The following is a 288,358-nucleotide window of genomic DNA, read 5'->3' on the forward strand; positions in this document are numbered from 1 at the left end:
AGCATTCTAAGTTAGACTTTTCTTATATTCTATTTAAGTAGAATGTTAATTTCTGGAATATAAATAGATTTATTATAATTAGCAAAATAAAATTTTTTGAGTTCTCATTACTAAGTTAGATATTTATCTTTTTTTAGTACTTTTTGGGAAATGTTTTTATTTCCAGTATTAAATAAATGCCAGCCATAATAAAAATAGAAAAAATACCTGTTTTATATTAATTCAATTAAATATGGATATTTTTACACTAATTAAAAAAATTCTTTTATTTTAATGTTAAAATATTTTTGGTTAAACTATCTTATAAATTTTTGTTAGGGCTAAAGGAAGAGGGCTAAAAAGAGGTTATTACCTTTATCTAAGGTAATAGCCTCTTTTAATTTAAATAATTTTGCCAGTTGCAATATTAGTCAGAACAATAATGCTTTTTGTACTCCAGTGTTTTATATAATTATCACAAAATTGTATTTTTAACTGAATTTGGTCTAAACTTATATATTTTAAAACTCTTTGCTCATTAATTTTTATGTATGAATTTAATTTTTAAACTCAAATGTGTGATTCTCTGAATCAACAGCAATTTTTCAAGTAAATGTTTGTAAGTGTCTACTACTTTCATAACATTACTCATCGCAATTCCTAGTCAAACTGACTAGTGGTGCATTTATGACTTTTTTGCGATAGGATTTATTGAAGAGTCATACTTTTGAGCATTTATTGTGAAATGTGTGAAGATGGTTTGGTACCAATCAAGTTTTCACTCTATACAAAAACTTGGATTAAAAACAATTAAGAGTTTTGTTGAATTTATTGGAGTTTAAAGTGATGAGTAACATTTAGTCAGATTTGAGTATTATTATTCTATTGTATAGCGTCTTTAACAGTATTGTTTGAAAAACGAAACTTTGTTGTTTTATATTGTATGTGATATGCTTTAATAAGAAATAATATTCTTTTGTTGTTGTTTTAAATATTTGTGCAAATTTTATTTTTAATTTTGTTTTGGATAATTTAATAAATGTTTATATAGATTTATTATTTAATCTATTAACTGAATAATTTAAAAAAAATCAAATACTCTGAAGTTTTGAATTGTTCTTAATTTAGTAACTTAATGCTTAAATACTCATTGTTTGAAAGCTCGAAATGTTTCACTGTTACTTGCACTTTATTATAAATGTTCTGCAATAAAATGACAGTTGACTTATATAGTAATGATACCAGACTAGAACATCTAAATAGAACTATGAAATAACTCTCTTAATCTATAGAAAATGAATAATTTTTTAATTATTTTGTTTTGCAGAAGATATTTATAAAGGATTAGTAAGAAAGATTTTATAAAATTAATTTGGAAATTTTAAAAAAAAACAACCCATTTTCAGTAATACTTTAATATTTTTATCATGCTTATTTTATCAGACATTGAATTTCAAAAATATTTGAACATACTATTTTTAAGTATGTTTTTAGGAAATTAATTACCAAATTAAATTTTGATGAAATGAATAATTGCATTCGTTTGTGTTTGGAAAATATCTTTACTATGTGATTCTACTGCAGTTTTATTTGCCTAAAGATATTTCTAAGACAGAGTGGTATTTATATGCATTCTGTATTTCGACATGAAATGATACTACACTTTTTCAGAAAGCAAGAGCATCCCTTGCCAACCATAGATTTTGCGGTCTCATTTTTCATTAAAATATTCGGATAAATTTTACTTTTAATGACTTTTCTAGTCTATTATTCGGATTATGAAATTTCTCATTCCTTGTTTCTGTTTTGTCTGGTTGAAGAATTTATTTAAAAAAAAATTAATAAATGAAAGAAAGAAAAAACTTTGTCCTAGACTTTGATAGCAAAATTTACAGTAGATACTGTTAAAACTATAAAAATGAAGGATCTTAAAGGAACTTTCAAAGTCTAAGGACAATGAAATACTGATTATGAAGTGTTGATGGTTAATAAAGTAAATTATTGATTTTGAGCTTAAAGGACATTTATTTACTTTTATATTTTAATTTAATCTGTCTGTCAGATTTTATGTGGGGTATCAAAAATCCTAGGTTGGTTTAATTCTTTGTCTTGTTATGAAGCTGATCTTCTTGGGATGAAACTCGTAATTTTATACTATTATCAGATCATGAGGCTAATCTCCAAGGCAGCTTCCTCTCTTGAAGACTTCTGTATTACACAGATACATTTGACCACCCTGTAGGATTTATATGCACTGGAAACTTCAGTAAAATTAATGTTTTGAGAATCCACTCTTGAAGCCAAAACCTTAGCATTGTTCTCCCCACAAAAATTTTGGCAGACTTTTCTTATTTCAATTTCTTTAACATTTATATGAAAAACAAATGAATCAAAGCATATTTTGTTAAAACGTGTGTCGAATAGGTTATTAAATGTTTTTTTTTTTTTTTTTTTTGCATTACATTTTTTTTAACTTCATATTTTTAAATTATTTTCTTAACTTAAGAATACAAAAGAATTTTTTTCATTTATGAATGATGTATTAAAATTTTTTTCATCTTAAAAAAAGAGTTTAAAATAGAAAAATTACTGAGAAACCCATGCTAAGTCACATTTAACTTGAGTTAAGCATTATTTACTTCATATTTATTGGAATAGGTCTTATAATGAGATTTCAAACTGACTTTTCATGTGTTAAGGCAGCTAAAAAAAATCATTTCTACAGGTTGTAAAAATTGGATCTGTTTCTGGAAGTCTTTCCAAAACTGTTTGCAATATTCTCAGGGATCAGTTATTTTTGGTTGGCAGGGGATAGATGTATTATTTCTTCTAATCTGGGATTAAGAAGAAATCTAGATCATTCTTGCTGAATTTCGCAAATGTGAGTCATCTTGCATTCTATATGACTGGTGATGTATTAATACCTCTATCATTATATTCCCTTGTTCAGTTTTAGATGTTGTAATGTATCAGTACAAGTTAATTCATTTATAATCATCATGAATTGTTAACAAGAATGTTGCAGCTATCAATGTCTTTTAATGTAAATAGTTTTCCCCCTTCTTTTTTTTTTTTGTTACGCTATATTTATTTTAGGAACAAATAGAAGCTTGCATTCTGTGTTATGTGTCTTTTGTGAAGTTATGTAACTTCTGTGTTACCCAGTGTGTTCAGTACTACGTGATAATTATGTGTTCATGCATAGAAATGTGTAGAAAGAGAAGGAAAATGAATACCACTTGTCACATAATTGTTTAAATGTACTGCTGTTTCTCCTTTGAAAGTTTAAGACTTGTACTGTTGTGCATGATCTGTGCTCTATTCTGAACAAAGAATTGAATTTGAACTTTTAAAGAATGTTCAGATATATTTATTCTTGGAAATGTTTTTCGTCTCGGATGTCATTGGAGATTGGAATAGATTTATGAGAATTTACAGGTGGGTCTTTCTAAAATTCTGTGGTGCTCTATTAAATACAGTTTGTGTTATTTTGATCTTTAAGATTTGCTAACTTTTTTATCTATAAAATTTTCTTTTCATTAAATAGTGCATTAATTATTGATAGATGTTATGGGTAATCTTTGAAGCTCATATAATATATGCATACTATAACTGGACCAAATATTCTGTAATATAACTACAGGAAATTGGATATACATACAGTTTTATTAAAAAATTTTAAAAATCGAATGCTAAGAATGATTTTTCAAAGATTCAATTCTGATTAATTTTTTTGTAAATCTTAAGCAAAATTAATGCATATATCTGTCTACCAATTTGCATTTATAAATATTTTATATAGATCAAAATATAATTCATAGTTTGAAATCCAGAACTGAATATGCTCATATTTGGAAAACAAAAAAACTAGAGTTTTGATTCAAATGCAACAAAATTCAAATCAAATATTTAAGAAGTGCTGTGATGAATCTTTGAAAAGAGACATATTTCAAATTCAAAAAGAAAGCAAAGGTATAATTTCTCCCTTCTTAGCACTAATTTTTTTTTATCAAGTTATTGTTAATAAACCTAAATCTGCTATACTATTGATTATTGTTAAATAACCAAATAAAATTGTTAGATTAATTTTATCGTCATTTATGTGAGGCATAATAATAAAAATTCCATCTTCTAACGAAATGCATTCAAATTAATTAAAATACTAATTGTATCTTAATTATAATTCTTCTTTGTGATCTTTTAATTAACAAATGCCAAGTCATTTGAGAAATGCTTTAAAATATTTTCCCCCTCATTTTGCATTATTAGCAAAATGTAATGTTAATTAGTTCATGTATCAAAGAGTGTTTTCATGAATTCTATAAACAGCTTTGTAATTTGAAGCAGTCATTCAAAGTTCTGGTTTTCTAGTTATGGCAGTTATTATTTTAATTCCAATTCATTTGAATCAATATGAAAATATTCATATATATACAGCAAAATACTGTTTATGTGTCTTTCAGGCGATAGATTTAGAACAGTATAATGAAATGACAATCAAAACTTTAATAAGCAATTAGAAATTCTATGTTCCTAAGATAAATGCACTTGAAAAAAATAGCTTAATTTTTTTTTTGTAGTAGTTTATTTTATCCGATTAACGTTGAAAACAATTATTTATTTTTAAAATTAAATATTTATCATGAAGTGAGAAAAAAATCACACCATTATTTTGTATCTTGAATGCTAATTATATAATCTTACCAGAAGATGTATCTGTCAAATGAGCTGTTATCCTATCAGGTAACAATCTGACAGATGCATATATTTAATAATAATATTTCGGATTTCATTGTCCAGATTGACTAATGACAGTTATTATAGAAAATTTCATGTAAACTGGTAGAAGAAATTAAAATATATGTAATATAATTCATAGTGCACTTTATAGTTTATTTTTAATATTAATATTACTATATATTTACATCTAAAAACCTGGAATTCTATAAATGCATGAACACTCAGATCTCTAACAAAAAAAATTTATTTTCTACTTGCTGGAAAAAAAAATGCATTACCAAATATAAAATTTAAAAAAATGCTGAAGAAAATATTAGCAATAATTTAACTGATCCTTGAGAGGAGAATATATAATGAGTCAAAATAATTATAAAATAATAAAAAATTACAAATGATTGACTTATGTTACATGCCAGTATAAAATAATATAAATGAAACATAATGTTTATGATCTCGTAACTAATTTTTATTCATGCTTAGTTTTATTCACCTACTAATGAATTGCATTAGTAGGTGAATCTCTGCATTGCTTGATGCCATAACAGAAATTGGGATTTGTGCATTTGATAATGAGGCAGATTAAAAGGAGTGCTATATTTTCAAAATACTTAAAATTAAAGACAACACTGGCTTGTTCTATTATTGATATGATTTATGTATATGCAGGTAGACAGTTAATGAAAATAAATCTTTATTTATCATTTGCATGGCAATTGCATTGTATTTTTTAGGATTATTTTTTTGATCATTTACATTGTAGTTTTAAAGTTGCTACAAATATTTTACTTCATTAACCGAGGCATATTTGATTATAATTAATAAAATATGGGCTAAATTACACTATATTTAATTAATGATTAATACATTTCACTATTTATTGTATTAATATTTTATTTATTTGCTCTTAAGTATTAAGGTTTACTTAATATTTTATTCACATGTCAGATGGAAAGCTAACAATTCATTATTAAAAAGTAATAATGAATAGTTTTCTTCCAAAGAGGTTGAGGAAAAGCATATATATATTATAAAGCTGTTGTATAAAAATTATGGCTTCTTAGAGCATCACATAATTTTAAATTGATTCTTATTATTCTCAATAATTACTACTGTATATTCTCATGAATTACTGCTATATATGTGTAGTCTAATGTAAGCTATATCTTAATTTATTTTAGTATTTATAGCACATAATATCTATAAACAAACCCTAATAGACTTAATCAGATTGTAGAGTAGTGCATGGCATATTGCAGTTTACCCAGCTGTAAAATTAAATTAGTATTTTATTCATTTCAGCAGTTTGATTTCAAGTACTTAGAATTGGATTGTTGCTTAACAAATGGTTATATAGAATTTATTGCTTATATTGAATTTATTTAGATAATAATTAAAATGTGAATGTTTGGTTTTATCTGTAACTTTATCAGCATTCTATCAAAGCATTTGATGCATGCATTAAGATTTGTAAATAATACTAAATGTTTAGAAAATGAATCTCGTATTTAAATATCGAAATGTTTATTCACATTGTTGAGCTATATTTATTTTTATCTATGTCAGCTAAAATTTCAGCACAGCTTTAATGCAGCATTTTAAAATTTTGGAATGCAGGAAGGTATCGAGAGTTTTGAGTGTTGTGTAAAAGAAGAGCTTATGATAAATTTATCCTAGTTTTAAAAGTTTTAAGATTCGTCAAACACAGAACAATTTTTTTTTTGCCATTTTTTTTGTTGAAATGTTGGAGTTTTATTATTTTTTTTTTTAGTCAAAATACTCCAAAAAGTATTCTGTACAAATTATTTGTAAATATGCATTTCATTTTAATGATTTATATTTGTGTTCTCATGTTTCATGTATTAAAAGTATTAGCAATCAAAAGATATCTCATTAACATATTTTTATAGAGATATTTAACTGAATATATCATAAATTATTCAATGTTATATCACTCATTTGTAATTGCATTTTATATTAAGAATTTTATTTTTGAATAGAAAACTTTAGAATTCTGTTGATTCCATATTGAATTCATCATATAATTTAGTATTTCGACATATCTTTTTATCTTTAGAGTGCTGTATTCAAAGAAACATACTTTAATATTGTCTTCTCATAGAAGGAAGGGCTGAATTTATTCATTTAGTGCTAAGTATTTTTAAAAATTCAAAAACCCTTTCCATACTATGTAAAACATTTTCTGTATTTGTAGTGCTTAGTGATTTAATGCAGTTATTTATCAAGTATTTTATGTTCAGATTATTACAATGTTATTCTTTTAAAGTCTTTTAGTCTATATAAGTTAGCATTTATTTTGAAAGTATTTTTTATTAATATATATAATATTTTATTTGGTAACAAAAGCATTTATTTATCAGTTAATATAATATATTTTGGGATCTAAAAATAAACATTAATTTTTGCACAACTTCTTTTCTAACAGTATTAAAACATGTTCTGAAATCAGTCTATAACATGTTTCGGAAGAAATTATTTTTCATAATTTTAAATATTACATTTAATCAGCTTTATTTTTAGAATATTCATTAATAGAAATAAAAGATCTGCTCAGAATGATAATAATTGAAGGAACTAATCATATGGATTTAAGGTATGTTTCATCCAAATTTGAGTTTAAAAAAATTTAGAACTAAAAAATTGTTGACAAATTTAAAAAAATTGTTTTTGCATTCTATTTTTCAAGATAAAAGAAAAAGGCATTGGCAGTTTTTTTTTTTCACTGAAAAGTGAGTAAAAGAATGATAAATTATATAATTAAATCCTTTGTAACTTTAAATTATTTAATTTCTTCAAAAATCGAAATTAAATATACTCAAATTTGGAAATTGTAAATTGTTATTTTACATGAATAAATGAAACTATTAATGACCCAAGTTAAATTTCAACTATATTCTTTTAAATAATTTAATTCAATATATTAGAAAAATGAAATAAAAATATTTTATAATCTTATATTTTATGCCTTTTAACAGTTTGAAATTTTTTTATAGGTATTAAATTAATTTCACTAAAAGAGAAGAATGATTATCTTTTCAATTATAATATTAAAAGTTTATATTGGGATATGTGTTATTATTAATTGGATAGTCCAGGTATGTTTGAATCTTTGTAGTTGCAGAGTATCTTCAAACTGTTTGGTAGCATTTATATTATGGCCAATGGTAATGTATATTTTTTGATATATAATAAAATAATTAATACTATTTTTATCATCATAATTGATTTTTAAATTTAAAATCAAGATTTAAAGATAATTTTTTGTTATGTATGGCATATCTATGGCTGTATTTTTTTTCAGATTGATATTGCATTCTGTTCATAAATTTTCTTAATGGAAAAACCTTTCTTTATATTCTTGTTTTCTAAAGAAGAAAATTCTTCATACCCTATTGATAGGGATTGTTTAAAAACGTTTCTCTGTTTATATGACATAAAAAATTTGAAGTGCTTGATGTTTATCTAAAAAAAATTTTCATTTACAGAATTATTTTATTATATTTTCCTATAGAGTTTTAAGTCAAGCAGTATGAAGAAACTTTATATTTTTTGATTTCATTTTATTGTAAAAAACAAGTTAAAATGATATTGAAAAGAAAATTGGCCATTAACTTCTCATGAAATTGCTCCTAGTATAATCCTATTATATTAAAAAGCAATTTACTATATTTCATTGCAACTTTATTTGATTTTAAATGTAAAGTTAATTTCAAACTATTAAAAATTATTCCTTAGGGAAAATGCTGTTTATATATATGCATCGTTTTAAATTAGTCCATTTGTTAAAAGTTGATTTTTTTTTCAAGTAATTATTGCTACAGTTTATTTATTATCATAGAAGAATATTTTTATTATTTTATGCAAATGTAATGTTCCAGTGAAAAACTTTTACTCTTTGGGATAAGAAATCACATTTCAAAAAAATTGTTAGTGAAATAAAAAGCAAATACCAAGAATCATTTCTTAATACTTTTTCTCATTTATATTTTCTGAATAGTTTCATTTTTACTTGTTTTAGAGCATATTATTATTTTTTTAGCATGATGTTTAAAATACAAATATTTAAAAAATTTGTGCTTTCACAAAAGCATTCTTTTGCACAGTGTGTGTATGTTTTAAAGGGATAACACTGATTTGAAATGCTTGTATTCAGCTGCAATATGCATTGTCTGACAGTTGTACTGTGATTTCATTGATATAATGTATGGCACAGTTTTGAAATACTATGTATTGATATTGAACAGAGTATTTAAAAAGAGAAAGAGTGAGAAAGAGAAATATATATAATATATATATATATATATATATTGATATCTGTAAATTATCTGATGTATTTTCTTGCAATTGCTGAAAGTTTGAAATGATAGTCTAGATTTCGTTTTTGGAGATTTTACCAACATTATAACCTGCTGTGGTGAGGTTCCATGTTGCAGAGTTTTCAAATTTTATTGTCTTTAATGTCAGAGGAAGTGGGTTATGCCCATTGGTGGAGACTGTTGGTTTGGTAGGACCAATAGGATAGGTCTCATTTTTTTGGTAATTGTAGTTAGCTAGTCCCTTACACTGCCACATTTCAATGTTTTGTATCCTAGTCTATTTGGAACAGGTGTAAATGTGATATTTCAGAATTATTTAAACTGGTATAAATATATGTTTACTATAAAGCTCAGATGCTGGTTTGGGTACATCTATTTGTGATGTAGATAGTTATTAAGAAATGTGAAATGTTAGATAATGTATTGGAACTATGGAATTGTCTTAAATTCTTATAATGATATATTATGTGTATATTGGCATAATTAAAAGTTCTTTAAAAATTGAATGATGAACAACTAGTTATCGACTTGTATGATGTTCAACAAAATGTTATTCTAAAATGTTAGTAAAAATGTTTTGCTATTAAGAGTGTCTTAGTAACAAAATGTTATTAAAAGTAACACTTTTATTGGGTTTCTTCCAAGAGTACTTGGAACTCAGAAATATATAGCAGAAAATATAAAATTATATTTTAATTTATGTACAAGCTTGAATGATATGTAATTTAAAAAAATGCATTATAGTATGCATTAGTAGGACTAATTTTTTAGTAATATATTTTAGGACACTTTTAAAAATGTTTTATTAGTGTCCTAAAATGCAATTTGAAGTATTTTTCTTCCTACTTTGTATCGATAATTTACGATTCATTACTAAGAAATCTTAAACTAATTTTTCTTAAATTTATTAGCAAATATCATCTCATGTATGGAATCTAAATTAAGTGAATTATCAATAATCAATTTCTAAAAATATTAAAATAGTGTATTGTTATCAAAGATATACATGGATACAAAATTTTAAAATTAGCCTATTGGTAAGTGAAGGAAAAGGGGATTACAAAATTTTATCTTATGTTGCAAATATGAAGCAAGTCAACTTAGTAAAAATGTGTAAATATGAAAACTATCTGGTAAATTTTTCTGGCAATTAAACTTAAAATTAATTTAAATTTTTACCTGTCTTATCTTTCTCTCTTCTTTTATATTTTGCTGTTAATTTATTGAGATTGCATATACTTTGATTGTGCCATAATACCCAAATTATATCGTCTTCAAATGAATTTTTCTTTTTGCTTTTATATTATTTAATCTGGATGTCTAATTAAAACATTTATGTTGAATTAAAAAAAAGTGACAAGAAATGCTATTCTTTTTATTTCATAATTATTAAATTTTTGTAGAATTTTCAAATAAATTTTTACCCCTGGTCTTACATTTATTAAATATAATTGCTAATGTTTTAGTTTTATTACTTAAGCCGCCCTTCTTTTCTACTTGTGGTGGTAAAATACACCCAATCATTTAGAGAAATTATAAATTTTTCAACATAAGAACTTAGTGGCAGCACTTTTTACCATTTTACAATGGAAACTTGTGTTACCCTTGCTGGACAGTTCTTATACCAGTTAGAAAAAATATTTTATTTTATAATTTTTTCAAAGGGAGCAAACAACAACAACAAAAATCCAGAGCTTAAAGGGTGCCACAAAAGAAATAATTGTTGCCACTAGTTTTCAATATTCAACAAATTCTGTTGATTTTTTTAATTGCAAAATTAGCAAAAATTCCCATCCCCTTCTTTTAAGGAGGGTTGCAAAAGCTTGATTGCAATAATGGTGTGATCATAGTTCCAATGCTGAACAAAGGGTGCCTTCAGGCTTTAAAATTCACTTAGCCAAGAGGTACATTGAGCTTAGGGAAAGCAGCAAAGCTTCTTTTCCCTTATTTATTTGTTTAGTTATTTTGTTTAAAATATATTTATAGAACTCTCACATTAGATTATTTTATTCATATTCATAATTATGTTTAATCTCACGAGTTGATCATTTCATAAATCACTGTTTACACTTTTCCATGATCAATGTGTGTTAGAATTTAGATATAATAGATAAAAATGGAATGTATACTATAGTAATTTATAAATGTATACTATTTAAACATTGTATTTTGATGATTGTATGAAATGTTTTAACCAATTAAAGGGACTAATAAAAATAAGTAGTAAAAATAAGCAGTCAAGTTCAAAAATTGATATTTAAAAGTTCCACTGTACGTTAAGACGAAAAGCAATATTAACTATATATTGTTCGTGGATGGCTTCTAGATTAATACTTTTGCTCTTTTATGCTGAATTTTACTTATGTATAAATATTATTTGTAGAATATTAGAAAACCTTTTACTCCAAAATTTTTTAATCCCTGCCGATAAATTAGAATTTTATTTTTAATATTAATTGATTTCTTTTTGTAAATTCATCATCAATTTTTTCAATATTTCTGATATTTAAATTTTATTAGAAATTTTTTGTCTTTTTATTTGAATATAAGGCACTTGTAGTTGACTTATAATGACGATAATTTTATTTCAAAGTATTTTTAATAATTATTTGATTACTTCCTCCCCCCCCTCCCGATTTCTGCTTGTCCAGCTATCCTTTAAAAAATTATCACCAGGTGCACATTTTATTCTCAACACCAAGGATTATTTAAATATTTTTAGTGTGCCTTGTATTTGCAATCCTGTGTCTTTTTCATTTCTTTTTTTTTTCTCAAATTTTTCATTCTTTATTTTTTTTTATTTCTTAGTTATTGAAAATAAGCAAGTTTGTTTTGATTGAATTTCCTTTTCTTTATTCTTATTTTATTCTTGGTTTTTATAGATATTGCAAATTTTTATTTCATGTTTAGGAATGTATTTTACCCAGTAATCAGCTCTATGAATGGTTAGAATTTAGTATGATAATTGTACATGATCACTTTGTGTACTCATCTATAGTAACTTTTCTGTGTTACTAATTTCCCTAATCCAAATATGTATGTATATATTGCATAATATGATCTTTGAAGGCATTATTATTACCAAGTTAAACTTTAAGATTATTTTTGAATTCAAAGAAGAATAATACTCTATAATATACCATAAATCAGCTTGCCAAATTTCAGGAATTTATTACCTTTGAGTATTAAGATAAAGTTTGCAAGGTGATGGGCAAGTTATCAGGAAATTTGAATTATTTGATGTTTCTTCTAAGTTATACATACCTCATAAATTAATAATGGATTATGTTAAATTTGTATAATGATAGCATTGAAATTCATCTTTACTGAAATACTAGAAGTTAGAATTAAATTTTTCTGATTTAATTCGTTATAGAGGAAAGACCAATGGTCAGATCTCGGTGGTATGCAGAATATGAAAAAATAAATACTGGTAAAAAAAAATTAGTAAAAGATCGAAATTTATTTTAATGTACTCTTTTGTACCATCAAGGATGCCAAATTGACAAAATAATAGATGCATAACTTACTAAGGCAAAACATTAGTTATCAAATCCTTGCCTTTAAATTACCAAATTAACAACAAACTCAAGGGGCACATTAAAGTAGATATCAACCAAAAAAAGAAATGAGATTATGAACAGGAAAGGAGATAATGAATAGGCTGTAAGATAAATGTAATTTAATGGCTGTCACTTAATAATTCCATCAGTCTTGATCGTTACTAATTACAAATTATAATAGTTTGAAAGTGGCATTATATATTTATAATATTTAAACACCCTAAAGTAAATATAATTGCACTGTTAAAAAATAATCATTGTTATTGTGTAATGTTTTTACCTGGCTTATTTGTTTTCACAGATTCTGAGAGACGAACATTATACTCTTCTGTCGCTTAATTTGCTACACTTTTGCCAACTTTCAATCTGTTAACTGGTTAGGATGAGATATTCCAATGTGAAGCTGAATATATATAAGTTAAATTGAATATAAGTTAATACTCAGTTGAATAGTTAAGATGAATACTAATTATTAGGTCTTAATCATTTGAAATCTAATAAAGAAATTCGAAGCTTTATTTGCTTGAAAAAAAGAAGTTTGATGACTGGATTTGATCTCAAAGGGCATACAATTTGGAGGTTATCAGACTTATGGCCATTGGTTTTTGCTACACAATTCTGAACAGGGATCCTTTCATTTTTATAATTTTATAATATCAGTAGAAATGCTGATATGAAATGATAATACATATGTGCTAATCAAGTCATTTATTTTTACTGAATCAGTTCAAGGTACATATCCATTTTTTAGAATGTTGAATATTTGTGAATTAGATTTATCATTTTTAAAAATTTGTTTTGAACATAATATTTAATAAATGCAATGCCACTGCTAATGCATTGAGAAAGAATACAGTAAATAATTTGGTGATAATTGTGCTTAAGAGATATGATAAATTTTATTTCAAAAATAACATAAAAGGCTTGGAAAATGGGAAAAAAAATTCTAAGAATTAAGTAATTTAATTGATAGATAATATTGTAGGGGTTTGCAAATTTTTTGATTTGTAGCAAAGAATACCTTTGAATTGTTATCATTATTATTTAAATTTGTAGTCTGTTTGAAAGTCTTCTTTTTACTATGTAGATGGGGAAATTGATGATGTAATCAATCTTTTTATTGCACATTTTGATATCATGATGCCATTTTTTAGCTACATAATGTTTCATAATCCTTTTACTAAAGATTCTTTTTAGAAATTAAAATAGTGGGAGGGATACTTCCAAATTTCTTTTTTACATTTATAAGAAATGAGTAAGTAAGCAGTTTTTGAAAAACCTATATTGGGCATTTCATAGTTTTGTAAATTGCTGTTCATTTCATTGTGTAACGTGCTTTAATGACAATGATCATCCTGTTTACGAATGTCACTCAATTTTATAAACTGTTTATTCATCTCTTTCATATTACGTAATGTATTGTATGTTTTTTGGTGTGTTTGTAATCATTGCCTGCTCCATGTAGTTTTGTATAGCACATTAAAATAAAATTTAAACATACAGTGTAATTTTTTGTGTTGATTCTTTAGGGAAAAGGGTTCATTTAGTTGTAATACACACAATAGCCTTTCTCTATTCCTACTATTAATAAAGATGAATGTGTGTGTGTGTGTTTGGTGCTATACAGGCCAAACCGTTTGGTACAAGCTATCAAATTTGACAGATATATACTTTGAAGGGAAGAAATGTGCTCAGCGGAGTGATTTTTTAAAAAAAATTGTGCTTATAATTTCAATTAAAAATTAAACAAAGTTTTGGACTTTTTTTGCTATAACTTCTGCAAATATTACAGTAGAAAAATAGTTTTTACAGCATCTAAAAATAAATAGAAATTATCTCGTCTATGATATCGTATCATTAGCCATATAGTTTTTTTCTTTCAAATTTTCATTCAATTTTTTGAATATTTTAAGCTTATTTTATGGCAATATATATTTCATTGTTGAAGTGAAACTCAAATTGTTCGCATTTTGCTACTAAAATTTCATCTTGGCTTTTCCCCCATTATTTTGATCAAGAAATGAAAATTCGATTTATTTTTCCATATTGAGCAAGTTTTGGTATATTGCATGTTTTTAATACATTTTTTTAATATTTAGTTTTACTTAAAATTAAGTTTTTCTGTTGAGAATTAAGCAATGGTGGAAAATTTTTGGAAGTGATTCCATTTTAAAATACTGCTGCTTTTATCTGTAAGTTAATTAAGACGTATGAAGAAGTAGACAAAAAAGTGTAGGAAATGCAAAACACTATATTTTCTGTGTGTCGGTGCTCTATAGAATAGATTGTTTAATCTAGAACTATCGAACTTGAAGAATATATATTTTGAAAGATAAAAACGTTTACATAGGAACAGTTTTTTTTAAATTTTTAATTAATTAAAAATTAGTGAAATCTTGTTTTTCTACAAACTTCTCAAAAATATGACTAAATGATTTTTATATCTTCAGAGTCAAAAAGTTATCTCTGATGCAATAATATTTTTTTGCTATATAATTTTTTAAAAATATTTTAAGCATATTTTTTATAAAAATATATTTTGTTGTTGAAGTAAAACAAATCCTAATGTTGCGACTAATATTTTATCTTGGTTTTAGTTTTCATTGTTGATGATGAAGATATAAGGATTCTTTTAATAAAATTATGCTTTTAATAAAAATTTTGAAATTTTGTTGTACTTATAGTTAAGCTTTCCCTTGAGAACCAAGCGATGTGAATTGTTTTGGCAATGCTTTCATTTTAAAAATTTTCTCTAATTTTCTGTTTACATTTGGATACATAAAAATAAAGCAAATTTAGAGAAGTATATTGCAATAAAAATTTTCTAAAATAGTATGACTTAAAAATCTATCAAAACATGAAGTTTAAAAAATTTTTTTAGGAAACCAATAAATTTATATTAAAAAAATATTTTATTGAAATTTTTAACAACTATTAATTCTGACGAACTAATGCTTAATATAATTGTGATTGTTGCAAACATTACCCCCCCTCCCCCTCCTTACACAAGAAACATAACTAATTCCATTAATAAATTGATGCTGTGAACTTAACATTTGTTACTTGAAAAGATTTGATAGCATTGATGGAAATACGGAATCTCAAAATTAAACCCTTTCCCAATTTTATCAAATTAACCTCACTAAAAAATTGTTCGAAAAAAAATTCGCTGAAAACTAATGGAACGATTATATAATGGTCTATTAAGGCTTATGGTGATAATGGATCCAGTCAGAGCACTTGCTTGTTTGTTGGACGATGAACGATCAACTCAATTGAAGCAAATTTAATTACTTTAACATAATGATTGTTTAGACCTGAATAACTCAAGATGAATTTAACACATATTTTATCCAAAAGTTCTTATTTAACAAAGCACTTCAATATCGAATTGGCCTAATTACAAGGATCTAGCAACAACAAATTAAATTCTTAAATAATTTAAGCAGAGTGTTTTCAAGATCCAATAACTCTAATTTTCAAACTAGCTCTCAAATTTTCATATTTCATGCTTTTAATTATTCAAGATGAATAAGTAAATAGCTCATATTTGAAAAAAAGAAAAGAAAAAAAAAAGCTTTTATGCATTGCATTTCGGTTTTTGTATTATAATAAAAAAAGGCTGATTCGTTTTTTTGTTTTTGTTTTTTTACCTGCTCACAATAATTTCGCAAAAAAATAAATAATTATGAATAATAAAAATAAATAAATAAAATAAAATAATAGAATAAGCTATTGTAGACGTGTGCCTATTGTGTCACATAGTACAATATTTAATTATATCTTTGAAGGACATGTATTATTATATTTATTATGTAATTGTTATATTCCTAAGTTGGCTCTATTTTATCAAAAACATTATAATTTTAAAAAAAATTTAAAAACATAATTTGAACGAGGCGCTTTTACAAAAATCTTCTCATTACATTTAAGTCGCGTAATTTTAATCATCTAAATTGCAAAACTTTTTTTTTTTCCGAATTTGATTGCCGAAACAGATATAACAACGAAACAAATATTTACTGGTCTGCTCTTAAAATTTCTCTTCCACACAATTCACTCACAAAAAAAAAAAAAAAAAAAAAAAAAAAAAAAAAAAAATGTTGAAAAGACTGCAGGTTTGAACCCTAAAAGTACTGTCTTATTATTATTTTTACATTGAGTTGCTTGAAATTTCGATTGGTCTCTGGTTCGGTGGTGGTTATTGCTGTAGAAGGCGTATATATAGGATCAATGGTCTCTACTGATGTTTAGAAATCCGTGAAAAAAAAAAAAAAACTATCCTCGAATTTGCAAACATTTCTAAAGTTAGATTGTTTGAGAAAATGGTTCACAGTTTAAATGGATACAAACAAGAAAAGGTAAGTTGCTGTTATTCTATTTAATTGCTCTTATTCTATTTAATTCTATGATATAGACGTAGTTTACTATTTTAGAATATATTTTTATTTTGGAAATATAAAAGTCCCAGATTTTTTATCCTAAAATTTGATTTTGATATCATTTTGGTTCATTTTTTGACTTCATTTCTACCCATTACTTTTAGAACTTTTAATTAATAAAATGAATCTGCTGATTTTTTATAATACCAAATTCTACTATGTCACTAACTTTCCCAATACTTTGTATTCAGCCACTTTCAAAATAATATAAATTCTCTATTAAAACAATGTATTTGACATTTTTTTAAAATATCTTTTTTAACAATTATGATCTGACTTTTAATTAACACATTTCCATCATATATGTATATCTGTTGTGTTTTCTCTATACTATGTAATCGAAAAAGTAAAAATCTTGATTTTAAACTGAATGATGGATTGCGAGATCCAAGTCCTACAAATAATGTAATGAACATTCATTTTATGAACATAAATTCTATATGGAACCAATTCATGATTCTGAGAATTATTCAATTTTGTCCCGTAGATGCAAAATCACTCACTTCCCACAGTAACTTTATAGCCGCGTTTTTCACTGTCTCCTAACTTATCAGATTTTAATTTGAATAAAATTCTCAAATATTGGTTGATTTTGCGTCTGCTTTTTAAAAAAATTGCCTTTTTTTTTTTTTTTTTTTTCTAAATAAGGTTGCGGTTGTAGATAATAAAGATAGATAAGGCTGGAACGTTATTTACGTTTTTCGATACAACTTATTTCGATTAGCAATGCAGAATAAAAATTTACTTGCAATTTTGCTGCTGTCTGCTTTGTCAGTGGTGTATGTTGTAGAAAGTTTGTGTCCGGATTTGGAGGACACTGCACCTTGTAAGTGCAAAAGAATTCATGGTAAAACAACTCTCACGTGTAAAAATGTTACAAATGTTAGAGTGCTCGAGAAGGTGGCTAAGAATTCAGATGGATATAGATATGACGAGGTAAGTTGTTTTGAAGGCCTCTTCCTTACGAGAAATATTGGTGTTCTTTCTTTAACTCACTCAAAAGAGCTCAGTTAGAAACTACCAGCCAAAAATTAAAGTGAATATTTATAAAACTAATTTTAAAGTAAATATTTACCAAGTCAAAACTATTAAAGGGAAAATGCATTGTTTTTTTTGTTTAGAGAGCACGCTAATACTGCTAGATCTAAAAAACAAATGAACTGAACCAATTTAGAATTAAATATTAATTTCAAAATATTAAATGGAATAAAAAGGACATTTTTTCTGTGAGGGGTCTGACTTCCGTCCAAGTACTGACCCCTCGTGACCCGAAAATCCCAAGAAATTAAGGGGTGTTTTTTTGGAGATAAGAATTAATATCAATAAAGCAATGGCATTGAAATTAGACAATAATAAGCAAAATATTACTTAGAAATTCAACTCTAAGCAAAATCACAGCAAAAATGAATCAAACCAAAATGAGATCAAAATTGATTCATTTATTGAATTATTATTGATTGAAATGAAGAGTGCAATGAGGAACCATTGGTGTATGCTTTTATTTATTTATTTTTTATTTTTGATAATGCCTTACTAATGGATGACGATATTCACTCTCTTCCTGTGCTGCTTGTCAACGAATATCTAAAGCAGCACGAATTAAAAAGAATGAACTGACCTGTAACATCGCCAGATCTTAACCCTATCCAATATTTTTAGAGTATTTAACTGAGAATAGGCAGCACAAAGTTCTCATCCTGGAGATAGAATTTGTCGGTATATTTTTAATATGGCTTTCTTTTCTAATTTAAGATACAAATAGCTTAAACCTGAATTTGGAAACTGCATTTCACTTCAAACAGTACGTATTGTTGTGATTTGTAATATTGTTTTCCTGAGCAATTAATCGCATAATAAGGAAGGGAGTTTTACAGGCAGTTCTAAAGAATCCTGAATGGATGCCGGGTCAATGATTCCTGACCTTGGCAATCATTTGGCTACTTTGACAAAAAAAAAAAAAAAGTTTTTTGAATATGCGGAAAATTTTGAGACATTTCCTTTAGGATTCGAGATATGCATTTTCTTCAAAATCATTAGATTTTCTATATTGGAAATTACAGAAATGTAGGCACACATATGAAAGGGAGTTAACCGAATTCTCTCTTTACAATGATGATTGCGAAGCGAGTTTTCTGAGTACTATTATTGTTTGCAATTGTTGTTTTTCTTCCAGTTTGTGTTTTTGATTTCTACAAGTGATATTTTTGTGTGCGTTAGAAATTAAGTTTTGTTGCCTATGTTTTATGTTTCCAATGTTATAAAACGTCGTTATCCGTCGTTGATCTTATTGGCTTTCTCAAGGAACACTCAACGGATAAACTTTCTGTAAAAGAGAGCATATAGAATATCATTTATTGAGTCAAGGGCCGCTGTGGTCTAGTACTAAGGCCTCGGCCTCGGGATCTGAGGGTTCCAGCTTCGAAACTTCATTAAACTAAAAATTCGTTTTGTATACATGCTTAATCTGATGTCATTAGCCAGACGTACATTGCGGAAGTTTGGAGAGGGATTATCAGCTCATATGACAACCTCGTCATCTTACCAAGGTTAAAAATGACGAGGTCCTTCTCAAAATAACTCCAGTATTGCTTTTAAACGGGAATGTTCATACACTTAAACTGAACAAAGCATTTATGAAGTCTGTTGTTAAATATCGTTTTCGTTTCATCACTTTTTCTATTAATGGATTTTTGTGTAAAATTTTCACTGTAAAATTTCTTATCCATGCGTACGTTAAAATCGTAAATTTTGCTTGTAAACTGGTAATAATTGATTTATTCTAGTTTCATTTATTTCCAAAATGGGACCTTTTTGTAAAGCAAATTATTTAATTTTAAGAGAAGAGAGAATATTGTAGGACTCTCGAGTAATAGATTTCGCGGTCGTTTAGTTGGCACGAGGAAATAAAATACAAGAATGGGTTTATAAATCAATGACGAAAGTCTAATGAATAGAAATGAAATCCCAACAAAACATTATTTTTTATTCTAATATAAATATCTTTTATAGGTGTATATAGTAGAATCAAAACTTCCTCACTTACCCTGGATCGTATTGGAGGAAATACGAATGACAAGTTTGATTTTAAAAGATTTGGCTCTAACCCAGTTTTATGATGATGTTCCTTACACTCCCGACGAACTGAAGAATATATACTTGCAAAATATTAGGTTGAAAAAGTAAGTCATGCACATTCATCCTTTGAAGATAATACTCTAGAATATTAATTGTGAAATAGTGATACAATTTTTCACCAAAACTGAATTATTGACATTACTTTTTATTAATAAGTAGATATAATATTGGTGATAAAAATTATATTCAAAAGCTATGTATATGATCATGAAAAACATTTCACAATCTGAAAAAACATAGGTACAATTTGGTTTTAACGACGACCAAAAAGCGCCAAGAAAAAATTTCGCCAAATTATAAAAATATACTCAAGTACCAAACTATCAAATTTACTCATATTTATTATTAATATTTAAATTTTGAACGTGCGAATCACATGCTATATACAAAAAAACACCTTATATGTTTAAAATAAATAATGTTAATTTTTTATATATTTATTTTAAATATATAGATTTTATTTATTATTTTAAATATATAAATTTTATAAATAAATAAAAAAAATTTCAAGGATAAAACCAACGAACTAGTCACCCAGGGCCAAAAAGGGGTACTATTATGAAATTTTTTTATTCATATGAAATCTTATGATCTCTAGATATGTCATCAAAATTCGCCTTCCTTCCTCCGGCCTTTATTTTCGCAAGAATTTGAAGAAACAAAAATAAAACTTCACTGCACATTCTTTCTGAGGAAATACCGCGACGGAAATCTCCAGCTTCAACCACTGTATTGATCTTAGAACGTTTTTATTTCATGTAAAAGTTCACAATTCTTAAATATGTCATTATAGATCGCCTGCTTTACACTATACTGCATTTTCGAGAGAAATAATAATAATAAAAATTCTACTGTACATTCTTTATGGAGAAAAAAAAAATCACAGATTGCTCAATCACAACCATTGCATATATTTCGAAACGCCCCCCCCCCTCCCACTTTTTTTTTTTTCCATATGAATGTTCGTGATGCCTGATACATCACCACTGATTATCTAATCCTTCCTTTCTATTTCGAGAGATATTCAATCATAGCCCTCAACTTCAACACCTGGAATGATTTCGCCAATTTCCGTCGCCAACTTGGTAATATCGTCCCTTCTAACCCGTTAGAATGCTCTATCATTATCATGCAATTTTTAATTGTATTATTTTAATTTTGATTTTATTGTACTTTCGTTGCGATAGGATGTACTTAACAGAAATTGACAGACATTAATAATTTAATCTTATTAATACTAGCAACCATAATAATGGCATTAATATAATCATGTTATTCAATTTTGATGAAATACTTATCAAAACAAAAGAAAGAGCTGTTTTAAATTATGGCCGCATAATAATGATAGACCATTTTGAGTAGTTAATTATGTTAGCAAAGTGGAAAAATTAGCTGGAACGAAAACTGGCAAAGTAAGTCCAGTTATTGAGACAGGAGGTGCTGCTTAAATTTTATTTTGCAAAAGCTCTGGAAAATGAAGGTGGAGCGGTAGAAGATTTTTGATTACATATCAAAGGATCATGAAATAAAAATTGATAAAATCGGTACATTGAATATTTAATTTAGAGGCTGTTACTGGTGAAAGCTTTAACGGTTTTATACATAAAATGTACTGTGAAATAATGTTTTTGAAATATCTTTGGGAAATGGTTTGTGTTTGAGAGAAAGGTAGCAATGATTTGAACTATGAAATCCATATGACCCTTGTATAACCAAAGGAAAGATTAATTTCATACGACATATATATATATATATATAAAATAACGAAATTGGTACAGTTTTTGCGACTTGGAGAATGACTCTTTGGTTATGACTATTATATTAAACATATAAATGTTGGGAGAATAGTCGGTCGCTAAAAGAGTTTAGTTAATATAAAAGAATACAGAGATAAAAAACAGCACACGGAAATGAAGAATTTATAGTCCAATGCTTAGAGACAAGAGAATGAGAAGTCGAAAACGAAATAACATAATAGATTTTATTTCTTAGGTCTTCATTATTTATAATAGGTTTATGATTTGAAAATATTTTTACTAATTCTAACTTTTTCGTATATATAGTATAAAGGAAGAATAGTAATCGTCAAAAATTCGAACTCGAGATTTTGACGATTTTCCACGTTTTAAACCTCCCTGAATTCGAAAAACACATTTTTGGGAAATGTCCGTCTGTCTGTGACGAAGATAACCCAAAAACGTTTTGAGCAAGACGGATGAAATTTGGTATACAGTCTACTCCGCTCAGATGAAGTCTGTCGTCCTGTTGTTCGAAAATAAAGTTATCATAATAGCTACAAAACGAAGAAAGCTAGATGGATAAGATTGAGTACGCAGATTTAGTATCTACAATATATAATTTGCTAAAGGTTGAGCCAAATCTAATAATGAGCTGACTGTCTGTCCATCTGTACTTTCAGAAACATATTAACGCAATAATTTAAGCACGCAGTGACTTAGATATACCAAATTAGGTATGCGATTTTGTGATTACAAGTGCAGTTTTGTGTCAAATCTTTGTTTCAATTGGTTGAGAAAAAAGTGTCTAAAGCGCAAGTTCGATTTTTGGATATTATTTACCGTATACCATGGATTAATAGCTAAAATCTTCGCCAAGGCTGACACGATAAATTCAGTAAAAATGCTAAATTCACACCAAAAGTTAATATTACTATTGTACGCCAATATCATGCAACGCGTTTTCTGGCATGACAAGTTAATTAAAGAGTATAGACTACTCGTGCTGGTTTCGTTACTTACGAGTTATTCAAAGTTTACTTGAATTTGAACGACAGTTAAAGAAAAAGTGATTTTACTTGCATCTACTACAAATAATTAAATGATTTTGCATCTTTTCTAATTAATGTATTCAATCTACAAATTCGTTATCGGAATTCGGGATTATATGTTGTTATATTTTCTTTTCACAGGGACTTCTCGTGGAAGTTTCTCAAATACACAAAGAGCCTTGAATTTCTCTATGTCGAGCATGTGCACATACCAGTTATCACCACAGAATTTAATGAATTCGTTTCTCCTGAACTGAAAGAAGTGTTCTTTCTCTACACTGATACTAAAGAAATCCAGATTGGTAAATAATTTTATTTATTCTAAATGCATAACCAATTACTTAAACTGAATTTTTAGGTAATCATTAAAAGGGTTAGTCTATCATTTTTTACAAAGTAGTTCTTTATACCTTTCTTGAATGTCCTCATATAAATATATAATTTATAATTTGTAAAAAATCATTATTCTTATGAATTATGCAACTAAATACCAATAAGCATCAATGGCCCTTTGGCTATTTTCCGTAATGCTTTGTCTTTTTTTTTTTTTTTTTAACCATTTGAGAACATGATATTGTTTTGGTTTGAGGTTTTTGATGTTTCAAAATGCTTGGGTCATAAGAAATTATCGCCCAAAGAAGCACAAAGAAGAAAATGGCAATCAATGCGAAACAAACAGGGGTGGTATCGAAAATTATATATATAATGATATTTTAACTCTAATTTCAATTTAATTAATTTTTATAGTAACTTCATCTTAATTTAGCCCATAGTAACTTCATTCTAAAATATTCTCTTATTTCGTGATCCAATTCCACTGTCTCTACTTAATTAATTCAAGAGAAGCTTTGTTAAATTGTTGAATCAGCTAAAATCTAACTTTCCCACACTACGCGTGAAGAGATAACATACCGCTGATCAAGCAAATTCTTTTTTAAAATCTCCCTGTGTTTCCCCTACCTTGTCCACCCGTATAACGAAAATCCTTATCGAAATCTCATAATACATTAGCACTGTAAAGAAGTATTTTCCCTATCAAAATCATAGGTTATATAAGACCAGGGATAAAATGTCCAAGAGCTCTTCCCACATTCTTTTCTGTGTGCTCGTCGCTTGTACATATGCTTGCTTCTTCAAAATGAAATAAAACGACGTCACAAAATTAAAAGTATCTTCATTGTCTTCAAACTGCATCATGCTTCACAACAAATAATATTGCATATATATATATATATATATATATATATATATATATACATATATACACTATAACATGGTTTTTGAAAATTTTTCAGTTTTTTTTTTAACTAACAAAAAAAGTTTTTGAGTTCGAACGATTTTGAGATGGGAGAAAAAATCCTCGCTTTTCTAAAAGTTGACGATTGCTTAATATAATAATCACGTGATCATTCCAAACAAGTTTAAATCAGATTATCGAAAGAAAAAAAAATCTGGTCTTGAGAAAAATTTCGGATATCGTACGATTTTGAGATGCGTTCAAAGACGAACTGTTGGGAATCAGCATTCCAAAAGATTACAACTTCTCAAACTCAAAAAGATTCTCAATTACAACTTCTCGTATACATGTCTGCGATTATATAACTTCCATCACATGAATATAGAAGCGATACAATTCGGTTTTAACAGAGACCGAAAAGCGCCACAAAAAATTTCGCCAAATTATAAAAATATATTTAAGTGGATTGTAATGCCGGGTTTACACTCAGCCAGTTATAAGACGGCTAGTAGGCAGTGCATGCATGCGTAGGTACTGATTTATGTTCACCACGATTTCATAAAATAGATTCAAGCATTCCATGTTTGGTTATAAATTGCCATTTTAGTGTCTGATTACACAAAGAAACATGGTAAAATAAATAAAAAGGTCAACATACCTACATTTGGAAAAATATATAAAAAAAAAATGGCAAATAAAATGAAAAAAAAAAATAAATAAAAAAGACACACAACCTCGCATCAAAGAGAACAAAGATCCAAAAATATCAGAATTAATCTATGATGTGTGATCAATTTTTTCATGCCAAAAAAACCCTCCAAATTCTTTAAACACAAGCGCAATAAGAAAAAAAAAAAAAAAAATGCAATACAGCGGCATGTTGTCCCATCGGGACAAATACTTGCAGTCAACCGAACAGCATTTTTCTGCCTATCTACGCATGCGCTGCTTACTGGCTGTCTTGTAACTGGCTGAGTGTAAACCCGGTATTATTTATTATGAAAAATTTTGAACCTGCGAATTGCTATATAGTTTGACGATTAAAATCGAGAAATCGGCGAAATTTTTTGGCGAACTGTATTTTGGCTTTTAACACAGATATAATCAAAATTGGAATATTTTCCGTTTTTGCTGCCAGGTCGCCAAATGGTTGCCAAGTTTGTCTCTACAGTCGGTTCAGCTACTAAAAACTCTCTTTCTTATTATGAGACTGACAGTGCAGAAAAGAAATATTACAGATTACAACACTAGTGTCTTTACACTGGCTTATTATCTGTACATTGCATAATGGCAACACCGTTCAAAGCACTCAACAGAGCAAATGTTAGACCTGTCTAATTGAGATAACATAATTAACATATAATTTTCAAGTGTTACATAACATAATTTTACATAACAAAATGTTTCAAGTGCTACATAACATAACATTTTTTTTTTTTTTTTTTTTAATTTTCATGTGTTACTAACCAAGTACTTTTCAATTCACCGATTTTTCGATGTTCTTCCTCAATAATTTTGGAGTATATTATTGTTTATAGGCCTTTTTATAACAATTTAAAATTTAAAAAGTTAGCACACCAACACACACCATACAAGCTTAAAAACACATAATGAAATTTTTAATTGATATGTCGCCGACACTCATTATAAAGGGTGTCCCAAAAACGATTTATTCTTATTTATTTATTTATTATCCAATGGAGATAAGTGGACAATGTAAATTGCAAAATTGTTCAGAATAAGGTACAGAATAAGACCATATTAAAAACAATTCTTTTCCGTTAATTTTTAAAAATTTTCTCTTTTTAAATTTTTATGTGACCCCTTTAGAGAAATTCGGTCAATGAGAAAATTTTTCTTTTCCATCCAACAAGATCATTTGTAAAAACCATACGACTGTATCTTTAAAACAAATGAATTATGATACAGAGAAAAAAAAATGGCTTCTGCCATTTCCCGGATCATTTAAAATGCTGTTTCTTCTGTGAAAATAAGGGCCATATGCAAATTGATAATAGATAAAAAAATGTGGTTGCAAATGTCAAAAAAAAACAAAAAAAAACAGAAGTTCTGAAACAAAGTTTTAACTTACTTTATTTCACTTACTTTTCGAATGTTAATCCGGGGATGGCAGAAAAATATGCTTGAGCATTAGTTTCTTCATCTTCAGTGTATAATCGATTTTACCAGGGCTAGGTCTCAGATGAAATGCACCAGTAGTTCTTAATTATCTAATCATCCTATAAACAAATATGCTTGAAATTTCAAACAAATTCGGATATTACCATCCAAATTCATTAGACGTTTTTGCAATATTTTTATTACACATAGAATAAATCCCTGCTAATTCAAACAGATTGTCATTTGTTAAAAAAAATCATAATGCACAACCAATTTTGCTCTGTTTTTAATTCGACAATATGAAACTATACAATACTGAATGATTTCCTATCGTTATTTTGATATGTATAAGAAAAGTTTGCTTGAGTTGTATTGAAAAGAGCTAATTCTGAGAATAAATAAGTAAATTGAAAAAAATAATCGCTTGCATTTATTACGCAGTTAAAAAAAATATTTTAATATAAATATTTGAAACGGTTAAATTACATTTAAATGAAAGAAAATAAATCGTCTGTGAGTTAATTTGTTAGAATGTCGGTTTGAAAAATTATAAATTGGCAATGCCTGTAATTTACTTGTATTTTGTATTTTAATTTTCACAAGTAAAAATAGTAATCTGAATATAAAACTTGTGGGAGTGGTCTCTTCAAAACTTTCTCGCATATTCTCTAATAAAAGCGTTATTTCATAGAATCCTTGCCGTACAATGACTACGAAATATTAATCTTTGACATGAATTTAGCATTTTTACTGAACCTATCGAATCATCCTTAGCGATTAATTTCTAGCAAACGGTTAATAGTCAAATTTGGGTTTTATATGAGTTTTTCTCCCAACCGACTGAAATAAAAATTTGACACAATGTAACACTTGTAGTCACAAAATCACATGTCAAATTTGATATGTTTAAGTTTTTGAAACCTTGAGTTATGTTTCCTGGTTTCTGAAAATACAGACTGAACATACGGTCTATCCTTTTTTGTATTTGGCTCAAAATTCGATTAGTGTCTAAACTATAGATGTTAATTATGCGTATTGAATTTTATCTATTTAGTTCTCTTCGTGTTAAATTATATTCGAACAGCCAGACATACAGGCTTCCTTAAAGCGGAGTTTGTACAAAATCTGATGAAAATGTACATATTTGGCAAAAAGACCGTATACCAAATTTCAACAGTCTAGATCAAAATGTTTTTGAGTTATCTTTGACACAGACTGACAGACATACAGGTTTACATTTCCTAAAAAATGTGTTTTTCGAACTCGGAAAGATCTAAAACATGGAGATTCATCAAAATCTTGAATTCGAATTTTTTGACGATTATGTACTGTATTTTCTTTATACAACGTACATGTGAAAGTAAAAAAAAAAAAAAAAATGAAAAGAAAATGTCTTTAAAATAATGCATATTCGGCCATCTTCACTTGGACTACGAAGCCCAAATCATTTATGCGTAGAAATTCTGAAAATTCAGAACTGAGTATTTATAGCATTCCTGACAATGCGCGAAATCCAAAATATTTTTGTGAGGAAATTACACTTTTATTAAGAACTATGTGAAAAAGCTTTTGAGAGACCTCCCCCCAATTTTTTTTTGGGGGGGGAGGACACCATTAAGTTTTAGAAAACGTATTATTTATTTTTTTGAATAATCCTAATTAACTCTTTTAGATGCTTTCAGAGATTTCAGATATCTTGACAGTGTAGCTGTAATTAATAACAGATTGCGGAAACTTCAGCGGAGTTCATTTCCTAAACTTTTCAACGGAACAAAGCTCAACTTCCAGTAAGTTATTTTCTAAATATTCAATACAACAATTCTTACTCAGTTCTTCAATTCAATTTCAATTCTTATTTCTTATTTCAATTTCAATTCTTATTTCTTATTTCAATTTCTATTCTTATTTCTTATTTCAATTTCAATTCTTATTTCTTATTTCAATCTCAATTCTTATTTCTTATTTCAATTTCAATTCTTATTTCTTATTTCAATTTCAATTCTTATTTCTTATTTCAATTTCAATTCTTATTTCTTATTTCAATTTCAATTCACTTTCTCAATTCTTACTTTTAATTCAGCTTCCAGTAAGTTATTTTCTGAATATTCAATACAACAATTTTACTCAATTCTTCAATTCAATTTCAATTCTTATTTCTTATTTCAATTTCAATTCAACTTCCAGTAAGTTATTTCTGAATATTCAATACAACGATTCTTACTCTTTAAAAGAAAGAAAGAAAGAAAAAGAAAAAAAAAAAAATGGGTAGCGCGTCTTCCCCGTGATCTGGACGCCAAGGTTTGAGTCCTGGTTCGGGCATGGTTGTTCTCTACTCTGTGTTCTATCTCTGAGTTCTGTGACAGAGCCCCGACTGTAACAAGGGCTTGGGCAAGTGAATGTGAGTGCCATCTTTATATGAGCTAGAAGTCAGACTTCTGCCCTCGGGTGCTCAGGGGCCTTGGCCCTCAGAAGCTATTGCACACTTGGCTTAAATCGCTGACGAATTGTCAGCGGGTTTGTAAAGTGCCATAAGTAACAACAATAACAACAAGAAAAAAAAAGCTACAATTGTATGAAAATCACTATGTATATTTTTTACTTTTTCGAATAAGAAGACAATCTTCATATTTCTCGTTTAAAAGAGATTTACTGAGACAATTTTGTAACCACCAAAAAAAAAAAAAAAAGAGTTCAGCCACTAAATTTTGATGAACAAACTACGATATTATAATGGATGTTACTGCTCATATTTCATAAAAATAGATCTATAATTACAAATAAATTTAATGTAGGTCCCTCAATAAGCGAGCGTTGTAAATCGGCAATGGGAATTTTTCATTTTTTGCGAATATTTCGAAAACTATTTGGAAAATAAGCACAATTTTTTGGATTCCGACATTTTAACATGCCAACTTTGCTCCCATTTAAAAATTTTACAATATTACAATTCATTTTTCCCCCATATTCATCTTTAAAAATTGATAAAAAAAACATTAAATTTATATTATTTATGCATTTATTTCATGATTATATAAAAAGTGACAATCTTCTTGAGGCAATTAAATTTTTTCAATGAAATATATTATAGTTTCTGAGATATCGCGCCTAAGAGTCATAAGATTCATTTAACATTGGAAGCATTTTTTCAGAACCCTATAACTCTCGAAATTATCATCAGAATTCCATAAAATTTTATTGAGATGTTATTTTTTTTTTATTACAAATCGATTCACTAACAAAAATAATAGCCATAAGGGGAAAATTTCGAGATTGTAGTTAATTAATTATGCTCATACCCTCAGCTAATCAGTTTGTCTATCTCAACAAACCTGTCCCTTTAAAGTATCCGAACACGTTCGAAGCACTTTTTTAGAAAAACGTGGTGTAGACATACTTTAACCATATTTCTGGGTTTAAGACTATTAAAAATTAGCAATAGAATGCCAATATTTGAAATAAATATTAATAATTTTTGAAAATTAGTATTTAATAGCATAAATTTAACCAAATTCTTAAAAAACTTCAAATTGGCAACACCAAAAACTATTACTCTCATCCGAACAAAACTTATATCGAAATAAACTACATAGTTTTCTCTAGGGAATGAACAACAAGCGTATGGTTATAATAATAAAAATTTTAGAACCAGTCGAAGATTTATCATGAAATTTTTAGTAAATTTATGACATTATTGTTCAAACAATAGGCTGTAAATTAAAAAAAATATTAACTCAATCTAAATTCTTTTCAGTCATTGCCTAGAAAATAGTATAAAGACAACATCCACCAAATTTCATAGTAATATGATAATTATATATTGATTATTTGATTTGAAGTCAGCAAAAAATAATCAAAAACCTATTTTGAGAAAAACGCATTCAAAGTATACAATAACATGTTTTAATAATAAATTATTTGAGTACATATTTAAAATTCACCACATTTATAGGCCACTTGCAGTACCTGCACAGCGTTGCCCGTGACATAACATCCAAGAGGAAAAATTAGCTTTGAACTTATGTCTAGCCTCCTTCCGATATAACATGGGCATGTCACGCAACATCAAACAAACATAAAAATATATTTAGAAATCCTCAAATTAACTACAAAACAATTTTTTATTCCACACATTCAGAAATATTTAGACTGGTAAAAAAGTAAAAATATGATATATTCATAGAAAAAAAAAACAATTCACTAAAAATATACAATAGAAAAGCTGTTCTTAAAATTCTAAATATTAAAATTTAAAAATATACAAGTAAGTCATTGTATCCACTGTTCCACACTTGTTTATCAACTCTGTATAATCTGATATGAAAATTAAATTCAGCTTGCTTCATATTATTTCTTTGTAAACTATACTGGCTGTTTTTCCTCCTGGTGCCAAGACAAATAGATTTTGTTCACTTCTTCTCCTCTGTCTCAAATTTAAATGTCTTTCTCTATCAGCAGACAGACGATCACTTCGCTCAGCATGAGATTTATTCTGTCTCTGTTGTTCAATTGCAGTGCGATTTAAAGTGAGACGACACACCTTCCTTGAGAGTGGACATTCTTTCTCTAATATTCACTAACCGAACATTTCTTTCCTGTGCATTTTCATTATCGCGCAGCAAACGAAGCATTTTGGTATTTAATGTGCTCCGGTCAATGTTGGATTTCCTAAGTAATAAGCACATTGATTACATCGTCTCAAAAGCAAGAAAACGATTAAACATCCTTAAATATATTGCAGGTAGAGACTGGGGAGCTGACGCGATTACCCTTAGAACTACTTATCTAGCTATCATCAGACCTTTACTTGAATATGGATTCCCAATTTATTGCTGTGCCTCCGTTTCCAACTTGAAGAAACTTGAACAGGTTCAGCTGAGTGCAGCTCGTATAATAACTGGTCTGAAACGAAGTTGCCCCTCAGATACTGTTCTTTATGAAGCCGACCTTAAACCTCTCCATGTTAGAAGGCATGCTAACCTTATCAAATAATACAACAAATTTTCCAGTTATGGCATTCAAAACAACACCTCAAAATACCTAAGAAATTGGACTAACCTCCAGAGACTCAAGAAAAATAGTCCCTTTAGTCAAGTCTTGTCTCAAAATATAATTCCTAAAAAAGTAGAGCCACATTCTCTTCACTCCTGTATGAATCCTACTGAAGAACTTACCAGGGTTCACTTTCATTTCAACCTTCCTGTTCCCATTAATAAAAAGGAAAATGCGTCAGAATACCTTAGACAATTGGCTTGGAAGTCATTAATAAAATCCCTAAATGTGACATTAAATTGTATACTGATGGCAGCAAAATCGACAATTCTGCAGGTAGTGGCATTTATATTGTAACTCCTCAGTCTAGTTTTTCTCTATGTCAGCGAAATCCAGACTTCTTGCTCCGTTTTTAGAAGCGAACTTCTAGCAATCGATGAGGGACTTAAGAAAATTTTACACGAAAATAATTATAAGAACCTTTGGATTCTTACTGATAGCCGCAACTCAATGGAACACCTTAACAATTGGACCTATGTTGGAGATAAAGCAAGTTTGTCTATTCTTCAGAAGTTGAAGCTGATTTCACTTCAACATGATATTCATTTCCAGTGGATCCCATCTCATGTGGATCTACTTGGTAACGAAATAGCAGACAGGCTTGCAAAGAAAGGAAGCAGCCTAGCGACTTCATCTTCTGCTGAGCTCACACACTTAGAACTGTTCTCTCATGCGAAATTCCCAAATAAGAAGAATTGGATGGTTCCCCCTACTCATGATTGGTATAGAGCCAATAAGCCGGGCCAGTCCTTAATTCTTCCTTGTGATAGAAAAACCAACACTTGCCTGTTGCGCCTTGCCAGTGGCCACCTTAAATGTCTTTTCTTTTCTGAAGGTGAAAAATTTTACCCTCTTTGCCCGAAATGCTGCCAGCATCAGGCCTCTGCTGAACATATTCTGGACTGTTTAGGATTTCATTGGGGAGAAATTTATTCTTCTCCCTTCCTCGTTTTTGACTTTCTTCTTGTCAACGGATTTTTGGATTTGGTCTGACTAAGTCAGGCCATGGAGATTAGCAACAACAACAACAACCTTTTTTTTAAGGGGGTGGGTTTAAGACAAAGCATAGGTATGTGGTAACTAAAAAGAAATAAAAGATAGAAAAAAAACAAGTAAAAAATATGGAATTGGAACAATTTGGGTTTTAATTATACTTTTAGCGTATTTTCGTTAATATTCGAGAATTTTGTTTTCTTTTAACTGTGGTTTAATTTTTTTCGTAGAATTATTTTAAAGTATAATGCTTTTATAATTTTATTTTTATATCTATATTTTTAGGCAAAGTTTTTATACTTTATAGTGTACTGCAAAATATATATGTTTTTAAAAAACTTTTTTTGTATTTATTGTTTTTTTAATACATTCCATCATTTATGGAAATAAATATTATAGTCTTCCTCGTATTTTTTTCTCAAATTTATAACATAGCCCTTTTTTATATAGAATGGAAATTTAATTAAAATCATGGAATTCGGAATGGACAATTTTCTGTAATTACCAAAATATTATGCAGCCCTCTAAAATACGCAACTGCACAAAATTTCTGAAATTTATTACATAACAAAAACCTGTGAAAAATCGAATGTCAGATCTTTACTCACATTTCATGTGTGATCAATATTTTGTGTTCGATCTTTACGCTCATGAAATAAGTTAAATAAAAGCGTATGAATAAAATTATCTTGAATTCAAAGATTTCTTTTCAAAATTATCGTTATTTTATTGTTTTTATGCACTATGTGTCTTGTTATTATGCATTACGTATGTGTTGTTAATATGTATTATGTGTTATTAAACATTATGTATGTATTGTTATTATGTATTATCGTTATATTCAAAATTATTATTATGTTAAGAATTTTCAATTCTTAAATGCTCAAAACGCATCTGAAACTGATTATCTGTATGATAATTATTGCATAAAATTCTCAACAGACGACTCTTTTTTCTTTTTTTTTTAGGAGCAACTACTTGACAGAAATAAAAGAATCCTTTTTCACTGGGATGCCGAATTTGAAGGCTGTATATTTTAATGGAAATCAGATTTCTCGCATTTATGAACCTAATGATCTTGCGAAATTATCTCACATAGAGATAATTGATTTCACAGGTAAAAAATTTGCTACAATTTTATTTTAATATCACTGAAAACACATAATACTAATACAGTGGTCTCAAAATTATTGGAAAAAATACTTTTTTTTAAATTTTTTTTTTTTTTTTACTTGCACACGATTTTAGAGAAAGCATCGTAATCGTCAAAAGATTCGAACTCTAGATCTTGACGGATCTCTACGTTTTAGATCTCCCTGAGTTTGAAAAATATATCTTTAGAAAAATGTCAGTCTGTCTACTTATCTGTCTGTCTGTGATAAAGATAATTCAAAGAGGCTTTGAGCTAGACAGTTGAAATTTAGTATAGGGTCTTTACTACAAATTTTCAGATTTTTATGAAATGTTGAGCAAAATGTGTTTAAAGAAAATATGTTTTTTCGGCTGTTGGAATAAAAGCTTCAACGATAACTATAAGATGAAGAGAGCTATATGGATAAAATTCGGCGCACAATTTAACCTTTATAATTTAGACACCTATCGAATTTTCAACCAAATCTAACGAGGAGTTGACAGTCTGTCGGTTTGTCCTTTCAGAAACATATAAATGCATTAACTCAAAAACGCAATGACTTTAGTATGTGATTTTGGAACTACAAGTTTAGTTTTGAGTTACATTTTTATTTCAAACGGTTGAGGAAAAACGCATCTAAAATACAAATTCGATTTTCGAATATTATTAATCGCATTATAAGGATTAATCGCCAAAAACACTTGAGGAAGATTACACGATAGATTCAGTAAAAATACTAAATTCTCGCCAAAGTTTGTTTCGTAACTATTATATACCTGTGCAATGCAAGGCTTATCTAGGAAACGCTTTTATTAGTGAGTATTCGAGAAAGTTTTGGAGAGACCACAAAAACTGGTTTGAAATAACAATTAAAAAAATGTCGCAATAGTCTCAAAAAATTGATTAGCATACGGAATCAAGAAATATATATATATTGTTACGGATTTCCCTCTATCACTATCAATCCGTCGGGTTCGTTTACTTGTGTGTATTTAGTGGTTGTGTATGGTATGAAGATAACACAACACAATGATCAGTCCTTTCAGTAGACGAACACACAACACGTTTATTGACACTACGACACACAGGACAGCACAAAGACGACAACTATTACAGCATAGAGAAGACAATTATCTTCAGCCGAGACGTGCGCACAGCAGCACACAACAAGACTACTGCAGACCGTAGCGCACAGCTTAGTTCAGCACTCCGTTGACTCCGTCGCTGCTCTGCTAATCTCTGGAAGACCCGTTGTTTACCGTCGATTCCGACTACTACCCCGGCAGCTGCAGACTGCCTCCTTTTATAGGTCTCAGGAGGCGGGGTAGAAGCCTCTCAACCAATCAGGAATTTTCGAGGCGTATCTCGGTTCCTAATGGACGGATCGGGAAAATTCTCGATGTTTCGGGTATAATCTATTTTGGCGCTAAAGTCGCCAAATTCGTTGCCAAGTCGCCAAATGGTCGCCAATCTCTGGGACATCCGACGCGACACCCGGATTCCGTTCCATACAGATGACTGTAAAACAGTCTTTCTGATGATGGAACCAACTTTGCTGGGAAGCAGCATCACAGATTCGTAACAATATATATAGTGTAAGTTGTACAAAATTTTTGTTAAAAAATTGGAAAACTAAATACTCTGTTCCAGAAATATATGGACTTTTCGAGCATTTGTTATTGAAATTCAAATTCGGAATCCATTCTTTTAAATTATTTTGAAAATTCTATTGTATTCAGGCAAAAAGCAGGCACTATACGAACTAGTGTTTGGAGATTGCATGGTTGTGATGAGAACCAACTTTCCTTTACTTGTTTCTTCAATTCCTGAATTATCGAAAACAGACGCCCATGAGCAAGAATTGTTTGACAAGCCTATGTCAAGCATTTTTTTTACAAGAAAGTTGTGTGCCGTTGTTATTTACCTCCAACTCCATAATCTTAGCCAGAGACACAATCTCTTTGATTAAAGATCTTCAGGCGTTTAGCTCGAAACTTTTAGAGTCATGTTCGACAGCGCTATCCGGTTAGAAATTCTTTCTAATATATATATATATATATATATATATAGGTATATTTTTCTTCCTCAACATTATAATTCCTCATGCCTCATGAAGCTTATGGAATTGGATTCTAAGTATCAGTAAAAAGCCGCGACGGATATTTAAACAAAAGAGGAAGGAATGATTGACGTAATAGCAACAACCTTCCAGTGAAATAAGGTTGGAAATGCCGAAATCATGGAAAATTATTGCATTGTACGTTGAGAAGCATCACCCTGATAAGGCAATATATATACGTGCTACAAATTAATTTAACGATAATGCTAAATTTTATTTTCGCGAAATTTTAAAGCTTAAAGTTTTACAATTTTCTTATAAAAAGTATGCATTATATAATAAATTATAATATTTATAAATAATAAATTATAATATAAAGCTGTTCTAAAGCTGTATATTATTAAAGTTGTTTGAGCATTTGTTTTCGAAATAGAACGCATTACCCTATTTTACATGGATTCTTATGAGAAAAATTATGAGAATTCCGTAAAGAAACGGCAAACTTTTCTTCTAATATTGAAGTTGTTCATGAAGAATTAATTATCAAAGAAATTGTTAGTTCAGGAAAAGAATTTCAAAAAGTGCAAAGAATTCCGTTATAGAATTACCAGATTAGAAGATTAGAATTACCAGATTAGAAGAAGACTTTTTTATTAATAATGTAAACGATTTCAAAATGCTCATTCTGACGTTTTTAGTTAAAATAAAATAATAGTCATTTATTAAGAATTGTCAAATAAGACTATTTGGATCCCTTGAAGAATATCATTAAAATGTTTTTTTTTCTAAATTAATTTTAATTATTTATAATTAGATACAGATTTTAATTAAATTCTTTGGATCAATAATTAAATAATATTTTTCACTTTAAATTCTGATAAAATTCCTAAAAAGAGGTTTTCAATTAAAATAAATTTACACAGTAAGAATTTCAAAATAATAAATGTTATCTGTTTCGTATTCATATTAAAAATAACATTATAATGTTTTATGAGCAATAAAAATCTTTTAATTTTGATGCACAACAAAGTTAAATTCTTTAATCGATATTTATTTGTGGATTATTTTTAATTGAACCTTTCTCATAACGTCACTGTAGTTCATCGCTGTAATAGTAATTTAACATTTCTCATAAAGTCACTGTAGTTCATGTACAACACAACAAGCGAAAAAAATTGTCGAAAAAGAATCTGCATTAGGGCTGCTAAAAGATTGCTTGTTTGGGTTACCATACTGGCGACAAACTCGATGACACAGTAAATTAGGATTCAACCCTCTAATAAGCAGATCGAAAAACAGAAGCAATGTACCTTTGGTTGGTCATTTGAGTAGAAAAAGGATTGCTATATACGGTTAAATCCATTTAGTAGTAGAGTAAGGAAAAGAATATTTTTCGTTGAAGTAGACATACTTAATTTGTTTCTTGATTGTGGGATTTCCATGAGTTTTGAGTTGATTAAAAAATTTTCTTTAAAGTTCTTTAGTGAAATCATTGAGCTTTTGAGTTTTAAGATCTCTGTATAAAATATAATTCCGGATAAACCAGGGAGAATTGGTAATGATACGAAGTATTTTATTTTGTAAAACTTGAATTTTGTTTCAGTTGGTTTTAGCAGCGAGTCTCCAAATTTGAACAGCATAAGTGATGATAGAATTTAAAACTTATTTGTATAATAACATTTTATGCTTTAGTTAAGGGGGAGGGGGCGTTTGGCAATGAGTGGAATAATGAGGTGATTTTAAGATAGAAATTAAAATCTTCTTTTTACTGTTTTTGATATGGCTTTTAAAAGTGAGTTTCTTGTCTAAGATCAGTCCAAGGTATTTCGTTTCTTTTTCCCAAGACAGATTATATTCAAAGAATGTGAGAGTAGGTAGTGGTTTTTTTAATTGTCCTTTCTCTAACATGACAGCATGGGTCTTTTCTGAATTGATGGAAATTTGTCATTTAGTACATCAGATTTCAATGTTCAGGAGACCTTTTTGAAGTGTTTTTGTGACAAAATTTGTGGTAAAAAGTTAAGCTCTTATTACAATTGATATTATATGACAACACGAATAAATAAAAAATAGAGATGAAAAAAAAAGATATAATTGCCTTTGAAATGAGTGATAGAAATGTTATTTATTAAAAATATTAGTAGAAATGTTGTAGAAACACACATTTTTAAGTTGTAAAGAAAACTGTAAATAAAAAAATTATAATTATTTGTTTCTATGTTGCAGGCAATCCGATAAAGTGTGACTGTTACTTGGAATGGGTCACCAATTGGAAGCCAAAGAGCCTCAGAGGGACTTGTGCATCTCCAAAGCAATTGAGAAAAAAACGTTTGCAAAATCTCACAGAAGAGGATTTTGATTGTTAATTTTAGATTGCTTGGAAAATAATTTTTATTCTCTATTAGATATTTATATTTTTGCATAAATTTGACCTGATTAATATCCGTACGGAATGTATTTATTATTTACTCTGTTTATTTAATTAAAATAAAGTATTTGGCATTATGGATGAACTTTTTATTAATAACTTCATTTTAGCACTACTCAAAAAAGATGGCGAAAACGAAACATTTTTTTTAGGAGCAAATAGAAAGGTTTCATAAATTTATTATTTAGAATTTCAAATTTTTACCGAAAATGGGATAGTAAATCTAAAAATTCACGGGATTGCGGGAAACTCACGGTGTGAATTGCAGGAAAAACGAGAATTAAACAATTAGGGCAGAGAAGCGACAGAAAAAAAAATCGCTTTATTATTGTTTCGAAAAAATGTATGTGCGAAGTGTCATAATTTATAAATATTGGCACATAAAAACACACTTCAGCGTAAAGACATGTTTTTTGTGCAGTATTATATTTAATAAATAAATAAATAATATAACTTATTATTTGAAAATGACTGAATCGCACGTGAACTAAAATTTAACAGTTTGAAGAGCAATAATTCAAATTTAAAAAAATGACAGATAAGTAAATTTTATTGGCAACATTGATGTTTCCCCCTTTTTTTAAGGAGAGTTAAAATTGCGTTATAACGATTTTCTAAAGCTGCAAGATGCAATAAATTAAGTTCATTAAATACTTTTTTAAGTTGTTTTAGCAAGTGCTCAACATTCATGTAGCCGTTTTGAGATGCAAGATGAAGTGGAATCTCGCCATTGATATCTTAATATATACTACAATTTCTTCTTTTAAAATATACTCTATTGTAGTTAATTTCCCGTTGGCTGCAACAATATGTTATTATTTGTATTGATATTATTGATATCTGAGAAAACTTTGGAAGAAATACTATTGCTGAAAAATGCGGAACGATAAAAATAGTTTTTGTAAAATTAAAATAAAAAAATACTATGAAAAATTGCTATTTAAAGAGAGATGAGATTTTAAACATAGGCTGCAGATTTACATCAGGCCGCGATGGCCTGGTAGTAAGGTTTCGGCTTCGGAACCGGAGGGTTTCAGGTTCGTGTCCCGATTCAACCGAAGAACTGTCGTGTAAGGGGGTCTGTTGCACGTTAAATTCGTCATGACCAAACGTCCTCCCGCTGGTGTGAAGAGGTGGGTGCCAGCTCAGGTGTCGTCCTCGTCATCTGACCGAGGTTCAAAATTACGAGGTCCGTCCCAAAATAGCCCTAGAGTTGCTTTAAACAGGACATTAATATAACTAAACTTAAACCAGCAGATCTACATCGTTTAAGGGTTAAATTCGGTGTACACATAAAACTTTTCAGAATTACATGATGAAATCGATACAAAATAGTAATGGTTATTCATTACTTAATCCAAAAAAATCTTTGGTTAACCCGGGTTAAATTGTATTTTACTCGTGCATTATTTTGTTATGCCATCCTATATCTGATTGCTTAGTTATTAAAGAGAAAAAATAAGAATTAAAGAAATACGCATCTTATCATTTAACGATTTGAAAAAGGGCACTTTCTTGCTTCTACATAAAAAAGCTGGAATGATCTCCCACAACGCGCATACTCTCTAATAAACTTATCATGCCAGAAAACGCCTTGCATGCCATTGGTGAGCAATAGTTTCGAAATATTAACTTTTGGTGTGAATTTTGTATTTTTACTGAATCTATCGTGTCATTCTTGGCGAGTTTGTTGGCGATTATTTTCTGGCATGAAATTAATAGTAACCGAAAATCGAATTTATGTTTTAGGCATATACTTCTCACCCAATTAAAACAAAAATTTGATACTAAGCTGCACTTGGAGTCACAAATTCCCATTTCAAATTTAATATATTTAAGGCATTATGTTTTGGAATTACTGCATTTACTTATTTCTGAAAGTACGGACCGACAGACAGTCAACTCGTAATTGGATTTAGCTGAAAATTTGACAGGCGTCTGTCTACACTATAGATGTTAAATCTGTGCACTGAATTTTATCTTCTTTTGTAGTTATTGCGTTAACGTATATTCGAACAGCCGGACAGACGAACTTCCTCTGAACAGATTTTACAGAAAATTTGATAGAAATCTGCAAATTTGGTGTAAATACCGAATACCAAATTTTAACTAAATAGCTGAAATCGTTTTTAAGTTATCTTTGTCACAGACAGACAAATGGATACTTTCCAAAAATGTGTTTTTCGAACTCTGGGTTGTCTAAAACATGGAGATTCGTCAAAATCTCGAGTTCGAATTTTTTGACGATTATTATATTATTTCTGTACTACGCATACTTGAAAGTAAAAATTCAGTTTTAAGATGCTGTACGGTGATATTGTTCAACCGTAAAAATCTAAAAGTTATCAAATAAAACATTTACAGCAATGTATAACTATTTATTCTCTTCTCAGAAATATGAAATATGACACTTAATTCCACACGCCACACAGTTGAAATTTCACAGGTACAGATTAAAACAGTAATAGATAGAAAAAAATGACGAATACAGTATAAAAATACTTCTAAAAAACGAATCTGATAAATGCTAGTTCAGACAGAAAGTGTCGGCAGCATTCGTCAGCTATTGCAGGTGGGGGGATTAAAGTCGCCAAACACGTTGCTCTCGTACATCGAAGCTATCACCAGAAAGGCAACGTACAGCGTAAAAGCGGCGATGCCGTATCGCCAATTTAACTTCCACTTGCAAGCGATCAGGATCATGTAGAAAATGACGACTACACAGAGGAGGATGAGAGTGGTGTAAGTCAAGGCTGAACTGTTGATAACCAAAGAGCGGGTGCCTGTGTTCATGAGGGTCTTTGCCAGCCACGGGACACCCAGGCAGAATAGAATATCGAAGATGTTACTTCCCAGCAAATTGCACATGGCCATGTTGCCCAATCCTAGAAGAAAATGAATGAGATTTTTATATTATAACATTTTTTGAAATGTTGCTCTCTAAAACAAGTTTTTTATTTTTACTTTCTTGTATGTGAAAAAAAAAAAAATAATAATAAACCTTTCTATTTTATGAACCTCTGCTTTTTATACACGTATGTCTACATATTGTTACAAATCTGTAATTTTGCTACCCGGCACGAATAGTGTCATCGTGAGAAAGACCGTTGTTAGATCTGTGCTGAGCGGCTGCCGTGTCAATGACCTGAGAGCTTGGCGACGAATTTGGCGAGTTTGGCGACTAAATGGATCATAACGGAAAGTTCGAGAAGTTTTACGATCCATCCAGCAGGAACCAAGATACACCCAGAGACGTCCTGATTGGTCTGGAAGATTCTAGCTTCGCCTCCCGGAGCTATAAAAGACAGGCACTCTGAAGCTGAAGTTGAAGTGGTGTGTATCGTCAGAAGTGGTGTGTGAGAGGAGTCGGAGTCACCAACAAGTAAAGAAACTGGAGGATTAGACAGCAAGTAAGCTGCTGAACTTTAGAGATTAAATGCGCTTCGTTATTATGATTGATCGATGGTATTTTGTTGTAGAAAATTTTTTGTAACAATATTGTCTATATATCCACAAGCGGGATGGACTCCTCGAAACTTTCTCGTATATTCTCTAATTAAGATCTTATTCCTTTTGTCTGCATAAAATTATGTCCTCGAATACTTGACACGGTATTGCCGAACAATGATTATGAAATATTGATCTTTGGCGTGAATCTAGCATTTTTTACTGAATTTGTGGTGCAAATATTATTTTAGACACTTTTTTAGTTGCCAAGTGAAAGTAAAATGTCATATGGAACTATAACTGTAGTCGCAGAATTACATACCAAATTTCATTGATTTAGTTTATTGCATTTACATCATGTGGAAGTACTGACAGGCTGATCTTTGTGAGATTTGACTCAAAATTTAATAAAAATCTATACCTTTGATGCTAAATTTGTGTACTAAATTTTATTTATTTTACTCTTTTGTACTTATTGAGTTCACTTGCCCTAAAGCTCTCTGATATCCTCTGAATGGATTTCTTCTAAAATTTGAAAAACATTTATAAATTTGTGTAAAGAGCACGCAGTAAATTTCATTCATCTTGCTTAAAGCAGTTTTGAAGTAATGTGTTCAAAGACGGACAGACATAATTCCACAAGATATATTTTTCTGTCTCGGAGAAATCTGAAAGCTGGAGATTTTTTCAAAATCTCAAATCTGAATTTTTTAAAAAGCTTATTATATTTTCTCTTTGGATACTTAGTAGACAAAAAATTGTTAAAACAGGAAAAGGGGATTAAATAGGCGAATTGTATATAATTTGATTACTAGAATTGTCAATATGAATAGATTTTGAATTAAATTTATCTACGAGTTGAGTACATATTGGTATGTCCATTCTTATATATTTTAACGATATAACTTAAAACCGCAATTTGATGGATGGTTGCGATTATATAATTTAATATTATGTTTTAACGCTAAAATTGTGCTTTGTGTCTAACTATATACTAAATTCGTCAAGTGGTAGACTATATATTTGCTTATTTGCTCGTGTGTATATGAAGACAATAACTCAAAATCATAAAAAGCTAGATCAATGAATTTTTGTATTGGCCACGACACCAAAAAGATCTCCATCGAATTTTGGGCTCCGTCAATCAATAGGGAAAAGCTTAAATTCTTCTTTATACCATAAAACCAAACGCACTGTATTACTCAAGTATACGAAAAAGAAATGAGAGAAATATGTATCTGCTATTTATATATATATGATACTATGATACAATTATTCAGTAATAGATATAATTTTCAAAATTGTATGTACAGTAAAATTCTATATAAATAATTAAAATATATGTCTCTATGCCTGTGCTATTGTAATCTTCTTAATTCATATCTCAAAGCAGAGAAAATCCCTTATTGGCGATTTTCCAATAGTTCTTTCTGTTTTCCATCGGATTTACTTTTTTCAATCATATCACCTCAAATTTGAGTGAAAAAATTATTACCCTTTTTTCCATATTATTTCTTTTCGAATCAGTTATTCAAATAAATCATTTTAATAATGGAAAATGAACATATCTTGAAGATAAATTTTGTATCAATGTTCCAGCTATAATTACGAGAAACAAAGCAGGTATCAAATTGATACCTGCTTCGCTTCCTGTGATAGCTTAATCTGTTTTTCAGTTATTGAATTCTGTGACATATATAATTATTTTTTAAGAGAGTTTGAAACATGTATATCAATAGGAAAAAGCTTAAGCCTCAAAGCTTTCAAGCTTTGCGAGCATCAAAGCCTCAAAGTTGATTTTTTTTCTTGAATGATATAACAGTTTTTCTTTGTTATCTCATATAATTGAAATCAAAAATTAAAAAGATCGTAGAATTTTACAATGACATTTAATTCTGAAGAGTATTAGATGATCAACATAGCATTTTGAATACTCATATTTTGAAAAAAAAAATTATTAAATAATAAATTATTCTCGAAAAAGTGAACAAGGCTAAAAACGGCTAAAATTTGTGGGGAAAACAAAACAAAACAAAACAAAAACACACACAAAAAAAACAGAAAATAAAATGTTTTGTGACTACTCACCACTTCTCACGACAATGACACTCGAAACCAATTCTGGAATACTTGTTCCTGCGGCCAAAATTGTCAGGCCGGATACTGTATCTGGGATACCCAGTGTGTATCCTGTAAAAGAAATGCATTTGTGGATTAAAAATAATATTCGTGTATTCACACTTTTAACGTGGAAGAGAAATCATTATTTCTTAGAAAAGAAGTCGTTTTATTGTTCTTAAGTTCTACGTGAATGGTTTAGCAAAACAAATCTAGAAAACAGATTCATGGTTTGGTTTATTCGCGCAAGAACCGATGACTTAACTATGCAACTCTGAACCATATGCCATTTTTCAATTAAAACTAAAATAATTAAGGTAGCATGTTCAAAAAATGTTGAAGGCTTATTTTAGTATGAAAAATATTAACTCAACAAGCATGATTAAAATAGAAAAAACTGATTTAAATGAATGTTACAATCCAATAAATTTAAGAAAAAGAAAAATCAAACGCGCGCCGTATTACCATTCAGTAAACAAAATATGTCTAAATTTGTTTGAAAGAAATGAAAGCATTGTAAATTCAACAATGGGCATTCTATTTGAATATGTAAACAAAAGCATCACAATCACAGTATAGACATATAGATGTTATACCAGTAACAAATACCAATGTATAAGTCGCGAATGACCAATCCACAGTCCTTTTAGAATATTATAGGAAGTTTCCTGTAAATAAAAGAAGCTCAATCTTGCACAGCAGATCCAACTACAGTAGACTCCCGGGTATCCGTGAGTATCCGGTTTCAGTACTATCCGGTCTAGTTTTCTTTTATCGTAATTAAATAAGGAAGGCAGTGCATTGAATTGGCAACAATACCAATGCATTGGAAGCGACGATCCTCTTATGTCGTGTGCAAAATATAAATTGTGACAGGAAAAGAGCAGCGTTCTGCGCGTTGTTCATTGTTTCGTCAGTGTGTAATAGACCTGAATTGCTGCCTCTGCTTCTGATTATAATTGCACAGTACGTACAGTATTCGTAAATTGTTCTTGGGGTATGCTTAATGTTTTTTTAAGTGCACCACAGTGAAGATATTAAAATGGTGGTAACCGAAAAGTAGTTGTAGTGACTATGGAGGCGAAATTACGAGCTATACAGCGACTAGACTCTGGTGTAACAACAAAAACCAGCTACTACTTCTATGATTTGACGGGACGCGTTTACATTCTACTTAGCTTGAAATAAATGGTATGTTCAGTACTCAATACGAAGTGAGAAAATATATATTGTGTAGTGATTGGATTTTGAAGCGTTAGGAAATAAACGTTCATAGATGGCGCTAGACCACTAGCGCGAGTGTAATTAAAAGAGTGATGTCATTCGAGTGTTGGCTCTTGGAGGAGAAGGAGTTACTGAGCAGAGTAACTCGAACGAATCTGAAATAAATCTGTTAAGTTTTCTATTTGCCTATTTATTGAAAGCACTCACGAACCAGCCATGACATATTGTAACAGTGAGTTCTATAAAACCTTTGTCTTCTGGAACTGGTGGGCAAAGAAATGAGTTCATAGAACTCCGGCCTATCCGGCTTTTTTGTTATCCAGCCTACCTCTCAACCACATTAAGCCGGATACTCGAAAGTGTACTGTATCTCAATTTTAAAATATGCCTCAAGATTTAATCGTGCCTGGTAGCTCGAAAAAAATATTTTCTGTATATTTTTAAGATCGCATGTAAGTACTGTGCTAAAAAGATTGGACACTGGACTAACAGTGTTATTAGGTTGTACACTTCATTTATGTAGAAATATATGTGATGGACTACAGCAAAATATAATTGTAAAACCACGGGCATTAATTATATCATAGGTATCTAAAATTATATAATTAGGTAGATCACCTTGAGAATACACTGATTTCAATGATAATATATTCTTGGATTTGATTGGATATACTGAACGAGTAACTTTTTATCAGATAAATTTCATTTTTCTATTGATTTCAACTCAATTTTCAAATAACAGCAATAAACAGGAACAAAGGAATATCTCTTACCGATGACTGCTGCCATCCAAAAGCACATGTAGGAGAGGACTCCAAGCCAGACAATACTGGTGAAGAAAGTGAGTGGAAACCATTTGGTTTTACCGGGTCCGTTGCATTTTGGGATGGTCATGGCAAACAAGAGGCTGGGTGGCCATGTCAGAAAGTAGAAGATCTTATGCCAATGGCTCTCTGGCACCTTCCATAGGTTTACCTCGAGGGATGATTCTAAATCTTCAGTGACTATAAAGAAAGAAGTAAAATTCTATTAGAAAAAAAATGAGATTTAATATGAGCTTAGATTTATGAATAAAGCATCTATGCAAATCAGCACATCTAATCTATTATGTATGAAACTTAGAAGTATTAAAGTATCCGTGCAAATCAACACATCTCATCTATTATGTATGAAACTTAGAAGTATTAAAGTATCCGTGCAAATCAATACATCTCATCTATTATGTATGAAACTTAGAAGTATTAAAGTATCCGTGCAAATCAATACATCTCATCTATTATGTATGAAACTTAGAAGTATTAAAGTATCCGTGCAAATCAATACATCTCATTTATTATGTATGAAACTTAGAAGTATTCAGTGATACTTATCTATTGCGATATGTTATTTAGAAACATGAATGAGTCATCTTAATAGATGATTCCCTTCTAGGCCAAATAAGGCTTAGCTTAATTCTTTTGTACTCACATATTACGAGTGCAGAAGAGACTTAAAAGTATGAAAGAGAGAATCATTTATGGAAATGAAAAAAGATGAATTGAAAGAACTTGAATGAGCAGAAAAATTATTCTTAAGGTCCAACTTTGGAACTGAAGTTTTCAAGCCACTATTTGAATATATATTATTAGCCACTATTTGGTTCTAAATTAAAAGTCAAAATGGACAAAACTATCATAGTTTCATTTACAAAATTTCAAAAGAAAAATCTCACGTGCTAGAAATAGTTTCTGTTTAATCGTTTTATTTGTTATCTCAAAATGAAAGATCAAGTCAGATTTACATTCTCTGTATAATCTTATGAACAGTCGTTTTCTAACATGAAATCCATTGAATGTAATTTAGGAGCCAAGATTTTTTAATGCCAGTTGGTAATTTTGCTGTAAAATGAAAATCTGTATACTTAAAATAATTGACAAAACCACAAATATCAGTTCCACTGTCTAAATTTTGCTCCGATTTTGCCAACTTTTATTTTACATGAAAGTTTATGATCTCTAATATGCCATTAACACTCGTCAACTTAGAAACACTCCCTTTATATAATGAAATCTCAAAATAGCTGCTTCACTATACATTCTCTGTGAAAGAAATTCTCAACAGAATTTCCCCAATTTCCATTACTGAACCGATTTCACAAATTTTCATTTCATTGGGAAGCTCATGATTTCTAGATAAGGCAACAATTGTCACCTTTTATCCTTAGTTTCCGTTTTGAGAAATATTGAAAATTAAAAATTTGGCAAGCACCTCAACTTCAATAACTCGACCATTTTTGCATATTAACTTAGCTTTACAGCCGGAATACTCCACATATCTTGCGCAAGCAATAATTAAAAATAAAACTTCTAATAATATATAATAAGATATAATTCAAAGTTGGTACATGATAAAATTAAAGTTGCTAATGTAACGGGCGTACAGCTAGTCACCGGAGGCAGCTAATCTTGTACAATAAGCTTAGAAAATTCTGATTGATTAGCTGTATTTGCAAGGTTGGTAAGTAAAACAGGAGAAATAGAACTAATTGCCGAGAATGCCAAAATTTAAGAGAAAGTTTTTGAGATATCTCTTAAATTGCGAAATTGTTAGAAACAAGCTACCATAAGTGATGCATCTAGTCATCATGAGCTTACAAATGGATATCAGTTGACGAAATCGATACAATGATTTGAAATATGGAGGGAAATACCGACAGATAGCTACTTATGAAACATTCAGAGATAATGACCTTTTATATGAAACAAAAAATACCGAAAATGGAGCAGTGCCTTAGCCAGGGGATTAGTTCTTTGATTTTTTTCTAATTATTTTAAATTTTAGACGAATTTGGCTCTTTTGCATTGTATAGAAAAAAATCTATGCATTTATGTAATGATATTCTTTCTGTGAAAATTTAATCCAGAAGATGCTGAGATTCGAAGAATTAAAAATAATTAACTTCACAAATATAAAATAGTTACTAAATTTAAGATGAATTTTTACTATTTGTAAAATATAAGATAGCCTTATTCAACTAACAGAAAAACGCATGATAATATTTCATTTTGCTTTCTTCGCGAATTTAAAATAAGTTACTCTTTTTTACCGTTCTAGATCTTCTCTTCCCTATTTTATACTAATCATCTGAATCTTTTTTGAAAGTCTATATCCGCCCTCTCTGCCTTTCCTCCAGTAATTAGCATCCCAATTATACATCCGACATTTGTTACATTTTCATCACCTCTGATTGAAACTCAAACGAAATTGGACATTTTAGTCATAAGCTATCTTCTAAAATACTCACAGAATAAATTACTGATGCACCAAATAAAACGTAAACGCATACAAAACGTTCGAAACCTTTCTCAATGTACCTTTCTGCAATGTGTCTGTATCATCATCCAAATCTTTGACCAATATGTACTTCTGAGTTATCAGTTCTGGTACAAGAATAGGGACTTTATAATGCCCGCTCTCTTTGGCCAATGTGTCGCTTTCGCCACTAGTGGTCATCTCGTCGGAAGCCATTAATGAAGAGGTCATCGACGGACAGGCCGAGTCCTCATTGCTGTGATAGCGATTGGCCAGTCTGTTGGCCACCAGTAAAGCCGATGATTCATCAACGTAGGTTCGGGGTAGTAAATCCATGGATTCTCCCTTTTTGTTCTGCCACCAAATGGTAAAATGTCTAGCCTGTAAAGCATAGAAGACATTAGTAAATAATCTTATTGTTCCAAATAAGAAAAATAAATAGCATTTAAGACAGCTTTTACGCACTTACAACATTGGGGATATAAATTCCCCGGTCGCAGAGTGGACCTATGGAAATAAAATTTTAAAACGCATATGTGGCTTTTAAAACCAAATATAATAAGCGGATTTAAATCCTCAAGCCATGTGAAATGTTAACATTTGTTAGTCAATGAAGTCAAATGAAAACGAAGCAAAGTATACCGTAGCGTATCTCACATTTGTTACCTTAATAATTTGCTGCTAAATTTTCTATATCAATTCTGTTCTACATTGTAATGATTTTTAGTTCCCCACCTCATATACAATACATGATAGAATTTAAAAAAAATCCAAATATTATTGCGTGTTATTTATATTTAGTAAATGAGATAATAATAAAGACTGTAACTTGCTATATGTGTTGCAATTTAAATAGCTGTTCTGAATTTTACAATGAGAAAATAGTATTATTTTGCGATAATAGAAATAAAAATTCACTTCAGATAATATAATGAATCTATATTTCGTCAAAAATTATTAAAAACGCCAGATTTTTAGAGAATAATCTGAAATATAAAACTTAAATCTTTGTGTTTTGATTAGGAATAAGGTACTTTTCGGTTAGCCGGGCGCCAGATCTGCGCCCCCCTCCTGAAAAAAGCTTTGGCCTTAGGTTGTAGGCAAGTTGGCGCAGGTCTTGACGATGTTTTTTGGCACAGGTTTTGAATTATTTGGCGACTTTTCGCTTACATCCTGCTAACCGAAATATACCAAGAATAATTTATTATATGCACTTTTCTACTTTAAAAACTCCTTTTACTTTGTTCTTATTTAGGTTTCAATGGCTACTTTGTCCTTTTTTTCCTTACGTATTCGAGTTCCCTTTATGAGTCAGCTTCTATATCATCACAGTCTCCTAATTTATAGATGTTTTATTAACGTGTTGATAATTTGCTTCGAAGTATATTATTTAAATTTCTACACATTTTGATTAATTAGAAAAAATGCTATTTATGATTCAGAACATGGTTTCTTAAACAATAAATGCATAAGAAATTTTAAAGTTGTCTAAAATTTAAAACTTAATTACTTAGTATACCACATACTGGTAATTTTTCAAAACAGTATATTAATTAAGTTTTCAACTGTAGTTAGCAAAAAAGGAAAATTTCTTGCCTATTTAGAGATATTCTATAAACTATCATTTATAACTTCTTCGGAATACATAGACACAAAAATAACCAATACAATATTTAAGCATTTATAAAATACAAACATTTAATACGAAAAAATCTGAATTCATGCAACAACAACAACAAATTAATTAATTAATCGACGTTTCTTACTGTTCTGGTTGTAACTTCTTGTACGTGACAGTTGAAATAAAGAACGACTAAATACCCAACGAACATAAGAATCAACACTATAGATTCTATCCTGAAAAATAACAAATGGAAATTTTTAAGTACAAACAGTTATCAAAATACCTCATTAAAATGCAAAACAATGAATTAAGGAAAAATTGAAATTGTGCTTACCAGGTTACAATATTATCGTGGATTATAACAACTAAAGTACTAATTGTTATAATGTACATTACACAATCTCTGGTGATTGGATACCAATCCAGCTGAACTGCCTGTTGAAGAAGAAAAACCAAAATAAGTCTTACTTAAAATATCTGGAAGACCAAGCTTCGTTCGATAGCTTTTTTTAATATAAAATCTCGTTTTTTCGGTGAAATTATTTAGATACGAATCGCATACTGATTACGTATAAATATAATTCAATCTTACCTACATATAAACTGGTCATTTAAATAAAAAAAAATCCCAAATGCACTTAGTTTAACATGTTATGAGAAACAATCTGCTATATGACAGTATTCATTTTACAGTGCATCTATCATTACTTATATTTTTGAACTTGCATTCAGTTTTACCATGGTGAAATCGGGTCCCAGATGGCGCTATATGACATTGTCAGCATGACAGAAGATAGAAAAAGGCTCTAATAGTTATAAAAAAGTCGGATCGAGTACAACGATACACGCGTTCTGACCACTGTACTGCACTGCCCACACTTCGAAGCGAAAATTGAATATACTTATTCTAACAGCTCGATATAAAAAAATGTGTATGCGTAAAATCACGTTTTTTTCAGGAAATACACTTATATCGATAAAACTAAAAAGCAAAACCTTATCTAAATATAAAACTTGATGCAGATCGTTAGAATCGTTTCCGAAATACACGAAATAAATTTATATATAGAGAAGAATTGCTCGTTTAAAGTTATAAGATTAAACGAGCAGTATATTCATTTGCTTTCTAGAATAAACATAATTCTTCTGTAGTTGCTCAATAAGTCTTTAGTCATTTAGGTCAAAAGTCATCATGAGCAAAATCCGTTTTTATGTCTGTCTATGGAGAAATGCGTTGGTCTCTTATAGGAAAAAAAATCTCTTTTCGAAAATATTTTGTTTAGAATAAGTTCTCACTTTTTAGCCGGAATTAGAGAGCTCCGATATCCAATTCTGGCTTTTACTGTCTTATTATTTTGTAGTTTCTTTGTACCTTTTATATGAATCTAAGCTTCCTTATTCTCGGCTTCTCCTGGTTTATTAGTGGATTTTATAATATCTTAGTATCTGATGGAATGTTTTTATCATGTTATTCAATTTACTAGGATGGTTTTAATTGACGACATATGATAAAAGAACAGTGCCCAGTCCAGAGCAAAGCAAATAAAGTAAATATCTATAGATTTTATATTAAAGAGGATAAAATGTCCCTTCCCTTTTAGAGAGGCAAAATTGAAATTGGTGCAAGAAGAGGAATCATGATTTCATGTTTCTATTGCTGAGTTAATCACTAATGCACATTTAATACATGCAGAGCACACATAAAAGGTACTAGCTGAAAAAATTCTTGCTCTGACTATTATGGCAGGTCGATGACGAAAGATGAAAAATAATTAAGTACTTCATTAATCCAGGTAGTACGATTTATTACCACTAAATTATATTTCGAATTCAACAGTTATGTAATTAAATATCCTATGTCTTTTATACATTTTCTATGAAGTTACTACGTGTAGTTTTCAAATCTCTCTGTCTGTTACGGTTCGGATGAGTTCATAGATTGAACGAACTATAAATGAGATAGAACAAACAGAAATTTATTTAGAGGACATAAAAGCAAAAACAATTCAGTTTTCAATACATTGGTATAGTTCAAACTAACTATTCTTACAGCTAGTTTGAACTAGGAAAATTAAAAACGTTACGCCGCGAATCAGTTCAGGTTCTTGGCCAGGTCTTTCCACATATCACTGATCGCGTATCATACTTATTCAATGAAAGCATAGAAACAACTGACTGATCGGTGATTGCAGCAAGGATTTTACATGCTCGAGGGAGATTCCTAAATTTTTTGAAAAACAATAGAAATTTCTTGATGCCAAGCAACCAAAAACCTCGCCAAGAAGCCAAAATACATTGAATTTACAGAATTTTTATCTGGAAAAAATAATAATCAAAGAATTATATGCATGTCGTCTTACCGCCGATCCTACAGCAAAGCCCGCTGCTCCGGTTACTGCTAAAATGTTGAATACTGCAGAACCGACGACAGTGCCGACACCAATGTCACCTTCTGTCACAAAGGCTCCTGAAAACGGAAACAAAATATGTCACTTTAGTCTGAATACAAACGTGTAAAAATTTTAGAATTATTTAATTTTTTTTTATCTATCTATCTATCAAGAAAAATTGAATAATATTCATGATATTATTCAATTGAAATAATTTTTTTCTGTTTGAAGCAATATAGTGTCCATAAAATTCTCGTATGTGGATATGATTTTTCATCTCGGTATGTAATATATGGATGATTTAATTTTAAATTTAGCCTAAAAAGATTATCTGAAATATTTGACAATAGTAACTTATATTTCATTATGTCATTCTCAAAGTTAGGGATTTTTTTTATTTTTTATTTCTTAGACGAATCCCAAATCTTGAGAGTGAAAATTTCTACTCCTTAACTAGCAACAATTTAAATTCTGATGATACATCTTCTTAATGAATAATATAGATGAATATTTGAGTATGTGTGCGTATTGGTGTTCTATAGTCCAGATCGTTTGATTTACAGCTAAAACATTTGGCGTATATCCATATTTTGGAAAGTGGGATTGTGCACGTTGGAACAATTTTTTGAAGTATTAATTAGAATTTTAATTAAAAATTGGTATTTTGTGAGATGGCGCTATATGACATTATTCGAAAACGTATACGTTTGCTCACATCCAATAGTAACAATGCAATTATTGTGTTAACCAATCACATGTTAAACTAAATGCATTCATGATTTTTTTTTTATTTAATTGACCAGCTCATATGTAGGTAAAATTGAAAAACGTTCATAAGTAATCAGTATGTGATTCGTATCTAAATATTTCCTCTAAAAACACACATACAATTAAAAAAACAAAACAACAACACTTTGAAATTAAATAAAACCAATGTTTTCGGCGAAACAGCTGGTCTCCAAATGCAACTAGCAACGCAATATAGCAACAGCTCATTCTAACAAAATATTCATAAACAGAAGCTTACAGCTTTTTTTTATCCAAAACAAAAGTAGATTTAATGATTTTCAGAATCAACATCGTTTGCAAAACATTGAAATCTTGCATTATCATAATAAAATGAGTTTCATTCATAAAAAGAAACATCATTTTTTATTTACAAAGTAATAAAGATAGCTATTATTATCGTTTGATGTTTACAGTAAGATATAACTGGAGAATCTGGTTAAACGAGACACATCCTGTTGATAAATGATATAAAACAAAAGGCAATATTTATCTAATCGATTTCCCGCGAACTAGCCAAGATAAAATCAAAACAGATAAAGGCATTGTTTCTGAGATATTAACCTGTTTTAACATCGATAAAAAACTGCAATTATTCATCACTGTAATAGAAAAGATAAAAGAAAAGTAATTTGCTGACACTTCGATGAATTTTGTTTCATAACTGAGGACGATTATGTAAATGAGATACAGTTGTTGATGTCACCTTTTTTTTTGCAAAATAATACTTTTAGACTAGCTTTTACATAATGTTAAATTCACATTATGTAAATTACATAATGTGAATTTAACATTCCTTTGAATTTAGAACTACCAAATCTGATTTATTGTTATTTCTTAGCTAATAAGAGTTCACTAAAAAAGCCTTAATTAAAAATTAATGTTTTTACCAATAACTTTGGAGAATATAATTTTATACAAATAATTGTTACACCAATTTCAATATAAAAAAATTTTTCATTGAACCAATCTTATTTAAGTTCAACTCTTTTTTTTTATTTTAATACCTTTTTTAAAATCAATTTAAGCAGAATGTGTAACAACTCCTTTCTCTGTTATAATGAATTATAACAGAGAAAGTTTATGATCTCCTCAAATTTTCTATTCGCAGGCTTTTGCCAATGTTAATGCTTGATAAAAAATGCTTTCTTTGGACATTATTCCTAATTCAGAAATTTCACTTCTATACAAAAAAAGTCTAAAACGTTATCATGATACATGATGTGTTTTCTGATTATATTTTTGGTAACGTAAGGAGAATTTTATTATTTTTGTTCACTTACCTATGACGGATGAGAACAGTTCCGGTGAAGAAGCTCCGACGGCCATGAATGTGGCACCGGCGATGTCCGTCGGAACTTTGAAATCTGAAGGGAAAAAAAAATTATAAACGATTTAAGTATAAAATAATTGTAAATAAACTAAATATTTTTTATTGCCTTTACGATGTAAATAGTAAATGCAAAACAACTGGCTTATTTATTATGTTTTACTCTGTAATAAAATACTTACATGTATAATATTTTTAATGTAAAAAAATACTTTTGTATAAAATATTTAAATATATAAAATCCTTTAATTGTCTGGAATATCTTAATCAAAGCGAGAAAATCAAATGTACCAAATGATTTTTTTAAAAATCGCTCTTAATTGATTATCATCATAAGTTCATTATATTTTATTATAGTTACAAATTATAGTTTTTTTTATAAAATTTATTAAAGAAGTATTTGAAATTTTAATCATAAATAATGAAGTATAAGGGTTTTAATAAATGTTTCCAGATAATTAATTAAATAACTCTTGCTTCATTAAGAAAAAAATATGAAAATATGCCAAATTAATTATTTCTGCTATAAATTGTTTGTCGTCTGCTCTTAATTTTTTCTTTTAATGTTCTTCTAGAATTCTGGTAATATCTCCTGGAAACAGTTCTTATGTATTCTTGTTTTTCAAAAATAAAAATAATAATTTTACATGTAAAAAATTAAATTTGAAAAATTCATTAAAACTATAGAAAAGATTTGTACGGAAATAAAACTTAGATAACTGAAAAGCTAACTTTTCTTTGTTATAAACAAACGCACACATGTATTTTCTACTTTACACAATTGATTTATTTGATTCTTTAAATAGAATGAAACTATTATATGATTTTGATTCACAAATCTTTATAAATAAGGGATAAATTTGTAATTTAGTTACTAAATTATTTATTAAACTGGAACGTTGAATAATTGCATCGTTTTACGCGGTAAAATGTTAAATCAAGAAAAATATTTAATAAATTAGATATTAAAAGATAATATTTGGCAACATGTTTAAAATGAACTTTTATAGCAACTTTTTTTTCTCAAATTGAGGAATTATGAAGACATTAAGAATATTAAATAAAAAAATTTTCATCATTTCGGGAAAAAACGACTTTTTAACGTAGTCACCTAATCTTTTATTCATCGAATTAAACAAATACAGGTGCTTATTTTATTGCTTCGAGAAGTAAAAAAATAAAAGTTGGTACTTTTTTAACGTGATGTCAAAAAATAGATATAGTATATATATTGTATTTGCAAGAATATGAGATGCAAGAATATCTTTTATCTTTGATTGCAAGAATATCTTTTACACGAAAATTAAGTCTTTTATCGACAATCGCTTTACATTCAAAATTTTATTGGTGAAATATTTAAATTTTCTATCAGCTGTTTAAATGTGAAGGTAAGTTCTTTTTTTTCAATAAAAGGGGAAAAAATGTGACTTTTTTTTACTTAAAGAAAATTTTTAATTTTACATGCACACTTTAACGCGGTTTAAATAGAAAGAGAATAAAGGTGTTATAAGAAGAAGGGGCAATATAAATCAAATGTTATGATAGTAAACTGACTTCTAAAATCAAGCGTAGTCACTTCTAAAGCATAACGAAAACGGGATGGATTCGGTTACTCACATGAAGACATAACTTTGAGGCATGGTACGAAATATTTGTCGCAGACGATTGCTAACATCAAACATATGTAGGCGATTATTAGAGCGTGGACGATGAGGCCTCCCCTCACTCGTTGCTCCTGGGTGAAGAAATCGTCAGGGAATTCATCCAGGGAAGGAGGAATGCAACTCGGAACAACCCCCACGTCATCAGGTGACGACGTGGAGTTGTCAATGCTCAGAATTTTACGACCTATGAAGAAAAAAAAATTAATTATTTATGTGCTAAATAGGCTGAAATCTGTTATCATGTTTCATGTATTTGTAGCCAATATTGTACTCTTAAAAGTACCCCAGAATAGTTAAGGCCAATTGCTGTTGTTGCTGAATTGCATAGTTAAGTGCTGAAGTTGATGTTAATGATTACGTTGAAGATTCCAGAAAAAAATTTTTTTGACAACAATTTCTAAGAATTATTTTTAATCGTTTTTTATTTTAATCAGAACTAGTCATCTTCGATGACCAACTATTCACCCATAACATCAATATATCAAATCAATATTCAATAATATCAAATCAATTCTGATGAACTACATCTTATCGCGCATGAAGTGAAAATACTATTTTAAATCATACTTTCATGGCATTCGGATTGTTTAAATAAACACATAAGGTGGCCAAATTAATTGAGGAATAAAATTAGCGAAAGTGGTCCAGTTGTTGAGGTCAGGGAGCAGTGCAAAAGTTACATCCTGCGATATTTCTACCAGATGGAAAGGGAGTGGGGGGAAATGACTATTGATGACATATCTAAACTTTAAAAAATTTCAAACGAAATAAAAATTGTCGAAATCAGTGAAGTGGTTAGAGCTTTGGGACTCTTTCGGGATTTCCCCACCAAGAGATTGTACAGGGAAGCTGACTTTTGAGTTTTTTTTCTCAAAAATCGAGTGGCTGGGTCGACCATTGAAGTCTTATAATAGGAAACAGGAGCTTTCATATGAAATAAAAACTGACGAAATCGGGCCAGTGATTGATGTTGGAGAACAAATTTTTTGATTTCATTTTAAATGTATAATTTTACAAGGATTGCTCATAATCGCTTGATTTCAATAAATGTTTCAGCAGCAAATATTATTCTTTTAGCATTCTAGAATTATTTTTTAAAATAAGATACTAATTAATAAATTTTATATCCAACATAATTTGTCATGTCCATGATTGAAAAAATAAACTGAAGTGATTTTATTTGTTCATTTTATATAGGTAAATTAAATAGCTAATAATGTTAATCGTATACTAGATTTGAAAAGCTTATATACTTAGGAATAAGAGAAGGAAATGTGGCTTAAATAATGACATCTATGAAAATATATGAGTTGCCTTTTACGAAAACAAATTCTGCCAATTATATACAACATAATAAAAAAAGGTTGAATAATAAAAAAAAATTAAAAATATATGAGTAAAGCAAAAACATGTTGTTTCTTCATAAATGTTCCAATAAAAAATATTAATAGTATATGAAATTATAAATTATAAATGTTCCAAATCATCAAAGATAATATCACTATAATTCTTCCTCAAGCATTGTTATTTCTAAAAACTCGCTATAAATAGAACAGAGGCTCTCTGCCAATCGTCTTGTTTCCTAAATTTTATTCGTCCATTTTAAATCAGTTTTGAGGTATTATGATTCATCAAATCACTTTTATTTATTTTACAAAGAAAATCGCTACATTTATTCAAAATTTTTAATACGAAACACACAAAACCTGCATAGTTTTGGATAGTCACTATGAATTATCTTTCAAAGATTTTGTTACATAATAAAGTAATCATTATAAAGCTCAGACACCGATAACCAGTTGAAAAAAAATAATGTAAGTTTCAACAGATAAAGGCAGTTTTGATATGTCAGCAAAAGCGGAAGGATTTTTAAAATACTTAACTAAGCCTTATGTGGCCTCAACTCACGTGCGATAAAAAGATAACTTTGATATCTTTCAACAAACCTTACAAATTCCTTAACCGGATTTCCACCATTTTGTGCAGTTCACGTGCTTTTGTCACTGATATTAGCGTAAAAAAAAGAATCCTTTGTTGGTAAAAGTCTCGTATTTTTTCAATCATAATCTTTGTAATTATCTGATTTAATTATCTTATTTATTCAATTATCTTACAATTTTTTAATTATCTTATTTATATTTATTATCTTGCTTTTATGATTACCTCATATTTCACCAGTGCATTCAAACTTAATTATCAGTATCCAGCAATGATCAAGGCTGGAATTCAACAAGATAACTGATATAAATGATTGCCTTAAAGCTATTATATTGACGCGCAATTTAAGATACCTTTCTCATCCAATTTCTTTTTTTTTTTATTCGAAAAATAATTTTAGGATAATAATTTTTTAATATATTTTTTTCTTAGCGGAATTACAAATACTGAGTGTGCATATCTTTATTTATATTTCGTTTGATTTTGTCATTTGCAATTTCTTTTTAAAAAATTAAGTGGGCTTTTAATATTTTAATATTGGTTTTTTAATATGTGAGCTTTTAATGTTTGAAAAATTATCTTCCGAAGATCCGTTAAAAAATAAAATAAATATAAAACTCAGACATATATAACCAATTCATAAAAATAATAGTATAATTTTTAATAGATAAAAGCATATTATTTTGGTTATTTAATTTTCCGAAAATTTTCACATAATTTTAGACGGTTGATACAAGGGAGATTTAAAGTGCCCCCCTCTAATCGCCTTTATATGACAGTTCTATGGTGGATTCGGACTCGAATCTATGATCTTTTGATATCTCTTTCATCAAGATCTTCAATTGTAAAATACCTTCTTAGTTCTGAAATAATATTGCTCTGAAATATCATTATAATGGGATTTTTCTATAGTAAAGAATACAGACCACATTCGTGTTTTGTCTGGAGAAGAGCATCGAACAGCCAGAAATTTAATTGTTAAAGAGCACATTGGTCTGCCAATTTTTAAATAACGCTGGTTGTGATTATAATTAAAAGACATAATTTTCTATAATTTTCTTTCTCTAATTTTTTGTTCCTGAACCTTGCTATACCTACACCTCCCTTTATTAAGTGGGTTTTTATATTTTAATTATATATAATAAATTTTGATACAGATTGTCAAGTTTCCATGGTTTACACTAAGTTGCTAGCCCACATATATCTGAAAATGGAGTCACACAATATAAATTATTAATTTATTAATGGTAACCAATGCAATATATTACAGATTACTAATAATTTAAATTAGACAACTTCGGTAAGTAGCAATTTAATCACCATATTAATAGTATTAATTTAACCAAGTCAGCCACTTTTGACGTATTATCTAATCAAAGAAAGTTTAAATTATAGTTGTGCAGCAAATATTGAATATTATGATTTGCAAAATGGCGAAATAAATTGGCAAAATCTCTTTAGTTGTTGAGACTGGATGTTTCGCAAAATTTCACTTTGAAATATTTCTGCAAAGTAAAACGAGCATTTATGATATATCTAATTTATAATAATTATTAATGAAACCGGTCCAATGGTTCAGCTTACAGGACTGGTTCTTGTATTTTCCTAGCTAATTTTTAAAATGCTAGCCGCCTTTGGTGACCAGCTTGTTCACATAAATTAAGGATTCTTTTAGGCAATCACATAGAATGCATATATATATATATATATATATATATATATATATATATATATATATATATATATATATATATATATATATATATATATATATATATATATATATATATATGATGCAACTGAAAAACATGAAATCATTGAATAAGTTTACTGCAAATTAAAAATGTATACACTTCGAAATATAAGCGGAAATGAAAATCCTATTAAAATCCTAATTAATTAATAATTGGCAAAAGAATGCAATCGAACGCTTTGACAGGTAATTTTTAACGCCATCATAACATTTAAAGACAATGTACCAAATCAGTTGTGTATCAAGTTGCATTCAAAATTATTATTAAAATTAAGGAGAAAATCATACAAAAATGAAATTGATATCAAAAAGAAAATAAAATTTAATATAATACTAAGACAATTTTGCAAGATAATTATTTAGCAAGAAGAGCAATTTAAAATTATTATCAAGATAATTATTTAGCAAGAATATATTAGCATCTATTTCTACAGGCAAGCTATAGATATAAATTATCTGGTGTTGGCTAAGCCTATTTTTCACTCGATCAAACTTTCTGATTGAAGCTTGTTTCTTTTATATCTTCTTTCCTCTGATTAAATGGACTTTTTGATGACACGGCGAACACTTTCCAGAACATTTCTAATAATCTTTTACACCTCCATTTAAGCGAAGCGTTGCTGTTATAAAAAAAGGTTCAATGAAGTATCTGAATTAGTAAGCTGATTTGTTCATATTTGGCTGTTGCCATTCGACAATAAGTAATAAAGTGATTTTTGTGACATGTACGTTAAGGGTACATATATATAAATATTAAGATGTTTATTTGAAACATTTCATTAAAAGTTTGTTCAGTATTTAAAAACATGTTGATAAATTAAAATATTGATAGATCTGCATTTACCTATCTATTTAACCAATCAAGATAATAAACCCTCATTCCCATAAGTCATTATCGGTAATTTCTTTAGACGCATAAATCCAATATTTACGAAATAAGAAACAGGAAACGAACTTGCTATACACGCTCTAATAAAATCTTTACCAGGCATAATGAAATGTGTTACCTACGCGAAAATTCTCGAATACCTAGAGACATTAGTCATAACCTCGTGCATGGTTACACAAGGCAATCTTACTATTTAACATTCAATATACAAAACTAAATGGCGCAAGTACTGATTATGATGCAAGAAAAGGTTCAACAGGTTTTACAGAAGATTGGGAAAATATTTGAAAATATCACGCTCGCACGATCATTTAACTAACGTGCTTTGATGATAAAATTTATTGATAATCTCTATTATTTGATTTCTTTTCGAAAATACTCCATATAAGAAATGTTTTCTATTTATACATTTAAAATAATAAGGAAAAATCAATGAACCAGTCACCCATCCCTAACCATTGATCTGATTTTGAAGTTTTTACTGTTTTATATGACATTTCATGACCTCTAGATATGTCCTCAGAGAACCTCTAGGTATGTTTTCACTGTTCTTAGTTTCTGAGAAGCAGTGAAGTTAGCAGTCAGTAATTAAGTATTGAAAGCAATATTAAAATATTTAGTTAGCAGTTGATAATGAAGTACTGAAAGCAGTACTGAAGATCTTAGTTAGCAGTAAAGTAATGAAAAGACAATACTTCACTGTACATTCTCCAGAGAGGAAAAACCTGGGTAGGGTTTTCAGCCGATTTTGAAATGTTTTTGTTCCATTTGAATGCTTATGATCCTTCGATAGGTTATCAGTAGTCATTTACCAATGTTCCTCTGCCTTTTGAGGGATATTGCAAAATAAAATTTTCACACAGCCCTCAGCTTCAATATCCGGAAGGATTTCGCCAATTTTCGTCGCCAGCTTGGCGATATCGTCCCTTTTAAGAAGTCATTACTTTGAAGTATAGCTAACCATTCAGAATGCCCTATCACTATTGTGCAACTTATCTTATTGCAATTATATTTTTATTACATTTTTGCTGCGTTAACGTGTATTTCATAATAGTTGATTGGCATGAATGGATTAATATGATTAATACTAGCCATTTTCGACGACTAAATTAATGATATTGATGTAATTATGAATCTTGATGTATTATATCTTATCAAATCAAGAGAATATTATTTCAAATGATGATTGCAAAATAATAATAATAAAAAAACATTTTAATTGACTGGTTATGTTTACAAGGCGAAATTACACCCCGGGGGGCACCTCGAAATGAGGATGAGATGCTTCCGGCATGGTGGTTGGATCTCGCCACCCCGGAGGGTACACTTATAGGTGGGGGATCTGACTCCTCCCATCGATGACGGGACGTACTTCCTTCGGGGAGGGTTGTACCGTGACCGGTGACGGCGCTTAGGACTCAATCACAGTTCCCGCCAATGTTGCTGTTCCGGCGGTCCGGTCATTCAGTTTTTATGGTTTAAATCCGTGTGCCTTCGTGGAGGGTCGGAGAGTTAGATGGCTGACTTACAAGGCGAAATTAAAGGGAACAAAAATTGGCAAACGAAACCAAGTTGTTGACGTTGGGTACTCTATTTAGATTTAAATCTCTTGAAATTGGAGGTGGAAGTGTAGACGACCCATGATGATATATCTAGAGACAGTGACATTTTATACAAAATAAAAAGTAAAAATCGCGTAATTTTAAATATTTTATGTAAGTATTGCGATTGGCAAATTTTATCAAAAATTTTCTCCTCATAGAATGAGCAGTGAAATTATGTTTTTGAAATATCTCCAGAAACGGACTGTGGTTGAAAGTAGGGCGTAATTGTTTTGAAATCTCATTCTTAAGATCATTGGCGATATTAAATTTATATGAAATAAGAATCAGCAAAATCGTTTCAGTCTTTGTGGGAAGACCCCCATCTTCTAAGTAATGACATTGAATAAAATAAAATGATTTCAAGGTGATATATAAAATAAGTTCTTATGGTGTCTTAATTATGAAACCGTTTAAAATTTCAAACTCGTCGCGCATTATGCAATAGACAAGAGTTGATCCTTATCAAAACTGGTTGTTAAATTGCTGATTGCATAGACAAAAGAAGATATGCAATGGGTAACTATAATTAAAATGCGCATTCAAGGATATATCTAATTTTCTTTAATATTACAAAAAATGCGATATTTTTCAAAATTTTTTGTTGATTTTTAAGTAGTTTGCCTTATATAACACACTGCAGTTGGTAAAATTTTGAGCAGTAATTTACATGCACTTAATAATATTTTTTTAATTATAAATAGGATAATATCCTTATAATAACAAATATCCCCATATTTGCCTTAAAAATTTTTTTTGAAATATTTTTAGCCTAAGTTCTTGAAAAATATAATTTCGAAATGAAATTTAGATTCGGTAAGTCATTGCCAATTAATCTATTATAATTAGAAAATCATACAAAAATTTTTAGGGAAAAGTGAATTTTATTTAAAAATATGAAATGATCGATATTAGATTGAAAAATTTTAGAGTTTTTCAATAATTAGAAATGCAGCATTAATGAATTCTTTCAGGTTTTTAGTTACTGGTTGTTCATAATGAGTAGCTTTAAACTATTCTTTCAGTGTTTAACTGTACGGATTCCAAAGAAATACCATCGGAACTCAAACTACATATTTACTTAAAACATGTATTAATCGATTACTAAATAATAATCATTATTTCTAAAAAATACATGTATTATTTGATTATTAAAAGGAACCCTACTGTCTTCTTGGCAAAATTTTATCTTGGCGTTTTTTAGTCGCCGTTACAACCGACCAGTACTAAAAATCAACTTAAATTGTTGGAAACCATAAGATCTTGCTTAAAAAAATATAAGTCCTTAGCTAAATCGTTCTTAAAAAATAAAATTCACATCCTTACTAACAGGGGTTAATGATGCATTAATTTTTTTACGTTGATAATTTTGTGAAAGTATAAGGTTCTATTTATCAAATATATATCATGGAAAAAATGAATAAAGTAACAAAATTTTAATAAAATTAGCCATTACTTATTTTAAAATAAAAATAATTAATACTAGTATAACAGATTTTAGAGAAATAATCAATTTCAAACAAACATGGCATTGAAAATAACTATTTCTTACAAGTCCTGCCAAAAGGAGAACATCACACGAGCAATTATATGAATAATTAATATTCAAGTCTAAATAGGTAATTAATTAGACTTAATAATAATTTAATTGTTCTTCAATAAGTAACAATTAAATTATATAAATATGTAATTTAATTAATAACGTTTTAATAATTCGACGTAAATACACATTTCGGACCTAAAATTTAATAATTCATAGATTTTTTTACATTAAAATTTTTTTTTTACTTGACTACTAAATTAATAACAGTTTTTTAACCATAACATTTTTTGATCAGCCTGTGGTCTCCCTTAAGCCAGAGATTCTAACTGCCAAGTCAGAAATCCGCAGTTGTAGGCTAGATATATGTAAGAAGCTCATTGCAGTTTGAATTGCTATTAGAAGATAAAGATGGCTTCTGAATTTTCTCACTTTTTCCGTATTTCTCGATGTCAGGATTACTGACCTCTATCTAATATATTTAATTTTTATAGCGGACATAAACCGCGAATTTTTTCCCGATTCAGATCTCGAACCTAAAATATCCGACTTTAAAGTCCAGGTTCAATAACTGAACCACTTCGGTTCAAGACGAAATCATGGTGCTTGCTAATATCCTTGAACATTATTGAGCAATGAGCTTCCTTATCACCCTCTCCAGAATTAAAGTATATAACTCTTTCGCAACTACTATATAACTTGCAATATGTAATTGTTGCAAACATTGCAACATTCTGTACTGATAATCGGTAATACTGAATATGTCCGTCACCAAAACTGAGTATGAAATCAATTTTGAGGATGAGGAATTAGTTTTTTTTCAGATATTTTCACAAGAAATATTACAAAACTTATGAAATCAAAATATTCTAAAAATCTTGATTCCCAAAAGTACCAATATTCTTTAATAAAAGGTAATAAATACCATTGCCTTTAAAGACACTGCTTAATAAAAGGACATATTCAGTATTCGATATTTTTTGATTAAATCCGTGTCTTGAAAAGTCAAACATATAAAAAAGGGATTATTATTTTAGAACTTAAATCATTGTGGGGATTTATTTGTTTAAAACGACTTATTCAAAAATATGGCCAATTATTTGAAAATTATTCTTTACTAATCAGTTATAGCAATGAATGAAAAGGCATCGATTCCTTTTTTAAAAAATCGAGTGAAATCATAGCGCACTATATGCTTTTGTTCTTGAACAAATATTTTAAAATACATTTCTTAGATAAACTAACGCGTTGCCATTATCATGAAGAAATTTTTTCTTGATGTAAACTGAAGAATTATATTACGTTTTATGGAAAATTAATCTTTTTATTTTTTTATAATCTTTTAATTTTCTTAATTCTTAATTTTTCAGAATGAAAAAAATTACGAATAATTCTTTTGTTTTTCAGATCAGCTTACAGCTGCTTTTGGATGGGCTAAGTTTGCACAGTTCATTTTCTTTTCTTTAAAATAGAAATTTGAACTCAATTAAAAATAATAATTCATAATTAAGTCCCAAAAGTTTAACAAATTATTTTAATACTTTTGGGACTTAGTTATCAATTATTATTTTAATTACAATAGTAATGTATAAGGAACTTAGCTGTTCAAAGATTCAGAACTCTAGTACATCAGTAACAAAAGTAGAAAATCGTGCGCAAAATTCAATTTTTTAAAGCATCCATTTTTAGAAGAGTGTTAAATAAAAGGTTATAAAAACGAAAGCTTTCATTTAATTAACTGCTTCAAAATATACAACATTATAAAAAGACTTTGTTCTTAAAAATTGAATTTCACAGTGTTTGTTTGTCGAATAGGAATATTTCTATTCAGAAAGAACAAATATGTAGTGAGCTATTTGAACAATTATTCTTTTCTTTATATAGCAGACGATTTTTTAAATTCTAGTATAATTCGTATTCGTTCAACGTTTTCTTTTTTTTTATTCTTTTAATTGTTTTTCCAATATACTGACATAAAAATGTTCCACAGAATTAGAAATTCTAAAATAATTCGTATTTTCAACGTCTCTTTCTTTTTTTCTGGTAATTATTTTTTAAATGCTGAGATAAAAATGTTCCACATAATTATAAATTCTAATTTATTTTTTAAAATTCTAACATAATTCGTATTTGTTCAACGCTTTTTTCGTTTAATTATTTTTCAAATGCTAATATAAAAAAAGAATTATAAATTCTCTTTCATAACACCTCAGAATCAGTCTAGAGTTTACTTAAAATTCACTAGTGAATGCGCAGTGAATCCTTTATTAAAAATAGTTGGAAAAATTATGTTTTCAAATATGGTTTCAACTGTCAATTGGTATTTCTTCTTACTTGAAACAAGTATTACTTTTTACCTTAAATCCTTGAAAATCCTCTCAAAACACGTCAGATTGTGGTGGTGAATTGCATACATTTTAAAGCACGCAAATCAAAAATTTCCGTTTATTTTATCCTAAATTCATTGAAAGATTTTCCTCAAAAATAACTTAACTGTTGAAATAAAAAAATCTTTTGAAAAATTGCTTCTGAAATTTAATCGTGACAAAAATAAAGTCAACTTAATAGAAAAAAGTACATTTTATAAAAATTTTACATACCATGGGGTGAGATTTGTTGCAAAGTGTCAGAGCCCTCTCCTCTAAAGCTACCATAGAATTTGGAGAAGAACCTGTACACTATAAGAAGCCACAGGTGGCGACGCTGGTAGAGTTTCCACATACGTGTGAAGACGCGATGAAGAGCAGTGAAGTTGGAACAACCGGGGAGGCCGTTCGAATTGAAAAGGAAGGATCGAAATCCTGCGTAAACTCTTGTACTGCGCACTTCACCTTTATAAAGGGTTCCGCCACTTGTCTTATCTTCGAGTGCCAATCGACGCAACCGATAGCGAAACTCTTATTCGCCACAGGTGTAAACAGCAAGGGAGGTGGATTTTTTTGGACCTCCAAAACACACCCTCTAGGGTACAAAAGTCCCCCCCCCCCACCGGTGCACATCAACTAACTAGTTGTGATATAAGTAGAAATTGTCAGTTCTTTGTTCTAATTATATAAACAAAGAACCACGTAATCAGTGAATGGAGTGAATTGTGGGGGTTTAAGGAATGTGTAGTTATCGTTTTCGTAAAACGATACCCTTTGTTTTGTCTTACCGAACTAGAAGGCGACGGAAAGCGCAGGGCATGACTGGTTTTATCTGGTATACCTGAGAAAGTCTAATAAATTTTTCTATCAATATGTACATACATAGTACGGATGAATCTATATGCTACATCAACAAAAGATATGCTCTATTTTTGTCACTTGCGGTACAAAGGCATATAGAGAAAGTATTAAAGGTTAGGTCATTTAAGACGTTCTTTGCTATCATTTTACAAGTTTAGTCTGTTTTAATTAGATAATTACATAAAAAATCTTGTTGGAATCGATGTTTTTTTCTGAGCTTCAAATATGTTTAGGATAATTTCACTTTCTTTTATAACTCATAATCAAAAACCTCAATATAAAAACAAAATTGAAAGTGGAGTTCCTAAAATTTGTAAGAAGTATTGAAAAGTAGTTATAAATACATATAAACATTTAAAAGTCACGTGACTTTTGGAAAAAAATTTTTACTTTACATGTAATCCCACTTCTAAACAATGGAAATACAACTGCAATCTCTTTTTCAAAATTTTTCTGTGATAAAATAATATTGTTTTATTTAAAATTCTTAACAACATGAATACAATATTATTAAATAATTCGCATATTTATTCCCCTTTTTATGCACGAACATTTAATTAAGATGTTTACTTAAATTACGCATTGCTGAAAATTTACATAAGGCTCTATAATAACTTGAGCAAAGCTTGTGAATTACAAGATTTGCAATTCTTTAAACTACAACGAAGATTCTATACTTATTAATTAATGGTGGAGGATTGGCGATTCGTTGGCGAAATACGATTTTCTTCCTGTAAACTTTGCATAAGCAACATAAATAGATGCTTGTTTTGCTCTCGTAAGAAACACGCTCATAAGTTGTTCCCGTTTTGGTGTTATATTTGGCGAGTTTTGGCTCTTTCACCGTTAATTAATAAGTACCGAAGATTTTGAAGGATTTTACTTTTTATTCCAATTTTTATTTATTTATTTGAAGTTTGGATGGAGAGGGGGGGCGTTACAGAATAAGTGGAAGTGGCAAAAATTATATATTTTCACTCCTTACTTCCAGAAAGGGCGCCAATTTATAAAATTCTTTTATTGAAAACATTTTTAAAAACTGTAAAGATTTTGTTTTATATATCAGCCATATCTCTTTTAGCGATAATCACAGATTTAAATCGAGAAGATTTTGAAAGTAAGAACGAAACACTTTTGAATTAAAATATCTTTAGAATTTTAAATATTTTTATTATTTTTGTTTAATATTGTGAAGATCAGCTTATAAAAACATTTTTCATATGAAATAATTATAAGATATTTTTTAAATACCCATCGGGAGGAGACTTCCTAAAACTTTCTCATAAATTCTCTAGTAAACTAATCATGTCAAAGGACATCTCACATAGCAATGCCGTACAATAGTTTGAAATATTAATTTTTGGCATTAATTCAGCATTTTTTACAGAATCTAACGTGTCATTCTTGGCGATTAATCCCTGACATGCGCCAATAGTATCCAAAAAATGGAATTTATGCTTTATATGCATTTTTCGTAACTGACTGAAGCAAAAATTTCACACAAAATTGCTTTTGGGTACTTTTTCGTTAGTCGGGCGCAAATGTCGCTAATTGTGAACCAAACACAAATTTGGCGTAAGAAATTTGGCGGAATTCTACATTATTTGGCGATTTTTCGCTCTCGCCCGGCTAACGGAAAAGTACCTACATTTGTAGTCCCAAAATCCCATATCTAATTTGATATATTTAAGTCATTGCTTTTTTGAATTATCATGTTTACATGTTTCTGAAAATACAAACCAACAGACAGTCAACACGCTGCTGGATTTGGTTCAAAATTTGACAGGTGTCTACGCTATAGATGTTAAATCTGTATACCAAATCTTATCTATGTAGCTCTCTTCGTTTTGTCATCATCGTGTTAACTTTATTCCTACTGGCCGGACAGAAAGGCTTCTCGGAACAGATTTCTCTCAAAATTTGATAAAATCCTAAAATTTGGAGTAAGGAACGTACACCAAATTTCATCAGTCTATCTCAAAATGTTTTTGATGAAGACAGACAGACGGACGGACATTTTCAAAAGATGCATTTTTCGAACTCAAGGAGGTCTAAAAAGTAAAGATTCGTCAAAATCTTGAGTTTGAATTTTTTTGACGATTGCTTTACTTCGTATACTAAAAAGTAAACACTTATCTAAAAGAGTAAAAACTGTTTCTAATCAATACATATTATCAAATATAAAGATGAACTCAAATTGCATCAGGTATTTTTTAGTGTTGATTTAGAGACATTAAGTGATGAAATTATTGCCCTTCACAACAACATTTTATATAATGGCACAGTTAATTTTTTATATCATTTTTATTATGTTTATCTTTGTCAAAACTTGAACAATAAGAGATAACAGCAACGGATCTAGAGATTATGGAATCACATTTGATTCTTAGCTTCGCTGCCCTTGTTCAACATAATTAATTTTAGTTACAGTTTTTGTTTTTCCTAGAATGAAAAAATGCTTATATCCTTGCGACCATTGTGGAACAGTGGATACAATGAGTTATTTCTATATTTTTAAATTTCAAAATCGCTTTTCTATTGTATATTTTTAGTGTATTGTTTTGTCTATGGACATATCATATTTTTACCTTTTTAACAACCTAATATTTCTGAACAGCTTTGATATGCAGTCATTTTCGCAAAATAAATAAATGAATAATTTATCGCCAAATTTTAGCAAAATGGCAGAATGTAACGTGAATGGCAGCAATAGCATTATGGTAGCAAAAACGCCACCGAAAAATTGCCAACCTCGCAAGGCGCCAAATGACTGTATATCAAAGCTTAACCAATATTTCTGAATGTGTGCAATAAAAAAATGGTTTTGTAGTTATTTTTGATTATTTCTAAATATGTTTTTATGTTTGTTTGATGTTGCTTGACATGCCCATGTCATATCGGGAGGAGGCAGATTTATATATATATAAATATATAATATTTATTTTGATTTTTCAATTTAATGTCGACTCTTTCCAATAAATGTTGGAATTATGAAAATGACTAATATGAAGTGCTTTTTGGGGCATTTTTCTGCACTCGTTTGTTTTTATGGTTGATTCTTTTTAACAGGTTATATTTATTGAAATTGTTTCTCTTCTAATTGTGTGTATACTTTCACTATTGTTCGCCTTGAACAAAGATCATGTTGGGAAGCAATATTTTAATCATTATTTATGATTTTCAATATCTATTTAATTATTTAACCAATATAAAATGCTCATTCTTGTTATAATATTAAAAGTCATTAAACCAACAATAGTGGCCTCCGGAAACTTTCATTCATAATCTCTATCTAATAAAGGTAACAAACATAAATCACACACAAAATTATAGAAACTCCACAAGGATAAAAACTGTGGAATTTGAGTAAGATTCTGATACCGCCACGAGTGCCCCGATTTTTACTTTCACAGCCCTGCATATGAAGCCTTTTGTGCTTTGGAGAATACAGAGGAAATTCTATGCATTTTTCTCGACCGATTACATTGATTTAAGATTTTAGCGCTAAGATGATATGCCAATTACGCTTTTGAGTTTTCGCGTTTGCATGCATGCGGACCGGCATACGGTCAACCCTTTGAATTGACTTAAAACTGTGTACAGATTTGCGCTTTAAATTCTTTTTAGTTCTTTTCTAGTTCTTTCTAATTTGTAATAATAGTGTTCACTTGCATTTGAACAGACAACGAATGTTTTGTGAATTGTACAAATTTGGTGATAAAAATACATATTAAATTTCATGAATTTAGCTTAAAGCATTTTTGAATTATCGGGATTATAGAGAAATATAATTTCAAAAATATTTTTTACGAAGTCAAGGAGATCGGAAATTCAGAGATTCATCAAATTCCTGTGGTCGACTTTTTTTGACAATTACTATACTTTCCGTTTATTTGCTTCATATACGAGAAAATAATAAAATATTATTGCATAGAACAGTTTCTATGCAATAATAAAGAATGTTCAAAAAATTTATTTTAATTTATTACGTATAATATGATATATCAGACATTGCTCGATAATTTTAAATATATGTACGCATTGTTTTTAATGTGAAAAATATTTTTATAAAATAATTATAACGTATATATAAAATCCTATTATCGTCTGCAGCTTTATTTTTTAATTAAAATCAAAATAATGATTGCAGCAAGCGATTTTTTCATTTTGTAGCTTCTTGAAAAATTATACAAGAACTAAGCGATTTTTAAAAACTACCGAAAGCTAATATTTTTTGTAATTAATTTATTAAATATTTTTGAACGTGGTACAAATTTAAGTATTGAAAGTGGCAACTAGGAAATAAATAAATAAAATAATTTAAAATAACTGATTTTTTTTCATTGAAAATGAATGTGAATAAGGATAAAATGATCTGTCTTATACTTGAAATTAAAGCAAGTTAATAAAAATTACTTGTTTAATTTAATGTTATGAAGCCTTCACTGAAACATTCCTATGGATAGAATTTGTGAGTAAAATTTGAAAAGGATCCATTCAGTAATTTTTGTTTCTATGATATTCGCTTTAATTGTTTAATCAGCATTTAATATCATGAAATATTATAAATAAAATTTCTCTAATTACCAAAATGCTGGAACACCAGATTTTTTTAATCCGTACGATTGAAATGGAACCAGGCAAATTTGCTTGTGTGACAAAATAAAGCTCACAGTCGTAAGAAAATTTTTTTAATTATAAATTAATATATACAAAAAAAAAGAAAAAAGGAGTTTTGAAAGAATTTTTTTAAATTATCGTGTTTGCATTTTTACAAAAAATTGTTAAGTTGAGATGTTTAAATTAGCGACATTAATTAATGGATTTTCACTTTAATATTTAGAGATTAAAACATTATAATTTCAATCGAAATTCCTAAACATCGAAGCGGATTGCTGTAGACACTATAGAATTGCATTAAAAGATAAAATCAATAAAAAAACTGCTTATTTTGAATTGGAATGTTATATTTGCGACAATAACTAATTTAATTACATCACTATATCACTATCAATAACTGTTGCAATTGTCAGTCACAAGAGATGAAGGAATGTAAATTCATGCTTGTCATGATACCTATTGTTCTTCAATTTCCATTGTCATTCACGTTAAGATAAAGCAATCGGTTATTTCTTCAAAGAGTTAGATTTAACCAGTTATATAAGATTCTTATATCACACGCTTTTTAACATTTTAGTGTGTAAGCATTTAATAGAAATTTAGGTACTTGTCCAAAAGGCGCCAAGAAAAAATTTCGCCAATTTGGCGATTTCAATTGGCAGCATGTGATTCGCATGTTATTTTATTTTATATATATATATATATATATATATATATATATATATATATATATATATATATATATATATATATATATATATATATATATATATATATATATATATATATATATATATATATATATATAATTTTTGAAGCAGAGTAGTGGCCGAGACAGAAAGGATACTTTAAATTCGTTTATTTCCATCCCGGATTAATTAATTCGAAATAATCATCCCATAATCATTGATTAGTTCGAAATACTTTTAAATCTATCTCCTATCTGTGCAATAACAGCATCAATAAAAGTATTAAAAAATAACGTATAAATTCCTGCTATTTTGGAATATAATCTTTGTCTTTATCGAATTCGTTTTTAGGAAAATGTTCTGAAATATTCAAATTACATTCTATCACTTTTGCTTCGTCTAAATATGTGTTAAATTTTTTTCTGATGTTAATTTTGGACAATACTGCAAACCCTAAATATAAAATAAACGACATTTCTTGTATTGAATCCGATACATTATATAGATAATTCATACTATAAAATATTTAATATTGTTAAATTTAATCACGTCTATCCTACGTGTGCGAAAAAGTAAAGAAGTGTAATTTAAAAAAAACATTGACATGTTAAAAATGCATTGAAATGTGAAATTAAACTGCCCAATTAATTAAAAGAGAGACATCATAATGTGCATTGCCTAGGACGCAAAATATCTAAATCCGCTACTAAATAAATCAAAGGATATATTTCAAAATTAAATCAAATTCGTTACCCAAAAATGAGAGTTATGTATCATCCATTGAATCAATTTTCAGACTTTCACCTTGACGAATTAGATTTAATTTCTCACTACTTGATATCTTCGTTGTAATAGATAGGAAAGAAACCTCTATATTTCTATTTAAGCAATAGCGTCGTCGTGACGTACGCGCCATTCAACAAAATCAAAACCTCAAATAACTTGACCCGCAATTTACGTGATCAGAATTCATAACGGTATCCATTGCAAACGACTGTTATCTTCGAATTACCTTTGAATTCCTTTATTGCGAAAGAATAAAGAAAAATATCATCTGAATACATTTTAATAACTGCGAAATGATTACGTTATCTTGGCTTTGAAATAGCCTCTTTTTCTCGCCAAGATATAACTCCTTCAGCCTTATCTCGTTTTAAGTATTGAGAAATGAATCATGGTTTCAAAGAAATTATAAGCTTTGATTTTGTTTATCTGAGTAAAAAAAGAAAATATATTTAATCGTTTGGCAAATATCTTAGTTTAAACTTTATCGTATTCTTCTACATTATGAGTTTGCTAAGTTCAGCTTCATCGTACAGTAATGAAGTATGAATTTTGGAACTATGCATTATTCTTTTTATAGTTTGTTCTGAAATAAAATCTACATTTCCGGTGTGAAGCCTAAATGTGGAATTTCGCTTTCCATTTATGGATTATCTTGTTCATATACAAGACACATTGTTCTCAAACAATAGTTTTCCGATTCAGAGATTTCATTCGAAATTTAATATGGAATTACAATTTTGCTTAAAGATCACATATCAAGTTTCATTCAGTTAGCAGACTACAAGTTTTTACTTCTTTGTTTAACTTCGTAAAAAAAAAAAAAAAAGATAATTAATCGTTTGGTAAATATCTTAGTGTAGACTTTATCGTATTCTCCTACAATATGAATTTGTTGAGTTCAGCTTCATCGAATAGTAAACGCAACGAAGTATTCGTATTCGTATTCATGGACAAATTGATACAATATATAATTCCAAAAATGAATGTTTCGAAATAAAAGAAATTTAAATTCATTAAAAGATTGATGTAATATTTTTAAATTTTTTAAAGATTATTATTTCCGCGAATATTTTCATTTTATTCGGGATCAAAAAACATTCTCAAGATAATTAACTATATTTGTTACTTGAACAGGATTTTTTTTTGTTATCTAATTTAAAAGAGGAAGTGTGGTTGAACATACATCTTTTCAATCAACTACACAATCTTTAAAGATCTGAACATTTTCGACGAAAAACCGCTCCTAACTACATAACTGGTTTGTTTTCTCAACTATCTAATTAGTTGGTACCTCCTATTTTGGAAATGTTTTGTTATTCTCATTCAAATAAAATGCTTGAGAAATTTATGTATTTCAGGAGACTTTTATATTGAATTTAATATTTATGAAGAATCTAATACTTAAAAAGAATAGAAATGTGATAAATGGATTCTTGAACGATGTGTAGGCAAATCAATTATTAATCACTTGAAGTTTGACTATTTTAAGTTTTATTGCTGTTTCTGAAGCAATTGCATAAAAAAATTGTGTCGTTTAAAGTTTCTAATTTTGGTAAACATATCTACTAAGTTGTTAACTTGCTTAAATTATTTTACGATAAATCAGAAAAGTATTTCCACTAAATTATAAAATAATAAAAAAATTCTTTTATTTGAATATAAGCAATTTTAGTCAATACAACGTATCTTGAAAAAAATTAATGATGAATTACCACAAAAGTCCATAAGAATACCATATTCTGCCAAAAAATAACTACAAACATCTTCTATTGAATATTTTAGATAAATTAATATAGCATAAATTCAACAATTATTAATTATTTCGAATAGTAATGCAAAATAATATGTATACCCTAGGTATAGCACAACACTATATGAGCTTCAATTTTCAATTAGAACATTGCTAGGATGTAATTTACTAGTATACAGGTAGAATGTAACATATACTGCAAATGCACCAAATGCTTTGAAAGCGATACAAGATTTATCCTAGTGGATTTGTCCGTCTAAAGTTACCATTAATAAATATGAGCAAGACTCGAACCAAGAACAGGATGTAACACCACTTTGAATTGGAATTTCAAATAACGAAGAAATGCATACCTTTTTTTAAACACGAACATGTATTTTTTACTTAGAATTAACTGTATATTGTAATAAAGAAGTTTAAAAGATATTATATCATTTTTAGGCATGATTAAAATATATCAAATGAACATTCATAAATTTAGAAAGAAATTCCAAAATAAAATGCTAAATAAGGTTATTGTTCAGCTTCAATGAAAGCAGTTCTTTATTTATTCGTTATTAATACTGTTCATCGATTTTTGAAAAAAAAAATATAAATCTGGTTTTAATTTTTTTATATACTATCTACTCCAAAAGAAATGTCTGTATTTATCAAAAGTTTGATCTTGATATTTTAATAAAACAGGTATTGATCACTTAATACTTTGTTAAATTCTGTAACAAAATTTGATCAACATTTGATCAAAAATTTGATTTTGATATTTTGATAAGTTTCCACACTTCAATTCATCATAGAATCGCAAAAAAAATTCCTATATATTTTTGGAACTATGTTTATGTGTATATTCATATAAGTGAAAACACAATAATTTTTTAAAAAATTGAACAATTAAAATGATGAAATATGATATGTAATCTTTATGCTAAAATTTGATACAGTCAAATTTTGGATAAATTTTCAACAAGACACTTATTTGTCTACTTGTCCATAAACACATTAATCCAAAATCGAAATAAGGTAGTTCTAAAAAATTTCACAAAGTATTTGCCTTAAAATTATAGATTATTAAGAATTTTGGACCTAATCTGTCAATGGAAAGTCCGTCTGTTAGAGTTTATGCGAATCTGATGACGGAAAGAAGCCACATGCAAAAGCTAAATATATAAAAATTGGCCGAATGATTTTATCAATCATATTGCTCATCTGTTCCAACTTTTGAATCATAACACTCTAAGAATAATTGTTTTTTAAATCCCCTTAATTTTTAAAGAGATGAAAGCCTTATCTTATAACTTTAAATAAACAATTCTTGTATATGTATATATAAATTTATTTATTTCGTCGATCTCGAAAAAGGCTCCAAAGATTTAGATAAATTTTATATTTAGATAAGGTTTTGCTTTTTACGTTTATCTATATAGGTGTCTTTCCTGAAAAAAAAAAAAACGCGATTTTACACAAGATTTTTTTTATATATAATTGAGTATTAGAATAAGTATATTCAACTTCAGCTTTAAAATGGGCAATGCAGTATAGTGGTCAGAACAAAATGAATGAACTCGTGTGTTGTGGGTCCTCGATTCGAGTAGTACTTTTTTTTTTTTAGTGGGGAAGCTGTGATCTCCATTTTAAGCAAAAATCTTTGATTTCTCAAACTTTTTTTTTTACTTATATATTTATATTTAATAGTTTTAAGTTTATCCACATGTCTTTTCTTAAAAAATGCAATTTTACCACAAATTTTTCTTTTATAACTAACTATTAGATTCTTTTTCTATCTGCTTTCATGCTGATATTACCATATAGCGTTATCTCAGTTCCGATTTCACCATGATAAAACTGAGTGTAAGTTTTAAAAAGAATATAAGATAAACTGTAAAATGAATACTGTAATATAGTAGATTGTTTCGAATAACAAGTTAAACTAAGTACATTCATGATTTTTTTTTATTTAAAGGACCAGTTCATATGTGGATTAGATTGAAAAATATTCGTATGTAATCAATACGTAATTTATATCTAAATATTTTCTCAAAAACAAACAAAAAAATCTTGAGCGAAGCTTGATCTTCCAGATATTTACTTAATTCAAAGACAAAAGCGCTTTTAGTTTAATTAAATGTATTTTGAAAATTTCACACTTTCAGAATCCCAAAAAGCTGACGAAAAATCTAGGGGTTATCGCGTTTCAAAAACATATACCTGTGATAGCCTTAAAATTTTTCAAATATTTTACTTTTATATATGAAACACAGCACTGAGAATTTTTATAAATATAGTTCTGGCTCTTATTCATTTTAAATATTCTCTTAAATTCGATTTCTGTAATGTCAAAAATTAGGTAAAACGTTAATTGGATTTAAAAACTTGAACTTTTTAAAAAGAGTTCTATACCTCCAACCCACTTCTATACTTTACATATGCACGTAAGTTAACAGAAAAGCTGTGAGTTCTGCTATGCCTTGTATAGGGATATTTTAGGCCTAGCTATCCTGTTTACCATGTGCGATTTATCAAACGTTCGTTGACTCATGTTTTCCTTGACAGCGGATTGTGCGTCCATAACATAAATTCAACAAATTCTATATTCTGCAAATTTACAGTTTCCAAATACAAACAACCCTTGTATAATAAAATCTCGGGAGCCCGCTTCTCGCGAGTCTAGAAAATGTACTTTTCAAAACATAACCTCGCATTAAATATAGACCTTTCAGAACGAAAACGTGCTTCAAAACGTGTTTTTCTCACACGAGCAAATGGAAAAAAAGAAAACAATAAACCTAAATCAAAATAAAATCGAACTACTACAACAGCTCAGCGGCTCACCCAGTGTTAGGCCGCGAAAAAGATAAGAAGTATTATCAACAAGTGCTGATCGCTTTGTCGAACAAGTCGGGAAGCTGTGATCCCCACTTTACGCAAGAAACTTTGCTTTCTCAACAGGTTTTCCCCCCACCCTCTTGGATTTTATCGAAACTCTTTAGGATAAGTCTCGATATCAGGAAACACTTATTGATTCGGGGGGTGCCTCAAAATCTAAACAAATAATTTCTGCTATTATCAGATATGGAAGATTTTTCTGGTAAAGCCGCCCTCTCAACTTGTTTTGAAGTAAGGTGGGGGTTAGAGGAATGTTTAATTTGGCGAAAATACTGGAATGTACTAGTATGTGAAAAATCTTTTGTCTTTAAGTTGAGTATTCTTAAAAAATTTTTACAAAAATAATTTTATTCCTTATTTTTACAAAATTCTAGGCATAAAATTTTAAAAAATCGTTTGAAATGTCGTATTAACTCATGTAACATTAATATGAGAATAAATCGTTTGCAATATCATAATCAGCTTGTATATTATGAATGAAAAAAACTTCCGTAATACATAATTTATATTTAAATATATTTTTTAAAGCTACCTTAAAAATAATTTGAACTCGAACGTCGAATAATTCTGCAGAATAAAAAAAAGAAAAAATTATAATGATACCGTCCATATTCTTACGGAATTCTGCGCTTAAATTTAAAAAAAAATCTTTTGCAATGTCGTATTAACTCATATAACATAAATATAGGAATAAATCGTTTGCAATATAATCATCTTGTATTATGAATAAAAAAACTTTCGTAATGTACGATTTATATTAAATATATTTCTTAAGGCTAACTTGAAAATTGTGCAAACTCGAACGTCGAATTTTATTTTTTCGCGAATAATTCTCCGGAATAACAAAATTTACTATAATACTGTCCACATTCATACAGAATTCTAGGAATAATATAAAAAAAATCGTTTGCAATGTCGTATTAACTCATCTAACTTAGATATAGGAATAAATCATTTGCAATATCATAATCAGCTCGTATATTATGAATAAAATACATTCATTATATACAATTTATAATTAAATATATTTCTTAAGGTTACCTTGAAAATAGTGCAAATTCGAACGTTTATTTTTTATTTTTTTTTTTCCAAATAATTCTCCAGAATTAAAAAACTTATAATGATACCGTCCGTATTATTACAAAATTCTAGGAATAAAAATTTTTAAAATCGTTTGAGATGACGTATTAACTCATATAATATAAATATAGGAAAAAGTTTACAGTATCATAATCAGCTTATAAATGAAAAAACATTCATAATTTACAATTTATATTTAAATATATTTCATAAGGCTACCTTGAAAATAGTCGAACTCGTGCGTCGTTTTTTTTTTTTCAGGATAATTTACCAGAATAAAAAAACAACAACAACAACAACAAAAAAACCTTTTAATGATACCGTCCATATTCTTATAAAATTTTGGGAATAAAAAAAATGGTTTGCAATGTGGTATTAACTCATTTAACCTAAATATAAGAATAAATCGTTTGCAATATCATAATCGACTTGCATATTATGAATGAAAAAAAACAACAATGAAATGTTTCACAGTGTTATCATCTAATCTTTAGAATAAAATTAAAAAAAAAAGAGATTTTTGTCTTAATTTGTTACACGATAGTCATCAATAGATTCTTGTACATAATATTAAATTTAGTATTGTGAAGTGAGTTTTAACGGTGCTATGCAAACGGTGTGCGAATAATGTTAAAATGACCAGAATTATTGATAAGCATACGCTTCTTGTAAAGCCTAGCGATAAAAATTGTTACTTTCAAACTGATAAAATGCATTAAAAGATCACCATTGGCAGTGCTATCTATGTTAGATACTGGTACTCAATATAGCCGTTTTGTATTAAGATTTATAGTAAAGTGAAGATTAATCGAGTACCTATTTTGTTTTTGTTTTTTTCTTCTGATCAATTGGGTTCAAAATTGGGCGCATATCTACAATTTTAGTTTCAAGACACATACCTAATTTCATTTTGAGTCCTCGTTTAAAAAATAAAACGGACAAAAAAAAACCCGAATCGACGGACTGAAAGACTTTCAACACTTTGTAAGATTTCATGAAAACTTTGACACAATTCAAATGCCAATTAAACCTCATCACTTTTTGTATTTGCTGCTTATAGTATTACTTCACAGTACAATATCTACTAATAATAAAAATGTTTATGTGTGCATTGGCGTTCAACTGGACAGATCATTAAAACTAGAGCTACTAAATTTGACTTAGATATGCATTGGGAAATGCGAGCATGTTTTTTGAAAATTTGAAAAAAATTCGTAATTAAAATAATTATAAAAATATCTGAAAACATTGTAATGTACAAATAAAATCAAAATGGATATATCATAATATTTAAAGTAAATAATAAACTGATTTAAAAATGAAATAAATTTATGTATTTATATAGAAAAAATAGTAGTACCGATTAACATTTCTACCTTTTAAAATTTTCGGAATGTTTATGAAAATTTAATAAGTATAATCTACAACTATAGAATATTACTAAGTTCTAAACATTGTTATAAGAAATATAGTAGTTATTTTTTCAGTCATTTTTATGATAATTATGCATATTATTAAAAAACATGGAATTACAATTAATAATTTTTTTTAAAAAATGTGAGACAACAAACAAAATATAGTTGCAATTTTATAATTGCTCTGAATTTATTTCTTGAAAACATTTAACATCTATCTTATTAAAAAATGTTAGTGTTTCTTAATTGAAGTGATGCTTTAAATTATTACTGATATTTAAAAGTATTATTACCAATATTTAAAAAAATTAAACAATGTCATATAGATTTTATTTAAACCTTTACTGCGAAACATCATAGCACGATAAATGTTTTGTTTAATTAATTAAGTTATATTTACATTATTTTTAAAATTTTGTTCTTAACTTTGACAACGATAATTTGTGCACAAAAAATATCAATTTAACAAGATGGCAACGCGCACATGAATGAACGCAGTAACAAAAACAATGGAAGTACATTTATTCAATTTGCTTAAAAAATATTTTATTAAATGTATTAGAGAATTTTTTGTGAAAATAAAACTGATATTAATGAAATGCTAATGTTTTAAAATTTTAAAGTGGTATAAAAATAGTTTTGTGCAATAATATTGTCTGGAATCATTTAAAAAACATTAATATTTTAATTAATCTCTTATTAAAATTACTAATAAAATTCTTATTAAAATTTTGAAAAAAAAAAAAACTCTCCGAGTGAGAATATACTACCCAAGAAACCGAACAACTATAAATTCAACTCTCTGTCTCGTGTAGTGTTTTGAACAATTTTTATATCGTTTGCCAACTTATAAATTTTATCACGTTAGAACTACAAAATAAATATGTTATCATCGAAAATAAGAGGCGAAAACTCTTCTTCATTTCAATGTCACCTAAAGAAAGATAAATAATAAATTTTCCAAATAAGTACAACATATTTAATCACGTGATGAATTTTTCTCTCACTGTGACCGAATCTAAATAAAAAGAGTTCACAAATTATGGATGATGTTAGATTACGATAGATTGCGATAACAATGACAATATCTAAAATCGATTAATACCACCAGGAGTGGTCTTTCCAAAATTTTCCCGCATACTCTCTAAGAAAAATGTTATACCTCTCCCATCGGCAAAAAATTGTGGATTTTTTTTGTAAGATGGCGAATGTTTCATATGACTTGGCGAAAAATACTTAAAAAAATATTGATCTTTGGCGCGGAATTTGGCATTTTTACTGAATTTATCGTGACATTTTTGGCGACTCATTTGGCATGCAAACTTTAAAACGAAATTTGTGTTTCAGACACGTTTTTTCTAATTGATTGAAATCGAAATTTGATATGACGTTACAATTGTAGTCACAAAATTACATATAAAATTTCATATATTTAAGACACTTTGTTTTTGAGTTACAGCGCTTGCATGCTTGTGAAAGTACATACCAATAGAGAGTCTATTTCTAAATGTCTCCAAACCTGTTAGGTATCTACATTTCTGAGTTAAATCTGTGTACCAAATTTTATCCATCGATATTTTTTTACTTTGTTGTTTTTGTGTTACCGGATAGACAAACTTCCACCAAATGGAGTTCGCATAAAATTTGGCAGAAATCTAAAACATTGAAGGCCATATCATGAAATTGCATCCATCTATCTCAACACGTTTTTGAGTTATATTTGTCACAAAGGTATAAAACCAAAATTCTATTTTCCGAACTCAAAGAGTTCTAAAATGTGAGAATTCGTCAAAACCTAGAGTTCAAAATTTTTTGACAATTACGATACTTTCTCAATATTTCGTTGACAAGAAAGCCAGAAATATTTCATCACAATGAAATATCACAGCAAGTTTAAAAAACAGTTGTAAATAGTTATTTCTCGTAAAGAAAATTCGCATACCGGACATTTTGACTATCATGAATGCAATATTCTTATAAAAATCATTTTCCGTGAAATCACGATTTGTATCCAAATATATAATTTCTATTTAGAGTTAAAAGGCTATGTAATCATAAAAATTAATGATTACTACTACTAATAATAATAATAATTATAATAATAAAATAACTGATAAAATGAAAAGAGGAGATTCTAAAGATAAAGCTGCATTGAAATTCCCGATAAATATTCCTAATGGAAGACATGTGTTACCTACTCCTAGACAATGCTGAAGAAAGAGTAACTAATTAATATTAAGTGAATGAACTTTCCAATTAACCTCTAGCCTTGATTAGAAGTTGCGAATTGAAAAGAATATCTGGAATTTTCCATATTTCTTAGTAAAGTGTCCTGGATTGTCGAATATTTTTCCTTTAAGTTAAAAGTTGTTGAAATTAAATTTAAAAAAATATTAGCGACTTCACACTTCCAATTTTTTTGTTACATATTTTGAAAAAGTTGATTTTTAAAATTTTCTTTTCGGTCATTGCTTATGTTTCGAATTTTTTTGCAGCGAAAATACATTATTTTGATATTTTTATAAAGCAATGAACAATCAGTCGATTCATTTAATTTAATTTTGATTCGTGTAGCGGCAACTGGTTACGAATTTGAAGAAAAAAATTGATTTCACGCTTCCATAAGATTTATGATGATGAATTATAGTACAGAGATCTATAGTAAATAAAAATAGTCGAATAGAAAATTTCTTTTAAGCAATAAAGATGTTATTCCAGAGAACGGCTTGCATATCATTGGCAAACAACAGATTAACAAACAACAGATTTTTCCAACAGATTAAAACAACCATTTGAACATAACATAACAAACTTGATATATTTGTCATTGCGTCTTTTAGTTAATTCTTTTACATTTTTCTAAAAGGACAGATCGACAGATGTTCAATCCCTTGTCGTATTGACTCAAAATTTGATAGGTGTCTAGACTGTAGATGTAGATCCTCTGTATAAAATTTTATATATCGATCTCTCTTCGTTTTGTAGTTACCGTGCTAAATTATGTTCGAACAACCGGGCAGACAAACTTCCTTTTGCTCAAAACTTAATTAAAATCTATACATTTTGTACAAATACCATATACTGAATTTTATCCGTATAGATCCGTATAAGTCTAAAATGTGAAAATTAGTAAAATCTAGAGTTCGAATTTTTTAACGATTACTACGCTTTCTCTATACTACGTATACAAAAAAAGTAAAAAATAAATAAATAAAAAAAAAATCTACATTTTAAGAACGGAAGCACTTTGTATTTTATATCCATCAAAGAGTTAAAATAAAAGTAGTTATTTAATATTATTATTAAAAGTATTTAGTGAAAAAAAACGTGTTCTTTTGAAAGTAGTGCAAAACTATTATAATCAAACCAGAAGAAAAAAATCAACTATGAATATAGCGTTTAAAATTAATTTTAATTTTTCTTCGGTATCTCGTCTCCGAACCACTTTAAGTTGCTTAAAAAATACTGCTATTATGCACTTTCAATTTATTGAGACATTAGTATTCATCTATTGAAGGACATGGCTATACAACAAAGTAAACATTTCACCTTACATTATTATTATAAAGAAAAACAACACAAAGGATCACTACTGGTGCTAAACCTGTTATTGAATAATTTTAAATCCTATTAGTCTGTGAGAGATGAAATTTCCATTGCTCAAGATTTTGGCTCAAAGGTTTTTGAATGACGTCATCGTCTATGTTCTACATTCAAACGTCCTTATGACATCAGAGTTGTCCTTGATGCATAAAAACATGAGACACGAAAATACATTTCGAGATCTGGCGGACGGAGTCCATCTCTGATAAAAGCGTTTCTATGAAACAGATATTCTGTTTGAAAAAGAAACAAATAAATATAAAATGTTGCAGTGATCAACAAAAAATCATTGTTGCTAAGGGACATCTTATGCGAAATATAAAAAAGGAAAAGGAAAAATGAAATGTACGGTAAGATAAAGTTATTTCTTTGCATGCAGTGTATTTATTTAAAAAACGGGAAGTCTTTCCCCATGCGCAACCCTTGCGCTAAAGCCGAAGGCTTTCGGCTGGAAACCGTGGAACCTCTTCACCATACTGTTAACGTAATTTTTTAAGTGTGTCTGTAGTAATAAGTGTTTGTGAATTTTATAGTGTAACTGTGTTTGTGAAGATTAAAAATAGTGTATTTAAAACCGGGTAGCTCCTTAGAAAACCACAACACACCACTGTATTAGTTATTTTAATTTAAAATGTAATATAAATTTGCAAATTAGGTTACAAAGCCAAATACCAAATTTCATACATTTAACTTTTTTTTCTTTTATATATTCATACGCACACGGACTTCAAATCAGGAAATTTTCCTTGCATGGATTTCTTCGAAAATATGTCAACAATTACAATTTTTGATAGTAAGACCACGTACCAAATTTGATCCATCTAAATATTTGAGATTTTGAGTTATCAACTTCCAAGAAAACAGACATTACTCCAAAAACCTTTTCATTCAGACTCAAGGATATCTACAACATGTTGATTCATCAACCACCAACTTTTTACTTTCTGGTACACGTAGTATATAGAAAGTATAGTAATCGCCAAAAACTTCGAACATGAGATTTTGGCGAATCTCCGCATTTTAGACCTCCCCACAGCTCGAAAAATACATTTTTGGACAATGTCCGTTTGTCTGCCTGTGAGAAAAATAACATGTTGAGCTAGAAGGATGAAATTTGGTATACCTTTACACCAAATTTGCAGATTTCTGTCTAATATTGAGTAGTATCTGTTCATGGGAAGTCCATCTGTTCGAATGTAAGTAACATGATAAATATAAAATGAAGAAAGTTAAATAGATAAAATTCGTGACACAGATAGATTAAAATGTATATTTTAAACAACTGTCGAATTTTGAACAAAATCCAACTACGGGTTCACTGTCCATCGGGCTGCTGTAATTTCAGAAAAAAGTCAATGCAATGATTCAAAAACACGATGGCATAAATATATCAAATTTGGTATGAGATTTTATGACTACAAGTGCAGTTTTGCATCAATTTTTTTGTTCCAATGTCTTGAGAAATACGTGTCTGAAACACTAATTCGATTTTTGGATAATATCGAAGCATGTCAGGGATTAATCGCCAAATAACTTGCCATGGATGACTCAATATATTCAGCAAAAAGTCAAATTCACGCCAAAAGTTAATATTTCGTAACTATCTTACACCAATGCTATGTAAAGAGTTTTCTAGCATGTCAAGTTTATTAGTGAATAAACCAGAAAGTTTTGTGGAGACCACTTCCTCTGGTTGATGATTACAATAATTTCTCTTTGAATTATCGCATAAAAGAAAGTAAAAATACAAGAAGGTCAAATAATAAAATTTAACCATTTAGAAAATGGAAGAGTTTTTAACCTCTTGTTCTGGAAAAACGCGCCACGCGTATCGAAATGCTTTTGTCACAAATTCGCCGATTCTACACATCGGTAGACAATTACCACAGAAATAAAAAGATGCAACCCTGTCGACTGTTTGCTGAAGCACAGTTTACAGTCTAAAGTCAAAAATTAATTCATTTAGAAGATATAAATCCTGCCGGCGTCCTGGCATAGGGATAGTGCATCTTCCCCGTGATCTGGGCGGGTTCGAGTCCCGGTATGGGCATGGTTGTTCTTCCTGTTCTATCTGTGAGTTGTGTGAATGTGCCCTCCTGTAAAAAGGGGTTGTGCGAGCCAATGAGTGATGCGTGAGTAGTCAAGTCGTGCTCTTGGCCCAAGTTGGCTCTACGATAAAAATAAGAGGCGCAGAGGCGATTCCCCTTAGGCTTAAATCAGCTGTCTTTGAACAGCGGGCTGGTCCGTGGCAAGTGCCGTAAGAAACAACAACAGATATAAATCCTTTTTTGAAGTATCGGATACTTTGTACGGCCTCATTGCGGGTCACAGTGGTTACAGTTTGGTACGCCCATCTGTGATTCTTTTGCCATCTCATCCACATAAAAAAAGAGGCAGTGGTCTATCCAAAACTTTCTCACGTACTCTCTAATAAATCTGTCATGCCAGAGAACGCCTTATATGGCATTGGCGTACAAAAGCTACAAAACATTAACTTTTGGCATGAATTCAGTATTTTTACTGAATATATGGTGTCATCCTTGGCGAGTTATTTGGCGATAAATCCCTGTATGAACTTAATAATATCCAAAAATCGAATTTGTGTTTCAGTAACGTTTTTCTCAACCTATTGAAACAAAAATTTGACACAAATCTATTCTTGTAGTGACAAAATTACCTGCCAAATTTTCATATATTTTAATGATTAGGATTATGAATAATAGAGTTTATATATTTCTGAAAGTACAGACCGACAGACGGTCAACCCCTGGTTGGATTTGGCTCAAAATTTGACAGATGTCTACATTAAAGGTGCTAAATCTTATCTATCCAGCTCTTTTCGTTTTGTAGTTATCGTTTTAATTTATATTCGAACAGCTAGACAAACGGACTTCCTCCGAATAGATTTGACTCAAAATTTGACAGAAATCTGCAAAGTTGATGTAAATACCGAATTCCAACCGTCTTTCAACTTCTGAAAGTACAGATAGAAGACGTTTAATTCCTTGTTGGATTTAACTCAAAATTAGATAGGTGTCTACAGTATAGAGTTTAAATATGTGCCGGAATTTCATCCATCTAGCTCTTTTTTGTCTTGTAGTTATCGTATTAACTTTTATTCGATATCAAAAAAAAAAAAAATCATTCTTTCTCTAAACACATTTTGCTCAAAATTTGATAAAAATTGATGATTCTATCTCAAAGCGTTTGTTTTCATTATCTTTGTCACAGGCAGGGAGAGAGATGGACGTTTTCCAAAAATGCGTCTTTCGAACTAATGGAGTTTTAAAACGTGGAGATTCGTCAAAATCTCGAGTTCGAATTTTTGATGATTAGTATACTTCCTCTATACTGTATATACAAGAAAGTTAAAAATAGTAAAAATATTTACTATACTTTTCTTATATTTCATGTGCTATTTTAATCAATATCAAGAAAAACAAATGACAATGATTGTACCTTTGTTTTTCTTTACCTAATATGCTAAATTTTCCACCTTGATTTGTCGATTTGAGAGTCCGATGATCAACGAAAAATTGAAGAAAATAAAAATAAAAACGTGAATGGAAACAAAATAGAGGGTGGGATGAAAAATCTCCGGCCTAACAAGGAAAATAAATAAATTCTATTTAATGATTGCTTTATTTTTCAACGTTGTCTTCTTCCAAAGACATAAACTTGTTCCAGCGGTGCAGCAATGCTTGTATCCCTTCTCTGTAAGAGCTTTCTTCTAAGGCCTCAAAGTAGGGATTCGTTGCGGAGATAACTTCGATATGAGAACATAATTTCCTTCCAACCAGAAATTTTTTCATGCTGGGGAAGAGATTGTACACCTAGGGGGGCATATCAGAAGAATAGGGTGCATGAGGAAGAATTTCAAATTTCAGTTCTTGAAGTTTTGCCATCACAATGACAGCCTTGTGGACGGGAGCATTGTCCTGGTAAAAAAGGACTTTCTTCTTGGCCAAGCCTAGTCTTTTTCTTTGATTTTGGAATGTAATTTACCCAAAAGATTAGCATAATATTCAGCATTGATATTCCTGCCCTTTTCTAGATAATCCAATCATAAAATTCCCTTAACGTTCCAAAAAACTGTTGCTATAACCTTTCAAGCAGATGGCGCACTTTTTGATGCTTTTGGTGCCGATTCGTCTTTCGTTGCCACTTTTTTTATTGCTGTTTGGTCTCTGTATTATAGTAAAGGATCCATGTCTCATCCACAGGAAGGAAACGCTGCAAAAAATCGATTGGGTTTGAATTGTACAGCTCCAATATCGTCATACGCTGCACTTTTTGATCCAAGGTCAGCAAACGCCGCACTCATCTTTCTGACAACTTTCTCGTACCCAAAATATCGATTAAAATATGAAATATTCACTTTTTAGATACACCAACACACTCAGCAATTTCTGTCAATTCCAATCGGCGATCATCCATATTATTTTTGTGAACTTTTCTTACGCTTTCATCTGCAGTGGCTGATTTTGGTCTTCCAGAACGCTCCGCCTGCAAAGTGTTTATACGACCACGTTTAAAGTCTGTAACCCATGTTTTAATAATTATAATGAAGGAGCAAGTTCACCCAGTTAATATCTCGCTAAGTTTTAATATTCGTGGAAAATAAGCCCTTTATAAAAAAATATTTTATCACAGCTCGTACTTCAGTTTTCTCAATACTCGGCTAAAAACAAAAGAAGGGAAATTTTAAAACAACACAGTATAAAAACAACCAATCACAAATCTTTTAAAATATGCAAGAAGTATTAAACAAAGATGGCATTTCGAAGTACTTTGGTTAAAGTTATTCTGGGAGCGCCACTTCTAAGTCAGGCCGGAAACTTTTCACCCCACCCTCGTAAATCAACAAGTTAAAAAAGTGCTGATTGGAGCCAGTTGTCTGGCAATACATGAAAGCCAACTGCGCAGTCGATTAACTTATTTAAAGATAAAAACCAACTTTCCTTTCCTTCGAATTTAGAAACATCAGAGCTACAATTCCCCAAGATCCATCTTTCAGAACATACAATCGATCTTTTTTTCTTTTATTATTTTTTTTCACACCTATACAACGACTTCATTAAATCAGTGTTATCTTTTTTTTCTTTCTTTTTTCTGTTTTCTCTCACTGGCTAATTATGTATTTCGGTCTCGCCCTCTTACTGTCTCGACAGAAAATATATTTGATTCATGAAATATTCATTTTCTTTTGTGTTGTTCTTCAAAAATGAGATGCAAAGATGATTCTTCAAAAAAAAAAAAATTTTTTTTCAGATGAAGTTTTTTAAAGAGAGATTAATTGTTATTAGATATTTCATGTGAAAAGTAATAAACTGTCCAGATTTTCAAAAAATTGCCTTTTTGAAATCTTTACTGAAGAATATTAACAAATACAAATCTCACAATACCGCATTTGAACTGAGTTCAAAAATTTCCAAGCAGAAAAATCGAGTAACAGTGAATATTTCACAGTCAAATTTACTCTCAGCATTATTGGTAATATGCATGTAATCAATGAAAAAAAACGTGTCATTTTGTTTCTTATGTCTACTTTTTGGTGGAGTTAATTTATGAACTGTTGATGGTGTGTTGATGACGTTATTTTCCGGAAACCAGAAAGAGTTATCTTCTTAAAACTTTCTACCATACTTTCTAATAAATCTGCCATGCCGGAAAACGCCTTTCATGATACTGGCGCACAATAGTTGCGAAATATTAATTTTTGGCGTGAGTTTAGCATTATTACCGAATCTATCGTGTCATCCCTAGCGAGTTATTTGGCGATTAATTCCTGACGTGCAGTTAATAGCATTCGAAAATCGAATTTGGGTTTTGAAGCTTTTTACACAACCAATTGAAACAAACATTCGACAAAAAAACTGCACTTGTAGTCACAAAATCCCATATTAAATTTAATATATTTAAGTCATTGAGTCTTTGAGTTGTTGGCAAGGCAGATTTTGTGGAATTTGGCTCAAAATTTGACTGGCGTCTATACTATAGGTGTTAAAACTGTGTACTGAATCTTATGTATCTAGTTCTCTTTGTTTTGTAGTTATCGTGTTAACTTATATTCGAACAGCCGGACAGACGGACTTCCTCTGACCAGATTTTACACAAAACTTGACAGAAATATGCAAATTTGTTGTAAAGACCGTATACCAAATTTCAGTAATCTGATTCATAGCGTTTTTGTGTTATCTTTGTCACAGACAGACAGACAGACAAACAGATGGACTTTTTCCAAAAATGTGTTTTTTGACAGAGGGGAGGTCTAAAACGTGGAGATACGTAAAAATCTCGTATTTAAATTTTTTGTACTTCTCTGTTTTATACGAAAAAATAAAAATTAAAAAGGTACGAAAATTCTTAAAAACATTTAAGGAATGTAATGAGTATAGCGAAGTTTGGTAAAAACAAACTTCATATCTGGTTTTGAAATTCAAAAATCTAGGCTACTTAAAGTTAAGTAACATTTTTTTAAATGCAGTTTTCTTGATAAATATTTTGTCAGCAGTGCTTCTTGTTTTACAAGATTTCTGTTTTACAAAATCTCATAAAATAATTCTCGACAATTATAAACAGTGTTCCAATGATGCCATTCACAGATTATAAACTTAAAAAAATGAATAAATTTCAAAATTTTTTTACTTTACTGGTATCAAGTAAAAAAGATTTAAAATCGTTTTCAACAACCTTGTTCATGTAGTTATTTATAGAAATGTAATGATCTATAATGATTCAAGTCAGTAATGAAATTGTGAACACTATTTGCATTATATAAAACGACGAACAACGGATACAAATATTGCCCAGATTCTTTCGATTTCTAGAATATTATACTGTTTTATAGCAAAATTCAGACATGAACTTCTACTTAAAGTTTACAAATATCTGGCCTATTAAGATTATACATTTTAGACATAAAAAAGATTATTTAAGTTCCTCATACATTTGTTCTTAGAATCTTAGCGATAAGCTGGAAATGTTTGGAAAATTAGTTCCAGCTTATTTTCGTCTCTCTTTATGCCAGAATGAATTTGAGGATGTAGTTTAAGTTGGAGTTTAACAGGGGAGTTGCTAGTTATGAGTTTTCGAAAATGATCGTCGTGTATGACATACAAATATAAGACAGAGGAAATGAATTAATGGTTTTAGACTTTAGAGGAATTGTTTAGAAAAATATCAAGGAACTGTAGAATGAGGTGAAATTTTATATGGAAATTTAGCCAAAACAATCATCAAATTGTTCAAAATTGGTTATTAATTATAAGTCATTTCAACCTTAAGTCCAACATTTGATGAAATATTTATGATAATCATTAAAGTTAGTTCTGAAACATTTGTAGTTTTGATAATTCCACCATTCCATTTGGTATCCATATGGGCGTTCATAAAATGTTAGATAGGAAACAATAAAATGTTGGTTAAAGGAATTCGTAATTACCTGGTGGGGGATGAAAATTCGCCAAAATCATCACTTCAGAAACATTGGAGAACAGAAATTTGAAGCTGCAAATACCAAATCCAAAATGCCCATATAACGGATATTTCGTAGTTTTGTAATTCCTTCGAATCCGTAGCTGTTAAATGAACAGGAAATAATGCATGTTTTGAAAGAATTTCTAAACATCCATCTCACAGATTTCTGTTTACAATCAAAAACCTGTTCCAGCAGGTTCAATCATTCTTCAAGGCTATATACAGATAGATTGAGGGCATTGGCAAAGTGAAAAAAATAATAATAAGTAAATAAAATAAAATAAAAACAAAATAAAGTAAAACAGTAAAAAAACTATTTTGTTACTACTTTGAAATATTGTAAGTAATTTCAAATTGTGAAAATAAAATTAGGAACTAAAAATATATATCAAAAAACAAGGAAAAAAACTTCATTTATCAACAATCAGTTTTTTTTTTTTTTTACCATCTCGTATGAATAGTATACAGAAAGTATAGTAATTGTCAAAAAATTCTAACTCGGGATTTTGACGAATCTACACTTTTTAGACCTCCTTGTGTTCGAAAAAAATATTTTTGGGAAAATATCCATCCATCTGTAACAAAAATAACAAAAAAATAAAAAACTTTGCACTAGACAGGTGAAATTTGGTATACGCTCTTTACACCAAATTTACACACTTCTGTCAAATTTTGAATAAAATCTGTCCAAAAGAAGTCCATCTCTCCGCTAATTATAAAACAAAGAGAGCTAGATAGATAAAATTCGGTGCACAGATTTAGCATCTTTAATGTAAACATTTGACAAATATTGAGCCAAATCCAACAACAGATTGTCTGTTTGATGAGCTGTACATTCAGAAACAATTAAACGAGATAACTCGAAACCGCAATGACTTTAATGTAAGAAATTTGGTATGAAATTTTGTGACTACATGGGCAGCTTTGTGTCAAATTTTTGTTTCAATCGACGGAGAAGAACATAACTACAGCACAAATTTGATTTTTGGATATTATTAACGCATTTCAGGGATTAATCGCCAAATAAGATGCCAAGGGTCACCGATGAATTCAGTAAAAGTTCTAAATTCACACCAAAAGTTAATATTACGTAAATCTTGTAAATCAATACCATGACAGATATTCTCTTGTATGACAAGTATATCAGAAAATATGCTGGAAAGTTTTTGTTAGGCAACTCTCGCTGATTTTCTACTGCCATCTCTATCGAAATATTTATCCTGTTGCATTTTAGGTTTTTTAACGACTTCACAAAAGATTAAGATCAGAAATTAGCATTTAAAAATTTTAATCTAATCAAGTTTTATTATCTTCATAATTATTTGTGATTTTATGGAAAACTAACCTTGAAATGTTAGAAAAATCAATGAACTGATCGACAGTTGAACTCGACTTCATTCTTAAGGAGTATTGTCCAATTTATCATAATTTTTCAAAACGATATTTTAACAAATTAATTCACAGACGATTTATTTTCTTTCATTTAACTGTAATTTAGCCGTTTCAAATATTTATGTTAATTTTTTTTTAACTGCATAGAGAAACGCAGACGATTTTTTTTTTATCACAAGATACTAATACATTTCTAATACAATACTAAATAATAATCTATACTTATAATAAAGCTCAATGTGTGTGTGTGTGTGTTGGCGCTCTACAGGCCAGACCGTTTGACCTACAGCTACCAAATTTGGTACATGTATACCTTGGAGGTTGGGAATGTGCACCTGTGGTTCCTTTTTTCGAATTTTTAATTAGAATTTTAATTATTAATTAAAAACTAACTTTCCCGCCAAAAAAATCTTCCATTTTCCCCACCGCCAACTTTTCCGCCAAAAAAATCTTCCATTTTCCCCACCGCCAAATGAGAAAGGCTTCAGCTTTTTTTTCTCGCAACAGTAATGAGGCTAGGGTTAAAATTTTTCGGCGGATTATTTCAATCAATTCTGTTTATTTTCTTAATGTTTGATGCATTTAAAATTAAACATTGTTAATGAATCGATCTTTCAGATTCATTCTGAAGTACTTTTGAATTAAAATAACACAGAATAAAGGAAATTAAAAATTTCTGATCTAAAAATTCCTACTATCAATTTGCATATCATTCTTACTTTCACCGAAGAAATAGCATCTTACGTGTTGTGAAAAATGTCAATTTTTTTTCTTTATCATAATTCATTTGATTTTAAAGATACAATTATGTGTTTTTTTTTCTAATGGTCTTATTGGATGGAAAAGAAAAACTTTTTAATTGACCAAATTTGTTCTTGAGGGGGCGCATAAAAATTTAAAAGTGTAATTTTTTGAAAATTAATGGTAAATGTTTTTATTATTGTAGTTCTATTCTGTACCGTATTTTGAACTATTTTACAATTTACATCGTAATCTCTAATGGATAAAGAATTAAACCACGTTTCAGTTTTTTTTTTTTTTTTGGATATCCTGTTAAGTGTCACAAATATAGCAGAAACAGCATTGCTAGCGCTAAGGAAATTTTAATTTTCTTTAAAAATTCATTATTTTTTTAAAGTTGAATACTTCAGGTTTAATAATGCAAGATCACCTGAATTAATAAGTATAACAGCGGAATATTTTTTCTGAATCAGTTTCTGTAATTATTAAAAAGAAAGTATTGCAATCGTTACGAAATTCGAACTCGAGATTTTGACGAATCACACGTTTTAGACTTCGAGACCCAAACTCACATTTTTAGAAAATGTCCATCGTTCTGTCTTTGACAAAGATAAATCAAAAATGCTTTGAGTTAGACATTTGAAATTGGGTATAAGGTGTTTACAACATATTTGCAGATTTATTTACCTATTTATTTATTTGTAGATTTCAAGATTTGTAACGCATTTTGAGGAATATCTGTTCAGAGGAAGTCTGTACGTTCGACAGTTCGATTGTAATCTAACACGATAATTTCAAAATTTAATTAGAGCTAGATAATAAAATTCGCTAGAAAATATTCATGTAGTAAATAACAGCATACGAATTCAAATTGAAAAACGATGTTATGTCATTTTCGGGCAGTCAATGGATTTTACTGAAGATTAAAAATAATTAAGCGCCTTTGGCCTCATATTGTCAAAATCTGTCACTGTTTCAATTCCTTGTTTGTTTTGTGGCTTTTTTATGTTTTTACTGATTTGCTTGTACAACGTACTGGCTACTTGATTTCTCTGCTGGTTTCAGTATGTCTTTCTATTTTTTAAACTTTTAATATCAAACTAGTTGTATAGATGGCGGTAGTTGTCGATTGAAATTAGCAAAATCCGTGTTGTTCTATTTTGTTTGATTCAAAAGCGTGGCTTTTTTCACTATTTACATTCTTCAACAAATTTATTTATTTTTATTGTTCAATGTTTAGATTTTTTTTTTGTGTATGTATTGGATAATTCAAAAGTCCGTTAACATTTGAAAATTCAATAAGTTACGGAGTAATATAAGTAAAGAGATAAAAATTGACATACATTCTTGAAATGTCATGGAGTTTTATTGAAACACCCCAGTGTAAAAAAATGGCCCATAGATTGCATTTTATATGATAACAAAAACAAGTATGATCTTTATGACAAATGCTCAACATTTGCCGTCGACCATCATTTGCCAACAATACCTGCAGACGAGGAACAATGTTAGGAACAACATTGTACAGAAAATCTGTAATTGGAAGAAATTTTCGCCGGCTGTTGTCTTTTAGTATCTCTAATGAGGTTGGGCGATCGCTTTAGACTTGCGACTTCAGGTAACCTCCCAAATAACGTGGTGAAATGGTCTTTTCTAGACAGTTCTAGGATTTTCGGTAGTCCAAATTCTGCAGTTGTGGGAGTTGACAGACCCTCGGAATGTCAAATGGGCTTCGTCGGTTCACAATACATTAGACAAATAATTGTTATTTTCCCACATTTTTTGCTATTTTTTCAATAAAAAACCCATGTCATTTCAAGCATGTGTGTCAATTTTTACCTCTCTATTTGCAATATTTCATGAATTATTGAATTTTTAAATGTTAACGGACTTTTGAATCACCCGCTATTTTAAGGGACTGGTTGATATTAATTATTTTATGAATAAGTAGTTCTTTTCAGTTATTAAGTTCTTATTTAGTTATTTTTATAAAAAAGATTTGTAAATATAATTGCAGTAATTTTAAATTAAATTAATTTTTTGATTTGCAAATTGTAAATATAACTTCAGTTTAGGAGCTCAAATAAGAAGAAAAGACTCAAATAAGGGGAAAAGCATTTTTAATTTATATGTAGCATAAAAAAGTATTTTAAATTATTATAATTATTAGAAAGATTAGTCATTCGTCATTACAAATTTTGTAATGGACAAAAATAGACACAAAGAAAATCCGCAATAAAAAAATGGTTAGTAAATTGTACCCAGCCGGGAAAATGACTAGCCTAATTTAGAATCTTCTTGTTTTACAGCCGAGTTTTCTAATTTGTTCACAAATAAATTTATAGCTGAGTTCTCTCCAATTTTAACACCTACTACTTATCGAAATAATAACCAAATAGAATTTGCATTCGTCAGATCTATTAGGTTACTATTACGCTCAAAAACTATTATAAATTAATTTCAAATTAGTTCTATCCCTTGAGAATAAGGTAAAAGAGATCAAATTAATTTTTTCCTTTTTATTACGAATTAGTTCATATACCCGGTATTGCTCATAATTAAAATCTTTACATTTTTAATAAACTACTTTTGTCTAAAATGTTACAATATATAAAATTCTTTTATCATCAGAAAAACCTTTTCATGAAAATTAGAATATTAATTGAACAAAACTGCCGATAGCTAATTTTCTCCTTATTAAAAAAACAGTTACATTAGAACTAAAAATAAAAAATTCGCAAATGAGGCACTATAAAAAATGCTTTTCTTTAAAAAAAATATTACCATAAAGAAAAGTTAAAAAGGAACACTTTGAGACAAATATGTGAAGAACTGCATAAATTTTCCCTAATTCTTATCATGAGAACTATTGCAATAGGTAGTCTTTTATAGGAATTTATTTAAAATTTTACAGACTGGATTGACAACTGGTCTCCTTAACAACTAGCTTGATTGATTTTCGCCAATCTAGCACATATTGCAAACCGATCAATGTTCTATATTTATTCTTTTTTTTATTTTAAATACTGCCTTCTTTTTGTTATATTAAGAGGTAGTTCAAAAAAAATCATTACCATTAAAAAGTTAATAATATTAATATGTTCAACGAACATATTAGTAGTATTATTATTTTTTGGACAGTGTCATTTATTATAAAATTCAATAAGATGTAAAAAAATACAGTATTTAGAAATTTCATGTTACTATCGAGATGTATAAAGCAATGAATACATATCTATATGTCCCTAATAACATGATTCAAGCTGGTAGATATTACTTATATATCCTACAATTTTTATAAGAATACTATTATTTTAAAATCTCTATTATCCTATTACAACGAAACAAAAGAGACATTTCTGATCCTTAGGGAAATATTATTTTCAATCGATACCTTTCGGGAATCTATTGTTCAGATGATATTTTCAATGTATAAAAATATATTTTTGCCAAACCTTTCATCTTTTCGTCTGCCTGAAAAGAAACGTACTGAAAAATTTCAATTCTAGATTTCGACTAATCTCCTTATTTCAGACATTCCAGGGTCCGAAATGCACATTTTTGAAATTAATTCTTTTTGTCGTTCTGAGAAAACGATAATTCAAAAACTCTTTCAGGTAAATGGATAAGATTCGATATGTGTTTCTAGACCCGATTTGTAGATTTCTAATCAATTTGGAATAAAATCCATTCACATGAAGTTTGTCTATCTGAATATAAAAACACAAGATAACTACAAACTACTAAAGGCCACACGTGGATAAAATTTGGCTCTCAGATTTAGCATCTAAAGAATAGATTCATATCAAATTTGTCATCCCTGATAGTTCTTTTGCTACTTTAACTAACCATATAAGCAATCAATGTCCAATTTTGAGTTAAAATAAAACAGTATGGTCAGAAACGACAAGGACAATCACATACACATAGAAAAAAATTGAAAGAAAAAGTAACTAATGGGGCGTAAATCAAATCAAAGAATGACGAATTCTGGAAATGGCTCATCCATCCGAGTCCCATCTCTTGGCGAAATAGAATTGTCCGAAAGTGATTGCCTGCACATACCGAAACGAACAGTACTAACATTTAATCAAAAATATTCCTTGTTTCTGTAATCATTATTTAAGTGTTCATTAATTTAGATCATTTTCCATCATTTCAATTGCCTCTTCGGCAATGATCCACCAATCAACGGGCACTGCTTACTCAAGGTCGAAACTCATTGGCCTAAAATTATAAAACTCTGAGCTACATAACTCGGTCAGTTTTGCATTGCGGAAGGGGTTGGGTATTTAAATGGTAGTGTGATAATGTTTTTTACTAATTTTGACTAATAATAGTATGGGATAGTATAAGATTTTGAAATTCGTACATTTTTAGCAGCACAGTTACTAATTCAAGCAACACAAACAGTAATTTTTTCATTTAAAGCGTTTGCCCTTTTCGTTGAAATTAGAAATTTCCTATGAGTCACTATTAGAGTGGTGTATTTTCAGAACTTCATGTCTCAATTATATGAAATTAATGGAAACGCAAAAGAGCTTAAAATAAATTCGTATAAAGTAATGCATGTTAATGTAGTCCATTAAGAATTTTAAAATATAATGTATGCACTGAAAATTCATAGATGTTTGGAATCTACTTTAATGTGCCTTTTCATAATCTATAAAGACGCCAAAAATGCCAAGTTTCCAAACTCAAAAAATAAGATAGCCAACAGGATAAGCAGTACTGTGGGCATAGGTTGCCAGAACTACTCCACTTACATGTATAAGGACTAGATTGGTGAGATACTCAAGAAAATATCAAAGCAGATTTTAACCCAAAACTGCAACTAGTGATGTATATATTTTTTCGAAATTTTAACTGTTTTATTGTTGCTATCCATTTTCAACAGGTAAAAATGTTTTAACTGTCTATAAAGGCTAAAGAATATGGTGATTAGTATATACTGTAATTTTAAATAAGAATGCTGCTATTTTAAAATCTTTATGATATTATAATAAAATAATAACTCTCATCATGACAATTATAATATTAATTATGATAAGCCAGGATATGTACGGTCCCTGGTTATGTACCACAGACCATAGTAACTCGTCATTGCTCTAATAAGTTTAACACATTTACAATTTATAAATAATAACACAAAGAGAAATTATGTTGAAAACTTTTGAAATTTATAAGCTTATAGTTCATAATTCGTGAGATTTTCTCCAAAAAAATTCGATTTAAATTGTAGTCCATAATTCTATTAGAATATTCTCAGTAAATGATTAAAATCGAGCAAAACTTTAAAAGAAAATGAAAAAGTGTATTTTTAAGGCCATAATTGTTAAATAACATCATTATTGTGATTTAACAAAAAATCTGAATATATTTCGGAATATTTTTGATTTTGTATAGATTTTTAAATTAAAAGTACCTTGTGAAACAATTTCTCACTGTACAGGAATTAAATTTCTTTAAAAATTTCAAATACTATAACAATCTGTTAGAACATTTTTAACAGATTGGTTCTATTCATTGATATCAATATTTAATTTTAAATCCAAAATTAAATAAATCTAATATTTGATTAAATAATAATTATTAATAAATTTAATAATTATAATTAAATAAATGTAATAATAATAGTAATTAAATAAATTTAATATGTGATTGAAATATGATAATATGAATTCATTTTATGTAATTCTTTTTTTGAGATTTATGATTCTTTGAATGATTAATTGCGCAGAAAACAACAGTCATTTAATAACAATTTCCAAAATAATCCTGCTGAAAAAAAAGTAATTGCATTTTTTTTTATCTAACGAAACCATATATTCTTCTGGTAATATTTATGCAAAGAAATTTATGCATGAGATATTCTAATATAAATATAAAATATATGAAATCTAAGTCTCATACTTTCCAACAGAGAGTAATTAAATCAGCTATAAAAGTTAAATAATGCAGCAATTATAAAAAGCATCATTGTTAAAATTACCATTGTTATTTAATAACAATTTCCCAAATAATTCTGCTGGGAATAAAAAGTCATAACATTTTTTTTTTATCTCACGCACCCTTATATTCTTCTGGTAATATTTATACAAAAATTTGTATAAGAGATTTTCAAACCTAAATTTTAAAAAATATGATTTCAAAGCATCGCAATTTCTAGTAGAGAATAATTAAATCAACAACAAAAAATAAATAATACAGCAATTGTAAAACGCATCATTCTTAATATTATCATTGTTATTCAATAACAATTTCCAAAATAATTTTGTGAAAAAAATACATGTTATTACATTAAAAAAATGTATATAATTGCATTTTTTTATCTAACGAAACTTTATATTTTTCTGGTAATATTTATACAAAAATTTATATATATATATATACGAGATTTTCAAACATAAATTTAAAACATTTGAAATCAAAGCATCATAATTTCCAACACAGAATAATTAAATCGACTATGAAAATTTAAATAATATAGCAATTATAAAAAGCATCATTGTTGTTTAATAACAATTCCCAAAATAATTTTACTCAAAAATTATGTAATTACATTTAATCAATCAACGAAACCATATATTTTTTCACCACTATTTATGCAAAAATTTATATACGAGATTTTCAAATATAAATTTAAAATATTTAATTCAAAATTCTTAATTTCCAACAGAAATTGTTAAATCAGTTATAAAATTTAAATAATACAGCGATTATAATATGCGTCATTATATGGTTACACTAATAGTAAGGAATTTTCGTGTCAGTAATCCCTCCAAAAATCAATTTCTGAGTACAAAAAAAAATAATAAAAATCATGTAAGAATAACTTTAATAAAAAAAAATATATATTAATGCCTACATTAATGTAGTTTTAAATCAAACTCGGAGTCATTTTATTTGTTTGGAAATTTTCTATATTACTTGCACTAAATATTTCAAATTCTTGCATTGAATATTTCTCCTTTGATTGATAAAATTTCTTTGTAATGTTTTTTATGGAAAACAACAAGTATCAAAAACGTTTAATGATATTTTTATCTTAATGACATCTTCATCCTATGGGAAACTGGTGACGTTGATGCTTTTTAAAACGTGGCTGACTATATACTATTTATAAATAATTTAATCACAATCATCTACTAATTATATTAACAGTTGCAATGATTTTAATTTCAATAATTTATTTTGAATTTTTAATCGAACATTTACTGTTACATATCTAGATTCATAGAAATATGTTAAATATCAAAACAATGTGTAAAAGAAAATTAAATAAATCATTATATTCAGATTTTAAATGCAAATTCTCAGTCAGAACAAGAAAAATTTATTCTAAAACAATATAATCTTCTTTCTCTTTACTGAAAGCAAAGTAAAAAATCATAGAAAAAGGAATAAGAATGAATATGCCAAAATTTCAATTCTATCAAAAATTAATTTGCACAATACAAGCAAATAACTAAAAATAATCCAATTATATTTGAAAAATATTGCTCTAAGAATCAAAGAAATATATTAATAAAAATATCACAATGCAATCAATATATCTGAAAATTATACTTAAAAAAATAAAGAATATCTAAAAATAAAGACAGTATACAAACAACAATAAGAAGATAAAAGCATTTCATGTTGTTCTAATAATTTATTACATTCTTATAAAACACATAATATGAAAGATTCCAATAAAATGTTTATTTGCTAAAAGTTTAAAAAGGAACTGTTTTTATACATTTATTAAAGAATTTTTACGTTATTTGTTGTTTTATTTGCTGAAAGTTTAAAAAAAAAGGATGTTTCCCATATATTTATATAGTACAAACTCGTATAATATTTAATGAAATTTTTTTATTAATCCCATCAAAATTTATAAGTAAAAATTTAAATTAAATTACTTTAAATTATCGAAAAATTGTCAGCATAAATATATATTCTTTCGACTCATATTGTTTAATTTTAGATTTAAAAAAAATGTTTAACGAATTAACTTGGGAGTAAACAATAAAAAAAAAGAAAAAAACATCATACCACAATTATGTCCCGTAAGAAATTAAGTTACATTTTCAAGGACATCAGAAACAATTTCCCAATTACTCTTTAAAACATTTTTATGGCATGAAATGCACGCTTTTAGTATGTTGAAATAGTAATTCAAATAAAAGCTCACTCGCTTACAGTTCGGCTTCAGAATCAAAACACAAATGATGAAATCGTACAATGACATATTTCCATATAATCTGAAACAATCCAGCCTCTAATTATATTTTTTCAGACTGACCTGTCTATACCTAAAAAGTTCTAAAACGATTTTTTAACAAGGCATGGAGACAACCTACTGAAATCGAAGAAACCGGTTCAAGCTCACGTGCTTTTGTAAAAGCAGCTTCCCCAACCTTTTTTTCTTATTCTGCTTGCATTTCAGTGTGTTTAAACCTTATGAATATACAAGTGAAACGGAAGCAGTCTTTTTTTTTATTATTATTATTTATCTTAGAAAATAACCTTGATAAAAGTATTCTTTTTTCAAGGTTTAGAAATCAGATAGACTCGAGGGAAAAAATCGCAAAACGTTTTGAATGCTTAGCTGTTAGAACATTGTTATGTCTACTAACAATAAAAGTGTAAAGAAAATGTGTATGTGTTAATGCTCTGCAAGCTAAATTATTTTATCTAAAGCTACGAATTTTTTCCATGCATTATTAAATTTTCTTCCAATGCGTATCTCTGGGGTTTCTTTTTAAATTTTTAGTTGATTAAAAATTAAGTGAAATTTAGGCGTTTATTGCAATAACTTCCGAAAATACTGCTGTATAAAAATAATTTTTTGAATTATAAGATGATGTAAAAGTCGTTTGCCAATTATGCCAATTTTTCGTAGTATAATTTTTTTCTGTTTCTAATTAAATTTTAAAAATAGTTTTAGCATATTTCAAACAATATACTTCATCACTACAAATCTTATTCATTTTTACAACTAATAGTTCATTTCGGGTTTTTTTTTTCATTTGTAGAATATTAAGTTGAGAATATTCGGTCTAATTTTTCCATATTGAATAGATTTTAATATTAGGCTTGATTTTTATGAAGAATTTGTAAATAAAGTTTAACTTCAAAACCAAGCAAGTGTGATAATATTTTTTTAAATCTTGCCATTTTTTAAAACGTTGCTGTTTTTTCATATTATACAATTGTATGTATGAAGATATCGACAGAAAGTAGGGAAGTGCTTAACATAACAAACAGAACTACTTAAAGATTCTGAAATAGTATGAATTCCATGTCGATCAAAAGTTAAAGCTCTAAAATATTTTGCTGAGTGGCCTTTATTACAATTTTATGAAGCTAAACGGGATCTCAAGAAATTGCCATACAATCAAGACGCGACATACCTTCAGTAAAACAGACGGAATAAATTACTTTGCCGCTGTTATATTCCATTCCATATATATGTTACCGTTAAAGTATATAATGCAGTTATTTCATAGAATACCTAGTTATTCCATGAAATAACTGATCGTGTCTGTTAAAGTGTGTAATATGTTATTCATTTGACACTTTAACTAGTTATTCTATGAAATAACTAGGTATTCTATAAATTAACTAATGAGAGACAGTTAAAGTGTATAATAAACAATTTATCTAAAATGAAATTAAACTAATGATAGACAATTAAAATGAAAAAGAAGCAATTTATCTCATTTATGCAGCGTATAAATGGTATTTATGGAAACGTACCATAAAATCATTTGTTACAACAAGGATTACTAAAATGACACTTGGAATTACAAAGAACATTATTTCTAAAACAAAAACATTTTTTATTTCTAAAACAAACAAACAAAAACATAAATGCAGTAGGGGTGGAAGGTAAATGTCGTGCGAGATATATGATATAGATTATTTTACACTTTAACGGGCTGCAGATCGTTATTCTATGAAATAACTAGTTAAACCATGAAATACAAGAGACTTTTACACTTTAACGGACACAATCAGTTATTTCATTGAATAAATAGGTATTCTATAAAATAATGGATTTCATACTTTAACGGTAACATATACATTAGAATATTTTGTTTAAAAATTGGGTTTAATGTCAGTTCTGAAATACTGTACAAAGAAGAGTCTGTAATAATTAAAAATTAACTTCGAAACACTAATAACATTTATTGAATTAACAGCGGCGTTTTCACCAATAATGTTTCATTAACCTTTTTTATATTATTATTTATACAATTCGAATAAAATACATTGAAACGACGCTTATTTTACAGAATCAATGGACTAGTTCAATGATTTCATATGTACAGATGAAGACATCCAGAATATGATGGACATTCAAAAATAAATAACACATACATTCAAGTCAATACACACAATGTGGTAGTTTAGATGAATTTGCATAGTCAGTAATAAATAAAAAAAATCAAAATGAAACTGATTTTAGTATTTATGCAGTTTTAGTGCAATAGCTTCTTCAACTGATAGTCTGGATTGGTTTCTGAAATTCTGTATAACTTCAGCAGCTTTCCGAAATCTTTTTTCAGAAATTCCGAAACACGTCCATACTGAGATGCCAAGCCAACAGCCAATCAACCCTCCAACGTAACTAAAGACTTCCCAAGCCTGAAAAAAATGAAGAAAATTTTTATTACGGCATATAAAGAATATCCCAAAAGTATCGCAATATTTGAATTTATGCGGTAAAGTGTTGTCAACCCTATTAAAAAAAAACCGTTTGAAAGCTGATAGTTTAGAGATAATAAAAATGGAGCGTTTGAGCAGTTCGAAAATTTGAGAATTGGCCCCCAAGATCTAGTGATTTAACACCATTGATTCCTTTTTATGGGATTATGTGAAGTCTAAGCTCTATGTCAACAAGCCGCATACACGCGTGCATCGAAGAAGGAAATTCAAGACTTCATCAACGAAATTCGGCCACATTTGTACAAAATGGTCATGGAAATTTTTGACTAAAGAGTGCGTATGTGTCAGCAAAGCCTGGTGGTCATTTGCCGTATATGTAATTCATACATAACTCTATCTTGCGTATTTTACAATTCAATAGGAATATAAAAATGTAAAGAAAAAACTGTGTTTTTTATTTAATTTTGCGTCAACACGTTGTTCTATCGTGTTACGCTTCATTCTTACTAACTCTAAACTATCAGCTGTCAAATGGTTTTTTTAATAGGGTTGCCAACACTTTACTGCACAAATACAAATCTTGCGTTAATTTGGGACACATGGAGAAAACGATTTTATCACAGCAAATATTTTTTAATGTAAAATAAATCTTTCAGCGAAGAAAATATTTTAATTATAGAAATTTTACAGCATTCTAATTATGCATATCTAAAATATAAGATATAAATAATACTACATTTATATTATTTAAAGTTATAAGGTGAAACAAAGATTGAATGTAAAATTCCCTTTCGGTTTTGCTGTTATCAGATATCATTTTCATTATTATATTGTAACGAAAAGCTCCGTTAAAAAAAGTTCCGTTAAAATCGACAGGCTGTCTTGTAGTATATGCATGATGTAACACAATCAACAGGCCTCATTAACAAATAACCATGTTTATTAACACGAAAACACAGACGATAAAACACACCCTAGACGTACGCAAGCAATATACAGCAACTCACTTAGAACAAACAGCAGCCCATAAATAGTAATCGGTAGTAAACAACAACAGCAGTGCACAAAGCGGCCCGATAGAACTCAGCAGGAGGAGGGAATCTAAGGAATTATTCACTAAGGTCTCTCAAACCTCTCTGTTTTCTACTATCACTACGCTTTAGCTATACTCAACGGCAGACTCACTATAATTGATAAACTTCAGACTCACTACTATAAGACTGGCTACTTCAGTACTTGTCTCCAAAACTAGAAGCACGATATCAATTATCGTTTCTCGAATTACTTGAGATCCACTCAATGCTTTGCTTCGCTGGATTGGTCCAACTAATTCCTCGTTGACTCACTATAGGACACTGTACGACTGCCTTAGGCTTGAACTATCGGCCTTTTATGGTTTCCGGAGCAGAGCAGAGAAGGTTCTCGAACAATCAAACGTTACTCGTCTCCTCTTGGTCCTATCGCCAAAATTCTAGAAGATTCTAGTATCATCCTCTTTGTCGCCAAAGTCGTCAAATGTTCGCCAATCCCAGGGATCATTGATCCGGCATCCGATCAGCATCCAATAGAGCTGACTGTAAAACTATCTTTCCCTGAGATGGCAATAACTGTGCTGGGAAGCAACATTCCAGATTCGTAACAAATGTTAACTATTGCGTATACGTCATTAATATTTATAAAATGTTAAATTACTTTTGGTACAAACCTTTGTGAAACAAACAGTAGATTCAGTAAAAAAAAAAAAGTAATATCTTTGCAAAATGTTTCTGTTCCATTCTAACCTTCTTTAGAATTTTAATAGTAAATAGCGACTGTCCAAAAAATTCATTTGAAACGTTACATTTAATTAGGAAGTTCTACCTTCCTGTCAATATCTAGAATAAAACAATTCATAATTATTAGATTTTATGTTAGGTGCAGTCGTTATAATTTTACGAAAATTGTTCAAGAGTTTACTTACTCCATACAAAGGATTGTGCTTCAAAACGGTGACATCTGTATCTCTAACAAAAACACCGACTGTGATATAATTTCTGTAAAGAGAAAACATAAGAAAAATTTCATTTTAAATATTAAAATTTTATTATTGATTTTTTTTTGGAATACAGCCCGTTTTCAAAAAATATTTTGATAGAGGCATTCAACATGCATATTTTGATTATTAACCGCAGTAACTCGGAATATATATATATATATATGTATGTATGTAATGAAATTTTATACTCTTAATTTAATCTAAATTAATTTCCAAAGCTTTATCTTAATTTAGCTCATAGTAATTTCATTCTCTTATTTCATGATCCAATTCCACTTTCTCTACTTAATTAACTCAACAGAAGCTTTGTAAAATTGCTGAATCGGCTAAACGCCGACGCTTTCACACGCTCTGCGTGAAGGAATAAAATACCGCTGATTTTACAAATTTTTCTAAAAGATACCTGTGTTTCCCTTGCTTTTTGATTGACATGCCATGGAAATCCCTATTAAAACATCGCAGTATATAAGACAGGGATCATTTGTTTCTCACTCTTTTTACGCCTGTCTCGCGGGAGAGAAAATAAAGTGAACTTTAAAACTTCAATGAGTCTTTCTGTCTTCGAAACTGCATTCTGCTTCAAAAAAAAATAATAATGCTTACTTGTGTGTGTGTGTGTGTGTGTGTGTGTGTGTGTGTGTGTGTGTGTGTGTGTGTGTGTGTGTGTGTGTGTGTGTGTGTGTGTGTGTGTGTGTGTTACATTGAAAACCCGAAATCAGTCAAAACGCGAATTAAATAGGGAAAACGCGTTTTAACTTACAGCGCTAGGGAGAATCCGTTTTCTCTAGATATTTCAGGTATTGTCCAGTTAAAATCATATGGATCTAGATTTCTTGCTTGTGAAATTTTCAAAGCAAGTGCAGTCGTCTAGCTATATTCATGCTGGAACGTGTTTGTGCTATTGATTTATTTACGATGAAAGAAGAAAATGGTAATGCTTTTTGCGCTAAAAATGGGTAAAAATAAATTTCTTGGACAATTACGGTATTTTTACATAAAAAATAGAATAGCTTTAAAGCTATTATACATGATGAATACAACACTTTCTTATCTGAGGTTGAAGAAGTAAAATCTGCCGTTAGCAAGACTTCAATTCAATACCGCAGCTTAAAAAGGTTTGACATTCTTGAAATCAGTGGAGTAAAAAAGTTGGTTTCTTCAAATTAGCTCATAGAATATTATTTATCAGATGAAGAAATTTTTGAAGCTATCGAATTTGCACATGTGGTCATAGGACATAGGCACAGAGACAGACTTAAAATTGAAAATTCAAGAAAATATGCTAACATAATTGTTGAGATGATACAATTTTTTTTATCGATGTTATGAAATATGTTAACAGAAAAAATATTTAAAAAATTAAAAAAAAGGAAAGGTTTGGTTTCTAAACCTTTCCTTACTTCACTTAGAAGTGAATAGATGCTAAAAAGTGGATTTTATTGACATGCAATCTCAGGCAGATAATGAATTTAGGTTTATTATGGTTTACCAAAAACCTTTAACAAAGTCTGTGTTATTACGACCACTTCAAAGCAAAAAAAACGGAAGAAGTTGCTTTGCAAGTACTTGATATCTTTTTGATATTAGTGGCTTCTTGCATACTGTAATCTGATAATGGAAGAGAGTTTGTAAATTCCATTATAGAGCAGTTATGTACGTATTTGCGAGAATTGAAGATTCTTCATGGGAAACCTCGGCCAGCCAGTAACAAGGTTCAGTTGAGAGGGCCAACCAAGACGTAGAAAATATGTTGGCTTCATGGATGAAGGATAATCAAACTACAAAATGGTCTAATGGTCTTCGTTTTGTCCAATTCCTGAAAACAGAGCTCTGCATTCAAGAGTAAAACAATATCACCATAGAAATATATGTTTGGAATTGAACCAAGAGTTGAAATGAAAACCACAATCTTGCCATCAGTTATTAAAAAAATATCGAAGACGAGGATGTTCAGAAAATTTTCGAGAACATGAATACAGAAGAGCAAGAAACTAAATTAGCACAATCAGGAGAGCATATGCTTGCTAGGAAGTCAACCAATATGTTTCTAGTTAGAGAGGAAGCCAAAGAAACTTTAATAAAGCAAGCCAAACGTATAAAAAAGATCAAGGCAGCACATTCCGAGTTTGATATTGGAGATAATGTCGTTATTCCCATTCCAGATATTGATAGAGTAAAAGATGATTTGCAAAATTTCATCGGTGCAGTGCTTGAAAAGAATAGAGATGGCATGAAAGATAAGAGTTCTGAACAAATTGTTTTCGAAGTAAGAAATGATATTTCAACTTAATTAGTTCAGTATTTATTGAATAAATATATGGTTATTACTTATATTAACTTCATAACTAAATTGAAGGTCAGCTATCTTTTTCTGAGGATCCCACGAATTCTTTCGTGGCAAGTGTAAAAAGTATCTCTGAACAGCATCTTATTGTAGTCAATTTCCCAAATATCTTATACAAAAAAAGAAGAATTACAGTAGTCTTTTTCTATCCATAAAAATTATTTTATTTAATTATCTTTACAATTAAAACTACTTATATATCTTCAAATTAATTTTTATAATTAGAAGTGATTGTTTCTACACTTTATTGTGCAAAACCTTGAGATTTCGTAGCTTTCACATAAAACCGTACAACACTTCAATCCTTTTTTTAAACTAAAAAGTAAATAGAAGATTGTGAATGTACAAAAATAATTTAAATTTTTACAGAAGATTTTGATAAAATGGAATTACATACCTCTTAGCAAACTGAAAGAGAAAAGAAAATAATTTAAATAAATAAATGCAAATTTATGTATTAAAATATAACAAAAACAAAAATAAATACATAAAAATAAAAATAAAACATAAAAGTAACTGAAATGTGTCAGTAAATACAGCAAATTTTAATGATCGATTTACATAAATTTGCATGTATGTTCTTTATAGACTAATACTATTAGACCTATTTTTTTTCTTTGCAAATTTATCTATATTGTCCTGAAGTTTAAAGTTTCTGAAATGCTCCAGTTAGAATGTAATATATCAATAGTCATAGTATTGTTATTGATATGTAGATGGCGCCAACAGACAATATTTCTCAATCCGGAATTCAAGAAGTAAGAAATACTTTTATGCACGTATATATAGAGAGGAAGGAAAGTTTAGTGCATTTACATCATTAGCTTTGTCAAAAGAAGGTTAAGGTTTTTAAAGTTTAGTAGCGTTTAAAGTTTCTAATGTTTAATATTAATTTCGATGATTTCCAATTCCATTTAAACTGACTTTTGCAATAAAGTTGATAATGATCACGATGCCAAGGAAAATTAGTGGATTGAATGTGAAGAATCCATGATCTCAGGAACAATTGTATGTTTTAATGCACTTGTGTGGGAAAACCAACGGATTTGTTTAAATATATTTCAAACAGATTCACCAAAAACATTGTGTATTAAAAGCATTGTATTGAACTTCAATATAATAATGATTACAATTTATGTAATCCAAAATACAAAAATAATTGTATATATTTAAATTCTATATTTTACTAGGTACAATAATTTGTATCAAATTTTCATTCGTGTTCATTTAATATATAAATATATGCAAATCCCTCAGCGATGTTATGTATCGTGCTGGCTTCTTCATTTCTCTTCTTGTCGTAAAAATTAACGCACAATTATACATTTTATAGCTTGATAGTTTATCCTAACAACATTTTTGGCCAATTAGCATTTTTGTGATAGAGCTACCGGAATTTATCTTTGAAAGGAGGGATGTAGTACTCTAATAGTCTTTTTATCTAATTAGCTTGTTCTTTTTTTTTCTATTCCTCTTGCTATGGTAGTCGTATGATGGTCTTTACAAATTACTCCATTTTCATTGGTATTTATTTTTTAATCGAATCATCTGATTGGCTTAAAATCTTTTCATGCATAACCAAATGGCTGTTCCCTACTCAAGCAAAGCAGAACTAATCAATGCAAAAGAGTTTAAAATTCATAATTGAATATAAAATTAAAAATTTGATTTTTTTAAAATTACAATGATCTATTAAAGATTGCTTTTCTAATGAAAAAATATTTTTTTTCATCGTTTTTTTCATAATTAGGAAGAGTAAATTATCAAAATCATTTGTATTAAAGATTTTGTTTGTCTATTTTAGATAGGAGTCCTGTTTTTAAAATGTTTTACTTATGACTTAAAAACTTACTTCGATAAATTTTCAAAAATAAATGTTAGGAAACTTGCTTATTGATTTCGAGTGCAATTTATTAATTTCCACTTACCAGATTAATTCCGTTTTTGAAGTTTCAATATTGTTATAGGGAGAGGGACTTCTTAATACACTCATAAAGTAAGGATAATGCAAGTTCAGGAAAAGAAAGAGTCAGAAGCAAAACAAATGTGACTTATTTGTAAAGCCTATTTATTAAACAAAAGGTAAAGAGCAAAAAAAGTGCTATATGTTTGATATCATTAATAAAAATTGCAATTTTTTGCACCCTAGAGCAACTTACAAAAAAAAAAAAAACCACCTATTTACAAAAACCAATATTACATAGTTTGTATGATGGTTAATACATAGTACATCTAACAGACGGTGCAATACAGTCCGTACAACGCCTAGGTATGTACTGTGGTGAATAGCATATAAGCCAGTTAACAACTCTTCTACCCCAACGATCGTTTTGGTATAATGGTTTAATTACTGGACTGCGAACCACAAGGTCCCTCCCAGGCTCTATCCTAGTGCATCTCATATGGCTTCAAGCGCTTGCGAACTATTTTACTTCTTTGCCTGTATTCTTTAGACATCCCTCTCTTACACTCTCGTCATTGTGACGTACTATCGGTGTCATCTGGTGGCTTCCTGCAATTTGCATTTGATTTTTGAAAATGTGTGTAGTCATTTTACGGGTGATATATGTATTTTAGAGTTCGATTTCCGAGTGACTAAATTATCTTTAATTTATGGACATGAGTGTATAAGAGATTACAGATAAAAAACGATTATTTAAGACAATATCCATTCTTCCAAATTTCGACCATGAGAATGCTTGCCATGACACGAAAGTGCTTATCAAATTCCTAAGCAAGACATCTTCGACGGAATTTAAATTCACAAAAATAAGACTTTTTACAACAGTCCATCACTGACCCACCGATGATTTTAGGAAAAAATTCGCTTTGTTTCGAATTTATAAAGAAAGGCAAAGTTATAAAACTTGTGTAAGGTCGTTTACAACACTTCCCCTACAAGAATTTATTATCTGAAAATTCAAATTAATAAGATTATTCTCCAAGTGAATTTAAAGTTGTTTTAAAACGCCACATTTAGTATTATTAAAAAAAAATTAAAGTGACGTATAAGCCATTTATATCAAAGAATGTTAATAGGGTCTTTATTTTTTTGCGTGCCAGAGAAATTAGCAGTTGCATGCACAACATATATTTGGCATTAAAAAAAAATGATAAACAACGCGAAACTTACTCGTTTTTCGCTGGTTTCTATCTTCTTTACTGAGTAATGGTATTTCAATTTTCTAAAATGATCAAAGAGAGAAAACTGCTTAGTTCACATTTTAAAAAATATTGTTTTCTATATACTAAATTACAGTTCTGCAAATCTATTATGTTTAACTAATTCTTTTCAGCAAGAATTATCCAAAATATTCCTAAAAATATAATAAAATATAGATTTAAACAAATCTTTTAATGACAAGTGGTAGAAGATTTTGATCCGCTCTTCACATCCAAGTTATCTATTTCAGTATGCAAAGCATTTTGGCCAAATTTTAAAATTTCATATATCTATTGTAACATTTCTTCCCAGTTACTTAGAGTATTGGAAAAAGAATGCTAAGGCGTTGGAGGCGTCTAATGTTGTTACATCTATGTTATATTTCATTTTAAGAGCTTGAGCTTTAATTAATACAAAGTTTTCTCTTGTTTGAATCATTTAATGCCGGATTGTTAATATTACCGCCTGAAATTTTAAATGATAAAAAAACAAGGATATGATTTTCGAGCTTAATTTTTAATAAAAATAAATCTTACTGCTTTCGTGAATTGGTATTTTATGAACTATTTTTTGGAAGGTAATAAAGCAGTAATTAAATAATTTACCAACTTACACACAACTTGGTTTGCATCTTCTTTTACAAGGTTCAACCTCAGCATAAAATTTATACGGACAACCAGTCGTATCTAAAACAAAGGAAAAGAGCACATTTGCAATTTCAGATATAACAATAACCGCAATAAATTACCGCAAATAGTTGAAAATACATTAGAGGTCAGTTTCTGAGAACAGCAACTTTATTACCTCTCCATGATATTGGGTTTATTGCTGTATGATGAATTGTCAATATTAACATTTAGTATTTTCAGTGTATAAAAACAAACTTTACACATTTTTTTTAATAAAAGTTATTTCTATTAATCTTATTTCAAATGTTTTCAAATATTTTATAATAAAATGCCTTGTTACCCCTGTACCCGCTTATCAATTCTTTCTCGTTTTTTCTTCTTACTTTTTAAAAAAAAACTTATTGTCTCTGCCATCAGTATCATTTTTCTTGCAGGATTGTGATGATAATTAATTATTGCTGCGCCCTCTATAAAAGCTTCAATAAATTAAGTGCACAACGCTGCTCTTTTTGCGCCACTAAACTCCACTAAATCAAATCAAATAAATTTTGATAAAGTTTCTCATCATCACTTGAAGATAATAAATTATATTTTGAAAATTGTAATACGAAGAAATGTACGATCTCTATTTTGCTCAGGAATGAAAATTAAAGAATGAATTTTTTGATACAAGTGCTATTATCCTTATTTCAAATGTTTCCAAAGCTTTTATGATATAATGCGTTACCACCCATCCACCCGTTATTATTTATTCTTTTTTGTTTTAAAAAAAGTTTTTGTCCATACCATGAGTACTATTTTTGTTGTAGGAATGTTATGATAAGTAACTATCGCTGCGCCCTCTATAAACACTTCAACAAAGTGTGCTACGTTGCACTTCAATTTCCATAAAAATTCTTATATCGCTTGATAATACGGGTTTTGAAAGACATGTAACATGAAGAAACGTTTGATCTCTATTTCACTCGAAAATTAAAGAAAAATTAAGATTAAAAAATAAGCCCTCAATGGTAGTTTTGTGAAGATTGAGTTCTTTTGTTAAATATAGAAGCAAATTTTTCAAATGCAAATTCAAATTTCTCTAATAATGTCTAACTTCCTTCATTAATAAATTTTTTTGAAAGGCGTTTGATTAAATACGGACAAATATGAAAAAGTTAAGAAAAGCAAGGGGAATCTTGGGGGAGGGAGAAGTAAGGGATTTTTCTAAAGGTTTTCATTTCTATCTGCATTTCATTTAGTGTTCTTTTCTTCGGCGAAGCTACTCTTTCTATTCGCAATGTTTGTTCATTTGTGACATTCTGATCGTATCATAATAATAATAATAATAATTAACGAGAAAATGTGAGTTGTGTTATTTCATTTTGGATAAAACTCTTTCCAGTCCATTAATCTTTCCAATCCAATTTCTGCTTAAAATCTCTTTCCGCTATGCAGTCAATACCTGATCAAATGATTAGCGCATATAAATAAATAAAAAAAACATGTATTAATTTTTAAATTGGTAGTAATCTTGTAGGAAGTAGCAGTACAAAATAAGACGACTTGGAATTGAATATTAGATGGCATGCCCATTTACATCTGTATTTGATTGCGAGTGATTTGATTTGATTGAGTAATGAGTTGATTTCACATAAAACGAGATATCATTAAAGGGTGCTCCAAAATTAAAGCAAGATTTTAAGTTACCACCATTCGTGTAGTAAAGTGTTGGCAAGCCTATTTAAAAATCTATTTGAAAGCTGATATTTTAGGGTTAGCAAAAATGAAGCGTTACATGATAGAACAACATATTAACACAAGATTTGAATTAAATAAAATAAAAAAAACACGGGGTATTTTTTCTTTAAAATGTTAGATTTTTATTGAATCGTGAAGTACACAAGATAGGGTTATGTATGGAATAACGCATAGAGCAAAAGATCTCCACGGATATGCTGGCGCATAGCACTCTTTTGTCAAAATTTCCATTGCCATTTTGCATAAATGTGGCCGCCTTTCGTTGATGCAGCATTGAATCTTCTCCTTCAATGTACGCGTGTTTGTGGGCTTGTTGACATAGGAGTTTTACTTCAAATAACCCCATGAAAAAAAAATCGGATGGTATTAAATCACACGATCTAGGGCCAATTCTCAAATTTTCGAAATGTGGCAGCCAGACTTTCATTATTTTTGAAATTGTTCCACAACAAAAACACGTTTTTCTGTCATGTAACGTTCCATTTTTACTAGCCGTAAACTATCAGTTGTCAAATGGTTCTTTTTAATAAGATTGAAAGAATGGTGCATGAATGGTGGCAAGATTATATATATATATATATATATATGACGTAATAGTTTTAAATTTCGCAATTATTAAATCCAAAATTACTCACTTAAACGCTCTGGACAGAGATTCTCAGGGTCATAGAGAATTAATTTGGCTTTTTCACATCCGAAGCACTTTCTTGTGTATGATAGATAGCAAATCGTTTTGCACATCTAAAAAGTATGAAAAAAGAAAATATTTGATGGGTATAGAAAATTTATATCTATAGAAGATATTACAGAATTTTTTTCATTGAATAAGGCATACTTCTTGAGATCTAGCGCCTGTTCTGTTATTTCTGTTCCACAGATCTATGTAATCCGTGCAATTAGTGGTATAAGGTGGGGGTCGAAGATGCTCTTCCTCCTGAAAGAAGTTAAGCTCAGTTTAATGAAATTATCATTGGAACCACAGTTGCAGATTTATTGATACAGACGTGAGTGGAAAGTTACAAGGCACGACTTAATAACTTGCAAAATAATCATTCCAATCAATTAAATGTTTATGCATTTAAAATCTTTTTATTTATGTAGAAAGTAATATTAAGAACTATAAACTTGTTTCAAGAATATTTAATTAAACTATTAAGTAAATTTCGAGATGGCGACACCAATTATGTCAAATCGGATCTAACTGAATTTTAACATCCAATGAGAGAATTTAGCGCGCGTATGACATCAGGGCGTCTAAAAGCTTCTAAAAGAAAAACACTCGACTTTGTCTTCGGTATTGGAGGTGTGAGGTCTGACGCTGTTTATGTGTCCCGTTTTAAAGGGAAAACAGAAACAATGTCTCTTTAGGTTTTGACCATGTTTGGCATTACCATCTCAAAGGTGAACCATGCTCTTTATTTAAAATTTCTTATTCCCCTTCTATAAATAGTCTAATATTGTAAACACTAAATGTTTAATTCTATTTAATATTGATAAACTAATTGTTTGTTTAATTCGATTATTATTATTCCTTTTTCAAAGTAATTACCCCTTTACCACTTTACCCCTAGACACCGTCCTACACATATGAAGAGGTAACAATAAGTAACATGCATAGTTTTGAACAAGTAATAAAGGTTGCAGAGATGATAATATGAAAGGAAAGCATTACCAATTCATTACTTTTCAACATAAGTGCTATTCGCATCGAGGCATTTGCCTAGAACTAAATCAATTGAAGATCCAGGTCTCATAGAATGCCGTCGCTGAGAGTAGAGCCATTCTAACACGGCCTGTCACTCATCGTTTTCAAAGCCAGTCTATTGACAGCCAAGAAACTCCTTTATTAATTCAAAAAAGATTAAAATCTGAGGGTTCGATGTTCTGCTTGCTTTTTGGCAAGCTCAATGATCGGTCCCTCCTCCTTCGTGAAAAACTGCGAAGATTCGGTTGTGAAGTTTCGGGGCACTTACCATACAACCCGAGCATGAAAGTCTAATCTGTTTGGACTAGGGATGACGAATATTTTAAGAGCGGTTATTACGTAACCAATATCAAAAAGTCACAAATACAAGTGATCAATACTTTTCAAAGAAGGGTGTGATTCAAATCCTTGATACGGTCTTACTGATGATATTTCGATTACAGGTTTTGGATCACAATAGAGAGTAACAATCGATGTGATATCACTGAAATTTGCCGGAGCGGTGACTTCACTGGAAAGTAACAATCGATACGATCTGTCCAATGGAAGCTCTCGAAAGAAATCTGTGATTGGATTGAAAAGTGAACAGACCGGTTATTGGAATTATCGTATCGTATCATTGAATTGCATATCACTGAAATTTATCGGAGCGGTGATTTCACCGGAAAATGGGAGGCTTCACTGGAAAGTGCGAAGTCACCGCTCCACTTTACGGGAGTGACCGATATTCGTATTTGATGATGCACTATTCCATACAGATCATTTTTAATTGCTCGTGACATGATTGACTTTGATTACATGTATTCTGTTTACTGTTGGCGCCATCTATTAGTAGAATATAGGACTAAAGTAAACATTTTAAAGAAATGACATATATTTTTAACTCACCTTTTCCAGAAAATGGTCCACTCTAATAAATAAATTAAATAAATAGTTTTGAGAAAAAAAAAATTTAAGAAGTAAGCTGAAACAGATAAATTAATTCAATCACACGTTACTTCAATTAGTAAATTAAGTATTAATTACAATTAATAAATTTTATATTTAATATTAAGTAATAATTTTTAATTAATAATATGATTGAAATAACAGATATTTGGAACGCATATTTAAAAATAACAATAGCAATATTATTTGTTATTCAAAAAATCGTGGATTATGCATCTCTAGTTTGGACCCTTGAAGAGGTTCCTCGGCGATCAGAAGTTTGACTCTCTGTGTCCTCAAACGGGCAGTTCCACAGAGGCTTTACTCGCAGCCGACGGCATTTGTTGAGACCTAGATTTTCAAATCGATCCAGCGCTGGGACAAATGCTTCAATATGAATAACATGAATGATAGTATTTTTAAAAAAGTCGTAAGTTGGCAATATTTTCATTTCCGTTTGATACTATCATTCATTGCCTATTTTAATTAATGTGTTCAAAATTATGCGCATTTCTTATTAATACCCCTTGATAAGAGAAAAGAATTACGTTTTGAAGCTTATTAATTGAAAAATAATAATCATAAATAATGCTATTTTAGTTTAAAGGTATTGCACTTTTGGTTAAATGATGATATAAATCTCAAGGTTTATCATTAAAATGGGGATGATAGTAGATAATAAGATTATATATATATATATATATATATATATATATATATATATATATATATATATATATATATCACGATAATATCGAAATGAGTCTAATAATTAAAGCTTTGAGGTCACCAAGCAAAATGCTGTTTCAATACAATATGGCTTTTCTTTAAGTCTTAACAGTTGTATTCTAAACCGTTACACTCTCACAAAAAATGTGACTTATCTTCAAACTACGTACTTATCATATGAATTAAAAAAATTTGTGCTTGCTTTTTATAGAGCTTTTCATGGTTTAAGTATAGATCATGAACTAATCTGTTGAGATTGCTGCTTATATTTCTGATAGATTATAATTATTATCAGGTCGCATGCAAAAATAAGTTTTTGGGTTTACTTATTAAGTAATATCGTCCCATGCTGGTCCATTAAGGAAATTTGCAAATACTTATGTTTTTGGATTCATTTGAGATTTAGAAACAATTGTTTATTATAAATAAATTGACGATCGTTAAAAGTAATTTCTGATTGTCACCTACCAACCGTATATACACATTGTACTTAAATCCTGGTTCCAAACTATCTCCTTCTGTAAGGGGATTCACAGGAACAAAAGGAGAATGGACCGAGAAGAAGACCTGGTCCTGTGACCATGCAAAGAAAACGTCTTTCAACTGTGAGTAAATTAAAAAATCGACAATTTTCAGATTTCCCTCTTCGTTGGTTTCTGTAAAAAGAGCATATTTGATAAATACTCAAAATATTACACTGCACGTGAGAAAGAAAATAAGCAAATTATTCATACGATAACTCAAAATCTTAATTGTGCTACACGCAATGAATACGGTATCTAATCTTAACATCAAACTTGTAAATCCGAATAAGATTTTTGACCAAATCCTCCTCTGTCTGTCATTTACGTCCAAGGGCATATGTCGATGATAATTAGGCTTAGTGCTAGCTAAATGAATTAAATATGGAATATTGTCGCTCAGGATTGTGGGATTATTCTGAGCTAAATTTGACAATATCTGTCTGACTTGTTGGTCAATAGAATAGTGAAAGCTATAATTCAGAAACATAAAGTCTAGATGAACGTCCGGGTCACCCCTTTATTGGCGTATGACTCTGCGTTTTAAAGTGCAGATTGTAAACGCTCGATATATAAAATAAACATTTCTTATTTTAGGATATTACGACCAACGACTGAAAGTGTTTTAGAGAAATTAAAATCAAACACAGACTACGTCAATTCCAAGTAACAGCGAGCATTTCACTCGTTCTATTTATTTTTACAACATAATCCTCGTTGCCAGATGCAACAGCAGAAAAACAATTTCCTTTAACACAAAATAATAAATAAAATATTTTTGCAGCAATTACTTCAAAAACAAACACGAACAATTATAATAATTAAACAAATACAGAACATTTAACAATTATTTATAATATTTAGTTACGTGTGAACCACAATGACTTGCGATGATGAGTTGCGTTACTCACAATCTGTTCCTACAAACGAATGTAAAATCTTAACAATTCAATTCTGAACAACTGTCTACCTTAGACTGAGCGAGAACTCGAAAATGAAATAACCTTATCAAATGAATTTAGTATGTAGGTTTTTCTTCTACATTTTTAATCTGTATGAAATTTTGAGAGCAATTGGTGAGGAGAGAAGAGGTTATAAATAACTTTGTTATGAAGTTTTATTTAAAATGCGCTGGTATTAACTTAATGTGCCTTCTATCGCTTTAGTTAGTCAATTATGTCAGTTATCGGCCCCAGAAAAGTAACATTTAAATAAGGAAATATCTCTTCAGCACGGTTTTTGTAACATGAATATCAGAGGACTTGGCCTATAGCATGCCACGTGAAAAATAGGCATTTTTTTCTGCTATTTTTAAAACATTTTATCACTTCGCTAGCGTTGAAAGCCAGAGCCTAGCAGCCACGCTAACACAATGAGAGTAAAAAATTTGGTTTATTTTTCAGTAACTCAAATGAAGTAAGCAAACCGTGCTTGCTGTACTTCGGCGACATCTGGTGAATATCTAACTAACTAAAATGGTAGATTGTATATTATATGAATATTAAAACTTTACTAACACATTCATGAAAAAAAATCAAAAGATTGATAGATTGGTTGTTTAGAAATTCAGCACAAAAAGAAAGTAACAGCGAGCGGGAAATGCTCATTTTTGTCTTATTCACTCATGCTTGGGCTCATGCTTTTTTGGGGGAAATGTGACTTTTTCTTCCGTAATAATTAAATTTCCTTTAAGTTCTATATAATATTCTCAGTTGGACTTACAATTAATTGTTTATTCATAATATTCAACTTAATGAATTATTAACTGATCATAGAAATCGATAACTATTAATCATAAAAGTACTGATTCTTTACTTATCATTAAATTATTCTTAAATTTCAATCCATTTTGTGCTCGTATTGAGTTTTGACTTCAGAGGAAGCGAGAAATTTCCAAAAATATGTAAATGATGAAAAATATGTAAATCCTAGCCTGGAGTACCGTTTCGATACGAAATCTTAATGTAACTTGATTCATCAGAATACTTTCTCTTATCTTACTATATAATGATTAAAAAATTGCATTCAATTTAGCCATAATAATAATATAGAATAATAAGTATCATATTAAACAATGATTGTAGTTATGATAGAGTACTATGACGGTTAGCTATATTAGCATAATAGTGAAATTAATTAATACGTAAACTGATGAAATTGATGCACTTGTTAAGGATGGAGATTATGTCTAAATTTTATTTTGGCATATCTTTCGTAAATGGAGGTGAAGGGGTCAGATAACTCTTGATGACCTATCTAGGGTGTCGTAAGATATCATATGAAATAGAATTTTGTAAAATCAGTGCATTAGATATTGTTACAAAATTTCCGGGGTTCGTTTGGATAGTGGAAGTTATATGGTGTGAAGAACGCTCAATCACCAGGCGGCAGTAAAAAATAAACAGCGACGTTTATTTGCACGAAGACACACAGGACAGCAAAAAGACGACAACTACATACAGCACAGAAGACGATTATCTTCAGTCGAGACATGCAGAAACAACAGTATACACAGCATCATATAACAAGACTCTACTGCAGACAGTAGCTCACAGCTTAGTTCATCACTAGCTTCACTCCGTCGCTGCTCCGCTTATTTCTGGAAGGCCAGTGCTTTACCGTCGATTCCGACTACTCTCTTCTCTCTCGCTTCCGACTATTCTCGCACTCCATTGATTCACGACTGCCCGGCAGCTGCGGCTGCTTCCTTTTATAGGTCTCAGGAGGCGGGGCTAGAAGCATTTCAACCAATCAGGAACATTCGAGGATTAACTCGGTTCCTACTGGACGGTTTGGGAAAATTCTCGATGTTTTGGTTATAATCTATTTTGGCACCAAAGTCGCCAAATTCATCACCAATTCGCCAAATGGTCGCCAAGATCTGGGACCTCCTATGGAACCAACTATGCTGGGAAGCAGCATCACAGGTTCGTAACAATATTATATTTAATGTTACGATGTGGGAACTTTGTTAAAGTGAAATATTACTGCAGTAGAACATACGATTAAACAATGCTTTTCAAATTTTTCTCAGAAATGGTCATTGGTTGAAAGACACGGATGATTGATTTAATATAAAATTTATATAACTTTCATATGGCCATTTGTGACATTAATTTCATACAAAATAAAAATTGATGAAATCGGTAAAGTGTTTGTGATAAGGGGAATGGTCCTTTGATTTTGCCACCTATTTTAAATATTAGATGGTTGGCGTACATTTGGTCGCCGAAAAGGGCAAGTTAACATTTAAATCGCGCTGAGATTATAATCGGTTACATATCGATTAATATATTAATCTGCAAGATAGCTAATGTTTATTAAAATAAAGTAAACGAACACATATAATATCCTATATTTATTGAAAAATTTATCCTACAGAAAATATATGACCTAATAAGTTGGGCAATACCATAATACAAGTTCAAACTGTACAAAATACAAATAATTGTATATTATGGACATGAAAAACGAAATTTTGTAAAGTAATTACAATGATTAGTTTCTTACTTTCTCGTATACGTAATTTAGAGAAAGCATATAATTGTCCAAAAATTCAAACTCGAGATTTCCACGAATCTCCACGTTTTAGATCTTTCTGAGTTCGAAAAAACACATTTTCGGAAAAAGTCTGTCTGTGGCAAAGATAACTCAAAAACGATTTGAGACGGTCGAAATTTGATATAAGCTCTTTATACCAAATTTGCAGATTTCTATCAAATTTTGAGCAAAATCTGTTCTGAGGAAGTCTGACTGGCGTTCGAATACAAGTTAGCACATCTTTACAAAACAAAGATTGGTAGATAGATAAGAATGGGCACATATATCTAACATGTATTGTGTAGACACTTGTCAAATTTGAGCCAAATTCAACAATGGGTTTGTAGCGGTACTACAAAGTGAAACTAAAACTGACATTTGCCACAAGGTTCAAATCAAATTGACAGTGCCGCTTTGTGGTTATTTTTGATCTCGGCAAGTATGCAAATCAACGACTCCTTCAGTCTATTTTTAAACCAGCGAAGCAAGAATATAAAACAAACACTGCCGCGACCGGAAAGATTCTGACAATCTTTAAGCGTGTTTCACTAATCTTGCAATTGTACACAGTCTTGTAAATATGTTGTAATTAAATTTTCTTTAACTTAAACCTTGTTTTCTTAGCTCTAGCATATTTTAAATTAGGCAGGCAAATTTGTAGGTTAGGTAATTGAAACCAGCACTAACCCACAGGTTGATTGTCTGTCGGTCTATACTTTCACAATGCGATGAATTGAAAACGGAATGATTTAAATATATAAAAATCAGTGAGTGACACTACACTAACTCTTTGCTAAATTTTGGTTTCGATAGGTTGGAAAAAACGCGTCTAAAGCATATATTTGGTTTTCAGATACAATTAACCTCTTTATCTGGGATTAATCGCCAAAAAAATCTCGCCAAGGTTCACACAATGGATTCAGTAAAAATGTTAAATTAACCTCTTATCTGGGATTAATCGCCAAAAAAACACGCCAAGATTCACACAACGGATTCAGTAAAAATTCTAAAATAACCTCTTATCTGGGATTAATCGCCAAAAAAACTCGCCAAGGTTCAAACGATGGATTCAATAAAAATGCTAAATTAACCTCTTATCTGGGATTAATCGCCAAAAAAATTCGCCAAGGTTCACACAACGGATTCAGTAAAAATTCTAAAATAATCTCTTATCTGGGATTAATCTCCAAAAAAATTCACCAAGGTTCAAACGATGGATTCAGTAAAAATGCTAAATTAACCTCTTATCTGGGATTAATCGCCAAAAAAATCTCGCCAAGGTTCACACGATGGATTCTGTAAAATGCTAAATGCACGCCAATCCCATTCAAGGCGTTCTCTGGCATAACAAGTTTCTTAGTGAGTGTGCGAGAAAGTTCTGGGGAGACCATTCCCACTGGTTTTATCAGGATCAGTCATGCAGAATCATTTAACCTTGACTAATTGCACTGCTCATCCCTGATATAAAGTCATGCTTTTGACTTTTGATACTTGAGAGCTAAATACACACGTTGCTTGCACGCACTTGTGTAGGTTTTCGTTCTGAAAAGCAGAAGCATGATGAAGTATGTTTAATGTTCTTAATCATTTTATCACTAGCTTACCATTTTCTACAACTTCTGGCTCGGTATTACTCATAAGGTGAAGATTATACGAAAAACACCTCATGAATTTGCCTTGTCTCAATTCGTGCTCGAATGGGTTTTCCACAACTGTGTATTTCGCATTCTTCCTGGAAGTATATGCATAATATGAAAGGGAATCTATTATTAATTTTTTTAAAAACTTTGGATGGCTCTTGGATAATTATTAACCATTGATCCTTAAGTATTTAAAAATTAGATACTGTAAAACATTAAAATGCATGTAAATTAATTATTTTTAAGAAATTAGATTATTGATACTAAAAAATTAGAACAAAATTGTTTAAAATATAAAAGTTAAAGAAATATTTACTTACAGAACACTATATTAGTGTTTTAATCATATCTATGAAATCGAATACATTAAATAAACTGGTATTCAAAAGATGTTCCAGTAAATTAAAAATAATGGATTTGGTAATTTAATTTAACGGGTTATTTTCTCTTATTGTTAGAGATCATTAATGGATTCATATGTTTCATTTTTTTAAATTCAGTTTTGATATTAATTGCTTTTGTTTTAATTTTTTATAAATTTTTATCACTAAGATTAAAATGTAATGTAGTTTTAAAGTTGATAAAAATATATTAAAATTATAATAAATAAAAGTATTTCGTTTTTGAAGCTAATAAGAGGCAGCGAGAGTCAAATTTTGAATTAATTTACAGTTCCCTGCTTTTGTTACTGAATTTTTGTTCAGTTTTGCGTCCCGTCCGATAAATTTTGAAATCTAATTCTTTCTACTCAAACTGTCTTTGGTTTGTTTTGTTTATAGACAAACACAAGATTAAACCGTGAAAAAAAAACTTTTATATTTTTCAACCAAAAATTTAAATCAATTCTCTTCGTTAAAGAGTTAGAAGTGGACAATTATTTTAATTTTTTCCAATAATTTCATGGAAAAATCACCATTTCCTTTCAGCCGATGATGATTCATTTACTACAAATACAGCTAGATTTTAATCGGAAGTGTTACATGACGCAAAAATAAAATAAGTTACCAGCAACTTTTTTTTCTTTATGAAAATATTTACAGTCAGAAGACTTAGTTTTTCCGGAAGTATGTTACTGACGCAATGCAGAAAATGTATCTTTTCTTGCGTCAAAGTTGATAGACATAATATTTTTTTCAGGAAGTATGTTACGTGATACAGGGGGGGGGATATTAATGTAACCTTCTTTTTTACGTCAAAGTTAATCATCAGAATGTCATATTATGTGGTTTCGTTTTCCTCTTGCTCTAAATATGGATTGACAGTTATGCTCTCTTAATTTTAAATATTCGTAACACTTTCTGTCTCACAAAGTGGGTGCGTAATAACAGAAAAAATGCGAAGATATTCATAATTGAATATTTCTGTATACTTCAAATCATAAGATGCAGGCATCGTATAAACTTCCTAGATCGTTTCAGGGGGAAATATTGAATGACTAACACGTGACGCATTTTGTAGGCATTCTATTCAGCGTCAAAACACAAACCAATAGAGAATAAAATATTCTTGCTCTTATTAATGGTACTCGAAACTTTGATATTAAAGTGAACAGATGAAGTATTAATTAAGCACGAATACACACGATATTCCTCAAGCTTAATTATTATGTCAAATATTGAATTTCATTTGAAACAAAGCAATAATATCAATTACTATATATCAATATCGAACAAATATATTAGCGCACTTGTTTAGCTAGTAAAACGCTAAATTTTATTTTTATTGTAGTTATGACTATTGAGAAATAACACTCCAACTGAAACTAAGCTTTGAAGGAAAAAAAGTGTGTGTAAAATTGTTTCTGGAGCTAGAAAATACAATGAAAGTGAAAATATGATACCATAGAAAATATTATACAAGGTGCATCAAAAAGACTGAAACGCGGTTTAATTTTTTACCCATTTGAGGTAAGTGGAAAATGCAAATTTTAAAATAGCTCAAAATAGGATATAAAATAAAAATATATTAATAAAAAAATTTTGCCGTTATTTTTCAGTAAGTTAGATTTTTTAATTTTTATACGGTCCCTCTGGACAAATTTGATTATTAGAAAGTTCTTCATCCAACAAAATCTTTCGACCCCCCCCCGCATAACTGCATCTTTAAAATTAAATGAATTATGATACAGGGAAAAAAAATTGACTTATGCCATTTTCCGTATCAGTTAAAACGCTGTTTCATCGGTAAAAATAGGGGCCATATACAAATTGATGGTAGATATTTTTAGATCAAAAATGCAATAGTGTGTGTCAAAAAAATTCCAACTCCCCTCGAAAAAAGCTTTAATAGACAGTGATAAACAGTGGTCTGCCGAATGCGAGCAGCGGGACGCAAGCAGCCCTCAATTTCATTTTATGTGGCCTCGCAGTTGGCGCACACGATAAGAAAAATTGTGCATACAAACAGCTAGACATTTTATAAAATATATTTTAGAAAGATCTTCTGATTGCTTTTAATTTCTGGTACAATAAAAATGTAAACGAACAACAATACAGAATATATATTTAGAACTTAGAATATTTGTAAAATTCATTCAAAACATTAGTAAAATTAAGTTAATAAATTGGAAAAAAAATCGTCTGCATTTCACTATGCAGTTTTAAAAAAATATTTTAACGTAAATATTTGGAACGGCTAAATTACAGTTAAATGAAAAATAAATAAATCGTCTGTGAGTTAATTTTTTAGAATGCCGTTTCGAAAAAAAAATATTTTAACATAAATATTTGGAATAGCTAAATTACAGTTAAATGAAAGAAAATAGACTGTCTGTGTTTGTTAGAATATCGTTTTGAATTATTATGATAATGAACCACGTTATGAAAAATTATGGTAAATTTGTGAATAAATTATTCGAATGCATTTATTTCGTATTTCAATTTTTACAAATAAAAATGACAATCTGAATTTAAAAATCCTTAAGAATACATGATGATGCCTCGAATATGCCTTAAACAGTCAAAATGGGACTTTAATGTAAAAATTATCATACGTTTTATCTTTATAATATAAAACAAATTTTAATTCTATTTCGGTATATGGTCTCTTTGCAGCACGTTCAGTTTTTCAATTAAGTATAACACACTCAATTTTAAAGGCACGAGTGTGCGGGTTTTTTGTAAGGATGCTATTATATAAAAAATTAAAGCTTTTTAATTGACTAAATTTCTCTAGAGAAGTCGCATAAAAATTTAAAAAATGTAATTTTTGGAAAATTAACGTGAAAGTCTGTTAATAGCATGATCTTATTTCATACATTATTTTGAACTACTTTACAATTTACTTTGTCCACTTATCTCTAATATGTAAAGAATTAAATTGCGTTTCAACCTTTTTTTTTTTTTTTTGAATACCCTGTACGAATCCACTTAGTAGACTTACCATACCATGATGTGTGAATGTTGGAAGCAAATGGAACGGTTTAGAATGCTCATTTAGTAAGAATTTCGAAGGATTTCGTCTTTTGTATTTTTTGGTACTAGAAAGTGAAGTGAAGTACTAGTGAAGAAATATGATAGATACATTAGTGCCCTCTATTTTTTTTTTTCCAGATGAACCAGATAGAATTTAATTTTGCGAATGGTATCTGAAAAAATTTGAAAGAGGCCAAGAAGTTGAAAGGTGATTTATTTGAAGTGATGATATTTATAAGAGCCATCAAACGGGAATTTCCTGAAATTCCAAATGAAACGTTTTCAAAAGTGTACGATTCAATAATTTCACAATGACAGTGCTGTATAGATAAAAATGTTCATCAATTTCAAGATTTGGAACATTTTTAAATATAAATATATAAAACGATTATGTTCTTTATGATAAATATCAAGATAAATTGAGCATTATTTATTAATTATTTTATAATCAATAACCTTTAAAATCAATACCCTATATAAAAATACCCTATATTTAATTTGGCATATTTGGCAACATATAACATAAAACTTTGGCACTTACCGCACTTTAGGAGTCATTATTACAGGAGAATCGCCACCAGTTATGTTATAGTATCGAAAAGAATGAAAAAGAAATTTTTCAAGTTCCGGATCTCCGGTAGGATTTGTCGTGAAATGTCCTGTTTTCGGAATCTAAAAGAAAAAGCATGAATTATTACAATTAATATGCAGACAAATTCTGTTTATTAAAATCCTGATCCGCCAAAATAGCGTAATTCAAAGTTTCAGTAATATTAAAAGTATATTTAAGAAACACATATAAACTTCTGTTAATATATCGGTACATTTAAATTTATAATCCAAGATTATGTGGAATGCCTCGAATAAAATTTATATTTTCCGCACTCATAAAATTTTTTATGCTGTTTTCAGGCTTCTATTATGTTATGCATCATAAGTTTTGCTTGTGTCTGGAATTGTATACATCTGCACCAAGATAAGCCGCATGATTTTTCACCATATCCTGCTTTTTCTGAAAATTACCAATATATTTGTAGATAAATTGGTAATTCAAAACAAAAAGTCTTTAAAAAAAAGTTACTTATTATATAAAAATACTCACCGTTAATTTTGATGGATCACCTTTGCAATAATGCTTATACAAATCACAAAATGCAGCCACATCGATTGGTCTTTCACAAAGAGTTGGGTGCTTTTTACAAAAATCTCTTAGTTTAAATCTGAAAATGCAAATGTTTAATTTTACTACCAATAAAATAATCAAAATTTTTACAAAATGACAATAAGATGCAAATTATATAATTTTTGTTTCAAGGTATAATTTATTTCAAACTAGCAGATCGGAGCAAAATTTTAGAAATCAGGAAGAATGTTAGAATTTATTTTTATGGGTGATTGTGTAAGTCATGTTCATTGTTAATTTCAACGTACTAATTAATCACTTGCAAATATTTAATGCAGTTTCTAATAAATTGAGACCAATTTTTATTTGCAAATGTCTAAAACATTGTGAAAATTGACGATACACAAAGTTTTTTTTGACTGCGTGCATTCTAAGCAATTTAATAATAATAATAACCCCAGGTTTTTTTTTCGGGAAAGTTTTGGGGATTTTTTATTTTCAATCTGGAGTTCGAAATTTTTGACGTCTACTATAAATATATTTTTTTAACTTTTCGACGTCTACTATTTTTTTTCGGGAAAATTCTGGGGATTTTTTATCTTCAATCTGGAGTTCGAAATTTTTGACGTCTACTATATATATATATTTTTACCTTTTTGACGTCTACTATTTTTTTCTTCGGGAAAATTCTGGGGATTTTTTATCTTCAATCTGGAGTTCGAAATTTTTGACGTCTACTATATATATATATATATTTACCTTTTTGACGTCTACTATTTTTTTTTCGGGAAAATTCTGGGGATTTTTTATCTTCAATCTGGAGTTCGAAATTTTTGTAGTCTACTATATATATATATATTTTTTTTTAACTTTTTGACGTCTACTATTTTTTTCGGGAAAATTCTGGAGATTTTTTTATCTTTAATCTGGAGTTCAAACTTTTTGACGTCTACTATATTTTTAATTTTTTTTTTTTTTTTTTTTTTTTTTTTTTTTTTTTACTTTTTGACGTCCACTATTTTTTTTGGGAAAGTTTTTGTTAGCAAAAATAGGATGCTCGTTTCATATTGGGTTTTTCTTTCCATCCGAATGCATGTACACAAACTGTTGATGATTCGATGTGAGTAATTGGATTGCGAACACTGTGAGTTGAATTACCCCGTTCGCAACGATTTATCACGTGAAATAAAATGATGCTCCCAATTATTTATGCAAGATGTTATTTGACGGTTTTATGCAAATGTTATGCAAGTGTTTTTTCACTCTATATAAGAGCGGGAGCACTCGTGCGCGCATGCTTAGACGTAGATTCAGATTCTTTTTTTTTTCACTTGTTTTCGTAGTCTGTGTCGGTGTAATATGTGATATTTTTATAATGTATTAAATGTTTGTTTGTCGCAAGAAATAAAAATATGTGTTTTTAAGAAGTCTTCTCGACTTGCAACATTTTATAAGCACCAGTCACATGCATTTTTCACTGCTATTATTTGAACATTTTACTCTGCAGGCCTTACAGACGATTGATCTTGACAATTACAGGGTTTGAACCCAAATATCGTCTGACAGTTTTGGAGATTTTTTATCTTTAATCTCGAGTTCGAACTTTTTGACGTCTACTATACTTTCTCTATACTGCGTGAAGAAAGTTCAAATTTTGAATAAGATTTGTTCATACTTAATGGAAAGTCCCTGCTTCTTTTTACCCATTCTAAACTTTTAACAGAAAAAAACATTAATGCATTTTGTTTTACATAAAAAAAAATATTAAAAAAAAACTTTTTTTTTTTTTCAAATAACTTTTTTCAAATATTTCAAAATGTTCTCTTTCTGCCTTAGAAATGTTCTGCACATTTTTTTTGTACCTTTTTAAGAGCTTATAAAGATTTTTATTGCAGTATTTATTGTACTTACGGACTTCTGACGCAAAAGGTAATTGCTGGAATTTTATAATTCTTGGGATTTATAACAATGATTCCCGTTGTCAAGGGATAAGTGTAGTAATGTTTGTAGAAGTGCACTGATTGGTAAAAACAGATGGTCAGGCAGACGAGGAATACGGCACTCTTGAAGACTAACCACGCCGAGTAGCCCTTTGAGATGTATTTACCTTTCGATGCTCTTGCATGTGGATTCTCGATGACAAGTGAGAAATCGCGTTGAGGTGAATGAAGGTATTTCTCACAGGGTATGCTTCCCACACTTCCAATACTTGATTTATAACTCTGAAACAAAAGTATTATATAAATAGCGTATAACTTTTATTGTTCTAACCTTTTATTACTTTTGTAAAAATAAATGTCATTATATGATAAGCTATTTATTAATGATTGTGATAAGTAATTTTGTAAAATATATCCTCAGTATCATCCTTTATTATTTTAAACTACTTTGTATTAAAAATTCAAATCTTTTTGAAATACAACGTTTTTGTGTAATTTAAAATAAAAATCAACTTTTAGTATGGATTTTATTGCTGCGACAAAAATGCACAAAAGCTTTTTTTGCTTTTTCTATTTTTATGGAATTATGGTAATTTCTAACATAAATGTAAGGCCATTAATATTAGAAGGCAAGATTTTACTCCAATATATTTAAACATAAACTGATTATTTATATTCATAGAACAAATGAGTGTTGAAAATAAAGGAAAGACGAGGTATTTGTCAAATGATCATTAAGATCAAGTCTATACTTTCTATTTAAATGTTTGAAAATAGACAAACATATAAAAATATTTTTGCTTCATTTTGATGTCTTATTTAGAGTAATAAATGCTTTATAATTTCTTAACTATTGTGGTGATTAAGAAATTTAAAGTGATTTCTGTTATTCATAGAAAAATCGCTTTTAGCCTTACCAGAACTATAGACAAAATACCGGGTGTTTCAAAAGTGACCGGTATATTTCAAAAATCAATTAAAACTAAACAGGCAGCGATAGAAATATGCTTGGGACAACAGTAAATTTTCAGGCAGACAAACTTGCAAAATTAGTTACAATTTACAACAACAGATGGCGCTGCAGGCGATTCGAAAAATATAGAAGAAAATGCAGTCTGAGTTCGCCATTCTGTAAGTCGTCTTTCTGCTTTAAGCGTGTGCTGTTCACAGATTGCAAGTTTCTTGTGAAAAATGGTTTATTCCTTAGAACAAAGGATTTTTCTGGTGTTGGAATTCCACCGCGTAGAACACAGTGTTGTTGCAACAAGACGAAGTTTTCAACGAAAGTTTAATGTAACCGAAGAGTCGAAAAGCGATACAATTAAGGATCTGTTTGAAAAATTTTGAAATAGCTAGACATGAACCCCTGCGACTTCTTTCTGTGCGGACACTTGAAAGATCAGGTGAACCACCACAGAAACAATTGAACAACTGAAGAAATACGTCTGTTCTGCATGTGAAGCTATCCAGCCTGAGACGTTTACACGGGTCTCTGCTCATTTCATTCTGAGACTACGCCATGTTATTGCTGTGCATGGTAGATATTTGGAAAATATCGTAGTTTAGATTTTTTCCAGGCTGCAGCGCCATCTGTTGTTGAAAATTGTAACTAATTTCGCAAGTTTGTCTGCCTGAAAATTTGCTGTTCTCCCAAGCATATTGCAACAAGCGGTGTATTTTTATCACTGCCCATTTAGTTTTTATTGATTTTTGAAATATACCGGTCATTTTTGAAACACCCGGTATAAGCCAGCACATTACTCACAATTTTAACATCACATCAATTGATGCAGCATTCAAAGATTCTACATTTTATGTGGATGTGTGGTGGAAAAGAATCTTTCATTAATGTAGAATCCTCTAATTTTAAAACTTTCTTTCTATACAAAGAAAATGCTGGATCGTAGTCACTTTATCTGGTACTGATAATAAAGGCGAATATGTTTGTGAGGTTTTTATTTGATTTATTTGAATTAGAATACTGACTACAGTTGTCTCACATACATTTTGGAGGGCAGAAATATATTTTATGTAGCAATGCGTTCAACAACAGCAAAAAAAAAAAAAAAAAAAATCTTCTTCCAAGATACAAAAAATAAAAATAACTGAAAGATTATACGTTATGGAATTAATTTTTCTGCAGTTTTTCAACTTTTACTCTAAATATTCCTGTTTGGTCTTTCTTCAATATGTTATAACAAATCTACTGAAAAAGATTTCACATAATTTTCCTGAAATAACATATTAATTTTTCAAAACATGGGAAATACATAAATTTTCATATCTTAAAACATTATGTATTGACAAATATTAAATATTATATAATGGAAGATTTCCCATATTCACAAATCCTTGCAGAAGCTTAAATTAATAATAGTTTAAATTTCAAAGAGTGAGGTGCTGTGATCGTTTATAAAACTAAAAACTAAAGACTGTTTTTTTTTTTTTTTTTTTTTTTTTTTTTTTTTTTTTTTTTTTTCATATCTGGAGTTCATATTTCTGATTCTCCAGGCTTCCAGTTTTATTCCAAAAAGGAAAATCGAGAACCACATAATTTCGTTTCCCTGTTAAAATTATATAAATTAAAATTAAGTTACTATTGAAGTTTACTTTTAGAAGTTATGTGTTCGCTTCGACCATTTGTTGTTAAAACCAATTATTTTTGAGCACCAATTTCTAATGTGGTCTAATCAATATGGAATTACCTGTTTCTGTAATATATAAATTGGAATATGGAGTACAGAATCAACTCTAAAGTAGACATCAGGAGATATAGCTATAATTACTAAACATTGCACATAAACTCTAGTGATAATTTTACAAATAATTAATTACGGTATTTTAAGTACGGTATAATAATTAATTACGGTATTAACCAATAAATTGCTTTTTTTGTGTGTATGTGTGTGCCAATAACTACATATAGTTAGGCCCTTTTATCATGCTTGAATAAGATACATTTTTGTATACAACTTCTAGATGCCATTTTTTAAAAATTAACTTGAGAGAAATTATTATTACAAATTAACTTGATTAATTATTATTACAAATTATTATTACAAATTACCATTACAAATTAACTTGAGAGAATTAATTAAAAGCACAGAGAAGTCTCTAGAAAAGAAAGACGGGGGGAAAAGGAGAGTAGTAACGTATTTTCAATCATTGACGATTCATTTAAATTTAAATAGATTATTCACTGATAATGTTCTTATTTTGTCTAAGAACAAGAATAAAAAAGTAGATAAAAGTAATAAAAAAAAAGGCTAAAACTGAAAAAAAATTCAAAATTAATAAAGTTTTTGAAGAAATTCTATTTAAAGTCTGAGGGATAGTAAGTAATACTACATCTTCTTACTTCGTTGGACAAAACGTCTGGAATTATTGAAACATTATCTATGGAACAAGAATCATCTAAATATAGGAAATTTCTGAAGCTAATGACTGATAAGGTAAGCCTTTTCAAACATTTAAGGGTAATTTTTCATTCTCTTTAAGCAAAACTATTAAAATTAAGCTGTCTACTTCCCTTTTTAAAAAAAAAATTAATGTACTTTTCACTTATTATTGATCTGAAAATTTTCCTTCTTGTTAAATATAGGTTTTGAAATATATGGAATTAAGATTGAATGACAAAAAATTTAACTGAAAAAATAATTTTTGTAACAATTTTGTATTTTGTAATAATAATTTTTTGAAAAATAAAAATTCGAGAATAATAATTAAAAATTAAACATAACACGCAAAGAAATAAAAAAAAAGTGAAAAAAAGAATTAAGTGTTGAATTACAAGTTTTCTATGAGGAAAAGATGCTAAAAAAATATTATTACTTAAAAAAACAGCGTTTTACAAGACAATATAAAATTTGCAAAGAGTTAAAAAGGCATATGACACCCTACAGAGAAATATAAACCTTAATAGCAATATTTTTCTTTAAAAAAATAATGCAGAATATAAGTACAGAAGAAATATTCGTGTAGAATATCATTATAATGCATATTGTTGATCAGAATTTTGGAACCATATTTTGTTTCGAACAAGGAGATTAAGATCGAAATGGAAGGCTTTTATTCTTTTGAACACCGAGAAAAATCTGTCGATTTTGTTATGTAGCAAAATATACCATTTTTTAAAGCAACACTGAAAAAAAACACACGTCCCTAACTAAACAATTCAAGATTCATGCTTTTAAAAATTGTGGATTGAGTTCATGTGATATAGAAGAAAGATTAAATAAATCTTCATTTGTCGTTAATTATATCTTCAAAAACTGCAACATGTTTACAGTAGTGAAGCAGGGGGAGTCCATTTCCTTTTATGCTTACCGGAAGAAGTTAGTAATGTGTCATTCTATCAACAAAAATTCAGTTCTGGACAAATTGCAACTTCCTTATGCAACTCGAACTGCCCGTCATGTGTTACCACGAAGGTAGAATTTAAAATTCTCAAAATAAAAATGCAAACGTGATTTACTGAACGGAGAAAAAAACAATGATTAGAATTCATTCGCAAACGATTTTAAAAATATAAGATAAATAATTTTTGAAGACAAATGAATGCTGTTATTGTTAGACTTTTCTAACAGCTAGTAATTTGTCACATATTAATCTGACGGGTTTCAATCCACTAGCACTATATTTAAAGAGCGAAAATGATTTGTAAATAAGCAATTTATTGTGAAAATGATGGTTTAGAGAACGTTCCTACCCAAGGGATTGTTCCAGTTGTTTTATTAAATACTAATGCAATTTGAAGTGCATCAAAGTGTCATCTGTATTTGAATGTCGGTTTTTCAAGCAATGGAAAGTTATTACGCACTCTTTAGATTCAACGGGAACATGATTTTAAGTAAAAAAGACACTAGAATTATGCCGCGCTCATAGCCTCATTCCTGAGCTGTTAATTGTGTACACGAACGTTCTAAATGGAATCAATTCTCATGACATCATGTCTTGGGGAAAAAATTAGATTTTTTTTTGTTATTATATGCAATTTCTTTTTTCTTATTTTCCACAAAAACTGCACTGATCTTTCTACTTTAATTTTCAACTAAGAAAGTGAAAACAAGTGTTGAAATACTTGGTGAAACAATGAAAACTGTTGTTGAAATTTTTTTCAAATTATTACGGAAATTAAATAAATAAATTAATTAACACTCCTTAAACTCGTCCAGAATTCCACATTCTCATTTCCCACAGTATGTGTGTACCTTTTTACAACTGACAGATCAAATTGTCCGGCCTGCAAAGCGCCAACACACCCACATATCCATCCACCTCTCAGCACATATTGGGTATTTTATACGGTAAGTTTTATTTAATTTGAGAGGCTTCATAAGAATATACCCCAGAAATGTTTACATTTTAATATATTTCTACAATATCGTTTCGAAAGTTCTTAGTAATAAAATTCTATTTAACTACTTTAAAAAAAGTTCTAATGATTTATTTAGAAAGATTCACTTAAAAAAAATCTTGAAAGAGAATTTGAGTAGTCATTTCCTTGACATTTTTATACTTTTCAAGTATGTACAAAGTAAGTATTCCATTGAACTCATTCTTTAAAAAAATTTTAAATAATCACATATTTTATTTGAAAATCCTAAAATAAAAATAATAATGAATTTTTTTTGTATATCATTTTTTTATCTATTAGAAACTAATACAGTGTTCATTTTGAATGGTCTACTTTACTACAAACCAGTAGATGTATTTCTTTCTCGTGTTTTATTTTACATTTTTCGAATAAGAAAAGTATTTTCTTTATTTATTACAAATTTCTGAAAAAGCAGATACCGTATAAGTATAAATGATGAAGCTATAACAATTTATTAACCTGAGTTAATTGATGCGTTGCCTTTCCATCTCTAAAAGCGTGTGAGTATGGTCAAATATATTTTGTCCCCTACTGGGACACAAATATTTGAAAAGGACCTCAACGATCATTCCTTTTCATAATTAGGTCTTGGTCATCAGACTTTTGTAAAATGAAACTACCTGCAATTTGTTTTGAGAAATCTAAAATGGATTGATCCACAGTTGTAACCAGCGGGATTGTCCCTCCCCCCCCCCTGAATCTTTCACATCCTCTCGAATAAGGCTTACCCACCCAATGTCAACAAATTGTGGACTTGGGTAAGACCACGAATACCTTGCATGGTATTAGTGAATAATAGTTACTAAATATAAATCTTCGGCATGAAGTGCTGATAGATGATTTACTGAACCTATCGTCCGAATGCATATTACGAACATCTTTTTCCCGAACAATTGAAAACAAAATTCGACATGGAAGTACGGTTGTAGTTACAAGATCATATACGGAATTTCCTTAACTGAAGCCGTTTCGTTTATGAATTATTGTGGTTATATGCATACAAAAGTACAAAATGACAGCCTGGCAACCTTTTGATAGATTTAATCGAAATATGATAAGAATCTACATTTTTAGATGCTAAACCTGCCTTCCAAATTTTAAGCTTTGAGGTAAAAAAGCTCACTTATACTTGAACATCCGGACAGACAGATTTCTTCTGATTGGAATTCACTTAAAATTTACTAAAAATCTACAAATTTGGTCAAAATTTCATATAACAAATTTCATTTGTTTAGCTGACAGCATTTTTGAGTTCTCATGTTCACAATCAGACAGATAAAATTACAAAAATGTGATTTTCGAACTCAGAGAGATCTGAAACGCAAAAATTCGTCAAAAACTCGAGTTTATTTTATTTTATTTATTTATTTTTTATTAAATACAATTCTTTTTTTATATTTCAAGTGCACGAATATAAAAAAGGGAGCTTTTACATATTCTGTCATATTTGATTGAAATCATTTTAATCATCAAAGATCTGGAGAGTAAGAATTTTAAATAGGAGTGCTATTATTTTAAATGCATCTTATTCCTCAGTTTGTGATAATTTTTGCTCCTTCTTTGATATCTTCTTACTAGTTTTATATATTAGATATTTAAAATTATAAATATGAAAATTAATTAGCACTAAAATATCAATAAAAAATCGGTGCCAAGTGCAATTATAAAACAAGCTCGTGACAAAAAAATCATTTAAATGCTTAATTATCCTTATTTTGAAACATTTATCTTTCATTCCACAAATTTTTTTAAAAAAATTAATGAAAAAAATTAATATTGAACAAAGATTTCCAAATTATTTAGTATGTTAAGTTAATAATTATAATTAATCTTAACATACCAAATTATCTGGTATGTTAAGGAGACAACTTTTTATTAAACTGATAAAATTGATGAGTGAAATCAAAATTAACACATAAATTAAAATATGAAAAAATGTAACATAAAAAACACATAAATTTAATGCAAAAATAAAAACAAGGTGAAGAATTAGAGAAAGACAATAAATTCTTTTAGATGCATCTCCTGATTAAATATCTAAATTCCTTTCAAAAATTAAAAAAAGAAAAAGAAAAAAAAAGACGATGATATTGAAACCAAAATAAATCATGTATGGTTAAAATACAAAAATGAAATGTCTTCTTAAAATAATCGAAAATACATTAAACGTTCTTCTATTATATTTATTTAAAATTTTTATAAAGTAGGAAATAAAATAGAATTAGATGAACGTTGATAATTGAAACCAAAATAAATCATATATTATTAAAATAAAATAATAAAATGTCATCTTACAATAATCGCAAATACTTAAAATATTCTTTTATTATATTTAAAATTAAAAAAAAATAGTAGGAAATAAAATACGAAAGTTCATAGTTGAAACCAAAATTATTCATATATTGTTAAAATAAAAATAATAAAATGTCTTCCTAAAATAAACGCAAATACATAAAATTTCTTCGATTAAATTAATTTAAAATTTTAAAAAATAGGAAATGAAATACAATAGATGAAAGTTGGTAATTGAAACCAAAATAAATCATACGTTGCTAAAATACAAAAATAAAATGTCATCCTACAATAATAGCAATTACATAAAATGTTCTTTGATTATATTTATTTTAAAAAATTTCAAAAATTAAACAAAACAAATAAAATGCAGGAGGGCAAAAGTTGATCATTGAAACTAAAATCGGATTCATTCTTTTTAAATACGAACATAAAATGTCTGTCTACCAAAGATAGCAAAATATGCCTGAAAAGCATTTTGAATATTATTTATTTAAATTCAAAAAATTATTTAAAGAGATTTTAAAGAAATTTATTGTTCAAGAAAAGTCTTTGGAACAAAATGTGATTAAAATTTGAATTAAAATTAATTTTTTTGTATTCAATTCTAGAAAAGTAACTGACGTCGAGGGTTAAATGTGAAATGTCCAACTTACATGATCTGGAGATTTTAGTTCATTAATTTTAGTCTGTGTGCTTCCTTTCATTTTTTGTTAAGTGTTCAAATTCATGGAAACCTGTGAACGATCAGATCAAATGTAAAACAAAACTTAACCTACTAACGGTAGAATACTTTTTTTATAAACAGCGGATACATCCGGGAAGTATGTTCATGAAAAATTTATCCTTGACCCAAAAATAAATTAACGGAAAAAAAAAGCATCCGATTGATGTTAATCACGAAGAGCATCCGACTAATAATTTCCTAAGTAAATTTGCCACCATTTCTCTTTTGTTAAAATATACCGTTAACATTTATCGTCTGCGTTGCGTGCGATTCCGATTAAGATTAATCTTGGTGAAAATTTCTTCAGCATCAATGGACAGTGATAAATTAATATGACGGCTTTTTTTAATGTTGATGAGTGCATATTTTAGTTCTCATTAAAGCTGCTATATATAGCATGGGGCATTCGATGCCATATTTTTGGGTTGACTCCACCCAAAACTCCTAAGTTATAAAGGTTTGAATGAATGTTATATCTTTCCTTTGGGAATTTGCCTTAATTTGCAAACGGTTTGCTAGCCACATGCAACATTTTGGACTTATTTGGGGCTCCGAATTAAATTAAAAAATAATGTAGCTTCAGGTACTATAAATGTTTTTTCAATATATTACGTTATAGTCGCCACAGGCGACCACCTGATTCGTAAGGAATATTGGTAATATGTATTTTCAAATAAAACGCTTAGACCACAAATTCTAAATTCCGCCAAATTGTTTGATATTAAATCCGTGTTATTTTAATTGTCTTGCCTTAGTTCTATTTACCGTATACATGAACCTTTCTATTAAGGACAATCCTATAACGACATATTACTGTTAAAAACGTAAATATCTGGTTGAGCTTTTCTCTAAATTTCGCGATATTGTTACCTCATTTTTCTTATCTGCAGTAAACTACACAGACACAGATGTCAAACAGAATACTTCTTTCGTAGCTTTCAACAATAGAAGAAAATCACATGATTAAATATTTGATGAAACAGTGGAAATGGTTTGAATTTCAGGACAATATAATTTATTGTGGAAATCAAGCAAAATATATATATATATATATATATATATATATATATATATATATATATATATATATATATATATATATATATATATATATATATATATATATATATATATTTGAAAAATTGGCAAAATCAGCAAAAGTTTACGCGATTATGAAATTGGTATCATAAAAAAGACTTTTTTTTTTTTTTTTTTTTTTGCCTTTTGAAAAATTCATTTTTGTGCAGTAATATTTTTGGAAGTTATCCGGAAAAATGCTTACATTCAATTACATTCATCACTTGCATCTTTTACATCAAAATAGTGAGAAATATTCATTACCTTAACAATCTGAAAAAAAAAAAATAATAATAATGGTAAAAATAATCAAATAATGAAAGTTTTTTGCTGTTAAACATAAGAACAAAACAACTGCATCATGAGAGTAAATAGTTTATCTGCATTAAATAAATTAATAGCAAAAAGTATGCAGTATAAAAAATAAAATATAAATACTTAGTAGCATTTTGATTCTCTATGATATAAGAAGACTAGCTCTACAAATTTTCACTTCACTTTGAAGATAAATATGAGATTTGATAAATTTTCAAATATACAATAGTTAGCGTTTTTTTTTTGTTGTTGTTGTTTTGTTTTGTTTAGGTGCTTTTTTTAGTCATCGATATAAGCATGTTAGAAAATTAAAAACAGGTGTATCAGATGTCTCCTAAAATAATCCCCTCAACACATATAAAAAAATATTAATTTCGAATTTCCACATAGAGGCGCTGCACCTCAAAAAACATTATGTATTCCGCTTTTTATTTGTAAGTTTTCAGGGATTTTTAGATATGCAAATTATGTATGAAATTTAGCCTTTTCCACAATCATTGCTAGTAGACGCATGAATTGACGTAGAATAAAGCTTGAAAGTGACATTTTTTTCCTCATTAAAGCGGAGAAGTAGATGTTCCAAAGTAAATGCGACAAATTTAATCAATTAACGAGTAATTTACGATTTATTGGAGCACCCGCCTGGATCGCGAGGCTATCTCCTTCCTGGTTCAGTGGTGGCCTGGCAGATAATGTGCCCTGAACTGTAGCAATGTTGGAAATAAGCATATATTCCATCTGGACTCGTGTCAACAAAATCACTTATATTTCTTGTTCAGATTTTATACTAGTTTAAAATACAGCGCCATCTATGAAGGAATTCGAGACTAATTTTTTTTGTCTCTGCTACAGAAAGATTTTTCATGGGAGGAATTTTAGAATAAACTGCGATTTTATTCGTTAAAAAATTTATTTTATATTGAATTTTAGAGAGAGTGACAGTTAACAATTTACTAGCATAAATCTTTGTTACTTCGTTAATCAGTTACGATTCTTGATTTTTTAAACGTTTTGATAAACAGATCACTATTTAATTACATATTTTATAACTGTTTACATTGTGAAAGGTTAATTCATGTATAACAGTTTTTTATAAAATTGGCTCAGCTGTTTTTCCTATTATTTTTGTTTAGAACACCACTTAGTTTATTATAATTTTGCCTGAAAATATAAATTGAACAAAACACCTTATAATTATAAATATTTATTTTAATTCTTATAAAAAGATTTATTTTTCATAAAGATAAGAATTAAAATAAACATTCGTAAAGATTAAAGTAAGACAATTCATTCTTATCAATATGTATTCTCAATCTATTATTTTATATTTATGAAAGAATTGTCAATAATGTAGACTTTACTTTAAAATTTTAATGAATTATCAAACTATCAAAAATAGTTGGTAAATTCGCATTCAATAATGTCTTGAAAACATTGATCTCTCGCATCGTATTACAAAAACACAAATAAAATACTTACAGTTGTTTGAAAAACGATTTATTTCATTTTTTTTTGATGTACTGATTATTTTTATAAAACTTTTTTAACTTTATTTTTTTAAACTTTCTTCTCTATGATAGGATATTATCGTTTGTTTTTCATTTACGAATTTTAAGTTGGCAACAGCTTTGTGTCAGCTGTCAGAATTATATCGATTTTTAATTCGAGTTAGAATTGATATAGAATTCTTTTTTTGTAAATATCATACTGCATTTTTAAAACTTAATTGTGTATTCTTTCTCTGAATTTTAATATAATACGGTATAATTATTGTTGAAAAAAGGAATATCTAGAAACTGCTCAATTAAATAAATACAGGAATAATTTAACATATTCGAAACTTAAAACGTAAAATTGAATTTAAATTCGTTGTTTATATCGAATTTGCTCTATTATTAGGAATTACAGAGAAAAAAATAAAGAAAATGAACTAATGAATATCTGAAATTAATAATAAGACAAAATAAATATGAAAAATAAATCTTAAAAAATTCCTCCCAATAATTTTGAAATATCATTTCCGCAATAACGCTCTTGTACTTAAAAAATTCGCTCACATTGCTTGATTTTTTCCACAAAAAAATTGGATGCTTTTTACAAAAATCTCTGAATTTAAAACTGAACCAATGGAAGAGGTGTCTCTCCACAACTTTCTGGCACACACTCTAGTAAATTTGTCATGCCAGAGAAAGGTTTTGCATGGCATTGGCGTACACTAGTTACGCAATATTAATTTTTGGAGTAAATTTAGAATTTTTACTGAATCTATCGTGCCATCCTTGGCAAGTTAACTCGTGGTATACCCTTAATAGTATAAGAAAATCGAATTCGTATTTTAAACACGTTTTACACACCGATTAAAACAAACAGTTGACACAAAACTGCACTCTCACTCCCATACCAAATTTAATATATTTAAGTCACTGCATTTTTGAGTTATAGCGTGCACATGTTTCTGAAAGTACAGACCCATAGACAACCAAAACCAACTACCACTCGTAGTGGGCGTCATGTCCATTTTCCAACGAGATTAATTACTGAGATATAAATTGTCGTGTGTGTATATATGTTACGGCCAAAGCCCGAAATACGGCCAGTTCGCGAATTGGCCGAGCCAATTGGCTCGGCCAATTCGCGAACTGGTCAAGAGGTTTGGCCAAAGTCCGAAATACTTGCAATTAATGTTGTATTTTCTACTTTGGCTGGCCATTTCGCGAAGTGGCCGGGAATCCTTGGCCAAAGCCCGATGTGGTAATCTATACTTATAAATAAAGCTCAATGTATGTTTGTGCTCGCGCGCGTGTGTGTGTGTGTGTGTTGGCGCTCTACAGTCCAAACCGTTTGACAAACAGTTATCGAATTTGGCATATATATACCTTGGAAGTCGGAAATGTGCACCGTGGAGCGATTTTTTAAAATTTTTAATTAGAATTTTAATTAAAAATTAAGCGTAATTTCGGCGTTTTGTCGCTAAAACCAGAAAATATTACAGCACAAAATCGATTTTTGCATCAAATTAAAACTTTTTTTAAATTAAAGCTTAAAATTTAATTTATAAATTATGCTTAGATTAAATTATGCTAAAATTTAATCTGCACGAGCAAGTCAAATTTTAAAAAAATAGCTTTTATCAACGTATTGCCATCACATTGATAGAAGTTTAAATTAAAAAATAAATCAACTATTATTGCAAATTTAATAAACAAAATTGTAATTTTCTGCAGGTGTCTGTATAAAATAAAAAAAAAATGAAATAAGATATTTTCTGAAAAGTAAAAGGAGGAAAAGTTTACTATGAGCTTTGACAATACCTATATTATTAATTCTATAAAACAATTTAATTTAAGGCAAACATAGTTTAATATACTTAGGATAATCATTCTAATCAGCTACCATCAGCTAATTTGGGGCATACATTTGCTAACAAAATGGTCTAAATTAACTAAATAATTATATTTAATATAACTTTAGTCAATAAATGCTCCGATGAATCAGGAATTTTAAATTTTTACATAGGTCCTCTACCCTTTGAATCATATTTAACAAAATATTCTTGAGACACCAATATTTTTAATAAAAATTGTTGAACTCCAAACCAACTAAATCAATCACTAAAACTGACTGATTTATGAAATTTCAATATCACTCTTCTATAAAAACTAGCGATTTTAGACCATTTCACCGACTGTCTCAATGAAGATACGCTAATCCTCTCCAGGGTTTCTAGACAGTGATTGGCCTGTGAGTATAAAAATGTTGATAGTTCTAAAACTGATGCATAAAAACTTCATAAATGGGTCAGATTTCACTGCTGAACGACTCTGATTTCAATTTCCATATTTAAAAAAAAAGACATGGTTAGCTTTAATATAAAAAGCTTTTATATTGATTGCAGTTTAACATTTCCACTTTAGTTTAAAGTAGAAATTTTATGGACACTGACAGAACATTAGGGAAAGTAGTACAATGAAACAGAACTGTTTAAGGCCTACATAAAAGTACGACTGAATCATATAACTACCAAAATATGAATCTCAAAAATATTTTGCAGAAAAAGCTACTAAGAGAGCAATTTACATTAATTGAAAATTTTAGCGATCATTAATACTGGTTAACCGGCTGGTCGCCAAAGACGACTAGTGGTAAATAAATATAATGACATTCATGTATAAAATATAAATAAGGACATGTTGTAGGTGAAATTCGACAGATGGCGCCAACAAAGAAATGTCTTTAAATCATATTAATAACAGAACTATTTGTCCTACATATTTGTTTTAATTAGCCCTTATTTTTGTTATTTGCCTTTGCAAAAAATTTCATATTTTTTGAAGCGACATTTCGGGAGACAATGTGATCTGGGATCTTTAACATTAGGTGCATGGAGCAGAATAAGACTAAGAATCACCCTTAAAGGTAATTGAAAACTGAATACTCAATTTGTCTTTGTATTCATACACGATACGCAAGGCCTTTGCTCAAGATATAATTCTTCTATTTTGAAGGGCACAAATATAATCTTCACGCTATCACGTTATTAAAGTATATACGTTCACTGAATAATTTATATTATGGCTTTAATATGATAACAGAATAACACGAGATCATATTTTTATATATTACAAGCTTATTTTTAACTCAGAGGTGTCACTTATATTTGAACTCGTTTCTGAAACAATTGTACTTTAAAAAAAACAGTACACAGAATTACTCATTTTTAAATACTTCATTTTTAACAGGGTGTAAAACAATGTACTCTTGATTCCTTTCTTTCTACTTTGGCCGATCGTCCCCAGCCATTTCGCGAATTGGCCGGCCAAAGCCCGAAATCAAGAAAAGATCGGACATTGGCCGGTAAGTTTACAGCAACGTTGGCCAGGTCGCGAATTGGCCGGCCAATTCGCGATCTGGCCGGGCTTTGGCCGTAACATATATATATATATATATATATATATATATATATATATATATATATATATATATATATATATATATATATATATATATATATATATATATATATATATATATATATATATATATATATATATATTGTAACTGTAATTTTATATATTTCATATATTATTGCATCTATTTACATCAATTTCTATTTACCATTTGAAATCATTATCCTACATTATGCTTATTGTATTATGTGATGTTTTATTTTTATGCGCGTATCTTGTATTATCACATTTGTCGTTCTCCTTGTTCACTAGAGGGATACTCATGTAGTGATCGTAGCGCCATCTTTTATTCATGTCATTCTAAAGCGCCACCTAATCTACTTTCCCTAAAACAATCTATGTTAATACTTCGCCCGTTCTATGTATACGTGCGCTAAGCAGTGATGTTCCCATAGTTGTTAGTGAAATAAAGAGTTTATTTTTCTAACACTCTACATGTTTTCACACTACAACATCACCACAAACCCTTTGTTGGATTTGTCTCAAAATTTGACAGATGTCTACACCTTAGGTATTAAATCTGTGTATCGAATTTTATCTATTATATAAATATCGTGATTAAATTGATAGTTATTGTGTTAACTTATATTCGAACAGTTGGACAGATGAACTTCCTCTGAAGAGATTTTACTCAAAATTTGATAGAAATATAAAAATTTCATGTAGAGACTGCTAAATTTCCACCGTCTTGTTCTAAACGTTTTTAAATGATCTTTGTCACAGACAGATGAACATTTTCCAAAAATATATTTTTCGAATTCAGAAATGTCTGAAATTTCAAGATCGTTAAAATTTCGAGTTCGAATTTTTTTGACGATTATTATATTTTTTCTATGTCACGTATACTAGAAAGTAAAAAGAGCTCAAGATAAGCGCTGAACTGATATGTCATTTTAAATGCGATTTGTTCATACTTAATGGGAAGTCTCCGCTCTTTTTTATCCATTCTAAATTTTAAACAAAAAAATATTAATAAATTTTCTTTTACACATTTTTTTTTTTTTTTTTTCTAAAACGTGGAGATTTGTTAAAATCTCAACTTCGAATATTTTGACGATTATTATACTTTCTTATTACTACATACACGAGAAATACAAAGTTTAACCTTACTTAGATTACATTATATCAAAAACCTGCATCCCCATTTTTAGACTCACAATGTGGATAGGTGAATTTTTTTTTTTTTTTTTTTTGAAGGGATTGATCGAGGTGAATTTTTTTTTCTTAAATGAAAATACAAATAACAAATAAAAAATTACAAAATGAAAAATGCACATAACACTTAAAAAATAATAAATGATAAGACAATAATAAAAAACAGTAAAGAAGTACAAATGTATTATAAATAAGAAATGATAAGGAAAACATGGAAGAATTTTCGGTTACTGATTGTGAAAGTCAGTTAAAGAGGAATCAGATGAATATCATTAAAAATTAAAGCCTGTTTCTTGATAATTTATTACTGATAATGTTCCGATGCCATTGTAGTTTATTTTTTGATGTAATAAAAGGAAAAGGCCATCCCAAACATTTATTTTTTAAAAAGCACCTTTGCTAATAATCCTCTAGTAGGAAGAATAGATTTTTAAAATCGCAAAAATTGCCGTTTTATCAATTGTTTCTGTCTCAATTTATCAAAATTACTTTTCTCTGGAAAAAACGGTTTGATTCTTCATGAATTAGGATTCGATTGCTAACTATTGCAGATTTACCAACGATTTTTCCGTTAAAAATTTCAGAACTCATAAAATAATTCTAAACTTCCAAATTTTACTACATAATAAGTATAATTTTAATTTAAAATGAGCATCATTTTAAATTATATCAATTTATATTCCTATAAACTTTAAATTATATCAATTTATATTCCTATAAACTTTAAATTATATCAATTTAAATTCCTTATATAATTTATATTCCTATGACGTCGTATAATAATAGTAATCACGGTTTGATTGTAGCTGTCCATTAGGGTGGAACGAAAAAATCATAATTTTTTTTTTTTTTCGATTTTAGTTTGGTGATAGTGCGGAAAACTTGCTTTTAGGTTCAAAAAAAATATTAAAAAATTTAATTGCAATATTACATTATCTTGAGATGCCGCAAAAAGTTTGAAATTTGTAAAAAATAATTGAAAAAAAAATGGAAATTTTTAGAAAGGGCCTTTAAAATTTTTTCTTATTTTTTTTTAGTTTGGCAATAGGGGTGAAAAATTAGCATTGAGGTTCAAAAAGAATTTAAAAAAATTCTGGTTGCAATACAACAATATTTCTAGATGCCGAAAAGAACTTAAAATTTGTAAAAAAATTGAAAAGACTTTGATAAAATATTTTTATTAATTTTTCATTCATATAATGTTACAAAACTTGATTTTAAATACATATATAAGCATTACAACAGGAAAAAAATTATTAATTACAAAGTATAATATTAAAAAATATACTTTTTATGTCCAATTTTACGTTTCTTACTTCTGTATTCTTAATGATTATAAATGTTACAACTATAAAATGTTTGTTCCACATTAAACAGTTTTTTTTTATTTAAATTTTGGCATATTCATACGTGAATCAATTTTTGCTCTTATGTATCCTTCTCTTGCGATTGAACCACAAACATTTTGAGCCAAGTTCCGCCACTGGTCTCACAGCTCTTTCCATTGCTTGCGTGTGATAAGTAAGCCAGGGAAAATCGATAACCCAGCCCCCTATACTATTTGGTTCAGCTTCAGATGCCTTCTGTATAAAATTTAAAATCAATTAAAGTTAAAGTTAGTTTTAAGTGAATTAAAGTTTCTGTATACAGGCACTTGGTAGTTTTATCGCTTCTTGTCTATTTCACGAATCTGGTTGGCTTGCCTCTTTTTGTAAAGAACACTATTGTTCTTCAACGTTGTCATTGGTGCCAGTAATCGTTCCTAAAGCAGCAGTATTTTTTTGCCCGTTCTTGATTAAACTGAACTATTCTATGTAATTATTTACTCTTTCTTCCTCAAAGTGCTTGTGGTAGCAATATCAATATTACTATAACCCTTTTCCTGTTAGAGCATTGATAGTTTAGAACCTTTTATTCCAAAACTGGCCCCGTTTTTTTATTCAAGTCAGCAATATCAAATAAATGCCTAGCTTCTTCTCTAAATTCTGTGAGGATGAAATTAAACTTATCCGAACATTTCCGGCTTTTAGACTTTAATAAATTCCTGTATTTAGCATGATAAACTTTTATCATTTGTGAAATTCTTTTGCAAGAAGCAACAGGAATAGAACTTCTTGACCATATTTGTTGTTTTATGTGAACTAAACAGTTACATATTTTGCTTACAGAAGGATCTTTCTCTGAAGCAATTTCGAGGTTATGTCTAATATAACAGCAGCACTAGATTCGTCAATAGTGTGTTCAACTTCAAGCAAATCACTAAATTTCTCAAAAATAGAACACTTTGATATTTGTCTTGACTTTATTTATTTAAACTGAGCCATTTTTATTCACAGCAAAGCACACAAGCACAAACTAACAAATCAGTTACGTTAATCAGTTAAACAACATACGGAGGGGAGACGCCAACTCAACTGAATACGGCAAAGCTACTGATTTGAAACCAGCTCTGTCCTTGTCACCGGACGCAGTGAAATCTCCACCTCACCTCAATAACAACCGCTCTGGCGACAACTCCGTGCCATGCCAGTGCGATAGTAAAACTGTTTTTATACTTTTATTCATATGAAAATGAATAATGAAAGCTTTTTATTTCACAATCAAGGCACGCAAAAATCCTTAAAATGTTACAAAAAGTGTGTTTTTCTGAAACTTTAACGACCTTGCGGCCCTTCAGAAGTACTCTAATATTTTTTATAATTTTTATTTTCTTATCTATACTTTCTTATCTATTTTCGCGCTATTACAAATTAAAAATCAAAACTTGATTATTTCGTAAAAAAAAATTTCAGTTTTATGAAACTTTAACGTCCTTGCGGCACCTCAAGACCTACTTCAGTATTTTATTTTAACAACTACTCCAATTTTTATTTCAACAAAGGAAAAAAAATTGATTTTTTTCGTTCCACCTTACTGTCATTCGAGTTTATAGATACTATATGGATGTCGGTTATTGCTTAAAAATTAGAGGTCTCACATTTTTAAACACTAAGACTCACTTTTTCGAAACTGAACCTATAACGACCCACTTCATCCTCTGCACAAAAAAATGACTTTTTTAGAAGAAAAAAATTTTTTTTTTCGAAAGATATTGCCACGTAGATACTTTAGTATAGAACTCAATGATACACACACGAAGTAGAGCTAAATCAATTTATTAACTGAACACAGAACTGAGAATACAGTGAATGATAGATCCTCTTCTTTTATATTAGAAGGGAAAGTTCCAGAATACTTTTCTGGAGACAGTAAGAAAAGTCCAGAACACTTGTCTGGTAAACTAAAGAAATGTCCAGAATCTTCTGGAACATGAAATAAGGAAAACATAAAATCAAGTAATGAAATATTTACACAGAATGTGAATGACATTATTTCCAGCGAGATTCGAACTCATAATCTCTTGATTATGAGGTCAGTGCTATGACCATTCGGCCATGGAAAGTCGACCGGTTATTTTCAATGCGGCATTATTTTATAATTCAAAAATGAACATTTGTTATTAAACATCGTAATAAATGTTTGAACAAATGATAATGAGGGACCTCTTTGAGTTCGAAAAACACATTTTTGAAAAATATCTGTTTGGCTATCCGACTATGACAGAGATAACTCAAAAACGCTTTGAGTTAGAGAGATGAAATTTGGTATATGGTTCTTTATAACAATTTTGTAGACTTCTATCATATCTTGCGCAAACTCCGTTTAGGGGAAGTCTGTTTGTCCGGCTGTTCGACTGTAAGTTAACACATTAACTACAAAACGAAGAGGGCCCGATAGATAGAATCCGGCACACACATTTAACATCTATAATGCAGACACTTATATCATCATATTAGCCAAATCTAGCTACGGATTGACCGTCTGTCGGTCTATACTTTCAGAAATATGTAAGCGCGATCACTCAAAATCTCAATGACTTAAAAATTTCAAATTTGGTATGAAATTTTTAAAGTTAAAAGTGAAGTTTTGTATCAAACTTTTGTTTCAATCTGTTGCGAAAAATTACTATAACTTTGATTTCCTATGAAGCGCATTCCAGTTCTCGATCTCAGCAATTCTACAGAGCATCTGTTGCATTAATTAAATAAAAAGGTGGAATTGGATCAGGAAATAAGAGAACATTTTAGAATGAAGTTAGTATGGGTTAAATTAAGATAAAAAATAAGAAATTAATTTGGATTTAATTTAGATTTTAAAATATCATCACACACACACACACACACACACACACACATATTTATATATATATATATATGTGTGTGTGTGTGTGTGTGTGTGTGTACAGAGATTTTTTTAAGTTAATACCTCAATGAATATTCCCGTGCATCTAAAACTGAAATTTTGTTCATGAATATTTTTTATGTAATAAGACAATTAATTAAAGTAAAGAACCATTAATTATAATTGAACTGCTATTTTTCTAGTCTTTTAGAGCTAGCAATATTTTAAGAGGAAAATATATTTATAAAAAGGATTTTTTTTCCGTTGATTTTTCTTCCGCCGATTTCTTCAGTTCGCATGATTTCTGTTGATATTATTCAGCTTATAAGTATCCAGAGAGTAACAAACTGAATACCGAAGACTTACTTTAAAAGTTGTTAGACTTTACAAGGAAATTCAACAATTATAATCAGATATAGTTGAGGAAAAATAAACGAGGAATATAAGACCGCCAATTTATCTTTCGAAAACGCAGCTATTTTATGGAATGTAAGATGGAATGCATCATTAACTTCTAATAATTACATTAAAACAAACGTTACTTTGAGAATACTTTGCTAAAATGTTTGATTGAAAATGTAAAATTATTTTTAAATAATGTTATCCTTATTTATTTATAATAAGGCTCAAGCACGACCTTCGTAATACAAGGCCTCACAACTCCCAACGCGTTCAGCCCGTGACGTCACGAGTTAGGATGAATTCTCAGGAAAATTCTAAAGGCAGCTGGTGTAAAAGAGTGCGGTTAGTCACGGTAGATGTTGGCGTAGCGAAGTTGGCGTAGCGAAAACTAACAATACCTCAATGTATATATCTCATAAATTCACATCTTCGAAAGTTTGAATGTTATTAAATGGTCAATACGCTATAGAGGACATTTAAGATTTTCTATCATGCCGTTTCTTTTATTCACACGGGAAAAATAAATCTTGTATTTTATGCAAGATTCATGTCTTAATATTAGGAATAGTAAGTTATTTTTAAGTGAATTTAAAATATACCTACACATCAAGGAAGAAAGCAGGATTCTGCTCACGGCAGGCAATCATCCTTATTGTGTGACGTCACAAACTAGTTGTGAGGCCTTGTATTACGGAGGTCGTGGCTCAAGGCCATTATTCATTCGTATTTAAGAGATGGCGAATAAGAAGAAAATTATTTCTGTATCGAGTTTGAACCGACATGATTCAAATGTACGTAATTTTTGGGCTGTTTTTATTAGCGCTCATCGTTTTCCTAAGATATTCGTTTTGGAGATTAAAATATTCCCGTTTAATACCTGGAAAGAAACCGTGGTTCTTAGACATTTTCGGAGATCTAACAGAAATTTGGGCAGCCAAAGATGTACCTCTTGGTAAGAGTTTTATTTTTCAGAACATTGCCTGAATTATTGAAAAGTTTATTTGATATCAAATGTTTAATTTCGATAGTCAATTAACTATACACTGCAATAATTAATCAAAAATATTTTTACAATTTTGATTATTTAGCGACTAATTAATTACAGCATTTAAATAATTCCAAAGGCGTTCTTCTATATTAGGTATTTAATTATAATTTCAACAACTAATTCAAAATAATTACTTTTGGTGTTAAATAATCCGTTTAGTAGTTTCGAATTTGAATATAATTTTCAGTCATTAATTAGTAAATAACTATTTTAAAATGCTAAAAATTTGTCTAGCGATCTTTTGAACTTGGTAAATAGCAATAATAAGCCAATTTTAAATAAATCACACGGTAATTTAAATAGAATTGTGAATATGCATTTTTTAACTTTAAGGTAACCTTTATCAAAGTCTGTAATGAGTATTCTTCTAATAATAAAAAAGGTAACAAATATAAAATGAAAGTAATTTGAAGGAGTCATTTCTACAGCAACTATTTCCTTTGATGTTTTATCAACACTAAAACTACCAAGACCACCATTTTGACTTTTTCAAATTTCATACTTAAAAAAATACAATATAATATAAAAACAATTACCTATTCAATTTCCACTCAGCCATTTTGACTTCCATAATCAGTATGGCCTGTACCTATTTCTACCAAGAACCGTCAAAATGACGGCTTTAGCAACTTCAAAGTTCATAATATTTTATGGATCATCATTGCAATGATGGACAATTAGTAGTTATTTACATTCATTTATACATCACTTTCAGAAATTATTTTTGGAAAAATTTGTATTATATTTTTTATGTGAAATTATATTGATTGGTCCAAAATGTTTGGCAGCCGTTATAATGGAATCGATTTTCTTTCGGTTATGGTTCAGTTTAGAACTAAAAGCTCTAACTGGATAGCCTATAAATACAAACTGTTTATCTTGCTTTTTTTATCAATAATTAATAATTTTTTATATTAAATGTTGTTTTTGCTAAATTATATTCCTTTATTTGCATAAACTAAGCCAAGAGTTGCGATAAAAGCCATGATAATGAAAACCTCGTCAATTTGACGGCTGTAGTAAAACAAGGTTTATATTTAACATTGGTAGTTCTAGTGTTAAATATCCTTACATACTTTTAATTTTATATGATATAAATACAACGTACGAAATTTTCGAAATCATTGTAAATTATTTTTCTCAGGTGAAATTCTGGATAAAAATCTAACTTATTAAACATTTTAAATTTCTCAAAAAGCTCGATTTTTTTTACTCCAATTTATTGCAATTTTAAAATTTTTATTTCAAAACGTTGATTGAAACGTTCAAACTATAAAATAAGATATAACTATGATAACTGATGATAGTTACCTAGAATGCATTTCCACTCCGCCAAAGCATCCGAAGTAATCTGAATGAGATTCGTCACGATGTTAATACGCAACTCTGAAGTCCTATATTTTGATGAAATAATCTTTGTTATTCCGGAGTTTTTGGTAATTTGATGGTCCTTTGGTTTAATGTCTTCTGCATTACTGAGAGTTACTCAATCTTTAAAAAAAATATATATTGTAAAAATAAAAGACAATCTTTGGGGCCATAACACAAATATAGGTACTTTTAACCGATTAATAGTTATTAATCGGGAAAAAAGACCTACAAAAATATCATGTTAAACTTTCGGCTATGTTTGCCAATGACATGAGGTTAAGCTTAAAGTTTTCCGATAATAAATCCAGTAGTGCCAAAGAATATTTTTAAAAAACTGATGATAAATTTTCTCTAATTTCAATTAATGGTTATAATTGAAATAATTAAATATGTAGCGATAAGATGTTAATTGCTTTATTTATTAAGAAAATCAGACGATTTTTTTCCTCCAATATAAACAAAAAATCAAACGATAAATTCGTACTTTTCAATATAAAAATTGCAATGAATTGAAAGAGCAAATTTTGCAATACATTATATATCTTCAAATATATTTAAAATATAGAGATAAACTTTCAGTTCCTGTCAACTAAATTTTGGCACTTGCTAAAACTTTAAAGCTTTATACTACTTTTATACTATTTATTTTTCAAAAAATGTAAATTATTCGATAGTAGTATAAAAATTGCCTTTGGTTGCGACAATATGTAATATTTCTTTTTTTCTTCCTTGTAAATGAAGTATAGAGAAGGTATTGTAAACGTAAAAAAATAAAGTCGTCTTTGCCATTATATCTCAAAGATCACTTCTATAAAATAGAAATATTATTTAAATTATTAAAATTAAAGTTATCAGAGAGCCTGTCCAGTACTGCGCAAACCGACGTTAAGAAAGCAAATTGCTTGGCGGAAAGCCTTGAGACAAAATTTAATTTAAAAAAATTTAATGAAAAAAATTTAATTCACAAAGAAACTACATTCAAAGTCGAGTCGAAATATATATCACTTTCCGACACGTTGAAATACAACAACGATGACCCGATTTTTAAATCAGAAAAGAACCCCACAAATACTTCTAGCTACAAGCGATTTTCATCACTTAGCAAGATTGACGAAAGTGTCATACTAAAACGATTAAACTCTCAATTAATAGATAACACTTTTTGATTGCAGTAATTTGGGTTTTGACTAAAGCTCTCAATGACACATCAGATAGTGAGAATAGTGGTACTAGTATCTCTACGACATATCAGCTAGCCAGAGCAGTAGAACTAGTATTTCTATGACACATCAGCTAGGGAGAGTTGTGGTACTAGTATTGCTACGACGCATCAACTAGTCAGAGCAGTAGTACTAGTATCTCTACGACACATCAGTTAGTGAGATACCAGTATCTCTACAACACATCAGCTAGTCAGAGCAGTAGAACTAGTATCTCTATGACACATCGGCTAGTAAGAGTAGTGGTACTAGTATCGTTACGACACATCAACTAGTCAGAGCAGTAACACTAGTATCTCTACGACACATCAGCTAGTCAGAGCAGTGGTACTAGCACTCTACTATACATAGCTAGTCAGAGTAATAGTACTAGTATCTCTACGACACATAAGCCAGTCAGAGTAGTGGTACTAGTGTCGCTACGACACATCAGCTAGTCAAAGCAGTAGTACTAGTATCTCTACGACACATCAACTAGTCAGAGCAGTAGTACTAGTACTCTACTACACATAGCTAGTCAGAGTAGTAGCACTAGTGTCTCTAATACACATTAACTAGTCAGGTAGAAGTACTAGTATCTCTAAGACACATCAAGTAGTCAAAGTAGAAGTACTAGTATCTCTACGACACATAAACTAATCAGTACCCTTCGGTGAGAGAATACATAACTGAAAGATTTCTTAACAAACAAACAACAGTACAGGAGCTGTCTTCCTTGACATACAAAAAGTATTCAGTAGGGTGATAATAAATGGCCTCATTTATAAGTATCAGATTCCGTTTCTTATCCATAACAGTATCAGATTCCAAGCTATCTTATCAATATCATCGAGTCCTACATTACTAATCGCTCCTTTAGTCAGATTACAACACAAGTTCTTAGACATTAAAAATATTAAAGTAGAAGTGGTACAAGGATCTATGTTATGATCAGTACTATTCTCACTATATATAAACGACATGCTTAAGCAATTTAACGCTATGTTATACTTATTCGCAGATGACACAGCAGTACTGGTTAGATTCAAAATGAATCCTGAACTATACTGGGTTTCTAAATACTTTCTTGAATATAGGTAATTAAGAAAGTAAATCATTAGTTAAAATACATTTTTTTACTAATAAACAGAAATCGCCAATTGGAAAATAATTTGGCGACATTATCTTTTTTTTTTTTAGTTCAGAAGTTCAAAACTATCGTGACAATTCCTGGCAAGTTTCTTTTACTTTCGGAATGTTAAAAAGAAGTTGCGAATAAGTTGCTTTTATATCCACTAAGTACCCACCCATATTCTTGAATATATTCCAAAATATGTGAATATATTAAAGACATGTGAACATATCGAAGACGAATATGCGAAAGTTTCTATCTGAATCAGCTGATTTTGTCTTTCAAAGCCAGGAGAATATCCTATTTTTTAAAAAGTAGTTCTGAATTTTTTTATTCATTGCATATTTTTATCAATGAAATTTGTCTTTGTAAATCAATTAAAGAGAATTTTTCAGGCAGATATTCTTGATTTAGTTACTCCATATGAATTTTTAAATTTTATGTGAGAAACGTCTGATAAATTTATGCGAAGAACGACATTCTTGTAAAAATTATTGAAAAATTCAGACTTTTAGAATTCATTCAGAACAATATCCTTGATTTAATTATTCTAGATGAATTTTCAGACTTTATGTGAGAAACGTCTGAGAAATTTATGTGAAGAACGATATTCTTGAAAGAATTCTTGAATTCATTCAGAAAAATACTCTTGATTTAGTTACTCTAGATGAATTTTCAGACTTTATGTGAGGAACGTCTGAGAAATTTATGTGAAGAACGACATTCTTGAAAAAATTATTGAAAAATTCAGACTTTTTGTATTCAGAACAATGTTCTTGATTTAATTATTCTAGATGAATTTTCAGACTTTATGAGAAACGTCTAAGAAATTTATGTGAAGAATGACATTCTTGAAAAAATTATTGAAAAATTCAGACTTTTAGAATTCATTCAGAACAATATCCTTGATTTAATTATTCTAGATGAATTTTCAGACTTTATGTGAGAAACGTCTGAGAAATTTATGTGAAGAACGATATTCTTGAAAGAATTCTTGAATTCATTCAGAAAAATACTCTTGATTTAGTTACTCTAGATGAATTTTCAGACTTTATGTGAGAAACGCCTGAGAAATTTATGTGAAGAACGATATTCTTGAAAGAATTCTTGAAAAATTCAGACTTTTTGTATTCAGAACAATATTCTTGATTTAATTATTCTAGATGAATTTTCAGACTTTATGAGAAACGTCTAAGAAATTTATGTGAAGAATGACATTCTTGAAAAAATTATTGAAAAATTCAGACTTTTAGAATTCATTCAGAACAATATTCTTGATTTAATTGTTCTAGATGAATTTTCAGACTTTATGTGAGAAACGTCTAAGAAATTTATGTGAAGAACGATATGCTTGAAAGAATTCTTGAATTCATTCAGAAAAATATTCTTGATTTAGTTACTTTAGATGAATTTTCATTTATGTGAAGGAAAACTATTTTAATTCCAAAAGTATCCTACGGAATGCTCTATTCATAAACTATTCTTTGCCTTAATAAAATTAAGAAAATTACTTACATAATCATTAATTTTTTAGGCATCATGGAGCTTCTTTGTAAACGAGCCGAATTATTTCAAAAAGAGAAATTATTTTGCGTATGGGCAGCATATATACCATTTGTATTTTTTGTGCGAGCAGATGCTGTTAAGGTTTGTATTCTATATTTTTAACCCTGTTTTTGTAGAAAATTAAAATTTTATTAAACACACGCAGAAAGAGAAAATATTTAAATGTTGATAATTTTTTGACAAATTGAAAAATTAATTAAAATTTTATTAAAATGAACGAAACATACTTAAATTAAACTTTGTTAAATTTTAGAAGAATTCTTAACATTGATTTATATATAAGTGTTTAAATGTGAAACTTAGCCAAAAGATGAAAGTCACAGTTTTATTATAGAAGCTTTCATTATCATATGCACTAATAAATTCTTAGTATTTTTTCCATTATTCTATTTTTAAATAAAGCTGTCTTTTCAGAAAAAGTATTTCGCTTATTCTCCGCGCAGATGAAATAATAATTCTTGAACATTTAATTTAATACAATGATTATTTCTGCAAAAAGCTTCAAAATTTCGAATACATATTTTGGATATGTACGGTAAGTGAATGAAAGTTACACTAATTTTCCAACTGAACTATATTTTTAAGTTTATGAATGAAATTTTAGATATTTTTCTTTTAGAAATCTGAATTACACTACAGTATATTTGGGCAAAGTGGAAGGAAAAAAAATTAAAAAAAAAAAAAAACCCCGTTTCAAAAATAAATTATCGTGTTTTTGAGTCTTATTTTACCACTAAACAGCAGCAAAAAAAATATTTAGTACTCAAGTTTTTATGAAACGCATTATAGGCAAAACACTCTCTATAAAACTAGTCGGAAAATATTCTGTAATTATATTCTCGTATACGTGGTATAGAGAAAATATGATAATCGTCAAAAAAATTCGAATTCGAGATTTTGATGAATTTTCACGTTCTCCCCGAGTTCGTAAAACACATTTTTGGAAAATCTTCGTCCGCCTGTCTGTGACAAAAATAACTCAAAAACGATTTGAGCTAGACAGTTAAAATTTGGTGTAGGATCTTTGCACCAAATTTTCATATTTCTGTCAAATTTTGAGTGAAATCCTCTGAGGAAGTCCGTCAGCCCGGATGTTCGAATAAACGTTAACACGATAATTACAAAACGAATTGAGATAGGTGGATTAAATTTGGTACACAAATTTAACATCTATGGGGTAGACACATAACAAGTTTTGAGCCAGATCCAACAAAGGGTCAACCGTCTGTCGGTCTGTATTTTCAGAAACATGTAAACTCGATAACTCAAAAACGCAATGAGTTAAATATATCAAATTTGGTATTTGATTTTTGGGACTACAAGTGTAGTTATGTGTCTATTTTTGTTTCAATCGGTTGAGAAGAACACGCTTAAAGAACAAATTCGATTTTTAGATGCTTTTAACCGCGTACCTGGGAATAATTCACCGAAAAACTCGGCAAGGATAATACGATAGATTCAATAAAAATATTCAACTAACGCCAAAAGTTAACATTTCACAACTATTGTACACCAGTGCCATGTAAAGCGCCCTGGCATCACAAGTTTATTAGAGAATATGTAAGAAGGTTTTGGAGAGACCACTTCCGCTGATTTTTTTATGTTTCCACAGACAGGGAGTTCTTATCTTGCATAGTGCAAATCACGGCTTATGTGGCTTTGTTAATGGTTATTTATAGTTTGGATTACTTCATGTACAAAACATATTTAAGTAGTTTGTTGCATGTATACAAATACCGGGTGTTTCAGAAATGGCCGGTATATTTCAAAAATCAATAAAAACTAAACGGGCAGCGATAGAAATATACCATTTGTTGCAATATGCTTGGAACAAGAGTAAATTTTCAGGCAGACAAACTTTCGAAACTAGTTACAATTTACAACAGATGGCGCTGCAGGCGATTTGAAAAATATAGAAGAAAATGCAGTCTGAGTTCGCCATTCTGTAAGTCGTCTTTCTGCTTTAAGCGTGTGCTGTTCACAGATTGCAAGTTTGTTGTGAAAAATGGTTTATTCCTTAGAACAAAGGATTTTTCTGGTGTTGGAATTCCACCGCGTAGCACACAGTGTTGTTGCAACAAGACGAAGTTTTCAACGAAAGTTTAATGTAACCAAAGAGCCGGAAAGCGATACAATAAAGGATCTGTTTGAAAAATTTTGAAATAGCTAGACATGAACCCTTGCGACTTCTTTCTGTGGGGACACTTGAAAGATCAAGTGAACCGCCAAAATCCAGAAACAATTGAACAACTGAAGCAATACGTCTGTTCTGCATGTGAAGCCATCCCGCCTGAGACGCTTACACGGGTCTCTACTCATTTCATTCTGAGAGTACGCCATGTTATTGCTGCGCATGGTGGATATTTGGATAATATCGTAGTTTGGATTTTTTCCAGACTGCACCGCCATCTGTTGTTCAAAATTGTAACTAATTTCGCAAATTTATATGCCTGAATATTTACTGTTTTCCCAAGCATATTGCAACAAACGGTGTATTTTTATCGCTGCCCGTTTAGTTTTTATTGATTTTTGAAATATACCGGTCATTTTTTAAACACCCGGTATGACATTTCGAAGAAAAGTATTGTTATGTTATGCGTAACAGATTTAAATATACAAATGAGGAATGCACCATCGATAAGACGATACAGGTTTTTTTTTCATATTTTGATAGTATCTTTGCAATTAAAAGACTTGAATTTTCACCTGACTCATTTCATAAAAATATGACATGAAGTGTCTCTTCGACTTAGGAATTGCTGAAAAACAACAAATTGAACGATAAGAGCTGGGTGTATGAATGGATACAGCCCTTAGTGGGCAAAGGACTTATTACGAGGTACTTTTGAGTTACAAATATTGTTATTAATTTTTTTTTCTTTCCTAAAATTACCTGCTTTTTTTGTTAAACTGAAAACCAAAATTTTATGATTTAAAACTGAAATTTTGTGATTTCATCAAAAATCCTGAAGATTATTCTTTTAAATTAGTTGCAAGCTGTAGTCTATTTTTTTACATGTATCAAATGATAGCATGTTTACGCTGCAGCATTTTGATAATAATAAACGAAATATTGAAGTCATCACAAAATATCAAGATAAATTGAGATTTTGGCTTACCCGCAATATTTATATTGAATGATTTTTTTCCTTTTTCCACTATTTAATTTGCAAAGTTGCTTTGCCTTTATTAGATTCTTTTTCTTTTCTTTTCTTTTTTTTTTGCCTTGAAATGTTTCTGTTTTGTTTTTCTAAAGTTTTATAATACCTCATATGTATTAATTTTTTATAATGTAACCTCTTTAGATTAGAGCACTTAAGAAATCTCCATAAAAGTTTGAAGAACATCCGTTAATAAATCCATTTTCCGTAGCTCCGTTTCCATGTGACAACAGTTATTTGTGCCGCTTCTCAAAAATTAGAAAACTTTGGGCTTTAAAGCAGAAATGATCTAGAACGAATTCCGAAATTCTAGACGTCTGGCTGTACTTTTTGTTCGCTTTTTAGTTCTTTTTTTTTTTTTTTTTTAGGAAAATTTCAATTGTATTTTGGCACATTCTAAACATGCAGTGGAAATGTGTATTTTGGAATTAAGATATTGAAATAAATCAACCATTCGCTTTTCACATAATAGAACATTGTTTTTCAAACAATCTGGTTTTAAGCAAAATGCAGCTTTTAAAACAGTAAAATTTTTGGACATGCATTCAAATATTAATTTTTTGTAGCATTCTTGACAAATATAAAACATACTAATAAAAAGTGCCTTTTTTTTTCAGTTTCATGCAGCTGTTGTTACTATTCCAATATTGGTATTTTTTTTCCAATCTCAAAAATTGGACTGATCTAAGTATAAGAAAAGGGGAGTGAATAAAAAAGGGATGAGTTTAAGCGATTTAACATCCGCGAATGATGTTAAGTGTTTACAGCTACAGCAAGGGAATTTTTTTTTAAATTCTTTCACTGTTTAAGGAGACCGGCATTTTTTTAGATGAGAAAATTTGGAAAATTTAAAATTCCCTGTATTGTTCCAGTTCTTGAAAAAAATTTGTAAATTCCCTGCATTCATCCCATTTTATAAATGATTTTTAATTTCCCTGTGTTTTCGCGATTATCCTAAGCCCATGTGAGCCCTGTTTGGCAATTCTTATGTGCTATAAGCGAGGAATTTAGTTGTGCAGAGTTTGGCGGTCTTATTACTCTTACTTTCTTTAATATGTTATTGCCATTGTGATAAATGATTTAATTAAAAAACTTAACTTTTTCTTTTACAGTGGATATGACTTATCGAAATCCCGGCGGAAAGCTCTAGCGCCTTGCTTTTACACTGATGTTTTGAGAAGCTTCCTGCCAGTTTTTAGTGATGAAGCTCAAAAATTGGTGAAATTCTTGCAAAAAGAGACCAAGAATGAATTCACTTACATAGCTGAGCCAATTTCTCTTTGCGCCTCAGATATAACCTGTGGTAATTAAACAACAGAAGTTTTATTTGTTGAATGCTTAAAACGGGGTGGTTATAATTAAACTTCCTCTATAAACAGCATCATACAACGCAAATGGGTGAACGGATTGCAACGAAATTTGTTGTATAGACTATACACGAGAAGCGCTGAAGGAATAACTTAACTTTTAAAAAATTTAGTTCCAAAATGCCCACAAGAGGGCGCTTTTCCGGAAAACATCAGTTTTAACGCGATAAACGACCAAAACGGAATACAGAAACAATATTAACAATCCAGAACAAGAATTATGAATAATAAAATGTAAAACCGGAAAAAGCTGTCAGTTCAAGGAAAAAATATCAAGATTCGCTTAAATTTGTTAAGAAGAGGAAGCTTTATGAAAACAGGTTAGGGTAAGAAACGTTTGCAGTCGTTGTCATGTTTAATGTCTATATTTCCAGCTGTAATGATGATGGTACATTGTTGCGACGTTGAATGGCTTAAAGAATTCCATAACACTTCATGTACGAAGCATCACAATTGATCAGTTACGATTTGCCGTTGAACACACTGTCCATCGATTTGAAATTTTGCAGGTGAATGAGGGTGGTCACACTGGGCATCTTTCCCTACATCATCTAGGACGCGATTAACAACTGCTCCTCTTGTGCAATTTCGTCCTAATGTGTTCTTATTTCTGCAAATGTAACCCCCCCCCCTCAAACAGAGTACTGTTATTTTCCCCTTACCTTTACTTAACATGGTTCGATGACAAGGTGATCAGAAATTAGTCAATAAATGTTAATATTGCTTCTGTATTCCGTTTTGGTCGTTTATTGTGTTAAAATTAATGTTTTTTTTTTGAAAAACCGCCCTCTGGTGGACATTTTGGAGCTAAAATTTTTTTTCGAAATTCCGTGAGCGCATTGAGTGTATAGTCTATATGCCAACTTTCGTTGCAATCCGTTCACCCGTTTGCGTTGTATGATGGTGTTTATAGGGGAAGTTTGATTATAACCCCCTGTACTTTTGGACGATTTTCCGAGTGATTAAAATAGTTTATATAGTAATACAAAATACCTAAATCATGTATCGTTTTTATATATTTATTATTTTTCGTTCGCATTTTTTGTGCAATATTCATTACTTACTAATGATACTAACAAATAAATTATAAATTATAAATAATTATATTTACCCACAGAGCTTAGATTTTTTCTTCTTTGAGAATGTAAGCACTTGCATACACACTCAAAGGAAGCTTTTTTGTAGTGATTTTTGTGTTAGAATGTTTTTCAATGTTTCTTAGCTTTTCTGTTTTTTTTTTTTTTTTTCTCTAGAATATTTTAGTTTGTTTGAAATAATGTGTAATAGTTGACTTTTGTTATTCGTGATATAATTCACACTAGTTCCGTATATCTACATCATTAAAGAAATACAATTAAAATTATATATTTGATTTTTTTCAAAATTCTTTTATTTTTTCAGAGACCATCTTTGGAATTACCATAAATGCTTTGGAAAATGAGAATTTGGAAACTTCCACGTCATTTTCAAGGTAAAATGCATTTTTTATGGATTAATGATTGCATATTCTATCAGAGTCAGTTCGAAATTAAGAAAATTATAAATTTTGTAATTTTACAGCATATTAAATAAGAGGAATACATATTTCCTCTTTACTTATGTGTGGGGATTACCAGATTTATATATGTCGAAATTCTACAAGATACAAGACTAAGTTTAATAACAGAATTAGAATTAAAAAATTAAATTTTCTAACATTTGTTTTGTAATTATAATCCCATCCTTCTTTTTAAAAAAGTCGGGTTTTTTTTATAAAATTAAAAATTGATTTACTCAAAATATTACTTCTCAAAAATTACAACGTTTCCCGTATTTTGGGCAATAAAAGAATTTTGCAGAAAAATTCAATGATTAAGATAATTTTTAATATCTGCATGAGAAATTAATCTTTTTACAGAAAGGACACTCTGCATGGAGTGAAATATGCAGTAGTTTAAAGAAAGCTAATCTGGTGATTATGGCAGGTGGGGGCAACACACCCGTGCGTAGAGATTCTAAAGTTTCTTTCACTGATGTGACAAAATCTGAATGAGCATTGTCGTATTGGAAAACAACTTTGTCAAGTCTTTTGTCAAATACTGGAAATTTCTCCTCCAATGTTTGGTACAAACTGATCAACTGTTGCTTGCTGTTTGTTTGATTGGCTTTCAAAAATACAACACTTTTACTTTTTGTAATCTGCAATTAAATCAACAGTTTTAAATTGCCGAAACGACTCATGGAAAGTTGCATGTAAATCATAAATGTGCGGAAATGACCAATGACCGCTGCAACTTTCTTTGCAATAAGATAACAATTCCTACAATAAGGTAACAATAAATTCCTGCAAATGTAATTTGTTTGGCCTAAAATTCAGCATACTTTTAAGCTAAAAAAATGTATTCTTTAAGTATCAAACAAAGTCCACGTAGATATTTTCAAATATCTTGTGGACTTTGAGCTTTCTCTTAGAGAATTTGGCTGCATCACGGAATAAAATGCAGAAAATAATTTTACTCCCGATCTTGTTTTCATATAACAAAGATTTCAAGAAAGTGTTCCACTGAATGCATAAGAAAGTTACTTTCGTATTTTATGATGTAATGTCTTGATCTAGACTGATCAAATAACGAAACAGAATTTCCAGACAATTCTTCATTTTACAGCCCTATATATACAAAAGAACAACTTTTTCTAATCTTGGTTAAATAAATAGTTATTTACACCTGTAGTAGGAGACACAACAGTCGAAGTCGAAGGGTTATCTTGAAACTCAATTCTCCATCAATACGGAGAAGAAATGCCACACGGAACTAACCAGGTGTTAGTCAACACGACCACTCCAGGGGCAGTTCTTGCACTCCGTCCAACAGTCTGGCTGTTTTCGTGCCAACAGTCGTTTCTTCTCTTTTCCTTAAAGAAAAAAATCTCCGCACTTTATTTCGGCGACAATCTCCGCCTCTTAATTTACATTGGTCATTTGAGCTGTCTTTCGGCCAATCGGGGTTCAGCAATATGCTCTCTCAGCGGTGCCAGTCGGTCGTGGGAAAGTCCTTTGTGGGATGCACCTTTCATAACTGACTATTCTGGAACACGGAGTTATCACAGTCCTTTCACAATGAGAAACATTTAGCTTCCAGATGTTTGGACACCCCTTTCTCTTTGAAGGTACTCTCAATATCTCTTGGACGAGGAATTCCCACATGTGGTCTTTCACTGTAGTCGCTAATGAACAGATGCGAGACCACCCAGGTGAAAAGATCCACCATCTGGCTATCTCGAGGAGTTTAGTAAGTAACAGCGACGACACAGCTGGCTGTAAATGTCTTATCAGTACTGGGAAACGGGGAATGTTGCAATGAATGTATTTTGATAGTATCAGAAAATTCACTCTCATATTTTGTAAAGACTTAAATATAGTACAAAACCAGTAAATAGTTTCTTATCCTTTTTTTATAGGGCATCAAGTATTTTTATGTCAAAAGTCATTTCGCCATGGCAGTGGATAGACATCATATTTCGAAACACAAAAATGGGCAAAGAATTCCATTATCATTGCAATGTTCTGCAAGAAGTTGCCAGAAAAGTAAGATTATCTTTTATATTTACTATCTAAAAAAAACTTAAACAATTAACATTTTTTACCAATAAATTAAAATAATTTATCAGATGTGATGAATATACCTTTCATCGAAGAGAACATTCGTATGTATTTTTAACATCCTATTTTTACTTCATTTTTTATAAATGCGTTGGAATGAAGATCATTATAACCCATGCAGTGGAAGCAAGAGGATCCATGTTTTTGGGAACATTTCTTTAATGATCACCTTTCACACAAAACAAACACAAACACGAAAGACAAGACATTCACACTCGCACCTCAACAGAACAGCATCACATCTCGTTTTAATTAGAATATTAATAATCGCAGTGCACCATGGGATGCGTAACCTAATCAGTCATCACTATCTATTATCCAAAAGAGAAGATAGAGTAATGCAAGTGTCCATTTGAATTTAAATTTTAATTAGGTTATTTCTGTCACTTTATGCTTTGTAGTTCTGCTTTTCAGTAAAGCATTTTAAAAACGCAGCGACATAATATAATAAAACAGATGATTCCGCAATTTTCCATTATATTAGATCTGCACATCAGGTATTTTCTTTGGAATGAATAAAATAATAGTATTTTTTATAAGCATGAAATTTTAGGACAGTATCTAAATCTGATTATCGATTTCAAGTAGTTTCAATTATATTTAAAATTCCATTTTGAAGTAATTAAGTGCTAGTTGAGATGGATTTCATATTTTTGTTTTGTGATCAAATGTAAAAGACGACACTTGAGAGAGCATTCCATCTTCAAACTTTCATACCATACCAACAGGATTGATATTAGGTAGCCGATCACTATGACTAATCTTTTAGATTTCTAAATTCAAACCTTTTAGTTGCAAAGTTGAGTCCGTATTATTGCACCAAAGCTGCAAATCAATATTAAATGGGAACGAAGAATCATAATGAAACCTTTTATAATGTTCATTTTATATTGTTTCCAATTAATTAAAATATGGCTCTCTTTTTATTCTATTTTTCAATAATTAATTGACGTTTCACTATAAATTTAAAACTTTTTAAAGCAAAAGTACATTTTAAAAACAAATGCATATTTATTAGATATCTGCATATTGGAACAAAAACTATGGCATAAATGCATACTTATAGATATCCACTGAATCAGATGAAATAACTAATGCCATTACTAATGTCAGCGGTGAATGCCATAAGGAAGTGCTAAAGTTCCTCATTTCGCAAAAAGGTGGAAAGAGCATTCTTTGTTGACAAAATTGCAAGATGTATGTACAATGAAAAGCAGTTTAAACTTTTCTCGTTTAAAAGTCATTCCATCATAGTCCCGGTTCATTCGTAATCGTTGTAATGACTCAGTACTTCGTTATACGTCAGCTCCTCCTTTCTAATATTAGCAAATGTTATAATTACTAATTTACTAACTTAACTAATGATTTTAGTACTAATTTAAAGGATGATTTCATTTTTCTTAAGACGCAGTGGACTGCATTGAAAACTTTCATTTCGTTCATCGAAGCATTTGGAAAAATTATTCAACTTACTTATTTAAATTCATAATATTTTATTTAATACTGTTATGGGAAAAAATCCATCCATGAATTGTACATGATTCCAACAGACTTAATAACCAGTTAAGATGCTTTATTCTACACGATAGCGCGAATTCATAGAAGAAAAACATAGATGAAGTATTTACAAAACAGAATCTGCAGAAAATAACAGCACAGAAGCAGCAAAAAGGTAATAAGCAACCGTAACAATACAAAGCGCTAAAAGCGAAGTTGCAAGAGCTCAACACCCAAAAGAGATATTTCGCTCAGGTGATTATAATTTAACTGAATTACTGACTACCAGTCTATCACAATTTTGTATTTCGACTTTTTACAGATTTTGTGGCAGAAGCTTCTAGAAAGATATCGTACCTTCGCTTCTAATCAAGATATCAAAGAAATTTGAGTAGTTTCTGGAAGCATCGAAATTTGAGTAGCATCCGTTAGAGTTAGTTATCTGTAAAACTCTTTTTCTTATTAGGGGATTAATTGAGTGGGAGAACTATAATATAAAGTCATAACATAAATTACATACTTGAGCATAAATTGTACAAAACAAAAAACTCAGAATTAGCATTCTAAATATGGAATAAAAGTATTGTTTTTTCTCCACTTTCATCTTAAAAATTTAATTTTAAAACGTTATTAGTGTTTTTAGTGCAGCATCTAATATGCTAATAATATAAATTTTCAATTAGTGCTTTTAAATGAATTTAAATAATAACATTAAATTACACTCATATCCATAAATTAAGGATAATTCAGAGTCATGCGGAAATCCAACTCTAAAATACATATATCATTCGTAAAATGACTACACACATCTTCAAAAATCATATGCAAATTGCAGGAAGCCACCAGATGATACCGATAGTACGTCACAATGACGAGAGAGTGATGTCTAAGGAATACAGACAAAGAAGTAAAATTGTTCGCAAGCGCTTTATAAGCCTTTCAGAGCAATAACCGCTTAGTTATAAAACAAAGAATGCATTTGCATGATTTTTAACGTGATAGAATTATCGGCTGTCTGGAATGTGGGCGTACTCAGCTTGAAGTATCCGAGAAACTTGGAATCGCCCAGAGTGTCATCTCCAGGCTTTGGCAATGATTCCAAGATGATGGTACTATGAGTAAACGTTACAGCACAGGTCGCCCGCGAGTTACAACGCCGAATGTGGACCGGTACTTGGCAGTTACTGCCAAAAGAAACAGACGGATCACACCATCAGACCTGCCTAGGCAGCTCTCTTCAGCCACTAATACGACAGTTTCAAAGCAGACCGCGTACAGACGCTTACTATATGCTTGTAGGCATGTCAGATGTGTTCCACTTACTGCAACTCACAGTTGCCTGCGGTTAGCCTGGAGTAGAGAGCATGCATTGTGGACACTACAACAGTGGGCTTGTGTGATGTCTTCCGACGAGTCCAGGTTTAGTTTGCAGTCTGATTCTCGCCGAACTTTCGCATGTAGAACGCCAGGTACCCGTTACCAGGACGAGAACATCATTGAACGACACCGTTACAATGGTGCAGGATTACTCGTTTGGGGAGGAATTATTCTGGGTTACAGAACTCACCTGCATGTTCAAATTGGAACCATGACAGGCCAAATCCATTGGGACGTCATTCTGGAACAACATGTACGTTTGTTTCGCGGCGCCATGGGCGCAGAATTCGTGTTTATGGATGACAAGATCCGTCCTCACCGTGCAAACATCGTAAACGAATGCCTTTGATAGGAGAATATGACCAGCATTTGAATCCAGCACAGCATGTGTGGGACGTGCTTGGCCCACGAGTTGCAGCCTATCAACCACCTCCTACATGTCTACCGGAACTTCGGAGAGCATTGTTTGATGAGCGGTGTAATATTCCCCAAGATCAGATCGATAATTTGATACTCAGCATGCCTAGGTGTTGTACGGACTGTATTGCATCGTCTGGGAGACATACTATGTATTAGGGATACGAATATTTTACGAGCAGTTATTACGTAACCAATATCATAAAGTCACAAATACCAGTGATCAATACTTTTCCAATAGGGGTGTGATTTTAATCCTTGATACGACCTTACTGGTGATATTCCGATTACAGGTCGTGGATCTCGATAGAAAGTAACAATCGATACGATCTGCCCAATGGATGTTCTCGAACTAGAGTTCAGTCATGAATAGAGAAAGTTACTTCCTTACCCAGTGAAGTGAACGGACCAGTTATTCTTAGAATTATCGTATCATTGAATTGTATATCACTGAAATTTATAGGAGCGATGACTTCACTGGAAAGTGCGAAGTCACCGCTCCACTTCATGGTAGTGACCTTGACTTTCCGATATTCGCATTTGACGATGCATTATTCCATAAAGATCATTTTTAATTGCTTGTGACATGACTGATTGCATATATTCTGCTTACTGCTGGCGCCATCTATTGGTAAAATAGAGAACTAAAGTAAACATTTTAAAGAAATGACATGTATTTAATTCAAATTTTTCAGAAAAAAGTTTACTCCAATAAAAAATTAAATAAATAGTTTTAAAAAAATCAAATTTAAGAAGTAAGCTGAAATAGATAAATTAATTCAATCATACGTTACTTAAATTAGTAAATTAAGTATTAATTACAATTAATAAATTTTATTTTTAATACTAATTAATAATTTTTCATTAATAATATGATTGAAATAACAGATATGTGAAACAAATATTTAAAAATAATAATAGCAATATTATTTGTTAATCAAAAAATCGTGAATTATGCATCTCTATTAAGTATTAACCATCATACCAATCATGTCATATTAATTTTTGTAAATAGTTTTTTTTCTGTTATTTGCTTCCTATCGCACTTTTTATTAATGATATCAAACATATAGTATAGTGACCGCCACATATGTCTCTTAATTACCATTTGTATCCTGTGTCTATTTTTAATAAATCATTTTTCCTTTGCCTTGTAAACTTTTTTTGATCACCCCTCGTATAAAACTCTGTGTAATTTTGAAAATAAAAGTCTTTTTGTACACCCTCAGATTACAGAAGAAAAGAAGATGCTGTATCGGAGAGGAGAGGAGAAAAAACACACAAGAAAACACAAAGCGCTCATGGAACTTTTATTAGATAACAAAGAACTCACTGAGCAAGAAATCGATGAAGAGATGTATACCTTTGCTCTAGCGGTATGTCTTGAATTTCTATAAATTCTATAGCATAGTTTTTGTTATTATTTTTTATAAATACTGCTTTCAATTCGCTACTGATAAAGAGAATTAGTGTTTCCGATTAGCAATCCAAAATAATTATAATTTTTATTCTTCGTATGTAACAATTCAGTGTTTTACCATACTGCACTCGGAAGATATTATCAATATACAGTACACTTCGTTTCCTGCCTAATGTGGCGAAAGGGCAAACCGAATAACGAAAAAAAAAGGGGGGGAGGTAGACGGGAATTTTCAAACTGATTTCTTTGCCCACCAATACCAGAAGACAAAATTTATATGTCAAGATTTACGTTATAATAGGTATTTTTTTCACTTATTGACACAAAGAACAAGGAATACCATTTGCTCCCCAGCACCCCAAAGCGACGCCATGCGCAATCGACTAAAACTTGGGGAGCAGATCGAAATGGTCCACACATGAGTGAGGCAAGTCTGGAAATGAAGATAGGGACCGATTTAGAAATTTGAAAATCACTCACCTCGAGGCTATTCACCTCGAGCTCGAGGCTATCTCCTTCATGACTAAATGAGGCCTGACTTTTGATTCCTTCTTATTGAGTACTATACCCTCCATTTATCTCAAGTAGTGAAAAAGGCCGCTGCCCGTTGAATCATTGAAGCAGTGCAGGTAACGTTTCGAGTTAAAATATAAGGCTATGTACTGGTAATTTATATATGTTTATGCACTGCATTGTACGCTTCAAAAATTTATTATAAAAAAGGTAAGTAAAAGGATATAAACTGTTCACATTTTAACATAAATTCTGTAATCTTCGTTGCTGTGCACTTAAAAATAATTAAGCATACCCCAAGTACAATTTACGAATCCTGTACGTACTGTGCTGTTATAATCAGGAACAGTGGCAACAATTGAGGTCCGTTAAACACTGACGAAACAATGAACAACGAGCAAAACGCTGCTCTTTTCCTGCCACAACTTGTATTTTGCACACGACACGCAGGAGGATCGTAGCAAAAGCCCTCTTCCAAAGCCTTGGCAGTGATGCCAATGCAGCACCTTGCCTTCCTTATGTAATTAAGATAAAAGAAAACTAGGCCGGATAGTCGCGAACCAGATACTCGGGAGTGTACTGTATTTAAAATAAAAAGGGATAGCCCAAACCATTAATCCAGCTACGCTAATTTATATTTCATATGAAAGTTCATAGCGTACAGATATCTCATCAGTGAGCGACTGCCCCGGCAGCTACCGTTTCCTTGACAGTTAGGGGAAAAAATCATTATTTCTCTGAATATTTTGTATGATAAAAGACCACACCTGAACTCCCCATCCTCAGTCTCTATAATGATTTCGCCAATTTTAGATGAAAGCTCATGATTCCTAAATGCGTTTGTATTGATGGTTTTCCTCCATCTTCCTCTCTTTTCGAAAACAAAATAAAATTTTGGCACAGCCTCTAGAGTCAACAGTTGGGCGCATTTCGCCAATTTCATTCTCCAATATATTTAAAGTAATAATGAGGACCACAGAACTAATCTTTTCAATAGTCCCAAAGTTGATCTTATTTCCTAAAATTTTATTTCGTATGTAGGCAAGTATTTCATCAATAATTACCTTTACCAAGACAACTCTCCAATTTTCAGAAAATTTTCAAAAGCACTATTTCTCTACATATTCTAACTATGTAAAAACACTCAGACGCAAGGTCTTAACCGTTGCAAGGAAGGAGATAGCTTTGCTTCGCGAGGCGGGTGCTCCATAATCGCCAAATGTGGCAATTGTACGTATTTTGCCAATTTCATTTCATTTTCAGTATGTCAACTTGTATTTCATCAATAATCACTTGCTTCAAGGCAACCTTCCAATTTTCAGGAAAAAAAAATCGAAATTACAATTGTTTACACGTTCTCTATGGAAAAAACACGGTTCCAATTTTGATACACAAACTTTTATTTCACGTGAAATCTTGTGACCCTTACTTTCGTCAGCATTGGTCACCTACCACCTTTTCCATTGCCTTTTCCTTTCGTAAAACAAAATTTTGATAAAGTATCAGTAAGTAAAGTATTAACAACTGGACCGATTTCGTTGATAAATGTCACCTTAGTATGAGCAGAATGTCCACCAATTATTCATAGAGAGGTAAGATTTTATCAGCACTGATGGGCCTAGAGAGCGACACCACAGTTTTTGTAACCCGGCATTTGAGAACCCTTCAACATAGCAGAAACTTTCCATCCTTATATCTGAGGTGTCCCTCAGTGGAATATGAAGTTTAGATGCGTCATCAACAGTCACCTGATCTCAGCGCCATCTTTTTTAATTTCATTTTCTAATTTATTTCGGCACTTTGCATGTACAGCTAAAAAAAAATAAAATGGCCCTTGTTCCTTGTGCAAATATAGTTTAAAAGAATATTTTGTAAAAATCGCTTGATATTACTAAATTAATTTAATTAATATAGCAGGTGGGCACCTGGTCGCCGAAAGGTGGCTATTTATTATAAATACTGATGATGGTTGTAATCCCATTTGCTCCAGCATAGGTTCATGAGGCAAAAACTCATAATAAAACAGAAATGTGACATAATCTGTTTATTAAGATGACACTTGTGTTCCTGCATAGAAGCCTGTCTCAACTTTATCTACCTCGAGATCTTTCAAGGGAAACTGACTCACGTTTGTGTTTCGCTTAAAGAAAAACTAGAAAAACCCTAGAATGGACTGAAATCTCCGAGAGCAATTTTTTCTAATTACACTTTGGTTTAAAAGTTTTTCAATAATTATTATTAAAAATGCAAGCCGAGAATGGAACCCATAACCATCTTCCTCTTATTCAAGGGTTTTAACCATTTCATACTTTAAGACATCAGTAGGATTATTATTGATTTTAACCTTTGTGAAAATGAAAAAAAAAATGTGTTTTATTAGAAATGAATATTTTGCAAAATAATTATTGTTAAAAATGAAGTAGGGAAATTGAAATTCAGTTTCAGATAAAGAATCGAAAGGAATTTTTCAATGAATATTAACATTAATCAACTGTGAAAGAGAAAAAAATTGTAAGATTAAAATTTTGTAATCAAAAGATTTAAGAACTGTACATTCTTTTCTTGTTCTTAAAATTAATTAATCATCGATTTCAAATTTGCTTCTCTTTATCACATTAAATAGTAATAAATAAAATTCCAAGTAAAATTTGGATACGTCAAAATAATTTTAATAATTTTGAATCGATAACATACAATTGAAGGATAATTAGAAAGAAAGAGAAAAAAATGAAGCGGAAATAACATACCGCTAATAGGTTTTCAGTCATCAAAATCTGCCTCCAATTGTGACCTTTTTTCAGGTGATAAACGATTTGATTATATAAAAGTAGAATGAAAAGAGAAAATTTGATAATATTTAATGTTAAATAGAAACAAAATTTATATGAAATAATTGTTCAGCTAGTTTTAATAAATTGTTTGCTGCCTTGGTCCGATTAAAAAATAACGGATAATTTTCAAGATTGAGTTTTTTTCATAGTTCTAGCCAAATGTGGTAATCCCGACATAATAAAAAATAAAAAAGTTTTGACTTTTTTTTTTTTTTTTTTGTTCATTGGCATGATTTTGGTGTGGTTGGGGAGAAAACACTCTCTGTTCTTAAATTTTGTTCTTTTTATATGTTTCAGATTAATCCAGCAACAAAGTTTTAATTTTTTTATACCATTATATAAATTCAATTGCAGAATAACCACAGATAGGAGTAAAAATACTTTTTGATTAATTAAATTAATTTAAATAATAATTGAAAGGTTTAAATTTTTGCTTTAAAATGTCTCTCCACCTTTCTGTTAAAACTACTTCCATTGTATTACCAGGATTACCTTTGAGTAACAAAAGTTATTTTTTATAAAGATAAAATCCTGCTTAATTCTGCTCTACCAAAGGGATATGAGGGGTTTAAGCAGAGTGATTTTTAAACTATATCTTATTCCAAATATTAAAAGATTTGGAACCAAAATATGTTGCAAATATTTTTTCAGTTGGGTCTCAATCCAAAATTTAGTAAAAGCTGCTTTTGTTAAATTTATACGCATTTCCTTCTTAAAACTCAAGGTTAACTAGTTCTATCTTAAATAAATAAAAAAAATCGTCCATGCTATTAGCGTCTATATGAAACCATGTCTATACGTTACCATGTAAAAATTATCAATTACTTTCACAATTATGTAATGCAAACATATAAAATTTTCTTTGAGAATGTAAGCTATTCAAATAATACTTAAAAAAATATTGAAAACATTTTTTTTTGTTTGTTTATTTGTTTACCACCTATTATTAAAATACAAAGAAAATTATCAACTTTCTTTGAAAAATTTCTAGTGGATAATTATGCAAATCTGCATAATTCAAAGATGCAAAAACGAATTAATAATTAGAAAACTCTAAAATAATTTATGAAATTATATCAGAATTATACCAAGATGGCATTATTTGAAAAATTATTTAATATTTATGTTGTCTGTAAAATTCAAATTTTTATTATTCAGTTTCAGTTATTATTTCGTTTTTTTAATAAGCAAAAAACTGAAATACGATTGCAAAAAACTAAATAATTTTGATTACATTGAGAAATAATTAGATTTTTGAAAAATCTAATATAATATAATATACTAATAACTAATATAATATAATCTATTAATGTAATCAAGCTCATATAATATAACTAATCTAATCTACTAACAAATAATGTAATGCTATCTATTAAGAGTCAATATTTATTTTTTTGCATTTACATAATAGCTAGCCGAAATAAATTGATTAATTAAAAAGATAAATATGAAATCGTTCAGAGCTTTTTCATTTTTTAATGAAATAAAAATAAGAAAGATGTAATAAGATTGAAAATATTTTTCATTGAATACATAATTGACAAATTAAAAATGATTTTAACTTTTATAATAACTAATCTAATTACTAATATTTATAATAACTAAAATAACAAAATAGCTAATATAATTTAATCTATTAAGAATCAATAAAAAAATCTTTTGCATTTGCATAATAGCTAGCCGAAATAAATTGATTAATTAAAAAGATAAATAAAGAATCTTTCAAAGCTTTTTCGTCCTTTCGTGAATTAAAAAAAAAAAAAAAAAAGAATAATGTGGTAATCTTGTGAAATATTTTTCATTAACTGCATAATTACAAAATTGGGAATAATTTTAATTTTTAAAAAGCATCTAAATAACATCTTAAATAACATGCAGTCTTTACAGGTATAGCTTTCCAAAGTTCATTTCTTTGCTAGGTTTTAAGCATTTTGTTTTCTGTTTCTTCAGATCATTACTCCTAATATTAAATAAGTCCGCTAAAGTGTTCATTTTTTCAGAAAAAAACGAATTACATATTAACCTACTGAAGGTTTTTAAAATGACATTCATATTTAATTCTATTCTTAATCCTTATTTTTAAATTAAAATTCGTAGTTTTAAAAAAGTTCTTAAAACTTTTAAAAGGCCAATTGATTTAATAAATAATTTTTCCTTAGTTTATATAATTTTTTATTCATTATATTTTTCATCACATCATTCCACGTATAAATAGGGCCACATTAATACCACAGCTACTGTCAGGTGGACTCTATATCTCATAGGACTCTACCCAGACGTACAAGCTAAACTTCACGAAGAGATAGATCTAATATTTGGGAATGATTTGGAAAAACCTGTAACAGAGGACGATCTTAGACAGCTCCAATATCTCGATTGCGTTTTAAAAGTAAGTGTCCGTTATGAAGTGTAAATTTAAACTTATAAAAAAATTGTTTCAAGATTTTTAAATTATAATAACATCTATATAAATATAAATGAATGCATACTTGTATATTCTTTTATACAAATCTATAGTTTTTGACTGATTTTGATGAAATTGTACATTGTTATTGAAGGCAAAAGAGGGGAGAGGGCATTATTAACTTTTTAAAAAAAGTTAATTTAAATATGTGAATTAAACATTAAGCAAATGTTTAGTGCTATATCTTCTGTTCGGTTATATCTTCCCAAAATATATCATAAAAACCTTTTTTATACTTATTTTGAAACTAGAAAATTTTTCTTTTTACTAATATAGATTTCACTCACATTTTTTCTCTAATTATCTAAAATTTTATTTGATGCACAATTTTTAATCTTATTTGGCTGTATTTCTATTTTTTTTTAAAGTGTCTAACCTGGCCTTTCATTCATGTAACCGCAATAAAATTTCGATTATTCCAGTATTCGAATTTGAAATAATAAAATTCAAATAGACACACTTCAAGTAAAAACAGCCATTTAATAGAATTTACCAACCACTTTGGTGCAGTTTGCAACTATAAATAAAAAGTAATTATATTTGTAAAGTGGTATTTATTAGTTAAAAGTTGTTGTTTTTTTTATAATTTTATGTGCTGCAGCTTTAGTTGCTTGTTTCTTTCATTTGTTTATAATAAAAAGCAAAAAAAAAAAAAAAAAAAAAAAAACTTATTCTTTAATGTCGAACAATTTTCGAATTCTTTTAATTCAATCGCTTAAGATTTTTTAAAATTACTAGCATTAATTAATTATTATAAGCCTTCGGAATAAAAGACAATTTTAGTTTCACCATTTTGCACTGAGATAATAGAATGAAAGCCAACAAGTTATGAAGTAAAATAAAATTTCATTCAGTGAACTCGGTTTTTAAAAAAAAAACAGTAAAAAAATTAGGCACATGATTAGGAAAACTGAAGCATTGAAAAAAAATTAAGTTCTAAAATAAAAGACAAAATTAGATCAAATGATTAAAACAATTGCAATATTTTATGTTAAATCACAAGTGTTTACTTTTACTCTGCATTAAAATTAAAGTCTGCAGAAAGCAACTTAACATTCAATTTGACAAAAAGGTGCGCGAATAATATATATAGTTAAACTGTAAAGTAGGGTTAATATTCAGTTAAGAAAATTGAACTAAGAAATAATAATTAAATTAACTTCGAAAAAATGCTTAACGGTCAGTAAAAAAGTACGACAATGGCAATAATACAGCTAATTTTTCATATTTTAAGACCATGGAAGAATTTTTTTGTGCTGTAATTTCTTCTGAAGTTATGGATAAAAATGTATATAAGTGTGTGTGTGTGTGTGTGTGTGGGTTTAAATGCCAAGCATTGTATAAAACAGAATTAAAAATAAATAATAAATATTTATAAAATAGAATTAGTGTAAAACCATTTGAATTGTATAGCTTTGAATTAAGCCAAAAGGAATTTTTAGACAACATTTTAACAGGCATACAGTAAATTAGAAATGGCGGAGAAAATACTTCCAACTAAAAATATGCTTTGAGAAAACTGTTATTTCTCGTTCTTTATATCTGCTCAAAAAAAATTCTTTATCTCTAAAGAAAAAATATATATACGCTTACTTATAATAAAAATAGAGCATCAATTTTTGAATAAAAAATTGTCTTCAAAAGGAGAAGCAATTTTTGTTTATAAAGGAAAAAATGAAATTTTACGGATTCCCCCCCCCCATCTAATTTACGTTATTTCCTTTGCATTTCCTTATAGATGGAACCTTCATTAAAAAAAATATCATACATACCATTTTTCGCTTATATTTAAAGAAAATTACTTACATTATCCTTATATTTCCGCATTTAGGCTTTTAAAATTAACGAAAGTTATTGCTACATGTAAGGATTATATTCCGAGATAGATTATTATTACAAAACAGAATCTTGAAAGCGTTTGTAAATACCAGTTTTTAATTTAGTAGCATGATAATATAGCACAACATGAAATAAAACCCTGAAATTTTTAGCAAAACCCTCTTCGACATATTCAACTTCTCTGACCAGTTGATGAGTCGTCCTCCAAATTGTCCTAAACCCAAATTGTTCCGGACAAAGGATGTTGTTGTCTTTTAGATATTTGTTAAGCCTGTTTAAAATGATGTGCTCAGCAATTTTTCTAATGGAGGGAAGTCGCGAAATGGATGCAACAACAGCTGTTTTCCATTTTGTAGGAAAGTGACAATTGGCTTTTTTTTAAAAATGATAAGCTGAAGCATAGAAATTAAATTTGGGGGAGATAACGAATAACCTTGTTATTAATACCATCTAAGCCAGTGGCTTTGTTGATTTTAAGATTCTTAATGCAGTCAGAAATTTCAGTGATAGATGGTGGAATCACATCATGAAAGTAATTAGGAAGAGTATTCTGAAAGTCTTTGACTGTGTCATTTACAAGCGTCTCTGTATTATCCTGCTTAAGATTATTTAATTGAAACTGGGTCTCAAGGCTGTTAGCCAAGCAGTTTGCTTTATCAATGCAAGTATTAACAATACTAGCCGGGCCTTTGAGGGCGGCAATTTTTTGCGTTTTCTTTTTAAAGGATGAGACAAAATTCCAGAAGGTGCCATCATATCGCACACCTAGATCTAAAGGGAGCTAACTCAAAAATCTTAATTTTTGAGTTATGCACACCATCAAATTTCTTATTTCAATACCTACCGACTAATAAAATATATTTAAAAATGATCTTCACTATTCGACGCTAGATAGCGACAAATGCCCCTTTTGTTGAACTAGCCAGCCTCGCTCTCTCTCCACCGCAACAGGACATCTCTAGTTGCAATCAGTATTACAAGCAGAGCGCACTTTCCTGTCGTAAACAAATTGTAGTTATTTTGAGTTGTACCCGTGTTGTCGAAATTTGAAGCAGTATTTTTTGAGTTCTCGCCATTTTGATGGTTTGTGCTGAGTAAATTAATGCAACATTCTGAGTTGAACCAGTATTGCTGGCAGGGTGAGTAAAGTTTTTATTTTTATTTAGAATTCTTGCCGTATTGTTGAAATATTTTTGAATTTATAGTTGAGTCTGTTTTGTTGAGTCATTTTTAAAACTCTTATATTTCTTTAAAAAACAAGTTAAATTTACCTTTTTGGCTATTGGCGATTGGAGTCTTTTCATCTGAATATAATTTTATTTTCATTCTAGCAATTACATAGTTTGTTCCTTTTTTACTGATTAATTTTTGAGTTAGATCTCTTTAGATGAGCTCCACCAAGTCTAATTTTACAACATCGCTAATGAGATCGAAAACGTTATATTGATGGCTTTTTAAATTTATTTGACACACAGGATCCTACAATTTAGTGAAATAAACATTTTCTATTTCAGACAAACACTGAAGCGTGTATGGTTTTTAATAAATATAGTATTAGAAAGGGAAAAAAGGCAATATCACTCCTATCATATTTACTCAACATGCAACTCTGGAAGATGACTTGAAGATGTCATCAAGTAGTGATGAAGTCTCCTCTACAGAAACTCATGCCGCTTTATCCATGGTTGATAACTCTATTCCGAGCACGTTTAAACAACAAAAGACTGGTGAATCAAACTACTTTATTTCACCAATCCGAAGCGATGAAAGTGATATTGAAGACTTCGATGAAGATCCTAATTTCCGATTGGTTCACAAAAGTAAGACCCCATCCAATCTCGTACCTTCTATTGCATCGTTGACGTCATCCAGCACTAGCAGTAGCAGCTTGAATTCATCGAAATCTAATAGTTCGTTGGACACTGAAGATGATAGTGAGCAAGTAGACCCTCAAAATGTTACGGTTGCTGGAACTAATTCCCAAAAGCCCGAGGAGAGAGAAGAAAGGAGTAGAAAGAGAATACGTAAACCAGCGAAGTAGAAATCGAAAGTTGAAAAAGTGCTAAGAGATTCTCGCAAAGCCTACCAGTCTTTCTCGAAATCGAAGAAACAAGTGCCACAGAGAAAAGTTGGACCGCCCTGTGGAGAAAAATGTCGGCTAAAATGCAAAGATAAGATCGATGAAATGGGACAACAGCTATTTGATGCATTTTGGGGACTCGACAATCTTGAAAGACAGAGATAATTTGTAGTACGAGACTAGCAACAAATAAAACTTAAATATCGATACTCAAGCACACAAGATTTTAGAGCACTTAACACCGCCTTTTATTTTGAAGTTAATGGATCCAAAATTAGAGTATGCAAGCCCTTTTTCAAATCCACTCTTGACTTGAGCTATAAAGCGATAAAAACAGCACTTTCCAAGAAAACGGAATCAGGAGTTATTCAAGCCGATTTGAGAGGCAAACACGTCCAATTATTGACTCACAAATTAAACAGAGCGTTATAGATTTTATAAATTCTATTCCAAGGATTGAATCTCACTACTTGAGAGCTCAAACAACAAGAGAATTTATTTCAAGTGACAAATAATTGGCCGATATCTGCAGAGATTATAAAAAAATATCTACTTAAAGTTAAAAATCAAGATTATCTTAATAGATTATTGTCATGCCCATAGTACACAACGATACTCAAAACTTTATTCAAATAAGTACAAAAACAGTTTTATAGCTATGGTTGGTTGACCTCAGAATTCTGAGTGTTTTTGAGTTTTAACAGAGTCCTGAGTATCGTTCTGTAATAATGACATTATTAAAATATAATACTAAGAATTAACAGAGAAAGATCATACTTAAATATAAATCAAATGTGATTTTTTATGTGCATTTAAAATTGTTTTTTATAGAACGTCAGGTTCCTATATTTTTTATGTTGCGTTAAAATTTATAAGAAACTTTTATTTCTTAGTATTATTTTTATAATTAAATGGGACATAAGAGACTATCATTAATTAATTTTTATAGTATTATTAATAACAAATATTGATTGATTTCAGTATTTCTAGTGTTTTCTTGCTAATTTATCTTCCAATATACCCCTACTGCTGGTCCACAGACCGTTCTATGAATTTTACTAATTATAAATAATACAAAATGCTATTACATTTTAAATTTATGTTGCCTTTTCAAAAGAAAGCCAACTATAAACTAAATTCACCAACAAGGGCTCAACTAAAAATAATGAAACAACTATACATACATTATAAAGCAATAGGGAAATAACTATAAAAATCTAATTTTCAGCCCCAAAACATGATTAAAACACAAGATTCCTACAATATCTTTCTTCTAGCTGCATATATAATGCATAAATCAATAAAGAAAACTCATGCAGTGCACAGGGACACAGTAATCAGTTTTTCGTCTTTTCTGAAAAAAGTACTTTTTTGAGTTAATACCTGTTTAGATCTAGGTGTGCGATATGTGTTAGCATTAACAAGTTTATTAATAATTCATTTTGCTCAGTTTTTTCGTTAAGTATTTGGATAGTTTTATTGAGTTTATTCATAATTCTCTTGAAGACTGGGTTTCTAGTGTTTTGAAAGACCTTTCTGGCATAATTTCTTTCTTTTCGGAGATAACGAATTTTTGGGTCTATATAAGTTTGATTAAATTTCAGTGGTTTCGGTGCAGCAACTTTGGCATCAATAATTATTTTTTTCAAAATAGTCAACAATTTCGTCAAGTTGCTCAGGAGTTTGTTTGTGGATCCAAATTTTGATAGAAGCTAGCAGTAGACAGTATTTGTTTGAAATTGGTCCAATTAGTGGCAACTTTTCTATTGCTGTCTGGCAGTGAGTATTTAAGAAAAAAGCTAAGAAAAACTGGATTATGATCTGAGCTGAGTTCAGGGTTAGGAACTATTTCATATGGGAAAAGAAAGTCTTTAACTATTGCAAGATCTATTATACTGGCAGAATAAACACCATATCTAGTGGGGGAGCAAGAAGCTAAAATTTCTAAACCTGCATGCAGTGCAAAAGAATATAATGAGTTACCACGCGCATTATTATTTTGACAACCCTAACTAATATGATGGGCGTTAAAATTTCCACAAATAACTTGATTCGAACTGATTTGTAGCAAGTTTTCGATGTCAAAAGAAAAGAGATCATTGTCAGAACTAGGAGGGATGTAAATAGAAGTAAGAGTAATTGGATCATTTTTAATGTCCAGAGCAACCACGTGGCTTCAACATAGTACAGCGTAGGAGGAGTGATCTCATGATGGGGTGTACCATTTTTAATAAGAATTGTAGTAACACCACCAGTATTGTCAATCCTGTAAGTATAGTACGAGTGGTAATTAGCCAGAAAAATTTTTCTTTGCGGTCTAAGGTGGGTTTCTTGAATAAGAATTGCATCTGGGTTATACTTAATTACAAAGGACCGAAAATCATTAATTTTGTTTGAAATGCCATTTGCATTCCAGAAAACAATACGCAGGCTGTTACACTTGAATGTTATTTTTCAGAGGGATTGACCAGACTAGAAAAAATTTCAGAAGAATTAAAACTTTGTCGACTGATGTTTTAGCATTTTTAAGTTTTCGAATTTGAATTAAGAGGTTAGGAAATTTATTTCAAAGCTTTTTAATTTCCTTCATGCCCTCAATGAGTTCCTTAAAATCATTAGAATTCATGAAATTGAGGGTAGAAGTATCATCCTTGTCAACATTTGGCTTGTCTCGTGGCGCCATCTGCCGTGCTTCAACAGGTTAAAAAAGATTAGCGAAAGATGTATTTTCACGAATAGTGGCCTGGTTATTATTGAAGGTAGCTCTGCGCTGCTTAATTATGTTGTTGCGATTTTGTTGGGGGGGGATTCGTCTTGGGGAACGCCTCGCAACCTCTGTAAGAAGCAACATGCCCACTTTTACCACAATTGATTCATTTCGGGATTTCAATGCGCTCCTTGATTTCGCAAACATTGGTCTCACGAGTATCACCGCATTTAAGACAACGTGGCTTGATGTTACAGCAATCTGCACTGTGGTGAAAATAATTACATTTTAAATACTGCCTTGTCATATTGCAAGCACGATATGGCTCAATGGAAACGCGAAGATAATTCATGCTATTGACGTTCCAAATATTATTGGTTTCGTCATTGCGTTCCAGTTCTACTAGAAAAAACGACAGCGCCATCTTTGATCTTGTTTGTGTAATTTGAACTACTTTGGCGAAACCTGAGTTCATTTTTAATATATGCAAAAATTTCTTCAGATTCATGATCATAGGGAGACCTTTGATGACTACCTTGACTGGGTGTTTGCTCTTTGGTTTAATGATATAGTAATCATAGCCCTGAGATGCTGCATAAGATTGAATTTTTTGGTGTTGTTTGATAGAATTAGAGAAAATTTTAATGAATCCGTTATTAAATTTATTTTCTGTAGGGCCACAGACTCTGAATATCAGCTAATATAGTTTGATATTTGTTAGCTTACCTAAGCATTATGTGTAGGACTTTAGTGGACGAGGCCTCGGTTTCGCGCTGTTTTATATTCTCAATGGGTGAAAATCTATTTTTAGTGGTAATTTCTTGGTTGGAATTTTGAGAAGGGTTATTTCTTGCCGTTTTACGTTTAGTAGGGGATTGAAATTGTTCGTTGACTTGCGCTTTAAGGAAAGTTGGGACAGTTATAAAGAGAAAGAGTACCTTGAGCTTCCTCCAGTCTTGAGATGGCGTCAGTTTGTTCGGCGTCTATGTTCAGTAAGGTAGGTTGGTCTTGGGGCAGGTTCGGATTCTTTATCCAATTTTTCATCGCCTTGTTTAATGCATCACCTCCCATTTGAATGCCAAGACTGTTACTAAGATCCAGGAGACCACAATAAACATTCAGTAAAGCATCAAATTCGTATTAAGAAAATAAAATGGGTTTAGAAACAGAAAAAAATTTAATGAATATTTGAATGAGCGATGAATATTTATTTATAATATTTAAAAGAGGTAGAGATGTCTGCTAATAATAGAGGGTGCTTGTGTGTGTGGTTTAGATAATTGAAGTGGAATTTTGTAACCAAATTAGAAAATTCATTATTGGTATTATTTTATCAAAAAGATTTCGCATTTTTGGGGGGATGAAGTGGCTAAATTTTGAGCCATGGAACGACATTATTTAATACGATTCTGAAGTTTTCTTGAAATGTGAAAAGAGTCTTTCTAAAGTCATATCATTAAATGATCAGTTTTGAAACATTCATAGCTATTATATGATGGATTCAAAGTTCACTGAAAATGTTAATTTATATAATAAATACTATTTTAGGAATCTAATAGGCTTTATCCGTCTGTATCACTGTTTGCAAGACAAGTCAATAAAGACACTAAAATAAGTAAGTGCTTGCTTTGATATATTTTTTAAAATTAGTATGTTATACTCTGTTTCACCCTAACTTGGCAGTATTGTAAAAGGCAGAAAATGTGACGCTCCGCGTTGGGAAAGAGTTCCCCATCAATTCCGACTTTAAAATAGTTAAAATGCTCAGAAATATATCAAATAATATCATAAATTACAGAAATCCTTTTTTTATCAGTATGTATTTAAAATTATTCTCAAGTTAGAAGTGTTTATCTGTTAAGTATTTTGTAAATAAAGCGAACGAATAAAACGAAACGATTGACATAATGAATTCCACTTTGGCTAGAACCGGTCTTCAAGGTCAAATATTTGGCGCGCTTTTCTTTTACGTCTCCGCCAACTCAGCTTCATTTAGTTCCCAACCATTATCATCTTTCGTACTTTTTTATTCTCGCTTTTTTACCAGCTGATATTTTTGATACTATTAATCACATTAGTAGTTATTAGTTTTGATTGTTGAATATTTATTCGATTCGTCATTTCTATTCACTTCTAAAATGTCTGAAAAAGAAAAAGTGTTATCACCGAATACGTTGTGCTCACCGATTTCGCTCAAGACGAGTGAAATCAACAAAAAGTGCAACATTAAAATAGAATAAAGGCATCCAGTCCTTTAAGTACCCCTGGAAAGACGCAGCCAGGCTCTCTAGGTAAACATTCAGGTCATTTTATGAAAAAGTAAATATGATGATGTAAAAATGATGATTTTACATTAAAATATGATGATTTTACATTATCCCGTATCTGACGAAAAATCCATGCATTTTTTAGTAGAAATGAGATCCCAACATTAGATAAAGTTTTAAAAGATGTGAACGATGATACAGATATCTTTTCGAAAAACATTAACCGAACTACGCTTTACAGAATATTCAAAGATTTAGGGTTTTCTTTTGAGAAACGATGAAACGAAATGAAACAACTTTAATGATTTATTAAAATAATGTATTAATAATATTGAACAAAATAATGAAAATAAGGAAAAAATTAATTCTCTGATTTAAAATGATAATATAATAAAGTTAATAAATATTTACTATTTGGCGAAAAATTTGCGAGATAAAGTTCCGCCAGCGATCTGCATTTCTAGTAACTTTATAGTTTAAAGTAACCCAGTTCCCCTCACAGCGACTGTGATTCGGCTAGCCTAGAATATACACTACTGCCAAGTTAGGGTGAAACAGAGTATAGTTTTATTTCACGCTTTCAAAACTTTAGATTTCTAAGATATACTGTTTGATCATAATATATCCTATACAAATATGCAGGCAGATGAATGGTACGGAAGTGAATAATTTTCACAACGGAATGTAAAGTCGGCGCTTGATTTTTAATTGCTGTCAAGCGATAAATGTATGGACAAGACGAAAAAAGAGAGCCATGCAAAAACTTCTTAAAATTGGTACCATTCAAAAGAGTTACAATTGCCAGTGCATAAGCTTAAGCATAGCCGAAACGTTCCCGGACTTTTCCAGCAGCAATTAAGAGCCTCACCATGCGGTTGTTACGATTGGCGATAGGCGAGGATCGAACTCGCAACCTTTGGGTTCGTAGCTGAGTAACAAGACCACTAGACAAAAGAAATTTCTCATGTCTCGTAGCTGTTATCTGGCTTATAAAGCGTCACCACATTACTCCCCCTTCAGTTCGTCGGAGGTGAGACGAACGATTTTTTATCCTGTTTTTTTTTGCTGTTATTAGTGGTGGTATATTGGCTGTAGCGTCTTATCCATTTTTTTTTGGCTGATTATTTATCAGCTTTATTTATTTATTGGCTAATTATTTATCAGCTGCATTTTTTTTCTCTCTTATTGGTCGATTATTTATCAGCTTCATTTTATTTTATTGGCCGATTGTTTATCAGCTTCATTTTTTTTTTATTGGCTGATTATTTATCAGCTTTGATTTTTTATTTATTTCTGGTAGAGGGCGCTACAACAGTTGTATGAAGTTTTTTTTTTTTTTTTGCGTATTACGTCATCGGGTCACCAATGTTACTATTGGCGATAGGCGAGGATCGAACTCGCAACCTTTGGGTTCGTAGCCGAGTAACAAGACCACTAGACAAAAGAAATTTCTCATGTCTCGTAGCTGTTATCTGGCTTATAAAGCGTCACCACACGGTTTTTGCATACATCTATAAGGAAAGAAAGAGAACAAATATCTCATTTAAATCTGTTAATCAAAGCGCCCAAGGACTAAATTCACTACAACACATTTTTCAAGCAATTTCTCTGCTTTCGTCTGCTGACTCATATACACATAAAATCCATGTCAATATGTTGCATTCTGCTCCAACCGCTGGGACTTCAGACTTTCAATTTAGGGCAGCGCCCTCTATCAATTTTAAGCATTATTTCTATACATATAGAGTGATATAAAATCTATTAATTTGATCGTTGTTGCGTATTGTTTCGACGCCATTGCATTATTTCTCATTCACAAATTTGTCCTTGATCGCAAATGTGACATCACAGCCTTTACGTAACGGCAACGGCAACGGCAACGTCGTGATGTTTCGGAGTTCCGCGATGTGACAAAGTGGTCACGAGCACCTCCACATCATAATTTGGAATAGATACTTTAATTTGTTAGTTTAGGGAAAAGTTAAATTTAATTGAACTAGTTTGGACGAGCGCAATAAAGCTCTAACGTCATGAAATTTGGTATTTAATTCATATTATTATTATTTTTGATACAATTAATTAATTTAAAAAATAATATTTATATTATTTATGGGGTAAAATAGAACTTTAGTGGAATTACGTTGCACGTGCCTTAACTATTGGGGCTTTTTTGGAACTAAACTGAAGGGATATGGTGAGGTGATTTCTGATTGGTCTTCCATTACATCACTGTATGATGTCAGAGTTTTAGCATAATATAATCCGATGTTAAATAACGCAGGGCGCAGGTTCTCTTCGTCCTCCTTTCATGTTTTGGTGAATGATTCTGTGCTGTGTGTTAATAAAGTTATTTTAACGCGTAAAAAATGAATACATTTAATTACAATGATGATGATGTCATGTCCGCGTTACCACGGATAGGGGGTGTAGTTCGAACCGGGATTCGAACCCGGGACGCCCAGATCACAGGGAATATACGCTATCCCTATGCCAGGACGCTGGCATTTTATTCCAATAACCAGAGGATAAGATATTTGCAGAACCTGTAGATTCCAGTTGTAACACGTATCTTTGAATTTGTTTCAGGTATTTCAGACTCAATCTGCATTTATGTAATTGTTAAGAAATGCAATTAAATATCAGATCTAGAATAGTTTATCTCCATTTTAATAAATTTATAATCCACGCAAGCTGACCGCGATAAAGTATTGAAGTTTTAAAAAATGAATTTTCGGTACTTTACCATTTTTCCAGCGCAGGCAAAAAAGTCACCAAAAATGATACAACTGACGCCAAACGGAATATCCCAGCTAGTAACATTTCTTTATGTCTATACTGTGTGTTGTCGCCAATAAAGTCTGCTTGGCGAGATTTGCGCCGATGAAATGGTAAAGTATCAAAATTTTCACTATTTTTTACATTCGGTTTCAGAGCTTCATGTTTTGTATAAAATCTCTTGATTCGAGTTTTACAGTAAAACTGATTTAGACAACAGAAAAACCCACAATGTAAAAAAATAAAATAATAGAGAGAAAGAGATTTTGTAATAATAAAATCTTAGCAAGAAAAATTAATTAATTTCATCGTATGTATTTTCTCAGGTGGCTATACAATACCAAAAGGTGCGAATTGTGTTTTGTTTACATACTTTCTGCACAGAGATCCAGAAATATTCCCAGATCCCGAAAAATTTGATCCAGACAGATTTCTACCTGAAAACAAAATAAACATACCAGAATACGGATTCATTCCTTTTTCTGTTGGGCCAAGAAGCTGTATAGGTAAGCACTGAAAAGCTTTTTAATAGTTTTAGTACAATCATTTTAAATTCAGATTGTTTATATAGACTGCAGAATTAATATCGAGTCATTCAAAAGTCCGTTAACATTTGAAAATTCAATAATTCACGGAATAATGTTGGTAGAGAAGTAAAACATGCTTGAAATGACATGGGGTTTTATTGAAACAAAAGAAAAAGTGCAAAAAATTGAAGATGACGATTGTGTTTAACGTGTTGCTGACCAATGAAGCTCCTTTCACAAGCCATGGGGCTGCCAACTCCCACTATAGAACGGGATTTCAGGGGATATCCAGCCACTTCATGGGGTTGGATATCCCCTGAAATCGCGTTCTACTGTGATCGTCCGACCTCATTAGGAATGCTAAAAGGCAACAACTGAAAACAATTTCTCACCACTCCTACAGATATGCGGCATAGTTCTGTTCACAATACTGTTCTTCGACTGAAAGTATCTTTAGGAAATGACGATGTTGAGCATTTGTTATAAAGAACATAGGCTTTGCTAAAAATCAATTGGTATGATAGTTATTACATTTTTTTTATCATATGAAAAGCCATCTATTGACTGTTTTTAACACTTTTTTATTTCCATAAAACCCCTGTCATTTCAAGCATGTGTGTCAATTTTTATCTCTCTACCTACATTATTCCGTAAATTATTGAATTTTCACATGTGAACGGACTTCTGAATCACCGATATTTTAAAACAAGCGATTTCCAATATTTATAAATTTGCAATGCAATTGTTCATTTTACTGAAAGGAAAAAGTCATTAAGTTTTTAAAAAAGTTTAAGTTTTTTATGTGCGTTTTTTAAGACCACCTCCCCCTCCCCCTCCACACACTCATATGTAGCACACTGTTGTCTGTTTTTGGAAATAATAGCTTATTTTTCAGAGCGAGTCAAAATTTTACAGATCAAAGACGGATCCGAGCTCTTCCAATGGTAAACACACACGCTATTGTCGGTGTTATGTCCATTATACAAGCATTCACAAGACGGTTTTGCAGCACAGTGAGGAATCAAACTTCTTGTGGTTTCCTCATTTAAGAGAGTGGTTTCCTCATTTAAGAGAGAATGGCCTGGGATAAACTATTGTTTTATCTTGGCCAATAAGAAAGTGGAAATATTGTGGTAGTTGAGCCAGAATGAGAGAGATGCTTTGGGACTGTAGGATTTAAAATATGTCATTTTTAATTAACTAAATTTAAATATTTTTAAATTTGGTGATGTAGATACTATTTTTGGAAACCATATTAAGATTGCTCTGGGCCTTTTAATGTTTGATGTGGTCTGATACTTTTCAATATCTTTTATTGCAGTGCTTTTAAACGTTACAAGTTATTGGAAAAAAGTTTTCTGACAGGCGTTTAGTGAATTCCTTGACTGGGAATAAAAGAGATTTTCGAAAATCCTCATTTCTCATAAAAATAATAATTAAAGCTATTTAGTGAAGCATTGAAGTTATCCAAGACTTAAATACATAATTATCTATAATTATTTATTTAAATCTATAATTTACCACAATTTGAATGTTAGTTGATGATAAAGTAGATTTAAAAGCTATATAAGTTTTATAACAGATGCTTAAACTATTTTTGTTTTTAGGATTCAAGTTTGCTGAAATGGAAGTAAAAGTTATCATCATTCAAATCTTGAGAAATTTTACTATCAAGTCCTTGGATCAAAGGGACAAAATAAAACTGATACTGACACCTACTCTTCATCCGCACATCCCCATTCGCATCAGAATTAGACACAGATTTGATAGAAGTTTTCCTTGAATTCATTCATTCGGTTTCATTTGTTTAGTTATATTAAAGAAAAAAATGTCAATATTTTTATTATGTGTTACATTTATTCTCGAACTCGTAGTAGTCACGGTAGGAAGTGACAAAACAATTAAAGGAATTTATTCATTCAATTTCTCTATTTACATTTAAGAATAAATGTATTTCTATTTTCATTATGTGCACCATTTGTTCGCGAACTCGTGTTAGTCACGATAGGGGGTGACAAAACAATTAATTGTTGTTTCTTATGGCACTTGTCATATATAAGCCAATTGACGAAGTCAGCGATTTTAAGCCGAGAATTTAGCGCCTCTTGTTTTCAGCAGAGCTATCTAGGGCCAAGAGTACGACTTAGCTACTAATGCGTCACAACCCTTTTTACGGGGCGGACTTCATTCATACATTACATTCACTCATCCAGATCGTAATTTAGACCTGAATCAGAGGACGATCACCACTGATTCACTACTCCCAGTGGTATTGCCTGGACTTGGAGGACTTTCTGGCCACGACAGATTTATATGTGCAGCAGCCACCACATACAAGGGAATCTTCGGCCGGCGAGCACGAACTCATAACGCTCTGCTACCCAGGCTATCCCAGCCTAAACAATTCATTCATTCAATTTGCTTGTTTACATTTAAGAATAAATGTCTTAATATTTTTGTTATGTGTTACATTTGTTCTCGAACTCATAGCAGTCACAGTAAGAACAGGCAAACCAATTAAATATTTCATTCATTCTATTTGTTTATTTACATTTAAGAATTAATGTCTTAATATTCTTGTTATGTGTTACATTTTTTCTCGAACTCGTTTTAATCAAGGTAGGAAATGCCAAAAAACAATTAAATCAGATAAACTAATATCACGACACAATTTACGAACACGATTCAACCAATGAAGCGCTAGATAGCTTGACATAGCGATCTGTATCAAGTTATCTCGGGATCATGAACCATAAGACAGAATATATAACACATTTAATCCATGAACAGAATACATTGGATTCGAATTTGAATACAAATATAATATGGGTTAATGTTATTTACCACTTTCATAGATAAGCCATCTAGATAGGAGTATATTAAAATAGTGGTAGACTGAATATTTCATTTTTTTTTCTAGTAACTCTCTAGTTTAGTTACATTAACGTTCCTACACTAGGACTATTTCGGGACTGACTTTGTAATTTTGAACCGCGGTCAGATGACGAGGACGACACCTGAGCTGGCACTACCCTATCCAAACCACACCACACCAGTGGGAGTAACTCTCTAGAGATCAATGATACAACGATTAAAATTACAATTCTGTTTCACCATTAAAAAAAAAATTAAGTTTTGAGTTTTTTGTTAGCAGCAGTTGTTGAGAAGGAAGGAAGTGATTTCCAACCCTTCATTTTAACTACTTATCTTTTTATCGAAACTAGAGAATTTAAGAGAATTCTTATCGAGTACTTTTTCATTCATTTTTATAGATCAAACTTACATGAAAATTAAAGAAATTTTATTGTGTTTATAACCCCTCCCAATAAAGAAAAATATATAATGGAAGATATAAATTATTTGATCTTCATAGAATTTGTTATATAAATCTGAAGTCTTAATCATAAAAAAATTATGACACGCTTCAATACATACAAAAGAAACTAAAGAAAAAAAATTGATGTATGCAAGCCAGAAGGCCAAAGTAGATTTCTTCTCCTTTTTTTAATTTTAAGTATTTAATTTTGAAATATACTGTAAAGTTTTAGTCATCATCAGTTTATTTAGAAAATAAATTGCAATTTAAAATTTGCTATCACAATAGTGAGTAGTTTCTAAACAAGTCTAATAAAAAATGTTAAGTTAAAACATCAAAGTAGTTGCCATTTATCTATGATGTGAATCATTACACAGAGCAAGAGCAAGCGCAATAGATTTTTTTCTCTCCTAGATATTAAAAGTAACTGTTTAGCATAGCATTTAAGATAGACTGAGGCACCATTATTCTTGGAAAATTGAATTAAAAAGGAAATATGTCATTTTAACGTTGCAGAAATGGAATAAATCCCTATTGACAGCGGTGTCAATGCTAAATTAGATTTTTATTGTCTTTATATCTCACTTATCGAAGAATATAATTAAATTTAAGACTGTGTGATTTGTTGTATTGTTAATTTATACGTTCCGAACCATTGTAGTTTCGAAATATCATTTTTCTGTCTAAATAATATTTTTCTTTAATGCGGCAATAAAACTTAAAAAATATTTTTAAACATAAAAAAAATTATTTATTCTTCTGATTGTAATGCACCGATAATATAAAACACGTGGATTAAGAATTTACAAAGACCTATGAAGTGTTTTCAAATTATTAATAGAATAAATAGAAATAGAAAACAATAAAAAAATAAATAGAATAAATTAGAAATATTCCTTCTAAAGAAAAATTTTTTTAGGTTAAATAATTTTGTAACTCTACAATACAGTAAAAATTAAGACTGTGTAAATTATTAAATGAACTAAATATTTTCTCTTGCAGAATATTTTTAAACTTCATATAATAAATTGATTTTTATTTGTATTCATTCTTATTCGACATAACAATAAAAATAATTGGGAAAATGCAACTTTTCTAGTGGAAAATTGTGAAGTTAATTGTTCTGATTTTTTTAATCTTTACAATAAATTAAACACTTGTATTTGGTCTTGCAGCAAGATGTTATAATAAATGTAATGAAAGTGAAGTCACCTAATACGACAATAATAGAGCTTATGTATAAAAAGATAATGAAAAATTGCAAAAATTATATGACCCCCATGGCAAAAAAGTGTCGAAGAGTAAAATATCTTTCTTATACTCATTTAAAAGAACACAAAGTTTTATGCTTCAGTTTGTAAAATTTCTAATAAACTGAAAGACAAATGTACTGATTTACCCAATTTTTTTTATATCTCTGATTGGTATTCAAGCAAGAGTTCCATTATTATTTTCAGGGATATTATGTAAATTACAAAAGATTATCAAAAGTACAGAATCAGGAAATAATAATGGATTTATTAACTTTCATGAAATTTTAAAAAAATAATTAGATAATACATTAATTGAGGTGCATAATAACTTGTTAAAAATGAATATCTTCGACACCTATACGAAGTTGCATTTTTTAAAATAATATTTGCGTATACGTGATCGAGTTCACACTTGTCACTTAAAGACAGGCTTATTGAATTCGACGGCATAGATTAACAGAATGCATGCCACAAAAGCTAATGCATTTCTTTGTGCAAACATAATGTGTAAATCAAAGCTAAGTGAGTATATCTATTGGAATTCAGCATACTGTTATACAAAATTAACCAACCAAAGAGTTTCGAGAAATGACACATCACACATTATAGAAAATTACATATGATTATGAGCCTCCTGCATGAAAAATGGATTTTTGCTGCTTAAAAAATGACAGATTTGAAGATTAACATTTCTATCTCGATTCATCTGCCTAAATTGTATTTCTCAGAAACGAAGGATTTTGCTTGCAAGGTAAAAAGTTTGGATATCGATTATGTAGTAGCTCTTGTTATTGTAGTTAAATCGTTTATCCCAGTAAAGTCACAGAATTCAAAGGCATTTCAAGTAAAGCTCCGAAATCCTTTCGTCTCAACGTAATCATTCTTATTTCTTCAAAATAATTAACAGTTGTCTGCTATACCAGTATTTACTCCCAGTGTAGAGGGTACCGCGATCTTTAGCGTGTGTACGTCCGGAGTGTCCTAGTGTTTCCAAAGCCCGGAAAATTTCCAAAACTTCTTGAAATTACCGACCAATCAGCCTATTAAGCAATTTGAGGGAAACCTAAGATATGGTTATACTTACAAGATTTAAAGATCAATGCTAAGAGCTGATATCATTTCTCTTTAGCAATATAACCTAAACCCTTTCGTGGATATGTCATCAAATTATGAGAATCATAGATATAACCACACATGGGTTTAACAACAAACTGTGCACCAGTGGGATTATCCTTTAAGAAAGAAATGTATTATTATTTTTTATTTTTTTTGAAAAATACTTCAAAGGGTGAATCAAAGCCTGAAGAAAGAATTCTTAGTCTTCTTTATTTCACCTTTACTGCTGAATGATTCAAGAATAATTACATCAAAAACTGCTTCCATAGTGACCATACTTCAATCCTTGCCCGAGACAGTACCACAAAATTTATCACTAAAATATTTGAAACAGGACTCCTAAGCACTAAGATCTGGTGCACCAACTTGCAAATTTAAAAAAAAAAAAAAAAAAAAAAAAAAAAAAAAAAAACTCGGGCTGATTTCAGACAAAACTTACTTTTAAAAGCCATATCAATAATAGCAAAAAAAAAAAAAAAAGTTATGGGCTAAAGTTTATTTGGTTATTTCTATCATTGGCAGATGCCCCCACCCTTTCACTAAAGAAAATGTTAATACAACCTACATTTAAGATCCATCTTAACTTATGGTGATTTCGAATAAAACCAAACCAAACAAAATACAAGTTTTGAAAAACAGGATGCTTCGTACCACTATCAATGCCCTCTGCTTTATCCGGAATGATATTCCACACAGAAATCTTAAAACTCCAACGCTCAATCAGAGAATTTTCAAGGAAATTTTTAATCAAAATTTATGAAAATTCCACAATTACGGAACAAATTAACTATGCCCATTGTGATGGGAAATATTCCTTGATCCATTACTAAATAGACCTTCTCATTAAAACCCCCTTAGCCTCTTCTAAAATTTAAAATGAACCTTAGCCATGTTCCAAATATTTCTGAAGAACAAATAATTATACTCTGTTTCACCCTAACTTGGCAGTATTGTAAAAGGCAGAAAATGTGACGCTCCGCGTTGGGAAAGAGTTCCCCATCAATTCCGACTTTAAAATAGTTAAAATGCTCAGAAATATATCAAATAATATCATAAATTACAGAAATCCTTTTTTTATCAGTATGTATTTAAAATTATTCTCAAGTTAGAAGTGTTTATCTGTTAAGTATTTTGTAAATAAAGCGAACGAATAAAACGAAACGATTGACATAATGAATTCCACTTTGGCTAGAACCGGTCTTCAAGGTCAAATATTTGGCGCGCTTTTCTTTTACGTCTCCGCCAACTCAGCTTCATTTAGTTCCCAACCATTATCATCTTTCGTACTTTTTTATTCTCGCTTTTTTACCAGCTGATATTTTTGATACTATTAATCACATTAGTAGTTATTAGGTTTGATTGTTGAATATTTATTCGATTCGTCATTTCTATTCACTTCTAAAATGTCTGAAAAAGAAAAAGTGTTATCACCGAATACGTTGTGCTCACCGATTTCGCTCAAGACGAGTGAAATCAACAAAAAGTGCAACATTAAAATAGAATAAAGGCATCCAGTCCTTTAAGTACCCCTGGAAAGACGCAGCCAGGCTCTCTAGGTAAACATTCAGGTCATTTTATGAAAAAGTAAATATGATGATGTAAAAATGATGATTTTACATTAAAATATGATGATTTTACATTATCCGGTATCTGACGAAAAATCCATGCATTTTTTAGTAGAAATGAGATCCCAACATTAGATAAAGTTTTAAAAGATGTGAACGATGATACAGATATCTTTTCGAAAAACATTAACCGAACTACGCTTTACAGAATATTCAAAGATTTAGGGTTTTCTTTTGAGAAACGATGAAACGAAATGAAACAACTTTAATGATTCATTAAAATAATGTATTAATAATATTGAACAAAATAATGAAAATAAGGAAAAAATTAATTCTCTGATTTAAAATGATAATATGATAAAGTAAATAAATATTTACTATTTGGCGAAAAATTTGCGAGATAAAGTTTCGCCAGCGATCTGCATTTCTAGTAACTTTATAGTTTAAAGTAACCCAGTTCCCCTCACAGCGACTGTGATTCGGCATGCCTAGAATATACACTACTGCCAAGTTAGGGTGAAACAGAGTATAGTAGTTTCTACCATACAAGCCAACGGTTATAAGTTTTTACTGTTTAGTATTAGAGCTTCAGAGAAACTGAATTAAAAGTTTCACTCAGCAGCTTGTTAAATGATCGAAGCGCCCCCACTCACAACAACAAAATCATTGCAGCTATATTCGTATTACGCCTGTCTATAAGCGATTGAGAAGGGACGTATAAGCACAAATATTTTATATTTAGCTTACTATTTGTCATTTTAATGTTATTTATCCTATATTTATAAGAGTCTACTATTTTTTTTTTCCTTAGATTTGTTATTTTATTTCTATTCTTTTAACTGTATACTGTTTTGATTATTTCATTAGAACTTTAAACTTGACACCATGAGTTTTGAGTTGATTAAAAAAAAATTCTTCAAAGTTCTTTGATGAAATCATCCAGTTTTGAAGTTTTAAAATCTCTGAGTAGAATATCATTCCAGATAAGTCAGGGAGCATAGGTAATGATACAAAGTATTCTATTTCGTAAAATTTCAATTTTGTTTCGGTTGGTTGTAGCAGCATGTCTCCAAATTTGAGCAGCGTAAGTCTTAAAACTTGTTTATATAACAACATTTTATTTTTTAGCGAAAGGGGAAGGGGAATATCTGCTACTGAGTAGGAATAATTAAAATACTCAAGTAATAACAGTATTGAATTTTAGCGCAGGAATTCTTTTTGCTGTTCTTGATATAGCTTTTAAAAGTGAGTTTATTTTTCAGTATCAATCCAAAGTATTTCACTTCTTTTTCCCATATCAGATCATCTTTAAAGAAAGTGATTGTAGGTAGCGGTCTCTTGATGGAAAGGCATCACTTTGTGCACCATATTTCAATGTCCAGGAGTCCTGTTTAAAGTGTTTTTGTGACAAAACATGTGGTGCTGCACTGTGTAGCATGGATTTTGGACTTGGTAATTCAACATAAAAACACTTATTATAAAGTAGGGGAAGGAAATAAATAAAAAATAAATAAAATTTGTATTAAAAAATTAATTAAATTAGTTTACTTTTAGAATAAGACTGCACAATAATGAAATCGTTCATTAAGGTATAACTATTAAAAATCATAAAGCTTTGCTAACTTTGTTCGCAAAAAAACAAATCTCTAATTGGAAACCAAATGGTGATTGCTTCTGTTACCAAATTCTTTAAACTAGTGGTCTGTAGGAGTGGTGAAAAATAACCTAAAACATGAAATCAACGCAAGTTAAATTTATTATTTAAATTATACGTTTATGAGTAAAAAATTATCAATAAAAATATATATGCATTATTTGATTATATATATATATATATATATATATATATATATATATATATATATATATATATATATTTCTATGTACAATATGTTAAAAATTTACAAAAACAATTAATAATAATCTGCTTCCAGTTTTTGACAATTCCTCGGACCTTGAATATTAGTGCCTCAGTTGCATATGGTGGTTTATCTTTGCTATTTTGCCTAAACGTGGTAAACCTATCTACGCAATCTAAGAATGTAGCATATGTAATTCCCGGTTTTATCGACATTTCATCAAACGAAAGAACACATAATCTTTTTAACTCACTCATCCGGAATGACTGCGTTTGTAAATATTTGATCAAATTTGGACAAAATCCTGGAATTTTATAAACATTATAAGTATATCTGATATTTAAAAAAATAATTAATTAATAATGAAATTATAAGGGCTAATATTTTTATTTTTCGCAAGCATGTAATATTCCTTACAGTCGACTCTGCTTAATGTGATGACTTTGGAATGGTCATTAAAGGATGTATAAACTCTTTTAGAAGAAAATGATACAAAATGGGATAGTTAGCAAAGAAGTTAAAACTAATGCAAAAATAGTATCCTTCTCTATTAATGATATAAACTCAAAATAATGTATTAAATAAACTCATTATTACACATTTGGAAAATATTAACAATTTACCTATATAAGGTTGCTTTGCTAGGAAAAGCAGTGTTTCCGTAGCATCCAACATGCATTTGGACTGTGTAAATAAATACTGTGCGAATGATTTTTTTCTGTGGTTGATCAACGCCTTCCTTTGCTGGACTTACCTCGAATATGCAATAGGTTTTGGTTTGGCTTCGTTTGTTTGGTTTGGTTATATTAACGTCCCGTTTGAAGCAACACTAGGGCTATTTTGGGACGGACCTCGTAATTTTGAACCGCGGTCAGATGACGAGGACGACACCTTAGTTGGCACACCCCTCTCCACTCCACACAACACCAGCGGGAGGACGTTTGGTCATGACGGATTTAACGTGCAACTGACCCCCTTACACGACGGTTCTTCGGTGGAATCGGGTCACGAACCTGAAACTCTCCGGTTCTGAAGCCGAGACCTTACCACCAGGCCACCGCGGCCACACGAATATGAAATAGATCGAATGAATTCAAACAAATATGGTTAATCAGCCAGTAAGTATTGTTTGTAGCTGTCCCAAAAGGCGAGAAGAAGTAATATTTTCATATAATTTAATTGGAAACGATTGAAAACAAAATCTTAATTTTCTTTGTTTTGGGAATTGTCTGCAAACGATTATTTGTGGTATAGGTTGATGTTGGAGTAAATATGAGATGTGTAGAACAAACAGGGTTACGCGGCATTAGCCGCAACAGATGAGCAGGTGAAGGCAGGAATCATCATGGATTGATGAATGTACAGATGTACAGATTCTGGAGAAGACAAAGAAGAAAAATCAATTTCTGTTGTAGATGGCTTGCTCTCTGTAATATTTAGACATGCAGATTTGTTTAATCTTTTCTTCAGCGTGCTAGAGAAAGAGGAATCGGATAAATGTATGTTACTCATTCTGGTATTCCCCAAGACGTACTTTAATTTCTTTGGTAAAATGTTCCATTTTAGAGTTGAGAATAATTTTGTTTGTATCTGAAAAATATTATATAAGAAATTTACAATAAAAAAAACATATTTCACCAAATTTCAAAACACAAAATTAAAAAAAAAGAGTCATACGAGTTAAAATATTAAATCTATATAATGAACAATATGTCTATCACAGAAAAAAAAAAGAAAAAATGAAAGTTATGTAATCTACATATAAACTCGCATATTTACATCATGCAAATATACATTTTGTCTGATAAATAATGATTCTAAAAAGTGCAAAAGACACAGTACACACTGAAAAGAATACATATACAAAAACAAATATGGGTAAAATTATAATTATTAAATAATAAGCAAAATGTAGGTCATTTCATGAGCAATAAGAACTCAGTATCGCTAGGACGAGAAAAACCCAAAATGACATCATGTTGTGGTTTGCTTAAATATTATATAAATTGTGGTGCTGTGTTAGTAACTATAACCTCAATTCATCATTGTGTGTTAGTTTTATTCACATCTCTACCAAAATCTATGACTACCCAACTCGTGAACACATACGTAGCATTCCCAAAAAGATACGGTAAATAACAATATCCTTAACTTCTAGGTATGTACAATTATATTCTAAAAATATGTTTTATTTAACATAATGGTATTTAACAACACATTTAAACTGATATTTGGTATAAAGCAATGTAATATCAAAATGAGATTGATTTATCAGCTTAAAAAGCAATCGCATACAATTTTGTTGTTTAAAGGATATAATAAATCTTTTTTTAATATGAATCAAAATGAATAATTCATGTCTTCAATGTCATAACATAACATTTTGGTAAATTGAGGAAACATTTTGACCCAAAGTTTCGCCGAAATCCTAATAAGAGATTCTGATGATTAAAAAAAACTATATGTCGTTGTTTCATACGTATTCTTTTGCCATATTCTAAAACTGTTTTCTTGAATAGAAGTTTTGAAAAGGTTTAAAAAGTCTTTCATGATACATAAGAGTAGAAATGAAAATTATAGCTTTTTTTATTCTAAAACGATATGAAATTGCTTTGAAATTTTTTTTTAAATTTTTAATTTAATTAATTTATTTTGTTTATTCTTTTGTTGTATTTTTAAAGAATATCATTTTCATCTTATATTACATTATTTTCTTTCAGAATTTTAACATAATTGAAGACCTAATAAACATTTATTAAAGTATTGAAATCATTATTTATTCCTTTATGTTTTTTTTTTTCCAGAGGGCGCTGTTCCTCGTTATGGTGACTATTAAGAAATTATATTTTTGTACGATCCCTATTTTTATACTGTTCATAAAGTTTTTCGCTTCTTCAATTTTCCAATTTGCACCATAGTAAAATAATATGATAAAATTCGTTTCACGAGTGTGCTTGAAAATATTAAACCTTTGAGTGTTGATGTTGACTTGTTTGTTTGTTACATAAAATCAATTTCTATTTCATCAACTATTTGTAGGAGAGGCGACACTTGCATCATTTTCATCTTCTCTGTCTCATATACATGCCAGAAATCTGTATTATCATATACGTAAAAGGTTGAATTGATCATATAATTTTCATTGCCTAAGATATATAGATTTTTTGAATGGCTAAAAATAATTATCCAAACAGCACAAAGGCCATTAAGGAATCACTATACATCGTTTACCTAAAGTACAACATTTGCTGAGAGCTACGTAATGAACAGATACATTTTAAAATATCTAGGGTATTTTTTTTTTTAACTCATCTATCTTCGTATTTGTTCGAATTTGTATGGCAAGTATCCAAACCAGTGCGATATTTCTCCTTTAAAAATCTGCTTAAATGTTTCGAATTTTCTATTTAATTATATTAAAATAAGCGAAAATGATTTTGAAAATTTCGCAAAGCTCCAAACAATATAGTACAGTATAGTTTTTTTTTTTTTTAAGCCTGCTTATTATTTTGCCTTCTATTATTCAGAAAAGCAAAAATAAAATCCGTTTACTCTTTTTAATCTTACTTAAAATATCTATTAAAACCCATTCTACTCCTATGCTGACTAACATCACCATTCTTGCATAAACGAGTAGTGCTCCTAACTGATTAGTAATAAAACATAACCCGCTACACCACTTGCTTGAATTAGGTGTGTGAAGAGCCTTAGTGCCTATACACTTCTATTCAGTTACAGGTAGCTAGTAGCTGAGGGAAAAAAATAAAAGCAATCTACCATTGGTGAGACAATTGGGTAGAAAATAAGTAGTAGTTTTTAAAGGAGAAAAAAGGATTGCTTATATGCGCTTAAATGTAATTAGAAGCAGTTTTTTAGATGCAGTTTTAATTTCTGACGAAGCCCCTGGAGTTTTAAATGGCATAGTTAATTTATTCTTTAATTCTGGGATTTTCATGAATTTTTAGGTTGAGTAAAATCCTAGGAATCCTTTTTTTGAAAGTTTTTTGATGAAATCAAATTGGAGCGGGAGTTGGAGTTTTAAGACATTTGAGCAGAGTATCAAAACCATGGAGCGTTGGTAATGATAGGAGTTATATTGCAAAACTTAAACTTAGTTTCGATTGGTTAACTTAAACTTGTAAGAAACATTATACGAAGATCAATTTTATCGCCACTTTTAAAATTAAAAAAATGTTTATAAATATATAATGGTTTTAATCTTACCTGCCAATGCCTAGAATTTTTCTCCAAAAATACCATTACAGCTGCTGAAATAGCAGCTCATTCCGCAATAGCAGAAAGGTTTTTGTATTCGTTGAGTGCGGTGGGAGCGTAATAGCCGCGGAGATGCAATCGATGAATTTTCTCCTGCGTTATTACCGTTTGCCGCGACATCTGTGTTCGTGTATGAATTAAATATCAACAGTAATATTTTAAAACGGAAGATAAATTCAGCGATATCACCTACCTAGGACTGAAACAATTCTTTATAGATTTAAATTTAGAAATATCATTTTATTTGAATTCGCTTTATTCTCCATATTTTCTGACTTTTCTTAAATTCATTCTATAGATTTTTCTTTGTATATTATTTTTTTTAAATAAATTTTAAAATGTATGCGAAGTTTACGTGATTCTATAAAATCATTGAATAAATTAATATGTTCTCTGTGTTCCGGAAGCAAGTATGATACATCTGGATTGGTAATTATTCAAGTTTTTATCCGCTGAGAACAGGTATACTTAGTAAGAATTTTAAAATTTTTATAAACTTTGATATGAATGAATAAAAAAAGTTCGAATTTATTCATTAGAGAGCATACGTACTTTCCATTTGTGGTGCTGAATTACTATAATATTTTTTAACTTAATGAAACAAAATATGTTTAATTATTTTCACCGAAGCAATCAGAAATTTCTTTAAAAATATATTTCATTTTAATTATCTGAATATAACATAGTGATAGAACTCCAATTGTACATCGTAATTTTTCTGATGTGATGTAGCTTTCTGCATCTGAATGGGTAATTTCTGTGAATTCATTTAAATTTTGAATTGAATTTGAATTCATGTAAAATGTGCAATGTTATTTTTCAGATATAATAAGTGGATTTCAATATTAACTTGGAATGCAGCTCCAAGAACGCAGAATTTGCTATATATACTGAGGAATGCCAAAATGTATGACAAACATTTTTCTGGTTCTTGCTTAAGTAATATATTATGGCGTAAACTAACAAAATTTATTGGACCGCATATTAAAGAAGATTTGTCTTCTATATCTGATGATATTATTTCAGCTGAAGTTTCATATTTAAACTGCTTATCAATGAATATAAATTAAATTATTAACCATGCATAGATAACTCATTATTAATTAGGGATGTAGGTTGAAGTGAAAATTAGTGCATCCTCGAGTTTGTCGCCAATATGGCAACCCAAAGAAATGCTCTTCTAGCAACCCTAATGCTGTTTTGTTTACTACTTTTCACAATGGTTGAGTACATGAACTACAATTATTTTAGGAAAATGTTAAATTAAAAATAATAAAATAAATAACGATTAACGATTTTATTTTTATTCTTTACCATAATTAAAAGTGTTTTTACAACTAATAAGACACTGCAATTTCATTTTTGATGTGAATACGAACCGAAAATATTTATTCTTTTGCAATTTTCAATTGTCAGTATGCGTCTTAAAAAATCGTCTGAAATCTTACTTTACGAAATCGTCTGCATTCTTACTTTGAAAGTCAACTGCAATGGAATTATTTTGGTGCTCTAACGGTTGGTTCCCTTGATAGTTTGTTATGTCAACAATTGTGCAAGAATGGATGAACGGTCTGAAAAAAAAACAATACTTATCAGTAAAAAATCATAATTATATTGCGGAAAGTGGTATCCGTAACTGTTCTGCAGAAGGTTTGTTTACTTTGTCCGCCATCTTTATTGGCGATGTAGTGATCGTAGCGCCATCTTTAATCATGTCATTCTAAAGCGCTACCTATCTACTTTCCCTAATACAATCTATGTTAATACTTCTCCCGGGGAATCCCCGTTCTGTGTATACGTGCGCTAAGCAGCGATGTTCGATAGTAGTTAGTGTAATAAAGAGTTTATTTTTCTGATAGCGATGAAATGCTTTATACTACACTCTACATGAACATCACCACAAATGGTGACCCGGATAAGAAATCACGCATCTCTTTTGATTTAATTTGATTAATATTATCTTACTAAGTTTCGTTTTGAAACGAAAGCGCACTTCATGATGGAGGAAATCAGCGGTGAAGATGCCTAACTTCATTCCGTCCGACCCTTCCCTCTGGTTTACGATGGTAGAGTCAACATTTGAATTGGCTATTCCAAAGCCAATTACAGCTTCTCGCACTAAATTCAACTACTGCGTGAGCACTTTGCCACCTGAAATCGCGATAAATGTGCGCGATATCATTCTTTCGCCAGATGCAACTGACCCTTACAGCCAACTTAAATCTGAGATAATTTCCCGATGCGGAGAATCAAAATCTCAGGAAATTCGTAAGTTATTGGCTGGAGAGCAGTTGCATGATAGAAAGCCGTCCGAGCTGTTAAGAATTATGCAAAGACGTGCCGAAAGTCACAATATTGCTGATTCTCTTTTACTGGAATTATTTCTTCAGCAACTACCATCTAATGTGAAATCGATTCTTGCCTCAATACAACCTTTGACACCTCAAAAAGCCTCTGAAATAGCCGACAAAATACTGGATATAACACCAAACCAGGTAAGTGCTGTTTCAAATGCAACTGCTACAGCTGATTCTGAACTGTTATCAGAAATTAAAATGTTGCGTAAAGAAATTGCACAGATGCGTCGCCATTCCAGAAGTCATTCACGGAATCGCCAACCTCGTTTTCGACGGAAAAGCCCTTCCAGTAATGATGATATTTGTTGGTATCATCGGAAGTACGACTCCAAAGCGCATAAATGCATTCCGCCTTGCAATTATCAGCCAAACCACAACGGCAAGGAGTAGCGGCGACATACGCCTCGCCCAGTAGTTCTCGTCGCCTTTTTGTTCGCGATAGAAAATCAAATGTAAATTTTCTTGTTGACACTGGCAGTGATTGTAGTTTGATTCCTGCGACTAGAAATGATAAACTGTGTATTCCGATTCAAAAATTCTTTGCAGCAAATGGTTCCATCATAAATGTTTATAAACAAAAGTTATTATCTTTAGATTTAGGTTTAAGAAAACAATTTGTTTATCCTTTTTATGTTTGTGATATTAAAACTGCAATTATTGGTGCAGATTTTTTACATCATTTTAATTTGCAACCTAATTTAAGAAATCGTTGTTTAAATGATATGTATACACATATAAATGCTCATGCTATTCTTAATAATACTGATGTTCATTCTGTAAAATCTGTATTTTGTAATGATGATTTTTCAAAGTTATTGAATGATTTTCCTAATATTGTTAAAGCTCCATGTGCAAACCAAACTGTAAAACATTCTGTTATGCATCATATTGAAACTTTTGGTTCTCCTGTTTATGCAAAACCTCGTAGGCTAGCACCCGATTGCTTAAAAATCGCTAAAATGGAATTTCAGCATATGTTGGATTTAGGCCATATGCGGCCATCCAACAGCAATTATGCCTCTCCTCTACATATGGTTCCGAAAAAGGGAAGTGACGATTGGCGTTCTGTTGGTGATTTTAGAGCTCTTAATGCTCAGACCAAAAAGGACAAATATCCGATTCCCAGTGTTTTGGATTTTACTAGCGAACTACATGGAACCACAATTTTTTCTCATATTGATTTAGTAAAAGCTTTTCATCAAATTCCGATTGCTCCCGAGGACGTTCATAAAACAGCTATTTGTACTCCGTTCGGACTCTTCGAGAGCACTCGAAGTAATTTGGTTTGTGCAATGCATCAAGTACCTTTCAGAGATTTATTGATGAAGTTACTAGAGATTTAGATTGTGTGTATGCTTTTATTAACGATTTATTAATTGCTTCAAAATCAATCGAAGAGCATAGACAACATCTCAGGGCTCTCTTTTCAAAATTAAACCATTATGGACTTACAATTAAATCTTCTAAGTGTACATTTGGTGTTCCTACCCTAGATTTTTTAGGATTTAAAGTTTCCAAAGAAGGTATTTCTCCAATTCCTGATCGAGTTAGTGCAATTCAAGAATTCCCACGACCCACTACCCTTACTCAACTTCGTAGATTTTTGGGTATGTTTAATTTTTACCGCAGATTTCTTCCCAAGGCAGCTCACATATTATCACCTTTGATTAAGTTTCTTGAAGGCCATACTAACAAAAAGAAATCACCACGGCCAGCAAAAAAATCTGAAACTACTCTGCAATGGTCTGAGGAAGCTGATAAGGCATTTTCTAATGCTAAGAAAGCTCTTGCCGAAGCTACCCTACTCAAACATCCGATTCCTGGAGCTCCTTTAAGTCTGTGGACTGATGCATCCTTATTTGCTATCGGAAGCTCTTTAAATCAACTTTCAAATGGAATCTGGGAACCTATTGCATTCTTCTCAATGAAACTTTCTAAAAGTCAAACTAATTGGTCAACATACGACAGAGAACTTCTTGCTATTTATGCTTCCATAAAAAAATTTCGACACATGCTTGAAGGTAGGGAATTTTCAATCTATACTGATCAATGACCCCTTACTGAAGCCTTTATGCAAAAGCCGGATAAATGTTCACCTCGTCAACTGAGACATTTAGACTTCATATCCCAGTTTTCTACCGATATTCGTTATGTCAAGGGTACAGAAAACATTGTTGCAGATGCATTGTCTCGCATTGAAATCAATTCAATTTCAAAGAAAAATTTAAATTTTAATAACATCTCACTTGCACAGTTAAATGATTCTGAACTTAAAGAATATCTGAAGTCTTCAAATTGTAAAATAGAAAAGCAATATTTTCCCTTAGAGGATGTAACCTTGTATTGTGACTTATCTACTAATTCACCTCGTCCGTACATTCCAAATTCTTTTCGTTCAATAGTTTTTGAAAATATTCACAATCTTTCTCATCCTGGCATTCGAGCAACAAGAAAGCTGATTACTAAACGTTATTTTTGGCCAAACATGAATTCATTTATTAAAAATTCTGTTCAATCTTGTCATAATTGCCAACGTTCTAAAATTCAAAAACATACAAAATCTCCTATAGGCACTTTCGCTTTGCCAGATGCTCGATTTGCCCATATAAACATTGATTTCATAGGACCACTCCCACTATCTGATGGTTATAAATATTGTATGACAATAGTTGACCGATTTACCAGATGGCCGGAAGCTATTCCTACTTCAGATATAACTGCTGAAACAACATGTAAAGCCCTAATTCATAATTGGATATCTCGTTTCGGTTGTCCAGTAACTATAACTACAGATCAAGGTAAAAATTTTGATTCACATCTATTTAGACATTTGAATAATATTTTGGGCACAAATCGAATCCGCACAACGTCCTACCATCCCCAATCCAATGGACTTGTAGAACGTTTCCACAGGGATCTTAAGAGTTCTATTATAGCCCATTGTCAACCAAACTGGACTGAAACTATTCCCATAGTTTTACTCGGAATTCGATCTGCAATTAAACCGGACATAAATGCCACATGTGCTGAATTAGTCTTTGGTACAACCCTCAGATTGCCTTCTGACATTTTAACCTCAAAAGTAGATCTATCAGTACCAACAGATACTTATGTATCAAAATTCAAAGCACTAATGCAATCTATAAATCCTATCTCTACGTCTAGACACTCGGTTAAACCTATTTATATTCATCCATCCTTAAATACTTGCTCTCATGTGTTTTTGAGAGTGGACAGTGTTAAACCTCCTCTTTCACCTCCTTACACTGGTCCACACCTTGTAATCAGCAGGAAAGATAAAACTTTTGTATTAAAAGTTAATAATAAAAATGTAACAGTTTCCATAGACCGTGTCAAACCTGCATATGTGTTGACAGGATCTAATGACTCGTTACCTTCTATACCTGCAACTATTCATAAAACTCAAGGTGAACTTTCTTCTAAAAATGAACAATTACCGACAAAACCAACTACCACTCGTAGTGGACGTCATGTCCATTTTCCAACGAGATTAATTACTGAGATATAAATTGTTATGCATATATATATTGTAACTGTAATTTTATGTATTTCATATATTATTGCATCTATTTACTTCAATTTCTATTTACCATTGAAACCATTATCCTATATTATACTTATTGTATTGTGTGATGTTTTATTTTTATGCGCGTATAATTATCTTGTATTATCACATTTGTCGTTCTCCTTGTTCACTAGGGGGATACTCATGTAGTGATCGTAGCGCCATCTTTAATCATGTCATTCCAAAGCACTACCTATCTACTTTCCCTAATACAATCTATGTTAATACTTCTCCCGGGGAATCCCCGTTCTGTGTATACGTGCGCTAAGCAGCGATGTTCGATAGTAGTTAGTGTAATAAAGAGTTTATTTTTCTGATAGCGATGAAATGCTTTATACTACACTCTACATGAACATCACCACAGCGACTTGGCATCCTTGCCGCAGCAAGGGTTACAATAAACTTCACTTAGGGGTTTATTTATTTATAATAATGAAGCATGATATTTGGTTAATGCTTTTATTAAAAGAAACATGTTTCCTATAGATTGAAAAATGGCATCTCGGATCAAGAACAACAAAAAGAAACATTGTTACAGCTTGTTAAATATGATGGAATATTAATAGATTTCTTTATAAAAATAAAATGCCAATGCCAATGATGATGGGGTTTTTTTGGAAGCGCCTAGGGTCGGCGGCCTTTCATCTTCCGCTCAGCTGAAATGGTTATCAGTGACAGACAAATTATGTTGAGCATAAACTAGGGTAGGATTAAATGACAATTTGGTGAGATATTTTAACTATTATTATTGAGTGCGTTTAATGACATGGAATAAAAATAAAATTCATCCGTACCAATCGATACAATCAAAAAGTCTCAGAGGAAACATTTTCTTTTGTAATATAATGAAGTTCTCGAAGCAACACAGATGTTTATGAATTTGAACATAATAATCATTAAATAATATCGGTAATTTTTTTAAACAATCCCCTAATAAAAATTCTGAGGATGAAATTGCGTCTACTTTGATTACACCTTCTTAAATAAAAACAGTTTTATTCGATTTAATAAATGAAAGTTCTGAGGGCAGGGTAGATGAAAATAATATGATACAGACAGCTTGAACATAAGTATTTTAAATAACATGGTAGTAATCTTATATTTCGAGTTATTTAGCAAAACATATTTGTCTGTCATGAATGTATTGAGTGTGGAATGTTGTTAGTAAATTATGGTAAAGTATTGGATTATCATACATTCTCTTTGTATTTTCCTGAGTATGATATGTTTAAATCGAGTTTAAAATAGCAAACTGAAATGCTTTGCTAACTTACCTGATTTTTTCCTCTGTCAAGTTTTGTGTGTTATTCCAAATTACTGGTATAAACTGGAAATTCAAAATTAGGTGAAGCTAAGTTAGTATAGAGTTTTTATTTTTAAATAAGTACATAGAACATAAAGATTTTCTTTTTTAGATGGTAATTAAATATTAAAAATAATATAAAAAACCCACAGTTCTAAAAATTTAAAAATATGTGTATTTTTTAATTTTCTGATATTTATTTGATAATTTCTTTAATAATCATCCAATTTTGCCTATTTCTATTTCAAACTCACATTTGTGGCATTTGCATAAACAACATGATAAGAATTTTAATTTCTCATGTGGACTCTCATTCTTTTATACTCATAATGACTTTTCAGACTGTTGGTTTTTAATTAAAATTTTTTAATTCAAATAAGTTTGAATAAGTTCCTCATGTTGTTAAACAGAATTTGTTAAAATTTAATATGTGAACTGTTTTTAATTAATTTACTTCTTTATTAAAATAAGGTGACATTGTTTTGGTTGTTTGTTATTTATTATATAACCTTTCTTACAAATAGGATTACAACAGTTCATTTTAACGTTGAATGTACTTAATTTTATTGCATTTATAATCAATAAACAATTCTATCTGTAAAAGGAATAGGACAAAATTCTTCGTTTCTAAAATCATTCTCAAGATTTACTATGAAGATGTATAATGTACTATGAAGAATGTTTTTTAAATTTAAAAAAAAATGAAGAGTGGACTCTTGATGACAAATCTAGAAGTCATTGAATTAACTTGAAATCAGGAATATTAGTTACATGAATTTATGTGCTATGTCAATTCAAATAATAATTTAAAAAATAGTGGAGCTTCTGTGCAGTTTTCATGATTTCGAAAGTGATTAAATGCACGTAGTCTACAGTTTAGTAGTTTGAAGACAAATAAATAAATGAAATAAAGAAACAAAAAAATTTATTGGCAACATCATATAAAAATTGATCAAACAATTCTGGAAACTCCAAGCATACCGGGAGAGAATCAGAGGTTTCACTCAGGAATTTAATATAAGATCGCAGCATCCAATTCGCACAGACTGCTTCAGGTATTGAGCATTTTTACAGCTGTACCGAATCAAATGGTGCGCTTAGCTAATCAATGGAACTGCAAAATATTATTAAAAGTGTTTTGAAGATACCTCATCATGTCTGTAAAGAGGGCATTCAGTCAAGGGAAAGAAAATGTAAAAGAAATAGGGTTCACATAAATTGTACCATGAAGTGCAAATATAGGCTTAACCGTTGCTGGATAAAAAATCATGGTAACTTAAGATTAATGTACGGTTTTTCACCAAGCACGTCAAAATCCTGTCAATCGTCCAAAAACTTTCTAGAAGTCTAATCCTGAGTGTATACCAGCAATGTTAAACAGCGTTTAAAGTTACAATAAAAAAATTATCATGATTACATTTGGTGAAAATTGCTCCACACTTTTTCATAGTATGATTTGTATTTCTGCTTTTATTTCATAATATATACACTTTGTAAATTGTTTTAATTTATTTCCTGAGTTTTAATCATATCAAATTATGAAGCAAAATGTTTTTTATAAAAATGCATCCTATATTAATATTTTAACAGTCTAAAAAGTCAATAATCTAGGCAAACAAACTGATCACCAAAGGCAGATAGTTTTCTTAATTATTATGTTGTGAGCATACATTTACTGAATTAATAAAATATTCATTTGATGGCAGATTCACAAGATAAATGCATTTGCTCATGTCATGCAAATGTGATGGAAGTCTTAAGAAAAATTGTGTTTGTGTTATATGTTTTTATTAACAACTGTTTTATTTGTTTTGTTATCTTATGCATAATAACGAAAAATGCAGAAGTATTGGATTAGATTAAATAACATTATACCGTCATCAAACCGGAATTTTATTTGATGATAGATTGCCATATTAGGTAGCTTTTAACCTTTGGGGAGCTTTTAAATGTTTGATGCCATTTTGGAGATCTTGATTAAGATTCCACTTTCTCTTACAGTTTACCAAATTTGAAGCTGCTTTTGATACAATTTTAAAATAACAAATTATAAAAAGGACATGTCTTGAAAATTACCATATTATTCCTTTTCATCTTTGGGCTAATTGTTTATATTCTATTTCCAGGTTCCAGCACAGATAATTGTTAAAATAGTCAGAAAGAAGGAAATGCCACCTGCATAAGTTTCAAATACAAGACCTTAAAGATAGCGAATGGAAGAAATGATCCTTGTCCCCAGCCGACGAAATTCACATGAGAATGTATGGCATCATGACATCAGAGGGAGATAAAAATAAAATATATGAAGAAAAGAAACAGAGGACTTGGTTGTAAATATTATTGAATCTTACTCTATCTGTAGTTTAAAGGTAGATTATAGTTCATTATGCAAAAAGATGTTAACAATTAGATAATTATAAGAACTTAATCTGTTTAAAAATTCTATACTTTGAACAATAATAAGTCATTAAAACTTTGATACAACAATAATAAATTGATTTGAAAAATAATAAACCAATAATAAATCATTAATATATTAAAAAGGTTACCCAAATTATTAACAATTGCTGAAGTAGAAAAGATTAATATTTAATTTCAATTTTGTGAACTTATTATTAAATAGAATGCTGTAAAAATTTTATACTTTTAAGTACGTTTGCCACAAAAATAAAGAACCTTTCTATTTCTAAGCATAGACTGTTTTCTGTTTTGTAATAATGTGCAGTTTTTATTGAAAGATATATAGTTCTTAGTTTTAAATGTGCAATTTTTTTAAATATTTATTTCTGTATTTTGACAGTGTGTTCTGTTGTAAAATAAAAGATAGTCTGATTTGCAAAAATAAATATAAATAAAAATTGTGTAAATTGCCATTACTAAATAATTAAGTCAACTTTTATAAGATTAGCAATAAAAAAAAAATCTCTGAATTTCTCCAACATTTCTTAAAAATAACAAATTATCATGTAAATTGGATTATGTTGACACTTTTGTAGAATAACATTAAAATAATAATATTGTGCTAATCAAAAGTATGAGGATTAACTTTTGAAAAGATTAATATTTTATCTTGTATTTAAATGTATCAAGAAACTTTTAATATATATATCATTTTATTATTAATGATTTTTTAAAATCTCAATCTGGTTGAAATCATTAGACTATAAAAACAATGAAAAAAACCTTTACCAAAAAAAGGATTTTTTTTAAAATATTTAATTGTAATATGGAATAGGATATGAAAAATTCTAAAAATGTTAAATTCTAATTTTATTCAGAATATTATATATACCAATTACTTCTAGAATCAGTTTTTTGGATCGTAGGAGGATTTAGGAGGATTAAAATATAGTACTATTGTTTTGTCCAAAAAGAAATTTAATTTTATCACCTGTCAAGTTATTTTTAACAGCCTGTAAGACTCTATTAGATATTTCCCCCATTCAACACTCTGAGCATGGTTTTTGATATTACCCTAAATTTCGAATGATGTTTCAACTATTGATGAGTCAATTTCTAATGATGTTACTAAATAGTTTTTTTTTGTTGCACTATTTAAGAAATCTTTTTCTAAAATGAAACATTTTTTAAATTTAAGCACTCATCATGACATTGTGCACTTTGATAGGGATAGAAACAATTATTAATTGAAGAAATCTTGTTAATTTTAATATATTATTTCATATAGGTTTTTCAAAATTCATTTAGTAACAAACAACATGTGGAATCTAATTGCATAGTTTCTATTTGCTAGGTTTTTTAAAGAACTTACCTATTCCTTAAATGCAGCACTAAATTTACACACATTATAAAAAATTTTGCCAAAAAATAAATGAAAATAAAAATTTTATAAGACAACTTTTATTGAAATTTGATACATAAAAGCATAATTATTTATTTATTTGAAAATACATAAAAGCATGATTTAATTAAATAAAATTACTATTGTGTTGCTACTAGAAGCAAAATTAATATTTAAGAAAATTATATCGCAGAACAATATGATCTTCAAAGAAAAATGCACCAATCATTTACAAGTTTCAAAAATTGTGAACTTTAATCCTAAAACATTAAAAGATGCTAGAAAATCAAGATATTTACAATATATATTAAATATTTTCTAAATTAATATAAACTATGAATGTTATTAAATTTAACAAAAATATTCTAAAGTAGTATAGTGTCTCTGAAAGTTATGAAAGTGCAGTGAAACAAATACTATTCAATATTCTTGAGTAATAAATCATGTTATTAATGCCTTAATAGAAAAATGCCAAAGAAAAATTATTTCTTGAGGATATTAAAATAGGAATATAATAAAAATAACGGATACACCATCAAAATAATTTTTTAAAAAAATAAATAACTCATCCAATTTATTTTGTACTATATTAAGAATTTGACAACTATTCTTAAAATTAGATAATAAGATTAAAATACTCAATTTGAATGCACAATATAAGAAAACGTTTACAATATAAGAAACATTTAAAACTAACTCACTGGAATAATTTAACTCATTGGACTCATTTAAATCATTGGAATAATAAAAAGTTTTAGGCTTAATAAATCAAAATTCTCTTAGTTATAATTTTGAAATTTTACTAGTAAAAATGAATTTAGTTAGTTTTGCATAAATAATAGCACCTTATTCAAGAACCAGGTCAGAGTGAACAAAAAAGAGAACCATTGATTTGATAGGAATATATTGAAAAACTAATAATAGTGCATTTCTTACTATTCAGAAACTATTCACTATTTTCATTTTACTTTAATATAATTTTTTTTAAACTTTTTTTACACCAGCAGATAAATTTGACAGTAATGAAAACTAATAAGTACATTACTGTAAAAGTAATGAGACATGACTGTAAAAGTAACAAGACAGTAAAGCAATAAGTACCATAACTATTTCCATTCAGTAAAAAAGTCTTCAACTGATTCTGCTATATTCTGAAAAAAAAAAAAAAAATTTAGACACAATTTTTAATATTTGAAATTTTGTAATAAAAGTTCATTTTCAAAGTGATTTGCTTGTTCAAATTGCTACTTAATTTCATTGAGGGGGATAAAGATAGTTATTTCATCATCTCAGAAGGTTATATCTGGCAGATTATCTCTCTCTATGCCAACTGTTATTACAATTTATTTAAAAATAAGGTTTTGATTTACAATATTTTATAATTATCCGATCAACTTCTTAAAGACCACAGCTTTGAAATTAAGATTTTGTTTTCTGTATTTGCATTGCAGTTTTTATACACATATATAACTTTACATAGCAATTAAGCTATGAAAAATGGATTATAAAAGAAATATAAGAAACTGGAAGAAAAAATATTTTAATAATATTGCAAAATAAAATGCAAAATATTAAAAAAAGAGGAAAGGCCCATATTATTTCATTTCTATAATTTAAATTATTTCTGCAGCATTAAAATAGCCCCAACAAATTTTCTGTAACATTTACTAGAAAAATAAATAAAATTAATCTGTTCTTGAGTTATTGAATAAAATTAACATCCTTGTGAATTTATTTTTTTCATTCAGGATGCTTGAAAGTCTTTAGCTTCTGAGAATCAGTTCTAGAAGAAAAAAAACATGCATCAGTGACCAACAACCCTAAAAGAAGATTCTCATGCAAAAATAATATCCATGTTAAATTGTAAATGCTTGAAGCAATGTTTAAGGAACAGAAGCTAGAGGTATACAAATTAAAATTGAGAAAACTTGAAGCAATGTTCACAGCACAGTTTGAGAACCTACAAATATACACAATAAATTGTGAAGATTTGAATAAAACATATATATAATAATGCTTAATGCAATATTTAAAGAAAAATTTTTCTTATTGACTTGAAATGCAAAGTGGTAAGATTTTAAATTTTAAAAATATGCATGATCTGAAACTGTGTTAACTCTTGCTACCTCATATATGTCAAATTTTGATAAAATGATATTGCTTGAGTTGTCAGCTTGCTTGTAGTTTTATTGCAATTTCTTTACAGGTATTTTTGTTTCCAAAGAGAGGATTCTTTGGGGTTTGATTTTCTTCAAACTACTAGAGATAGAAGCCACTGGAGCAAAGCTTTTCTGTGAATTTTCAGCAGCTTTAATGGTTTCACATTTATTTTTTAATACTGACAAACCTTTCATAAATTCCTAACAGTTCTCTTTAAAATATCCCGAATTTTGGGTATAAAGCTCATTACAAAAGATATTGCAATTAGATTTTGAATTTTCTAATGTTTCATGTTGAGGCTTTTCTTTGAAGATTGCTTGCTTTTCTCCAATTCTTTTTTCAAAACTCGGAGAATTAGAAATTCCATTTTGTTGCAGATTGGAAAACAGCTTTTCTTTTAAGCAAAATGCATAAATATGTTTACCTATGTTATATTTTATAGCATAATATGGCCATATGCATGTAATTTTATGAAGGCATGTATTGCAGATATTGCAAACCAAATTGCATTTATAATCTGAATCAATATTTTTTTTACTTTAATTTTATAGGTAAGATGATGTGATTATCAATGCATTTTCTGACTGAACAAATGTTTGAAAATATTCTTTTAATTCATCAGCAATTGTGTTTTTCTAATTATACTCATTTTTTGTTAGTTTTCCTCTTTGAAGAGAGGTCAATCTATTTAATAATTTGAGCCTTAAATTTTTAAGTAAGCTGTGTATATCTTTATGTAATATTCCACCCCATTTTCCTTGTAGATCATTATTGTATTTTAAGCCCACAGTCATATTGGTGTTGATTTTGGCATTAATATGATAATAAGCTGGCCACTGCTTCATTCATTTACAGTAATTGTTGATGAAATAGCAACCAAAATTATATGTGTTGGCATCTGAAAGGATTTTAAATAGAAATATATTTAATAAAGTTTTGAATGTGGCTTCACCAGTTTCATTAATCAGCTCATATAATCTATTTAAAATTTCAGGGTTTTTTTTTTTTTTTCATTTTCTATTTTGGTTGCTCTAGATGTTAAACTTTTCTTTAGCACTCTTTTTTCATATCAGTTCCATGAAACAAAGAAGTTAGGTTTACTGAAAATAGCACCCCAAGCCTTAAAGAAGGCTTTGTGATCATCAGGCATTAACTTTTATGTCTCTAATCCAAGCTTTTACTTTTTGAAAAAAATATTTGAAAACTGTTCATGTTAAACTGTTTTATGTTGCTCCAGAAGAAAGCAACAGGAAAGCCTTCCTAATTATCACCTTTAATTGGCAAGTTGGTCAGTTATATGTTGTATTTATTGGTGTTGTGGGTACAGTGAATGCACAACACTTCATTTCCATATATTTTAAATAATTCCTCCTGGGATTCATTCATTAGGCTTTAGAATCAGGAAATTCAGAGCTGCCATCCCCTGGTAATTTATACATTAATACTGGATTCTGATCTAGTGCCAAAATTTCATATATTCATGCTTCCACAGAAAGAACATCAATCACTTTTATTTCTAATGTGTCTCCCTTTATTTGATAATTCTTTTCCATATTTCTAACATCCTGAGCTGTTGTTACTGCCAAATACTTAATTGAAGATGAGCCTGTAATATTGCTTAAAATGTGTGAAACTGGAACACCATGTAATCAATTGACCAACTATCTTCTACTTTTCGCTTCCACACAGCCTCAGATATTTTACTTCAAAGGTGTGTCCTACACATGTAGGAAAATATTTCGCATGCAACTACTGGCCTGACACTTTACAGCTTTTAACAGATATGAAAGCTGGGCAATATGAATTTATTTTGCATGATCCAGCCAACTTTATTTGGCAAAGACTTTTGTTCATAGAGCTGAAATATTCTCTACGGCAACTCATATACACGGTAGCATTAGAAGAATATCGTTTTCAAATTTTTATATAGGATGTTGAAGTAATTAGCTCAGTTTCTGTTTTCTAGTTTTTGAAATCATCACAAGAGTTGAAAATAAGCTTTCATTTGTTTCAAATAAGTTAGGATGAATTTTCTTAATATGCATATAAAAAATATATTTTTACACTCACCGCAGGGAATTTTTTCTTTGAAATTTGCATGTAAACATTGAATGGTAGAGAAGAGTTTTCTGCATATGGAATGGTGGCTTGGAATTCTAGATGTAGCATGAATCCTCTTATGCTTTATAAGAACAACAAGTTCATTAAATATTTCCTCACAATGTGGACATGACTATATAGATAAGGACTGGACTGACAGTAAATTAGGTTCTTCAGTATGATTTACTTCAATATGTTCAAGTACTTTATTTTTCATCAAACATTACAATTCACAACTTGAACATTTATATTTATGATACAAAAATCCATGACATTTTGTTTAATGTCTTTTGCAATGATCTTTATCTAAAATATCTTTTTGCAAATTTGACACAGATATATGGGTGGTAACTGCACTAGCATTCATTTAAGTATTTCTATTTGGTTTGCTGATGGAGAAATAATTGGCATTGGATTTGATGCTTCTACATGGTTTGCAACATTATGCCTATGCAGTTCGTATTTTTTGAGCAGAAGAATTCATAAATAATATATTTTTATTTCATATATATTTCTCGAGGAAAATTTTTTGCATACCTTTGATAGTTACTTATTGTTTGAAATGTTTTAGCACACAACCAGAGACATAATAATAATTATTTTCAACTAGAAACATAATAATTAAATATTTTTTTATCACCATTCTAAATTAAAATTGAAACAATAAATTTGAGATGTGAAGCAAAGAAGACTGTTAGTCCTTTTCAAATGCAAATTTATCAACAAACATACAAAAAATACAGAATGATTAAGATGCTTCAGAAAATCGAGGCAACAAGGCGAAAATGTTTTGTTTAGAATACTCATTGCTGTCATTCCTCATATGTTTCTTTTGTAATTGTTATAGAATAGTCTGAGGCCTGCTCCGAAGGGGAAAAAAAATGGTGTATGGTAATTAGAAAATGAATTAGTTAATTGTTTACATTTTTTTCCCTTCATTTCTAAACCCAATCTTCTTGAATGATAAGAAGATTGATTTTATATAGATTATTGTATATAGATAAAAATGTTGTCTATATACAATATAATTTAAGATTATTTCCATCATTATTACTACCACTGCTTTTGCTATATACAAAAATTATTTTTTTAATGTTCTATATTCAGTAATAGGGTTTCTCATCCTAAGTGTTGAAATAAATTGCAAAATAAATGAGTATATGTAAAGTAATTTCTTTGACATTTAATTAAAACTATACAAACATTTCATACAATTTTCAATATATATGTTTATGAGAATACATTTTCTAAAGTTGTCATATTTCTTTTATTTGTTAGCATACAGAATCACCTTTCTAATTTCATATTATATCAATTGTATTAGAGCAGCACATACAAAATTTTGTTGCATTAGACAGAAATTAGCAATTATTAAAATGGCATGCTTTCTTTTTAAAGTAATTGCAAATTATATTTTCCGTTATATAAATCACATGCAAATTTAGAGTACATAGTGAATGTTAATTCTTATTTTCATTGAGACCTGAATTAGGCTCTCATTTTAATTTACTTTAAAAAAACACACACTTAGTTTGAAACTTCAAATTAAAAGAAAAAAGAAAAAATAAAAGGGATTGTCAACTGACGTTTGAACTAAAATACATTCTTATCACAAGAACAGTAGAATTATTCAGTACAGTAGATAATAACCAATTTAACATTAATGAAATAATGCGGTTAAATCAAATAACCATGAAATATTTCCATGATACAGACATTAAGGCTAAATATGCATGTATTCAAATTTATTTAATATTATTTTACTGTTTTTGCAAAATAATAATAATATGAATGACTTTAAAAAATTTAAAAACCATTTCAATCAAGTTAAAAAATTTATTTCAATGTTGCAGTTGAGAAATATTAACACATAAATGTATTCATCATTTATGGAGATAGGAGTATATCAGAACTGTAAGCATCCATATTAGTCCCATCTTTTCATTTAATGATACCAACTACTTATGCTACATGCATTTAAAAATATTCCTTGAAAAGGCATACTGGCACCCAAATATATATATATATATATATATATATATATATATATATATATATATATAGCAGTACATTAGTCAAATCATCTTTTTCTTTAAATAAATACAAAAAGTATCAATAGTTGCTTATTGACAAAGCAGCAGCAGTGACTAACAGAAATTACCTGTCTGTTAGTCACAATAACGTGCAAGCAAATAATATGACATTTGCATATGCTATTCAAGGATACATTTGTAATTAAAATGTGCTATTTTCGAATTAACTAAGGTATTTAATTAAGTAATGAAAATTATGCCAATGATTTGGTTGACATGGGTGATAAATGTAACCGTATTCATTTGTTGGGCAGAATTATTTCAGCATCATATTTTTCATATAAATAATGTCATAAATTTCAAATAAAATTGCACTATTTGATTGATGTTAAGTTCAATAAAACCGCTCGCTCATGCACCAATTGTGACTTAATGTTTACAATCAAATCAAGTCCTCCTTTTCCCTTGTATTATTCACGCGGGATCTCGCGTGAATTTCATCGGCTGGGATAAAGCACGACCTTCGTATTACGGAGGTCGTGGATAAAGGCTGACATAAGGCATTTTCAAATGATATTAAGGTATCATTGTAAGAACTTTATATTGTTTAATTTGTCCAATTTTTTTTTAATTTTGCTGGAAATTTCTAATTTTGTTGTTTTTAACAATGAAAATAACGGATGCTTCTCTTTTTCTAAGCTCTGAACGCTAATAAGGGAATTAAAACAACCATAAGTTTCTTTTGACCTCAAATTTCAATTTTCCTTGTTTAAAAATGGGAGGATTCTTTTTGTTAAAATTTTTTTCTGTGATTATATTGTGACTTTTTAAAATCCAGCTGAATTTTGGTTTTGCAATGAGTAGCTTCTGTTGAAAATATGATTTTTTCTTTGGAGGAAAACACGAACATATTTTTCATCGGAAGAAATGCTTAATCAGAAACTATTTCTTCTTTCACTTTTTTCCTTATACGAATACTATTTTAAATTAAGCAACTGATAAAAAAAACCAAACTAATATGTTTCAAAAATCATCTGTGTTTAACTCAAAAGAAAAGATAGCCATAATTACAAAAACAATTAAAGGGATGAATGGAAATTTATGACCTGTATATCGAAATTGTGAACATGTTCGTATCACTGGCATCTTCAAATAACAACAAATAATATTGTGCGCAACAGGCATTAACAACTCGCAACAAAAAACATTGACATTCCAGTAAACACCAGAAAACAATTAATTCACTTTATATAATTAATTAAAATTTACTATAAGGATAGGATACACACTGTTCCAATATTGTATTAGTTTAATAAGATTTAATAGCGTGTCAAATCTAAGCATAAATGTATGAAATGATTTAAAATGTAAAAAAATTTGTAAGAAATTAGTAAAATAATGAAAAACAAAACATAAAAGAATGCGAAATATATATGACTGAATTTAAAAATTTATTCTTACTGTAATAGAATAAATGAAGAGCAGAGATAATTAAACTGATAAATAAGAACATAACTGGACACTTAAAAAACATTGCCATTCTAGTAAAACTAGAAACCAATCAATTAATTTAATATCATGAATTAAAACTTGCAGTAGGGATATTGCCAATATTTAATAGGATTTTAATATCGTATCAAATAAAAACATAAATGCATAAGAAATACATTTGATTTAAAATGTAAAATTATTTGCCAGCAATTAGTATATTGTTGAAATCTAAAATAAAAAAAAAAAACACGAAATCCAAATGATTCAAACTGAAAAAAAAAATTTCGCTGTAGGAAGGCAAAGAAATTAACCAAGAAATTATTATACTGGAAAATAAGATACAACAGAAAACATTGCCACTCTATTAAAACTAGAAAATGATTCATTTAATATAAGGAATTAAAATTTCTTGTAAGGATATGATGCATTTTGTATCAATATTGCATTAGATTAATAAGATTTTAATAATATATGATTTTTTTATGCCCGCTAACAGGAAGAAACGGATTATGGCACCGAGATAAATAAAAGTATTAAAAAATAAAGCGAAGCATTTTTTCAAGCACTGTCTTAAACAATTAAAAATTTTATATTTTAAGTACCAAGACAATATTTTTTTTGTCCGGAAAAATTGCGCAAAAAGAATTTTTATCTGAAAAAAATAGACAAAATAGATATACAGCAATGGAATAAATACAATTTCACTTTCCTTTAATAATAAATTAATAATTATTAAATATTAAAGAATAACAAATAAATAAATATTAAAGAATAATAACCAAATTTATCTTAACATTTGGAGTTCACTTACAGTAATACAACTAAATCATTTCTTATAGAAATGCAGCTAAAACTTTATTGAAACTAATTTCAAAAGTAAATCATATTGCCTGTAAAAACTTCTAGAAAAATATCATATTGATTTAGTTAAATAGAAATATCTCTACTGTGACACATCTCAGTGTTTTTATTACTTTATAAACATAACAATGCATTAAGCGTTCAATTTTCATTTCCAAATCTTTCCTTTTTCCCATTGTAAAAAAGATTTTATCGAATTTCCTAGTTTATTTCGTTCTGTGTAAATATTTTATTCTCATACGGTGATTCTTTTTGATAAGAATGCATTTAATGGTCTCATATGATAAAGTAATATAAATATAAGAGCAAAAATATATCTATAAAAGTTCGGAAGCACAAATCAGGTTACACCAAAGAAAATCTAGTCATTTCTGGTTAATACGAGCAAGCTACGTGGGATTAAAAATGAATTTTCTTTTGGTAAGATGGCACTTGATGTGCATAAGAAATTAAATTCTTTTTGATGTAAATTTTGTGTATGAATTTTTTCTATGAAGCTTATTTTGCATTTCAAACTGATTCTATTTAGAAATGTTTTGGCTATAGCGATATAATTTAACATTATGCATTTGATAATCATTAAATTTTAAGACAAAATCGAAAGAAAAGAAATTAAATATATATAAGAAAATAATATTTTTCATAAAAATTTTTCGATGTGAATTTTGTTTACGAATTATTTTCAATAAAGCTTATTTTGCATTTCAAACTGATCGCATTTAGTAATGTTTTGATTGTAGTGATACAGATTAACATTATGCACTTGATAATCAGTAATTTTTAAGGCAAAAACGAGAACAAGCATTAAATTATTTATTTTCTATGGCAATTTATATGCCAATTTTTCTATACCAACTTTTTATGTAAATTTTGTGTATGAACTTTTTTTCACTGATGCTTAATTTGCATTTCAAACTGATTCTATTTAGAAATGTTTTGGCTATAGCAATATAATTTCCCATATGCATTTGATAATCATTAAATTTTGAGGTAAAATCGAAAATAAATAAATAACAAAATGAAATATTATCTCCGACAATTTACATATGCAGTAAGACTTGACTAGTGCAGACATTTTAATTTAGATTCGTAGGGAATTAGTACGAAAATCGAAACTAAAAAAATTGTGTTTTGTTTCATTTCACTTTTTTTTAAAAATCAAATGCATTAATACCTTATAAATTCAGTGTTCACAAGCGAATAACTTTTAAATCGTTTATATAAACGAGTAAATTATTACTATACAAATGCATCCAATTCAAAAAGCAAGTTAAATTTCTTAGGTTTTAAAACTTTTAAATGGATTTTTACTTATAATTTTTACATTTAAAGTATTTTGTACTGTTTGTTTATTAAAATTACTCATTAAAATTTTTTTATTGTAAAATTAATATTTTAAAATTATAATTATCATTACTTTATTTATTTAGCAATTATGTTTTATTCATAAAAATTATTAAATATTAAAAATATATATATATTTTTATCTCTATAATTTTAAAATATCGTCCTTTTCTTCAGCTTTACTTCTACTTCAATTTTAAAATATAATTTTTTGAATTTGAATTTTTAGATAGATTGAATTTTTATTGTGTGTCCAACATATCTAATCAGTTCAACTGGAATCTTCCATTTTAAACAAGAAAGATTTAAACTACTATTATAAAAATTTTGTAAATTATACCGTCTAAAAATTAGGAAAATTCCAACACCAAATTTTTCTATTGATATTAACGTATCTAAGCAAATAATTTGACTTTTCTGAGAAAATCGTTGAAAGTTCCATTTGCAAGTAATCATTTATGAAGCGTAATTTCAAACTTAGCTGAAATAATTTTCCCTATTCTAAAAGTTCCTACTCTAAAAAAAGATAAGAAAATATCTGTGATCAAGAATTATTTCTAGTGTGACATGTCCTTAACATAAAAACCATGTATTAAGGTGATATGAATTAATATACAAAGTAATAATAAATAGTACAGTTTTCTATGTGCCTAGAAATTTTGAACAGATGAAATCCCTGTTATATGAATGCTATATTTTGAAATATAATGAGCTGCTATAGTTTACAATCGTATATTGCTTTGGAACCATTTTAATGTACCCCAAAAAAAGTGCAATTCATTAATTCCTAATTTGTAATGAATTCATTATATCCACTTACTACAGTTAATCCATTGTTCAGTATGCGATGATGAAATGTTTTAACAGATGCACATATATTTTAATTATTTTAACTGACAAGGATTATAGGATAAATTACTGTCTCAAGATATCATCTTCCATATTAGAGGATCTTCGAAATTTATCTCCGTAGGTCTAAGTGTTAAGCTGACTTGACAGCTCGTTCTTTGCACCAATCAGATTTTTTTTTTAAATTTTATTTTACAGCGATTGTTTAAGGTCTAAAAAACTCAGCACAGACGTAACACAAAACACTCTAAGGCTGGAATTTTTTTTAGGCATTTTAATGACAAATTTAGGAAAAATGTAGGAAACATTTTGTAGGCATTTTAATATTGGATTTTTAATCAATGTTTGAATATTTCATAAGCCGTTGATTAGTGTGCAACTAATTTTATTTTTATTAAATTATAGACATATGAAATGTTAATTTAACATAAGCAGATTAATTATATCTTTAAAGATTAGCTTATATTAATTTCTGAGTATGATCGATTCATTATGATTTTATTTATCAAATTATATTCATCTTTTTAATGAACAGATTTTGTTCAATTTTATGCCATATTTTAGATATTTCATGTTTATTATAACATTTCATTTAGGCTGTATGTGAGACAAAATTTAATTGTTTTATTAATTTTAGTTTTAATTATTTTTATAAAATAAAAAAAAATCCTTTTTTTAAAAATTAGGGAAATTTTTATAAATAATACAAAAAAATATTGAAAATTACGAAATTTATTTAAGGAGGAACTGATTAAAATTTAAGAAGTTTGATTCCAGATATTAAAAATAATACTTAATAAAGTTGGATAGTTTCTTTATAATTTAAGTGCAATGAAAAATTCATCAAAACGTAGCGAATAAATAAGGTAGAATGAATCGTTACAAAGATAATATCAATGCAGGATAGAGATATCAAAATGGTATTCCTCCTACGCAGCAATCAGGAGCAACATCAACACCTGGCAACTCATAAAACGGATTTAGTTAGTCATTGGTATACTTTACTTTTATATTCTTCACTTTTATGGATACAGTGATATTAATATCTTATACACTTACGCTCAAGAATACAAACATCCATTTTCACAGAAATTATTTTGAGAACTTTCCATATAATAATAAGATTGTAACATCATTGTAACCATAAAAGTGAAGAATATGCAAATTACATTTATTTCATGTTTGTATTCGTGGTCGTTAAATGGCTAAGTGCATAAGTTTGTAACATCATTGTATCCATAAAAATGAAGAATATGCAAATTACCTTTGTTCCGTTCCTTATAAATCTTCTTTATTGAGAAGGAAACTTAGTTTTCTTTCTTGTTTTTCAAAATTTGCTAAACGCGACGTATTAAAAAGAACAATTTTGGGATAATTTCTTATTTGCACTTCGTGTAAATGGAACCTATTTTGTAACCTTTTTCCTGCTCAATCCCCTGATTAAAAATTAAAATTCTTTTAGATCATGAATGTACGAATAACTCAACATTCAAAGAAACATCAAATTAAGATCTACCAATTTTCTGCTTTTTATCAAAATGGTAATTTTCTATTTAAGATTTTCATTGTTTGTTTTAGCGAATAAAATTTCAGCTTTTAAGTCCTTTGCAAACGAAGGCTCATGTCCTTATTGAATACAAAATTGTTGAAATTTAGGAATAATTCAATCGATTTTATTATTTACTGATCGACTTTGACGACGAGCTGATTTATAGAGAAGGCTGGTTGCGTTTAGTGTCAATTAAATCTTTTGTGCATAATTCAAGTGCTCATTATTCGCACAATAACGTAAATACGTTATTGAAGTAACAAACTGGGGCAGAAATTAAGGTTGTACTATTTTTCAAAAAAACCTTACACATCTTCAGTTTGTTGTAAACCTGAAACTTATTAATGAAATGGAGGCCTGTAACATCCTAGTGTCATTAAAAACTGAAAGTTCTTGTGAAATCTATTTCAAATTATACATTGTTTCTACGATATATATAATTTCCCTTTCTGATTTCTCAACTAAATTATCCGGATAATAACTCTTTCCTTTTTTTTTAAAGTTTTCAACAGTGAAAGAAAATTACGTGATTAAACATTTGAGGAAACAATTCAATCAGTTTGAATTTAATCGCAACAATTAAGTCCATTTTTAAAAATTATGCAACAATTTTTTTTTAAATTAACAAAGTTGAGGTGAAAAATTCTAAGACGATTAAATTTGTATATGATGCCAATAAAAAAATATAAATTTCGGCATTTTATAATGATGTAAAAATTAGCTTTGTGTAATAATATTTTAAGGAATTTTTACAGAAAAAATTCCAAAAATCTATTTTTAATTAATTAAAATTCTATTCTCAAAAAATCGCAATACTTCCATCTTTTAAAGTATATTTTTGTAAAATAAGGTATCTCTAGGTTGAACGATATGACATGCAGAATGTCGAAAGGCACACAGATAGAAGACACATACGCATACGCTCCCCTTTTTTATTTGTAGAGAAAAAAGTACTAAATTTAAACGTGATTTTTTTTTTTTTTTCATTTTTGAATAAATTTCCACACAAACATACATTCATTTTTTATTATATAAAAAAAATTGCATTTTATTCGATTTCTGATTGGCCATCACCAGACTCATGACATTTCGGATTTGTTTTGCCAGTATTATTCGAAATATTTAATGAAAATTATTATTACTTCGTAGTAAGTATTTATAGTGCACTTGACGGTAGAATGGCGACAAAAAAAAAAAAAAAAAAAAAAAAAAAAAGGAAAAGTAAAGTTTTAATTAACACCAATTTAATAGCAGATGAGTTTAAAAGTAAGTTAACACTTGGCCAGTTTTAAGACGGCCAGTAGGCAGCGCATGCGTAGAAAGGCTGAAAATTGGCTGTTCGGTCCATGGCAGGTATTTTCCCGACGGGATAACAATATGCCGCTGTATTGTATTTTTTCTTACTGCGTATGCATTTGTAGGTTTGGCCGTTCTTTCCGACTTTTTTTTTTTTTTTTTTTTGTTCTTTGTTCTTTCTAATGCGAGGTTGTATGTGTGTTTTTAAATTTTATTTGCCATTTTCCCCCTATAGTTTTCCAAATTTAAGTAATTTTTTAAGTAATTTAAGTACCTTTTTTTTTTATTTTAACATGTTTCTTTTTGTAAATATCCATCATTTTAATACGATACGCAGTAAAAAACAAAATTTCAGGGTCGCCAAAACGGCAATTTATAATCAAGCAATGAATGCCTGAACTGTCTTATGAAATTGTGGCAAACATAAATCAGTTCCTTTCTGCGTATGTGTTGTCTTACTGGCCGTCTTATAACTGACCGAGTGTGAACCCACCTTAAAACAATATTATTTGCCATTCTACTTTTAGAACATCATTCGTGGCAACACTAATGAATAGCTTTCCGGTTTGATTTCCTGTTTTATTTCTCTGCTAGCAATCATGTGAATATTTAAGCAATACAAGTGTTTAGTCTGCATTGTTTTTTTTTAATAGTGAATCAGATAAAACGAAAACCGCAAAAAGACCGAGCGAAAAGCTACCGATTTGAAAAGAAAAGCTCATCGTGAAACTGCTATGTTGGAGGCAAAACGTGAAAAACTGATTCAATATATTTAGACAATGGATAGTTAGATGAGGAAGGATTTTTATAATTTTAGGGCTTTGAATTTTGAATAGGAAGTGCGCCGATTAGGGATGACGAATATTCTACGAGCGGTTATTACGTAACCAATATCATAAAGTTACAAATACCAGTGATCAATACTTTTCAAAGAGGGGTATGATTCAAATCCTTGATATGATCTTACTGGTAATATTTCGATTACAGGTTTTGGATCACGATAGAAAGTAACAATCGATACGATATCACTGAAATTTACCGGAGTGGTGACTTCACTGGAAAGTAACAATCGATACGGTCTGTCCAATGGAAGCTCTCGAACAAAACAGAAAAGGAGAAATCTGTGAATGGATTGAAAAGTGAACGGACCGGTTATTGGAATTATCGTATCATTGAATTGCAATCACTGAAATTTATCGGAGCGGTGACTTCACTGGAAAGTGTGAAGTCGCCGCTCCACTTCATGAGAGTAACCTTTCCGATATTCACATTTGATGATGCACTATTCCATACAAATCCTTTTTGATTGCTTGTGACTTGATTTTACATATATTCCGTTTACTGATGACGCCATCTATTGGTAGAATATAGAACTAAAGTAAACATTTTAAAGAAACGCCATGTATTTAATTCAAATTTTTCAGAAAATGGTTTACTCCAATAAAGAAATTAAATAAATAGTTTTGGAAAAAAAAATCGAATTTAAGAAGCAAGCTGAAATAGATAAATTAATTCAATCGCACGTTACTTAAATAAATAAATTAGGTATTAATTACAATTAATAAATTTTATATTTAATATTAAGTAATAATTTTTAATTAATAATATGATTGAAATAACAAATATTTGGAACAAATATTTAAAAATAATAATATCAAAATTATTTGTTATTGAAAATATCGTGGATTAGGCATCTCTAGAGTCGATCGGCCAGTATATGTTGTCATAATAGGAAGATTAAATTTCCAATGTTAAAAGAACGGCAGTGGAGTTATAAAAATTTGCTAACTGGAAGTGACGAACATTGGGTACAGTATCGGTCATCATCGGGGCTGGCGAGTGAAAGCGAACATGGGACGAAACCCTCTAGTTAATAATAGAAAATTTTAAATTCAGCTAATTTGATTTTTTTTAACTTTTTTAATACTAATATTTCTTTCTTTAATTTATTTTCATTGCCTTTGCAGATGCTGTTAGTTGCTTTGTGCTTTGCAGCTGTAATTTATGTTGCTATGGCAGATGATGAACCTAAAGTAATGACAATGGTTGGGAAACCCCTCTACGTTGAAGCAGTGACTGATTCCGATGGAAACGTCCATTACGAGCAACATGAAGGATGAATCGATTTAATTAGTTACTTCCAGGAATTTAATTGGATAAAAGATACGCAAAATTACATACATTGTGTAGAAAAATTAAATATTGAATATTGAAAAATATTAAAACTATGACATGCCGTTTATTAAAAATCTTGCATTGGTAATAAATTATATATCTTATATTTTAGTCGTTTTGAATTTCAATATTTCACTCTTATTAAATGATATCCGTTTTTAATCAACTAAAATATTTTCATAAATTATCATTTATACAAATAGTCTATACTTTTATATTTTTTTTCCAAAAAATTCATTGTGAAAGTCTAACAAAAATAATAATATTAGCATTCGTTAAATAAAAATCAACAACCTGAATCTATTACTTTACAGACTGAAAAGAAAAATTTTTTTTGATCGCTCAATTTTAAACTGTTATGGAAGATTAAGGAAATAAAATTATATGATAAAATGATTTTATATTTTTCCAAGATTGTCTGGATACAATTGCAATATTTATAGAAAAAACCTACATTGTTCATGAAAATGCATTGTATTATTTTGAAATACTTATTGACATCCGACGTAAATTTTAATAAATCATATTCTCATTTCAGTATTTTTATTTTTCAGAACAGTTACATTATGAATATTTAAATACATCATTTTTAATGCTGAACTAATATTTAGATAAATATTATATCTACAAATATTGTATGTTTTTAAATAACTTTCCAATCAATAAAATTACTCATAATTCTTAGAATAAATATATTTTTTGGGCCTAATCCCTTAGGATTAGGCTTAATCAAATTGCATTCAGTTTTCTTAATATAAATATATTTAATACTCTAATTCTTTGTATAGTCAATGAACTTATCCTAAACAATGCTGTCATCTTGATAGAGATGCATAATCCATGATTTTTTGAATAACAAATAATATTGCTATTATAATTTTTAAATATGCGTTCCAAATATCTGTTATTTCAATCATATTATTAATTAAAAATTATTACTTAATATTAAATATAAAATTTATTAATTGTAAATAATACATAATTTAATAATTTAAGTAACGTGTGATTGAATTAATTTATCTGTTTTAGCTTACTTCTTAAATTTTATTTTTTTTCTCAAAACTATTTATTTATTAGAGTGAACCATTTTCTGGAAAAGGTGAGTTAAAAATATATGTCATTTCTTTAAAATGTTTACTTCAGTCCTATATTCTACCAATAGATGGCGCCAGCAGTAAACAGAATACATGTAATCAAAGTCAATCATGTCACGAGCAATTAAAAATGATCTGTATGGAATAGTGCATCCTCAAATACGAATATCGGTCACTCCCGTAACGTGGAGCAGTGACTTTGCACTTTCCAGTGAAGCCTCGCACTTTCCTGTGAATTCACCGTTCCGATAAATTTCAGTGATATGCAATTCAATGATACGATACGATAATTCCAATAACCGGTCCGTTCACTTTTCAATCCAATCACAGATTTCTTTCGGGAGCTTCCATTGGACAGATCGTATCGATTGTTACTTTCCAGTGAAGTCACCGCTTCGGCAAATTTCAGTGATATCGTATCAATTGTTACTTTCTATCGTGATTCAAAACCTGTAATCGAAATATCACCAGTAAGATCGTATCAAGGATTTGAATCACACCCCTCTTTGAAAAGTATTGATCACTGGTATTTGTAACTTTTTGATATTGGTTACGTAATAACCGCTCTTAAAATATTCGTCATCCCTACATCTTGATAACATTTAATATATCAGGAATATATGCAAAATAGAGTATCGTATACGCTCTTGTATGCATAATTTCTCTAAAAGGACATTCGAACTGGAGATTTTGACGAATCTTGTAGTATCTGGCAACTCCAGTGTGAGCGAGCAATCATTTTTATGTGAGTTTCATCTGGCAACAGATGGAACGAAATGAGCGGTGAATAAAAACGTTGTGGTGTTCTTCTAATTGTGGAATTACTTACTTAAATAATTACTCAACTACATCGGTGGTGACTTTCGGACTATTTATGAGTAGAATGAATCGCATTTAGACTCTCGTTCATGGAAAATATGCTCATCTAAGCATTTCCATTTCTTTTTGATCTACTCTCATTTGGCGGGTTTTTAGTTTCGGTTCTTAAACACTTCTCATTGCGAATTCTACGCAGTTGTTTACTTGCTTCGGACTAAAGGATATCTTGCATCATGTTTGAGGTAAGTGCAGTGAAAATACCGGTCTATAATAGATCGGATCCTACTGTTTGGTTTATTATGTGCGAAAGCCCATTTAAATTAGTTGTTCCGAAACCCATTACAGAATCTGTGACGAAATATAACTACTTTGTTTCCCATTTGCCGTCTGAGGTCGCGTCAGTCGTACTCTCATTTAAAAACGGAACTCATAAATAGATCTGGGGAACCTTCGCAACAGGAGATTCATCAGCTCCTCTCGGGAGAAGAATTAAGTGGCAGGTAACTTTCCGAATTATTGAGAAATATGAAACGTCGGGCAGAAACATTTAAAGTCTCAGAAAAATTCATGCTAGAATTATTTTTACAGCACCTACCAACATCAGTACAAACTTAGCTGCCGTCACAGATTTAACATTAGATAAAGCAGTTGAAATTTCTGATAGGATTTTAAAAATTACACCTGTTTCCATGGAAATTCAAGCTGTTAATAAAACCAATTCGAATTAATTACTCAACCACATCAATCCACGTTTTAGACCCCTTTGAGTTCGAAAAACACATTTTCGGAAAATGTCAGATTGTCTATCTGTCTGTGGCAAAGCTAACTCAAAAACGCTTTAATCTAGACTGTTAAAATTTGGTATACGGTATTTACACCAGCTTGCAGATTTTTATCAAATTTTATGTAAAATCTGTTAGAGGAAGTCCGTCTGTTCTGTTTTAACACGATTATTAAAAAACGAAGAAAGTAGATAGATAAAATTCGGTAAACATATTTAACATCTTAGTGTAGACACTTGTCAATTTTGAGACAAATCCAGCAAAGGGTTGACCGTCTGTCAGTCTGTAATGTTACAAACATGTAAACATGATCATTCAAAAACGCAATTACATAAATATATTAAATTTGGTATCGGATTCAGGGACTTCAGTTTTGTGTTCAATTTTTGATTCGATCTGTTGAGAAAAATGTGTCTAAAACATAAATTTGGTTTTAGGATATTATTAACGCATATCAGAGTTAAAACAAAAACAGAGTTAAACGTCAAATAACTCCAATGATGGCACTGTGGTGATGTTCATGTAGAGTGTTGTATGAAGCACTTCTTCGCTATTAGAAAAATAAACTCTTTATTTCACTAACAACTATCTGAACATCACTGCTTAGCGCACGTATACATAGAACGGGGATTTCCCCGGGCGAAGTATTAACATAGATTGCATTAGGGAAAGTAGATAGGAAGCGCTTTAGAATGACATGAATGAAAGATGGCGCTACGATCACTACAGCAAGATGGATTCAGTAAAGACGCTAAATTCACGCTAAAAGTTAATATTTCGTAATCATTATGCACTCTTACCATGTAAGTCGTTCTCTGGCATGCCAATTTTATTAAAGAGTATGCTAGAAAGATTTGAGGAGACCATTTTTGTTGGTTTCCCCCCCCCCCTATTGTCCCCCCCGTTTTTTTTTTAATACTCGGCGCAAATTTCGTGTCCACTGCTATGAAAGCGACTTTTATTTTCAGCCTGATATGACGCGAAGGTTTTCTAAAAAAAGCTTTCAAATACCATGGTAAATTATTAAAAAATTTAATACATTTTCAACACTCTTTTCTCAAGTTATTGAAAGATTACATTAGTTTTCAAAACTTGGTTCAAATATTCTTGCAGATCAACTTAATCGAGAGAATTTCTTACGTAGAATGTTAGTGTTATTATTAACATATTCATCTTAAATATCCTCTTAACATTAAAAGCACAAATGGTGAGCTAAGACGACAATTATTATAAACAAGAAAGGTTTCAAGTACTTTTTGTTGATTTATACATTAGCACTATGACATACCATAATAATCATATTACTGACAGTGGCGCACATCAAATACAAGCAAAGTTTCTGGAAAAAAAATATGTTTGAAAAAAAAATATGTATATATGTATATAAAATATGCTTGGTTTTCTATTAATCCGAAATAATGAAAAATTTGAATAAACGCTTACAATCATTGGAAAGGTTAATTTATATACAATGGGTTTTAGATAATTCGATGTTAAAAATTCATTATATCCAGAAATACAATTTAAGAGAAATTGGAGCTAATCTCCAGCAGAGCAAACATGCGCCAGAAAAATTCGAATTTTTAAACTAAATTTTAAATAAATACCAGAAAATATAAATACAGGGGTGTTTGTGCTCCGGGGAAACCCCGGAATTCCGGGGATTTTGAACTTCGATACCCGGAAATTCCGGGGATCGTCGTTCAAAAGGAAGTAGGAATAATAATGAATTATTTATTTTGATCTGGGTAATTTTGTTTGCTTTGAAAGCAGAAAACGCAAGGTCAGCGTGTGTGGTGAAAACTTTTCCTTTCTTTCTCCAAAGGCAGTGATAATGCGTGAAAAGGGGGAAAAAACTTCTTTTTTGTTCTTTCCTTATTGCGAGTTATGACTCATTCCCCCGTTTCTCGGACATTCTCTTCTGGATTCTTTTCGGCAAGTAGGCGCGGCAGAAAAAAAAGGGAGAGACTTCGTTCGACCAGATGTGCGATCACGTGACTCTGGGTTCAAAGGTCCTATCTCTCCTGGCGTGGCGCCAATAAGTAGAGAAGGGGGATTTTTCGCCGTATTAGCTATTTGTCATTGATCACTTCGGAACTTTTTTTTCTCCGCTGTGTAAAATTTTCGTTTCATTTATTGATGCACGTGTAAATTTTTCGTTTCGCTTATTGAAATATTTTTTTTTTATTTATGTACGCAAGAGAATTTCACTTTGAAATTTCAGCATATGAAACAGAAATTACCCCTTAAAAATTCATATCTAATTAGTTTTACAGCATTAGATCCAGAGCTAAGAGGTAAAACCAGTACAATATTAGCTTTTGAAAAATTATCATCTTTTATGTCCCATATTTTTAGTGACAATGAAAAGTCAAAAGTAGAAGCTGAAATAAGGTTATACCAGAGTGATATTGATATCACCAAAGGAATGCTCTACACATCTGATGAAAGTGGAAATCAAGTCAAGTGTACAATTGATAAATATTGGTCTAAAGTTTTTAATTTAAAAGATGATTTCACAAATGATTATAAGTATCCAACATTGGCTAAATTGGTCAAAGCCTGCTTTAGCTGCTTCCATGGCCCATTAGTGGAAAGTGCATTCAACTTAATGGATACACTTGTCAATGACTGTAGAACCTCTCTTAAGATTGATTCCCTAGATGCAGTGCAGACTATTAAATATGATTTAATGGCTTCTAAAGAAACCTCATGTGAAAAATATGGCTCAAAAAATCCAATGACTGATCCAATTCACAAAGATCTCTTACTGAATATGAACAGAAGTTGGAAAACATATCAAGAGGACTTAAAAACATGTATTTCAGATGAGTCACCTATAAAAGTCTCTGAAAAACCTTCTACATTAGCAGAAAAGCAAACTGCTTCTACCTCTGCATGTGCAGTTCTCGAGGAAATTTCTTCAACTGTAAATGAGGAAAATAAAAGTCAATCTTCCTGCAATTATGAAGTTCACCACAAAAGAAAGACAAGCCGACAAACATCAGAAAATAAAAAAAAAATCAGCAGAAATTAGATAATTTTTTTTAAAGAATTAATTCAGGTAATTTAAAATATTTGCATAAAATGTAGTAGTTTATATGTTTGAAAATTTATGGTTATTAATTTTGCAAAAAAAGTAATTCATTGAACTTTTATAATTAGGTCATTCAATATTTCATAATTGTAATTTTTCATTCCCCCCCCCCGCTTCTCGAAACTCCAAAATGCCGGTAGTAAGTCCGTAAAAGTTTCAGGGGATTTTTTGGGGTTCCACAAACACCCCTGTAAATACTTCTAATAAAACTTCTTGTTATAGGTATTTTCAAAAATAATAAATCTGAGAAGAGGAGTTTCTCTACTTCTTTACAATCTTATTTTTAATTGCTTCAACATCGCTGCAAATATTCATTTATTGTAATTTTTAAATTCAATTTTCGAGTTTAAAATGCTGATCAATTACTTAGTGTTATAGTTTTTTTCTTTATTAATTTTTGTTAAGTGGTTGTATCTTTAACTTTTCTGTTAGTTTTCCATCGGAAAAACAATTGCTTTATATTCGTTTGCTGTCTTTCGCTTATGATTATAGATTATCAATCTAAATTGTCATAGCTGTAGCAGAATGCGGAAAAGTTTCAGAAAGAACGTGACTTTCTATAATTTCGAATATATTATTATCTTTAATCTGCTGATTTCTTTACTAAAAATAGTTTCTTATATTAAAAAATCTATGGCTGCTGAATGAAAAGAATTGGTTTCGATATCAACAAATGTTTCATTTTAGTTTTCTTCTAACAAATCTTGTTTACACAATATTTCTATATAAATGTTATTAGCCGAGGGATTCTTTTTTGGTCTATATTTCTGGCAAAGTTTGAAATCCTGCTTTTTATAGAATGTTTGGATATTTTTAGAGAAAGTATGAAGTGAATTATATTTCGAATATTTCCTAGACATTCTATATTTAGTCTACAAATCGGCAAAAGATGGAATACAGCTGCTCTTATTTTTTATAAAACCTAAAAATAATACATTTCAAAATAAAATTATGTCCTTTCTTCATATGTCACATTTTATTTTGCCTCCTTTAGTGAAAAAATGCATTATAACTTGTTCGTAGATACTTTCCAATAGCTTCATATTTTATTCAATTTCCTTTAGCTAAAATTTTCTTTATGTACATTAAAGAAAATGTTTTGGTGGCACTCCTTTCTAAATTTTTTAAATAATGTTTTATATAGTATGAACATCTTTTAAATAAAAGCCATTTCATAGCTTTCTTTTTGTACTTTTCCCAAATAACAAACTTCATTCGTATAAAATACCTAGGTATGGCATATATCTAGAATCGTATATAAAATATAGTATATTCTCTCTAATCCGACCCTCTTTACTCCAATACTCCCCCTAGACCAACGCACCAGTCTAAACATGTTACTTAGTGATGAGTTATTTTTTTTTCTGTTAAAATTTGAAACCTCTCTCCCTTCCAATACATGATTTGTCTGCTTAAGTGCTCTTACTCAATTATTTGACATATTTTTCTTTTTACATACTGTTGGTTCATTCGCAAATTGTTCCCTGTAAATATCATTATATAATTAATTCAGTGATGTCTATATGATTCTTTACAGTTCAGACGTTTTCCATAATCCGACAGTTGCCCGGTCCCCATGTGTCGAATTAGAGAGAGAGTCTATTGCATTTAAATAATTTTCATACTTCAAACTTTGCCGAAATAGCTTGGACAATTTATAGAAAGCTAGCGTTCCACACCTTGTTTGTTACATGTGGATGTTTGCTTGCTTAAAACCGTCCAATTTGAAATTAATTTCCAGTGCGTATTGAATTTTTGATTTTATGTTAATTTCACAGTTATTTAATTTTTATGATAAAAGCATAATGTACCAAGAAAATGCATCCTTTTAAACAAAATGCAATATTCAGGTTTCTGAATTTTTAAAATTAAATTAAATTTGTCCTGTAATTTTATTAAGCCTCGAACCCTTACTTATTTGTGTGATTTAAAAAAAAAATTAATAATTTTAAAAATAAAAGCTTCATATATTTCCCCATTACTGAAAGTTTGTAATATGTTATTTGGAAATGCTTCGCGAACATATCGGCGTGCGGATATTTAAGTTTAAGTATTTTTTTATTTAAAAAAATGCCTAACAGACTGAAAAACCATTTTAAAAAGAATTTGCAGAATTTAAAACAATTTCTTTTAAAATTAATCTAATTTGGATGTTAGCATATTTTTAATTGGTTTTTATAAATAAAGATAATAATAGCGGCCTTCATATATTCTTGTATTGCAAATTCTATTTTCCTCTAAAATTTAAAAATAGACAGCGATTAGTTTAGTTTTTTATCAATAACTCCATGCTAGTTCTAATAAAGGACATTCAACTTCCAACTTACTAATGGCCTTTAGGTCGAATCATTAAATTAATTTCCGGCTCAGATGGTGATGTCAGAGTGGCAGATATACACACTGCAAAAGGAAATTTTAGAAGTCCTACTTCTAAAATTTGCATTTTACCTATTGTAGATAATTTTCATTTGAATTGAAACGTTCATTTGTATTTGTTTAATTACGCTAATTGTATTTATTATGCAAATTATTATTATGTTATTTGTTTGTTTTTTACTCTTATGTGTCAAAATTAGTGATGTAACTTTATATACAATTTTTTTTTATATTGAAACATATGCATATTTCAACGCCAGGCGGGTTGTTCCGTACTTGTAAAATCACGCCTTTAGCGCACTTTGTAACTACGCCAACCTGGCAACCATGTAATATCTCAGAACAGTTCTATAATTGTCTCGTTAAGCACGCATAAAATTAAACGCATTTTTACAGTCCGCTTATGCTTTTCATTCACCAACGCAATTTCGTACAATATGCTAATAGCCAAAGTATAAAATGCTTTATTTATTTTTTTGCGCCCTTTCATTATAAACTAAGAGAAATCGTAAGCAATAGAAATTGAACAATTAAGAAAATGTAAAATTTTGCATGCATTCAAATCAGCACAAAGGTTTGTAATCAATAATTTTTCTAATAGAAGTCTTACAGTAAGCTTAGCATGCTGATAACCACAATTTCAAATAAGTTCATATTTCAGCACCGTTTACCGTTCTGCAAGTTAAATTACGAGAATTCGGAAGGGATCTCAAACAATTAAGAAAATACAAATTCTTGCATGGATTTAAAACATCAGTCTTGGAAAGGCTTTTAATCGCAATTTTTTTTTATTTCGAGGAGTGTTGAATAACAATGTTTTAAGAGTCTCATTTAAAACGCAACACTTCTTTTCAAAAATTGCGCCTACTTTTTTTTCTTAAAGTAGAACAAGGATATGTTTTGCAGTGAAATTATAAAAGAAAATTAAAAAGCGCAACGAAAGCAGCAGAAGAAATAAGCCTTTTCCCTGCAAGGGGAGTTGGAAGATGATCGCTTAAGCTGCCACTAGGGGTCGCTGCGATCGCTTGAAACAGTCGCAATGGCGATATCCGTATGTTTCTGCTTTTTGTAATATAATCCCACCGAAGCGGGATTCCAAAAATTGGATGAGGCTCATTAAATTGTTCCTCTCCACGGTAATCTTTAGTAAAAGGCGAAAGATTAGCACGATATTGAAGAGAAACCAGAGCATACAAACAGAGAGTTTTCCAAATTCTATATACACTTGTAAATAATTTTAATAGTGGTACTTTTTCTGCACATGGAATGGAGGTTTAGTTTCATCCTTAAAATATTTTGGTCTAGAGAATCTCTTTGTGTTAAAAATAAAATTTTGTAAAGTCCTGTGGATATTTATCTTTTTGCGGAGTAGAGGGTTCATAATCAATGCACTAACAGATCAGTGAATTGTTTTTAAAGCTTCTCATTAAAATTATGTCTTAAAGTGGGTTGCAATGTAGCAGGCTTGCACCCTGGTTAACACTAAATCTGTTATGGCTTTGCCTCTTTCCTTGTTGGAAAGCTAGATATCTAATGGCCAAACTTCTGGACATTTATTAATAAACAAATAAATGTCTTAAAATTAAGAGCATCAAATGTCTGAATATTTACAAAGTGAAGTCTTACTTCACCTCAAATCGATTACCAAGAGATTCTAGTGCAATAAAAGCGAGCTACAGTCACATAAATAAGGCATTTAATTTCTTGTCGGAATCTATAAACTGTATCCATCAAGTATTAGTGCGATTTGCATAAACGAAAAGAATTTTCGTAAGTAGCTAATAGAAAAAAATTGAAATCCGACGATATGAAATACGTATTGAAAGCTTCTGATCTTGTTGTTAATATTGGGAACCACTCAGATCGAGTTCCTTCCATCTCCCAGCCGCAATGGCCAGAGAGTGCGATCATCAACGGCTGCTCGACACTCCGAAGAGCACCAAAGAGCCACTTTCACGCTCAGGAAGAAACCCCATCTCACATCATCGTGGTTGGGTTTTCTGCGAGGTTCGGTGAGTGAACCTCTAATCATACTATAGAAATGATCCTATGAAGTATGATCTTAGTTACAATCAGAAGAGAAAAAATTCTTATAGCAACCATCTCCTATTTTTAAAGTGGTAGCTAATTTGGTGTAAATGGATTTACAATGGTATTATTATTTCTTTTTCTTTTTGCTTTACAAAGTGTTGCAAATCAAAGAAATGGTTTTTTAAAAACTAAATCAAAAGTTTTTTTTTCAATAGGAAAAGAGAATGTGCTATATAAATATTTATGCTTTAACATATTTCTATCATATGGAGTGAAGCCAAGATTTCTTAATCCCTTCATAGAGCCATCCGATGACTCATTAGAGTAGATGGCAGACTTGCGCATTCTAATTTAAATTTTAATCAGTAACATCCAATTGTTCTGCCAGGGGGAAATAAATTAGTTACACTTATTTTTCAGTCTTATCGAAAACGAAACTGTCATGTAGGCAGTCAAACCCTTCTAAATACTATTCGTTTAAAATATTGGCCAATTGGTGGCAGAAATGCTGCGCGCAAAGTCGTTCACGAATGTGTTAAATGCTTCCGAAACAAGCTCGTTATCGCGAATCAAATTATGGGAGACCTTCCAGCAGATAGAGTTACACCTAGTTCAGCATTTTTAAATGTAAGGATAGATTTATGCGAGCCGTTCGAAATTAAATTTAAGGAGCAAAGAAAAGGTACTCTTCAGAAAATATATGTTGCTTTATTTGTATGTATCGCAACCAAAGCTGGACACATAGAGTTTGTCTCGGATTTAACTATGAAGCTCTAATCGCAACGCTATTAAGAATTACCACTTAACACTAGGCAACATACGATCCGTTGGGAGGTCGAATTTAAAGCCACAGGTTTATTTATTTTTTTTCATTCTATGATGGTGCAAATCCATGCATGAAAGCCATGTGTATAAGAGAAGGAATGAGTCTGCGCATGCCCATAGTCTCTGACCGAACTGAGACTTTTATTTGTACAATTTCTTTATTTTGGAAGTATTTTTATATATAATATTGAAATCTTTGTTAATTCTGTTCAAAATTTTACTTCCTGAAATGAAAAATAATAATTTTCTCTATGCTTAAAATTAAAAAAAAATAATAATATGATGAAAAGTGAACGAAAACGAATGGTGAGAGCGCGGATCGAACCTACGACCACTTGTTCGCAGGCTGACACTCGGACCACTAGGAAACATACGATCCGGTGAGAGGTCGAATTTAAAGCCACATGTTTATTTAATTATTTTCATTCTATAATGGTGCAAATCCATGCATGAAAGCCATGTGTATAAGAGAAGGAATGAGTCTGCGCATGCCCAGAGTCTCTGACCGAACTGAGACTTTTGTTTGTACAATTTCTTTATTTTGGAAGTATTTTTAAATATAATATTGAAATGTTTGTAAACTCTGTTTAAACTTTTATTCTTGAAAAGAAAAATAATAATTTTCTCTATACTTAAAATTAAAATAATAATAATAATATGAAGAAAAGTAAAACTAAAACGAATGCCGAGAGAGAGGATCGAACCTACGACCACTTTTTCGCAGGCTGACACTCGGACCACTATGCAACATACGATCCGTTGGGAAGTCGAATTTAAAGCCACATGTTTATTTATTTATTTTCATTCTATAATGGTGCAAATCCATGCATGAAAGCCATGTGTATAAGAGAAGGAATGAGTCTGCGCATGCCCAGAGTCTCTGACCGAACTGAGACTTTTATTTCTACAATTTCTTTATTTTATAAGTATTTTTATATATAATATTGAAATCTTTGTTAATTCTGTTCAAAATTTTACTTCTTGAAAAGAAAAATAATAATTTTCTCTATACTTAAAATTAAAAAAAAAATTAATAGTATGATGAAAAGTGAAAGTAAAACGAATGGTGAGAGCGCGGATCGAACCTACGACCACTTGTTCGCAGGCTGACACTCGGACCACTAGGCAACATACTACCCGTTGGGAGGTCGAATTTAAAGCCACATGTTTATTTATTTATTTTCATTCTATAATGGTGCAAATCCATGCATGAAAGCCATGTGTATAAGAGAAGGAATGAGTCTGCGAATGCCCAGAGTCTCTGACCGAACTGAGACTTTCATTTGTACAATTTCTTTATTTTGGAAGTATTTTTATATATAATATTGAAATCTTTGTTAATTCTGTTCAAAATTTTACTTCCTGAAAAGAAAAATAATAATTTTCTCTGTACTTAAAATTAAAAAAATAAATAATAATATGATGAAAAGTGAAAGTAAAACGAATGGTGAGAGCGCGGATCGAACCTACGACCACTTGTTCGCAGGCTGACATTCGGACCACTAGGCAACATACGATCCGTTGGGAGGTCGAATTTAAAGCCACATGTTTATTTATTTATTCTCATTCTATAATGGTGCAAATCCATGCATGAAAGCCATGTGTATAAGACAAGGAATGAGTGTGCGCATGCCCAGATTCTCTGACCGAACTTAGACTTTTGTTTGTACAATTTCTTTATTTTGGAAGTATTTTTAAATATAATATTGAAATGTTTGTAAACTCTGGTTAAACTTTTATTCTTGAAAAGAAAAATAATAATTTTCTCTATACTTAAAATTAAAAAAATAATAATAATATGAAGAAAAGTAAAACTAAAACGAATGCCGAGAGAGAGGATCGAACCTACGACTACTTGTTCGCAGGCTGACACGCGGACCACTATGCAACACACGATCCGTTGGGAGGTCGAATTTAAAGCCACATGTTTATTTATTTATATTCATTCTATGATGGTGCAAATCCATGCATGAAAGCCATGTGTATAAGAGAAGGAATGAGTCTGCGCATGCCCATAGTCTCTGACCGAACTGAGACTTTTATTTGTACAATTTCTTTATTTTGGAAGTATTTTTATATATAATATTGAAATCTTTGTTAATTCTGTTCAAAATTTTACTTCCTGAAATGAAAAATAATAATTTTCTCTATGCTTAAAATTAAAAAAAAATAATAATATGATGAAAAGTGAACGAAAACGAATGGTGAGAGCGCGGATCGAACCTACGACCACTTGTTCGCAGACTGACACTCGGACCACTAGGAAACATACGATCCGGTGAGAGGTCGAATTTAAAGCCACATGTTTATTTAATTATTTTCATTCTATAATGGTGCAAATCCATGCATGAAAGCCATGTGTATAAGAGAAGGAATGAGTCTGCGCATGCCCAGAGTCTCTGACCGAACTGAGACTTTTGTTTGTACAATTTCTTTATTTTGGAAGTATTTTTAAATATAATATTGAAATGTTTGTAAACTCTGTTTAAACTTTTATTCTTGAAAAGAAAAATAATAATTTTCTCTATACTTAAAATTAAAATAATAATAATAATATGAAGAAAAGTAAAACTAAAACGAATGCCGAGAGAGAGGATCGAACCTACGACCACTTTTTCGCAGGCTGACACTCGGACCACTATGCAACATACGATCCGTTGGGAAGTCGAATTTAAAGCCACATGTTTATTTATTTATTTTCATTCTATAATGGTGCAAATCCATGCATGAAAGCCATGTGTATAAGAGAAGGAATGAGTCTGCGCATGCCCAGAGTCTCTGACCGAACTGAGACTTTTATTTCTACAATTTCTTTATTTTATAAGTATTTTTATATATAATATTGAAATCTTTGTTAATTCTGTTCAAAATTTTACTTCTTGAAAAGAAAAATAATAATTTTCTCTATACTTAAAATTAAAAAAAAAATTAATAATATGATGAAAAGTGAAAGTAAAACGAATGGTGAGAGCGCGGATCGAACCTACGACCACTTGTTCGCAGGCTGACATTCGGACCACTAGGCAACATACGATCCGTTGGGAGGTCGAATTTAAAGCCACATGTTTATTTATTTATTCTCATTCTATAATGGTGCAAATCCATGCATGAAAGCCATGTGTATAAGACAAGGAATGAGTGTGCGCATGCCCAGATTCTCTGACCGAACTTAGACTTTTGTTTGTACAATTTCTTTATTTTGGAAGTATTTTTAAATATAATATTGAAATGTTTGTAAACTCTGGTTAAACTTTTATTCTTGAAAAGAAAAATAATAATTTTCTCTATACTTAAAATTAAAAAAATAATAATAATATGATGAAAAGTGAAAGTAAAACGAATGGTGAGAGCGCGGATCGAACCTACGACCACTTGTTCGCAGGCTGACACTCGGACCACTAGGCAACATACGATCCGTTGGGAGGTCGAATTTAAAGCCACATGTTTATTTATTTATTTTCATTCTATAATGGTGCAAATCCATGCATGAAAGCCATGTGTATAAGAGAAGGAATAAGTCTGCGCATGCCCAGAGTCTCTGACCGAACTCAGACTTTTATTTGCACAATTTCTTTATTTTGGAATTATTTTTATATATAATATTGAAATCTTTGTTAATTCTGTTCAAAATTTTACTTCCTGAAAAGAAAAATAATAATTTTCTCTATACTTAAAATTAAAAAAAATAATAATAATATGATGAAAAGTGAAAGTAAAACGAATGGTGAGAGCGCAGATCGAACCTACGACCACTTGTTCGCAGGCTGACACTCGGACCACTAGGCAACATACGATCCGTTGGGAGGTCGAATTTAAAGCCACATGTTTATTTATTTATATTTATTCTATAATGATGCAAATCCATGCATGAAAGCCATGTGTATAAGAAAAGGAATGAGTCTGCGCATGCCCAGAGTCTCTGACCGAACTGAGACTTTTATTTGTACAATTTCTTTATTTTGGAAGTATTTTGATATCTAATATTGAAATCTTTGTTAATTTTGTTCAAAATTTTACTTCCTGAAAAGAAAAATAATAATTTTCTCTATACTTAAAATTAAAAAAAAAATAATAATATGATGAAAAGTGAAAGTAAAACGAATGGTGAGAGCGCGGATCGAACCTACGACCACTTGTTCGCAAGCTAGCAAACGGAACACTAGGCAACATACTATCCGTTGGGAGGTCGAATTTAAAGCCACATGTTTATTTATTTATTTTCATTCTATAATGGTGCAAATCCATGCATGAAAGCCATGTGTATAAGAGAAGGAATGAGTTTGCGCATGCCCAGAGTCTCTGACCGAACTGAGACTTTTATTTGTTCAATTTCTTTATTTTGGAAGTATTTTTATATATAATATTGAAATCTTTGTTAATTCTGTTCAAAATTTTACTTCCTGAAAAGAAAAATAATAATTTTCTCTATACTTAAAGTTAAAATAATAATAATAATAATAATATGATGATGATGAAAAGTGAAAGTAAAACGAATGGTGAGAGCGCGGATCGAACCTACGACCACTTGTTCGCAGGCTGACACTCGGACCACTAGGCAACATACTATCCGTTGGGAGGTCAAATTTAAAGCCACATGTTTATTTATTTATTTTCATTCTATAATGGTGCAAATCCATGCATGAAAGCCATGTGTATAAGAGAAGGAATGAGTCTGCGCATGCCCAGAGTCTCGGACCGAACTGAGACTTTTATTTCTACAATTTCTTTATTTTGGAAGTATTTTGATATCTAATATTGAAATCTTTGTTAATTTTGTTCAAAATTTTACTTCCTGAAAAGAAAAATAATAATTTTCTCTATACTTAAAATTAAAAAAAGAATAATAATATGATGAAAAGTGAAAGAAATGGTGAGAGCGCGGATCGAACCTACGACCACTTGTTCGCAGGCTGACACTCGGACCACTCGGCAACATATGATCCGTTGGGAGGTCGAATTTAAAGCCAGATGTTTATTTATTTATTTTCATTCTATAATGGTGCAAATCCATGCATGAAAGCCATGTGTATAAGAGAAGGGATGATTTTGCGCATGCCCAGAGTCTCTGACCGAACTGAGACTTTTATTTGTTCAATTTCTTTATTTTGGAAGTATTTTTATATATAATATTGAAATCTTTGTTAATTCTGTTCAAAATTTTACTTCCTGAAAAGAAAAATAATATTTTTCTCTATACATAAAATTTAAAAAAAAAATAATAATATGATGAAAATTGAAAGTAAAACGAATGGCGAGAGCGCGGATCGAACCTACGACCACTTGTTCGAAAGCTAACACTCGGAACACTAGGCAACATACGATCCGTTGAGAGGTCGAATTTAAAGCCACATGTTTATTTATTTATTTTCATTCTGTAATGGTGCAAATCCATGCATGAAAGCCATCTGTATAAGAGAAGGAATGAGTCTGCGCATGCCCAGAGTCTCTGACCGAACTGAGACATTTGTTTGTACAATTTCTTTATTTTGGAAGTATTTTTAAATATAATATTGAAATGTTTGTAAACTCTGTTTAAACGTTTGTTCTTGAAAAGAAAAATAATAATTTTCTCTATACTTAAATTAAAAAAAAAAAATAATAATATGATGAAAAGTGAAAGTAAAGCGAACGGTGAGAGCGCGGATCGCACCTACGACCACTTGTTCGCAGGCTGACACTCGGACCACTAGGCAACAGACTACCCGTTAGGAGGTCGAATTTAAAGCCACATGTTTATTTATTTATTTTCATTCTATAATGGTGCAAATCCATGCATGAAAGCCATGTGTATAAGAGAAGGAATAAGTCTGCGCATGCCCAGAGTCTCTGACCGAACTCAGACTTTTATTTGCACAATTTCTTTATTTTGGAATTATTTTTATATATAATATTGAAATCTTTGTTAATTCTGTTCAAAATTTTACTTCCTGAAAAGAAAAATAATAATTTTCTCTATACTTAAAATTAAAAAAAATAATAATAATATGATGAAAAGTGAAAGTAAAACGAATGGTGAGAGCGCAGATCGAACCTACGACCACTTGTTCGCAGGCTGACACTCGGACCACTAGGCAACATACGATCCGTTGGGAGGTCGAATTTAAAGCCACATGTTTATTTATTTATATTTATTCTATAATGATGCAAATCCATGCATGAAAGCCATGTGTATAAGAAAAGGAATGAGTCTGCGCATGCCCAGAGTCTCTGACCGAACTGAGACTTTTATTTGTACAATTTCTTTATTTTGGAAGTATTTTGATATCTAATATTGAAATCTTTGTTAATTTTGTTCAAAATTTTACTTCCTGAAAAGAAAAATAATAATTTTCTCTATACTTAAAATTAAAAAAAAAATAATAATATGATGAAAAGTGAAAGTAAAACGAATGGTGAGAGCGCGGATCGAACCTACGACCACTTGTTCGCAAGCTAGCAAACGGAACACTAGGCAACATACTATCCGTTGGGAGGTCGAATTTAAAGCCACATGTTTATTTATTTATTTTCATTCTATAATGGTGCAAATCCATGCATGAAAGCCATGTGTATAAGAGAAGGAATGAGTTTGCGCATGCCCAGAGTCTCTGACCGAACTGAGACTTTTATTTGTTCAATTTCTTTATTTTGGAAGTATTTTTATATATAATATTGAAATCTTTGTTAATTCTGTTCAAAATTTTACTTCCTGAAAAGAAAAATAATAATTTTCTCTATACTTAAAGTTAAAATAATAATAATAATAATAATATGATGATGATGAAAAGTGAAAGTAAAACGAATGGTGAGAGCGCGGATCGAACCTACGACCACTTGTTCGCAGGCTGACACTCGGACCACTAGGCAACATACTATCCGTTGGGAGGTCAAATTTAAAGCCACATGTTTATTTATTTATTTTCATTCTATAATGGTGCAAATCCATGCATGAAAGCCATGTGTATAAGAGAAGGAATAAGTCTGCGCATGCCCAGAGTCTCGGACCGAACTGAGACTTTTATTTCTACAATTTCTTTATTTTGGAAGTATTTTGATATCTAATATTGAAATCTTTGTTAATTTTGTTCAAAATTTTACTTCCTGAAAAGAAAAATAATAATTTTCTCTATACTTAAAATTAAAAAAAGAATAATAATATGATGAAAAGTGAAAGAAATGGTGAGAGCGCGGATCGAACCTACGACCACTTGTTCGCAGGCTGACACTCGGACCACTCGGCAACATATGATCCGTTGGGAGGTCGAATTTAAAGCCAGATGTTTATTTATTTATTTTCATTCTATAATGGTGCAAATCCATGCATGAAAGCCATGTGTATAAGAGAAGGGATGATTTTGCGCATGCCCAGAGTCTCTGACCGAACTGAGACTTTTATTTGTTCAATTTCTTTATTTTGGAAGTATTTTTATATATAATATTGAAATCTTTGTTAATTCTGTTCAAAATTTTACTTCCTGAAAAGAAAAATAATATTTTTCTCTATACATAAAATTTAAAAAAAAATAATAATATGATGAAAATTGAAAGTAAAACGAATGGCGAGAGCGCGGATCGAACCTACGACCACTTGTTCGAAAGCTAACACTCGGAACACTAGGCAACATACGATCCGTTGAGAGGTCGAATTTAAAGCCACATGTTTATTTATTTATTTTCATTCTGTAATGGTGCAAATCCATGCATGAAAGCCATCTGTATAAGAGAAGGAATGAGTCTGCGCATGCCCAGAGTCTCTGACCGAACTGAGACATTTGTTTGTACAATTTCTTTATTTTGGAAGTATTTTTAAATATAATATTGAAATGTTTGTAAACTCTGTTTAAACGTTTGTTCTTGAAAAGAAAAATAATAATTTTCTCTATACTTAAATTAAAAAAAAAAATAATAATATGATGAAAAGTGAAAGTAAAGCGAACGGTGAGAGCGCGGATCGCACCTACGACCACTTGTTCGCAGGCTGACACTCGGACCACTAGGCAACAGACTACCCGTTAGGAGGTCGAATTTAAAGCCACATGTTTATTTATTTATTTTCATTCTATAATGGTGCAAATCCATGCATGAAAGCCATGTGTATAAGAGAAGGAATGAGTCTGCGCATGCCCAGAGTCTCTGACCGAACTGAGACTTTTATTTGCACAATTTCTTTATTTTGGAATTATTTTTATATATAATATTGAAATCTTTGTTAATTCTGTTCAAAATTTTACTTCCTGAAAAGAAAAATAATAATTTTCTCTATACTTAAAATTAAAAAAAATAATAATAATATGATGAAAAGTGAAAGTAAAACGAATGGTGAGAGCGCAGATCGAAACTACGACCACTTGTTTGCAGGCTGACACTCGGACCACTAGGCAACATACGATCCGTTGGGAGGTCGAATTTAAAGCCACATGTTTATTTATTTATTCTCATTCTATAATGGTGCAAATCCATGAGTGAAAGCCATGTGTATAAGAGAAGGAATGAGTCTGCGCATGCCCAGAGTCTCGGACCGAACTTAGACTTTTGTTTGTACAATTTCTTTATTTTGGAAGTATTTTTAAATATAATATTGAAATGTTTGTAAACTCTGGTTAAACTTTTATTCTTGAAAAGAAAAATAATAATTTTCTCTATACTTAAAATTAAAAAAATAATAATAATATGAAGAAAAGTAAAACTAAAACGAATGCCGAGAGAGAGGATCGAACCTACGACCACTTGTTCGCAGGCTGACACTCGGACCAGTAGGCAACACACGATCCGTTGGGAGGTCGAATTTAAAGCCACATGTTTATTTATTTATTTTCATTCTATAATGGTGCAAATCCATGCATGAAAGCCATGTGTATAAGAGAAGGAATGAGTCTGCCCTTGCCCAGAGTCTCTGACCGAACTGAGACTTTTATTTGCACAATTTCTTTATTTTGGAATTATTTTTATATATAATATTGAAATCTTTGTTAATTCTGTTCAAAATTTTACTTCCTGAAAAGAAAAATAATAATTTTCTCTATACTTAAAATTAAAAAAAAATAATAATAATATGATGAAAAGTGAAAGTAAAACGAATGGTGAGAGCGCAGATCGAACCTACGACCACTTGTTCGCAGGCTGACACTCGGACCACTAGGCAACACACGATCCGTTGGGAGGTCGAATTTAAAGCCACATGTTTATTTATTTATTTTCATTCTATAATGGTGCAAATCCATGCATGAAAGCCATGTGTATAAGAGAAGGAATGAGTCTGCGCATGCCCAGAGTCTCTGACCGAACTGAGACTTTTATTTGCACAATTTCTTTATTTTGGAATTATTTTTATATATAATATTGAAATCTTTGTTAATTCTGTTCAAAATTTTACTTCCTGAAAAGAAAAATAATAATTTTCTCTATACTTAAAATTAAAAAATAATAATAATAATATGATGAAAAGTGAAAGTAAAACGAATGGTGAGAGAGCAGATCGAACCTACGACCACTTGTTCGCAGGCTGACACTCGGACCACTAGGCAACATACGATCCGTTGGGAGGTCGAATTTAAAGCCACATGTTTATTTATTTATATTCATTCTATAATGGTGCAAATCCATGCATGAAAGCCATGTGTATAAGAGAAGGAATGAGTCTGTGCATGCCCAGAGTCTCTGACCGAACTGAGACTTTTATTTGTACAATTTCTTTATTTTGGAAGTATTTTGATATCTAATATTGAAATCTTTGTTAATTTTGTTCAAAATTTTACTTCCTGAGAAGAAAAATAATAATTTTCTCTATACTTAAAATTAAAAAAAAAAATAATATGATGAAAAGTGAAAGTAAAACGAATGGTGAGAGCGCGGATCGAACCTACGACCACTTGTTCGCAGGCTGACACTCGGACCACTAGGCAACATACGATCCGTTGGGAGGTCGAATTTAAAGCCACATGTTTATTTATTTATTCTCATTCTATAATGGTGCAAATCCATGCATGAAAGCCATGTGCATAAGAGAAGGAATGACTTTGCGCATGCCCAGAGTCTCTGACCGAACTGAGACTTTTATTTGTTCAATTTCTTTATTTTGGAAGTATTTTTATATATAATATTGAAGAGTTTGTAAACTATGGTTAAACTTTTATTCTTGAAAAGAAAAATAATAATTGTCTCTATACTTAAAATTAAAAAAATAATAATAATATGAAGAAAGGTAAAACTAAAACGAATGCCGAGATAGAGGATCGAACCTGCGACCACTTGTTCACAGGCTGACACTGGGACCACTAGGCAACATACGATCCGTTGGGAGGTCGAATTTAAAGCCACATGTTTATTTATTTATTTTCATTCTATAATGGTGCAAATCCATGCATGAAAGCCATGTGTATAAGAGAAGTAATGAGTCTGCGCATGCCCAGAGTCTCTGACCGAAATGAGACTTTCATTTGTACAATTTCTTTATTTTGGAAGTATTTTTATATATAATATTGAAATCTTTGTTAATTCTGTTCAAAATTTTACTTCCTGAAAAGAAAAATAATAATTTTCTCTGTACTTAAAATTAAAAAAAATAAATAATAATATGATGAAAAGTGAAAGTAAAACGAATGGTGAGAGCGCGGATCGAACCTACGACCACTTGTTCGCAGGCTGACACTCGGACCACTAGGCAACATACGATCCGTTGGGAGGTCAAATTTAAAGCCACATGTTTATTTATTTATTTTCATTCTATAATGGTGCAAATCCATGCATGAAGGCCATGTGTATAAGAGAAGGAATGAGTCTGCGCATGCCCAGAGTCTCGGACCGAACTGAGACTTTTATTTCTACAATTTCTTTATTTTGGAAGTATTTTGATATCTAATATTGAAATCTTTGTTAATTTTGTTCAAAATTTTACTTCCTGAAAAGAAAAATAATAATTTTCTCTATACTTAATATCAAAAAAAGAATAATAATATGATGAAAAGTGAAAGGAATGGTGAGAGCGCGGATCGAACCTACGACCACTTGTTCGCAGGCTGACACTCGGACCACTCGGCAACATATGATCCGTTGGGAGGTCGAATTTAAAGCCAGATGTTTATTTATTTTTTTTCATTCTATAATGGTGCAAATCCATGCATGAAAGCCATGTGTATAAGAGAAGGGATGATTTTGCGCATGCTCAGAGTCTCTGACCGAACTGAGACTTTTATTTGTTCAATTTCTTTATTTTGGAAGTATTTTTATATATAATATTGAAATCTTTGTTAATTCTGTTCAAAATTTTACTTCCTGAAAAGAAAAATAATATTTTTCTCTATACATAAAATTTAAAAAAAAAAAATAATATGATGAAAATTGAAAGTAAAACGAATGGCGAGAGCGCGGATCGAACCTACGACCACTTGTTCGAAAGCAAACACTCGGAACACTAGGCAACATACGATCCGTTGAGAGGTCGAATTTAAAGCCACATGTTTATTTATTTATTTTCATTCTGTAAAGGTGCAAATCCATGCATGAAAGCCATCTGTATAAGAGAAGGAATGAGTCTGCGCATGCCCAGAGTCTCTGACCGAACTGAGACTTTTGTTTGTACAATTTCTTTATTTTGGAAGTATTTTTAAATATAATATTGAAATGTTTGTAAACTCTGGTTAAACATTTGTTCTTGAAAAGAAAAATAATAATTTTCTCTATACTTAAATTGAAAAAAAAAATAATATGATGATGATGAAAAGTGAAAGTAAAACGAATGGTGAGAGCGCAGATCGAACCTACGACCACTTGTTCGCAGGCTGACACTCGGACCACTAGGCAACATACGATCCGTTGGGAGGTCGAATTTAAAGCCACATGTTTATTTATTTATTTTCATTCTATAATGGTGCAAATCCATGCATGAAAGCCATGTGTATAAGAGAAGGAAAGAGTCTGCGCATGCCCAGAGTCTCTAACCGAACTGAGACTTTTATTTGTACAATTTCTTTATTTGGAAGTATTTTTATATATAATATTGAAATCTTTGTTAATTCTGTTCAAAATTTTACTTCCTGAAAAGAAAAATAATAATTTTCTCTATACTTAAAATTAAAATAATAATAATAATAATAATATGATGAAAAGGGAAAGTAAAAGGAATGGAGAGAGCGCGGATCGAACCTACGACCACTTGTTTGCAGGCTGACACTCGAACCACTAGGCAACATACGATCCGTTGAGAGGTCGAATTTAAAGCCAGATGTTTATTTATTTATTTTCATTCTATAATGCTGCAAATCCATGCATGAAAGCCATGTGTATAAGAGAAGGAATGAGTCTGCGCATGCTCAGATTCTCTGACCGAACTTAGACTTTTGTTTGTACAATTTCTTTATTTTGGAAGTATTTTTAAATATAATATTGAAATGTTTGTAAACTCTGGTTAAACTTTTATTCTTGAAAAGAAAAATAATAATTTTCTCTATACTTAAAATTAAAAAAAATAATAATAATATGAAGAAAAGTAAAAATAAAGCGAATGCCGAGAGAGAGGATCGAACCTACGACCACTTGTTCGCAGGCTGACACTCGGACCACTATGCAACATACGATCCGTTGGGAGGTCGAATTTAAAGCCACATGTTTATTTATTTATTTTCATTCTATAATGGTGCAAATCCATGCATGAAAGCCATGTGTATAAGAGAAGGAATGAGTCTGCGCATGCCCAGAGTCTCTGACCGAACTGAGACTTTTATTTGTACAATTTCTTTATTTTGGAAGTATTTTTATATATAATATTGAAATCTTTGTTAATTCTGTTCAAATTTTTTTTTCCTGAAAAGAAAAATAATAATTTTCTCTATACTTAAAATAAAAATTAAAAAAATAATTATATGATGAATAGTGAAAGTAAAACGATTGGTGAGAGCGCGGATCGAACCTACGACCACTTGTTCGATGGCTGACACTCGGACCACTAGGCAACATACGATCCGTTGGGAGGTCGAATTTAAAGCCACATGTTTATTTATTTATTTTCATTTTATAATGGTGCAAATCCATGCATGAAAGCCATGTGTATAAGAGAAGGAATGAGTCTGCGCATGCTCAGATTCTCTGACCGAACTTAGACTTTTGTTTGTACAATTTCTTTATTTTGGAAGTATTTTTAAATATAATATTGAAATGTTTGTAAACTCTGGTTAAACTTTTATTCTTGAAAAGAAAAATAATAATTTTCTCTATACTTAAAATTAAAAAAAATAATAATAATATGAAGAAAAGTAAAAATAAAGCGAATGCCGAGAGAGAGGATCGAACCTACGACCACTTGTTCGCAGGCTGACACTCGGACCACTATGCAACATACGATCCGTTGGGAGGTCGAATTTAAAGCCACATGTTTATTTATTTATTTTCATTCTATAATGGTGCAAATCCATGCATGAAAGCCATGTGTATAAGAGAAGGAATGAGTCTGCGCATGCCCAGAGTCTCTGACCGAACTGAGACTTTTATTTGTACAATTTCTTTATTTTGGAAGTATTTTTATATATAATATTGAAATCTTTGTTAATTCTGTTCAAATTTTTTTTTCCTGAAAAGAAAAATAATAATTTTCTCTATACTTAAAATAAAAATTAAAAAAATAATTATATGATGAATAGTGAAAGTAAAACGATTGGTGAGAGCGCGGATCGAACCTACGACCACTTGTTCGATGGCTGACACTCGGACCACTAGGCAACATACGATCCGTTGGGAGGTCGAATTTAAAGCCACATGTTTATTTATTTATTTTCATTTTATAATGGTGCAAATCCATGCATGAAAGCCATGTGTATAAGAGAAGGAATGAGTCTGCGCATGCCCAGAGTCTCTGACCGAACTGAGACTTTTGTTTGTACAATTTCTTTATTTTGGAAGTATTTTTAAATATAATATTGAAATGTTTGTAAACTCTGGTTAAACTTTTATTCTTGAAAAGAAAAATAATAATTTTCTCTATACTTAAAATTTAAAAAAATAATAATAATATGAAAAAAAGTAAAACTAAAACGAATACGGAGAGAGAGGATCGAACCTGCGAATACTTGTTCGTAGGCTGACAGTCGGACCACTAGGCAACATACGATCCGTTGGGAGGTCGAATTTAAAGACACATGTTAATTTATTTATTTTCATTCTATAATGGTGCAAATCCATGCATAAAAGCCATGTGTATAAGAGAAGAAATGAGTCTGCGCATGCCCAGAGTCTCTGACCGAACTGAGACTTTTGTTTGTACAATTTCTTTATTTTGGAAGTATTTTTATATATAATATTGAAGAGTTTGTAAACTCTGGTTAAACTTTTATTCTTGGAAAGAAAAATAATAATTTTCTCTATACTTAAAATTAAAAATAATAATAATAATATGAAGAAAGGTAAAACTAAAACGAATGCCGAGAGAGAGGATCGAACCTGCGACCACGTGTTCACAGGCTGACACTCGGACCACTAGGCAACATACGATCCGTTGGGAGGTCGAATTTAAAGCCACATGTTTATTTATTTATTTTCATTCTATAATGGTGCAAATCCATGCATGAAAGCCATGTGTATAAGAGAAGGAATGAGTCTGCGCATGCCCAGAGTCTCGGACCGAACTGAGACTTTTGTTTGTACAATTTCTTTATTTTGGAAGTATTTTTAAATATAATATTGAAATGTTTGTAATCTCTGGTTAAACGTTTATTCTTGAAAAGAAAAATAATAAATTTCTCTATACTTAAAATTTAAAAAAATAATAATAATATGAAGAAAAGTAAAAAAAAAACGAATGCCGAGAGAGAGGATCGAAAATGCGACCACGTGTTCACAGGCTGACACTCGGACCACTAGGCAACATACAACCCGTTGGGAGGTCGAATTTAAAGCCACATTTTTATTTATTTATTTTCATTCTATAATGGTGCAAATCCATGCATGAAAGCCATGTGTATAAGAGAAGGAATGAGTCTGCGCATGCCCAGAGTCTCTGACCGAACTGAGACTTTTATTTGTACAATTTCTTTATTTTGGAAGAATTTTTATATATAATATTGAAATCTTTGTTAATTCTGTTCAAAATTTTACTTCCTGAAAAGAAAAATAATAATTTTCTGTATACTTAAAATTAAAAAAAAAAAATAATAATATGATGAAAAGTGAAAGTAAAACGAATTGTGAGAGCGCGGATCGAACCTACGACCACTTGTTCGCAGGCTGACACTCGGACCACTAGGCAACATACGATCCGTTGGGAGGTCGAATTTAAAGCCACATGTTTATTTATTTATTTTCATTCTATAATGGTGCAAATCCATGCATAAAAGCCTAGTGTATAAGAGAAGGAATGAGTCTGCGCATGCCCAGAGTCTAAGACCGAACTGAGACTTTTGTTTGTACAATTTCTTTATTTTGGAAGTATTTTTAAATATAATATTGAAATGTTTGTAAACTCTGGTTAAACTTTTATTTTTGAAAAAAAAATAATAATTTTCTCTATACTTAAAATTTAAAAAATAATAATAATATGAAAAAAAGTAAAATTAAAACGAACGCCGAGAGAGAGGATCGAACCTGCGACCACTTTTTCACAATCTGACACTCGGACCACTAGGCAACATACGATCCGTTTGGAGGTCGAATTTAAAGCCACACGTTTATTTCTTTATTTTCATTCTAAAATGGTGCAAATCCATGCATGAAAGCCATGTGTATAAGAGAAGGAATGAGTCTGCGCATGCCCAGAGTCTCGGACCGAACTGAGACTTTTATTTGTACAATTTCTTTATTTTGGAAGTATTTTTATATATAATATTGAAATCTTTGTTAATTCTGTTCAAAATTTTACTTCCTGAAAAGAAAAATAATAATTTTCTGTATACTGAAAATTAAAAAAATAATAATAATAAGATGAAAAGTGAAAGTAAAACGAATTGTAAGAGCGCGGATCGAACCTACGACCACTTGTTCGCAGGCTGACACTCGGACCACTAGGCAACATACGATCCGTTGGGAGGTCGAATTTAAAGCCACATGTTTATTTATTTATTTTCATTCTATAATGGTGCAAATCCATGCATGAAAGCCATGTGTATAAGAGAATGAATGAGTCTGCGCATGCGCAGAGTCTCTGACCGAACTGAGACTTTTGTTTGTACAATTTCTTTATTTTGGAAGTATTTTTAAATATAATATTGAAATGTTTGTAAAGTCTGGTTAAACTTTTATTCTTGAAAAGAAAAATAATAATTTTCTCTATACTTAAAATTACAAAAAATAATAATAATATGAAGAAAAGTAAAACTAAAACGAACGCTGAGAGAGGGAATCGAACCTGCGACTACTTGTTCACAGGCTGACGGACCAATAGGCAACATACGATCCGTTGGGAGGTCGAATTTAAAGCCACATGTTTATTTATTTATTTTCATTCTATAATGGTGCAAATCCATGCATGAAAGCCAAGTGTATAAGAGAAGGAATGAGTCTGCGCATGCCCAGAGTCTAAGACCGAACTGAGACTTTTGTTTGTACAATTTCTTTATTTTGGAAGTATTTTTAAATATAATATTGAAATGTTTGTAAACTCTGGTTAAACTTTTATTCTTGAAAAGAAAAATAATAATTTTCTCTATACTTAAAATTAAAAATAATAATAATAATTTCAAGAAAAGTAAAACTAAAACGAATGCCAGGAGATAGGATCGAACCTGCGACCACTTGTTCACAGGCTGACACTCGGACCACTAGGCAACATACGATCCGTTGGTAGTTCGAATTTAAAGCCACATGTTTATTTATTTATTTTCATTCTATAATGTTGCAAATCCATGCATGAAAGCCATGTGTATAAGAGAAGGAATGAGTCTGCGCATGCCCAGAGTCTCTGACCGAACTGAGACTTTTGTTTGTACAATTTCTTTATTTTGGAAGTATTTTTAAATATAATATTGAAATGTTTGTAAACTCTGGTTAAACCTTTATTTTTGAAAAGAAAAACAATAATTTTCTCTATACTTAAAATTTTAAAAAATAATAATAATAATATGAAGAAAAGTAAAACTAAAACGAATGCCGAGAGAGAGGATCGAACCTGCGACCACGTGTTCACAGGCTGACACTCGGACCACTAGGCAACATACGATCCTTTGGGAGGTCGAATTTAAAGCCACATCTTTATTTATTTATTTTCATTCTATAATGGTGCAAATCTATGCATGAAAGCCATGTGTATAAGAGAAGGAATGAGTCTGCGCATGCCCAGAGTCTCTGACCGAACTGAGACTTTTATTTGTACAATTTCTTTATTTTGGAAGTATTTTTATATATAATATTGAAGAGTTTGTAAACTATGGTTAAACTTTTATTCTTGAAAAGAAAAATAATAATTTTCTCTATACTTAAAATTAAAAAAATAATAATAATATGAAGAAAGGTAAAACTAAAACGAATGCCGAGATAGAGGATCGAACCTGCGACCACTTGTTCACAGGCTGACACTGGGACCACTAGGCAACATACGATCCGTTGGGAGGTCGAATTTAAAGCCACATGTTTATTTATTTATTTTCATTCTATAATGGTGCAAATCCATGCATGAAGGCCATGTGTATAAGAGAAGGAATGAGTCTGCGCATGCCCAGAGTCTCGGACCGAACTGAGACTTTTATTTCTACAATTTCTTTATTTTGGAAGTATTTTGATATCTAATATTGAAATCTTTGTTAATTTTGTTCAAAATTTTACTTCCTGAAAAGAAAAATAATAATTTTCTCTATACTTAATATCAAAAAAAGAATAATAATATGATGAAAAGTGAAAGGAATGGTGAGAGCGCGGATCGAACCTACGACCACTTGTTCGCAGGCTGACACTCGGACCACTCGGCAACATATGATCCGTTGGGAGGTCGAATTTAAAGCCAGATGTTTATTTATTTATTTTCATTCTATAATGGTGCAAATCCATGCATGAAAGCCATGTGTATAAGAGAAGGGATGATTTTGCGCATGCTCAGAGTCTCTGACCGAACTGAGACTTTTATTTGTTCAATTTCTTTATTTTGGAAGTATTTTTATATATAATATTGAAATGTTTGTAAACTCTGGTTAAACTTTTATTCTTGAAAAGAAAAATAATAATTTTCTCTATACTTAAAATTTAAAAAAATAATAATAATATGAAAAAAAGTAAAACTAAAACGAATACGGAGAGAGAGGATCGAACCTGCGAATACTTGTTCGTAGGCTGACAGTCGGACCACTAGGCAACATACGATCCGTTGGGAGGTCGAATTTAAAGACACATGTTAATTTATTTATTTTCATTCTATAATGGTGCAAATCCATGCATAAAAGCCATGTGTATAAGAGAAGAAATGAGTCTGCGCATGCCCAGAGTCTCTGACCGAACTGAGACTTTTGTTTGTACAATTTCTTTATTTTGGAAGTATTTTTATATATAATATTGAAGAGTTTGTAAACTCTGGTTAAACTTTTATTCTTGGAAAGAAAAATAATAATTTTCTCTATACTTAAAATTAAAAATAATAATAATAATATGAAGAAAGGTAAAACTAAAACGAATGCCGAGAGAGAGGATCGAACCTGCGACCACGTGTTCACAGGCTGACACTCGGACCACTAGGCAACATACGATCCGTTGGGAGGTCGAATTTAAAGCCACATGTTTATTTATTTATTTTCATTCTATAATGGTGCAAATCCATGCATGAAAGCCATGTGTATAAGAGAAGGAATGAGTCTGCGCATGCCCAGAGTCTCGGACCGAACTGAGACTTTTGTTTGTACAATTTCTTTATTTTGGAAGTATTTTTAAATATAATATTGAAATGTTTGTAATCTCTGGTTAAACGTTTATTCTTGAAAAGAAAAATAATAAATTTCTCTATACTTAAAATTTAAAAAAATAATAATAATATGAAGAAAAGTAAAAAAAAAACGAATGCCGAGAGAGAGGATCGAAAATGCGACCACGTGTTCACAGGCTGACACTCGGACCACTAGGCAACATACAACCCGTTGGGAGGTCGAATTTAAAGCCACATTTTTATTTATTTATTTTCATTCTATAATGGTGCAAATCCATGCATGAAAGCCATGTGTATAAGAGAAGGAATGAGTCTGCGCATGCCCAGAGTCTCTGACCGAACTGAGACTTTTATTTGTACAATTTCTTTATTTTGGAAGAATTTTTATATATAATATTGAAATCTTTGTTAATTCTGTTCAAAATTTTACTTCCTGAAAAGAAAAATAATAATTTTCTGTATACTTAAAATTAAAAAAAAAAAATAATAATATGATGAAAAGTGAAAGTAAAACGAATTGTGAGAGCGCGGATCGAACCTACGACCACTTGTTCGCAGGCTGACACTCGGACCACTAGGCAACATACGATCCGTTGGGAGGTCGAATTTAAAGCCACATGTTTATTTATTTATTTTCATTCTATAATGGTGCAAATCCATGCATAAAAGCCTAGTGTATAAGAGAAGGAATGAGTCTGCGCATGCCCAGAGTCTAAGACCGAACTGAGACTTTTGTTTGTACAATTTCTTTATTTTGGAAGTATTTTTAAATATAATATTGAAATGTTTCTAAACTCTGGTTAAACTTTTATTTTTGAAAAAAAAAATAATAATTTTCTCTATACTTAAAATTTAAAAAATAATAATAATATGAAAAAAAGTAAAATTAAAACGAACGCCGAGAGAGAGGATCGAACCTGCGACCACTTTTTCACAATCTGACACTCGGACCACTAGGCAACATACGATCCGTTTGGAGGTCGAATTTAAAGCCACACGTTTATTTTTTTATTTTCATTCTAAAATGGTGCAAATCCATGCATGAAAGCCATGTGTATAAGAGAAGGAATGAGTCTGCGCATGCCCAGAGTCTCGGACCGAACTGAGACTTTTATTTGTACAATTTCTTTATTTTGGAAGTATTTTTATATATAATATTGAAATCTTTGTTAATTCTGTTCAAAATTTTACTTCCTGAAAAGAAAAATAATAATTTTCTGTATACTGAAAATTAAAAAAATAATAATAATAAGATGAAAAGTGAAAGTAAAACGAATTGTAAGAGCGCGGATCGAACCTACGACCACTTGTTCGCAGGCTGACACTCGGACCACTAGGCAACATACGATCCGTTGGGAGGTCGAATTTAAAGCCACATGTTTATTTATTTATTTTCATTCTATAATGGTGCAAATCCATGCATGAAAGCCATGTGTATAAGAGAATGAATGAGTCTGCGCATGCGCAGAGTCTCTGACCGAACTGAGACTTTTGTTTGTACAATTTCTTTATTTTGGAAGTATTTTTAAATATAATATTGAAATGTTTGTAAAGTCTGGTTAAACTTTTATTCTTGAAAAGAAAAATAATAATTTTCTCTATACTTAAAATTACAAAAAATAATAATAATATGAAGAAAAGTAAAACTAAAACGAACGCTGAGAGAGGGAATCGAACCTGCGACTACTTGTTCACAGGCTGACGGACCAATAGGCAACATACGATCCGTTGGGAGGTCGAATTTAAAGCCACATGTTTATTTATTTATTTTCATTCTATAATGGTGCAAATCCATGCATGAAAGCCAAGTGTATAAGAGAAGGAATGAGTCTGCGCATGCCCAGAGTCTAAGACCGAACTGAGACTTTTGTTTGTACAATTTCTTTATTTTGGAAGTATTTTTAAATATAATATTGAAATGTTTGTAAACTCTGGTTAAACTTTTATTCTTGAAAAGAAAAATAATAATTTTCTCTATACTTAAAATTAAAAATAATAATAATAATTTCAAGAAAAGTAAAACTAAAACGAATGCCAGGAGATAGGATCGAACCTGCGACCACTTGTTCACAGGCTGACACTCGGACCACTAGGCAACATACGATCCGTTGGTAGTTCGAATTTAAAGCCACATGTTTATTTATTTATTTTCATTCTATAATGTTGCAAATCCATGCATGAAAGCCATGTGTATAAGAGAAGGAATGAGTCTGCGCATGCCCAGAGTCTCTGACCGAACTGAGACTTTTGTTTGTACAATTTCTTTATTTTGGAAGTATTTTTAAATATAATATTGAAATGTTTGTAAACTCTGGTTAAACCTTTATTTTTGAAAAGAAAAACAATAATTTTCTCTATACTTAAAATTTTAAAAAATAATAATAATAATATGAAGAAAAGTAAAACTAAAACGAATGCCGAGAGAGAGGATCGAACCTGCGACCACGTGTTCACAGGCTGACACTCGGACCACTAGGCAACATACGATCCTTTGGGAGGTCGAATTTAAAGCCACATCTTTATTTATTTATTTTCATTCTATAATGGTGCAAATCTATGCATGAAAGCCATGTGTATAAGAGAAGGAATGAGTCTGCGCATGCCCAGAGTCTCTGACCGAACTGAGACTTTTATTTGTACAATTTCTTTATTTTGGAAGTATTTTTATATATAATATTGAAGAGTTTGTAAACTATGGTTAAACTTTTATTCTTGAAAAGAAAAATAATAATTTTCTCTATACTTAAAATTAAAAAAATAATAATAATATGAAGAAAGGTAAAACTAAAACGAATGCCGAGATAGAGGATCGAACCTGCGACCACTTGTTCACAGGCTGACACTGGGACCACTAGGCAACATACGATCCGTTGGGAGGTCGAATTTAAAGCCACATGTTTATTTATTTATTTTCATTCTATAATGGTGCAAATCCATGCATGAAAGCCATGTGTATAAGAGAAGTAATGAGTCTGCGCATGCCCAGAGTCTCTGACCGAAATGAGACTTTCATTTGTACAATTTCTTTATTTTGGAAGTATTTTTATATATAATATTGAAATCTTTGTTAATTCTGTTCAAAATTTTACTTCCTGAAAAGAAAAATAATAATTTTCTCTGTACTTAAAATTAAAAAAAATAAATAATAATATGATGAAAAGTGAAAGTAAAACGAATGGTGAGAGCGCGGATCGAACCTACGACCACTTGTTCGCAGGCTGACACTCGGACCACTAGGCAACATACGATCCGTTAAGGAGGTCAAATTTAAAGCCACATGTTTATTTATTTATTTTCATTCTATAATGGTGCAAATCCATGCATGAAGGCCATGTGTATAAGAGAAGGAATGAGTCTGCGCATGCCCAGAGTCTCGGACCGAACTGAGACTTTTATTTCTACAATTTCTTTATTTTGGAAGTATTTTGATATCTAATATTGAAATCTTTGTTAATTTTGTTCAAAATTTTACTTCCTGAAAAGAAAAATAATAATTTTCTCTATACTTAATATCAAAAAAAGAATAATAATATGATGAAAAGTGAAAGGAATGGTGAGAGCGCGGATCGAACCTACGACCACTTGTTCGCAGGCTGACACTCGGACCACTCGGCAACATATGATCCGTTGGGAGGTCGAATTTAAAGCCAGATGTTTATTTATTTATTTTCATTCTATAATGGTGCAAATCCATGCATGAAAGCCATGTGTATAAGAGAAGGGATGATTTTGCGCATGCTCAGAGTCTCTGACCGAACTGAGACTTTTATTTGTTCAATTTCTTTATTTTGGAAGTATTTTTATATATAATATTGAAATCTTTGTTAATTCTGTTCAAAATTTTACTTCCTGAAAAGAAAAATAATATTTTTCTCTATACATAAAATTTAAAAAAAAAAAATAATATGATGAAAATTGAAAGTAAAACGAATGGCGAGAGCGCGGATCGAACCTACGACCACTTGTTCGAAAGCAAACACTCGGAACACTAGGCAACATACGATCCGTTGAGAGGTCGAATTTAAAGCCACATGTTTATTTATTTATTTTCATTCTGTAAAGGTGCAAATCCATGCATGAAAGCCATCTGTATAAGAGAAGGAATGAGTCTGCGCATGCCCAGAGTCTCGGACCGAACTGAGACTTTTGTTTGTACAATTTCTTTATTTTGGAAGTATTTTTAAATATAATATTGAAATGTTTGTAAACTCTGGTTAAACATTTGTTCTTGAAAAGAAAAATAATAATTTTCTCTATACTTAAATTGAAAAAAAAAATAATATGATGATGATGAAAAGTGAAAGTAAAACGAATGGTGAGAGCGCAGATCGAACCTACGACCACTTGTTCGCAGGCTGACACTCGGACCACTAGGCAACATACGATCCGTTGGGAGGTCGAATTTAAAGCCACATGTTTATTTATTTATTTTCATTCTATAATGGTGCAAATCCATGCATGAAAGCCATGTGTATAAGAGAAGGAAAGAGTCTGCGCATGCCCAGAGTCTCTAACCGAACTGAGACTTTTATTTGTACAATTTCTTTATTTGGAAGTATTTTTATATATAATATTGAAATCTTTGTTAATTCTGTTCAAAATTTTACTTCCTGAAAAGAAAAATAATAATTTTCTCTATACTTAAAATTAAAATAATAATAATAATAATAATATGATGAAAAGTGAAAGTAAAAGGAATGGAGAGAGCGCGGATCGAACCTACGACCACTTGTTTGCAGGCTGACACTCGAACCACTAGGCAACATACGATCCGTTGAGAGGTCGAATTTAAAGCCAGATGTTTATTTATTTATTTTCATTCTATAATGCTGCAAATCCATGCATGAAAGCCATGTGTATAAGAGAAGGAATGAGTCTGCGCATGCTCAGATTCTCTGACCGAACTTAGACTTTTGTTTGTACAATTTCTTTATTTTGGAAGTATTTTTAAATATAATATTGAAATGTTTGTAAACTCTGGTTAAACTTTTATTCTTGAAAAGAAAAATAATAATTTTCTCTATACTTAAAATTAAAATAATAATAATATTAATAATATGATGAAAAGTGAAAGTAAAACGAATGGTGAGAGCGCGGATCGAACCTACGACCACTTGTTCGCAGGCTGACACTCGGACCACTAGGCAACATACGATCCGTTGGGAGGTCGAATTTAAAGCCACATGTTTATTTATTTATTTTCATTCTATACTGGTGCGAATCCATGCATGAAAACCATGTGTATAAGAGAAGGAATGAGTCTGCGCATGCCCAGAGTCTCTGACTGAACTGAGACTTTTATTTGCACAATTTCTTTATTTTGGAATTATTTTTATATATAATATTGAAATCTTTGTTAATTCTGTTCAAAATTTTACTTCCTGAAAAGAAAAATAATAATTTTCTCTATACTTAAAATTAAAAAATAATAATAATAATATGAGGAAAAGTGAAAGTAAAACGAATGGTGAAAGCGCGGATCGAACCTACGACCACTTGTTCGCATTCTGACACTCGGACCACTAGGCAACACACGATCCGTTGGGAGGTCGAATTTAAAGCCACATGTTTATTTATTTATTTTCATTCTATACTGGTGCGAATCCATGCATGAAAGCAATGTGTATAAGAGAAGGAATGAGTCTGCGCATGCCCAGAGTCTCTGACCGAACTGAGACTTTTATTTGTACAATTTCTTTATTTTGGAAGTATTTTTATATATAATATTGAAATCTTTGTTAATTCTGTTCAAATTTTTTTTTCCTGAAAAAAATAATAATAATTTTCTGTATACTTAAAATAAAAATTAAAAAAATAATTATATGATGAAAAGTGAAAGCAAAACGATTGGTGAGAGAGCGGATCGAACCTACGACCACTTGTTCGATGGCTGACACTCGGACCACTAGGCAACATACGATCCGTTGGGAGGTCGAATTTAAAGCCACATGTTTATTTATTTATTTTCATTTTATAATGGTGCAAATCCATGCATGAAAGCCATGTGTATAAGAGAAGGAATGAGTCTGCGCATGCCCAGATTCTCTGACCGAACTTAGACTTTTGTTTGTACAATTTCTTTATTTTGGAAGTATTTTTAAATATAATATTGAAATGATTGTAAACTCTGGTTAAACTTTTATTCTTGAAAAGAAAAATAATAATTTTCTCTATACTTAAAATTAAAAATAATAATAATAATATGAAGAAAAGTAAAAATAAAGCGAATGCCGAGAGAGAGGATCGAACCTACGACCACTTGTTCGCAGGCTGACACTCGGACCACTATGCAACATACGATCCGTTGGGAGGTCGAATTTAAAGCCACATGTTTATTTATTTATTTTCATTCTATAATGGTGCAAATCCATGCATGAAAGCCATGTGTATAAGAGAAGGAATGAGTCTGCGCATGCCCAGAGTCTCTGACCGAACTGAGACTTTTATTTGTACAATTTCTTTATTTTGGAAGTATTTTTATATATAATATTGAAATCTTTGTTAATTCTGTTCTAATTTTTTTTTCCTGAAAAAAAAAATAATAATTTTCTCTATACTTAAAATAAAAATTAAAAAAAAATAATTATATGATGAAAAGTGAAAGCAAAACGATTGGTGAGAGCGCGGATCAAACCTACGACCACTTGTTCGATGGCTGACACTCGGACCACTATGCAACATACGATCCGTTGGGAGGTCGAATTTAAAGCCACATGTTTATTTATTTATTTTCATTCTATAATGGTGCAAATCCATGCATGAAAGCCATGTGTATAAGAGAAGGAATGAGTCTGCGCATGCCCAGAGTCTCTGACCGAACTGAGACTTTTATTTGTACAATTTCTTTATTTTGGAAGTATTTTTATATATAATATTGAAATCTTTGTTAATTCTGTTCAAATTTTTTTTTCCTGAAAAGAAAAATAATAATTTTCTCTATACTTAAAATAAAAATTAAAAAAATAATTATATGATGAATAGTGAAAGTAAAACGATTGGTGAGAGCGCGGATCGAACCTACGACCACTTGTTCGATGGCTGACACTCGGACCACTAGGCAACATACGATCCGTTGGGAGGTCGAATTTAAAGCCACATGTTTATTTATTTATTTTCATTTTATAATGGTGCAAATCCATGCATGAAAGCCATGTGTATAAGAGAAGGAATGAGTCTGCGCATGCCCAGAGTCTCGGACCGAACTGAGACTTTTGTTTGTACAATTTCTTTATTTTGGAAGTATTTTTAAATATAATATTGAAATGTTTGTAATCTCTGGTTAAACGTTTATTCTTGAAAAGAAAAATAATAAATTTCTCTATACTTAAAATTTAAAAAAATAATAATAATATGAAGAAAAGTAAAAAAAAAACGAATGCCGAGAGAGAGGATCGAACCTGCGACCACGTGTTCACAGGCTGACACTCGGACCACTAGGCAACATACAACCCGTTGGGAGGTCGAATTTAAAGCCACATTTTTATTTATTTATTTTCATTCTATAATGGTGCAAATCCATGCATGAAAGCCATGTGTATAAGAGAAGGAATGAGTCTGCGCATGCCCAGAGTCTCTGACCGAACTGAGACTTTTATTTGTACAATTTCTTTATTTTGGAAGAATTTTTATATATAATATTGAAATGTTTGTAATCTCTGGTTAAACGTTTATTCTTGAAAAGAAAAATAATAAATTTCTCTATACTTAAAATTTAAAAAAATAATAATAATATGAAGAAAAGTAAAAAAAAAACGAATGCCGAGAGAGAGGATCGAACCTGCGACCACGTGTTCACAGGCTGACACTCGGACCACTAGGCAACATACAACCCGTTGGGAGGTCGAATTTAAAGCCACATTTTTATTTATTTATTTTCATTCTATAATGGTGCAAATCCATGCATGAAAGCCATGTGTATAAGAGAAGGAATGAGTCTGCGCATGCCCAGAGTCTCTGACCGAACTGAGACTTTTATTTGTACAATTTCTTTATTTTGGAAGAATTTTTATATATAATATTGAAATCTTTGTTAATTCTGTTCAAAATTTTACTTCCTGAAAAGAAAAATAATAATTTTCTGTATACTTAAAATTAAAAAAAAAAAATAATAATATGATGAAAAGTGAAAGTAAAACGAATTGTGAGAGCGCGGATCGAACCTACGACCACTTGTTCGCAGGCTGACACTCGGACCACTAGGCAACATACGATCCGTTGGGAGGTCGAATTTAAAGCCACATGTTTATTTATTTATTTTCATTCTATAATGGTGCAAATCCATGCATAAAAGCCTAGTGTATAAGAGAAGGAATGAGTCTGCGCATGCCCAGAGTCTAAGACCGAACTGAGACTTTTGTTTGTACAATTTCTTTATTTTGGAAGTATTTTTAAATATAATATTGAAATGTTTGTAAACTCTGGTTAAACTTTTATTTTTGAAAAAAATAATAATAATTTTCTCTATACTTAAAATTTAAAAAATAATAATAATATGAAAAAAAGTAAAATTAAAACGAACGCCGAGAGAGAGGATCGAACCTGCGACCACTTTTTCACAATCTGACACTCGGACCACTAGGCAACATACGATCCGTTTGGAGGTCGAATTTAAAGCCACACGTTTATTTCTTTATTTTCATTCTAAAATGGTGCAAATCCATGCATGAAAGCCATGTGTATAAGAGAAGGAATGAGTCTGCGCATGCCCAGAGTCTCGGACCGAACTGAGACTTTTATTTGTACAATTTCTTTATTTTGGAAGTATTTTTATATATAATATTGAAATCTTTGTTAATTCTGTTCAAAATTTTACTTCCTGAAAAGAAAAATAATAATTTTCTGTATACTGAAAATTAAAAAAATAATAATAATAAGATGAAAAGTGAAAGTAAAACGAATTGTAAGAGCGCGGATCGAACCTACGACCACTTGTTCGCAGGCTGACACTCGGACCACTAGGCAACATACGATCCGTTGGGAGGTCGAATTTAAAGCCACATGTTTATTTATTTATTTTCATTCTATAATGGTGCAAATCCATGCATGAAAGCCATGTGTATAAGAGAATGAATGAGTCTGCGCATGCGCAGAGTCTCTGACCGAACTGAGACTTTTGTTTGTACAATTTCTTTATTTTGGAAGTATTTTTAAATATAATATTGAAATGTTTGTAAAGTCTGGTTAAACTTTTATTCTTGAAAAGAAAAATAATAATTTTCTCTATACTTAAAATTACAAAAAATAATAATAATATGAAGAAAAGTAAAACTAAAACGAACGCTGAGAGAGGGAATCGAACCTGCGACTACTTGTACACAGGCTGACGGACCAATAGGCAACATACGATCCGTTGGGAGTTCGAATTTAAAGCCACATGTTTATTTATTTATTTTCATTCTATAATGGTGCAAATCCATGCATGAAAGCCAAGTGTATAAGAGAAGGAATGAGTCTGCGCATGCCCAGAGTCTAAGACCGAACTGAGACTTTTGTTTGTACAATTTCTTTATTTTGGAAGTATTTTTAAATATAATATTGAAATGTTTGTAAACTCTGGTTAAACTTTTATTCTTGAAAAGAAAAATAATAATTTTCTCTATACTTAAAATTAAAAATAATAATAATAATTTCAAGAAAAGTAAAACTAAAACGAATGCCAGGAGATAGGATCGAACCTGCGACCACTTGTTCACAGGCTGACACTCGGACCACTAGGCAACATACGATCCGTTGGTAGTTCGAATTTAAAGCCACATGTTTATTTATTTATTTTCATTCTATAATGTTGCAACTCCATGCATGAAAGCCATGTGTATAAGAGAAGGAATGAGTCTGCGCATGCCCAGAGTCTCTGACCGAACTGAGACTTTTGTTTGTACAATTTCTTTATTTTGGAAGTATTTTTAAATATAATATTGAAATGTTTGTAAACTCTGGTTAAACCTTTATTCTTGAAAAGAAAAACAATAATTTTCTCTATACTTAAAATTTTAAAAAATAATAATAATAATATGAAGAAAAGTAAAACTAAAACGAATGCCGAGAGAGAGGATCGAACCTGCGACCACGTGTTCACAGGCTGACACTCGGACCACTAGGCAACATACGATCCGTTGGGAGGTCGAATTTAAAGCCACATCTTTATTTATTTATTTTCATTCTATAATGGTGCAAATCTATGCATGAAAGCCATGTGTATAAGAGAAGGAATGAGTCGGCGCATGCCCAGAGTCTCTGACCGAACTGAGACTTTTATTTGTACAATTTCTTTATTTTGGAAGTATTTTTATATATAATATTGAAGAGTTTGTAAACTATGGTTAAACTTTTATTCTTGAAAAGAAAAATAATAATTTTCTCTATACTTAAAATTAAAAAAATAATAATAATATGAAGAAAGGTAAAACTAAAACGAATGCCGAGATAGAGGATCGAACCTGCGACCACTTGTTCACAGGCTGACACTGGGACCACTAGGCAACATACGATCCTTTGGGAGGTCGAATTTAAAGCCACATGTTTATTTATTTATTTTCATTCTATAATGGTGCAAATCCATGCATGAAAGCCATGTGTATAAGAGAAGTAATGAGTCTGCGCATGCCCAGAGTCTCTGACCGAAATGAGACTTTTGTTTGTACAATTTCTTTATTTTGGAAGTATTTTTAAATATAATATTGAAATGTTTGTAAACTCTGGTTAAACTTTTATTCTTGGAAAGAAAAATAATAATTTTCTCTATGCTTAAAATTTAAAAAAATAATAATAATATGAAGAAAAGTAAAACTAAAACGAATGCCGAGAGAGAGGATCGAACCTGCGACCACTTCTTCAGAGGCTGACACTCGGACCACTAGGCAACATACGATCCGTTGGGAGGTCGAATTTAAAGCCACATGTTTATTTATTTATTTTCATTCTATAATGGTGCAAATCCATGCATGAAAGCCATGTGTATAAGAGAAGGAATGAGTCTGCGCATGCCCAGAGTCTCTGACCGAACTGAGACTTTTGTTTGTACAATTTCTTTATTTTGGAAGTATTTTTAAATATAATATTGAAATGTTTGTAAACTCTGCTTAAACTTTTATTCTTGGAAAGAAAAATAATAATTTTCTCTATACTTAAAATTTTAAAAAATAATAATAATATGAAGAAAAGTAAAACTAAAACGAATGCCGAGATAGAGGATCGAACCTGCGACCAGGTGTTCACAGGCTGACACTCGGACCACTAGGCAACATACGATCCGTTGGGAGGTCGAATTTAAACCAAAAGGTTAATTTATTTATTTTCATTCTATAATGGTGCAAATCCATGCATGAAAGCCATGTGTATAAGAGAAGGAATGAGTCTGCGCATGCCCAGAGTCTCTGACCGAACTGAGACTTTTATTTGTACATTTTCTTTATTTTGGAAGTATTTTTATACATAATATTAAAAACTTTGTTAATTCTGTTCAAAATTTTACTTCCTTAAAAGAAAAATAATAATTTTCTCTATACTTAAAATTAAAAAAAAAAATAATAATATGATGAAAAGTGAAAGTAAAACGAATGCCGAGAGAGAGGATCGAACCTGCGACCACTTCTTCAGAGGCTGACACTCGGACCACTAGGCAACATACGATCCGTTGGGAGGTCGAATTTAAAGACACATGTTTATTTATTTATTTTCATTCTATAATGGTGCAAATCCATGCATGAAAGCCATTTGTATAAGAGAAGGAATGAGTCTGCGCATGCCCAGAGTCTCTGACCGAACTGAGACTTTTGTTTGTACAATTTCTTTATTTTGGAAGTATTTTTAAATATAATATTGAAATGTTTGTAAACTCTGGTTAAACTTTTATTCTTGGAAAGAAAAATAATAATTTTCTCTATACTTAAAATTTAAAAAAATAATAATAATATGAAGAAAAGTAAAACTAAAACGAATGCCGAGAGAGAGGATCGAACCTGCGACCACTTGTTCAGAGGCTGACACTCGGACCACTAGGCAACATACTATCCGTTGGGAGGTCGAATTTAAAGCCACATGTTTATTTATTTATTTTCTTTCTATAATGGTGCAAATCCATGCATGAAAGCCATGTGTATAAGAGAAGGAATGAGTCTGCGCATGCCCAGAGTCTCTGACCGAACTGAGACTTTTGTTTGTACAATTTCTTTATTTTGGAAGTATTTTTAAATATAATATTGAAATGTTTGTAAACTCTGGTTAAACTTTTATTCTTGAAAAGAAAAATAATAATTTTCTCTATACTTAAATTTTTAAAAAATAATAATAATAATATGAAGAAAAGTAAAACTAAAACGAATGCCGAGAGAGAGGATCGAACCTGCGACCAGGTGTTCACAGGCTGACACTCGGACCACTAGGCAACATACGATCCGTTGGGAGGTCGAATTTAAACCAAAAGGTTAATTTATTTATTTTCATTCTATAATGGTGCAAATCGATGCATGAAAGCCATGTGTATAAGAGAAGCAATGAGTCTGCGCATGTCCAGAGTCTCTGACCGAACTGAGACTTTTATTTGTACAATTTCTTTATTTTGGAAGTATTTTTATATATAATATTGAAGAGTTTGTAAACTATGGTTAAACTTTTATTCTTGAAAAGAAAAATAATAATTTTCTCTATACTTAAAATTAAAAAAATAATAATAATATGAAAAAGGTAAAACTAAAACGAATGGCGAGAGATAGTATCGAACCTGCGACCACTTGTTCACAGGCTGACACTCGGACCACTAGGCAACATACAATCCGTTGGGAGGTCGAATTTAAAGCCACATGTTTATTTATTTATTTTCATTCTATAATGGTGCAAATCCATGCATGAAAGCCATGTGTATAAGAGAAGTAATGAGTCTGCGCATGCCCAGAGTCTCTGACCGAAATGAGACTTTTGTTTGTACAATTTCTTTATTTTGGAAGTATTTTTAAATATAATATTGAAATGTTTGTAAACTCTGTTTAAACTTTTATTCTTGGAAAGAAAAATAATAATTTTCTCTATACTTAAAATTTAAAAAAATAATAATAATATGAAGAAAAGTAAAACTAAAACGAATGCCGAGAGAGAGGATCGAACCTGCGACCACTTCTTCAGAGGCTGACACTCGGACCACTAGACAACATACGATCCGTTGGGAGGTCGAATTTAAAGCCACATGTTTATTTATTTATTTTCATTCTATAATGGTGCAAATCCATGCATGAAAGCCAAGTGTATAAGAGAAGGAATGAGTCTGCGCATGCCCAGAGTCTAAGACCGAACTGAGACTTTTGTTTGTACAATTTCTTTATTTTGGAAGTATTTTTAAATATAATATTGAAATGTTTGTAAACTCTGGTTAAACTTTTATTCTTGAAAAGAAAAATAATAATTTTCTCTATACTTAAAATTAAAAATAATAATAATAATTTCAAGAAAAGTAAAACTAAAACGAATGCCGGGAGATAGGATCGAACCTGCGACCACTTGTTCACAGGCTGACACTCGGACCACTAGGCAACATACGATCCGTTGGTAGTTCGAATTTAAAGCCACATGTTTATTTATTTATTTTCATTCTATAATGTTGCAAATCCATGCATGAAAGCCATGTGTATAAGAGAATTAATGAGTCTGCGCATGCCCAGAGTCTCTGACGGAACTGAGACTTTTGTTTGTACAATTTCTTTATTTTGGAAGTATTTTTAAATATAATATTGAAATGTTTGTAAACTCTGGTTAAACCTTTATTCTTGAAAAGAAAAATAATAATTTTCTCTATACTTAAAATTTTAAAAAATAATAATAATAATATGAAGAAAAGTAAAACTAAAACGAATGCCGAGAGAGAGGATCGAACCTGCGACCACGTGTTCACAGGCTGACACTCGGACCACTAGGCAACATACGATCCGTTGGGAGGTCGAATTTAAAGCCACATCTTTATTTATTTATTTTCATTCTATAATGGTGCAAATCTATGCATGAAAGCCATGTGTATAAGAGAAGGAATGAGTCTGCGCATGCCCAGAGTCTCTGACCGAACTGAATTTATTTGTACAATTTCTTTATTTTGGAAGTATTTTTATATATAATATTGAAGAGTTTGTAAACTATGGTTAAACTTTTATTCTTGAAAATAAAAATAATAATTTTCTCTATACTTAAAATTAAAAAAATAATAATAATATGAAGAAAGGTAAAACTAAAACGAATGCCGAGATAGAGGATCGAACCTGCGACCACTTGTTCACAGGCTGACACTGGGACCACTAGGCAACATACGATCCGTTGGGAGGTCTAATTTAAAGCCACATGTTTATTTATTTATTTTCATTCTATAATGGTGCAAATCCATGCATGAAAGCCATGTGTATAAGAGAAGTAATGAGTCTGCGCATGCCCAGAGTCTCTGACCGAAATGAGACTTTTGTTTGTACAATTTCTTTATTTTGGAAGTGTTTTTAAATATAATATTGAAATGTTTGTAAACTCTGGTTAAACTTTTATTCTTGGAAAGAAAAATAATAATTTTCTCTATACTTAAAATTTAAAAAAATAATAATAATATGAAGAAAAGTAAAACTAAAACGAATGCCGAGAGAGAGGATCGAACCTGCGACCACTTCTTCAGAGGCTGACACTCGGACCACTAGGCAACATACGATCCGTTGGGAGGTCGAATTTAAAGCCACATGTTTATTTATTTATTTTCATTCTATAATGGTGCAAATCCATGCATGAAAGCCATGTGTATAAGAGAAGGAATGAGTCTGCGCATGCCCAGAGTCTCTGACCGAACTGAGACTTTTGTTTGTACAATTTCTTTATTTTGGAAGTATTTTTAAATATAATATTGAAATGTTTGTAAACTCTGGTTAAACTTTTATTCTTGAAAAGAAAAATAATAATTTTCTCTATACTTAAAATTTAAAAAAAAAATAATAATAATATGAATAAAAGTAAAACTAAAACGAATGCCGAGAGAGAGGATCGAACCTGCGACCAGGTGTTCACAGGCTGACACTCGGACCACTAGGCAACATACGATCCGTTGGGAGGTCGAATTTAAACCAAAAGGTTAATTTATTTATTTTCATTCTATAATGGTGCAAATCCATGCATGAAAGCCATGTGTATAAGAGAAGGAATGAGTCTGCGCATGCCCAGAGTCTCTGACCGAACTGAGACTTTTGTTTGTACAATTTCTTTATTTTGGAAGTATTTTTAAATATAATATTGAAATGTTTGTAAACTCTGGTTAAACTTTTATTCTTGAAAAGAAAAATAATAATTTTCTCTATACTTAAATTTTTAAAAAATAATAATAATAATATGAAGAAAAGTAAAACTAAAACGAATGCCGAGAGAGAGGATCGAACCTGCGACCAGGTGTTCACAGGCTGACACTCGGACCACTAGGCAACATACGATCCGTTGGGAGGTCGAATTTAAACCAAAAGGTTAATTTATTTATTTTCATTCTATAATGGTGCAAATCGATGCATGAAAGCCATGTGTATAAGAGAAGCAATGAGTCTGCGCATGTCCAGAGTCTCTGACCGAACTGAGACTTTTATTTGTACAATTTCTTTATTTTGGAAGTATTTTTATATATAATATTGAAGAGTTTGTAAACTATGGTTAAACTTTTATTCTTGAAAAGAAAAATAATAATTTTCTCTATACTTAAAATTAAAAAAATAATAATAATATGAAAAAGGTAAAACTAAAACGAATGGCGAGAGATAGTATCGAACCTGCGACCACTTGTTCACAGGCTGACACTCGGACCACTAGGCAACATACAATCCGTTGGGAGGTCGAATTTAAAGCCACATGTTTATTTATTTATTTTCATTCTATAATGGTGCAAATCCATGCATGAAAGCCATGTGTATAAGAGAAGTAATGAGTCTGCGCATGCCCAGAGTCTCTGACCGAAATGAGACTTTTGTTTGTACAATTTCTTTATTTTGGAAGTATTTTTAAATATAATATTGAAATGTTTGTAAACTCTGTTTAAACTTTTATTCTTGGAAAGAAAAATAATAATTTTCTCTATACTTAAAATTTAAAAAAATAATAATAATATGAAGAAAAGTAAAACTAAAACGAATGCCGAGAGAGAGGATCGAACCTGCGACCACTTCTTCAGAGGCTGACACTCGGACCACTAGACAACATACGATCCGTTGGGAGGTCGAATTTAAAGCCACATGTTTATTTATTTATTTTCATTCTATAATGGTGCAAATCCATGCATGAAAGCCAAGTGTATAAGAGAAGGAATGAGTCTGCGCATGCCCAGAGTCTAAGACCGAACTGAGACTTTTGTTTGTACAATTTCTTTATTTTGGAAGTATTTTTAAATATAATATTGAAATGTTTGTAAACTCTGGTTAAACTTTTATTCTTGAAAAGAAAAATAATAATTTTCTCTATACTTAAAATTAAAAATAATAATAATAATTTCAAGAAAAGTAAAACTAAAACGAATGCCGGGAGATAGGATCGAACCTGCGACCACTTGTTCACAGGCTGACACTCGGACCACTAGGCAACATACGATCCGTTGGTAGTTCGAATTTAAAGCCACATGTTTATTTATTTATTTTCATTCTATAATGTTGCAAATCCATGCATGAAAGCCATGTGTATAAGAGAATTAATGAGTCTGCGCATGCCCAGAGTCTCTGACGGAACTGAGACTTTTGTTTGTACAATTTCTTTATTTTGGAAGTATTTTTAAATATAATATTGAAATGTTTGTAAACTCTGGTTAAACCTTTATTCTTGAAAAGAAAAATAATAATTTTCTCTATACTTAAAATTTTAAAAAATAATAATAATAATATGAAGAAAAGTAAAACTAAAACGAATGCCGAGAGAGAGGATCGAACCTGCGACCACGTGTTCACAGGCTGACACTCGGACCACTAGGCAACATACGATCCGTTGGGAGGTCGAATTTAAAGCCACATCTTTATTTATTTATTTTCATTCTATAATGGTGCAAATCTATGCATGAAAGCCATGTGTATAAGAGAAGGAATGAGTCTGCGCATGCCCAGAGTCTCTGACCGAACTGAATTTATTTGTACAATTTCTTTATTTTGGAAGTATTTTTATATATAATATTGAAGAGTTTGTAAACTATGGTTAAACTTTTATTCTTGAAAATAAAAATAATAATTTTCTCTATACTTAAAATTAAAAAAATAATAATAATATGAAGAAAGGTAAAACTAAAACGAATGCCGAGATAGAGGATCGAACCTGCGACCACTTGTTCACAGGCTGACACTGGGACCACTAGGCAACATACGATCCGTTGGGAGGTCTAATTTAAAGCCACATGTTTATTTATTTATTTTCATTCTATAATGGTGCAAATCCATGCATGAAAGCCATGTGTATAAGAGAAGTAATGAGTCTGCGCATGCCCAGAGTCTCTGACCGAAATGAGACTTTTGTTTGTACAATTTCTTTATTTTGGAAGTGTTTTTAAATATAATATTGAAATGTTTGTAAACTCTGGTTAAACTTTTATTCTTGGAAAGAAAAATAATAATTTTCTCTATACTTAAAATTTAAAAAAATAATAATAATATGAAGAAAAGTAAAACTAAAACGAATGCCGAGAGAGAGGATCGAACCTGCGACCACTTCTTCAGAGGCTGACACTCGGACCACTAGGCAACATACGATCCGTTGGGAGGTCGAATTTAAAGCCACATGTTTATTTATTTATTTTCATTCTATAATGGTGCAAATCCATGCATGAAAGCCATGTGTATAAGAGAAGGAATGAGTCTGCGCATGCCCAGAGTCTCTGACCGAACTGAGACTTTTGTTTGTACAATTTCTTTATTTTGGAAGTATTTTTAAATATAATATTGAAATGTTTGTAAACTCTGGTTAAACTTTTATTCTTGAAAAGAAAAATAATAATTTTCTCTATACTTAAAATTTAAAAAAAAAAATAATAATAATATGAATAAAAGTAAAACTAAAACGAATGCCGAGAGAGAGGATCGAACCTGCGACCAGGTGTTCACAGGCTGACACTCGGACCACTAGGCAACATACGATCCGTTGGGAGGTCGAATTTAAACCAAAAGGTTAATTTATTTATTTTCATTCTATAATGGTGCAAATCCATGCATGAAAGCCATGTGTATAAGAGAAGGAATGAGTCTGCGCATGCCCAGAGTCTCTGACCGAACTGAGACTTTTATTTGTACATTTTCTTTATTTTGGAAGTATTTTTATACATAATATTAAAAACTTTGTTAATTCTGTTCAAAATTTTACTTCCTTAAAAGAAAAATAATAATTTTCTCTATACTTAAAATTAAAAAAAAAAAAATAATAATATGATGAAAAGTGAAAGTAAAACGAATGGTGAGAGCGCGGATCGAACCTACGACCACTTGTTCGCAGGCTGACACTCGGACCACTAGGCAACATACGATCCGTTGGGAGGTCGAATTTAAAGCCACATGTTTATTTATTTATTTTCATTCTATAATGGTGCAAATCCATGCATGAAAGCCATGTGTATAAGAGAAGGAATGAGTCTGCGCATGCCCAGAGTCTCTGACCGAACTGAGACTTTTGTTTGTACAATTTCTTTATTTTGGAAGTATTTTTAAATATAATATTGAAATGTTTGTAAACTCTGGTTAAACTTTTATTCTTGGAAAGAAAAATAATAATTTTCTCTATACTTAAAATTTAAAAAAATAATAATAATATGAAGAAAAGTAAAACTAAAACGAATGCCGAGAGAGAGGATCGAACCTGCGACCACTTGTTCAGAGGCTGACACTCGGACCACTAGGCAACATACTATCCGTTGGGAGGTCGAATTTAAAGCCACATGTTTATTTATTTATTTTCTTTCTAGAATGGTGCAAATCCATGCATGAAAGCCATGTGTATAAGAGAAGGAATGAGTCTGCGCATGCCCAGAGTCTCTGACCGAACTGAGACTTTTGTTTGTACAATTTCTTTATTTTGGAAGTATTTTTAAATATAATATTGAAATGTTTGTAAACTCTGGTTAAACTTTTATTCTTGAAAAGAAAAATAATAATTTTCTCTATACTTAAATTTTTAAAAAATAATAATAATAATATGAAGAAAAGTAAAACTAAAACGAATGCCGAGAGAGAGGATCGAACCTGCGACCAGGTGTTCACAGGCTGACTCTCGGACCACTAGGCAACATACGATCCGTTGGGAGGTCGAATTTAAACCAAAAGGTTAATTTATTTATTTTCATTCTATAATGGTGCAAATCGATGCATGAAAGCCATGTGTATAAGAGAAGCAATGAGTCTGCGCATGTCCAGAGTCTCTGACCGAACTGAGACTTTTATTTGTACAATTTCTTTATTTTGGAAGTATTTTTATATATAATATTGAAGAGTTTGTAAACTATGGTTAAACTTTTATTCTTGAAAAGAAAAATAATAATTTTCTCTATACTTAAAATTAAAAAAATAATAATAATATGAAAAAGGTAAAACTAAAACGAATGCCGAGAGAGAGTATCGAACCTGCGACCACTTGTTCACAGGCTGACACTCGGACCACTAGGCAACATACAATCCGTTGGGAGGTCGAATTTAAAGCCACATGTTTATTTATTTATTTTCATTCTATAATGGTGCAAATCCATGCATGAAAGCCATGTGTATAAGAGAAGTAATGAGTCTGCGCATGCCCAGAGTCTCTGACCGAAATGAGACTTTTGTTTGTACAATTTCTTTATTTTGGAAGTATTTTTAAATATAATATTGAAATGTTTGTAAACTCTGGTTAAACTTTTATTCTTGGAAAGAAAAATAATAATTTTCTCTATACTTAAAATTTAAAAAAATAATAATAATATGAAGAAAAGTAAAACTAAAACGAATGCCGAGAGAGAGGATCGAACCTGCGACCACTTCTTCAGAGGCTGACACTCGGACCACTAGACAACATACGATCCGTTGGGAGGTCGAATTTAAAGCCACATGTTTATTTATTTATTTTCATTCTATAATGGTGCAAATCCATGCATGAAAGCCAAGTGTATAAGAGAAGGAATGAGTCTGCGCATGCCCAGAGTCTAAGACCGAACTGAGACTTTTGTTTGTACAATTTCTTTATTTTGGAAGTATTTTTAAATATAATATTGAAATGTTTGTAAACTCTGGTTAAACTTTTATTCTTGAAAAGAAAAATAATAATTTTCTCTATACTTAAAATTAAAAATAATAATAATAATTTCAAGAAAAGTAAAACTAAAACGAATGCCGGGAGATAGGATCGAACCTGCGACCACTTGTTCACAGGCTGACACTCGGACCACTAGGCAACATACGATCCGTTGGTAGTTCGAATTTAAAGCCACATGTTTATTTATTTATTTTCATTCTATAATGTTGCAAATCCATGCATGAAAGCCATGTGTATAAGAGAATTAATGAGTCTGCGCATGCCCAGAGTCTCTGACGGAACTGAGACTTTTGTTTGTACAATTTCTTTATTTTGGAAGTATTTTTAAATATAATATTGAAATGTTTGTAAACTCTGGTTAAACCTTTATTCTTGAAAAGAAAAATAATAATTTTCTCTATACTTAAAATTTTAAAAAATAATAATAATAATATGAAGAAAAGTAAAACTAAAACGAATGCCGAGAGAGAGGATCGAACCTGCGACCACGTGTTCACAGGCTGACACTCGGACCACTAGGCAACATACGATCCGTTGGGAGGTCGAATTTAAAGCCACATCTTTATTTATTTATTTTCATTCTATAATGGTGCAAATCTATGCATGAAAGCCATGTGTATAAGAGAAGGAATGAGTCTGCGCATGCCCAGAGTCTCTGACCGAACTGAATTTATTTGTACAATTTCTTTATTTTGGAAGTATTTTTATATATAATATTGAAGAGTTTGTAAACTATGGTTAAACTTTTATTCTTGAAAATAAAAATAATAATTTTCTCTATACTTAAAATTAAAAAAATAATAATAATATGAAGAAAGGTAAAACTAAAACGAATGCCGAGATAGAGGATCGAACCTGCGACCACTTGTTCACAGGCTGACACTGGGACCACTAGGCAACATACGATCCGTTGGGAGGTCTAATTTAAAGCCACATGTTTATTTATTTATTTTCATTCTAGAATGGTGCAAATCCATGCATGAAAGCCATGTGTATAAGAGAAGTAATGAGTCTGCGCATGCCCAGAGTCTCTGACCGAAATGAGACTTTTGTTTGTACAATTTCTTTATTTTGGAAGTGTTTTTAAATATAATATTGAAATGTTTGTAAACTCTGGTTAAACTTTTATTCTTGGAAAGAAAAATAATAATTTTCTCTATACTTAAAATTTAAAAAAATAATAATAATATGAAGAAAAGTAAAACTAAAACGAATGCCGAGAGAGAGGATCGAACCTGCGACCACTTCTTCAGAGGCTGACACTCGGACCACTAGGCAACATACGATCCGTTGGGAGGTCGAATTTAAAGCCACATGTTTATTTATTTATTTTCATTCTATAATGGTGCAAATCCATGCATGAAAGCCATGTGTATAAGAGAAGGAATGAGTCTGCGCATGCCCAGAGTCTCTGACCGAACTGAGACTTTTGTTTGTACAATTTCTTTATTTTGGAAGTATTTTTAAATATAATATTGAAATGTTTGTAAACTCTGGTTAAACTTTTATTCTTGAAAAGAAAAATAATAATTTTCTCTATACTTAAAATTTAAAAAAAAAATAATAATAATATGAATAAAAGTAAAACTAAAACGAATGCCGAGAGAGAGGATCGAACCTGCGACCAGGTGTTCACAGGCTGACACTCGGACCATTAGGCAACATACGATCCGTTGGGAGGTCGAATTTAAACCAAAAGGTTAATTTATTTATTTTCATTCTATAATGGTGCAAATCCATGCATGAAAGCCATGTGTATAAGAGAAGGAATGAGTCTGCGCATGCCCAGAGTCTCTGACCGAACTGAGACTTTTATTTGTACATTTTCTTTATTTTGGAAGTATTTTTATACATAATATTAAAAACTTTGTTAATTCTGTTCAAAATTTTACTTCCTTAAAAGAAAAATAATAATTTTCTCTATACTTAAAATTAAAAAAAAAATAATAATAATATGATGAAAAGTGAAAGTAAAACGAATGGTGAGAGCGCGGATCGAACCTACGACCACTTGTTCGCAGGCTGACACTCGGACCACTAGGCAACATACGATCCGTTGGGAGGTCGAATTTAAAGCCACATGTTTATTTATTTATTTTCATTCTATAATGGTGCAAATCCATGCATGAAAGCCATGTGTATAAGAGAAGGAATGAGTCTGCGCATGCCCAGAGTCTCTGACCGAACTGAGACTTTTGTTTGTACATTTTCTTTATTTTGGAAGTATTTTTAAATATAATATTGAAATGTTTGTAAACTCTGGTTAAACTTTTATTCTTGGAAAGAAAAATAATAATTTTCTCTATACTTAAAATTTAAAAAAATAATAATAATATGAAGAAAAGTAAAACTAAAACGAATGACGAGAGAGAGGATCGAACCTGCGACCACTTGTTCAGAGGCTGACACTCGGACCACTAGGCAACATACGATCCGTTGGGAGGTCGAATTTAAAGCCACATGTTTATTTATTTATTTTCATTCTATAATGGTGCAAATCCATGCATGAAAGCCATGTGTATAAGAGAAGGAATGAATCTGCGCATGCCCAGAGTCTCTGACCGAACTGAGACTTTTGTTTGTACAATTTCTTTATTTTGGAAGTATTTTTAAATATAATATTGAAATGTTTGTAAACTCTGGTTAAACTTTTATTCTTGGAAAGAAAAATAATAATTTTCTCTATACTTAAAATTTTAAAAAATAATAATATTAATATGAAGAAAAGTAAAACTAAAACGAATGCCGAGAGAGAGGATCGAACCTGCGACCAGGTGTTCACAGGCTGACACTCGGACCACTAGGCAACATACGATCCGTTGGGAGGTCGAATTTAAAGCCACATGTTTATTTATTTATTTTCATTCTATAATGGTGCAAATCCATGCATGAAAGCCATGTGTATAAGAGAAGGAATGAGTCTGCGCATGCCCAGAGTCTCTGACCGAACTGAGACTTTTATTTGTACATTTTCTTTATTTTGGAAGTATTTTTATACATAATATTGAAATCTTTGTTAATTCTGTTCAAAATTTTACTTCCTTAAAAGAAAAATAATAATTTTCTCTATACTTAAAATTTAAAAAAAAATAATAATAATATGATGAAAAGTGAAAGTAAAACGAATGGTGAGAGCGCGGATCGAACCTACGACCACTTGTTCGCAGGCTGACACTCGGACCACTAGGCAACATACGATCCGTTGGGAGGTCGAATTTAAAGCCACATGTTTATTTATTTATTTTCATTCTATAATGGTGCAAATCTATGCATGAAAGCCATGTGTATAAGAGAAGGAATGAGTCTGCGCATGCCCAGAGTCTAAGACCGAACTGAGACTTTTGTTTATACAATTTCTTTATTTTGGAAATATTTTTAAATATAATATTGAAATGTTTGTAAACTCTGGTTAAACTTTTATTCTTGAAAAGAAAAATAATAATTTTCTCTATACTTAAAATTTAAAAAAATAATAATAATATGAAGAAAAGAAAAACTAAAACGAATGCCGAGAGAGAGGATCGAACCTGCGACCACTTGTTCAGAGGCTGACACTCGGACCACTAGGCAACATACAATCCGTTGGGAGGTCGAATTTAAAGCCACATGTTTATTTATTTATTTTCATTCTATAATGGTGCAAATCCATGCATGAAAGCCATGTGTATAAGAGAAGTAATGAGTCTGCGCATGCCCAGAGTCTCTGACCGAAATGAGACTTTTGTTTGTACAATTTCTTTATTTTGGAAGTATTTTTAAATATAATATTGAAATGTTTGTAAACTCTGGTTAAACTTTTATTCTTGGAAAGAAAAATAATAATTTTCTCTATACTTAAAATTTAAAAAAATAATAATAATATGAAGAAAAGTAAAACTAAAACGAATGCCGAGAGAGAGGATCGAACCTGCGACCACTTCTTCAGAGGCTGACACTCGGACCACTAGACAACATACGATCCGTTGGGAGGTCGAATTTAAAGCCACATGTTTATTTATTTATTTTCATTCTATAATGGTGCAAATCCATGCATGAAAGCCATGTGTATAAGAGAAGGAATGAGTCTGCGCATGCCCAGAGTCTCGGACCGAACTGAGACTTTTGTTTACACAATTTCTTTATTTTGGAAGTATTTTTAAATATAATATTGAAATGTTTGTAAACTCTGGTTAAACTTTTATTCTTGGAAGGAAAAATAATAATTTTCTCTATACTTAAAATTTTAAAAAATAATAATATTAATATGAAGAAAAGTAAAACTAAAACGAATGCCGAGAGAGAGGATCGAACCTGCGACCAGGTGTTCACAGGCTGAGACTCGGACCACTAGGCAACATACGATCCGTTGGGAGGTCGAATTTAAAGCCACATGTTTATTTATTTATTTTCATTCTATAATGGTGCAAATCCATGCATGAAAGCCATGTGTATAAGAGAAGGAATGAGTCTGCGCATGCCCAGAGTCTCTGACCGAACTGAGACTTTTATTTGTACATTTTCTTTATTTTGGAAGTATTTTTATACATAATATTGAAATCTTTGTTAATTCTGTTCAAAATTTTACTTCCTTAAAAGAAAAATAATAATTTTCTCTATACTTAAAATTTAAAAAAAAATAATAATAATATGATGAAAAGTGAAAGTAAAACGAATGGTGAGAGCGCGGATCGAACCTACGACCACTTGTTCGCAGGCTGACACTCGGACCACTAGGCAACATACGATCCGTTGGGAGGTCGAATTTAAAGCCACATGTTTATTTATTTATTTTCATTCTATAATGGTGCAAATCTATGCATGAAAGCCATGTGTATAAGAGAAGGAATGAGTCTGCGCATGCCCAGAGTCTAAGACCGAACTGAGACTTTTGTTTATACAATTTCTTTATTTTGGAAATATTTTTAAATATAATATTGAAATGTTTGTAAACTCTGGTTAAACTTTTATTCTTGAAAAGAAAAATAATAATTTTCTCTATACTTAAAATTTAAAAAAATAATAATAATATGAAGAAAAGAAAAACTAAAACGAATGCCGAGAGAGAGGATCGAACCTGCGACCACTTGTTCAGAGGCTGACACTCGGACCACTAGGCAACATACAATCCGTTGGGAGGTCGAATTTAAAGCCACATGTTTATTTATTTATTTTCATTCTATAATGGTGCAAATCCATGCATGAAAGCCATGTGTATAAGAGAAGTAATGAGTCTGCGCATGCCCAGAGTCTCTGACCGAAATGAGACTTTTGTTTGTACAATTTCTTTATTTTGGAAGTATTTTTAAATATAATATTGAAATGTTTGTAAACTCTGGTTAAACTTTTATTCTTGGAAAGAAAAATAATAATTTTCTCTATACTTAAAATTTAAAAAAATAATAATAATATGAAGAAAAGTAAAACTAAAACGAATGCCGAGAGAGAGGATCGAACCTGCGACCACTTCTTCAGAGGCTGACACTCGGACCACTAGACAACATACGATCCGTTGGGAGGTCGAATTTAAAGCCACATGTTTATTTATTTATTTTCATTCTATAATGGTGCAAATCCATGCATGAAAGCCATGTGTATAAGAGAAGGAATGAGTCTGCGCATGCCCAGAGTCTCTGACCGAACTGAGACTTTTGTTTACACAATTTCTTTATTTTGGAAGTATTTTTAAATATAATATTGAAATGTTTGTAAACTCTGGTTAAACTTTTATTCTTGGAAAGAAAAATAATAATTTTCTCTATACTTAAAATTTTAAAAAATAATAATATTAATATGAAGAAAAGTAAAACTAAAACGAATGCCGAGAGAGAGGATCGAACCTGCGACCAGGTGTTCACAGGCTGACACTCGGACCACTAGGCAACATACGATCCGTTGGGAGGTCGAATTTAAAGCCACATGTTTATTTATTTATTTTCATTCTATAATGGTGCAAATCCATGCATGAAAGCCATGTGTATAAGAGAAGGAATGAGTCTGCGCATGCCCAGAGTCTCTGACCGAACTGAGACTTTTATTTGTACATTTTCTTTATTTTGGAAGTATTTTTATACATAATATTGAAATCTTTGTTAATTCTGTTCAAAATTTTACTTCCTTAAAAGAAAAATAATAATTTTCTCTATACTTAAAATTTAAAAAAAAATAATAATAATATGATGAAAAGTGAAAGTAAAACGAATGGTGAGAGCGCGGATCGAACCTACGACCACTTGTTCGCAGGCTGACACTCGGACCACTAGGCAACATACGATCCGTTGGGAGGTCGAATTTAAAGCCACATGTTTATTTATTTATTTTCATTCTATAATGGTGCAAATCCATGCATGGAAGCCATGTGTATAAGAGAAGGAATGAGTCTGCGCATGCCCAGTGTCTCTGACCGAAATGAGACTTTTGTTTGTACAATTTCTTTATTTTGGAAGTATTTTTAAATATAATATTGAAATGTTTGTAAACTCTGGTTAAACTTTTATTCTTGGAAAGAAAAATAATAATTTTCTCTATACTTAAAATTTAAAAAAATAATAATAATATGAAGAAAAGTAAAACTAAAACGAATGCCGAGAGAGAGGATCGAACCTGCGACCACTTCTTCAGAGGCTGACACTCGGACCACTAGACAACATACGATCCGTTGGGAGGTCGAATTTAAAGCCACATGTTTATTTATTTATTTTCATTCTATAATGGTGCAAATCCATGCATGAAAGCCATGTGTATAAGAGAAGGAATGAGTCTGCGCATGCCCAGAGTCTCTGACCGAACTGAGACTTTTGTTTACACAATTTCTTTATTTTGGAAATATTTTTAAATATAATATTGAAATGTTTGTAAACTCTGGTTAAACTTTTATTCTTGAAAAGAAAAATAATAATTTTCTCTATACTTAAAATTAAAAAAAATAATAATAATTTCAAGAAAAGTAAAACTAAAACGAATGCCGGGAGATAGGATCGAACCTGCGACCACTTGTTCACAGGCTGACACTCGGACCACTCAGCAACATACGATCCGTTGGTAGGTCGAATTTAAAGCCACATGTTTATTTATTTATTTTCACTCTATAATGTTGCAAATCCATGCATGAAAGCCATGTGTATAAGAGAAGGAATGAGTCTGCGCATGCCCAGAGTCTCTGACCGAACTGAGACTTTTGTTTGTACAATTTCTTTATTTTGGAAGTATTTTTAAATATAATATTGAAATGTTTGTAAACTCTGGTTAAACCTTTATTCTTGAAAAGAAAAATAATAATTTTCTCTATACTTAAAATTAAAAAAAAATAATAATAATATGAAGAAAAGTAAAACTAAAACGAATGCCGAGATAGAGGATCGAACCTGCGACCACTTGTTCACAGGCTGACACTCGGACCACTAGGCAACATACAATCCGTTGGGAGGTCGAATTTAAAGCCACATGTTTATTTATTTATTTTCATTCTATAATGGTGCAAATCCATGCATGAAAGCCATGTGTATAAGAGAAGTAATGAGTCTGCGCATGCCCAGAGTCTCTGACCGAAATGAGACTTTTGTTTGTACAATTTCTTTATTTTGGAAGTATTTTTAAATATAATATTGAAATGTTTGTAAACTCTGGTTAAACTTTTATTCTTGGAAAGAAAAATAATAATTTTCTCTATACTTAAAATTTAAAAAAATAATAATAATATGAAGAAAAGTAAAACTAAAACGAATGCCGAGAGAGAGGATCGAACCTGCGACCACTTCTTCAGAGGCTGACACTCGGACCACTAGGCAACATACGATCCGTTGGGAGGTCGAATTTAAAGCCACATGTTTATTTATTTATTTTCATTCTATAATGGTGCAAATCCATGCATGAAAGCCATGTGTATAAGAGAAGGAATGAGTCTGCGCATGCCCAGAGTCTCGGACCGAACTGAGACTTTTATTTGTACATTTTCTTTATTTTGGAAGTATTTTTATACATAATATTGAAATCTTTGTTAATTCTGTTCAAAATTTTACTTCCTTAAAAGAAAAATAATAATTTTCTCTATACTTAAAATTAAAAAAAAAAAAAATAATAATATGATGAAAAGTGAAAGTAAAACGAATGGTGAGAGCGCGGATCGAACCTACGACCACTTGTTCGCAGGCTGACACTCGGACCACTAGGCAACATACGATCCGTTGGGAGGTCGAATTTAAAGCCACATGTTTATTTATTTATTTTCATTCTATAATGGTGCAAATCCATGCATGAAAGACATGTGTATAAGAGAAGGAATGAGTCTGCGCATGCCCAGAGTCTCTGACCGAACTGAGACTTTTGTTTGTACAATTTCTTTATTTTCGAAGTATTTTTAAATATAATATTGAAATGTTTGTAAACTCTGGTTAAACTTTTATTCTTGGAAAGAAAAATAATAATTTTCTCTATACTTAAAATTTAAAAAAATAATAATAATATGAAGAAAAGTAAAACTAAAACGAATGCCGAGAGAGAGGATCGATCCTGCGACCACTTGTTCAGAGGCTGACACTCGGACCACTAGGCAACATACGATCCGTTGGGAGGTCGAATTTAAAGCCACATGTTTATTTATTTATTTTCATTCTATAATGGTGCAAATCCATGCATGAAAGCCATGTGTATAAGAGAAGGAATGAGTCTGCGCATGCCCAGAGTCTCTGACCGAACTGAGACTTTTGTTTGTGCAATTTCTTTATTTTGGAAATATTTTTAAATATAATATTGAAATGTTTGTAAACTCTGGTTAAACTTTTATTCTTGAAAAGAAAAATAATAATTTTCTCTATACTTAAAATTAAAAAAAATAATAATATTTTCAAGAAAAGTAAAACTAAAACGAATGCCGGGAGATAGGATCGAACCTGCGACCACTTGTTCACAGGCTGACACTCGGACCACTAGGCAACATACGATCCGTTGGTAGGTCGAATTTAAAGCCACATGTTTATTTATTTATTTTCATTCTATAATGTTGCAAATCCATGCATGAAAGCCATGTGTATAAGAGAAGGAATGAGTCTGCGCATGCCCAGAGTCTCTGACCGAACTGAGACTTTGGTTTGTACAATTTCTTTATTTTGGAAGTATTTTTAAATATAATATTGAAATGTTTGTAAACTCTGGTTAAACCTTTATTCTTGAAAAGAAAAATAATAATTTTCTCTATACTTAAAATTAAAAAAAAAAATAATAATATGAAGAAAAGTAAAACTAAAACGAATGCCGAGATAGAGGATCGAACCTGCGACCACTTGTTCACAGGCTGACACTCGGACCACTAGGCAACATACGATCCGTTGGGAGGTCGAATTTAAAGCCACATGTTTATTTATTTATTTTCATTCTATAATGGTGCAAATCCATGTATGAAAGCCATGTGTATAAGAGAAGGAATGAGTCTGCGCATGCCCAGAGTCTCTGACCGAACTGAGACTTTTGTTTGTACAATTTCTTTATTTTGGAAATATTTTTAAATATAATATTGAAATGTTTGTAAACTCTGGTTAAAATTTTATTCTTGAAAAGAAAAATAATAATTTTCTCTATACTTAAAATTTAAAAAAATAATAATAATATGAAGAAAAGTAAAACTAAAACGAATGCCGAGAGAGAGGATCGAACCTGCGACCACTTCTTCAGAGGCTGACACTCGGACCACTAGGCAACATACGATCCGTTGGGAGGTCGAATTTAAAGCCACATGTTTATTTATTTATTTTCATTCTATAATGGTGCAAATCCATGCATGAAAGCCATGTGTATAAGAGAAGGAATGAGTCTGCGCATGCCCAGAGTCTCTGACCGAACTGAGACTTTTGTTTGTACAATTTCTTTATTTTCGAAGTATTTTTAAATATAATATTGAAATGTTTGTAAACTCTGGTTAAACTTTTATTCTTGGAAAGAAAAATAATAATTTTCTCTATACTTAAAATTTAAAAAAATAATAATAATATGAAGAAAAGTAAAACTAAAACGAATGCCGAGAGAGAGGATCGAACCTGCGACCACTTGTTCAGAGGCTGACACTCGGACCACTAGGCAACATACGATCCGTTGGGAGGTCGAATTTAAAGCCACATGTTTATTTATTTATTTTCATTCTATAATGGTGCAAATCCATGCATGAAAGCCATGTGTATAAGAGAAGGAATGAGTCTGCGCATGCCCAGAGTCTCTGACCGAACTGAGACTTTTTTTTTGCAATTTCTTTATTTTGGAAATATTTTTAAATATAATATTGAAATGTTTGTAAACTCTGGTTAAACTTTTATTCTTGAAAAGAAAAATAATAATTTTCTCTATACTTAAAATTAAAAAAAATAATAATATTTTCAAGAAAAGTAAAACTAAAACGAATGCCGGGAGATAGGATCGAACCTGCGACCACTTGTTCACAGGCTGACACTCGGACCACTAGGCAACATACGATCCGTTGGTAGGTCGAATTTAAAGCCACATGTTTATTTATTTATTTTCATTCTATAATGTTGCAAATCCATGCATGAAAGCCATGTGTATAAGAGAAGAAATGAGTCTGCGCATGCCCAGAGTCTCTGACCGAACTGAGACTTTGGTTTGTACAATTTCTTTATTTTGGAAGTATTTTTAAATATAATATTGAAATGTTTGTAAACTCTGGTTAAACCTTTATTCTTGAAAAGAAAAATAATAATTTTCTCTATACTTAAAATTAAAAAAAAAAATAATAATATGAAGAAAAGTAAAACTAAAACGAATGCCGAGATAGAGGATCGAACCTGCGACCACTTGTTCACAGGCTGACACTCGGACCACTAGGCAACATACGATCCGTTGGGAGGTCGAATTTAAAGCCACATGTTTATTTATTTATTTTCATTCTATAATGGTGCAAATCCATGCATGAAAGCCATGTGTATAAGAGAAGGAATG

At 30.1% G+C, this 288,358-nt stretch overlaps 4 protein-coding genes, 1 long non-coding RNA gene and 2 other non-coding genes across 12 annotated transcripts; 3 read left to right on the top strand and 4 right to left on the bottom strand.

Annotated features, from left to right (window-relative positions):
- The first annotated feature begins 17,784 nt into the window (after positions 1 to 17,784).
- Positions 17,785 to 38,012, top strand: LOC129956506 (slit homolog 2 protein-like). The gene is made up of 6 exons (XM_056068426.1): positions 17,785 to 17,994; positions 20,068 to 20,237; positions 23,123 to 23,283; positions 28,012 to 28,126; positions 33,350 to 33,498; positions 37,799 to 38,012. Exons 1-6 carry the CDS (start codon positions 17,785 to 17,787, stop codon positions 37,936 to 37,938), a joined length of 945 nt encoding a protein of 314 aa, XP_055924401.1. The 3' UTR covers positions 37,939 to 38,012.
- Positions 38,013 to 40,363: 2,351 nt separating this feature from the next.
- On the bottom strand, positions 40,364 to 101,575 carry LOC129957652 (probable sodium/potassium/calcium exchanger CG1090). Of its 3 annotated transcripts, none has more exons than XM_056070089.1 (10): positions 101,442 to 101,575; positions 55,828 to 56,058; positions 54,164 to 54,247; positions 52,065 to 52,171; positions 50,039 to 50,139; positions 49,847 to 49,937; positions 48,143 to 48,461; positions 45,563 to 45,793; positions 43,536 to 43,637; positions 40,364 to 40,885 (listed from the first exon to the last, which is right to left on the bottom strand). In XM_056070089.1, exons 1-10 carry the CDS (start codon positions 101,488 to 101,490, stop codon positions 40,560 to 40,562), a joined length of 1,641 nt encoding a protein of 546 aa, XP_055926064.1. In that variant the 5' UTR covers positions 101,491 to 101,575; the 3' UTR covers positions 40,364 to 40,559. The 3 variants fall into 3 exon arrangements, with proteins under 3 accessions (XP_055926064.1, XP_055926065.1, XP_055926063.1); XM_056070090.1 differs by lacking the exon at positions 101,442 to 101,575 and adding an exon at positions 91,090 to 91,214; XM_056070088.1 differs by lacking the exon at positions 101,442 to 101,575 and adding an exon at positions 66,196 to 66,409.
- On the top strand, positions 83,834 to 189,631 carry LOC129957653 (cytochrome P450 4V2-like). 4 transcript variants are annotated; one of them, XM_056070093.1, is made up of 11 exons: positions 83,837 to 83,995; positions 156,180 to 156,292; positions 158,965 to 159,050; positions 160,485 to 160,675; positions 162,141 to 162,210; positions 164,178 to 164,304; positions 168,900 to 169,046; positions 174,650 to 174,823; positions 183,073 to 183,139; positions 186,893 to 187,072; positions 188,701 to 189,631. In XM_056070093.1, exons 1-11 carry the CDS (start codon positions 83,989 to 83,991, stop codon positions 188,874 to 188,876), a joined length of 1,338 nt encoding a protein of 445 aa, XP_055926068.1. In that variant the 5' UTR covers positions 83,837 to 83,988; the 3' UTR covers positions 188,877 to 189,631. The 4 variants fall into 4 exon arrangements, with proteins under 4 accessions (XP_055926070.1, XP_055926068.1, XP_055926066.1 ...); XM_056070091.1 differs by lacking the exon at positions 83,837 to 83,995 and adding an exon at positions 150,662 to 150,847; XM_056070095.1 differs by lacking the exon at positions 158,965 to 159,050 and having other exon boundaries at positions 83,834 to 83,995.
- On the bottom strand, positions 103,534 to 137,796 carry LOC129957654 (uncharacterized). Its single transcript, XM_056070096.1, has 12 exons — positions 137,688 to 137,796; positions 129,334 to 129,644; positions 127,402 to 127,519; positions 126,841 to 126,971; positions 122,851 to 122,978; positions 117,654 to 117,841; positions 114,660 to 114,758; positions 114,460 to 114,565; positions 112,069 to 112,141; positions 111,426 to 111,477; positions 105,874 to 105,946; positions 103,534 to 103,892 (listed from the first exon to the last, which is right to left on the bottom strand). Exons 1-11 carry the CDS (start codon positions 137,736 to 137,738, stop codon positions 105,917 to 105,919), a joined length of 1,287 nt encoding a protein of 428 aa, XP_055926071.1. The 5' UTR covers positions 137,739 to 137,796; the 3' UTR covers positions 103,534 to 103,892; positions 105,874 to 105,916.
- A 30,833-nt stretch (positions 189,632 to 220,464) lies between the features above and the next one.
- On the top strand, positions 220,465 to 227,489 carry LOC129957297 (uncharacterized). Its single transcript, XR_008782751.1, has 2 exons — positions 220,465 to 220,590; positions 227,176 to 227,489. It is a non-coding gene; the product is annotated as an uncharacterized LOC129957297 (long non-coding RNA).
- A 9,138-nt stretch (positions 227,490 to 236,627) lies between these two features.
- Positions 236,628 to 236,743, bottom strand: LOC129957862 (U5 spliceosomal RNA). The gene has a single exon (XR_008782963.1). It is a non-coding gene; the product is annotated as a U5 spliceosomal RNA (small nuclear RNA).
- A 661-nt stretch (positions 236,744 to 237,404) lies between these two features.
- On the bottom strand, positions 237,405 to 237,615 carry LOC129957813 (small nucleolar RNA U3). The gene has a single exon (XR_008782916.1). It is a non-coding gene; the product is annotated as a small nucleolar RNA U3 (small nucleolar RNA).
- Positions 237,616 to 288,358: the final 50,743 nt, after the last annotated feature.

Source organism: Argiope bruennichi, chromosome 11 (assembly GCF_947563725.1).
Source record: "Argiope bruennichi chromosome 11, qqArgBrue1.1, whole genome shotgun sequence".
Lineage (NCBI taxonomy): Eukaryota > Metazoa > Arthropoda > Arachnida > Araneae > Araneidae > Argiope > Argiope bruennichi.

Excerpts from the sequence above, each read along its gene's own strand:
- LOC129956506 (XM_056068426.1), top strand. The coding sequence starts at position 17,785 with ATGCAGAATAAAAATTTACTTGCAATTTTGCTGCTGTCTGCTTTGTCA. Across the intron at positions 20,238-23,122 it reads CAAAATATTAGGTTGAAAAA|GGACTTCTCGTGGAAGTTTC; the intron begins GTAAGTCATGCA and ends TTCTTTTCACAG. Across the intron at positions 33,499-37,798 it reads AGAGATAATTGATTTCACAG|GCAATCCGATAAAGTGTGAC; the intron begins GTAAAAAATTTG and ends TCTATGTTGCAG.
- LOC129957652 (XM_056070088.1), bottom strand. The coding sequence starts at position 66,316 with ATGTGGAAACTCTACCAGCGTCGCCACCTGTGGCTTCTTATAGTGTAC. Across the intron at positions 52,172-54,163 it reads ACTGTTCTCATCCGTCATAG|GAGCCTTTGTGACAGAAGGT; the intron begins GTAAGTGAACAA and ends TTCCGTTTTCAG. Across the intron at positions 43,638-45,562 it reads TTGGATGGCAGCAGTCATCG|GATACACACTGGGTATCCCA; the intron begins GTAAGAGATATT and ends TTTCTTTTACAG.
- LOC129957654 (XM_056070096.1), bottom strand. The coding sequence starts at position 137,738 with ATGAAAGGAAGCACACAGACTAAAATTAATGAACTAAAATCTCCAGAT. Across the intron at positions 127,520-129,333 it reads ACCTTTTGCGTCAGAAGTCC|ATTTAAACTAAGAGATTTTT; the intron begins GTAAGTACAATA and ends TTGCATTTTCAG. Across the intron at positions 112,142-114,459 it reads TCTCTGTCCAGAGCGTTTAA|ATACGACTGGTTGTCCGTAT; the intron begins GTGAGTAATTTT and ends CCTTTGTTTTAG.
- LOC129957653 (XM_056070091.1), top strand. The coding sequence starts at position 150,676 with ATGATTCAAATGTACGTAATTTTTGGGCTGTTTTTATTAGCGCTCATC. Across the intron at positions 164,305-168,899 it reads TGCAAGAAGTTGCCAGAAAA|ATTACAGAAGAAAAGAAGAT; the intron begins GTAAGATTATCT and ends GTACACCCTCAG. Across the intron at positions 183,140-186,892 it reads CAATAAAGACACTAAAATAA|GTGGCTATACAATACCAAAA; the intron begins GTAAGTGCTTGC and ends GTATTTTCTCAG.